The sequence below is a fragment of the Etheostoma spectabile genome, chromosome 9 (assembly GCF_008692095.1).
Source record: "Etheostoma spectabile isolate EspeVRDwgs_2016 chromosome 9, UIUC_Espe_1.0, whole genome shotgun sequence".
Lineage (NCBI taxonomy): Eukaryota > Metazoa > Chordata > Actinopteri > Perciformes > Percidae > Etheostoma > Etheostoma spectabile.
Window position 1 is genome coordinate 37,481,664 of NC_045741.1, and position 288,358 is coordinate 37,770,021.

The 288,358-nt window shown below is 41.1% G+C and overlaps 8 protein-coding genes, 7 long non-coding RNA genes and 1 pseudogene across 20 annotated transcripts; 6 read left to right on the top strand and 10 right to left on the bottom strand.

Moving 5' to 3' along the window:
- The first annotated feature begins 32,814 nt into the window (after positions 1–32,814).
- LOC116695839 (uncharacterized) lies at positions 32,815–37,072 on the top strand. The gene is made up of 3 exons (XR_004333565.1): positions 32,815–32,929; positions 34,503–34,714; positions 37,009–37,072. It is a non-coding gene; the product is annotated as an uncharacterized LOC116695839 (long non-coding RNA).
- A 1,355-nt stretch (positions 37,073–38,427) lies between these two features.
- LOC116696001 (uncharacterized) lies at positions 38,428–40,863 on the bottom strand. The gene is made up of 4 exons (XM_032526599.1): positions 40,716–40,863; positions 39,598–39,717; positions 38,903–39,243; positions 38,428–38,796 (listed from the first exon to the last, which is right to left on the bottom strand). The coding sequence occupies exons 1-4, from the start codon at positions 40,722–40,724 to the stop codon at positions 38,574–38,576; spliced, it is 693 nt and encodes a 230-aa protein (XP_032382490.1). The 5' UTR covers positions 40,725–40,863; the 3' UTR covers positions 38,428–38,573.
- A 25,220-nt stretch (positions 40,864–66,083) lies between these two features.
- On the bottom strand, positions 66,084–67,968 carry LOC116695028 (granzyme G). Its single transcript, XM_032525066.1, has 5 exons — positions 67,823–67,968; positions 67,525–67,684; positions 67,159–67,291; positions 66,819–67,046; positions 66,084–66,709 (listed from the first exon to the last, which is right to left on the bottom strand). Exons 1-5 carry the CDS (start codon positions 67,878–67,880, stop codon positions 66,581–66,583), a joined length of 708 nt encoding a protein of 235 aa, XP_032380957.1. The 5' UTR covers positions 67,881–67,968; the 3' UTR covers positions 66,084–66,580.
- A 9,771-nt stretch (positions 67,969–77,739) lies between these two features.
- On the bottom strand, positions 77,740–79,696 carry LOC116695029 (granzyme B(G,H)-like; annotated as a pseudogene).
- A 112-nt stretch (positions 79,697–79,808) lies between these two features.
- On the bottom strand, positions 79,809–88,071 carry LOC116695031 (uncharacterized). The gene is made up of 3 exons (XR_004333333.1): positions 87,930–88,071; positions 84,906–84,976; positions 79,809–81,726 (listed from the first exon to the last, which is right to left on the bottom strand). It is a non-coding gene; the product is annotated as an uncharacterized LOC116695031 (long non-coding RNA).
- A 9,615-nt stretch (positions 88,072–97,686) lies between these two features.
- Positions 97,687–103,020, top strand: LOC116695036 (uncharacterized). Its single transcript, XR_004333335.1, has 3 exons — positions 97,687–97,697; positions 102,017–102,020; positions 102,778–103,020. It is a non-coding gene; the product is annotated as an uncharacterized LOC116695036 (long non-coding RNA).
- si:ch211-212d10.2 (Rieske domain-containing protein) lies at positions 98,951–102,625 on the top strand. Its single transcript, XM_032525069.1, has 3 exons — positions 98,951–99,362; positions 99,763–99,878; positions 100,655–102,625. Exons 1-3 carry the CDS (start codon positions 99,095–99,097, stop codon positions 100,787–100,789), a joined length of 519 nt encoding a protein of 172 aa, XP_032380960.1. The 5' UTR covers positions 98,951–99,094; the 3' UTR covers positions 100,790–102,625.
- Positions 102,856–122,805, bottom strand: cilp2 (cartilage intermediate layer protein 2). The gene is made up of 10 exons (XM_032525067.1): positions 122,507–122,805; positions 114,245–114,322; positions 113,298–113,567; positions 112,883–113,065; positions 112,198–112,353; positions 111,785–112,102; positions 111,207–111,315; positions 110,213–110,370; positions 106,151–108,568; positions 102,856–106,065 (listed from the first exon to the last, which is right to left on the bottom strand). The coding sequence occupies exons 1-9, from the start codon at positions 122,568–122,570 to the stop codon at positions 106,161–106,163; spliced, it is 3,744 nt and encodes a 1,247-aa protein (XP_032380958.1). The 5' UTR covers positions 122,571–122,805; the 3' UTR covers positions 102,856–106,065; positions 106,151–106,160.
- Positions 122,806–129,391: 6,586 nt separating this feature from the next.
- On the bottom strand, positions 129,392–176,778 carry yjefn3 (YjeF N-terminal domain containing 3). Its single transcript, XM_032525068.1, has 6 exons — positions 176,397–176,778; positions 145,184–145,292; positions 135,826–135,936; positions 130,673–130,786; positions 130,000–130,150; positions 129,392–129,726 (listed from the first exon to the last, which is right to left on the bottom strand). Exons 1-6 carry the CDS (start codon positions 176,462–176,464, stop codon positions 129,530–129,532), a joined length of 750 nt encoding a protein of 249 aa, XP_032380959.1. The 5' UTR covers positions 176,465–176,778; the 3' UTR covers positions 129,392–129,529.
- Positions 139,572–142,984, top strand: LOC116695035 (uncharacterized). Its single transcript, XR_004333334.1, has 3 exons — positions 139,572–139,659; positions 142,240–142,241; positions 142,971–142,984. It is a non-coding gene; the product is annotated as an uncharacterized LOC116695035 (long non-coding RNA).
- LOC116695037 (uncharacterized) lies at positions 152,858–170,221 on the bottom strand. Its single transcript, XR_004333336.1, has 3 exons — positions 170,212–170,221; positions 162,737–162,744; positions 152,858–152,956 (listed from the first exon to the last, which is right to left on the bottom strand). It is a non-coding gene; the product is annotated as an uncharacterized LOC116695037 (long non-coding RNA).
- A 2,553-nt stretch (positions 176,779–179,331) lies between the features above and the next one.
- On the bottom strand, positions 179,332–206,332 carry gatad2ab (GATA zinc finger domain containing 2Ab). Of its 3 annotated transcripts, XM_032525426.1 has the most exons (12): positions 206,123–206,265; positions 197,740–197,885; positions 190,308–190,616; positions 184,737–184,860; positions 183,975–184,106; positions 183,699–183,770; positions 183,338–183,454; positions 182,928–183,128; positions 182,548–182,797; positions 182,045–182,430; positions 181,670–181,892; positions 181,119–181,357 (listed from the first exon to the last, which is right to left on the bottom strand). In XM_032525426.1, the coding sequence occupies exons 3-12, from the start codon at positions 190,601–190,603 to the stop codon at positions 181,224–181,226; spliced, it is 1,935 nt and encodes a 644-aa protein (XP_032381317.1). In that variant the 5' UTR covers positions 190,604–190,616; positions 197,740–197,885; positions 206,123–206,265; the 3' UTR covers positions 181,119–181,223. The 3 variants fall into 3 exon arrangements, with proteins under 3 accessions (XP_032381316.1, XP_032381317.1, XP_032381318.1); XM_032525425.1 differs by lacking the exon at positions 197,740–197,885 and having other exon boundaries at positions 179,332–181,357; positions 206,123–206,332; XM_032525427.1 differs by lacking the exon at positions 197,740–197,885 and having other exon boundaries at positions 183,975–184,103; positions 206,123–206,332.
- Positions 192,482–205,080, top strand: LOC116695294 (uncharacterized). The gene is made up of 3 exons (XR_004333415.1): positions 192,482–192,593; positions 199,515–199,524; positions 205,069–205,080. It is a non-coding gene; the product is annotated as an uncharacterized LOC116695294 (long non-coding RNA).
- A 2,531-nt stretch (positions 206,333–208,863) lies between the features above and the next one.
- LOC116695293 (MAU2 chromatid cohesion factor homolog) lies at positions 208,864–224,038 on the bottom strand. The gene is made up of 18 exons (XM_032525428.1): positions 223,763–224,038; positions 223,356–223,439; positions 223,083–223,178; positions 222,757–222,851; positions 220,463–220,490; positions 220,065–220,220; positions 219,701–219,847; positions 216,083–216,173; positions 215,863–215,966; positions 215,651–215,728; positions 214,954–215,019; positions 214,726–214,809; positions 212,288–212,337; positions 212,071–212,148; positions 211,874–211,985; positions 211,003–211,093; positions 210,707–210,834; positions 208,864–210,135 (listed from the first exon to the last, which is right to left on the bottom strand). Exons 1-18 carry the CDS (start codon positions 223,994–223,996, stop codon positions 210,061–210,063), a joined length of 1,797 nt encoding a protein of 598 aa, XP_032381319.1. The 5' UTR covers positions 223,997–224,038; the 3' UTR covers positions 208,864–210,060.
- Positions 224,039–224,774: 736 nt separating this feature from the next.
- LOC116695893 (mitochondrial coenzyme A transporter SLC25A42) lies at positions 224,775–234,613 on the top strand. Of its 2 annotated transcripts, none has more exons than XM_032526418.1 (8): positions 224,775–225,130; positions 225,557–225,696; positions 227,230–227,341; positions 227,564–227,589; positions 228,195–228,361; positions 229,041–229,157; positions 229,361–229,512; positions 233,180–233,505. In XM_032526418.1, the coding sequence occupies exons 2-8, from the start codon at positions 225,619–225,621 to the stop codon at positions 233,503–233,505; spliced, it is 978 nt and encodes a 325-aa protein (XP_032382309.1). In that variant the 5' UTR covers positions 224,775–225,130; positions 225,557–225,618. The 2 variants fall into 2 exon arrangements, with proteins under 2 accessions (XP_032382309.1, XP_032382308.1); XM_032526417.1 differs by having other exon boundaries at positions 224,777–225,130; positions 225,544–225,696; positions 233,180–234,613.
- An 8,337-nt stretch (positions 234,614–242,950) lies between these two features.
- On the bottom strand, positions 242,951–286,867 carry LOC116695909 (uncharacterized). Of its 3 annotated transcripts, none has more exons than XR_004333580.1 (4): positions 286,757–286,867; positions 271,273–271,404; positions 257,033–258,545; positions 242,951–243,145 (listed from the first exon to the last, which is right to left on the bottom strand). It is a non-coding gene; the product is annotated as an uncharacterized LOC116695909 (long non-coding RNA). The 3 variants fall into 3 exon arrangements; XR_004333579.1 differs by lacking the exon at positions 286,757–286,867 and adding an exon at positions 281,475–282,609; XR_004333581.1 differs by lacking the exon at positions 286,757–286,867 and adding an exon at positions 277,207–277,632.
- Positions 286,868–288,358: the final 1,491 nt, after the last annotated feature.

Below are 288,358 nucleotides of genomic sequence, written 5' to 3' on the forward strand. Positions count from 1 at the left end.
CCCAGTTTAACAAGCTATTGAGGGGGTTCACTTGACTGAAATAGCAAATTGGGTTATAAAGTTAAATTTGGCATAAAAGGCTCTGTCATTTGAATGATTTCTTGAACAAACTGAGCAATGAGGATTCTTCTGTGCTCGGTCCAATCCTGTTCACTTTATATATGCTTCCTTTAGGCAATATTATCAGGAAGCACTCCATAAACTTTCATTGTTATGCAGATGATACTCAATTATATCTATCGATCAAGCCGGATGAAACTAATCAGTTAGCTAAACTTCAAATGTGCCTTCAGGATATTAAAACCTGGATGACCTGTAATTTTCTAATGTTAAACTCAGATAAAACTGAAGTTATTGCTCTGGGGCCCAAGCACCTCCGTGACGCAAAAGAGATAGTTACTCTGGATGGCATCACCCTGGCCTCCAGCCCCACTGTGAGGAATCCTGGAGTTATCTTTTATCAGGACCTTGTCCTTTAATTCCCACATAAAGCAAATTTCAAGGATTGCCTTTTTTCACCTACGTAATATTGCAAAAATCAGGAATATCCTGTCTAAAAATGATGCAGAAAAACTAGTCCATGCATTTGTTACTTCTAGACTGGATTACTGCAATTCTTTGTTATCAGGCTGCTCGAAAAAATCCATAAAGACTCTACAGCTGATCCAGATGCTGCAGCACGGGTTCTGACAGGAACCAGGAAAAGAGATCACATCTCTCCTGTTTTAGCTTCTCTGCATTGGCTTCCTGTAAAATCTAGAATAGAATTTAAAATCCTTCTTCTCACCTACAAAGCTCTTCATGGTCAGGCACCATCTTATCTTAAAGAGCTCATAGTACCTTACAACCCTACAAGAGCAATACGCTCCCAGAATGCAGGGTTACTGGTGGTTCCTCGAGTCTCTAAAAGTAGAACGGGAGCCAGAGCGTTTAGTTATCAGGCTCCTCTCCTGTGGAACCAGGTTCCAGTTGGGGTTCGGGAGGCAGACACCATCTCCATATTTAAGAGTAGGCTTAAGACTTTCCTCTTTGATCAAGCTTATTGTTAGGGCATCAAATTGAATATTGTTAAGGAGTAAGGAGTCGCAGCGTTCGCCTAACCCGGCCCACTTACTTCTCGTCATAGTTGTCTGATTTATCTATCATATAATCAAGCATATAATAAACTAAAGGGAGACTTGGCATACAGCCCGATCCGGTTGGGGAGAGTTCTAGCCTGACCAGGCCCCTCTCTTTACCCTGTCTCTCTTGGTTATGCTTTGATAAAGCTTATAGTTAGGGCATAGAATTGAATATTGTTAGGGAGTGAGGAGTCGCAGCGTCCGCCTAACCCGGCCCACTTGCTTCTCGTCATAGTTGTCAGATTTATCTATCATATAATCAAGCATGTAATAAAACTAAAGGGAGACTTGGCATACAGCCCGATCCGGTTGGGGAGAGTTCTAGCCCGACCAGGCTCCTCTCTTTACCCTGTCTCTCTTGGTTTTGCTGTAATAGTTTTAGACAGCTGGGGACTTCCTTTGACACACTGAGTTCCTCTCTCCTCTATCTTCCTATCTTTTCATTTATGTGCATCCATGTCCCAGAAATGCGTGTTACTAACCTAGCTCTGGGGAGTCATTCCCCGGAGTCCTTATGTTCTTTTTTCCCCAGCATGTTCCCTCGGATCAGGGATGCTCCAAAATCATGGTAGCAGCTGTCGCCATGGTCCCGCTACACGTTCTGCGATGCCAGGTTCATCTGCTACACTCTGCGGTGCCCAGCTACGTCCTGCTGTGCCTTGTAATGCCACGCAGTGCCCTGCTATGCCATGAACTACTACAAAGAACTGCTACAAACTACTATTTTTTCTATTTTTGTTATTTCCACTAACCCCAACCGGCCCGTCAGACGCCGCCTACCAAGAGCCTGGGTCTGTCCGAGGTTTCTGCCTAAAAGGAAGTTTTTCCTCGCCACTGTCGCACTGTTGCTTGCTCTGGAGGAAACCACTAGAACTGTTGGGTCCTTGTAAATTCTGGAGTGTGGTCTAGACCTACTCTATCTGTAAAGTGTCTTGAGATAACTCTTGTTATGAATTGCTACTATAAATAAAATTGAATTGAATTGAAATTCTGAATTTACTAATCTTCCTTTGAAACCCGTATGTGAACATTACATCTTAGTTAAATCAACAATACAGCACAACTGCCAAAACCTACCAGTCATTGTACGCACTCGTTCAAGTTTTTACATTGACACAAATTACCGATTATGTTTGAAAGCAGAATTAATATCCAGTCTGGAGTAAAGTTACACAGCACATTCACTTTATATTTAGTGCGTTTACACCGCTTATCCATTTTGGGATGGGAGGAAAAAAACGCTCTGGCATAGTAATTCTTTAAACCAATCACAACCGTCCTGGGCAGCGCTAAGTCCTGAATGCAGCAACGACGTCTCTATATCTCGGTTTGTCTTATCATGCATGTAAACACACTCACTATCTCGCTCTGAAATGCTTCCTCGTGGCTAATGCTTGACAACACAACGCTTGTCTGAATGGCGGTTTCCCTCCTCGTTTGCTCATCATTTTCTAGTATTTGCCAGGAAACAGGTACTACTTTACCAACTGCTGGCCTAATCACTGAGATAGTCAAATCCACATGAGGGCTGGATGAGCAGATTAATAGTATTGACACATCCTAATTAGCGTCATGCTGAATCAAATGATTAATGTGAACAGTTGTTAAGGAGACAGTGTGTGTCTAAATAGACCCAGAGGCTAGATAATATAGTAATGGCCTATGACTCACACTAGCGCTGTTTTAATGAGAAATAGACAGAAAAAGACTGAGAGAGAAAGAAAGACAAAATGACAGGGCAACAGAGAAAGCGAGAAAACTGGGGGGAAAGGGGAAAAGGGGAAAAGAGAGTGTGTGTTTTGCATCGCTGCTGTTGTCTGCCTGGCTCCCTGTAATGTTTTTACACCTCGAATTTTTAAGCAGCGATGGGATTAGTTTGTAGGATTGTTGGCTTGGCATTGTGTGCTGAGAGGATAGGCAGTGAAATCCCTTTTTCAGCCACCACTACTTATCCTTGTCCCTGTGTTGTCTCTTTCAAACAGAAGCGCCTCGCTTTACATGCATGTAATCTAGGTGACAAGAAAGAATGAAAGGGGAATTGAATGCTCATGAAGGGGGTGAAAATGCGAATGCTGACTGAGAGAAGAATGCAGCGAGGTGAGAAAAATAGAGTAGGCAGGAAAGAGGGTGTGTGGCTGACTGTGTGGCACCCAGGTAGCCCACTTTTCCCATGCATTTAAAAGCGGGGTACAGGCCCGGCCGGTACACTTGATCACTGGATTTATGTCTGACATCAGCATGTGAATAATTCATCCTCAACTTCATGCCTGAATTATTGATGTCTCAAAGAATACAGAAACAGGCACCAGAAAACAGCAGAGGGAGTGTGCATGATGCAAGATGGAGAAAAGAATAATGATTTCATCATTATTTACAGTTTCATTCCACATTGAGTTATTCACAAAATGAAAAATGTGACATTTAATCAGATGAGGATTGGTTACTGCCATGGAAATAAAACATGTAGTTTAACACTGTACATTGTGTTGTTTACCGGCTGTAATTTACAAAACATTTTAGAGAATAAAGACACAAATACTGTATGTGGCTCACTCTGGAGACGTTTGTGTGTGTGTGTGAGAAAGCAGATGATATTGCTGCCCTGGTACAGCAGACACAAGCTGTTTATATCTTGCAGTATTATTGTAGTAGTATAGCCTTCTTTTTTTAGCCATGTTAGCAGCACAGCTCTAGGGATGGAAATGTCAGTTGGCCCACCACTTTGGTCCAGACTGAAATATGCCAACAAGCATTTGATGGATTGCCATTGCATTTTGTACAAACTTTCATGGTCCTCAGATGATGAACCCTAATGACTTTTCTTTGGCGCCGTCATGAGGTTGACCTTTGTAAAATGTATTGACAACCAGTGAATGGGTTGGTTGATTTGGTACAGACATTTATGTTTCCCTTTTGATGAATTGTAATAACACTGGGGATGCCTTAACCTATAATCTACAATCTAACTTTAATTTTGACATTTGAATTTAAGTGCAAAACCACTGACATTCCCATGAGCCACAGCTGAACATTGTGTTAGCTTCTCGGGAATTACATCACGCAACAAAGTACCGTAGTATAATGTGCAAAGCGCCAGTCAATTTAAGAACACGCTTAATGGTCCCATGAAAAAGAGTGAAAACTGCCCCCGGCCGACATGGACGGGCAAAAGAGGACGTTTGGTCACCCTAGCTAATATATCATACATTTATATATATTTGCTCTTTAGGCATGAACGTATACTTGAAAAACCTGCTTAGAATTAGTGTGCAGTATAGAACTGGGTCACAACAACACAAAATAAAGAATATCTCTTCAAGCTGGACGGATGGTTGGTTAAATACTGGATTGATAAAAATCAATCAAATCAATCACTGAGATTAACTAACAGACATTCTTACAGCAAAATGGAACAAAGAGACTTCTCATCACTCTCTCTCTCTCTCTTTCCATCTATTGTTAACTTTGTTATCCCTCTTCTGCAACACCCAGAATGATACTTCTGTGTGCTCACGTACATCATTCTGCGGGTGTAGCTGTGCATGTGTGGGTCTGTGTGTATGTGGTGGCTGTGCTGCCTGCTCAGGGAGGCACGGGGCCCAGACACTTGGAATCATTTAGTGAGAATTTCGAGTGTGGGAGGAGAGGAATGTGCGCCCAGATAAAAGAAAGAAAAGTGAAAGAAAAATATAGCAAAGAGAGGGGGTGGAGAGAGCGAGAGATAGACACAGATATAGACAGGGCAAGGGCAGGCAGGGAGGGAGAGTGTGACAGGTGAGGAAAAGATGGTGGGAAGATAGGGGGGGGGGGGGGGATGTGCCACCTGAGAGAGAAACATTTGGAGTGGAGGAAAACAAGCTCAAGTTGAAGATGGGGATGAAAAGGAGGGCACGGAGAGGAAAGCAAAACGGTGAAAAGGGAGGCACAGCGCAAAAGACAGAAATCTGGAGCCATTGACAGACAGTGGGAGCAGCAGAGAAAGAATAGAAGAAAAAGGCTTGGAAATAAAGTACAAGCTGCCCACTCCTTACCTACTGTTCTCCATTAAGCTGATTTTTTTCAAATGGCTCTTGCAGGTCTCGCTTAGGGGGAACATCTATTCCTATCACAATGCTGCCTACACACACCGCGCAGTGACAGGCAGAGCAGAAGAGAGGGAAAAGAGGGGGGGCTACAAGTATAAATGAACGATGATTTAAAAAGAAATAGTGAAAAAGGAAAGAAGTGCGACTGAAGGCACAAGACAAAAGTAAAACATGTTATAAAGCTTGTATTATTTATCATATAAAATACAAGCTCTGCTGGAGGCTTGTTTTCCTACTGCAGAACTGTCTTCAGTGACTGAGTGGTAAAAAAGAGGCATAAACACTTTTCCCCCCTTTGGTTTCTTTTCAAATCACTGGTACACAACTTTTTTTATCCACTGTGTTCTTTTTGAATACCCATGCATACAAACTGTAACCTCTTTTCTGCATACCTGTCTTTGTTTTTTTTTGCTGTTCACAAATACACCCTCCCACATTCTCTGCTCGGGCTTCCGTTCTCTCTTCCCATCCCCGGTCTGTGCCAAAGCTTACAGCCTTGTGTGAGCATCCCTAACTGCATGTGAGATGTCTCTGTGGGTGTGTGTTTGGGTGGGTGTGTGCATACGTGTGTGTCTGTACGACAGCAGAGAATTCCCATGGAAAACAAATGACTTCCCAGCTTTTTCAAGGGAGTTTAGAGTGGAGAATGGATGCTAAAATGTAGCTCTAAGTCACCACCTACTTTCTAATATGACGTCTTTTACAAAGATAAGAGCACACGCCTGGTTGGGAAAGAAGTATTCATTTAGGCTCTGCAATGACGTAGGTTCAAAAGGCAAAGGATTTGATGAAAAGTGTATACCCAGGCAAATCTGCCATTGGCCTCCTGACCTAGCTGATGAGCTATGTAGTTTAATTGGAACGAGTATACACTGAAAACACCACAAAATCAGCAACCATGTTCAATATTGACAAAGACCAATTCCTTGCTGGCCCAATGACTGCAGGTCAAAATGATTGCCATCCAAAATCAATCCAAGGGACCAACGTGTGCATCTGCTCGGCCATTCCTCCATGTTTAAGGGAATAATAAGCGCAAGCTGTGAATTAAAAAATGTAATGACGAATCAGAGTTCCATTGATGGACGTGAGGCACCATTGAGCTGCCGGGGTCACAGAATGAACTGGGCCGAGCTGACCTCCATAGCTCCTGGCAACAAGGCGGGCACATTCAATCTCACTTGACCCACTCAGCTTTCACCTTTGACCCCTGACAACGCTGCCCCTGTGTGAACTCTCAACTCCAGGGATCAATAGCTCTTGACCGTCGCCTCAGGCTTTTGGCCGGAGCGCCGAGGGCAATAGGACGGTGGAAATGGGGCGCAGGCTGGTAGAAGCAGCATGACCTGAAAGGGCAGGGCCACTGACCAATAATGATGTAGGAGATTTATACTGAAATTGGATCTGATGAGAAGAGAGGGACATTTGAACATGTATGGGTATGTAAATTAACTATACATCAAAGCACAGCAATGTAATCCTTTTCTAAAACTCAACAAAACTACAGACTTTTAAACCCACTACTAAAAACTTGAACTCAGCAAGAGAGAAATCTTTTCATGCTCCCCCAATCTATTTATGTCATACATGGATGCCTCTCTCCACACTTCAAACTAGGTTTCCACATTCTGATCCTTAGTTATTGTGGTTTTGTTGTGTAGTTTAACAAGTCAAATCACTAATCCTCTTATGCTGGAATGGTGCAGCAGCGCTGCATCTGAAAGTTGAGCTGCCCTGCGTCCTAATCAGCAAGGTAAAGTTCTTTGATCTCAAGTTGGAAAAGCTTCCCCGGTTTCTTCTTTGGAGATGATGCTGTGCATAGCGGCGGCTTTGTGGGCTAAAACCCTCCCAGCATTTGCTGTTGCCACAGACTCTGCTATTAGGCTACTTACAAAAAAACATCCGTTTCATTCCTTTTTGCTATTTGAATATATCGTTCTGGAACCTGTGGATTTTAGCACACATAGGATCACGCTGGCACAACGCACACACTATTAAATACATAGTGGGTCTCAGTGGGTGTCAAACAGATATGCTGAGGGTGTTATAACAGTGAGTCATCAGCAACAGAACACAACAGAACACTGAATGCAGTCTCTGAGTACATTGTGCCCGTGAAAGTGCGCAAGACAAGATGAAAAAAATGCAGATGAAGTCGTCAAAAATTCTGAAGGTGACGTGCTGAACATTTGAAGTAGGACTACAAGTAAAAACAGGTTTGAACCCAAAAGCATGCAGCTCTGAGACCAGGCCATCAAAATAAAGAAATTCACGTTTACTTGAGATCAAAAAAGGCGGTAAATATAATATATGCTACTGGGCTGATGGTTACTGGACAGACAACATAAGCAAGCACAGAATCTCAATCTTTACTTTACTTATAAAATGATTGGCTGAGGTTGTGTTTATTATTGGAGATATCGTCTTCATTTAAGTCTTTTTATTACATGCATTTTCTGTACAGTACAACAAGTTGTTGGCAGAAGAAAGAAAAAGTTACACAATATGTGTTTCTGAGGGGCAACAACAACTAGTACTAGTAATTAATAAAAGGCTAACTTGACATGTGGCCAATATCTCAAGCAATATATGAATCATTCTGAGGTAATTGACAAGGTTAGCTGTTTAACTGTTTTTTTTTGCACCCCGGAAATATCTATTGTACTGTGCAAGATTTAAAATACTTCTGTATTAGCACGTGGGTTTGTAATCATTTATTACGGTTTTCTACAGTATGGGTTGTGAAAATGGTGGACGTTAATTTCTTGTGCTTTATTTGCATGTGTTTTTTTCAAATTTATGATGCATTGAGCTCTCATGGCCACTGTACTCTTCTCTACCAGTGCTACACTTAAAGCAACACTATGTAACTATTAGCTGCAGCTGTAGTTCCAATGAGACAACCTGTAGGGGGACCAAAACGGGAAAAGTTACATAGTGTTGTTTTTTTTATCATCATCCCATAAGTGCAATCCAATCCGATTGTGTCCACAGTGGTTGCTGTTTGGCTTTATAGAAACATACATTAGGTGATGCTTTACTTTAAGTTTGTTGACGTGTTGAAAATACTATAGTATTTTCCCATCTGATGGAGACTGTCCAAACACAGTCATTCCTCATTAGTTGTGGAAGGTAAAGTTAACTTCACAAATGCCTCTTCAAACTTGTGTCGCACAAAAGCCTCAGACACTTCACCAGCAGCAGTGAACATTCATTGTGAGAGACAGGTGCTCCAGTCTGGCTCTAAGCTTATTCAATCCCAGAGTGTTCCTATAACCCTCTTGTGGTGTGGTGTGTGTGTGTGTGTGTGTGTGTGTGTGTGTGTGTGTGTGTGTGTGTGTTTTGTTCTCTCATTTCCCATTTCTCATATCTCATGTCTGTGGTTTCACAGACAGCAGGGCCCATCTCACGAGAGCTGAGGCATGACTCAGACCTACGCAGACTTGTGGCTGGCGGCTGTGACTCAGAAAGGAGGGAGGAAGGGAGAGGGGAGGGCTGAGTAGGAAGGGAAGAGAAGGGAGTTAAGGGGAGAGTGGGGTGGGGTGTGTGTGTGAGTGGGGGGGGGGAGGGTGTGCCGAAACAGAGGGAAGTGTAGGGTGTCATTGAGGGGATGTCATTCTCCCCGCACACCCAGGTAGCAGAGATGAGCAGCTGGCCATGAATACATGTGTGGCAGCATCACTCAACGCACGCAGAAGCCAACACACACATGCACACACACACAGGAGCAGCTGAAAATAGCAAAACAGAGGCCTTCCACAACATCTGCCAATTATCTGGCAGAAAGCAGGCCTGGGCCCAGGATCAGAGTAGTCCCAGCTGTGGGCCTGGACTGGAGGATGGCACTGATAGAGGTAGAGTGTGTGAGAGAGAGAGAGAGAGAGAGAGAGAGAGAGAGAAGAGAGAGAGAGAGAGAGAGAGCGAGAGAGGGAGAGAGCGAGCGAGAGAGAGAGATTGCTAAGAAAAATGGTCAATAACATAGACAAAGGGTTTTACAAAAAGCAAACTGGCTCCCATTGCGACGGGCGCATAGATCAGTCTGTCATAAACACATAGATTTATTTTATCCATATGTGCCGCAGAGTAACAACCAGGGCCCCAGCCTTCCAACAGCATTGGCAGGAATCACTATGTTTTTGACAGTCAGTCGGTTTGCCCACCTTCCCTCCCTCTCCATTCCTCTCGCTCTCCCTTTGGTCTCCTCTGCACTCAGAAAAAAGAAAGACAAACTCATTTCCATACAAATGGAGTGAGAGCCTGCAGCCCAGGGACCCAGTGGAATTGCAAATATTTCATCTTTGCCTGGGAGCCTCGTGCTATTACTCCTTGGCCATTATCCCCTCTCTTTCATTCCTTTTCTTCTTTTGCTTTTTCTTTTCTGCTCTCATACCCACTCACCTCCACTATCTACCCATGCTTATACTGACCCTCCGTAGCTCCATCTATCATTTGGTCTTCCAAATCACCCATCTAACAGAAAAACATCCTCCCACAACATACTACTACATCCCGACTCCCTCTGTACAGTAAAAAATAACTTTACTACAAAGCAAGGCTCAATTTAAGCTTCCAATCCAGTGTCTGCCTTGAACTTTAATAGTTTCCGAGGAACTTTTTTGGGCAAAACCCTGTCATGTGCAACAGCTCAGCCAGAAAGCACCGGCTGCCTTTCTCTTTCTACTTCTTCTTCTAACTTTCGTTTCCTGCGACATCCCTCCATCCTCACCTTGTAGCATCTGCCCAGTGCCCACATTCTTGGGCACACATGGTGTCCAGCAGCTGCTAGGTCAGCATAGGTGCTGGAGCACAGATTTCCTGGCGCTGGCCTTCTAACCAGGCGAGCTGCCAGTTGTGGACACAGAGACAGCAGGCAGGGTAGAGGATTTAACGAACTTCATGCAGCACACTGTGCTGACTGCGTTCTCTCATTCCTTTCTTCTATTACCGATCAAAAGCAATGAAAATGCATGCAGGGCTGAATCGCCAGATATTAATCTATACATGGATGTTAATTGCCAAATGAGTATTGGACTGCCAGATTGTAATCATTCACTTAACATAAAAATTTTAATCTGACTTTTTTGTTACCGTGGAGATAGTGACGGGGGGCACTGAACCTGCAAATCTCCAAAGCATGTTTTTCCTTTTCTATCTGAGCTTGCCAAATTTCCATCCAGCACACACAACTTCTCCTTACTGTCTGGTATTTTCTGCTTGCTCTACAATTCTCAAGAGGAAGGCACTGGTCAGGAGAAAGGGAGTCCTTCACATGGCTGATTTTACTAGTATACAAAGAAGAGCAGAGGGAGGACAGGCTCGGGCCCAGATGGACAGTGTGTAATGTTGTTAGCTATAGTTAGCCAATTTAGTCACACTGCCAGCAGCTCTCATTACATGATCTAATTCTCCCTCTCTATCTCTCTCCCCCTCTTATTTATCCAGCACACACACCATCCCACACAAGCCAGAGAGGATGGAGGGAGTGCCAGGCGGTGAAAGACAGACAGTGTGTGTGTGTGTGTGTGTGTGTGTGTGTGTGTGTGTGTGTGTGTGTGGTGTGTGTGTTGTGTGGTGTGTGTGTGTGTGTGTGTGTGTGTGTGTGTGTGTGTGTGTGTGTGTGTGTGTGTGTGTGGATGCTGCAGCAGTACCAGTATGTGTTCAGGAGGCTACGCATGACCTCCTCTCTCAGGAAACTCTAGTTTTCCAACAAGAGAAAGGCATCAAAATTGAATGAAGATATTAATAATTCAGTGACCAATTTCTCCAAGAAAACAGGTTTTCTAAAAACGATAAAGCAAAAATCAATGCTGCCTCTGCTTTCCTCTCTCTCTGTCTCCCTTTCACTCCCCATCTCTTGATGCGTGCGTGGAGGAGAAAAGGAAGAGGGGGTGGAGAGGATCAGCGTATGTGGCTACATGTCTCTTTGTTTGCGCTCCATGTGTGGGAGCTTCTGTTGGTACTCTTCGGTCTGTGTTCTAGCGGGGTGGACATCAGCTTTGTGCCCGGCAGCCTGTGCTGTTAAACACCCAATCCCCTGGAGACAGGAGTGCTGCTTCAGCCTCGTCACCTCCAGGCTGGGGCAGAGGAGAGGAGACGCCACTCAGAGGGAGGTGCAAATCTCAACGGGGCGTCAAGAAAAAAACAGGCACACATGCACAAGCATGTGTAAGTATACAACCGTCTGAGCGCATGCACACACACACACACACACACACACACACACACACACAGACACACACACACACACACACACACACACACACACACACACAGACACACAGACACACAGACACACAGACAAACAGGCTGCTCATGCTTTTGGACATTGATGTGTTGGGTTAAGCAGCAGACAGCATGAGCTAATTATGACCACTGTATGGAGTGTCTGGAGAAAAGCAGGTACACACAAAAGGGAATGTGTTTGTGTCTGAATGTCAGACACACCACTGTTTCTCTGCTTGGTGTTGTCTTTATACATATATATATATATATATATATATATATATATATATACACATGTATATGTACATCTCCAGAACACCAATCTTTCTTTCTGTGCTGCCTCTCCCATTTAAACCCACAGAGAGCCAAATGTAAAAATACTCCGATCTCTCTCTCTCTCCATCTTCGCTCAGTGGTCGCACGGTTGGCTTGTCAGATTTTCCGTCTTACAGTAATTGTAAGTTGGAGGGGAGTTAGCAGCAAGACTGTGTGGGTGGAGCAGTTTACTAATATTTTTTTTTTTAGAAACAATTGACTCGTAAGGTTAGTTAGCTGGGACATTTCTGGCTCTGACGTGATGAGGAGGAGGGAATGTATATCAGTGACACAAATTGGAGGAGGATTTTGTAAAACAGCTTCCCAAATAATAATGTTTTTCTTTTTACTTTTGAGAAATACAGAGATTGGATACAACCGCATGAAGACTTAAAATAGAATGCATTCATCTGTTGTAATGGGCAGGCAATAAATACTGAGAGGTGTTTATTCAGCTCCATTTAGTGGTTTTTATGTAAACTATACTGCCGTCTGGTTCCCACTTGTAAGAAATCATTTCATGTGGTTTTGTTGATGTCAGAAACAAACATCAAATCACACACTTCATTTATACTTGTACGTGCATGTAAAACAATGTAAAGTGTTGCTATATAAAGGGGATTCTTTATGTTTACACCTATTGTATTATGTTATTTTTATTTCATATTATAAATTGTTTCCTACCTTCTCCCTACACAGTTTATTTCTTCTTCAGTTGTTTACAAGGTGCAAGGTTTTCAAGGAAGTGGGAGGTGCTTTTTTAGGAATCCTTGGTTAGAAGCGCAGTGGGTGCGTTATTACATTCAATTTATCAAACCGTTGGGACAAAAAGAGACCTGAGTCAGAAGGCAAAGCTCTTGATCAGTCAGTTTTCGTTCCTACCCTCACCTATGGTCATGAACGCTGGGTTCTGACCGAAAGAATGAGATCCAGGGTACAAGCGGTCGAAATGGGTTCCCTCATGAGGGGGGCTGGTGTCTCCCTTAGAGATAGGGGGAGAAACTCAGTCATCCTTGGGGAGCTCGGAGTCGAGCCGCTGCTCCTTTGCGTCAAAAGGAGCCAGTTGAGTTTGGGCATCTGGTGAGGATGCCTCCTGGGGGCCTCCCTAGGGAGGTGTTCCAGGCACGTCCAGCTGGGAGGAGGCCTCAGGGAAGACCCAGGACTAGGTGGAGGGATTATGTCTCCACCCTGGCCTGGGATACAGAAAGGGAAATTTGGGGTCCTCTGCTGGATGGATGGATGGCTAGAAGTAAAAGTCTCATTCATTTTCTCTATAGCAATGTCCGGTGACTCACTGTTTTTTTTAGTAGAAGTTTAGAATGAGGCCCAACATGCATTTCTAGTAAAAATCCAATCACTAAGCTTAATCGTCTGCAACGTGTGGTGATAACCGCGGGTGGAAGCTAAAGATTTAGGTGTTTGTGTGATGAAACATTTTAAATTTACTGCCACTCTAATTCACACCCATAACTGCTTTGTTCTCCGTGGCAATGCCAGCCGAGGCTCATGGGTATACTGTTTAATGTGGAGCCGTCCGCCACGTTCTGTTGGATTCACAGAAACATCTTGATATAATTAAAACTGGTAGTCATAACATAAACCTTTATGATTGCAGTTCCGCGTTTCTCTGTTAAGTAACAATAAGGGTATAACATAAATGAAAAATTTGAAATGGGAATACAGAATTGGGGAAAAGATCGCTACTGTTCTTCTGGAAAAAAACATTTCTTTAAATGAAAAGCAATGAAGACGAAAGGCGTTTGATGCTACAAACAAACATAGTTGAGCTTGTGTTTTTATTTAAATGCTCAATATGGTGGTGAGTGTTCCTATTTGGTGGAACACATCCTCCATGGGGAGATAAGAAGCGACACAAGCTAACTTCCTCTGATTGTTGAGGACAAACGCTGAGGCCTTGTGTGTTTGTGTGTGGGTGGCACATCTGGCACTGGAAGCTAATAATATGTGTTGGTGTGTGTGTGTGTGTGTGTGTGTGTGTGTGTGTGTGTGGTGTGTGTGTGTGTGCGTTTGTGCGTGTGTGGTGTTGTGCGCGCCTGCCTTTTTCTGTCACGTATCTACTTCTGTGCATCTCAGTGTGTGTATGTGCTGTATTTGTGTCTATGTACTCTATGATGTATGTGTCACTGTTCCTACGCATGCACAACCCTGAAAGTTTGTACATGCATATGTGTGTGTGTACAAGTGTGTGTTCGGCGCGTTGTGAGATATGGAGGAGGTTCTGCTCCTCTGACACAGCCACTGTGTCACGCAGACATATCCAGAGTAGAAGAAATCATTACACTTGGTTCTCGGTAATAAATTAGTGGGTTGAGGTAACCCAAGGCAAGGTAATACAAGGTTAATAATGCACTGTTATTCCCCGCTGGTACAAATAAACAATCTCCTCTGTTTATTTGCCGTTGCTACACTCCCACGAGAAGCCAGAAACAGCAGGACAGAGGCGTGGAAAGAGGGAAATGGAAGAAAAAAAAAGAGATAGCGGGGATGAGAGTGAGAAAGACGGATGACAAATAGATGATGCTCCATTCCCACTCTGACACCCACCTACCCCTCCTGCCGTGTCCTTCGTTTCACTGCTGAGACAAATTAAAACAGGTCGACCCACGTTTCTTTTTCCCTTTTTCTCTGGTCCCTTGTTCCTTCCTCCACATCAGGCCATCTCTTTCTGTTTATCTTCCTTTTTTTCTCTCTTCCTCCCACTCTCCTGGTCACTGCTCGGGTCAGGATGGGAGTCACGACAGGCTCCGGGATGAACCCCCCACTATCTGTCATTCATCACATCCCACAAATGACAGCTGCCTCTACCCACTCACACTTTCACCTCTGCATTTCTCATGGAAGACATTGTGTTGCATGTAGCGGTGATACATCAGGGCGCCTGTTCGACTATCGAATCGATCTAAACAACTCCTCGCTACATTCACCTTCATTGGGTTGTGATACTACGTTGCTAGAGATATATTGTCACGCCAGTATGTAAAATAAAATGCATTTTAAACTATTAGGCTTGAGCTGTGAAATAAAACAAATAGAGAACAATGTGTTCATGTTTACACCTTTCATTTATCTTATGTGTATTAAAGTAGTTGTAAGAAGAGGCATGACTCTTAGTTGTTATTTTATCTCCTTGGCAACCATGTAGAGCTGAGATTATGTTTATGCATTGAGTGTGTGTGTGTGTGTGTGTGTGTGTGTGTGTGTGTGTGTGTGTGTGTGTGTGTGTGTGTGTGTGTGTGACACATGGGAAGTGAACAGACACAGACCCTCACCATTTTTCAACATATAACCCTTGAGTTGCAACCTCACTATTGTGAACTGGAGGATGTGATCTGTAAAAGATCTGTAAAGAACGAAACGAAAATGAAATGAAGGACTCATTGCCCCGGTTTTGCGCGTAAGTGCGGTATTTTGTGACTTCTGTGATAACGGTGTGTTTCCACGATCATGCAGCGACACAACAAGGCCAAGACAGGGCAGAGAAAAGAGACTGATAGCAAACTTCGTCACGTTGTATTGCAAGAGATTGTGCTCTTACGTGACATTTCTCCCCGCAGTTACATTCAGGCCCCCACAAGCCGTCATCCAATGATCTCATTGGTGACACAAACACACACACACACACACACACAAACACACACACACACACACACACACACACACACACAAACTGACCTCAATGTTCTTCCTGAATAGAAGATTCTTAGAAATGCACTTGCCTTAAGCGGAAACCTGGTATGCATGAGGAGCCCACACACAGAAACACACACATGCAAATTGGCTGCAGCTGAAAGGTGAGCCAGACTGATCATTAATATGTAACCCCTGTCACCTGCACAGTGAAACAGGACAGATAATGCAGGAGTAGGAGGTAGAGGCCAGAGATACAGCGCCAGAGAGAGTCAGATAGGAAGTGAAGTAGCTAAAAACAGAGCTCACGGGCGAGGTGAGCCTGTCAGAAGGACTCCAAAAACCCACCACAGGGACTTACTAACTAGGTCACCCAGGACCTTTGAGTGTCTGAGTGAGGGCTGCACTTTTTAGAGAGAGGCCAACTTCTCTCCATTAAGGTAAAACTGAGGAGTGTGGGATCTATCATGTCCACCTTAATCCCCACCAGGGGAATGCTCATTATGCCTTATCTAGCACCATGATCATTTTTTTTAACACATCCATTTCCCTGGGTAAACGCTTATTTTCACCTCAGGCTGGTCTTTTGTGCTGCGTGTGCATCACCGAAATGAGGTCGACGCATCCCTATTGATTACTTTCAAAGGAGTTCTTCTCTGTAAATTCATTAAATCATTTCTCCAAAGGTGTGTTTTGAAGCTGAAGTACCCTCTATCAGTGAAAATATAAACACATGGCCCTTAATCGATTAGAATACCCACTCATAAAACAGTGTGACATTTCAACAGATTTTTAGTTTTGCTGTAAACAAATTGAATATGCTTTCTTTCCAAAATATGCCACTGACTGATACAAATGGTTCCCAGCGGGGTGGGAGAACTTTACAGAAGATTACTTGTCTTTGTTACACGAAGAATGGGTTCCCCTAATTGTATTAAGTCTTTGCAAATTTCCATAAATCTCTTATGTAAAGGGGAAGAAGACTGGAAACCTATGGAAAATATTGTTCAACACAGTTTTTGAGGCAACTTTAAATGCATTTTGCATCCCAAAATAGATTGTTCTACTTGTATCCCTTGCAGCAAGCATCATACATTTCTTTCTAAAGACCTATATAATATCCAACGCATTGTAACAGCTTGCCCTTCCCAAGAGAATATCTTAATGGGTACATTAATCATAAAACAGATTTCATTTTCACAATTGTTGACCAGTTGTAGGTAAACATACTTATCTGAGATAAATTATGTTTTACACTCAGCCTATAAATCACTTTAATTGTGGATCACATCAACCCAAAACCATGCTTTTACAGGCATTTAAACCGCTTCATAAATGCTAAAGTTTAATATGTTCAAAGCAACTGATGGCCACTCATTCCCGTTTGTTAGTAGGCGGCAAACTCCAGTGGCCAGTGTACCATTACAGGTGAACAAGGAAGTGAAGTTACGAAGTATAAGAGCGCCAATTCCATATTGGCAGGTTTGGGTGGTGGATTAGTTCAAACAAACTTTTACTCACAAGACCGGGGCTCATTTCCCGTCTGAAACCAAAAGTCAAAGGTCACTTTTGCTCAGTTTTAACGGACCTTAGTCAGCAACGCAATAACGTCCATGCCCTAACATCACTGTACGTCCCTATTTTATGAGTTTAAGGTGACTCATTTGAAGCCAATCTCTGATGTTTTACCAATCCTAACCAAGTATTTTAGTTGCTAAACTAGTTCTGTTTTACAAAGTTTAGTCTGTTTAAAACAGTGTCCGTTACATAAAATAGAGCTGTCACATGATAAAAGCTGCATTCTCTAACTAACAAAGGAACAAACGATACCTGGACCCTATAGCAGCATCGATGTTATCAGTAACAGCAACAAGTTTGACCATCTTTGTAGTTACCTGTTGTTCCTGTGAGCTCACTGACACAGCTGGGAGGAATGTGTATGTGTGTGTGTGTGTGGGGGGGGGATCATTATTAGTTATAATTCCCATATCTTTGTGTACACATCTACTTTACTTTGGCTCTTGGTTGTGACAGGCAGAAGTGCTTAAAGTTCCTGGCTCAAAGACACTATAATTAAACCAACACCCAGAAGAGCAGAAGGGCCAGCAGCCCTCAGACACAAATACACACACACACACAATTGCACATATCTTCACACAGAAACTCACATAAACCCTTTCTCTCTTTCTTTTACAGGCACACCTACGATCTCACATGGCTCTAAGCACTTACCTGCAGCCTTTAATTGTACTTCCTGTGTCCTTATTCCACGAAACTGCTAACACCCACAGCATCTTTGCTGCCTACCTTGTTGACAGTCTGTTTTTTCTCCTTTAAGACACCATGCAGCCGCTTTTTCCATGACTACACCTGTGAGTCAACTCATCGCAAACCCTTTTTGTATTGGTTTTATTGTCTTAAAATGTAATGTGTAATTTCAGTGTGCAGTCAGTTTGATATGGGTGGTCAGGCAAGGATATAAATGAGTTCCAAGCATTTTCTGTATGATTAGTACAGAATGACTCATTAGCCATCCCTCCCCGTCACACACACACACACACACGCAGGTGAACACGCATCGAACATCATTAAATGCTTGGAAGGAATATATGTACAGAATGTGTTCATTCTATGCACCCCCACACACACTTTTTGCCAGATGCGGTATGTGGGCTGTGGCTGTTGATCTTCTTCAATGTGACTACTCTTGGACTCTGCAGCTGACATTCAGTCCCTCCGAAGGCTAGCAGCGGGCGCTGAAGCTTGGTCACAAGAGTGTCTCCTTTCACCGAGCCTGCGTGTATTTTACGGTTTTCTGTCATTCCGGGAGGTTCTGAGCCAGTGCAGTAATTCCATATGTGTCAGCAAAGAAGGAATTCAGTGTGGGTGATTGTAAAACATAATTGCTTGAACACATAAAACCTCAACTTTTCCTGAATGTGAATAGTGTGTGTGAGTGGATGAGCTGAAACGTGACATGCCCCTCCCTGCTCGCCCTCGTGTCAATTAGACTTCGTTGGGATGGCGAGGCATCTGTTTCGATCGTTTGGGTCTCTGTTCAGAAGCCAAGCTACGGTGTCAGACTCACCATTTTTCTTGGAGGCGCAAATGTAATATTCATTGATGTGTAGGCAGATCACGAACACACTGATAACACACACATTACGTGTTAACAACAGACCCCATTTCCCTGCGAGAGGGAGAACGTGTTTGTTTTAATCCGTATGATTGTGCGACTGTTCATAATAGCATGTAGCATTTGCATTGTCGGCCAGTGAGGAGCATATCCAGTATTCTGGCCTGTCGTGTGTGTTCCCGGCCTCGAGTCCCCTGCACTTTGTCACTCACAGCTCCTCCGGTTACGACTCGGCCCCTCTTGGGAGCCTCTGGGGCCCGCCAGGCTAAATTAGTTTCAGCAGCACCAGGAGCAGAAGTCGGAGGCCTCTAACCTCTTTTAGGATTACAGGACTCTAACCCTCCTCTCTGTCAAGGCCTCCCCAGGCCTTTGAAGTCGCTCATGGCTTTTCCTTCCTCACGCCACCCGACTCCAAATGAATGATCTACCGCCACCTCAGCCCTTCACTGACCCTCCCTCATACTCTCACCCTCTTTTTCTTCTATCTCCTCACTCCTCTTTCTTTTCATCTTTCTGCCTCCAGGGTGAGGTCCCCCTCCTGTTTTGCCCCCTCCTTCCACTTCCTCCCACTCCTCTGGCCTCCATTGCTCTTACTTTGGTCCTAATTCCTCCTTTCTTTATCTCTCCACCCCAAAAGGGCCCTCACCATGTCTCCATCTCTTTATTGTTGTCCTTTTTTGCATTTTAACATCCTCCTGTTTTCTCCCTCCAAATCAGTTTCCTCTCCCACTCGTTTTCTCAACTTCTCACATTGTCCTGTATTTCCTTGTACCACTCTTCTTCACCTAATCTTCTCTTCACTCCTTCTCTTGTTCCCTGTTCCATTTTACTCCCCCTTCTTTTCTTTCTTCACTCCTCCCTTTCTTGTTTTGGACTTTGTCCCCAGTTTTTTTTTTTTTTTGCGTGCCTCACACATTCCTTTGCGCTGACTGTCTGCGTTACATTGACATCCTCTCTTCAGTGTGCAGACCGCAGCACCACAAACCCAACGGCACACACAGAGATCATCAAGTTTATTAACCATCTTCTCTCTCCAAAGAAAATATGTGAAAGTAAGAGTGAATAACAGAAAGTAATGTTTCATTATAACTACCACACAACTGAAATGTGCCATGGTTTATGTCTTTACGTTCAAGGACCCCTTGACTTTTTCTCCACTAATTGCGCTTGCACACGGCAGCTCTCTAAAGGTGGACATTTTTCATCAACATGCTAGGGACGACAGGATAGTTGGAAGTTCAAATGGAACTCAAACACATTAGAGTACATTATGCCAGCAGAGGTTATGGAGTAAAGTCAAGAGCTGCCAAACTGTAATAGCGCCCTTAATCATGTACCACCTGATCCTGCAAAGTGAAAGCAGGGGAGGTACACATTCATTGATGAATAAATGCAGACAAGTGGTTCTTTTTATAGCTCCTGCAGCCAGAGGACAATATGTAGCCGTGTGAGCTATGTTATTTTATTAAAATGTGTAAGAGCGAGAACAAGGTAGTGTGTGTGAGAGGGGTGGGGGTGGGGGGCCAGAACAAGACAAAGGACAGCGAGAGGGCTTGGAGAGTGAGGGAGGAGTACAGAGGGAGAGATTGGAAGGGAGCAATAACAGTTGATCTATCATAAGGTCATCTTTTTCCGCCGCGTACACGTCACCTGTGCGTCGCCTACCAAAGGACAGTCAGCACATTCAAATGTCACGGTCTACTGCTTGTATTGTGTAATCCCAAGCTCACAAAACCACACACACGTGCTTGTGTGTTGTGTTAAACAGAAATGTAGAAAGAAGTGTAGATGTTCTGTACTTTCCCAAACCAGACCCAGTGTGTTCCAGGTACTGGGCTGTGCTAGGCGCTCAGATCCCATCCTCCTCCTCTCCCTAAACCATCCATATTAGGATGTTATGTCACCTCCATGACACATTGTACTGTGTGTGTGTGTGTTTGTGTGTGTGTGTGTGTGTGTGTGTGTGTGTGTGTGTGTGTGTGTGTGTGTGTGTGTGTGGTGTGTGTGTCACACCATTTCCTGTCCTGTGCTTTTTTGTATTCACCTGTCAATCTGGCTTATGAGTCTTATTATTTTCTTACATAATGCTCTATTGTGGACATGCATTAGATATTCAATGTGGTGACACAGTAACAGTTGGCTTTATCACTAATCTGCTATTGTTTATTAATTCTCATAGAGCCAACGTTCATGATTTAGTGTAGCTTGACTAAACCCAGTGTTTATGGGTTAAACACAGGCGTGACCAATCCGGGGCTCCACTTCACTCTACCTTGTTTCGTCTTGAGTTGATCCGTTCCTCCCTGCTTGATCCTGCACTGTCCTTTGTATGTGTTGCGTGTGTGTGTGTGTGTGTGTGTGTGTGCGTGCGTGCTTGCGTGCGTTTGCGTGTGCTGACTTGTCCATCTTGCCAGGTCAAAGTTAATTGCCAGGCAGATTATAAGGTGTTGCAAATGGATTAAAAACATTTGTGGAGTGAATCATTTCCAGTTTACCGGCACACACAGCTTTTACTTCCAGTAAGGATCTATAGCAGATCCCCAAGCTTCCACATGGTGGAGGGAGGGGTTGTAGTGGGAGGAGAAGGAAGAAGATGGTGTGAAGGACAAAAGGAGTGGCCGGGGGCAGCCGCAAAGGGGGTGAGCTCAGGGCTGTGGAATCAGGAATTGCTCTTTGCTCTTTACTGTGCTACGCCCCAGCACTGCCGCCACCACGACACCCACACCTCCACCCATGCTTTCGATACCCGTACAACCTCTGCTCCGCTCTAGCCTAGCTGGAATGCTGACTTTCACCCGCACCCACCCCCTCAACATTTCACCCCTCCTTCTCTTGCAAAATATGGAGAAATAAAGGGGAAGCAGCATCCTCTGTTACAAGCTGCGGCTTTGTGTGACCAGCAGTCTGCCTGTGAACGTGAATCACTGAAAAAATCAGAGAAATGTACCTTCTGTGGTGTACTTGAGCAGAAGTGCCACTGTTTGACAAAACATAACTCTCAAAGCAGCAAAAGCAAAGTCTGATTCCACACAAGGTTCTATTAAAAACCCACAGATTCAGCGGTGCAGACCTCAGACTGTTTCCAGTCATTCCTGCCTCTGGAACTGGAGTTTGTACTGATTGAGACCAGGAAAAATATTCAGACTCAGTCCCGGTGGAAGCACATTCCAGTTAAAGCAATTTGTGTCAATTTCTATCCAGGGCAATAGTTTCAGAGTGGACAAGCTGATCAACATTCGATTAGTTTTTTTTGTTTTGCGTCAAATGAACAAGAGATGTAATGCTCTTATATGGATACACGGATAATTTTTTGTTATATATAAGTCGTGCAGGAGGTATCATATGTATGGTCCATGTGTCTGATCCGTTTAGCACTTTAACCTCTTACAGGTCAAGTTAACCGCCCCCTCCGAGGTGTGACACTTCAGGCATGGCCGGCACGAAGTACTCACCAACGCGTATTTGTCACGATCTATCTTTGGTGGTAACGGACCATAGACGCTGTCTGTCTCCTGTTCCACATTGTGACTCACCAAACCATACTGTATGAATAAAAGCCTTGTTGATAGCGGAACATTTCCAGTTGGCTTTTTGAAGTGTTATGTGGCCAATGTTTCTGATAAAGACAAATGTGTTTATCTGATGGAGTAGCTTATCAAGCAAACAAACCGTTTTCCTTTCAAAGGAGTTCAAGGCTGTTTGCCGTAGCTGGGTCAAACAGCAGGGAATGGATGGCGGTGCAGAGGGAGAAAGAAAGAAAGGAATAAGGCGGTGGCTGGCACATCTGTCATCCATTTAGGCTGGGAAAGGAAGGGATGGCTTTCTGCTTACCTGTGCACTGTCAGCCCGGGAGGGGCGGCGAGGACATTTGTCATGGAGCCGGGGAGTAAATAGTGAGGAAACAAACCGCCATCTGTCTGGGCCCATTGATTTTCACATGAAAAGCAAATACATCCATTCTGTTTGTGCTGCCTCCCAGCCCTGTCTGCCTGTTGGGCGGGCGCAGAGTTGAAGTTTACCTTTCAACATCATGTTCCTTTGATAATCCTTATATATGACTGAACCTCTAGCATGATCACTCCCTTTTGTAGGGTGTAAATGGCTAAAAAGAGGAGCAAACATGAAGTGCTTGAGCTCCATTGTGAGTCACTGTAGCAGCCAGAGCGTCTGTGTTGCCAGAACAGCGGCGTGTTGGCGAGGTTAGGAGATAGCGTGTCTGATCTTTATAACAATGAACAATACAGAGAGGCAGTGATATGTGCAAGGCTGACCTGAACAGAGGGCAATGATAGCGACTGTCAGCGATCAAGCCTCTCCCAACCTGAGCGCTTTTATGGCACTTTTAAACATCCTTCCGCCTTGCACATGTCATAGAGGTTTGTTTGGAGGTAGACACAAGAAGAAAAGAGAGTGAGAGTGGGAGAGAGGCACAGAGAGGTTTTAATGTCTTCTGTCACAACCACCTGCCTCCTCTTGTGAAATCTCTTCAGGTTCCACCCACTGAGTTTCCAATCCTCCTTTCTGCCCTTGAACAGACACTAATTCAGCCACCGAATCTAATCCCTAATGTAAGACCTGATAAATTCCTTTCACTGCCACCATGTAAATGTTTATCATTAAATGGTGGGCATTCACAGAATTATCACTGAGGGGCGTAATGACATTTTATGAGGTCTGACGAAGGTTTGTGGGTAGATAACCTAACAAAGAGCGCCTAGGTGCTCTCTGTGAGTATTTACGTCCCTATTTGGCTTTGATCGTTTTGGCATTTTGCAGCAGACACTTTAGATATACAGCGGATGCAACCAAAATGTCATCCCTCTTTTTGTACAACCGCTGGAGAGAGGGCCTTTTCATTTAGGCAGAGAATTTGAAACAGCTCTAACCTTTCATCAACAATGCTGCCACTTTACGCTGCGGAATTCCTAATTCAACGAGAGGCGTGCCAAGGCACCTGCTTTCATCAGTGCTCTGGTCCTCTGAGAAAGTCTGAGGAAAGAGAGAAAAGGGATGGAGAGAGGCATTCGCAACTTGTTGACAAGACTCCTTACAAATTAAACAAGTGCTTAAGGGCTCGGCGTGTCATGTGGCCCAAACGGGTTTTTACTGCTGGGACACTAGGAAAACATCACATACACACAGATAAACACACACGCACACATTATTTCTATGTCTTAATAAATAATATAGACGCATCACGCCAAGCCATTAGTAAAATTAAATATGTTTTCATGTGAATGTACAATTTGTGTGTATGTGCATTTGTCATTGTTTCGTTCCCATGCCCTTTCCTGTCATGTCAATCCTCCTCACCTGTTTGGTAAAAACGGGGGGGGGGGGGGGGTTGAATCCTCAACCATGCAGTGCCCCTCCAATGGCCCCTTCACGGACCCACTTGGTGTGTCATCGCTGGCTTTGTCGTTGCATTCCTGTCCTTGTTCTCACATTATCTATCTACCACACAAACAGTTAGATGAGAAGAGTATCATGAGGGCCGCTTATTATCACTGCATTTCAAAAATGTGTTGTTCTCAGTCTTGCCCCATTTTTTTTTTTTACTTCTTTCTTTATGCATCCCTCCCCTCAGCCCCCATCTTTGCCTCTTACAGCCCCCTCTTCCCCTCCCTCTCTTCGCATTCCTTGGTGAGTGGGTGGAAAGTTCAATTGGGATGTGGGATCCCAGAAGGGCAGGGGGGTTTGCCTCTTTCCAGAGCACGGTATGTGTGCAAACCAGGGGCTTCTTATCGGCCAATCCAATCTGTCAGCACAGGCGGGTGTTTTTTAGTGATGTTGGGGAGTTCTTCGAAAATGGGTGAAAGGTCCAAAATGTGTCCCGAAACACCATATTTAAAAGAAAGAAGAAAAAAAAACGTTCTTAAAATGTAATATAAAACATTGCATAGTGTGATCATGCAAGCATGTGTTACTTGTTACATTGTTACAGCTGCAATACTGGACTCCCTGAATTGTTGTGGTTCACTTCATCCCCTACTCACTGCTGCTCACCACTTCCAACATTTACTGTAATGAAAGAAGGACCTCTGCTGGGTATGTCTCGACACTGCTATCCTCCTTGTTATCTCTAAGGAGGAATGAATGTCAGCTTTGTGACTGCACTCTCAGTTTGACATAAAGCTAGATCAAACTGAGTTTTATGTTTCCCGTATTGGACTTTGATCACGTAGCAGTAGTTGACAGACAGCTCATTATTGTAAGAACAACCTGTTTTCTGCTGTTCCTTTTGTCCCTGTAACACCTGATTGCCTTACCTCACAGACTTGGCATGTAGAAAATGAAACGACAGGACAGTGTGGGCATGCCATTCCCAGTAACTTGCATAACCTTCCTAAAGTGACAAACCCATCACTCTTTGGTTAGAGGCATTCCTTAGCCCTTTTGTCAGCATGTTTATCTTTGCTTCTGTGTTATCTCCGTTGCATCTGCAGGCAAACAAACTGGTTTTAGAAGCAGCTCTGGTCCGTGGGCTGTGAGTGTAGGAGACACACAGGAAGTGGTGGGCGACCAACAAACTGTATTTCCTCTTCCTGTCTATGTCCTCCCTCCCTGCCTGCTCGCCTGCCCTTTGGCTATTAATGTAACTCTGAGCTACCCACCACACACCCACATGGCCACTGGGAGCTGGTGGTGCACTAGAATTCACAGACGTGCACATGTACATGGACACACACGCATCCATGCACGCACATGCATAGAGTCGTAGCAGAATAAGCCAAGTGATATCAGTGTGAATAAATAGAAGCTAAACAACCAGGCAGCATATTCTGCTGATAGCCACGCAGAGTGAACAGGACAGTTTTTGCCCTTCATGGCTCACTTTCATATCAATCCATTAGCTCTTGCCTCCATCTCCTACCTAGTTGACAATAGGCATCAGGGTGCAATTATACAGGTGTCAATCACTCAATCACGACATCTCTCACAGTCAAGGAGGAGGTGATGTGCAGTGTGCACTGAAGGGAAATGCCTCAAGCATGATAACAAGGTGTCCAATTCTTTAAGCAGCTGCACCCTGCCCCTCACACACAACACACACACACACACACACACACACACCACACACACACACACACACACACAACACACAACACACACCACACACACAGAAACACACAGAAACTCAACAGCCACACACATTACAGATGTGCCATTATAGTTCATTGGGAAGAAAATTATTGTTCATTTCTATTTGCTATTTTTTCCTCCCTCCTTCAAGCAGGCCTTCTTTTCTTTCTGAAAGTGGGCTGACAGATTTAGCACTTCAGCTGTGCACTTCAAATCTCTCCATCTCGTACTCTCTTTGTTCAATTTACCACCACTACACACGTGGCACAGCCTACACACACGCACACACGCACGCACACGCACGCACACACGCACACACACACACACACCACACACCCATGATCCATGTTCCCATTGCAGCCCTTATCTCCTCCCCTCGGTCATGCAGCTCATCAGTGAGAACAGAGAGAACACACAGTGGCATGAATCACACTGACTCACAGCACCCAAAGAGAGGTGTTGCATTTAACCAGGACACAGACTATTTATAATGACCTGGGCGTGCACACTCTCATTATAGGCCATGGATGATGCTGACAATGGAACGGCAGATGAGGGGGCATTGACTCCTTTTAAATGTCACCAGCAATGTATCTTCTCATCTGCAGGCTGTAGCGGTGCCAGTCCGTCTGGATCCAATATTTAGAGCAGGGTGAATGAAAAAAAAAAAAGATCTGTTATAAGACACAGTGATTTGCAGATGAGGGGGCACAGACACTTCATCACCACATCAGAATATACTGTAGTTTTAAATATATATTCATAGTCAGTCCTGTAGTAAAGGGCTCCTTTGATTGAGTTCAACCATGTTGATTAAAACACAGACTATAGATGGTTTGTAAGCACATTTCATCATTAGTGACAAGATTTAGATTTAAAAAAGAAAAAGAGCTTCTAACAACATCAACATGAAAACAAAGTGTATCTCCCATGCAGACCTCTGCCTAATACGCTTGTTAAAGTCTAATTAGTGTAACAAGTAGCTGGAAGATAAATAAACATAATTATCATATCAAATACATTAGCTGTTTGGGGGATAATGGACTCATTTGACAAACACTTTGTTCTTCTGCTTTCTTTTGGCTTATTTTCTCTCCCCGCATGCCAATCATGCTCAATGCATCACATGAGGACCGAGTTGGGAGGTGCAGACTTATCAATCCTTGGCAAGCTAATGTTCAAATTGCACTGTGTCTGATAGGGAAAGCAGCAATGCACCGAACCCAAACCCCCAAAATTGCCACCTAGCACGGTAGAAACCACATTTCAGGTGAAACATCTTCGAGAAGCAATCAGCGCCTGAACAATTACATTCAGTGGATTGATTGCATATTGATTGAGGGTAGCCAGACCTGACCAGAATTTGCAGACACCCACATTACAAATCAACATAAGGCACAAGCCTTTATAGGGCTGATCAGAATCTTCTAACCCAATATAGTTTATTTTATATCTTAATTACGATATATCAGAATTTAGCACTTTAACATTTTTGGGTTCATTCAATGATGTAAAGCCTATTTTTGTGTACTCGTGTGTGAATGTATACATGACACACGTAAAGGTTTTTCTCATTTTATTAGGAACTTTAGTGCAAAATGAACATCCAAATGACCTAAATATTGCCATGACGCAGTTCCGCTGCTATTGTTTCTATTGAAACAATATGGAAATATGTATATAGACAGTTTTATATTGTTTTGAAAGATACAGTTTATATCTTTGTACCGCCCAGCCCTAGGCCTACACAACCCAACAACTAAGTCATGAAAACAAGGCATGGTGGTAGAGGATACAAAACACTGGAACACCGTAACAGTGACTTTGTCTTTTTTCTGTTCCAGGGAAAGAGGGAGAGGAGAAGAAAGGAGGGGCGATTTCATTATCTGCCAACATGTAGGCGCATGCCGCACGGCTTTACCCGACCAACCGTTGTCATGGTAGCAACTTGTCATGTCGTCTGCGTCTCACCTTGGATGAATGGAGACCTGCAGGACATTTGCACTCCCCTGGGAGCATGCACGAGGGGGGCGTAGTGGAAGTGCGTCAGCCCTACGACGGGCAGCTGGGGACACACCCACGGCAACCTGCGTTGACTGCTCTTGAGTGCATGTGTGTGTTAATCCGTATGTGTTTGCTTTCCTGGAAAATGAAAGGCGAAGCTGGCTTCCTCAGGTCCACGTCCTCACCACAGGGACGACGACAACAGCAGCAGCAGCAGCAGCAGCAAGCAACACAACAACATCAGCAGCAGCATCAGGAGCAATCGACCAGCTGCTACTCTGAAATGTGCATTTCACTTGGGGGCCTGTCGAGGACGGTCATTCCTGTTTTTTGTCCTATCAAGGACATTGATCACATTTCAGTGTTTGGTTAAACATATTCATAAGCATTGGCCTATATAGAGGGTATCAACACTGGGTTTTCTGTTTTTAAATGTGTCTAAAGTAGTAATGGAAAAACCTATGAACAAAGCTGTTATCTGTCTGCTAAAGAGTCTCAGTATCTTTCATGCTTTTTCTGTGGTGTAGCGTTACTTACTAGGCAGTGTTGCAATGACATCAATCATGTCTCCGGTCTCTGGCCTGACAGCAACAACAATAATCCAATAATACTTGTCAAATGCCGAAAGTCTTTATTTACTGTAACCTGGTCATTTATCTGGTAAAGTTCCACTGATTTCCTCATCTGCACATTGATATATACAAGATACACATTTGATATATACTAGATGCACATTTGTTTGGGTTTTATGATGGTGGCAGGTCCTTTGAAAATGTCAAATCTGATTTTTTACATGACTGTAAGTTGTATTCCACGTACTAGGCTGCACGTACAGGCTGAATTGTAGTGGTTTGTACTTCCTAATAATTGCGTCTATCTTCTAGTGTTCCTCTGCATCAGTCTGTTTCTACAAGAGCTCAAAGTCCTTTATCTGTTTCCTCTTGAAGTCGTTCATGTCTCTTGACTATTGAAGAGATGCAAGAAAGCTTTGTGTGTGTGTATGTTTGCGTGCATGTGTTGGTGTGTGTGTGTGTGTGTGTGTGTCTGCGTGTGTGCGTGCGTGTGTGTGTCTAGAAGTTTGAGTGTGCAGGGGGGGATGAGGGGAGCGGAGGAAAGGCACGGCAGGTTTCCATGACAACAACTTTTTATGTATTTGCGATTCTTCAATGGTCGTTGGTGGAGAACAGATAGATAGATAGATAGATAGATAGATAGATAGATAGATAGATAGATAGATAGATAGATAGATAGAAAGACAGGATAGTGGGCTGGGGTGCAAAGGCAAGCGGGGGTGGAAGAAGGCAGCGGAGTTGTATGCCTGCTTGCTTGCTTTGTCTAGAACAGAATGTCCTCTTTGTGTACACCCCCCCCTTAATGGATGACAAACACAATATTAAGCAACTTGCTAGCAGTGATCCAGAACAACCTGATGAATATAGAGAGATCTGTGTCTGTACCTTCTGATAAGAAGCCAGCATGCCTTTCAAGAGCAAATGGAACAATGTGTGTGCCTAAACATTTACGGTGGGTGGGTGGGTGTTTCAATGCTTTCAGAGCTAAATCGTCTGCCACTTTGTCCACGACTGACTGTCGAATTAGACCTGTATCCCAGTGATATGAAATAGAAATTTAAAAAAAATGACACACACATGTTGCATCTAACTAAGTGATCTTGTTTCCAGATCAGCAGAGCGTGAAAGGACGTAACTGAAACTTCTAGCTGCCCTTGTTTAGTTTGATGCTGACACCACAGGAATCTGACGCCCACCTGATGCGGCGGAGTCAGGTGGCCCAAAAAATACAGTCGGCATGCAACTGCAACGCTGACAAATTAGCCAGTTAGCACGGAGGTTTGCACACAAAAGGGTTCACAGATGCACGCGATCAGTGCAAATGTACAATATAAATGCATGCTTTGGCAAAGGCCTCTTTCAGTAAGGAGACCCGTTTTTATTTTACCAATATGGGTGAAATTAAAAAAAAGTATGTAAAAGGTAACACATGATGACTTAACAGAAACTGCTGTTTTCTCTTATTTTGTTTGATGCTGAGCCATGTGAATCTTACCTACCTTTGGAGTCAGCTGGCCTATAAAAACATAAATACAGTCACTATTCATCTGCAGAACACACAGCTTAACCACAGAGACACACTCTAATCTTCACACAAAAAAACACACACACTCACAGATGCACAATGTATACAGTGGTTATCACTCTTGTTGCTCACACCACTATTGTTTTCTCTGGACAACAATTTGGGAAACACACGTGCATGCACACACACACACACACACACACACACACACACACACACACACACACACACACACAGATAGACTGTCTATCTGTGTGGGGAATGACTCACCTCCTCCACTTGGAGTAGAGCCAAGCCTTTCTCGCCTCCTCCCCCTTCATCTGTGTGAGCCCTTCACTTCACTCACTCCAGCTCCACTATGGAAGCATTTCAATCATTCAAATTAGCTGTAATCACAGCCAAAGGCATGGAGTGGGAATGGCAGCACGTCACTCTGCATACTGGAGAACACTTAATACATTGATTTTATATTGAGCATGCTGTGTATTAAAAAAGGGAGCTGGGGAGGAAATAAATAAGCTACCAAGGCCAAGCCTTCTCTGCCATGCATGCTTCTAAGACAAAGGATGGAAGCAGTGATGAGAGGAAGGCTTTATAATGAGCAGCGCTAAGTCTCCTTTCAGTCTTCAGACCTGACATGTGAGAAGCTGTGCATCAGTGGCACCAGCTGTGGTCTTCACATAATGACACAAATTATTGGCTCGTTAATGGGCAGCTTAGCCTTGAGTGTTCAGCCCGCAACGCCATTCTGGGGAATAGGGGGGGGGAGGGACGGGACATGGGATCAATCTCTGCCTCCTTGGACGTGCTATAAAACATGGGATGCATCCAAAGGACATCTTATCCACATCTCTCTCTCTCTCTCTCTCTGTCTCTCTCTCTCCATTGCTTTCTAATCCATACCAGCCCCTGGAGACTCATATTAGGAGACTCCCACACACGCCCCTCCCACACCTTCTCTCTCCCCCCACACACAACCCTCAGAACCACTATCTGTCCACCTCCACAGTCGGCCTGTGGATAAACCCAGAATAACAATGTGATCTTGCCTCTTAAAGGCACACAGGCTGCTTTTTTTCCTGCATCATTATATTTCAGTCCAGGACTGTGTTATTGTTATTACCTTTATGTGAGCCTCATTTTACTGATGTTGGGTAGAATTAAAAAAAATAAAAGAAGCTACTCACAGATTCATCTTGTAACTTAAAATGGTATCTTTGATGATATCTTTGGTATCTGTTGATGTTTAAATGTTCATTGATTTGTGTTATGCAGTAAAATGAATAGTTATGACTGAATGATCTGAGATAAACAAAGCAGACATCACAGTCACATTTGACTGCTGAAGCATTGGACGTCAAAGCCTCTGCAAAGCTGCAGCTCCGGATAAGCAATCAACATCAAAGAGAGAGTCAAGTGCAGGACATAGCACTTGACAGGCTGCAGTCATTGAACCTCTCAGAGGAAGTACTGGTCCAGACTCCATGAGGAAACCTGCAAAAGGTTTGTTTAGAGTGCCCCCTTCTGTCATATCAATTACATAAATGACATTGCAAAAAAAAAGAATCTGTAACTAATTGGCTGATTGCTTCATTGACTGGCTGTTTGCTGCTTGTCTCTCTGAATGCTTGATGCGTGATTTAAAAAAAAAATACAACCAAGTAGCCCCTGAGCTGCACAAAAAAAATAAGCCCATATAAAGAGGTACAATACAGCGCAGTGCCATCAGTGTCTGAGCTACTAAGCAACAACCTTGTAAATGAAAAGCACATTAATGCTATTTCAAACGTTTAAAATCCATCACTATTATTTATTATTATAGTGTAATTATTTTATGAAGTATGCATTATAAAAATAAACTCATACCACCAGCAGCACCAGCAGTAATCCAAAGTACCCTGTTTAAGAAACACTGCTTTATGAGAAAGAATTGACATGTTTAATCAACAGTATATATATATATATATATATATATATATATATATATATATATATATATATATATATATATATATATATATATAACCTGACATACCTTGTCAGTGATTGGCCCAAGTCTACCACAATGGAAAACTGTTGTGTTGCACAGGAAGCCAGGAGGTGCATATGTGTGTAGGAGGCGCTGAGGTAAAAGGGTAGTTTAGAAGTTAGAGTGCTTACTACAGCAGTATCTGCTTCTATTTTTAACTGTGGTCTTTGCTTTCTAATCTCAATAGCCTACACCAAACACATTTACTTTATAAACAGTTCAGCATACAAAACAGCTTTAATTTCGATTAAGTGATGAGCTAGTGATTATAATTCTACTGTACCTTGTTCTTTTTAGTAACTATTTACGGTTAAATATTTTTCTTTTCTGCCATATTCAATGCTGAAAGTCAATGACGTTATGTTTAAATATATGCAGTACTTGGCCTAGGTACCACTATTAAGAAGTCTCTCATGTCCCTCCATCCTAAATGTAACCTAACTGCAGCAAATTAAATGCAACAGCCAAGTGTCCTGGGAGGGATTTAGTCATGATTTAGTGCTGCCACCTAGTGTACTAATGTAGAATAGCATTGGTTTGTTCAAGCCTTCAACTGTAATGTGCACATTTTCTCCATAGACTTGAATGTATATATGACAGAGGCCATTTTAGCATCCTTTTCATGTTGACACCAAATAACAAGTAGATGTATCAACTACTATTCCAAACGTAGAAGGAAAATATTAACATTTTAACATTCTGGAGCTAAATTCAACAACTCTACTTTATGTTGGGTAGTTTAAGCAACAACAGGCTACATCTTATTGTAGAAGCCGGTAACATGTTTTACATGTTAACTCTGTGAAAAGTAAGTAGTAGCCTAACTGTAAAGTAAATGAAGTGGAGTACAATACCCCTCTAAAATGTACAATACACAGAGATGGGAAGTAACAAAGTACAAATACTTCGTTACTGTACTCAAGGTGATTTTTTCTGAGATTTACTTTACTATTTTTGTGTTCCTTTTACATTTTAACTTAAATATCGGTACTTTCTACTTCTTACATTTTACCAAATTGGCTCGTTACTTCAGTTTTGTACAAGAGGTCATCATGTCGGAGAATTGCGCGGACACGCGCCTCACGCCGCGAGCGGTTGGCGACACACGGAGAAGAAAGTGAGAGAAAAGAAAAAGAGACTGAATAAGCTGTCCGAAGAATAATCAGTTGAGATTGTGTCTTTGAGAACTGTAAGTAGTATAACTTATGTTGTCAGTTCATTTAAGCCTATTGTATTGGTAGTTGTTTGTTAGCACAGTTAAAGTTAGCTAGTTAGCTAGTGGTATGTCGTGTGTTCTTCACCTGTTAGCTAGGTTGCACAAAGCATCAACAGCCTTATTCGCATGAGTTTTTTTTTTTTACCAAACTTCAGATAATTCGACCGACAAGTGGATGGAAACTTAACCAGAGAGAAGTTGTCTCCGTCCTTGTTTTAACAGACACACTTGGGGCTAAGTTGGAAACCAGAATGAAATTTAAATACAGTCCTAAACTAGCGTTTATCTAGTCATCACTAACAAGTTTACACCCATTTTACTGGAGTTACCGTTATAATTGTTCGTGTCGTTAATACTGAATTCAATCTAATTGGATGGGACTAAACTGACTATACTTGCACCACTAAGACGACTCGACAGATTCGGCAGCATTCTGCATTCATTTGCAGTTTGATGGCGCTAACTTTAGCACATAGTATGGATGGCGACGTGATTGAAAATGAAGAAAACGGAGATCCCAGAGACAAGCATACATTCCCAATCATCCTCGGCCTTATCTGAGAGAGATATTTGAGACAGTAGGAATTAAGAATGACTTCTGGCCAATGTGCTGCTGAAGTTGTTAATTAATGTCTGTTTAGTAATCCATATTTTATATTTTCTTTTCTTTCCAAAAGCCATATTTGAGCACACACATACATATAGATTCTTTTAAATGTTAAAGGGAAGATTAAAAAAGAGAAACTGGATCTGTGAATTCTCAAAGAATCACTACTGAATTCATATCTTGCTGCTCAGTCAGAATCTCATTAACCTGGAGTCAGTCTCTGTCACAATCATCATAATAATATGTGATGTTTTAGGCCTATTGGCAGACATCCATTTAAAATGTAAGCAACGGCATATAAAGAGCATGTTTTCATGTCCACTGAAGTTTCTCAGCGTGACCTCTAGTAACATTCACGTGGTCCAAGTAGCTTTATATAAAAAATGGTTGTCATTCGCAAGGCTACTTTTACACTTTAAGTAAATTTCCAAGCCTGTACTTTGTTACTTTTACTTGAGTAAAGACGTTAAATTAGTACTTCTACTTTTCCCAGAGTATTTTTAACACAAGTATCTGTACTTCTACTTGTGTAAGGGAAGTGAGTACTTTGGCCATCTCTGACAGTACATTAGAAGTAGATGTACAGTACAACTAAAGTCTATCTTCAATATTGTACTTAAGCAAATGTAAATTTTCCTACTACTGGTAATAGATATAGACCTTTTCACAAGCACTCGCTAACCTTAACGTTACTTGGTTACTTAACTAAATGCTAGAGAACCGAGGCATGGTCACTGCTACAAAGCAAAACACTGGGGTTTCTAAAAACATAATAAAAATCTGAAGAAAAAGGTACTCAAAACAAGTGAAATTATCTGTCCGTGCAGCAAGATAATTTCACTTGACAAGCTTGCCGTTATGATGAGAACAGGAGGACTCAAACGCATGCACTCAAAAATAAAATGATTTATTGGGAAATGGGGAAATGGGAACGTTAAGGATCAGGATGCAGAGAACAGGAAGCTGGGGAGATCTCAGGGAGTAAAGATACTAGAAAACGGGGAGCCGAGGAGGAGACGCGGACACCGGGAGCGGAGACAGAGACAGGTGGAAGCGGGGCGCCGTGGGAGGAGGACCGAGAGGAGAAGCCAGCTGACAGGAGACAGGAACAGGAGTGGAGATGATATTGCGGGGGAAGAAATCAAAAGAAGGTAAGTACAGGAAAACAAACATTGTAGATCAGGTTGTACTTTAGGGAGTTTCACCAGCATAACTGGAACAACTATCAAGCGAGGAGTGGATGGAGAGCCGGGGTAGATATACTGTCGTAGATGTGAGGTGGCAGGCAGGTGTGAGCGGCGGGAGCAGGTGATTACTGATGAAACTCAGGTGTGCGTTGTCAGCTGGCTTCAGCAGGAGGGAGAGTGAGAAACCAAGAAAACAACAGGGAAACAAGGCAGGCCAACAGAAAACTCGGAAGAAGAGTAAACAAAACAAATACTCACAGCCCCCGACCATGACACTTGCTTGATTTAAGATTATAGGGAACACTTATAATAAGAAATTTACTCTTAAAACAAGATAAATATCTAACACTTCTGAATCTAATTTTTTATCATGGGAAGAACCAAATAATTTGCAGTGTAGCAGGAGAACTGACCATTAACGTAAACTTAATATATTTACTTAACCAATAGCTTCTGATAAAAACAAAAACATGCATTTACCTCTATGTTTTTTTGTTATGTTAAATTATTGAAAGCCAGCAGTTAGTGGCGTTTCGGTTGGCACATAATAGCAATAATTCAGGCTAATTCAAGACCCCTTTGCTTTGTGTATGGGGTTGTATTTGCAATAACAATCACCTCACTCTATGTCATCCCTATAGAATATTCCAATCCCATTAGATTTAATTTGGTATTGATGACGCGAAAAATGTATAGCAATAACTTCACTGAAATTATTCGAAACTAAAGTAACGAGCCAATTTTATGAAATGTAAGGAGCAGAAAGACTGCTATTTTTGTTAAAATGACAGGAGTAAAAGTAAAACATTAGCACAAAAGTAAATAGTGAAGTATAAATATCTGAAAAATCTACTACAGTAGCAAAGTACATTTTTCACTGTTTGTGCGTGCCTGTGTTCACTGGTGTGTAGGTGAAGGCATGGAGGTGTGAGAGTTCTCTGAGGCCAGAAAGGACATGGCAGCTCTGAAAAATTATCATGAGAAGGTTTGATTTGCATTGATGGGTGAACTTTATTGAGCAACAGTGCAAAGGCTTATCAGTTCACAGTAATAGTGCAAGCTAAGTGGCTGTTGTTTTCAATTCAATTTAATCCAATTATATTTTATTTATACATCAAATCATAACAAGCGTTATCTAAAGGGACTTTACAGAGAGTAGGTCCAGACCACAATTATAAAGTAATTTACAAAGACCCAACAATTCCAGTCATTTTCCCAAGAGCAAGCATTTAGTGCGACGGTGGCGAGGAAAAACTCCCTTTTAGGGAGAAACCTCGGTCAGACCCAGGCTCTTGGTAGGCGGTGTCTGACGGTGCCGGTTGGGGGTGTGATGAACAGTGATCAGTGAACAAAGATAATGGAACTCTGACTAGAGATAGTAGTTTTAGTAGTTCATGGTGTAGTAGGGCACTGCAGGGTGTTCCAGGGTGTGGCAGGGCGTAGCAGCATAGCAGGACGTAGCAGGGCACTGCAGAGACTTTTCAGGAAGAATGATGGAAATGTAGGCACTACAGTCTCAGGTGGAGCGCCTCTGCATCCGTCAGACCTTTAATGATGCGTTGTTTTAGTTTGGGAGAGGATCAGGAGTTGGTGGGGAATGCAGAGGATGTGGAGGAGGAAAAAGCATCTCTGGTGCACAGTTCTTGCTCTCAAGGCTCTTGATCAGCTCCTGGTAGGTCTGAAAGTCTTTGGAATCCAACAGGGCCTGGAGACAACAATGAGGATAATCTGTTGGAATATGCATCACCAAACCTCCATTAAATCCCCATTACAGTCAGTCAATTGTAAAATAATGACGTTCAGAACAGAACATCTTACATTTGAATTACTTTTTTTAACAAAGAGTTTACACTTGTTTTCACCTAATGATGTTTACAGACTTGATGGTTTCTAACATGCATTCATAAATTATCTGAAAAGACATGGTTAGACAATGACACTCTACATTAATGTATCCTACTGCTATACACTGACCTTATCCACACTACCTAGAGTTAGAACTAGTGGGAGGAAGAAGAGCTCTTTCTGGTCGATGAAGTTCAGCATCACCGTCAGGTTGATGTTTATGGGTCAGTGCTCTTTTTTCATAAAACTTGTGGAAATGCCTATAAGAAGAAGTTAGAAGTAAAAATAATGTCAACAGAAAGGCAGCTTAATGTATCAGCTCAGGCATTCTGTTATTAATACAGTTATGTTGTTGCAGGTTATCTGAAAGGTTAATTTACGATTCTATCTTTGGCCCCTGCTCTTTCTCTGAGTCTTTCCATGGAAATAGGAGAGTAGGCGGAGCTGCAGGTCGCTGGAAGAGGCTGTAGGTGGAGCTGAAGTTGTCTGGTAGAATCTTCACGTGGAGTTGACGTTGCAATTTGCAGAAAAAGATGCAGCTGCAGGTTTGCTACAGAAGCTCTAGGGGACCGGTAAGACCGTAAGCAGAGCTGCTCCACTGAAGATTCAGTATGGCAGCAGTAGGTGATAAACGCTGCTGATAGGGTGGAGGCAGCAGATGGCTGGAAGCAGGTTAATCTGCACGGTGACGGAGGATATAAAGTGGGGACAGATTTGGGCGAGAGGCGTCGTTTTTTTGTCTGGATGGTAGAAGCTGTAGTGGAAGGTGGAGCAAGACTCTCAGTTTGCAGGGGCTGTTCGTCGGCCAAGTATGTAGGTATGCGCTGAGGTTGAGTGGATTAAGAGAGTTCGGGAGCGCATGGATGATTAAAAAAAAGATATTTCAGCAGTGGTGGACCTTAGGTTTACTAAAACTACAAAACGTAAACTAAAATATACAATATTAAACTTAGAAATACAAGTCTACTTAAACTAATACTTACCTTAACTGGCATACTTAAACTTAAATTACAGACAAACTAAAACTACAACACAAATTAATGCAAAGACTTCTAAAACTTCAAATCTATAACATTAACTTAATCTACACCTTATATTAAAACTACAACATAATTAACACTAAACACAAACTTAACTACAACACTTAACTTAAATCTATAACACTTAAAACTTCAAAACTACAACACTAAATTAAATCTATAACACTTAAACTTAAAATACACACTAATTAAATCTACGACACTTAATCTTAAAACTACAACACAAACTTAAAACTACAACAACTAAGCCTAAAAACTACAAAGCTTAAACTTAAATAGACAACACAACTTAAACTACAACACAAACTTAAATCTACAACACAAACTTAAACTACACCACTTAATATTAAAACTACAACATAAACTTAACACTATAACACAAACTTAAAACTACAACATTTAACTTAAATCTAAACTTAACTAAAACACACACTTAAACTTAAATATACAAACTTAAACTACACACTAAACTTAAATCTACGACACTTAATCTTAAAACTACAACACAAACTTAAAACTACAACAACTTAAGCCTAAAACTACAAAGCTTAAACTTAAATAGACAACACAAACTTAAAACTACAACACAAACTTAAATCTACAACACAAACTTAACACTACAACACAAACTTAAAACTGCAATACTTAAACTTAAATCTACAACACTTGAACTTAAAACTACAACACAAACTTAAAATTACAACACTTAAACTTAAAATTACAACACTTAAACTTAAAATACAACACTTAAAATTAAAACTACAACACAAACTTAAAACTACAACACAAACTTAACACTACAACACAAACTTAACACTACAACACAAACTTAAACCTTCAACACTTAAACTTTAAAACTACAAGACTTAAAGTTCATCTACAATATTATTTGCAGATGTAATCTCATTGAACTAAAATGATAATATTTCATTTTAGTTCTAGGCTCTAATCTTTGGGAGCGGTTGGGGACTAGGTTCTCCCGTGATATCCACATCATAAAGTGGAGGATGGACCCCGACCCCGTATGAGACGCCCACATGCACCAGGCTGTCTCCAGCCACTGATTCTGTGAATGTGGGACGATCCAGCCTTTCCCACAGCTTCTGCTTGATGCGACGTCCCAGCGCTAAACTGTACGGACGCATCCTGCCACTCTTGTACCTGTGAGGAGCGGAAGAAACAGAAATTAATCATAATGAAAAACAGGATTTAAAAGTTATACAGTGTAATAGATTTGAAAAAGACACGATTTTTGCCACAAACATACTTCAGCATATTATCTACAACTTCATGGTAGATCTGCTGGTACTCTTCTACTGAGCGGTTGTGTATTTTCAGAGGGCTGTCGTGGGGCAGCGGAGCAGTGGAAGGAACTGGAAGGTCAGCAGGGGGGGTCCGAGGCTTTGCGACCAAATTCAGTAACTCTGGAATGTCAGCAGCTGAGGTGGAAGCCTGAGGACTGGCATCCCAGTCCAACACCTCTGGCTCTTCAGCAGCTGGATTCACAGCAGAAGGTTTGGAAGGACGAGCCACAGAGGTCCGCTTCCTCTTCCGGGGAAGTTCTGCAGCAGTAGCAGAGTGCTGGCGCTTTCTCTTTACATCGGGCACCTGGGAAAGTCAGCAGCACAGGAGAGGATGTCAGGCTCCGGTAAACTTAAACAACATACCGGTACAGATGACTACTGTGTCAGATTAAAAGGCCCTTCAAAGATTCTGTCAGTTTTTAGAAAGATCTTAGAGATAAAACCTTTGTTAGGCTACACACCTGCATGCAAAAAGACTTGGAATCAAAAACTGAAGTGAAGCTGGACATAGCATACACAGCTGGAATATTTGATGGAACTTTAGAAAAGTTACTGAGTCCAATAAGTAGTGCAAGTGGGACACTGTGTCCCTATGAATAGACTCTGCTCTGTGTTATCTAATTCTTAAGGACTAGATCAGTTTGGCCAGATGTCTCACCTGGTCAACACTGCAGCGTGGACGCTGTGCTGCAGCCTTCCTTACAATCTCTGCCTGGCGTGCAGAAATGATCCTTTTTCTGCTGTAGTTATGGTCTTGCAGGTGGTTTAGCACATTGACCTGCAACAATACACACTCTTTGTTAGAATGAAGCGTTGCAACATCTGGGATAAAATGAAGTGGATTTTATTTCCCCTGCCACGATTGCTGTGGGAAAACCCCATTAAAATCATTATATAGTCATATGCAACATGTAATTACCCAAAACGAATAGTGAATAGTTAAAAACTCAAGACAGGGCATCAGGTCAGGTGGCCCAAAGCAGAACCTGTCCCTGTCAATGGATATTTATCTTTTTGCTGCACAGATTAATTACATCTGTTTGAAATCATGCATCTGCCAAGGAAAATATATGAAGTGATGGGCTTTAAAGCCGTAACTTTGGCTACACTTAAAATCACTCTATTAGTTTTCATTGTAAACAGATGAGCAGGTACAGCAAAAAATAATTTTTTTACAATGATGATTGATTTAAAAAAGTATTTATGTATTTCATAATATATAATTTTAGATTTTAAATTTATCAATGACTGAAAATCATCTCCTTTTCATCTTTTTTCGAGTTGTTTAATCAACTTCAGCCTTTATCTAATTATTATGATTATTCATCAAATGACAAATATTTCCTTTATATTTCTCAACTCTTTTTTTGTAGGCTATAACCATATATTCTAAAGATTAAACCTAAGCATTTCTTGAATTTGTAGCATTATTTTTAAATTTTCTGAAAAGTATAAGCTGTTTAAGTTACAAAAACATATAATCTATTTTAATGAAATATAATTGGATTTTGCTGCCCGCCAGGAACTAAAGCCAATTAGCTTCTTCTGATGAGGAAACAAATATAAAATAAAATTCCTTATAAGTTAATATTAATATAATTTTATCTTTAAACCATTGTTATAATAGCTTATAATTCATTCTATAATATTAGACCTAGGTGGTAAATTATGATTTGTATATTTGTGTGCTCAGAGCCTGTTAGCAGTGTCAGGGAACTCTGTCTTGACAATAAAAGGCCTAAAACACTGCAGGCTTTCATAAGGTTCAAATCTCACATTTTCCATGATGGAAGTTTGCTGTGTCAGTCTCTGGGAGTCTTTAGTTGTAGTCAGGGTGGAGGCAGTTCTCAGTGGAAGCCTTAATTAGGAAGAAACGTCCAGTGAAAGTGAAGAGAAAAACTTTTCTTGACCATCTGAGATTTTGTTTTTGTTTGAGTGATCATCTTCTAGGAATGATGCACCTGGAGACCAAACATAGCAACCATGGAATCCTCGTTATCCAATCAGCCGGAGATCAGGTCCATTTTAAACCAGTCAACACAGCTTTCATTCTGAAAATTGTGATAGCCCGGCATTTTTCTTAATTTTTAATTAAGATTGCAAAACAAGTGCACTAACAAAAACATACACATAACAATGTACACTAAAAGTTAAGGGATAAATAAATTGCAAGAGCTGCTAAAGGATTCAGCAGTTATAAAAAACAGTTATAAAATGTACATACAGTATATTCAGAGTCTTTAGTGCTATATTGTTGCATTTCATTTATTACAAATTTAAATGAAGGTTTTCTGTTATAGAAATTATTTTCGTGAATGTGAAATCATGCTTAATAAAAGGATGAAAGGAAGGTTTTTGTTCTGAAATGCAGACATAAAAAAATAATGAAAAATTATCCACAAATATACTTTACAATTTTTTTTAAAAACAACAGCAACAAGTGTACTTTTCCCTATCAAGTCCACAGAAAGAGAAATTCATATCAACTCCATTTTCTATACTTTGCAAATACTGGTTTGCTGGATAGCATTGGTAGAACTTTGTAAAAGGATTCTTAAGGGTCAAGCATCTTGAAGTTAAGGTCCACACTTTTTTCCACTGCCAGTTTGAGACAAACCTTCCTCAGTAACACACACACATATGGGAGGGGGACATTGTCTTGAGTGTCCTGATCCTTTTATTCTGTGTGGGTTTGGCTGGATAAAAGACATTTTCCCCTGATATGGTGTCATATAAGGTTAAGGAGAAAAAACAAGTGGTTCAGTGTTAACTTTAAGCAGTATCATCATCACACCTTTTGGGAAACAGCACATTGTCTTGAGGTAACAAGGATATTATAAATACACAAGAGAATAACTCATTTTATATATATTTATAAAAACTACGTACAGAGTAAGCCAAAACAGCAATTAGCCTACGTCATTTTCTGACTTATATCCCCTACACATAAATCTATACATCAGGTTACGTAAACAGCAGAACATTAGAAATCCTTCTGAATGAAATCATTTTATAAATATAAAATATTGTTAAACAAATAAAATACAGATTTGTTTTTTAATAGGCCTACTGTTGATAAACAGGTTTGTATTTTTTTATATTGTAGTTGGACCTAAGCAACAAAAAACAACACCTCAAGGTTCTCCTAAAATGTTGTGTTATTTACAATTCTCTCAGACAAAGCTGCTCAGTTAGTATCTATAGACGTTTAGAAATAATATAGAAAAAGTATAGAATAGAAATCTCTTCTTTAATTAGCCCAGTTTAAAGCTTTTTGACCCCATTGACTTTCGCTATTCCAAGTGCTGGTTAATACTTTACAATATCGGTGTTGCGAATAGCTAGCTAGCTACGTTAACTAGCCATCTGTTAACTACGTTAGCTAGTTGTCGGAGCCATTCGCAGTTAAATGTAAATAAACAGAAATACAACTGTGAATCACTTTTCCTGGACAATGTCTGTTAAAATATACAGTCTTGCAACGGTTAATTCCCAGATATTTTTAATGTATCAAATACGGCTTCAGGTATTTGGCAATCTCAGCAGTTTTTATTCATTTCAATAAATTCAATTCGTTCAAAACTAAGGTAGTGGTATTATATAATCTGAAAAATCCAGTGGTACCCTTCTCGTAAGACATCCATGGTGGTACCATGCCATGCCAGTTTACTGGGAAGGGGGCTAAATATTGCTCTATGGCTTGGCGAGGAAATTTTCAAAAGGGGTCCATTGACCTCTGACCTCAAGATATCTAAATAAAATTAGAATCTTTGGTTACCCATGAGCCTCCTCTTTACAGACATGTCCACTTTATGCTAATCCCATGCAGCTTGGAGCAGAAACTACATGTAGTACAGATGTGTTTGCATCAATTGGTCATGACCGGAACCTGAGACTCGTGGATTTAATGAGCCCAATTGTATTTATGTGTGTTGATAGTGTGATGCATAGTGGCCATTTTATTGTAGTAAGATTATTGATTAAAACTTGATCTCACTGTATAAAGTGACCTGCTATGGCCCCTGGGATAATCACAGCCTCAGGAAAGTTTACAACCAAAAACTAAAGATGAAGGGCATTCAGAGGATCTATGGCTTTCCTAGTTTGTTTTTGTGTATTTTCATATGTTAAAAAATACAGTGTAGGACACACTTAGAATGGTTATGGATGGTAGGTCCAGTAACATGGAGCAGTTAAGGGAAGATAAGGCTGATGATGATGAAGAATAGACTCCTAATGCAATAATGAGTTTTCTGTTGCACGACTAAAACAACTTTTGAACGTACACATCTTCCTTCCCCCCCACTATTTTGCAGCGGCACCGTGGCTCCGTCCGGTGTGTAGCGTCGCCCAAGATGATTTTGATTGGTTTAAAAAAATGCCAACAAACCAGAGCACGTTTTTCTCCCATCCCGAAATACTGTGTGGACTAGCCAGACCTTCCTCCGCAATTCTGTAGAGGAAGGTCTGGCAAAGCGAGACTAATTATTAATAAAACCTTGCAGTTGCGTTTTAACCTTTCTGTGCCTCCCTTCTTTCGTAGGTCCAGAAGACATCACCCTTCATTTCAGGAGTCAGGATGGTGTGGAGATCCACTACAGAGCCAGCGGAGCAGCTATGGTGAGTGTCACAGGGATGTAAGTGAAGTAGCTTGTTATGTAGTGTTTCCGCTGTTAATGTGCAGATATTAATAGAAAAAACTCCTCAACATGCCTTGCTTCTGAAAACTCTAAAAGCACTTAGCCTAATTTATTAGTATGAAAAATGTTTAATCGATCCCTTAAATACACCCATCTGCCCGTCAGAATAAAGTAGGATTAAGACTTTGCAGTGTTCATTTTAATTTAGCGGTACAGGATCTTAAATTACACTCGATACAGTCAGAAGCATGCTTATATTGTCCTTCAGCATATGCTCTATTACTCAATATGAAACATTTTGTGTTAAGCTTAAGTGACTTTTTATACTTGCGCATCAGTGTCTGTACTAATCTTATCCTTATCTTAACTATGGACCACCACACGATCATTTAAGCAATATCCTCCTTTGCTGCAACCAATAAGTTTGTATTGTTCTTTCTAATAATTCAGTAAGGCATATTAAACAATCAGATTTGTTCAGTTCTTTTGTATTTATTACTCTCTGTTCATCCTCCAAGGTTTGCATGGTCCAAGGTTTTGCCAAAGCCACTGATATATTTACAGTACGTCCAGCACCAGGTTAGGACAGTCTGCACTCTATGAATCAGGTTATTATGCTGGATTGACTCCACTGAAGGTGCTCCTGAGTAAAAAGCATGAGACGGGGCATTTGGTGATCGGCAAACAATTATTTCATGGGGATGATGCAGCACTGCTACAACTTTTAAGGACCCTGATAACAGCTTAACAACAGCTCTGAGACAACAAATATACTGTATATGTATATCACCCGTTTGTCCTGGCCTCTGTCCAGCTCTGGGCAGAGATGGGAAGTAACAAAGTACAAATACACTATGTGTACACTATGTGTGCCTGTGTTCACTGGTGTGTAAATGAAGGCATGGAGGTGTGAGAGTTCTCTGAGGCCAGAAAGGACATGGCAGCTCTGAAGAATTTTCAGGAGAAGGAGTTTGATTTGCATTGATGGGTGAACTTTATTGAGCGACAGTGCAAAGGCTTATCAGTTCACAGTAATAGTGCAAGCTAAGTGGCTGTCGTTTTCAATTCAATTTATTCCAATTCAATTTTATTTATAATATCAAATCATAACAAGCGTTATCTAAAGGGACTTTACAGAGAGTAGGTCTAGACCACAATTACAAAGTAATTTACAAAGACCCAACAATTCCAGTAATTTCCCCAAGAGCAACGGTGGCGAGGAAAAACTCCCTTTTAGGGAGAAACCTCAGACAGACCCAGGCTCTTTGTAGGTGGTGTCTGATGGTGCCAGTTGGGGGTGTGATGAACCAGGATCAGTGAACAAAGATAATGGAACACTGACTAGAAATAGTAGTTTTAGTAGTTCATGGCGTTACAGGGTGTAGCAGGACGTAACAGGGCACAGCAGGGCGTAGCTGCATAGCAGGACGTAGCAGCGTAGCAGGACGTAGCAGGGCACTGCAGAGCGTTTTCAGGAAGAATGATGGAAATGTAGGCACTACAGTCTCAGATGGAGCGCCTCGGTATCCGTCAGACCTTTAATGATGTGTTGTTTTAGTTTGGGAGAGGATCAGGAGTTGGTGGGGAACGTAGAGGATTTGGAGGAGGAAAAAGTATCTCTGGTGCACAGCTCTTGCTCTCTAGGATCTGGGTCAGCTCCTGGTAGGTCTGAAAGTCTTTGGAATCCAACAGGGCCTGGACACAACAATGAGGATAATCTGTTGGAATATGCATCACCATTCAGACATTCAGAACAGAACATCTTACATTTGAATTACTTTTTTTTAACGAAGACTACACCTGTTTTCACCTAATGATTCTACAGACTTGATGGTTTCTAACATGCATTCAAATTATCTGAAAAGACATGGTTAGACATGACACTCACATTAATGTATCCTACTGCTATACACTGACCTTATCCACCACTACCTAGAGTTAGAACTAGTGGGAGGAGAAGAGCTCTTCTGGTCGATGAGTTCGATCACCGTCAGGTTGATGTTATGGGTCGTGCTTTTTTTTTTCACAAAACTTGGAGGATACATGGAAATACTGAAAGAAAAGTTAGAAGTAAGAAGTAAAAATAATGTCAACAGAAAGGCATCTTAATGTTCACTCAGGCATTCTGTATTAATCCCAGTTATGTTGGTTGCAGGTTATCTGAAAGGTTAAATTTACGATTCTATTTTTGGGGCCCAGGCTCTTTCTTTTAGTCTTTCCATGGAAATAGGAGAGTAGGGGAGGCTGCAGGTCGCTGGAAGAGGCTGTAGGTGGAGCTGAAGTTGTCTGGTAGAATCTTCACGTGGAGTTGGCATTGCAGTTTGCAGAAAAAGATGCAGCTGCAGGTTGCTGACAGAAGCTCTAGGTGGAGGTAAGACCGCAAGCGGAGCATGCTCCACCTGCAGATTCAGTATGGCAGCAGTAGGTGATAAACGCTGCTGAATGAGGGTGGAGGCAGCAGATGGCTGCTGTATGCTGGAAGCACTGGTTACATCTGCAACAGAGTGACGGAGGATATAATTGGTAGTGCACAGAGGCTGCATAGGTGGAGAAGGGGTCGGTTTTTTGTCTGGATGGTAGAAGCTGTAGATGGAAGGTGGAGTAAGTACTTCATCCAGTTTGCAGAGGCTGTTTCTGTCTTGGCAAGTGATGTAGGTAGCTGCTGAGGTTGAAGCTGGATTAAAGAGAGTTAACAGAGGCTGCATGGACTGATTTAAAAAACAAGATAGTTTTCAGCGGTGTGACTTCTTTGGATTACTTTAAAACTACAACGTAAACAAAAAATACAATACTTTAAAATTAGAAATACAAGTTTACTTAAAACTACAATACTTACCTTAAATCTACAAAACTTAACCTTAAAACTGTAAAACTTTAAAATTAAAACTACAACACTTATACTTAAATCTAAAACAAATTAAACTTAAAACTACAACACTTAAACTTAAATCTTAAAACAAACTTAAAACTACAACACAAACTTAACACTATAACACAAACTTAAAAACTAAAACTTAAACTTAAAACTACAACACTTTAAAAATTTAAAACTATAACACAAACTTAAAATTACAACACAAACTTAAAACTACAACACAAACTTAAAACTACAACACTTAAACTTAAATCTAAGACACTTAAACTTAAATCTATAACACTTGAACTTAAAACTACAACACAAACTTAAAACTACAACACTTAAACTTAAAGCTACAACACCAACTTACAACTACAACACAAACTCAAACCTTCAACACTTAATATTAAAACTACAATACTTAAACTTAAAACTACAATACTTAAACTTAAATCGATAACACTTAAACTTAAAACTACAACACAAACTTAAAACTACAACACTTAAACATAAAACTACAACACTTAAACTTAAATCTATAACACTTAAACTTAAAACTACAACACCAACTTACAACCACAACACAAACTTAAACCTTCAACACTTAAACTTTAAACTACAAACTTAAAGTTCATCTACAATATTATTTGAGATGTAATCTCATTGAACAAAATGATAATATTTTATTTTAGTTCTAGGCTCTGATCTTGGGAGCGGTTGGGGGCTAGGTTCTCCCGTGATATCCACATCATAAAGTGGAGGATGGACCCCGACCCCGATGAGAGCCCACTGCACCAGGCTGTCTCCAGCCCCTGATTTTGTAATGTGGACGATCCAGCCTTTCCATAGCTTCTGCTTGGGTGCGAGTCCCAGCGCTAAACTGACGGACGCATCCCGCACTCTTGTACCTGTGGGGGAGCGGAAGAAACAGAAAATTAATCATAATGAAAAACAGGATTTTAAAAATTATACAGTGTATAGATTGAAAAGACACGATTTTTGCCCCCAAACATACTTCAGATATTATCTACAAAATTCATGGGAAATCTGCTGGTCTCTCTACTGAGCGGTTGTGTATTTTTAGAGGGCTGTCGTGGGGCCCGGGAAACAGTGGAAGGAACTGGAAGGTCAGCAGGGGGGGTCCGAGGCTTTGCGACCAAATTCAGTAACTCTGGAATGTCGCAGCTGAGGTGGAAGCCTGAGGACTGGCATCCCAGTCCAACACCTCTGGCTCTTCAGCAGCTGGATTCCAGCAGAAAGGTTTGGAGGACGAGCCACAGAGGTTTCCGTTTCCTCTTCCGGGGAAGTTCTGCAGCAGTAGCAGAAATGCTGGTGCTTTCTTTACATCGGGCACCTGGGAAAGTCAGCGCACAGGAGAGGATGTCAGGTCCGGAAACTAAACAACATACCGGGACGATACTACTGTGTCAGATTAAAAGGCCCTTCAAAGATTCTGTCAATTTTTATAAAGCTCCTTGAGATAAAACCTTTGTTAGGCTACACACCTGCACTTGAAATCAAAAACTGAAGTGAAGCTGGAAATAACATACACAACTTTAGAAAAGTTACTGAGTCCAATAAGTAGTGCAAGTGGGACACTGTGTCCCTATGAATAGACTCTGCTCTGTGTTATCTAATTCTTAAGGACTAGATCAGTTTGGCCAGATGTCTCACCTGGTCAACACTGCAGCGTGGACGCTGTGCTGCAGCCTTCCTTACAATCTCTGCCTGGCGTGCAGAAATGATCCTTTTTCTGCTGTAGTTATGGTCTTGCAGGTGGTTTAGCACATTGACCTGCAACAATACACACTCATGTTAGAATGAAGCGTTGCAACATCTGGGATAAAATGAAGTGGATTTTATTTCTCCCTGCCACAGATTTGCTGTGGAAACCCCATTAAAAATCATTTATATAGTCATATGCAACATGTAATTACAAAACTGAATAGTGAATAGTTAAAATCTCAAGACAGGGCATCAGGTCAGGTGGCAAAGCAGGACCTCGTCATGTCAATGGATATTGATCTTTAGTGCTGCACAGATTATATTACATCTGCTTGAAATCATGCATCTGCCAGGAATATATATGAAGTGCATGGGCTTTAATGCCGTAACTTTGGCTACACTTAAAATCACTCTATTATTTGTCATTGTAAACAGATGAGCAGTACAGCAAAAAATAATTTCACAATGATGATTTGATAAAAATGTATTTATGTATTACATAATATATAATTTTAGATTTAATTCATCAATGACTGAAAATCATCTCCTTTTCATCTTTTTGAGTTTTTCAATCAACGTCTTCCTTTATGTTATTATTATGATTATTCATCACATGACAAATATTTTCTTTATATTTCTCAACTCCTCTTTTGTAGACTATAACCATATACTCTAAAGAATAAACCAAAGCTTTTCTTGAATTTGTAGCATTTATTTTTTAAATTTGCTGGAAAGTATAAGCTGTTTTAATGTTACAAATACATATAATACTATTTTAATGAAATATAATTTGGATTTATGCTGCAGCCAGGAACTAAAGCCAATTAGCTTCTTCTGATGAGGAAACAAATATAAAATAAAATTCCTTTTAAGTTAATATTTAAAATAAGTTTATCTTTAAAAAAACCCTGTTATAATAGCTTATAATTCATTCTAATATTAGACCTAGGGGTAAATTTGATTTGTATATTTGTGTGCTCAGAGCCTGTTAGCAGTGGGCAGGGAAACTCTGTCTTGACAATAAAAGGCCTAAAACACTGCAGGCTTCTAAGGTTCAAATCTCACATTTCCATGATGGAAGTTTGCTGTGTCAGTCTCTGGGGGTCTTTAGTTGTAGTCAGGGTGGAGCGTTTCTCAGTGGAAGCCTTAATTAGAAGATTTGTCCAGGAAAGTGAAGAGAAAAACTTTCTTGACCATCTGAGATTTTGTTTTTGTTTGAGTGATCATCTTCTAGGAATGATGCACCTGGAGACCAAACATAGCAACCATGGAATCCTCGTTATCCAATCAGCCGGAGATCAGGTCCATTTTAAACCAGTCAACACATCTGGCTTCAACCTCATATTGTCTGTTATTTAAATCGTTTTAGTCGTTAATAACATACTTATGAAGTGTTGCTTTAGTATGTCTGCAATAACTACTTAGATTAGAAACCTGAATGTCAGAACCCCCCTCTGTTTGAATTGCAGGTGCATGATGTGTAAGATGTTGTTTTATAGTAGCCTATTGACCTACTTTTTTTTAACAATTCAACCATTAATCTTAAACTAGCATACAAGGTAAAACAACAAAAGAAAGTTATGTGTTTCTTTGAAGCTTATATGAGTTCCATATTTCCATATTTCAGTTTCAGTTTACTGGGTATGGGTTAAATATTGCTCCATGGCTTAGCGGGGACATTTTAAAAGGGGCCCTTGACCTCTGACCTAAAGATATCAATTAAAATTGAACTTGGGTTTTCCCATGACCTCCTCTTTACAGACTTAGGCAATCCTGCCTTGGAAAAAAAACATGTATAGGTGTACTGTTTAAGAGTTTTGCCTGCCCCAGAAGGGTTTTTTTTAAATTTTTCGAATTCCTGGCCCCTAAACTTGGGCCCCTTCGATTGCATAAATTGGGTCAGTGGAAACCTGAACTGGGAAATTTAATGACCCAAATTTTATTTTTTGTGTTGATGTTTGCCTTTAAAAACTGTCTTCTAGTGGTTTTAACTAACTATTTTCGATTTTTTAAATATTGGAGGAAAGTATAACATAAGTTGGGTGTGATTGCTCAGCTGAATTAAACCTGGGGTCCCCCAAAAGGCCCCCAAGATTTTTTAAAGGGTGTAACAATGAAAATAGATAAATAAAACAAAATTTAAAAAGTGTTTTTTTTCAAGAGTTTGTCTTGTCTGTAGTCCAGGGCATAAAAAAAAAATCCGCCCTTTTAAAGTTTTTGAGTTCGTTGGGTAGCTCGCCATCAAATTTTAAAACCCTTTCCAGGGCCCAAAAACCCCCAAATTTTCCTTTGGATACAGCAAAACCCTCAAGGCCCCCGGCGCTTACAGTTTCCAACATTTCCAAGTTTTTTGGGACTAGAAATTTAAAATTAATGTTTACTGTCTCTGTTTCTCTTTGCATTGCCGGGCTAAAAGACTGGCTTGCTGTCTGGGGGGCAAGACTCCCTTCACTTAAAAAACAAGGGGGCGGGTCAACTGCTGACCAATTTTTAAATTGGTTCAAAAATACCAATCTTTTAAAATGATTACCTAGTTTTTTTTTGTTAAATATATATCGGTATTCATTAAACCCCTCATTTTTTAGTTGGCTTAAAGTTGATGCTAGGGGCCTTTTATTTTATTCGACCATTCTTTAAAACTTATCCACTGAAAAAAAAGTGACCTGCAGGGCCCCCTGGGAAAAATCACCCCTCATAAAGTTTACACCCAAAAACAAAGACGGGGGCTTTCAGCGGTCAAGTTTCCTAGTTTGTTTTTGTGTTTTTTCAAAAGTTAAAAAAACAGGTAAGACACCCTTAAATTTGGTTTGGGTGGTTTTTTAAATTTTAAAATGTCAATGTTTTAAACATTGTGTTGTTTTTTGGCTTTTATCATTAACATCTAATTCTACAAACCCTGACTGAACCGAACCCCAGCAGGATTTACTCCAAAATGGCAAGTCGAAACATGGCAGTTGGGGAAGAAAGGGTTGATGAAAAAAATAACCTAAGAAATCAAAAACTTGTTTTTTTGTTTCTGTTTATAAAAATTTTTCTTTGTTTGAAATTCTAAAACTCTGGGGGATTTCTAGGTTTGGGGAAAGCCAACTGCCCCAATTCTGCAGGTAGTAGACTATCTGCCCAATGGGGATTTTTCTGCACGACTAAAACAATTTTAAAACTAAAACCTGTTCCTTCCCCCCCCCCCCACACTTTTTTGCAGCGCACCAGGGGCTCCGCCCACTCTACGCCCCCAAGATGTTTTTGTTTGGTTTTAAAAAAAAATGCCAATACCCAGGCCACTTTTTTCCCTCCCCATCCTGAATACTGTGTAACTAGCCAGCCTCCCCACATTCGAGAGGAATCTGGAAAACCCCAAAAAAATTTTTAAAAAAAACCTTGCAGTTGCTTTTTTAAACCTTCTGGCCTCCCTTCTTTCGAGGTCCAAGCACCCCCTTTCATTTCAGGATCCGGGAGGGTGTGGAGGACCCCCTACAGACCAGCGGGCCAATGGTGATGTCCGGGATTAAGTGAAGTACTTTTTATTAGTGTTCCTCCCTGTTAATGTGCAATTTAATAGAAAAAAACTCCCCCCATCCTTGCTTCTGAAAAATCAAAAGCCTTACCTCATTTATTTTTTGGAAAATTTTTAAAAAATTCCTTAAAAAAAAAACCCTCTGCCCTTTTAAAAAGTGGATTGTTTTTGCATGTCTTTTTAAATTTAGCGGGACAGGATTTTAAATTTAAACTTGAAAATCGAACAGCTTATAGGGCCCTTTTCAACATACGCTTTTTTAAAACTAAATTTGTACAACGTATAACTCTGTTAAAACATTTTGTGTTTTGCTTTAAATGACTTTTTAAAACTGCGTATCATTGTCTTACTATCTTTTCCTTATCTTCTTTGGCCACCACCGATCATTTAAACAATTCCTCCTTTTTTCTGCACAAATAGGTTTTATTGTTCTTTTTAATAAATTTGTAAAGGGATATTAAAAATTCAGATTTGTTCATCTTTTGTATTTTACCTTCTTTTTTCCCCAGGTTTGCATGGCCAAAGGTTTTGTCAAAGCCCGATATATTTACAGTACTCCGCACCGGTTGGGCAGTCTGCACTCTATGAATCAGGTTTTGCTGGTTTTTACTCCCTGAAGGGGCTCCTAAAAACAAGACGGGGGATTTTGGGGATCGGGAAAAAATATTTCATGGGGGGATCAGCCTGGGTACACTTTTAAGGACCTATAACACTTAAAACGCTCTAGCAACAATATACTTATTGAAATTTACCCTTTGTCCGGCCTCTTCCGCTCTGGGCAAGTGGGAAGACAAAGTCAAAAACATATGTTACATATGTTTCCTGTTTCACTGGTGTGTAAAAAGAAGGCATGGGGTGTGAGAGTTCTCTGAGGCCAAAAGGCATGGCCCTCTGAAGAAATTTTCAGGAGAAGGAGTTTGATTTGCATTGATTTGGGGGAACTTATTGACGACAGTGCAAGGGTTTCTTCACTAATAGTGCAAACTAAGTGGCTGTCGTTTTCAATTCAATTTTTTCCAATTCAATTTTTTTTTTTATAATTTAATTAACAAGCGTTATTAAAAAGGGCTTTTCAGAGTAGGCTAGCCACAATTAAAAGTAAAATTTTCAAAGACCCAAAATTCCAAATTTCCCCAGAGACGGTGGGAGGAAAAAATCCCCTTTTAGGGGGAAAACCTCAGAAACCCCCCGCCTTTTAGGGGGGTTTCTTTGGGGCCAGTTTTGGGGGTGATAACCCCGGGTCTGAAAAGTAAATGGAACACTGACTAGAAAAATTTTTTTAGTAGTTTTTATGGCTTCCGGGGGCCGGCGTACCCCCGCAGCGTCTGGCCCTAGGGGCGTAGCCGAGCAACTGCAGGCACGCAAACGTTTTTTGGAGAATGTGGAAAAGTAGGGACTACAGTCTCAGTGGAGCGCCTCGGAAACCGTCGACCTTTTATTGGTTGTTTTAGTTTGGGAGGGACAATTGGTGGGGAAAAGTAAGGGTTTGGGGGGAAAAAAATCGGGCACATTTTTTTGCTCTCTAGACTGGGTCACTCCTGTAGGTCTAAAGTCTTTGGGGGAAAACCAAAAGGGGCCCGGACACAAAAATGGGTAATCTGTTGGAATTGCATCACCTCGACTTTAGACCCCGAACATCTCTTTAATTCTTTTTTTTTTAACGAAGATAACCTTTTTTTCCATTTACCCAAGGGGTTCTACAACTTGATGGTTTTTAACATCATTCTAATTTTCTAAAACATGGGTTGACAAAGACCTCTACTTAATGTACCTACTGCTAACACTTACCCATCCACCACCTAATTTTGAAACAGTGTGGAGGAAGAAGAGCTCTTCTGGTCGATGAATTCAGCATCACCGTCAGTTGATGTTTATGGTCAGTGCTCTTTTTTCACAAAACTTGGAGGATCATGAAATACCTGTAAGAAGAAGTTAGATGTAAGAAGTAAAATAATGTCAACAAAAAGGCTCTTAATGTATCAGCTCAGGCATTCTGTTATTAATACAGTTATGTTGTTGCAGGTTATCTGAAAGGTAAATTTACGATTCTATCTTTGGCCCATGCTCTTTCTCTGAGTCTTTCCATGGAAATAGGAGAGTAGGCGGAGCTGCAGGTCGCTGGAAAGGCTGTAGGTTGGAGCTGAAGTTGTCTGGTAGAATCTTCACGTGGAGTTGGCATTGCAGTTTGCAGAAAAAGATGCAGCTGCAGGTTGCTGACAGAAGCTCTAGGTGGAGGTAGACCGCAAGCGGAGCATGCTCCACCTGCAGATTCATATGGCAGCAGGAGTGATAAACGCTGCTGAATGAGGGGGAGGCAGCAGATGGCTGCTGTTGCTGGAACACTGTTACATCTGCAACAGAGTGACGGAGGATATAATTGGTAGTGCACAGAGGCTGCATAGGTGGAGAAGGGTCGTTTTTTGTCTGGATGGTAGAAGCTGTAGATGGAAGGTGGAGTAAGTACTTCATCCAGTTTGCAGAGGCTGTTTCTGTCTTGGCAAGTGATGTAGGTAGCTGCTGAGGTTGAAGCTGGATTAAAGAGAGTTAACAGAGGCTGCATGGACTGATTTAAAAAACAAGATAGTTTTCAGCGGTGTGACTTCTTAGGATTACTTAAAACTACAAAACGTAAACTAAAAAATACAATACTTAAACTTAGAAATACAAGTCTTACATTAAAACTACAATACTTACCTTAAATCTACAATACTTACCTTAAAACTGTAATACTTAAACTTAAAACTACAACACTTATACTTAAATCTAAAACACTTAAACTTAAAACTACAACACTTAAACTTAAATCTTAACACAAACTTAAAACTACAACACAAACTTAACACTATAACACAAACTTAAATCTAAAACACTTAAACTTAAAACTACAACACTTAAACTTAAATCTATAACACAAACTTAAAATTACAACACAAACTTAAAACTACAACACAAACTTAAAACTACAACACTTAAAACTTAAATCAAGACACTAAACTTAAATCTATAACACTTAAACTTAAAACTACAACACAAACTTAAAACTACAACACTTAAACTTAAAGCTACAACACCAACGTACAACTACAACACAAACTCAACCTTCAACACTTAATATTAAACTACAATATTTAAATTTAAAACTACAATATTTAAACTTAAATCGTAACACTTAAATTTAAAAAATACAACAAAACTTAAAACTAAACACTTAAAACAAAAAACTACAAACCTAAACTTAATCTAAACCCTTTAAACTTAAACAAAACCAACTTCAACCAAAACAAAAACCAAAAACTTTAAACACAAAAACTTTAAACTACAAACTTAAATTTCATCAAAATATTTTTTTGCAGATGTATCTCTTAAACAAAAATGATATATTTCATTTTAGTTCAGGCTCTGATCTTTGGGGCGGTTGGGGACTAGGTTCCCGGAACCCCCAATCATAAGGGAGGAGGGCCCCCCGCCCCCGTATAGGCCCACAGCACCGGGCCTCCGCCACGTTCTGTAATGGGACGTCCCCTTTCCCATCTTCCTTGAGGACGTCCCAGCCAAAAATGTAGGGACCATCCTCCCCTTGTACCAGGGGGGAAGAAACGAAATTAAAAAATTGAAAACAGGATTTAAAATTTAACATGAATAGTTTTAAAAAGACCCGTTTTTTTGCCACAAACACTTCCAAATATTTCAAAAATTTCTGGTAATCTGCGGAAATTTCTACGGGGTTTTTTGTTTTTAGGGGGTGTCGGGGGGCAGCGGGCAGTGGGAAGGAAGGGAAGGTCCAGGGGGGGGTCCGAGGCTTTGCCCAAAATTCAGTAATTTGGGAAGCGCGTGAGGGGGAACCTAGACTGCTCCCAGCCAACCCTCTGGTTTCTTCGCCGGGTTCACGCAAAGGGTTTGGGAAAGGGACGAGCCACAGGGTCCGTTTTCCTTCCGGGGAGTTCGCAGCAGTACAGAGTGTGGTGTTTTTCTCTTACATGGGCACCGGGGAAGTCCACACAGGGGGGATTCGGGGCCCGGAAAATTTAAAAAACTCCCGGTACAGTGACTACGTGTCTTTAAAAGGCCCTTCAAAGATTCTGTCAATTTTTATAAAGCTCCGAATAAACTTTTTTAGCTACACCCTCCTTGAATCAAAAAATGAAGTGAACTGGGAAAAAACATACAAATTTTGAAAAGTTTTTTCCAAAAAGGGAAGTGGGCACTGTGTCCCTAGAAAGATCGCTCTGTGTTATCAATTCTTAAGGGGTAATCAGTTTTTGGGCCCAATGTTCCCTGGTCAAAACTTCAGCTGGCCCTGTGCTGCAGCCTTTCCTTTCAAACTCTGCCCGGCTGCGAATGTCCTTTTTTCTGCTGTATTAGGTCTTGCAGGGGTTTTCACATTGACCTGCAACAAACAACTCAGTTAAAGAAAACGTTGCAAAAATTTGGAAAAAAAGAAGGGATTTTTTCTCCCTCCCAATTTTTCTGTGGAAACCCCCTTTAAAAAACATTTTTATATCATATGCAACATTAAAATTTCAAACTGAATAGTGAAAAGTTTTAAAAAACTCAGAAGGGCTCAGGGCAGGGGGGCAAGCAACCTTTCCCCTTTAATGGGTATTGATCTATATGCTGCCAGATTATATTACTTGTTTGAAAACCATCTGCCCAAAAATAATAAAGGGATGGCTTTTTTGTTTTAACTATGGGTACACTTTAAAAATTTTCATTTTTTTTTCATTATTGAAAACAGATGGGCCGAAACAAAAAAAAATCCCATCAAAATAAATGATTTATTTAAATGAAAAAATTTTTTTTTTAAAATTCATAAGTAATCATTTTTTTGTTTTAAATTAATCAAGGGTGATTTTTGGTGCATCCCCAAATATTTCAAAAAATTTTAAAAACCCGCCATGGGCCCCAGTTTTTTTAAAAATGAGATCATAAATGTTTCCCCAATTTTATATCCCACCGGGTTGGAAAACACCCTCCTTTTCATTTTTTTTTTTTCGGTTTTTAATCAACTTCAGCCTTTTTTAAACTTTTTAGATTATTCATAAAATCAAAATTTTTTTTAAATTTCTCCCCAACTTTTTTTTGTGGGCCAAATAACCATTTTTAAAGTTTAAAACCTTTAAGCTTTTCGGAATTTTTTTAGCTTTTATTATTATATTTTTTAAAATATGGGCTGTCTTTTAATTTTGTACATATAATTTGTTTAATGAAAAAATTTTTGGGGATTTATCTGAAAAGCCGGGAACTTGGCCAATTGCTTTTCGTGGGGAAAAGATATAAAAAATTAAATTCCTTATAAAAAACCCTTTTAATAAGTTTATTTTTCAAACCTTTTGGTTATAATAGCTTATATTTCATTCTTTATTAGAACTTGGGGGTTTAAATTTATTTTATTTTTGGGGGTTGCCTCAGAGCCTTTTGGGGCATTCGGGGCACTCTGTGTTGACAAAAGGCCTAAAACGGCGGGTTTTTCATAAGGTTTCAAATCTCACATTTTCCATGATGGAATTTTTGCTGTGTCAGTCCGGGGAGTTTTTTGGGGTTGTAGTCGGGTGGGGGCCCTTTCTCAGGGGAACCCTTAATTAAAAATTTGCCCCGTAAAAGTGAAAGAAAACATTTTTCCTTACCATCGAGATTTTTTTTTTTTTGATGCATTTTCTAGGAATGAAACCGGGGGAAAAACCAAAAAGAAACCCGGGAAATCCTCGTTTCCCAAAATCACCCCGAGATCGGGTCCTTTTAAAACCCATCCAACAAAACTTTAAATTCTAAAAATTTGTGATCCCCCGGGCTTTTTTCCCTTAAAATTTTTAAATTAAAGATTTGCAAAAAAATTGCACTAAAAAAAACATCCCCCCAAAACAGGGACACAAAGGGATTTTAAGGGATAAAAAAATTGAAAGACTCAAAAAGGGATTCACCCGTTAAAAAAAAACAGTTAAAAATGTCCAACCGTATATTCAAGCCCTTTAGTGTTTATTTTTTCTTTCATTTTTTTAAACTTTGATAAGATTTTCTTTTTGAAATTCACTTTTGTGTTGTGAAACATCTTAATGGATGAAAACGTATAAAGTGACCTCTTTTCCCCCTGGGAAAATCACACCCCCAAAAAACCCAAAAAACTAAAAACTTGGGGGCCCCTTTGTAAAGGAAGGTCTGGCAAGGGGAACAAATTATTATCCCCCTTGGCAGTTGCTTTTTAAAAAAAACCTTTCTGTAATTCCCTTCTTTTTTCGTACCCCCAAAAGACATCCCCTTCATTTCGGGGTTCAAGGGGGGGAGATCCCTACAACCCCGGGGAGCAGCTATGGGGATGCCCACAGGATGTAAGTGACTAGCGGGGGTTATGTATTTTGGTTTTCCGCTTTAATGTAAAGATTTAAATAAAAAAATTTCCTCAAATTCCTTGCTTCTAAAAACTCAAAAAGCACTTAGCCTCATTTTATTATGGGAAAATGTTTAATAAATTCCCTTAAAAACACCCTCTGCCCTTTTGGGTAAAGTGGATTAGTTTTTGCAGTGTTTTTATTTTTAAATTTTGCTTTCAGGATTTTTTTATTCACTTGATCAATCAGAAGCATTCTTTTTATTGGTTCCCCCAAAAATACGCCCCTTTTACTCCAAAAATACAACGCTGGGTAAGCTTGTTGGAAACATTTTGTGTTAAACTTTAAGGGGCTTTTTAAAACTTGCGTATCAGTGTCCCGTACTAACTTTCCTTACTTAACTATGGCCCCCCCAAAATCAATAAAACATATCCTCCTTTGCCCGGGAAAAAATAAAGGGTTTTCCTTTTTTCTTTTTAATATTCAGTAGGGATATTAAAACATTTGATTTTTTCAAACTTTTGTAAATTTTTTACTCTCTCTTTTTCCTTTCCAAAGGGTTGGGATGTTTCCAAAGGGTTTTTTCAAAGCCACTGTATTTTCCCTACGTCCCCGCAAGGTTTTGGGCTTCCCGCACTCTTGAATCAGGGGATTAAAGGGTGGATTTTTTCCACTGAAAGGGGCCCCCATAAAAAGGGAGGGGACGGGGCATTTTGGGGATCGGGAAACAATTTTTTCCCTGGGGATGATTTCAGCCCCTGTAAACTTTTTTAAAGGGCCCTGATAAAACCCTTTAAACCCTCTGAGACAACCCAAAAATAAATTTAATGTTAAAACAAACCCCCTTTTTCCCCGGGGGCCCCTGTCCCTCTGGGGAAGATGGGAAGGGAACAATACCAAAAAACCATGTGTACCTATGTGTGCCCCGTGTTTTCTGGTTTGTAAATTTAAGGCATGGAGGGGTGAGGGGTTTTCTGAGGCCCCGAAGGCGGGGAGCTCTGAAAAATTTTTCAGGAGAAAGGGGTTTGATTTTTCATTGTGGGGGGGAAAATTTTAATTTTGACGACAATGCAAAAGGGTTTCTTTCACAGGGGAATATGCAACTAAGTGGCTGTCGTTTTCAAATTCAAAATTTTTTCCAATTCAATTTTTTTAAATATCCAAAACATAACAAGGGGTTATCTAAAGGGATTTCCCGAGGGAGGTCTAGACCACCAAATTCAAAATATTTTCCCAAAACCCCAAAATTCCAGTAAAAATTTCCCCCCGGCAACGGTGGCGAGGGAAAACCCCCCTTTTTTGGAAAACTCCAGACCCCGGGGTCTTTTTAGTTGGTTCTGATGGTGCCCTTTGGGGGGGTGATGACCGGATCGTGAACAAAGATAAAGGGAAACCCGACTAAAATAGTGGTTTTTGTAATCATGGGGGTTCAGGGGGTACAGGACTTTAAAAGGGCACGCAGGGCGTAGCTGGATCAGAGTGCACTACAGGACGGAGCAAGGGCACTGCAAACTTTCAGGAATGATTGGGCCTGTAGGGACACCGTCCAGATGGAGCCCCCGGGATCCGTCCCTTTTGATGTGTTTTTTTTAGGGTTTGGGAAGGTCAGGAGTTGGTGGGGGCCCTTTGAGGATTTTGGGGGAGGGAAAAAAACCGGGGGGGGCACAGCCCCGTTCCCTATGGTTCCCGGGCACTCCTGGTTTGGTCGGAAAATCTTTTGGGAAACCAACAGGGCCCGGGGCACAACAGGAGGGGTAATCTTTTTGGAAAATGCATCACCATTCAGACCTTCAACATAAAATCTTATTTGGGGGGTTTCTTTTTTTAACGAAAACTACACCGGGGGTTTTTACCAAGGGTTTCCACCGATTGATGGGTTTTTTTAAAATTTACATAAAACCGGAAAAAGAAATGGGGTAGAAAATGACACGCACATTAATGATCCTATTCTAAAACCCGGGAAAACCCAAACCACAAACCCAGAGGGAGAACAGGGGGGGGAAGAAAACCCTTTTTGGGCAAGGGGAAATTTACATCACCGGGCAGGTTGTGGTTTTGGGGTGTCCTTTTTTTTTTTTCACAAAACTTGAGGAAAACATGGAAAAACCCGGAAGAAAAAGTTGATGTAAGAAATAAAATAAGGGCCAAAAAAGGCCTTAATTATCAGCTCAGGGATTTTGTTATAATCAGTTATTTTTTGGCCTTATCTGAAAGGTTTAAATTTTCGATTCTAAACTTGGGCCCTGCTCTTTTCTCCTAGTCTTTCCATGGAAAAAGGGAAATAAAGGGGAAACTGCAGGGCGCTGGAAAGGCGTAGGTTGGGGCGGGAAATTTCTGGTTTAAAACTTTTACTTTGGGGTTTTGGGGATTTCAGTTTGCGAAAAAGAGAAACTGCATTTTGCTGCCCAAACTCTAGGGGGGAGGAAGAAACCCCAAACGGGCATTCTCCCCCCCCAATTCTTTTTGGCAGCGTAGTTTATAAAAGCGCTGAAAGAGGGGGGAGGGGCAGGGCTGCTTTATGCTGGAAGCACCCGGTTTTCCTCTTCAACAGAGTTACCCGGGGAAAATAATTGGGAGTGCCAAAGGCTCATGGTAGAAAAAGGGGGGGGTTTTTTTTCTGGATGGTTTAAACTTTATGGAAAATTTTGGGGAAGTACTTTATCCGTTTTTTGGGCTTTTTCTGTCTGGGCAAAGGGGTGTAGGTAGCTCGGAATTAAGGGGTTAAAAGAGTTTTCCCGAGGGGCATGGCCCGAGTTTTAAAAAAAAAGATTTTTTTCAAACGTTGTCCCTTAGGGTTACTTAAAAATACAAAACGTAAACTCAAAAACTCTTATACTTAGAAAAAACAATCCCTTACATTAAAAAACAAAACTTTAAACCCTTAATTACAAAACTTACCTTAAATGTATCTTAAAAAAAAACTACCCAAAACTTTTACTTAAATCTAAAACCTTAAACTTAAACCACAAAAACTTAAACTTAACTTAACACAACTTAAAAATTAAAAACAAAACTTAACACATAAAACCCCAAAATTTAAAACTAAACACTTTTAAACCCAAAAATACAACCCCCTTAAATTAAATCTATAACAAACCCAAAATTAACAACACAAACTTAAAACAAAAACACAAAATTAAAAATACAACACTTAAAAAATTTTTTTCTAAGACCCTTAAAATTAAAACTAAACACTTTTAAAATTAAAAATAAAAACACAAACTTAAAAAATACAACCTTAAAATTAAGCACAACCCCAACGTACAAATACAAACAAAAAACTCAAAACCCCCAACCTTAAAATTTAAAAATCAATACTTAAACTTCAAACCCACAATCCCTTTAAATTTAAATCGATAAAACTTAAAACTTAAAAAAATACAAACCAACTTAAAACTCCCAAAACCTTAAAAATAAAAATACAAAAACTTTTAAAATTTAAAACATAACCTAAAATTTTAAAAAAACCAAAACCCCCCCCTTTCAAACCCCAAACAAACTTAACCTTCAAAAACCTTTTAAAACTTTTAAAAACAAGACTTAAAATTTATCTACAAAATTTTTTTGCCGATGTAATCTCATTGAACTAAAAAGTAAATTTCATTTTTTGGTTTTTAGGCTCTGACTTTGGGGGCGGTTTGGGGGCGGGTTTTCCCGTGTACCACATCCCTAAGTGGGGGATGGACCCCGACCCCGTTGAGAAACCCCCATGCCCAGGTTTCCCAGCCCCTGATTTTGGGAATTGGGGGATCCCAGCCTTTTTCCCCCCGCTTCTTCTGCTTGATGCACCCTCCCCACGCGTAAACGTACCGGGCCATCCCCCCACTCTTTTAACCTGTGGGAGGGGAAAAAACCAAATTAATCTAAGAAAAAAGGATTTAAAAGGGTTTTAACCCGTGTATAGAGTTGAAAAAGGGCAAATTTTTTTGGGGACAAACCCACTTTGCTTTACTCAACCCTTTATGGTTTCCCCCCGCCCTTTGGGGGACCTTCTACTGGAGCGGTTTTTGGATTTTTAGAGGGTTTCTGGGGCAGCGGGCAGGGGGAACCTGGGGGGTCCCGGGGGGGGTCCGAGGGTTTGCACCAAAATTCCTTTTCCCCTGGAATGTCAGCACTGGGTGGAACCTGAAAGGGCGGCATCCCAGTCCAAAACCTTTTGGCCTTCAGCAGGGTGGATTCACGCCAAAATTTTTTGGAAAGGGCGAGCCACAAGGTCCGCTTCCCCTTTCCGGGGAATTTTTGGGAGCAGAAACAGAGTGCTGGTGCTTTCCCCTTTTACATGGGCACCTGGGAAATCAGCAGCACAGGAGAGGATGTCAGGGTCCGGGAAACAAACCCAAAATACCCGGGACGATGACTACTGTGTCAGATTAAAAAGGGCCCCTTTAAAGAAATTTTGTCCAATTTTTTTAAAACTCCTTGAGATAAAACCTTTGTTAGGGTACACCCTGCAATTGAAATCAAAAATTTAAAATGAAGCTGGAAAACATACACAAATTTTTGAAAAGTTTCTGAGGTCCTTAAATTTGCAAAATGGGCCAAATGTGTCCCTAAAGAATAACTTTTGCTCTGTTTATCCCAATTCCTTAAGGACTAGATCTTTTGGGCCCCTGTCCACCTGGTCCCCACTGCCGTGGACGCTGTCTCCCTTCCTTACCCTCTCTGCCTGGGGGCCCAAATGATCCTTTTTCTCCCGTTTAGGGCCCTTTCAGGGGGGTTTAGCCATTGACCGCAAAAATCACACTCCTTTTTAAAAAAGCGTTCAAAAATCTGGGATAAAAAAGAAATGATTTTATTTCCTCCCTGCCACAGATTTGGGTGTGGGAAACCCCATTTAAAAAACATTTATCCCATCATATGCCAAAATGTAATTTTCACAATGAATAGTGAAAAAGTTTTTAAAAAACCCCCCCCCCCCCAAAACGGGCATCAGGGCAGGGGGCAAAACAGGGCCTCCCTCCGGGGCAAGGTTTTTGGCTTTTCTGCACAATTATTACATTGCTTTAAATCATGCCCTCTGCCAAAATTAATGAATTCCCTGGCTTTAAGTTTAACTATGGACACTTAAAAGGGGCCCTTTTTTTTTTGTCTTATTTAAACAAATGAGGGGATTCAGCAAAAACCCCATCACAAAGAAAAATTTATTAAATGTTTTATTTTTTTACTAAAAATACAGATTTTTTTGGTTTTTAATTTTCAAGATGTTTTTGGTGCAGTCCTATTTTCAATTTAAAAGTTAAAACCCAAAGGCCATTTTGGGGTTTAAAAAGAGATCTTATAGAAAAGATTTCCCGTTTTATACACACCTGAGTGGAAAACATCTCCCTTTTCATCTTTTTTTCGGAAAATTGTTTAATCAACCTTTTAGCCTTTCTTTTCAAAGATTATAATTCTCAATGCCCCAAAATTTTTTTTTATTTCCCCACCTCTTTTTTTTTTAGGGGAAAAACCTATATTTTTAAAAATTAAACCCAAGGGATTCTTGAATTTATAGCTTTTTTATTATTTTGCCTTTAAAAATAGTTCCTTTTCTTTATGTTGTCCATATAATTTAGTTTTTTTGAAAAAATTTGGATTTATTTCTGCCCAGGAAATAAGGGCCCTTACCCTTCTTCTGGGTTAGGAAGAATTTTAAAATTAAAATTTCCTTTTTGAAAAATATTTTTTTATAAGTTTATTTCCAAAACCCTTTTTATAAAAGCGTTTTTTTCATTCTATAATTAGACCTTTGGGGGAAAATTTTGGAATTTTTATATTTTTTGGCCCCAAGCCCGTTAGCAGTGTCCCGGGAACCCCTGTCCTTTTTAAAAAAGGCCCAAAACACTGCGGCCCTTTTATGGTTTTAAAACTCCCCATTTTTCCCTGATGGAAGTTTGCTGTGTTTGTCCTTGGGGGTCTTTGGGTTTTAGTCGGTGGAGGGGTTCTCAGTGGAACCCTTTAAAAAGAAAGATTTTTCCAAATGAATTAAGAGAAAACTTTTTTTGACCTCGAATTTTTTTTTTTTGTTGAGTGATCACTTTTTAGGAATGAAGGCCCCGGGACCAAAATGCAACCTGTTCCTCGTTACCATCAGCCGGAGATCAGGTTTCCCTTTTAAACCATCAAAACCGCTTTCATTCTGAAAAAATTGGATAGCCCGGATTTTTCTTAAATTTTTTAATTTAAATTTGGAAAAAAATGCAAATAACAAAAAAAAAACCCCCAAAAAATTCACTAAGTTAAAGGGGTAAAAAAATTGCAAGAGCTGCTAAAAAGGAAATTTAGGGGTTTTAAAAAAACATTAAAAATGACATACGTAATTTTAGAGTCTTTTTTGCTATATTTTTGCATTTCCCTTTTTTTTACCCCTTTGAATAAAGATTTTCTGTTTAGAAATTATTTTTAGTGAAATCAAGCTTAATAGATGAAAACGTTAAAAATACCGGGTAGGCCCCTGGGACAAACACAGCCACAGGAAAACCCAAAAAAAGAACATAGGCCAAAGCTGTAGGAGGTTCTGGCAAAGCGGCCCAATTTTAAAAAACCTTGCAGTTCGTTTTTTTCCCTTTCTTAATTCCCCTTTTTTTCGTAGGGCCCAAAACCTCACCCTTCTTTCAGGGTCAGGATTGGGGTTTTGGGGAAACCACTACAGAGCCAGCGGAGCACTATGGTGATTTTCAAAAGGGGGGTAAGTGAAGTGCTTTTTTATTTTTGTTTCCGGCTGTTATGTGCAAATTTTTAGAAAAAACTCCTCACTGCCTTGGGGTTTGAAAAACCCAAAAGCCCCTAGCCTCATTTTTTGTATGAAAATTTTTTAAAACCCCTTCCTTAAATACCAAAACTGCCCTCAAAATTAAAATGGATTAAGACTTTTTTCAGTGCTTTCACGTGATATTTAAAATAAATAAAAAATATAAAACCCCCTCTCAATTTCCATGGGTTTCCGAAAAATCAAGCATAGCTTTTTTTATTTTTAGGGAAAGGGGAGGATTAAAATTTTTCCCTTTTTTATTTAAATTAAATTTACAGGGTCTTAAATTACACTTTTTCAGTCAAAAAAGCTTATATGTCCTTCAACATACTCTCTTTACTCCAAAAGGAACCAAAAAACTTATGAGGGTACTGGTATGAAACATTTTTTAGTTAACTTTTGACTTTTTACTTTGTCATCAGTTTTTTTAAAAAGATTTTTATGGGAACCAAACATTCCGGGGCCCGGGCCCTAATTATTCAGTTTAAGAAAGCCCCTTAAAAAAAGTTTAAGTTCAAAAACCCAGCAACACATATAGGGCCTGTAAAAAGAGGAAAACCCGTGGTGGGCTAATGGAAAAACTTTTTTAAATTTTAAAAAGGGTTTTTGTCCCCGTTGGTAATGTTCCCCAAGGGACAATTCCCAATTAGTCTTTGGGGATTTCTTTTTCACAAATAAAAACCTATGTATCCCCCAAAAAACGGGTTTTGATTTTTCCTTCATATAAATTGGGGAAATTTAAAGTAAAGGGAAGATGGAACATTATACAAAAGGTAAGGGTGGAACTTCATACTGTGTGGGGAAATTTTTAAAACACCCATAATTACTGAAGAGGTGTCTGTTAAAACAAGTCTAAACTTACAAGTGAACATAACTGGACATAACTGACCCACAACTTTAATAGTAAGAGCGCATGGTTATTGAGGTGTAGTAAAAAGGATACCTGGCCTGAAAAAAATCTAAAAATGTCAACAGGATGTACTTGTATAATTGGACAGTGTAATTTGAAAGTTCATCCTTAACCTCTCTGTCAGATATAGCCACAAATGCAATTACATGTTCTGTTAACAGGCAGAGACTTATAATAACTTATAAATGAGAAGAGAGTTTCAGCTGTGACTTCAACAAGTGAACATTTTCTAGCTGCATGATACACTTTGTTCACTAGGAGGAAGTGTTGTCTTTTTGTTGATTTAATTTACGCTCAAACAGAGATGTGTACAGTGGTACTCAGAGAACAACAGTTTATTGTTTAAAACGATGGCACAAAACAAACAAAGGATCCTGATGGTACAAAACAAACTAATTAATTAATATCAAATTTAATCAAGTCAAAGAGAAGATACACAAAGCAGTAATGTAGATAATGCAAATACTGTTATATTTATGAGCAGGATGACGTAGATTGTCTGAAGATATTACATTTATTAAACAGTATTGAGTCTATAATAAGTCTAATGAATGTGTCATGATTGCTAAAAAAAAACCTGCATGTACTTGGATCAAATTTGCTCGGATTAATGTTTATTCAAATAAAATGTCAAGTTCAAAGCCCCCAGCAGCAGAAAAAAAACAGCTGTATGATGAAAAAATGCCAAAAATAAACTGAATTACATTAATATATTTTCACTCTTTTGACTCACTTTCTCAAACAGAAGGTTAATTTGTGTCATTTGGTAATGTCAACGTGAAGCACATTTGAAATAAATCTGGATAAAGTAAGCAAGTCCAGTCTTTGTTCTGACAATCTCATGGCTTTGGAATAAGTTGTAATATTAGCATCTCAATTATCAGCTCCCCAATGTTATACACACATTCAATTCAAAATGATGATGAATTGGAGCTTTCAATGTTAGTTCATAATCAAATCAATCCAGCTTCTGTAGTCAGGAATCTTAGCATAAATATATTTGTTTAGGTAAACTGAGGACACCACACCGTACGCCTTTCCACCACAGACCAGCGGACCTCCGGAGTCTCCCTGGAAGTACACACACAGTATGCAGTGATGGCTTCAACAACAGCAAATTAGTTACTATTATTGTTGCCCAACGTTTTTTTTGTCCATTTTATGGTACAAAAATACGTACCTTACCAGGTCCAGTTGCTCCCTTAGTGCAGTATGAGTTTTCCTTTTCACACTCCTTACTGTCAATTATTGTTACATTGGCTTCCATGAGTACGAAAGACATGCCCTTTGTGGTGTTGTCTGTTGCTCCCCAACCGGAGACTCTACAGGATTTTGGCATAGAGCAATCATTTTGATCTGCCAGTGCAATAGGTTGCACATTTGCGCTGTATTTTGCCTTGGAGCTCAACTTGAGGAACAGGGAAAGAGAAAAGTACATATTAAAAAGAAACAACAACAAAAATGGAAATCCCAAAATTCTGCCAATAAGGACAAGGAAGTACAATTATGTTTTATTTTACCTTAAGAAGCATTATGTCATTGCTGAAATCATTTTTATCATAGCCTTTGTGTGGAAATGTTTGTACCACAGATATACGCTGGATTCCATTTCTTATTTTGTAATTGTGAATTCCTAGGAAGACTGTGTAGGAACTGAAATTACAAAATTAAGTGCAAAAACGTTACCTGGGAGTAAGTTTTTTTTTTTTTGTCATGGCACTGTATATATAAAATAAAAATATTAGAAGACTCAGATTTAGGTCACAATTCACAAAACCACGAAGCATATTTTCCAGACTTAATGTTTGAGAAGGTTGGTGTTAGAATACATATTATCAAGAGTCCCAGAATTCCCAGTAAATAATCATAAATTGTGTTAAACTGACCAGGCCCGGCAGTGGGCTGCAGTCATCACAAAGTCCTCACTCAGAAGGAAGCCACCGCAGTGTCTGGTTTTACCATCCTGCATGTGCCTCTCCAAAAGCACCATGTAGGGTCTGCTATGTGGCACAGCCTCATGACCTCCAATGACTTTCCCTGTATGAACTTACAAAAAGTGCAGGTTTTACAAGTTTATCTATTGTCATGCACCAAATGTAGTTTCTCACGGAATGTGGTACAAACCGCATGCTAAACTACAGCTATAAACAGTAAAGTATATAATGCCATAAAAACTTAACTTACCTTGACCACCAAGAGTCAGTGTAAGTATCAGTATTAGCAGTTCACAGTGGATAGACATAGTGAGATCACAGTCCAGCTGAGCTGCTGAAAAGCAGTGGCTCACATCACTGACAGGGTCAGTCTTTAAATGCTTCCTTGTATTAGGGAGTGTTGTCTGCATATGCAAATGATGTAAACCACATTCATGTGGGGAGGTCTCTGTCCCCCCCCCCGGAGCATGAAAAAGTTAGATTAATTTAGTACAAATGCAAAGTCTATAGACAAAGTACATACGGTATGGTGCATGTGAAGTACATACAGCATTGTATTGAATTGATGTCTCTGTGGTAACACACACAACCTTGAAAATTTATATCCACATATTGTGACCAATTCCACTGCTCCCTCAGAGGTCACACAACCCCACATGAAACATTCTAATTCTAATTTTCTGATGTCATAATACAGTACATAAAATAGGTCTTGTGAAATGTGATCGCTGTATATATAAAGTGTATATACATATGTATAGAAAATGATTCCTTTTGTGAAACAGGCCACAGTTGGTCAGTAGGACTTAAACTTGTAACAGTACAGGCCTATGTGGCAATTCTTTTTGACAAGCTTTTTGAAGCCACTACAAAACGGCTCATAATAAGGCAAAAAGAAATGCACATATCTAAAAAAAAATATAAATACATTTTTAAAAAATCTCAGAAGTCAAGAATTGTAAACTCAGTGTTAACACTAAAATCATCTGATATCAAGCCTCTGGGAGAGTTATCTAAATATAAATCTTTGTGCGTGTCTCCCGCATGCACAATCCAGCAGCAGGGTCGGGGAGTTGCTACATCCCTAGACGGCTAGATGAACCCCGGTTGTGTTGTTTGACCCATCCACTACTCCAACCTGCCTCCTTATAAAAGGAGGTTTTGAGTATTTTATACAACTCTTTACCGTTCCTTTTCATACTGCATATAGAAACGCAGTTGAGCTGCTGCTTTGCCCGGTGAATCCCATAAAGACGTGCCTGAAGTGTGCCTTATGTGTCAGCATCTGAGAGCCATTGACCAAACGTCAGTAATAGACAACATGGGAATGAGAACGGGTTAGTACACAAACAAATACTAGATGAAATCCCATTAAAAACAAAACAAAACAAGAAGACACGTCGAATCCCTAGATGAGCCACAGCCGAGCTGTGCCTGATTGAACCGTGCTTGTAGTTGGATAAAGTTGTGTACAAAAAGAATTCTGGGAACCAAGCAATTGGCCCATTCCAAACAGGCTCGTGCTCCAAAAAGGCACTGCACTAGTTTGATGAATGTGAAATGCAGATCTGTATTCTGGAGCTACGGACCTATCTCCTACTTAGACAGAAGGGAATCAAATGGTGAATGAAAAGTTCTTTATATCTCAGGTTCCCACTCAAGGTAGTTCAGAGCTTTCCCAATTACAAGGTCCTACAGTCTGGTCACAACCCATGTAAGTCATATTCTACCAGTAAATTCAAATCTGCAGCCACAGTATGCACAATAGTTTGTCTATTAACAGGACCCATGAAACCCATGCTTGCTCTTTGGGGAATTCACTGTAATTTTTGGGTATTAGCCTACCCTCACTCTCTGTAAAGTGTCTTGAGATAACTCTTGATATGATTTGATACTATAAATAAAATAAAATGAATAGAATTATGTGTAGTTGATATTAAAGTGTAATGGTATAATTTATTATGTAGCTGATAAAATGTCCCTTGTCTTTTGAAATGGTTACTATTGTAGCTTACAACAGATAAACAGTTGAATCTATTCCTTACACTTTTGCTCTTACAGCAATCCTGTTTCACAGAAGCAATTATGTTTTCTAATCTATGATTGGACAAACACGGACTACAGATGTAAGTTAGCTTATAACTAACTGGTACAGTGCGCTGTCCTGTCAAATAAATAATATACATTACATATATGTAAATAAACCTCTTTTTGACATGAATACACCAACTACCCTGAGGGACCAGTGTTTATTTTTGTTATTGATTAATCTATTGATTTATTGTGCTTTTTTAAAGCGTATAATTTCTTTGGCCTGCATAAGCTGTGAGCCTTCCATTCCTGGAACTATTTAAACAAAAGTCTCCACTTTTATTTATTGGAAGTAAAACCTTTATTTGTTAGTGCAGTGGTGTCTGATTCCACTTTACGCCGTTTTTTTTTAAATCTAGGTGTTGCTTGGTCACATCCTTTTGAAATGCTCTTGCATTGTTTATCTTGTTTGTGATCCGCAGGAAGTATATATTAATAAAATCCATTTCCTCTGCCTGAGTTGTGAAAAGTCAGTAAAACACCCCTTGGTTCTATCATTCTTTGAGGTCTTATTTTGAGTCATATATGTTCAAAGGCCAAAATGGGTGCCATGCTCTCCATTTCATTCAGTAATAAAGACCATTTAAGTATCCAAATCTGTTTATTGCAGTGACAGGGATGAATGAATGTAATGGAGAGATCAAAGAAGGGTGTGGAATGGCCATTGTAACACTTTAGTTTTTTTTAAACTAAGCCCACTCTATTAGTTATATGTACATAAGTTCCAAGCAAATAATTTTAACTAACTTAGTTTGGTTTTGTATAGAGACCTGCATTTTGTTTGCAGCCAAAAAGTTCTTCATTTTCTAAGTTCCCACAGAAGGTAGTTCAGAGCTTTCCCAATTACAAGGTTGTACAGTCTAGTCACAACCCATGTAAGTCTAATTTTCCACTGCATGGAACCTCCTCAACTTGACTCTACTCGCCTTTTTTGGTTTTCCATTACGGAAGAAAGTCCCTGGTACCTGCTAACAGATATTTTTTTTTAGTACCACCTCAGTCTTGGTTCCAAGCGAGCTGAGCCATGTCAAAAGGTGAAAACCTGCAAACTCCTGATTAGTCTCTAATCACTGGGTCATCATTGCTAGCGACAGAATGGGGGTGTCCGCCATGTTTGTATGGTTTATCCAGCGTTTCTTTTGTTTTTTGCTGCCTCCAGCTTCTTTTGAAACTTCCCCGTCGAAGGTGTGTTGTCAAAAACAACACACCTTTGACGTTCTGTGTGTGTGTGTGTGTGTGTTGCGTTAGGTCACGGCAGTTTCCTGCTATGGGGACCAGCCACGCTCGACTCACACATGAGGCTGTACTAACCTGCAATGGAAAAAGGAGGACGGGGAACGGCGGTCGAGACGAGTCGAGGCGAGTCGACCAGGTACCATTAATGGAAAAACGCCAATATTCTACCAGTAAATTCAAATGTAAAGAAGAAAAATGAGGCATCTGCAGCCACGGAATGCACAGCCAGCCAGAGGGCACATCATTTATTTTGTGACCATACTGAACACAAAGATAAGAGATTTATAGACCACAAGATTGATGATAGCAAGTAAGAATTGATCAAATTTAGCAGGTGTTTTTAGGATCCAACAAATACTGCAAGGGTATGCAAGAGAAAGACATCAGGCTTCAGACAGACAGACTCGGTGCTTTATCATGCAGAGTGCAGTCACTCTCTCAATAGTTTGTCTATTTACAGGACCAATGAAACCCCCCACATTGCTGATGTCAAGAAAACATTTCTGCAAAAATCCTTATCATTGAGAGAGACAGAGATGCTGTAAGATAGTTGTGGTTCAATGAGGAAAACAACAGGAAGCCATTAGTTTGTTTAATAGCAGCCCCCTAGAGGAAGTATCTAAAACAGTAATACGAACATCCAGAAGTGGTAGAGACCATTCAAACGTTACTGTAAATGATCTTGTTCCTAGTTCTCCACTCATTTTTCCCCAATAACAATGACAGCCAGCAAGGATTAACATGCTGTTTGCTGGCTCTAATATTCAAATAATATAAATAATAAATTTGCACGCTCATTTTGTTTCTAATTTACGAGAAGTATAGATGAATATCTTTAACCACATCCTCTGTCTTGAGTTTTGAAGCAGCAGAATATCACGCGTCATTCGTCATCTCTCGTTTGTATTCATCGTACACAGAGGTAGAAAAAGTACTAAGTACAAGTGAAATTACTTTTGTGAACAATTACACAAGTAAAACTAATGAGTAGTTCATTTAAAATGTACTTTAAGTAAAAGTTACTTAGTTACATAAGAAAAAACTGTAGAACAGGGCGGGGGATGTTCCCATGTAGTGAAAATAGGACCTGAAACCATCGTCGCTGGCCTGCTCCTCCTCCATCTCAATCTTACTCTCCTACAGAAAGACTTGGCGCCTGGTAGGCAGCCTAGATCAGGGCCGGAGTGGGACTGATTTTCAGCCCACTTCACAAAAAATGTAATCAAAACATTAGTATATAAGTCTGCAATAACGCCCTGTTCTCTACAGCCTTGTAATTTAGTGTATTTCTGTTGGTATTTTTTGTAAAATATCACTATGTTACTTCACAATGTAGATTTCTTTTTTTAACATCTTAAAAATTAACATCTTAACAACAACCCAATGATGTTCCACAACATCCGAAAATATATTTTCTGTGCAAATAAGTAATCACTGATATCCAAAACTTGAAATTAAATAAAGAAGAATATACAGTGTATTGCACTTTCTATCTATGCTTTTCTTATAATAAGGAATATATAATAATATTAATAGCTTTTAACTTATTTGACCTTTTTTCGTGTTGAATGGTGGTAGTCCCACTTCTAGCTAGCGCCTGTGAGTGGAAAAAACATCCTTGCAACTTTGGGCCGGCAAGCCGCCTCAGTATTAGGGAGTATTGCGTGATATCATGTCTTGCGATGTAGCGAATCGCTTCACGGCACTGTACACATACGCCCATTCAGGAACCGACTAACAAGGTAACGATAGAGTTTTTCACACTATCCTCATGGCTGAGCCGTGGGAAAAAAAGCAGAAAGCTCGGAGAGCATTGTTGGAGGAACAGAGAAAGAGAAAACGGCTGACTGACCGAGGGAGGGGTCACACAAAAGTAACTATAGGAGCTGCCAAATATCTATTCTGAAGCTGTAGGCTAGGCCAAGTAAATATAATTGCCAGATCACATGTTTTAATAGCATACATAAATGTGACAACTTGATCAAACCATTCACTGTTCCCTTTCATCTAATGTCTCATTTATAACAACAATGATATTCCTATAGTGTAATGAGACAGTCATGTCTTGTGAGATATGGATTAGCATGTGATGGACCAGCCATGGCTATTGTCACGGTAAGAGACAAGCAATCAAGTAAAATAACAAATATTTATATTCTTATATTGCTAAAATTAACCAGCATGGTTATTGACCGTAAAAGTTGGTGTGGAGCTCTAGAAAAATATAAATACAATTTTAATTTTGGGAGCTGACATGGCAAGGCAAGGCAGCTTTATTTGTATAGCACATTTCAGCAACAGGGCAATTCGAAGTGCTTTACATGAAATCAGTTAAACAGATAAAACACAAGTACAAACAGTTAAAAATCATAAGCATTAAAAACCGGTAAAACACAAGTACAAACAGTTAAAAACAAAATAGAAACATTAGGACACATAAAACACAAGAATAAAAGTGCAGCATAAGAAATTTAAAGAAATGAGCAGTCATTAAAAGAAAGGCAGCATCAAAAAGAAAGGTCTTCAGCCTTGATTTAAAAGAACTGAGAGTAGCAGCGGATCTGCAGGTTTCAGGGAGTTTATTCCAGATATGAGGAGCATAGAAACTGAAAGCTGCTTCACCCTGTTTAGTTCTGACTCTGGGGACAGAAAGCAGACCTGTCCCAGATGACCTGAGAGGTCTGGGTGGTTCATAGTGTAGTAGCAGATCAGAAATGTAATATTTTATGGCAATGTGTCACTAGAACAGGAAGATGTCCCCTCTTTAAATTCAAAGCAGACCTATCAAACGAACAAGGCAGGGAACTGCCCAGAGTTTATAATGCTCCAGACTTCCAGGAGCCAATGAAAGCCCTAGGCCTAGATTTACTGTCTGTGGGTTTAGTTTTGTGGTAACTGGAAATGAGTTGTTGTCGCAGGTCTTAGGTATATGACCATGCAAACAGAGCCTGTTGGACATGGAAATGGACAGTGCTGCTGTTTACCTGTGCTATGGTGTGTGTGTGTGTATGCAAAACTGAAAAAAATGGATTGCCAAATCCAAAGATATACTAGAAAGTGTCTTATTTCTAGCCCAGTGGCTTATTTAGGCTATCAAGTATAGTTAAAAATCATTACATGGCGTCAAAAAGAAGATGCATCAAGCAGTAATGTATTAAGGTATGTAATGTTGTATTTAAGAGCAGAATGACATACAGTATCTAGTATCAATACCTCTATTAAACAGCTTTGAGTTTTACATTTCAGATTTTAAGCTTACTTAATCCATCTTCCCTTTTTGTTTTTTAAAGTCTAGCTTGAAAAAACTGCATCAGCTTGTTTGGAATTTGTAATCTGCTTAGAATAATCAAAAGTTCAATGACAAAAAGAAGTTTGTTGCGCCTCGATATCCTGTCCTTAAATACTACAAACAGGACTGGTGACAAAGCGCAGTCCTGGCGGAGGCCAACCCATCACATGGAACGAGTCCGACTAACTGCTAAGAACCCGGAAATAGCTCTCGTTCTGGTCATGCAGAGATTGTCAACCAAGAAAGCCCCTCCACACCCAGAGCTTTTTGCATTTCTCAACGGATCTAATCAATCCTTGGGGTTTTTCCACTGTGGAGTTGTTTAACTACCTCAGCGACTTCCACCAGAGGAATTGACGATAATCCCCATTGAATCTCCAGCAAGTGAAAGTCCGTCGGACAGGGGCCTCCTCCAGACGTTCCCAATTTACCCGCACTACCCGTTTGGGCTCACCAGGTCCGTCCAAAGTCTTCTCCCATCCCCTGACCCAACTCACCACCAGATGGGGATCAGTTGACAGCTCCGCCCCTCTCTTCACCCGAGTGTCCAAAACATAAGGCCTCAGATCAGATGAAACAATTATAAAATAATCATTGACCTTTGGCCTAGGGTGCTCTGGTACCACGTACACTTATGAGCATCCCTATGTTCAAACCTGGTGTTTGTTTTGGATAATCCATGACTAGCACAGAAGTCCAACAACAGACAACCACTCTGGTTTAGATCAGGGAGGCCGTTCCTCCCAATCACGCCTCTCCAAGCATCTCCATCATTGCCCATGTGTGCGTTAAAGTCCCCCAGCAGTACTATGGAGTCCCCTACTGGAGCCCCATACAGGACTCCATTCAAGGTCTCCAAGAAGGCCGAATACTCCAAACTCTTGTTTGGTGCACACGTACAAACAACAGTCAGAGTGTTCACCCCCATTACCCGCAGGCGGAGGGAGGCGACCCTCTTGTCCACCGGGGTAAACTCCAACGCAGCAGCACTCAACCGGGGGTTTGTGAGTATCCCCACACCCGCCCAGCGCCTCACACCCTGGGCAACCCCGGGGTAGAACAGAGTCCAACCCCGGGGTAGGACAGAGTCCAACCCCTATCCAGCAGTACGGTTCCAGAACTGAGACCATGCGTAGAGGTAAGCCCCACCAGATCTAACTGGTAGCGCTCCACCTCCCGCACAAGTTCCGGCTCCTTCCCCCACAGAGAGGTGACATTCCACGTCCCCAGAGCCAGCCTCTGCCTAACGGGTCTGGTTCCGTTGAGGCCCCTAACCTTCGCTGTCACCCATGTGGCAGTGCACCCGACCCCAGCGATTCCTCCCACAGGTGGTGGGCCCATGGGATGGAGAGAAGGTTGCCACGTGACTTCTTGGGGCTGTGCCCGGTCGGGCTCCGTGGCAAACCCGGCCAACAGGTCATTGCTGACGAGCCCTCCGTCAGGGCCTGGCTCCAGACGGGGGCCCCGGGCTTCCTCCGGGCAGGGTCACTCCCTCTCTGCCTTGTTCACTCATAGGGTTTTTGAACCATTTATTGTCTGGCCCCTCACCTGAGACCATTTTGTCTTGGGAGACCCTACCAGGAGCACACAGCTCCAGACAACACAGCACTCAAGTTCATAGGGACACAAAAACCTCTCCACCACAATAAGGTGATGGTTCCAGGAGAGGATTATTTATTTTAACTTATTTTTTTAAAGTAAGTACTGTAGTACAACTAGCAGGAGACAACTTATAATTTAGGTAAATTTAGAGACACTACCTTATTCAATCATTAAATTAATGAATACGTTTGTTGTATCTCTTTTTGGTGTTGTAATTTGTAGACGTCCCTAAGCACTCTTACTGCCTGGTAACAGTACCAGCAGAGAGCAGAAGCCAGCAGGCAAGTGTTATTTAGATAAACTCCTGGTGTACTTTCAAACTTCCCAATCCATTGTTTTATGAGTACACAACCTATTTGTACTACTGTAGAAGTTTGGTATCATTTCAGGTGTTATTAGTGGGGTAATTTACAAGACACACAGTTGTTCCATTAGCGCCTGCACTAAGCTAATCAGCTGATAACGCTAACTCACCCAATGTTCAACCCAGGTGAATATAGCTTCTGGGGGGTTGTTTGGCTCGAGGTCGTGATGAACCAAGGGTGAAATTACTCCCGACCATCACTTTAATCCGTGTGCCATGATTGGCTTCTTAGTTGTCAAGTTCTTATGGTTTTATCAACCAAATCTTACATGTATAAGAGATTTTTAATGCATTTTCTATGGTTGAATCAATCCAGCTTCTGTTGTCTGTAGCATTTTGGTGTAACATTTGATTTCCTGGCCACCTGAGGGTGAATGAAAGTTGTGTGAAAGTTTCCAGCTTCACAGACAAGTGGAATACCAGCATATCCCTGGAGTTACATGCACAGTATGCAGTGATTGCTTCAACAACAGTCAATTAGTTATCATTGTTGACCAGAGTTTGTCCATTTTATGCTACAAAAATCCCTAGGTACCTACCATACCAGGTCCAGTTTCTCCCTCAGAGCAGTATTTTTGCTTTTCACACTTCTCACTGCTGAATAGTCTTACATTGACTTCCATGAGTTCATCTTTAAAGTATTTTAATGCTCCTATTGATTGACACATTCAATAGAGCACTTGCCAACATAATGAGAAACACATATAAATGAAAGGTGCATTTTGCTTTTAATTCCAAGAATTTTCATACAGCATTATATAATTTTGAAAATCTGTTGTCTTTATGTGGAAGTGCTTGTTCCACAGAGATAAGCTGTATTCCATTAATGTTATGGAAATTGTGAACCCCTAGTAAGACCTGTGTGTACGACCTGAAATCACAAAATTTAATGGAAAAAAACAATCTAAGATTATTGATCATTTGTTCTCTGAGGGCATTTTATTCACAATTTTTTTTTTTCATAGCAACATTCACATTTGTATGGTTATGTAATTTTATAGCTAAATCTGGAGTGTTAACAAAGCAGCTCATTTAATGCTTGCAAATTGGAAACAAGATGTGCTTGTGTAAGTGGAAAGTGGAAAGCGAAGGGTCTGTTTTACCTCGCCAGACTGTCCGACGGCCGATTATCGGGTTGGTGTGTCAGCGCCTTTAGAGCTCAAAAGTTTCAGCTGTGACTTCAATAAGTGAACCCTTTTCAAGCTGCATGGATACACTCTGTTCACTAGGAGGAAGTGTTGTCTTTCAAACAGAGACGTGTACAGTGGTACTCAGAGAACAGTTTATTGTTTAAAAAGACGTTACACAAAACACTGAACTGTGTTTTTATTATTTGTGTCAAAGAGAAGATGCACGAAGCAGTGGTCTTAGACATTGTATTTAGGCGCAAAATGACAAACAGTCTAAAGATATGTGTTACTAACATGTCTAACTACATTAATCAGCATCGAGTTTACACTTGTTTTTCGGATTTTAAGATTTACTTAATTTGTGTGCCATGTTTGTTAACTTGTAAAAATAAAAATGATGCATGTGCTTGGTTTAAATTTGCTTATATTCTGAAGTTTATTCACCATAAAAATGAATTTTCAATTGCTAGCCCTCTGCAACAGAAGAAAATGAATGTACCATAAAAAGCTGAAACATGTCAACGTCAAAGTGAAGCACATTTTAAATAAATCTGTGTATAGCAAGCAAGTTCTTTGTTCTGACAGTCTCATGGCTATGGAATAGGTTGTGATATTAGCATCTCAGTCATCAGCTCTCCAATGTTATACAAACACTAAATTCAAATCTTGTGATTTGATCATTTCAAAGCTTTTTCATGCATTTGGCATGATCAATTTGATCCAGTTTCTGTAGTCAGGAATCTTAGCGAAACAATGGATTCCTGGTTCACCTGAGTGTGGTTTAAAGTTATGGGACACCACGCCGTACGCCTTTCCATCTTCACAGACCAGTGGACCTCCAGAGTCTCCCTGGAAGTACACACACAGTATGTAGTGATTGCTTCAACAACAGTTAATTAATTTCATTGCTGACCGAGGTTTGTTTGTCAGTATGTTCTAAAAATACACACCTTACCAGGTCCAGTTTCTCCCTCAGAGCAGTACAAGTTGGTGTTAGGACACTGCTCAATCAGTGTTACATTGACTTCCATGAGTACAACAGACATAAACTTATATCCTTGTTGGTTCTTCCCCAGCCGGAGACTATACATAATTTTGGCAGAGAGCCATCACCTTGGCCCGCGAGAGCAATAGGTCTGACATTTTCGTTAAATTTTGCCTTGGAGCGCAACTTGAGAAACAGGGAGAGAGAAAAAAAATACACATAATGAACCAGAAATATAAATGTGAGGGGCTCACATTTGCCTGTTGTCTACTATAATTCTTGATAAGTTATTGTTCAGTGCTATGCATACATAAAGGATTTCAAGCCTCTTCTTTATTAATGCATAGCATTTGCAAATAACATCATGAGAAACACGAGGTAGTAATTACTAAAATAGGCAAAAAGCTCATTTTTGGCTCAAACTTTGAGAATTGACTTACCTTGAGAAGCATGATGTCATTGCTGAAATCAGTTTCGTTGTAGTCTTTCCGTGGAAATGCTTGGTCCACAGATATGCGCTGCACTCCATTACTGTTGTGGAAATTGTCAACTCCTAGTAAGACTATGTAAGAACTGAAATGACAAAATGATATGCAAAACAATTATTCACAAATATATGAATAAAATGATTTTTTTTTTACAATATAGAAATATTAAGATAATTGCCTTTTTGTCACAATCATTAAAGCCATAATGAAGCAGTTTTTGCCTAAAATCATCATCATCATCATCAACAATACCGTCATCATTTCTTGGTGAAGTCTAAATGAATGAGATTACATGTTGTTTGAATGAGAAATTCTATCAAGAGTCCCAGAATTCCCAGTAAGTAATTATAAAGTTTGAAAGCGTGTTAAACTGACCTGGCTTGGCAGTGGGCTGCAGTCATCACAAAGTCCTCACTCAAAAGGAAGCCACCGCAGTGTCTGGTTTTACCATCCTGCATGTGCCGCTCCAAAAGCACCATGTAGGGTCTGCTATGTGGCACAGCCTTATGACCTCCAATGACTTTCCCTGTATGAACTGATAAAAATATATATACTGTTTATGAACTCACAAAACTAACCCTAACCCATCAACGACCATTAATAATACTGATGTTTTTGAAATAAATAGATCCATCCTGGTGCATAGTATGTCCTGCAGTGTGGAATGTACAGGATCAGTCAAAGGTTTGGACACGCATATTTCCCAACTTTTGACTGATTCTGTACATGTAGCGCCTCATGTGCTGTAATCTAAAGTGTATAACAACCTCGATGAAAAACGTATACAGTTGTAAAAATGCTTCTTAACTTACCTTGACCACCAAGAGTCAGTGTAAGTATCAGTAATAGCAGTTCACAGTGGATAGACATAGTGAGATGACAGTCCAGCTGAGCTGCTGAAAAGCAGTGGCTCACATCACTGACAGGTTCAGTCTTTAAACGCTTCCTTGTATTAGCGTGGGTAATCTGCATATGCAAAGATGTGGCTTTGATGAGCGTACGTTTGTCACCTCCAGAGCATGTCATGCTTGTCATAAGATTTTCAAGTACAGGTCTAACTTCTTTAGACATTTTTTTATTAAGTAGCCTAGATACAGAATGTGTGACATACACAATATGCAATGCGACATATTTGAGCTGGGATGTAGACATACATTTTAAGAATGTGCAGCCATGACACAAACACTGATTCATTTTTCAAGTCAAGACTGATGTTGCTGTAGGCAAGTAATGCCTTTCACAGTAGACTCTTTGATTCGCAAACTCACTATCTACTATGAATTCCCATTTTCTATTTTTACCTCACATAAAAAAGACACATGCCTGTGACCACATGTTAACTTGTCTTTGAGTCAATTGTTGCAAGCGTGAGTAGTTTTCAGTCCAATGTAGTGAACTGTGATGGTCATAATTTATCTACTGATGCCTTTGTGGTTACATTCACAGCCTTGAAGATCTCTATTGGCATTTCATGTTCAAAGCTGTGGCTTTCTCAGAGGAGCCTCTATGTCTGTCACAAAGCCCCAGAGGTAACATTATTCTGATGTTATCACGTCATAAGACAATATAAAAAATGGATTTGTTTGAAAGTGTGGTTTGTGGAACTTAAAGTGAAATGGGACTCCTTAGCTACCAGAGGAATGAAGAAGTAATTAGGATTCTCGTTGGAGGCAAAATGAGATGTGAGATGAGATGAAACCAGCATTATAGTAACAGAATATTTCGGGGCCGTCTTTTTCCTTTTAAGCAAGGAGCCACTTTAACAATTTCTTTATTAGGAAAATGTATGTGTAACATAAATCAAATGCTATTCATAATGTGGGTTCATAGCATGTGGGCTCTCCAAACCGTTTTGCTTCAGTTTGGCAAAAATCAAGGAAAACACACTTACGAGATACTGATTGCTGTATTTTTGTAACCAATGAGAAGGAAAGGAAAGCTGGATATTAGTTTAAAACAATGTGGATCAAATGGGAATGAAGCGATTTGAAGATATGAGGAGATTTGCAACACATTAAAAATAGTAGTCGCCATTCCCCTTCAGTGTAGTCAAGCATAAAAGTATGCAGCTTACGGACCACAGACTACAGATATGTCTGTTACATCACTTCCATAGTCTAGACTCCAGTATGCCCCTCTTATATCTTAGTCACAAACGTTATTGTAATTGTTTTGAATGATGCGCAATAAAGTTTTCATGTGTTGAAGAAAGGGGGAAAATGAGTAGGTGGGGGAGGATGAGAGGAAAAGGAGTGAACATGTTTTTGGGATGTGAGCTCCTGGAGTCCAGGGCAGTAATGGGAATTACAGGAGGAGATGCAGAGAGGAACTTGCTTGGTGGAATAGGGACTTTACGGTTAGCCCGTCACTTTTATGGGGACCCCAGGGCTGAGAGGGCTGGCTGGTTTAGCCATTGGACACAGCAACAAGGAAATGGGGAATGAAATAGCAGCCATGAAAAACTATCAATCACAGTGCAAATTACATGTTTATTAAGAAGAAAGGAAAAGGACAACAATAAAAGCCGACAGACTGAGAAACAGACATTCCTAGACCAGTGATAGATCAAACCGTGGGTTTAACGAAATCACATATGGAACCGGAGGTTTATGGCCTGATCTCATGCTGATGTGACACTGTTCAACAATTATCCGGATATTAGCTGATTCATGTGCTATGCCGGTCTTATGCTGTGCTCACACCAAATGCAAATAGGATATAGCATATATATATAGCATATTTCAGTTCTTTTATATAATTAAGAAATATGACATCCCAATTCAAATTACACCAACTTTAAAAATTGCGATGGATTGTTCATATGCTTTTTCTTACTTAAGATTAAAGATTACTCAGTGTGTTGTGGCCAATTCTATTTCTATGCTTGTGGCCCAGGAGATGGAAGCACTTCCTGTCCACAAGAAAGGACGGGACGGACAGGACTGGATTCCAAGACTGTGGCTCAGCCTCTGTGATGGGAAGGAAACAACTGTCAGGAGATATAAGACAATTCCCAGACAAAAGTAAGACACCCGTTTCAATTGGGCTCACACACACACACACACACACACACACACACAATCACACATCAGTCTATGAATAGATTTACCAGCCTTTTGGTTTAAAACATTACCCCGTGGCTGATTGACCCCAAGGTGTTTAATCTTAAATTTGTCTTCAAAAGGCAGAATTTCTAATTTGTGCTGTACAAGATAGTCCACATAATTCACTGTGACCACAGTTGCTATCTTCTTTAGAAGTAATACTAATGGCTGCCAACTATGAGCAAGTGAAACAACATGACCTGGCAAATAGTTGATCAAATGGCAGTGGTGCAACAAGCAAGTGTGTGCCCTACACTTTCATTGTGAAAGGCTTTGGGCACACCCGGGGCATTTGACATTGTAAGTGGCCTCTTTAATATATGTGTATTGAGAGGGGACCCTATTAACGTTTTTGCCATTTTTGGGTACATTCAAGAACAGATGAAGAAAGAGAGACCAGAGATGTTACATTGCAGCAAACTCAAACATTACAAGCATCAGCAACTTTTGCAATGATCGCTCCGGTTCCCAGAAATAGCCTGGTCCCAAATGACCCGTAGACTTTAACATTGCTAGGGCACACAACTATGTCATGGCAAGTGTATTGTATAGGACCCAAGGGAGCGCAGTGTCGAGGGTGAGCAGTACTTCCACAAAACTAAATTTAATTTATTTACATGAATAAATATTTAAATAGTTGCTTTTAACTTCTGAACTATGATGATGCATGGCACTTTTATCAGTTTTATTGTTGCACCATTGTTGACAACAGAGCTGAGTGTAATTTGAACAAATTTTAATCAAATGTACCCACAGATGTGACACAAACCACAGTAAACTGCTATCTTTATTGCTAACTTGATGTCGACAATCATTTACTCTCCACTGAACAAGAACCCACAGAATAAATGAGGCACACAGGCATGTGGTTACTAAGAGTGTGATGCAATCAGTACAGAAGATTTCCTTTCTCAAAATGAAAAGATTGAACATACAACTGCATTTTCATTTTTGCTGAATTCCTCATTTATTTGAAGTTTGTTAAATCTACTACATAATAAACTAAGAAAATAACTTTTATTCCACTAAAATACCCATTACAATGACTTTAAACTCAACATATAATGCCTAATCAAGACCTACCTACAAGAAATAAAGTAGCTGGCAAACAGATGAGAACATCCCTAAATGTTTGTGCGCCTAGGCTTTGTTTATACTCATTTGAAGTTAGATATGTGCTGTTCAAATGAACTTTGACTGACATTGCATGATGAAAAACATGCCATAAACTGAAAGAGGATTTAGAAGGAGGAGGAGTTATTTGATTTTGCCTGGGGCCTTCATTGACCCGTCATACTGTCAGGGAGTGTGTGTTTATGTGAAGTGCAGCTTTTACTTCACTGACATAGTTGAAGTGCTTCATTTTACTCTGCAATGTTACTGCACAGTGCTGTTATTGGTTATGCACGAGAGTTCCATTCAAAATCTATTTTTGGATCCAAAAAGTGCCATTAAGTAATACTAGTAATAAAATTAAGTAATACTAGCAATATAAACTAATATGCCACTCCGCATGAGACTAACTAATATCTTCAGTATTAACCTGCAGTGTATCGGATTGAATGTTACAAGTTGACATAAGAGGAAGCTATTGGTCAATTTAGAATAAGTATTCATATATGATGTGTATGTGTGTCAGCACTGTTGTGAAACACAGAAAAAGGAAGTCTATCTGAAATGAAATGTCATCTCCATGGCGAAGAAAACACTTTCATGTGTACATCCGTTGAAAGAAAATCATGTGTGTACGTGTGCTGGACACATTAGACAAAGGAAAGAAATTCAAGAAATTTCTGTTTCCCACTGTGGACTCACATTTCTCTGTAAAAACGTTTTAAATTTAGCATAGTCCTACCACCCTGACTGATTCTTATCTTATGCTGACTCATGCTGCTTCTGCTTGTTTGACAGCTTACTGTGAAGAATTCTCAAGTAGCAGATCTCCATGCTTCTTTGCTCCAGCAGTAGCCTGTTCGTTTTTGTCTCACACATTCAAATTTCTTGTGTCTCAACCACGTACAAGCTGCATTAGGGACACATCCTTAATTTCCTGTCGGCAGTTGCATGCACTACTCTGGGCAATGTGGTTGTGTAAGCAGTAGAACCCAGTCAAAATATTGACCTAAACAATGAAAATATGAATAGGCCGACCATTAATGACAACATGTAATTACCTAAGAAAACCACAGGTGACTTCTCGCCAAAATGTAACCTCTACTCAAGTAACATGGCCAGCAAAAAGCAGACATAAAAGAGGAAAATCATTTGACTAAGCCTCAAATGACATAAATTATGTCAGCTCTATGGGTGTTTTTCTGTTCTGCTTGGACCATTTCAATCCAAAAAACATATGCGCTCTAGACATGGGATTCATATTTAGATGTATCAGATTCAAACCAGTATAATGAGATGATGGGAACTTTCTTCTTTAACCCTCTTTTCATTTGGTAAAGAATGAAGCTTTCCCTACAGAACAGTTAGGCCTCGTTTTTGCAAGAAAAGTGATACCAGGTTTTTTGTGTCTCATGTCGTTCAATTCATCAAGCCTTTGAGGAGGACCTGTCAAAAATACTGTAGGATACTGTATAAACCCCCTTGTTAACAAAGTTAACAGCATGTTCCTCTGTGTCTCATTACAGGCTCCTAAGTAAGAATGTAGAGTTGAAGTAAAGGTCTAATTTCCCTTGCGTACAACAAAATTGAACTTTTGCTAAGCCCTAAGTAGTTGCTGATCAGACTTTTTTTTTTAAAGTCAAGTTTGAACAAAATCAATATGTAATTTGTTAAAACAACTTGTGTAGCTTGAGATACCCCCCCCCCCCAAGCTTGACAAAGAGTTGCTGTAATTCTAAATTCTCATCAACATAGACACATACATGACGTTTTTACAGTTCGTAGAGCCTGACTAAGGCACTCTGATTCTCTAGAATTCAAGGGATGTAACAAAGGGTGACAACAGGCCCTCTCTCTAGTACACACAGAGATGCACGCACACACACACACACACACACACACACACACACACACACACACACACAAAATACCTTTGCCGTGTGCAGTGTCTCCTCATCAGTCTGACACACAGATCCAGTGTTTCTGACCACAGAGAGCACCCCTGAAACAAAAACGTGCCGGTCAAACAGTGTGGTAACAAAAACCGACCTTTGAAAGGGTGCTGTATAGGTTTTCACTGTGGTCCAAAAGAGGTCTGTAAGTAGCAACAGAAGACTAATACATCAGCCCTTTTCATGGAGGGCAAAGTACAGGTCGGCTGTAATTGATAGGAATGGTAAACTGATATTTAGACATTCCCATTAGAAATCGGAGTGCCAGATGTGGAATTTAGAACTAGTCCGGTCTGACAGCGTCGTATTGGGTCATGGTATCCACCATAGAGCCTTTTTTTGTAGTGACAGAGGTAGAATTGAAAAAGTCATCATTATTGTAAGGACAGGTTCCAGAGGAAAAGGGATGACAGGTAGCATCTTAGATTCTTAGCTTCATCCTCTAAGCCATAACTCTTCCAGCCTTCTCTGCTCTGGGGGGCTGAAGTGAACTTTACAAGATGTCATTTTGCATCTGTTTTTACATGGCTGCTTCGGATTTGGTGTGTGTGTGTATAAATGTAACACAAATTGGGTGGTTGTGTTAAACGTGTGGTCAGAAACTCCCCTACATATTAGATGTGTTACATTCATTTCCATTGTAGAGAAAGGAATCAGGCCACACTTAATTTATACTGAAGGCGTCTTCTCTGTTGTTTGTAGTGTGGAGATTTTAAAAATGATACTTAAGATTTGTGAAAAGAAAAAAATACTTTACCATTATCTGTTAGCAGGCATGTTTGCAGTGCAGTGTGGAGGCCTTTCATTGGGGCCAAGCTTCCTATTCGCTTCTTAACTTTTACACAGGAAACCTTGAGTAGATTGGTCCCACTAGATGTAAAAGGACACTGGTATTCTGGGTATTTGGCAGCCAGTGGGGGAAGAATAGGCAGGTATGTAGACACATGGTGGTCAGACAGGAAGTGGATAAAGAGGATGAGAGTGAGGACAGTGGAGTGTGTATCTTTAGACTGGCCTGCCTTAGGGTGGATGAATAGTCAGACAGCCTGTGTTTGTCATTAAAGGAGTTTTTAATGTAGAAAACAGATGAGCACTTCTTATCTGATGATTCCAGACAGCTGTGATCAGACAGGAGGGGGATCAGCGTATGAGTCTGTGTGGGTACACGCTTGCCATGTCCTTTTATGTTCGGTTTTTCTTCCCAAAGATCACTGCAAATGTGCTATATATTTTCTTCTGTTGGACTAAAGGTAGAAGTTACAACAATAACACTCCCCACCATGATCTTATAACGGTCATTTAATTGCTGAGCTGCAAATAATTTTTCCGGCAAAATTCCAGAATATTTTTTATTCGGCTTCCTTGTGTTGTTGTACAGCAAAGCCAGCGTGCCCCTTTTTATTTATGATTTAGTAGTTGAGTAGCATGACATCATCACTCTCTTAGTAGCTGCTATTTTTCACTGTAACACTTCCCAAGTTCGGACTCCATATGGCTGGGTGAAACTGTTTAAAAAGGAATCAACAGTAGGAAGCATGAGGAGATTGGGAAGTAGAACCTTATTCATGGAGATTGGGATGATGGGATGGGATACACAAGGTGTTGGGGATGTCTGTTCCATTAGGTATCTCATTCCCATTATTATCTACTGTAATTGAGAAGGCGGTTGGTGTTCCCTCACAGTATGTATTTAAACACATATTGATGATTGCATTATTGTAGATCCCCTTTTCAGTCTCTATGGAGCAAAATTGTGGTTTCAATTTCTCCTTATTAATCAAATCTTTAAATTACATTTAGCTGCAGAAGACAAAAGCATTGACCATGGGCTGTCTTCAGGTTATCTTGTTGATGTTGGTCACAACTAGTATGTTGCATAACTCATTTGGTGGTAATACAAATTGGTTACCGCGGCACCTTATGCACCTAGTAAGTTTAACTAATAAAAGCTTAAAGAATTGTTTGTGGGATGAGATGTAAGTATTCATTCATTCATAAAGAGGACCTATTATGCTTTACCTTATTTACTGTCATATATAATTTTACAATGTTGGATGTTCATGTCCAAAGCTTCAAATAATGCAGTAAACAAATGTAAAAGTTATTCCTTTGAGCCAAACCCTCGAATTTCAGACCGTTATGAACGCTTCACTTCCAATAGCTGTTTCTACTTTCGGCTCAACCTTTGCCGGATTTTTTTTTTTTTTAAGGTCATCTACCTCCGCCATGTTACTGCTGTGTTTACATTACATACACTGCTACAATACATGTAGCTACATGCTAACACAGGGACACCCGTAATCTTGGTTGGCAATGTTGTTAATTTCTTTCCAATTTCGGATCACATACCTGCTGGAACATGATTGTGTAGTTTTTGGTTTATAAGATTTTATTGGTGACTTTTCACGGTAGAAAGTGCTGCTATAGCGCATTCCGTTAAAGTCATTCAACTGCTACATGTAGCTACATGCTAACGTCAGAGAAAGATGTAATCTTGGTGGCCAATGTTGTTAATTTCTCCCCAATTTCGGATTACATTCCTGCTAGAACATGTCTGGTTGTGTAGTTTTAGTTTAGAAGCCTTAATTGATGAATTTCACTGTATAAAGTGCTGCTATGTTCTGTTACAGTCAGTCTCTGGCTGCATTGACAAAGACGGCAAGAGAAAGAGCAAGACTCAGAAGCTCTGACCAATCAGAGGAGACTGGACTAGACTGGAGGCGGGATAGAGAGACAGACCGAGGGTGAATACAGGTGCAGCAGCCAAGGGCATACTGAGAAAAAGAAAGTGTTTTTTGGACATTAAAGCTTGTCAACATATTTGGGTAGAAAACTAAAATACAAGTATGGACCTGAATATGAGCATAATAGGCCCCCTTAAATACAGCATTTATTTGTACAAATATTATTTTGATGCAGGAAAACGGCCTTATGACATCTGGAAAGAACATTTTTTCACAATATACTTCTTTAGTTTCACATGCCTAAAGGATGAATACTAACCTGTTTTGTCACAATGATTCATGGCTCAAGCATCTGGCCTTCAGCAGCAGTCCCAGTACGATATTCCTTCCAAGGCCTTCCGAGTTTTCATATTACAGACCACATCTTGATCTGGGAAAAGAAATTGTGAAATAAAGCAGAATATTGCTAGGGTCAAATGCAATGGCAGTGATGTAAGTATCGTAAACAATCATAAACGTATCTCTCTGAACTACTTTTAGAAAATGTGAAGTGTCGCACATACAACTGCAACACTATAAACCATTTAATCACAGAGGATATTGTGACCTGCGAATGCTGCTGTACACTTCTCGCCTATTATGGAAAAAATAATGAGGTCAAAAATATTGCCACTTCTGCAGAAGTATTTTAGCTGCACAAAAAGTATAACCTGTGGAAAAGAAGAGTAAGCAGTCAGGATTGAGGAATGACAGTTGGAGCAAAAGAGACGGCTTGAATTCACCCCTTTAAAAAAAAAATCATAACTCCAATTTCAAAGAACTATGTGTCATCGTGCCATTAGTACGGATTCAGCAAACCGATACAAGAATTCATTCGGTAAGTAGAAATTTCATATTATCCCTATTTGTTGAAGTCATTTCAATGTTTAGCTCATTTGTTCTTCTTTTCCATTCTCCAGCACGTGTCCCTCCAAAACCCTTCAGATAGGTTGAACTGAAAAAGAATGAGTATGAATAAGGCCATGTAACACAGTCATGTTTAGTCTCAGAATAGCTGCTGCAATCAGCTATGATTTTATCTGAAACCCTTGCAACAACAGAAACTAGTTCATAGAACCCTGATATTGTGACCTCTTTTTAAAATGCACTTTTAGTTTTAGTTAGAACATATAATAATAATAATAATAATAATAATAATAACAATAACAATAGTAATAATGACAATAATAACCACACAATATAGAATTTCATTAACCACTTTTTCTGCCTGAGACCACAAGCTGGTTCTGGTTGCGATCTGGGGCACGAGGCAAAATATAATAAAGCTGGATGTATAGTCTGATGTGCTCGGGGCACTAACACATAGAATACACGCACAGTGGAAATAACGAGGATCTGGTGGCCCACAACTCACATTTGCCCCGGGACCCCCTTCTGCTATCTTCAGATTTCTTTTGAGTGTTTTTGTGGTTGGGTTTACAGTAATCCACTAAAATAGTATCCCCCTTTAGAATTTGACCCACTAGACAGAGTGACCATTTGTTGGCATCAGCGACTTATTTGGTGCAACTCTCTTTCTCAATGAGAGAAATGTCTTGAGATGCATCTTAGTGAACTTTGCAGTCGTCCTCATTTCAACAACACCACAACGAGATGTGGGTGATAGGCACTTTAGGAAGTGGACTAGATATGCACATTTTGCAAAAAGCACGTATAATCATGCAGACAGATTTCAGTTTGAGTTTTGGATGTATTTTGTGATAGAAATGCAACATAGTAAATGAAGATAAAAGTTGGTTAAATATAGAGCCGCTGCTGCTGTAGAGAGATGCAACAGTGCTATAATAATAATATGATAGAATATTGTATTTTTGTAGGCCATGTTTTAACTAATGTGAAAACATTTTAAAACATATTTTATAATTCTGTTTTAGCCTTCCATGATCACTAAGCTTTTGTTTAATATCTCCCAGTTACATGTATACAAACACTCAACACTTAAGATAACTTATTAGGCAATGCACATTCTGGGGGGGGGGGGGATATACCATAATATTTGTATTGTTCTTTCCAGAAATATTAATCCCTATTGCAGATGGGATCACTTTACAGGAAAATATTGTTGTCAAATGTATCCCCATGTGTGCAAACATTGCGTCCCTGAAGATACAAACACATGCTGAGTTTCACTCCATGAGACCTTTGTTTCTGAATGTGCACTTTCCCAGATGGACGGGTCCCCCCTCACAAATCGATCCCTTCTGCACAGGTCCCTGGCTGGAGAGGCTCTTTGTCCGAGTGCTGTGACATGGTTAGAAGCTGTTGGCCAATGGATATTTCCTTGTTCCCTTTCATGGTCTATCAAATGGCCTTTTATAGAACTGAGGTTTCAATCAGGAGAGACATGTTTGCAGATATGCAAATAAGGTTTATTGTACAGCTCAATAAAATGTACAAAGTCTTTGCCGATTAGACTCCATCGCTATACATATATTTCATATATATGTATAGGGGTAGAGAACCATCAAACCCCCCGATTTGAATCTAGGCACAAGTGGTGACGACGAAGGAACCCGAAGACCAGACCGAAAGAGGCTCCGGAACAGTAGTAGAGGACTGGAGGTGGAAGGGGAGGTGGAAGGCTGCACTCTTTGCCTGCAACAACAGCTGAATAGCAAAGGGAGAAACAGATTTTTTAAAGCAGCGTTGTCACTCTGTGATTGGCCCTTGAAATTTGTGTATGATTCTGATTGGTTTAGCAGGAAGGTGAACGCCTCCAACAGCTGATTTGAGTTAGGGGGAGCATTGATTAAGAGTTAGGTCAATACGATGATGCTACATTTCCATCAGGAGAGACTAGTTGCAGATATGTGACAGTTATACACAGCATGATAAAATATGTATTTATTAGGATAACAGCTTAATTGATTTAGGAGTGCATCAATTACAAGTTAGCAAATTGGTATATCAAATTGATTTTAGACATTTGAAGGTGTTTCCATTCATTTTTGCACTAAATTGCACAACATTCAAGCAAACATTTGTGAACAATTTTTTTCTAGACAAAATGGAGCACGCCGTCTACCAACACATGATCAATATTGCACAAGTTGTAATAATGCTTTTGTGCCAGCTGATAGCAACATATCAGGCTATAATAAGAAAACAACAATGCTATCAACACATCGCTATGATGATGCAGATGCAACTGGCTTTTATTGTCCCTCCGGCACCACTGCGAGACAACTCTTTTTTGAAACATGTCTTGTTGTTTGAGCACCTTCCATTTACTCCGCTAGACGTCCCATGGCTTGTCGTAACCTTTGTTGGCCATTTCCTTTGCGAGTTCCTGATAAATTAAATTCAAAAGTCTCTCGTCTCCTCGTCTGTCCACCTACATCTGTCTTTGTTGACACCTGCCATGTATGCAAACAGAGCGGAAATGCTGGGCGGAAATTAACTAAAACTTCTTCTTCTTGGTTTTGTGGCAGGTTGCAACCATAAAATGACCTAAAACTTAATCGCAATTCCCTATTTATTCGACAAATAACGTTTCCATCAGCGTTTATTGCATAAGCCGTACATCGATCAAGATCAAATCCGATGAGACCGAATGTATTTCCATTGAGTCGATATTCATGAAATTCTATTGAATTTTACTGTTTCCATAAGGCATTTTTCATTCGATATCACTTAAGTTGGATAAAAACGTGTGGATGGAAACATATCTAGTGTGACCAGCATATCTAGAAGATTGATAGACTTGTTTAGGTTGTTTTTTTGTGATCTTTTACAATTACACCTTGCTCTCTCATGGAAACTGGGAAACATGTTAGAGCTATTCAGGCTGGAATATAATATGGGCTGAATTTAGTCTGATCGCTTCTGTTGATCTCTTGAGCAAAATAACTATGGAGATATGTAGAATGGACTTTTTTTTAATGATCTGTGTCCAATAAAACAAGGGGCATGCACACATGAATTAAATTGTTGTTGACTTTGTGAGAAAGCCATTGGACTCCACTATCCGGCCTCAGATCTGTCTTGTTCCAGACTGTTATATTCTTTCATAAAATGCACTCTCTTTGTTTTTCGAGGGCCAGGGAGTCAAGAGCTCTGTTGTGGGACACATGCAATCAACAAGGCTTGAAGTATGCATGAGACGAAAAGTAAGACTTTGAGTTTGAGCCGGGGATGGAATCTAGAGTAACAGTCAGTCAACAGACGGGAACGGGCTTAACATGTCTCCATGGGCTGCTTTCAAATGCAATGTTCCAACAACAGTTTTTCTCTCTCTGTCATGAGGCCCTAGCTACCAATATTTGAATTCATGCATCATGTATTTGATGTCACCTACTTTACTACCTGCTACCTGTTGTGTTTACAGCGTCAGATGTATTCTTTGCAGGCAAATACATGTGTGTTTTTAGTTCATTGGGCTAAATTAGTTCTCAAAGCACAATTAATTACGGGTTGTTGGCCTGGTGGAGCCAAAATGATTGTTTAAATTGCTGGTCTTTGTGCCTCAGGGCTGACTATGAATAATATGTTGATTTGTTAGAGCTTGATGTATTTCAGAAGGTCTGGTATTTGACGCCTGCAGACTGAGGGATGGCCAAGTGATTATAGGCCATTTAAATATAGATTATATAAGATCCATTCATCTTTATTGGCATGACATTTTGTTCAGAAAAATGTTGCCAAAGCATATAAACAGTCTGACAGCATGAGATACATAAAGTGAATGTAGGGAATACACACAAAAAAGTAATAAAGAGTGGAACATGGAATTGGAGAAACTAGCAAATAAAGAAGAAGTAAAATAAGGACAAAAATGTGTTTATTGCCCTCTCACTCACCCTCAATGATATTGCGGCTTACTGTAATCACCCAAAACCCCTGGACCAACTGGGCACCCCTTATTTCCTTTAGCCATGCTAATACGTGGCTGTCTGTAGGTCCACCACTTTGGTCCAGACATAAATATCTAAATAACTCTAAACAAGCCATACAATGTTAAACAGAAAATCCACAGTAGCAGAATCCGAATAACTTTGGTAATCCCCTGATTTTACCTCTGGAGCTTGACTTTTCTGCTTTTGAGTGAAATATATCCGCAATTATTTGTTGGATTGAATGGACAGAATGAATCCTAATAACGGTGATTACCTGACATTTTATCTAGCATGACCAACTGGTCAAAGTGGAACTTTGTCCATTTCTTTTGTTTGTAACCAAATACCTACAGAACTGATGACCCATCAGCATCAGCAGAACTTTCTGTTTACTGATAATTAGCAAAATGGCTATAAGTAGCAAGGTTTATGAAGTGAAGAAAGCAGAAAGAAGATGTATCACACATGCTCGCCAGATGTTGCCTACTGTAGATGATCACATTGTAGAAAAATATGTATGTTTTCTGTGTCTTACATTATACAGTTCCATTATACAGCTCAGCAATGTATTCAGAGGCCTTACAACTTCAACAAAAAAGTAAGGAAAGTATTATGTAGTATAGTTGTGTATAATGCCCATTTAGCCATCTTTAACCCATGTAACCATAAACTGATCCGTGGCTTCCTGAATATCACACAGTGCCCTACCAACAGCATATATAACTGATCCTCTTTCCTTTAATCAACACAATATGTCAACACAATCCAACATAGGTTGAGGTGAGTCACAACTACATGTCTGCTTTTTTAGATGGTGAACTCCTGCCTCCTCCTCACCATTCAGACACTACGTCCTCAGACTAGCAGTCCTTCTGTTAAGCTGGGAACCTTGAAGTACAAGATGTATTGTGTCTGCATAAAATCAGGACTGAGGACATGAAGAAAGGAATGCAGCATAGTCTGATCTCTCCTGCAGACATGTATGCAGTGGAGGTGGAGAGGTGCAGGTCAGACTTTACACAGAGTGACTCAGCAGCTTGATGTCATGCTCTTGCCGTCTCATGGGTACAATTCGTTTTTCAACAGAAAATTGGTTTAAGAAAAACATTCTAAGGTTTAAGATGCTTGCAGGTTAAAAAGGGTGCACTTTACAAAGCAATGCTTTCAAATTTGCTCTCTGTCCCTCTCTCCATTGTGAGAATGTTACTTCACATTACACATAAAGACATTATGCTGTATAACATCACTTCAGATCACATTTATCCTGTCAGATTACATTTCCAGGAAGACAGAATGCTATATCTAAATGTCAGCACTAACCTTTATTCATGAAGAATAACATTGTTAAGGAACATTAAGCATGTCAAAGTAAGTTTGTGGAGAGATGTCTGTTGACGCGTTGAGAAAGTAGACCGAGTAGAGAGCATGAAGTGTCTGTGTAAAACTGCAGCACCATCGATCACAATCCAATCTCAAGAGAAGCAAACAAAGCCATTAATCAACAATTCAAAGTCAATGTTATTCATCTCTGTTTGAATTTTGATCCACACAATAAAAAATGACCACAACACATGAAGAATGACCGACCTTGAAGTAGCAAATTCCCAATAATAAATCCGGCTACACAGATGTCACATAACTTGATTGTCATTTAGCAGCAAGAGGTCTGCTCGGCCTGTTTTCTGCAAGTTTCTGTAATTGAGACCAAAATTTGGTCTGATGAGTCACCTCACCATTCACCCTTTTTTCCTTTGGTTGGGCAGCTTTCTGTTTGGAAAAAGCCAAAGGATGCCTTAAGCCTGTGTTGACTGCTGCCAACAGTTTAATAGAGTGACTCCTTAATGGTGTGAGCAGCCATCGTGTGTCATTAGATCTGATTATTGCTCTGCATGGTCATATAATAGCTACAAAATGAAACTATTTTACAGATTAAGTTGGTGCAAACACTATTCCCAGCTACGATCTTGTTTTCCAAGATCCTGATGTGCTCATAAACACTGTAAAACAAATCAAAGAGTAGTCTCTTGAACACTACTAAGAACAAGGCCCTTCCATGTCCTCCCCAGAAACCAGATTTAAACAACATTGAACCTTTATATGAGATCGGGAGAAGAGTGTGGAGTTGCCTCCGTCCCATTTCTCCTATTTCTTCACCGAATTGGAGGATTTCCTTCATGACAAATGATCCCACCGCACTTATTTCAGGATTTATGTGGCCAAGTCTCAAAGGAGAGTTTAGGCTAATCCCTTATGATTTGGTGTTTTTATTGTATTGTCCACACTGTGGACTTAAGACTTGGTATGGACTGAGGTTGACCCTAATCAGGGTTCTCCCTTCTTAGGATCTGATTTTATTTTTGAGGGCCCAGTCCTATTGTCAACCTAAGCACTGGAACTTTTCAAGCTTTGGTTAAAGACACACACTTACCTTCTTGATAAGACTTAAATGTGAAGATTGACACCACTCACATGTCAGTATGGTAAATATGAATCTACCAGCAGTCAGTTAGCTTAGCACAAAGCACAAAACAGCTGGCCTCGCTCTGCCAAAATCTGCCTACCAGCACATCTATAGCTCACTAATTAACTTGTTACTGTGTATCTTAATTAATAAATAAATAAATAAAAGTAAATATGACACAGGTTTCAGGGATTTAGTGCTTCAGTGCCATTTCTTTGACAGGCACAGATACTTCCTGGAGTCTTGTTGTCACTGTTATCTTGCCTGGCAACCACCAGCCAAGAAAGAACTCAAGAGGATTTAGCCTACCTTAAAACAGAGCCGGGCGAGCTGTTTCTCCCTGTTTCCAGTCTCTGTGTTGAGCTCAACTAACTCCTGGTTGTAGTTTAATTTCAGTAAAATGCTTTTAGTTGTCCATATCACACATGTCTGACAGAAAAAATTATCTATTATCTATTATCTGTTGAAATTAATCCAGTGGACACAGGCCAACAGCTCTCACTATAGATGTGTAACTGCGAGCCAACAGTATTCTTATGCCTCAACTCTATTTCGATCAGTTTAACACACAGCGATTGTTAGGAGTGCTGCTAAAGTGCAGGTGACCTACACTGAATACTGTGCGTTTGTGCATCCGCTGTGAACACAGATGGAGGACTGAAAGGTTCCTGGAACTGCCGCTATGCTAACGCTCTGCTCACGCCACGCCTCCACATGTCGACGGGGTGTAAGAGTGCTGCCGATCATCTGATCTAACTCTTTGCAGGAAAATAGGTGTATTTTCCCAAAGTGTAACCACTCCTTCAAGAGAGCGCGAGAGCTCAAAAGGCTTCACGAGGAATGGGCCGGCACTTGTGGGAATAAAAAGGATATCTGTGGCACCTGAGTGCGAGACTTAAAATTCTTATGTAGTTATTAAAAGTTCGCTGCTCTTTTGTTTGCTTAGAGCATGTCAATAGCGTAGCGAATTGAGCATTCATAAAATAACTAGACACAGTGCTTGCTGCTGTATGTGATGCACTGGGCTTCCTGTTATCCCTATTTTTAACATCAGAACACTATGAATTTTGGGCAATTCCCTCAAGCAAAGCCAGCTGCATTGCAGACTTACATAAAGTGTGCATAAAGAGCTCAAACGTTTATTAAAGAGCTCTTAAGTACTTATCGTTTTCACAGTGGGACCGCGCAGAGCTTTGGGGCTTATTGGGAATGCAGGTCTGTGAGGGCAGACATTGGGACTGGGCCCAGCAGTCAGTTGTGGGTTCAGTTTCCTGGCCACTTAACATCAAAGATGAGTCTGGATTTGCATTTGAAGTGACATTACGACATTATGCCTATTCATGTTAAACAGTTATAGAGGACCAATCACGTACCACTCAAACAATATTGTTATCCGTGAGCTCCCTGTGGGAGCTTTAAATCACGCTTTCCTCATATTGGTACATGCAGGCAAAGCAAGCAGGTAGTGGTGTTTTGAGCTTGGCTGAAGCATTTGCTTAGCTAATAAAAACCACATTGGCTGAAGATTTTCTCTTCCCTCCATCCTTGGCGGATGAGTTAAGAGATATTTGAGGGTGGTTGCTGGGTTGTGGACAAGACAAGGCTAATGATAGATAGTTTTGGGCTCAACTCTGTCTTATATCATCCAAGTCAGACGTTTTCTACTTTCTCTGCACTGAATTTGCCTTATACAGATAGTTACACTGTCCAGTGGTACTGCAACGAGAAGTCAAAGAAATTTATGGACGGTGCTATCCTCATTTTGGCCTGTCTCTCACTGTCTGCATCTTTGTTTACTAATCTCATCCAGCCTACTGATTCATTTTTTCCACAATACATCATTTTGATGGATGTAATTACTTCTTTTTCTCTCTCTCTCTAAAAACTGAAATCATTTGGAGCTCATTTAATTTGAACAGCAGCGTGTGCCTGGTAGTTTTCTCACCTACCAGCATGCCAAGCAGCAGAGCTGTTGGTAATGTCTGTCAGTTTGTCAGTGCCACCTCAAACCTGCAGACTGTCCACTTCACTGTACAGCTTTTTGGCTGAAATCCCTTAGGGACCATTTCCTAACCTCAGGACCCCACCCTCTAATTGGTAATACTTGGCTGCGTTATTGAAAATAAACACCTTTGGTGATTTTCCAAACCCTGCTGTATGAGTGGGGCTGCATGATTCAAGTCTACTGTAGCTGTGCTAATCAGCATGCCCAAATATTCCCAGCTGTGTTTTGCTGCTGCTGGTTATTTGGGTTTTATTCCGTGTGTTTTCACAGAAATGCTATAATTGCGAAATGTTTGCACAAAAACATATAAAGATTTTTACAATACTGTTATACTGTTATATGGCATGCTAGTTCATAATATGTAGATGTTAATCAAACCTGTTGGTAATAGTGGTATGCTCAGTCTGTCTGAGGGGCAGGAGCACCAGCTGCATGCAGTTTTTTGGCATGTAGGGCCGCCTAAATGGCTCGGCATTGCGTTTTCTAGACTGGAAGGGCACTGTGCAGGGCACTTAATCATGTTTTCTCTACCAAGGGGTAATTATTTTTCGAACATTGCAGCACACAGTGTAGCTTCAGCATTCACACATAATATATCTACATACGGCTTTAAAGGTCCCAGGAGGAGATGAATGTAGATTGAGTTATAATGATGAAAACCTGTCAATCTGCTTAGGCTGTTAGCCTAGAGCACAACATGTTGGAGAATCCAGTCACTTAGCTCAGGTTTCTTTACACTGGCTCACCTTATTCTTCAGTGATTTTACTTCACATTTACTCTAGATGAGATCCAACGTCTGACAAGACGCAGTACACATTCGTTCTGCCTGCCCATGACACGTTTTCACAGCTCTCCTCTGCGCTCAACCTTACATGAGACGGTTTCTCAAAGTCAGGAATCAGAACAAGTGGCTTCTGTTATGCATCACTCCAGTCTAGACAGTAACTCACATTCTGGACTAAACTGCCAGCAGGATTGTTACTGGCACAATAAAGCAATGGAGACAAAGTGAATCAAAGTTGAGGAAATACAGATCATCATTTGTGTGTTTTTGTTTTTTGCCAATTGGACAAATTTGTAGGTGTCAAAACAATCAAATTCAATGCTACTGGAAAGGTCAGTTTTATACGCTGGTGGTAATTATGAGTCATTAATCTTTTTTGATCTAAGACAGATGGCCATCTTATTCACAAATATAAAAGGTCACTTTAAGGTTAAGCTGATTGAAGTTGGAGATCCTGTTTTAAGACTTATCTTTCTATGAATACATTTTATCTGTTATATCAACTTTTATTTGATAAGGTACTGCTGACTGATATGGATGTTTTTTGCAGCGAGTTGCAAGTTGCAAGCTCAACACACTAAACACTGGCAGAGACACAGAGCTCCCAAACTATTAGTTATAATGTTAAGAACCTGCACTGTGGAAAACTCAACCTCAAGAAATCAGCCAAATCTCTGTCTGGAGCACAGTAGGCTACACATGGAGTCTGCCATGAAAGAACAATAGCAGGCTTTATAACTGATAATCAAAAAATGGCTTTTAGGTTTTGCACAGTACATAAAAAGTAATGTTCCACATTTACCACACTCTTTGGGAACAATTCCAATACTCTGTGTATTAAAGTGTTCTCAATAAACCCAATAGGTCAACCAAGAAAGCCTAGATAATTGGTATAGTTGCAGAGTTAAATTGTTTGAACACGAAACAGTGTCACAGACTGACCCTACTCAAAGAACAGGAAAGGTATGTCTGGGTCTACTCATATTTAAGCAGGCATTTATAATGGACAGCAGTCCCCACATTAAGTTCTGTGCTAACATGAAAGGCCCGTTTTTAGCAAGCTTGTACGGGCTGCCTCGGTTATTTTAGAGCAGCTGTAGATTATATGTGAAAATGATAAGCCAATAGCATAACACATCAGTGGGTTTGTGAGGAATATCTGTGCTGCTTATTCATTGTGAATTTGCATGTAGCATACACGCTAAAGCGCACAGCGCGCCTCTGAGTGACGGCTCGCCGGCAGGCTGCTGCCCGGATGAAGGCAGCTCAGTCCCGCACACCGTCGCACCACTAGGCCTGCTGGATAATTTGGAATTTTTTCACCGAGGGAACTGCCAAATGCATTTGCACCGACGGAAAAAAAAAAGCTGCGCTGTAGTAGCTCAACTTAGAAAACCAGTAATTTCTACGTTCCTTATGGCTTCTGGCTCCGGAGATGAAGAGGGAAACACGGAAGGCGTTTCCTGGCGACTCATAGGCCCGGCAGCGGGGCTCTCCAAGAAGCGCTGCCGTCTAATGTACTCCTCCCTCGGCTACGACTCTGATGTCTGCCTCTTCTACGTGAAGGGGGAGTTTTTTGCCATGGATGCTCGCTGTTCACATTCCGGTAAAGCCACAATACCAACCGCTTATCTTAATCATTTAGCTTTCTTTAAAGGCAAAATAATCCACAATGCATCCCGTTTTAATGAACGTGTTCACCGTAGCCTAATATGGAGAATGTAGGCTGTTGTAGCTACTAAATACTTCTGTGGGTTAGTCTTTAACTGTAAGCTATGCAACCTACAACAAAGTATAAGGATATATTTAGCCCATTTATCCCTCAGCTGTTAGCCTAATGAAAGCTCTATATGACAGCCCCCTGCTGCCATAGACTTTACATCTCTTATCAGTTCCACGCCATATGTTATGCAAGCCTCACAATCACATTTTCCTTCAAGAAAGACCGCAACAGTCATTTGTTTTGAGAGGAAGAAATTGTGATGACAATTTCCTGTGTCTCCCAGGTGGTCCTCTGTGTGAGGGGGACATTGAGGAGGCTGATGGAGTCCTGCAGGTCTTCTGTCCCTGGCATGACTATAACTTTGACCTCAGAACGGGGAAGTCAGGGACCTCCTTACAGGTCAGTGATAAAAATGTGTCCTTATCTCCCTATATGTCTCAGTATACAAATACATTAGTATTAAAACTTAAATTAAACTAAAACTTAAAATAATATGACCTCAAACATCCCAATATATCATTAGTGCTTAGTGCACATGGCTATGTGTGTCAAACCTCTAAATAATAAAATAAAATTATATGAAAACGTCATTGTATCCCCATCTTCACTTGTCGACCTGAACATTTGCAGTGAAATGTAGACAAATCATCCACTTCTATTAGATAATAATAATAATAGCAGTACATTTTATTTAAAGGCGCCTTTCTCTGCACTCAAGGATGCTGTACAGGGTATACATACATAAGACATTTTAAAAACTGAACACTGATTGACACGGCATAAGAAATCAAAGCTCATGAGTTAAGATTACGTTCCCCTTTTGTTTTGTAAAACATGTTTTTCTCCTTGTGTTAGCATGCAATGAACAGTCCAAACAAGAGTTTCATATTCCATAAACATCTTGTCTTTTTTCCATTAATCATTTGTATAAGCTGTTGTTCCTTTGGTTCATCACTGCGATGTCAACTATCAAGCAGTAAAAAAAATATGAAAAGAAATATTCTAATGTTCTGAGAGTTTTCACAGGACAGTTAGCTGCATGTCTAACTTGTCAATAGTGACATTAAATACATATGTAAGCTTACTTGTACCCGTGTGAGTTCCTCTGTAGCACATGATGGTGTGTTTCTTCCAGCTCTTATGTCGTTTCGTATTTTTTGTTTTGATTTTTACAGCAACAAGTGTATGAAGTCAAGCAGGAGGATGGCAATGTGTACGTGAAACACGCCAGTCGTCTTTCCTTGGAGCCTTTTCCTGCAGATCAGAAGAAAAGCCTCCGCGCAACAGCCTCACCTTCCAGCCCTTCGTGATGCCGCTGTTAGAGGTCTATTTTTAAGACTTGTTCCACAAACCCAAGCCATCTGAAGCATTCCTTAGCCTTATCTATCATTTTCACAGACCCTTTCTTCTTTGATTGCTCTGAACTCAGGGTGCTATGGAGAGGATTGTCTGAAGAGGACATGACATCATGAAATAACTTCAGAGTTTTTCTTGCTGCCATTCCAGGTAGAGACTCATCTCAAGCTCACCGCTGCCCTCAATACCACACCTGACAGTATGAAACATGAAAACACAAAATGTTACTAATATACGGTACAAGCCAGTACATATTTAGTTTAGTTGAAAGGCACTACCAAAGTGGATCTGCACTTTCAAAACTGTCCTGTACTTCTCAATCTGTTGCTAGTCTTGTTGCACTTTATGCACTAGCAAGCAAGTAATGTTATCTCAAATGTACTATACAAAATGATAATTTACAGAAATAAAACAATAATTGCAGTGATAGGATACATTCACATGCAGAAAGAAACAATTAGTTAGATGTTCTACAAATGCAGTTCAAATAGACAACAGGAACTAAATGAATAGTACAGATGTGCAAAAAACAAAGATTATCATCTTGATTTATTTTACAAAACATGTACATTCTTATTACCAGTTGTGGTACAGTGTTTTTGGCAAGATTCCACTCAGTGGAAACATTTGTAAAATCATGTGATTGCAGAAATGTAATGATAATTTCGTTTTCAGAAACTAATATCTAATTAAACGGCCTCATAGTCATCATTACCAATAATCCTCTTCCATGTCTCCAACAAGCGTTACCTGAAGCCTCCAACTCTTAAACTCTCAGACGAGCAGTCACACTTGCTGAGTTGTGGTCTTTGGATAAATTTAGACATTTATTCCAGTGATGTCACGCAACAGAAACTCCCTTTCAGAATTTGTATTTCTGGACAGTTTTTTAACCCAAATATAGTTCCAGCAAGTAGAACACACATGAAGGGCACTGCAATTACGATTGGTGGCAGTCCCGGTGTAAAGACGTCTCCATCAGCATTTCTCTCCGTCCCTGGCCATTGCACAGACAGTTTTACTGACGCAATGGGACTCAAAAGAAATGGTTAGTAAGGCGCCGGAGAGAGGTTCACAACCTGAAATACACCATTGACTCAAGAAAAATGTGTTTTCTTAGCTTCATATGTGTGTGTATGCGCACACTGATGCGAGTGTTTTCTTTGTTACTCGGTGGTGAGAGAAGTCACTCACTATATTTTCTGTCAGCTCCATTTTCTGGCAGAGGCACAGAGCCCAGTCATGAAGGTGTCAGTGACAGTGAGGCCCGACACTCATTTTCCTCCCTGCTGTGCTACTTTATTATTCCATTGGAGAAAAATGTGAGGTTTTACTCTATTGCATTATAACTCATCACCTGGAGGGTAATGGGCATGCACAACGGAGATGCAGCTATTTTGTGTCAGTAGAAAAGTGAGAGTAAACACTGTTCAAGATTCTGCACAGGACAGGAATGGTTTCTTACATTTTTATTCTCACTGAGCCTCACTGAGAAAACCATCATTTTCGGCATCCCGCTGCTGTTTCTTTCCTTAAAGTCATTTCATATGCACTGCTGATTTTAATGCATTTTGTTTCTTAGTATGTGAAATATGTATCTGTCAAATAGGTCTGCAGACTGCACACACTGTAACTTTTTGCACATTACTTATTTAACACTACCATTTGTACTGTAAGCAGCTAGTGTTTAGTATGTTCAACTATAATTATTGATGTGACCTTTGCAAAGCCAAACATTTTATCTGTACTGTTTAATTCCCAAAATAAATTATTGTATTTTAGAAGCACTATGTGATTTTTCAGTGGGTCCTCAAAACATAGAATACAACTCAGGAAATAGTATGAATCAAATGTTTACACAAAGTCATTTATTTACAGTTTCTTGTTCTTACAATAATAGTAGATTTCATACAATACACAATTTACACATAAAAAAACAAAGAAACGAGATTGGCATCACCATGCAATAGTTAAGCGTTTGCAGAGTATTATCAGGTGTTCATTCATGAATTTTTTTTTACTAGAGCACATTGGCAAATATATAACTCTCTTCGCAAACTCCAGAAAGTGGTGGAAAGGGTCAATAATAAATTATGATCTCCTTGAAATCAGCTGCAATGAGTGATTTTCATGAGGGAAAATGGATGAACGTGTGACTAAAAAAGTCTTGGTGTTTTCTGGTTGATTAAAAGTTTTTTCTAGTTAAAGCATGGAAATGACAAGCTTTCTTTTTTTCTCCATGCTACCATCGTTGATTCTAGGAGACCATGGCTAGCTGTTAACCTCTGTTTCCAGTCTTTATGCTAAGCTTAGCTAACAGGCTGCTGACTGTAACCTCATGTTTAATGAACAGAAATGAGAGTACTGTCGATCTCCTCGTCTAACTCTTGGCAACAAAGCAACAAGCTTATTTCCCAAAATGTGGAACTATTCCTTTAAATGTGTAAAGCAAAAATACACAAAGCTCCATTAAGCCATACTTGTGACATCAACATTAAATGACTCCCTGTAAAAGACAACAATTGCTACTTCTACTGCCATTCCCACTGAGATTCAATGAGATATGCATTTTATTTCCATGCAATGTGTTTTATCTGTATCTTCCATTCCATCTTAAACTCACTTTATTTTATTCTAAAGACTTTGGAAAGTTTTTCTTACAGTAAGTCACTAAACCAAACATTGCAGAGGTTCTTTAATCTTCTTTTGAAGTAAATGTTTCCAGCTCTCTTTCCCATGCAAAGCCCTGCATAATGGCTCACTCAGCCTATTATTGTTACCTTGTCATTCAAACTCCTCTGATAACTTCTCCTCATGAATAAGCCAATTCTCCTGTCAAAGCATTCTCCTCAAAAAAACCTGCATTCTTCCATGTGCAACCAATTTCAAAGTGATGGACTGTAAGGCCAAAGACCACTAATATTTCCCCTTCCTTTGTTCCCTTTACCAAACAGTTACCCCAAAATTAAATCCCTCACTAGATAATCTCGCTGTTATTTCTCTTGATGTCTTTGGTTTTACATTTCCTCCAGTTGCTCGACAGCTGTTGGGCCTCCTCAGCTGACCTTACACAACCATTGTATTTGTACAGGACTTATCTCTTCCCACACCTGGATTCAATCATGTTCTTTTATACGGGGTGGATGCTGCGTCTGCTGTAGGGAGATGTTTATTTTCATCGGCCAATCTAAACTGAGTCGTGGAATGCCAACCGGCCTGTGGTTAGAGTGGTGCCACGTATTGTTACAATATATTACTCTGTTTCTGAGTGTGCTGCTCATATAGTACACAATGAAAACACATTGTTTTTCAATGTGGGGCCAAGTGCAAGTGTTGGGTTACAATATATGGTTTTCATTTTTAAGTACAACTTCACATTGGCACCTTGTACTACATATTAAACAATCAATATGTTGCACATTAGGAATAAGAATGTAATCTGGCTCAAATGGAGTTACTTGTACTGAAGGCTGGGTGCCATTTTAATTGTTAATATGTTTTGCCATATTCTTCTTGGGCCCAGTTGTTGATTACTTCATCCTGTGTATCCCGTACATTATCTTGTTTGGCTGTTTGTGAAAGCCAGGGTCAAACTGTTTTAATAGCTCTCAAGAGAATATGTAATTTATTTTGTAATTAACAGCAGTCATATATTGTCTTGTAAGCCTCTCCTGGTTTCTCCATGGACCACGGCCCCCTTACGGTATATGGCTTTGGATAAGTTCAGCTTGAAGAGCTTTTCCCATGGGTCTGCCTATTTTGCAGATAAACAAGCTTGGCTCTTTAATCACCGAGGGAAGTTCCTGTTATCTCCAACCCCAATTAAAATAGCATAATATCTGTTATTTAAGTCTAATATTCTGTCTCAATACCTACAGCATCACAATGTATACTTTAAATGTACTTATAGTGTTACAATGACAAGATTTATGCAAGCATTGCAAGTAAATTCATTAATGTGTCACTTTTTAATTATCACTCTCACGAGTAAGAATAATTAAGTGTGTTTTGTTAATGAAGAGAAGGCTCCGCTGAGAGTTTGACTTCCATTTAACAAGATGGCTTTCTGAAATTGAAAAGATTACTATGGTGTACACATTTTAAAATCAACTGAGTCTAGCACCAAAGTTTGAAAATGTTAATAGGTACTCAGTTTAGAGAATTGAAGAATGTGTAGGATCTCGTACAAACACCTTAATCTGCCACTCATACTAAAGGAGTTGTTGCGTCATTCACCAGCAGCACTTTGTATGTACTGTAATAGTTTGTTACATGCTGATCTTTAAGAACACTTAAGTTAAATGATATAGTTATTGCACTTCAAGATACAATGGTGTAACAAAAATGTAAAAACAAAAAAACTATTTAGACCCTGATTGGGTCTTTGTAAATGTTTATGAGAAAGTAATATATTTGGGAATCTTTTTCTATGGTGATGCTGATTTGGAATGTGCAGAGGACAAAGGGAAATTGTGTCGTAGCTCTCAATCAATCGTTATTTTAGACTGCCTGCCACTAGTGAGATCCATGATTGTCTTGGCGGAGGTCCTTGGTCTTGTACATTCTAAGTTGGTGTGAAAGGACGTTTGGCTTGATCAAAGTTGGTAATGTAAAACATTAGGAAGCATGACTGAAAACATCCTCTGTTCTCTGGGTGGCATGCCTCGGCCCCTCTGCATGTGTCATTTTTGCCTCCCCTTGGTAGAGAGAGTTTCCTAGGTTGTAGAAAATGACTCAGTGTCCGCTGCAGACAACAAGGACCTCAAGTTGGTTTCTTTCTGATCTTGAAGAGAAGCTCAGTGGAAAGCAACAGTGAATTATGAGGTGTTTGGGGCCAGGCGTAGTATTTAAAGTTGTGAATGTTTGGTTTCAACTCCAGCGTTGAGAGACGTCAGCATAAAAAAATTGGAACGCCACAAATTAAAACTATAAAAGTTTCATTCTGAAACGTCAATTTAGTCTATTTATACATAAAATTACACCGAAGCTAATTAAGTAAATGCCAGTCACTGCCTTCCATAAAGTCAAATGATGCATGTCTTTCAGGAGGGAAGGAAGAAATTAATATACCAAACCCTTCAAGTAAGTATATAGGAAATGTATATCTTTTAATTTGCTGCCTGCTTTGGTTTTGTGGTTTCCATAGTCAAGAAGGACTTAATACTCTTCAACAGACAGGTGATTTTTACTCCCTCGATTTGATGACATCCTATCAGTCTTGACAGAAGACCTAGAAATGAAAAGGAAAGAACATTTAAATCTATCTGATATTACTGTCAATGGGAAGACACCTCAAATTATCTAAACCTTCCCACCTTGGAACATCTATTGACGTTGCTGTGTGCGCATGGACGCTCTCCTCCTTGTTGTAGAGCTGACTCTGCGACTCTGGGTCCTGCCCTGCTGCTCTGAAGGATAGGCCACAATCTGGGATGATAATCCTTGCAGACCCTCCGACTCCCTCATGTTCCTCGCCATCTGAGACAAAGTCTGACTGGGGTTGGTCTGCAGGCGTTGGAATAGGCTTTCTCTGTTAATTTTCCTCTCTGGACAACTGAAGGTCAGCGCCACTCCAGAGTCTGACTTCATCTCCCTGGAGAAACCATCAGAGGTGCCATCAAAACAGCGGCCTATAGCAATCTCCTTGGCCACCCTGGGGTTCTGGTCTGTGACTGTGTAGATGCCATAGTTGTGTCCCAAAGGATCAACAGGGGCTAGCATGGTGAATCCATGGGACTCATTATTTTGAGCAACTGGTGGATGTTTGATGAGATACTCTTGTAGGAGGCTGTTGGTGCCAGTTCTGCGGCAGTTCGCCTGTGGAAGGACTGATATGATGGATCTGTCCACCTCAGCTTGATCAAACAACATGCCGCTGCATTTAAACTCTAAACAGGCTGCTGAAGCGTTGGCCTCTCGCATGTCACGGGTGCTGCGAATGTCTCTTATGCCGTAAAGTTTGCCTTTCGTTTCCCGGTGTGTTCCTCCCAGATTCCTTGACCTGACCATGACTTCCTTCTGTCCTTGGATCTTGACCTTAATATAACACGCTCTGAACTCTTGGGGGTTTGGCCACCAGGAGAGGTAGTCTCCTGTCCAGGTTGTCAAATCATTCTCCTCAAAGGGGACAACATTGTATTCGTATTTGTCCTTTTCTACTCTGAAGAATCTGAAATGATTGGCATCAATAGGGGCATTTTCACAACCTATTAAACTCTGATAAGGATATATTGGCCCATTGGTCTCATCAAAATTATTTTGGTTTGGCTTTGCCAAGTTGATTTTGAAGGCTGTTTTCTTTAAAGCTGGATCGTCGTGGTCTGAGCGCTGGTAGTTTATTTTATCCAAATATGGCTGAGACACTCCAATGATGTTTGGATTCATCTTGGGGGCGGATGGAGCTGCCTCCAGTTCTTCCCCACCTATCATTGCTGTGACATAGGCTGTGTAGGCATCAGGCATTTGGGCATCACAGAAAGCTGGTAAACAGGCTCCGTTGGATCCAGTTATGACACTGTCAAAACGGCCCCATGCCCGAGGATTAGAGGAAAATCCAGGTTTGGGTTCCAAGTTTATCAAGCTGATCACAACACCCTCCAGTTGTTCACTAGGTAGGAACTTGTCACTCATGTAGGCTCGGACTTTGACGTAGCACCGTCTGTTTTCAGGCACATCTAAATTAAAGAGCCTTCGCTCTCTGATCTCCATGTTGCCTATGAGGAATGTGCGGTCCTCTCGCTTGCTCCGCCCATGACCACCAGTAGTTGTGGTGTAGGAGAAGTTACTCTCTTCTTCCCAGACTCCTGTGTCTGTGTTTAAAGACCACAGTTTCATTTTGGGAATGTGCTCTTGCATTTTAACGTGTTGTGTGTCGAGAAATACTTGAACAGCTCCAGCTCCAAGTACCTCTTTGTTGGTCTCATCTCTGAAGTCCACAGAGAACATGCCATAGGTCCTCAAAGGGAGCATGTCACCCTCATCATCTACAAAGTTGAGATCGCCAGGGGCGGCAGCCGCTGTGGTGATATTTCTTGGGTCAATGAATGTGACGCTGGCTTTCACAGTTCCCTCATATATTTCACCATTGTCCTTATGGAAGGAGTTGGGAGGAATAACCAAGTGACCAATGGGGTCTTCTCCTTTAATATCCCCTAGGTTAATAGAGTTGGACTCTCCTGCATTGATATCAATTGCTGCCTGCTTTCTCATTACCTTCACATCATGGTAAATGGACCCACCTTTCTTATCAAGAATGAACACTTTAGGAGTGTCAATACATTTCTCAGTAGGGTCAACAAAATTGACCACTAATCTCTGTGTATCAGGAGTAATGTGCAATGTGAATCCTCCTTGGTATCCAGTGGTGCCCACCCTCTCTTTACCAATGTAGATATGCCCAAAACGCAGAGGCTCATCATTGTCAGCTGTGACCACTCTGCCACGAACCAGCACAGTGGGCTGCAAACACTTCTGACAGCTACACTGTGTCACAGCCCGGATAGGGAGGCTGTAGCTCCCACAGTCAATAATTCGACTCTCCATATTTTGGACCCCGCAGCAGAAGCTAGAATCATCACTGCAGCGCATATCAAAGTCTAAAGAGCCAGCACATTTGTTGTGAGGGCAGCGACCAGCATTGTAGTGCATGGAGTCTGTCCCAGGTTGAACACAGTCCATCGGGAGTCTGATGAGGTGCGTTTCAGGGTTTGAATTGCACGCTGTCTTTCCTTTTGCTGTGAATTAGATAATACATTTTATTAGGCTGGTAAAACGTAACACCACAAAAATTGCCATGACATGCATAAAATACGAAAAGCTTTTTCTCAGTGCAAAGCATAATAAAGGCTTGCCATGTGGAAGATGTAATTGCGGAAGTTCTACTTTCTCAAAGATCTTGAAAGTGTGTCAAATCTGTTAGATTTTAATTAAAAAATTGTGGGTTACTAGATAATTGTAGATGACTGCATGAGTGAAATGGGAAGGCGTATAGTGAATAAATTGGAACTTGCGAATTGAGTATTTTAAAGGAATTATTTCTGCCATTCTTTTTTCACACATGGTTGCACATAATTTATTCATGCACACACGCAATGTCTGCATGGCACGAAAGTACAAGTGAGTGGCCAAGTTGGACGGTCAAATGTGCATGAAAGAGTAATTAGACATTAGGTTGAGGAGAACATTCATCTACCAACCATCCAGATGGGAGTTGGAAAAAAAGAATTATTGTTTGCCCAGACATTGGCAGAATAATCAATGTGCATGAAATCATGGTTGAGCTTATAGTCAAGCATCCTTGTTAAGCTCCCAATCGCTCAAGTAAGCTGATAATTGCAGACACATGGAGCTGCATGATGTGTACGAAAAACCATAACGGTACTACTGATGGCTTTACCAACAGGGCTTTGAGTTTCCTTTGAGGCGTAAGAGTAGGTTTTTTTTTTTATCAAGCTCTGAGGCGCAGGTGTTGTCCTGCACGCATACAGCCTCTTCTGCCATTATGACTTTGTGAGTAAAGGGATTTGTCTTTGGTATGGGATAGATTACATTAGCACTCTTCCATGAAAACCTTGTTCATTTAGCTGTTTCTCTATAAGCAATGTGTAGCTTTCCCACAGGGATGTGAAAACGCGTACTTGTCTGACTCTGAGAAAATAGAAAAAAAAAATATTGACAATCTTGGATTTCACTTTAACACCGGGTGTTCTGGAGAAATTGGATTTGAGGTTTTACAGTGTCTAGAGCCATTTCACACAATAAAGCAGCGTAGGAAGCTGTAGCTTCAACCAATGTCAACATAATAAAAATGTACTGCTACAAGCACTGCCAGATTGTGCGTGCCCTGTTGATTTTATTTTATTTACTTTGCCTGTAATGTTTTTTTCCCAATGACAGAGAGTCTATTGACTGACTTGTTTCCCTCCCTCAGTTGTAGGACACTGTGGTTTTGTTTGAATCCTCTTTGTGCATGGACATGGATCATGGATGACTCGGTTGGAGCTTAGCGCTGACATTCCTCTTAAAGTGTGTATTCAAGCTCCGAAGCAGCTGCTCTTTATCCAGTAAAATATATTGTGGTTGTTTGCTTTTTGTCAGTGGTTTTACTGTGTAGAACATTGACTAAACACGTCATGTCAAACGCACCGGGATAGCAGCCATCCTGAGCTGTAATCCCTGTGTGCCGCTATCCTCATAGAAAATTATTTTCTCTCCAGGCTGATGATGATGAATTACAGTTCACATGACATCACTGTGCCGATGACTAGAAGGGATTTTTTGTGTCTTTTTGACTTTGAACAAACTTACACCAAATTACACATTTTTCTCCCCAACAGATTTTCAGGAAGAGAACCAAGACTACAGTATACTGTACACACCGATCACTGTGAGAAGGGCTGGAGAGGACTTGATGCTGCCTGCAGAGCTGCTTGTCTTGCAGTAGTACTGCCCAGACTGCTCCGGCTTCAGGTCCCACAGTACAAGGTCCTCCTCATACTTGTACACTTTCCTGTCCAGCAGAGTGCCATTGTGGAACCTTGAAAAATAGTTAGAGAAGTAAGACTTTCATTTTTTTACTTTTACGTTAGTTATTTGTTGGTAGATGTATACAACAATATACTAAAATGTATAATATGTTTAAAAATGTATACAAAATCACGATGGTATCATTTCAATCTATAAATATGTAATTTATTGAAAAAAATCTGATTAGATCTTTAGAGCTGAACAATGGACCAAATAACTGTGTAATGTGAAATGGGCTTCTTATAGTGATTTATACATGGAGCAATACACCCGATTCTTCACCTCAGATCTATTTAGCATCTATTAGCTTAATTGTTTTATTTCACCTTTATTTTTACAGGCAAGTCATTACAGTAAGAACAGGTTCCTATTTATAATGGCGGCCTGACGAGTGGCATAGTCACTTAGGGAAAGGGAAGGAGGGCTAGAAAATAAATACATTGGAAATACATACAGTTACATTAGAAAAACATACAGTTTTTTCCCAACAAACTCATTTTATACGATTTATACTAATGCTGTCTTGATTCAGTCTCAATGTTCTCATCAGTTCTTCAGCTGCAGCAGGCAGATGTTTTCCACAACTGTATGCTTACTGCACATCAACAGACAGCAGATGGCATAAAGCCACTAACTGGCGAACATAAGGGAGTATTCAGCTGCTGCATAGACATTTTTATCACGGCCAGTTAAAGACCAAAACATGTTACAAGTAACTGATTAATGCTTCTTGGACTGGATTTTTTTAGGGACCTCCAAATATAAATTTCCAAATATGTCAAAGTAATCACACACTGTTGCTAGCTGTTGCTGTGCTTAATAATGTACCAGCCCTATTCCTCTCACCAGTAGTATTTGTCAGGTGTTGGTGATCCCGTTGCCTTGCAGCAAAACATCACCCGTCCTCCTTCATAACGCATTTTGTCTTCTGGGTGTTTCACAATGTACGGCTTTTCTGTGGAAAGCAGAAAGAGCAAACAAAACTTTCCTCTTACTGTTGTTTATGGTGCTGCAGTTTGGAGACCTCATAAAACTCAGTCAAACGTTTTTTCTCACATTGGTCCCTGTGCTTATGAAAAATTATTGTTTGAGGGGATTACTTTTTCAAAAGTGACACAGGCATATATTTATTTGGTCTCCATGCAACCAAGCAAGTAAGTGCTCCAGACAATGTGAAGTCTTTTTATGTTGTAGCTTTGTCAATTTCCTGTTTTCTACAGTCCGAGAATATGATTGAAGGATTTACTGGCCCTGTGGAATGATAATAATGAAAATAAGGAAACTTACTTGACAAAGAAAAACACGTAGCCCACAATATCTTCAATTAGTACAAAATTATACCACAAACTTTTTGATTGAAGCAACAGACATCAATAAAAATTATATGCTTTTTTAATTCTTAATCTGTTTTTATTAGCACTTACCAGCTGATTTGAGGACAGCCCGTACCCATGACAACCCTGTGGTGTTACTGGTGGTGGAGACGGTGATCGGGGAAAACTTCTCCTTCCTGATGGAGATTGAAGTCGAGCTGGAGGAGCATATTCCAAAGAGCCTGAACTGACCTTTGGCATCTGTTCGGGCACGGATCACCTTGGGCTGGCTGTCCAGGGACACCAAGGCTGCTGCCACAGGGACACCAGTCACACTGTGGACTTCTCCGCGCAGCACGTGGTCGTCACATGTACACCGGCTGCAGTCCTCACTGGGGCGGCCCTCAGTGCACACAAGCTTACATTTGGCTGTGTAACAACGACAAAGAGATGTGAGCACAGACGGACAAAGGCACCAATACAAAGCAAGACATTACAACTTTCACAGTGTAGACTCAGCACACCTGGACATGGAATCTTCCCACACTTCTGCATCTCAACAGGCCGTCCAGTGCACTGAACTGTCACTGAGGTCCTCGCACAGGTCCTCCTCCTTATCCGGCGGCCCCCGCCACAGGTCGCTGAACACGCCCCCCACCGACCCCACGGACTCCACTTGGCTGATCACACAAAGACACAGGGTTGATGTGAGTTTGGAAATTTAATCCATACAAGTATTTTGTGTTCAATTTGTGATCAATCTTTTCATTAATTCTGTTATTCAAACGGCATACAGAGTGGTCTAATGAGAGTTAACTCTCTTGTGCATAGGCACCCCATGTCATAATTACTAGTTATTAAATGGTGCAATTATGCAGTATTGTGGGCCTAAGCTGAATAAATAGCTGCAATTGAAAGATTGCTGATTACAAGTAGCTCAATCAAGAACACTTGAACTAATGTTTACAAAGTTCTTCTCCAGAGGGTGGTGCCTGGAACTCTAGCAGAAAATAGCACAAAGGCATTACACAAGGTTTGTTAAACATAGCTGGATAAAGCAGTATGGTATTTTATTCATCTTCCTAATTAAACTTTCCCAATGGAGGTCAGAGGTTAGCAGCTCAAATACAGAGCTTGTTATTTCCCATCTCACAATGTGTAACTTAAGGTACTGGCAAAGTAGGGTCTAGTAAATCTTGGGATTCTCACCTGTACATGGAGGGTTAGAGCACTCTCTTCTTTCTGAATGGTGCCCCTGGCACGCCGGCACCAACAGGAGAGGCATGGGCTGGGTGTTCACACATTTCCTCTGGCGGACCTGGATGCCTACGTCATCACAAGCCGTGGTTGAACAGGGACCCCACTCGCTCCAGTCAGTCCAGTAACTCTGCACTAAACACACACATTGAAGAAAAGAGTGTGAAAGCTGGCAATATGTGCTGCTGTTGGCAAGTAAAATCAGGAACAGGAAGTAACAAACACATTATTTAACATTATTTAAGAGCATTCATAATGGGTGATTCCTCCCTTGAGCCAGTGATTACATGCATGCATGGCTGAATGTTCATACTGTATCTGCCAAGTGAGAGCTTGCACAAGCCTTAGCTGCTGCCGTCAGAGCTACCTGGGGGACACTGAAAGCGGACATGGTAGTTGGAGCAGATGCGGCCCTGGGGCTGTTCCCTGTTGATGCACCAGAAGCCCTTCTCCAGACTGGAGTGGACCACTTCCCCGGTGTCTGCTGCTGCAACCCAGTCTGTGGTGCGAGCCTCCATGGCCGTGGGCCGAGCACAGACCCTCTCCCTGTAATAGAATCGGATCGCCTCCAGGCGCTCGTAGTCTCCATTCCCTCCAGGATGGTCGATGTTGAACCATGACGTCCACTCTGTCACGCCTGGAGGCACGTGGAGGGGAGACATGGATGAAAATCAAAAGAATAGAAGAGAGAAAAAACAATCTCAGGATCTAGAAATAAAAGAGGGGAGGGGGTTGGAGCTGGTCTTACATGGATGGAAGATATGGGTCAGAACCAAGAAAAAGCAAGAAGGAGGAAACGGGTTGGATTACAAACTTTAAGAGGTCTGCTACCACCATTTGAAACTGACTTCATGCACCCCAGGGAGCTTTGCATTGTCAAGTTTCTTTCCAAGCCCCCTGGCTTCCCTGATGAGGCAAATTGTCTAGTGTTTTAGTCTGCTGCATGTTCTGAAACATGAGCATTTTCTTTAGAAGATTTATGAAGAAACCAACACAAAACAATGCATTAGCAACCAGCTGATTGTTTATTTCCTTCACAAAGTAATGATAGGACAACAATCTAAACGCAGCAAGGCTGCTGCTCTGTTCTTCAAATAAAAAAAGGATTTTATGTCATCAAAACCTCTGCTCCAACTCCGACCCTCTTGATAAGTGGGACAAATCAATGGCTCAAACTACAATTACCAAGTTCCTATTTTCTATTTTGTGAGCTCCAGTATGCACGTGTCTCTTTCATCTCACAGCGCCTCCCCTTCTACTCTCATATTTTGTCATACACCCAGCTCTTAATATCACCGCTGATGGATTCAGTACCTGTTGTCTGTGTGTCAGTGAATGCGTTGAAGGCCACTCTACTGCTCCTGTCTGTCTGGCTCCTGGTCCTCACAAGTCCTGCAGACAGGAAGAAAAACATCTGGATATGAAGAAATATGCATATTATGCTATTGAATCCTACAGGTTATGGCCTTTCTAAATGTAGGCATTTCCTACATGTAGTTGAACTAATATACGTAACATGAAGGTAGCATAAGGCAGAGCCCAACATTTGTATGCACACACACATGATCATGTGCACACACACGCTCACAAAAGCCAAGCACGTTTTGCTATTCCTCCACGGCATGAAGGCTTTTCTAATTACCCGCCATCCCTCTGCCCTCAATTTTTTACTTCTTCATCCAAACTGTGGAACATCTTCTCCATCCATCTTTTCTTATTTCCCCCCACCCCAGTCTTCTTGTCCTCCTCCAGTCATCCCTTCCATTCTTGATCCATCAACAGGCAGCCGCTGTAGGCTGCTAATCAAGCTCCAGCTGTGACAAATCAGTGTATGCATTCATCTGTTCACTTGATCATCACCTCACACACACACACACACACACACACACACACACACACACACACATACTTTTATGCAGCATTTTGTTGCTGATTTCTTTTTTGATCTTAAAGATATATTATTACACATACCCTGCACACACAAACCGCATACTGAGTCATTCTTACTTCATCTTTCATGTACGTGCTTGAACACACAACAGCACCACAGCGAGGATCAGGCGAAGGTAAATGTCGCCTTGTTAGAAAGAGAAACATGTTCAACCTGGTATTCATTGCACATTTGGCTCTTTGAATTATGAGACATGCATCATGACACGTTTTCACTCATGCTTTGAAGTTTAATGATTGATTTTTCCTACGGAACATATTCTTTTTTTAAAATTTTGAAAAACGTCAGTTGTTTGCTTGACATTTCATCTTCCAGGTTTCACTTGGGCTGTGGGGAAAAAAACTGTCATGCTCAGTGTGTGTGGGTGCGTGCGTGCGTGAGTGTGTGTATGATATGTGCAAGCACTTTTGTAGAGACAGTGCTGAGTTTAGGAGCACAGAGGCCAGTATTGATCCTGGTCACGACAGGTTTTAACGGCTCACTTCAAGTCTTTGTCTTAATTGTCATGCCAGCACATTTCTTTTCAACCCTTTTGATAGATTTAGGAAAGAAGGAGAGCAGCTCAACCGAACAAAGATCCAATGTCCAAAAAATGTATTACATAAGTTTCATAAGTTTTAGCGTAACACAGACAGTCATCTGACCCTCATGATTGTTAGTGTTTTTATGCCATAGCTTTAAAAACCATTGATAGTTTTACGTCTGATACACTGGAATAGCTGGACAAACAGAAGCAAACGCTTTCACACTGATCTGCTGGGCAGATGTGGCTCTGCGTGCAGGTTTAGTTTAGTAAATCAAATAGTTTTTCCACCCTTCTCCTTTAGTCTCCTGAATTCCGTGTCTGTCCTGATTACATTTTAAGAAAAAGAAGCAGATTTTCTGCCACTGGACAGAGCATCTCTGCTGTGTGTTTGCAATCAGCAGGCTCTAAAGTTTACTCAAACACAAACTTTTTAAAACTTTTCTTACAGAAGCATGTGGTAAAGGGGCACAAACAACCAACCCCTATGTGGCTAATTAATTACCCTCACCACTCTAAAGTGCATCCAATTATCCATTTGTAAGAAAAAAATAACTTTCCTCCTCTTGCTAATACATCCTTGCTCACACCAAACAAGGATTCACACACCATTGTGTGAGATGCTGTGTGTGTTGTCGTGTCTGTCGCTGTGTGTGATGGTGTGTGTTGTGTGTGTGTGTGTGTGTGTGTGTGGTGTGTGTGGTGTGTGTGTGGGTTTACAATAAAAACAAAACAGCAAACGATTGTGTTTTATGAGGTGATGGTTTTAGAAAGTTAACAGAGGAAACCCATATTAGCTTTAACAAAAGGCAAATGTTGGAGTAGTGACCTCAGTTATGGCCGGAATGAACTGGCCAAGTTCCTGTGGCGGAATTACAGAGCTTATTTTGCTTTTGAGTGGCATGTTAACACTGTATGAATTTTAAAAGCCGGGAGGTTTTATTGGGGCGCTGCATAATACGGCTGGTATGTGAGAGAATTTACCTCATCAAGAAGCAAGTTTTTCAAGCCAAAGGGAGAAAGGTTAGAACTTATGATTTCCTCTTTAGCTCCTTCTTAAAGGGCTCGCTGGTGCAGTATATCTTCTTTGTCCTTATTTATGTGCTCTGTGTGGGTTTAGTTTTGTGCTTTGCTAACACACAACCCTTTTTTTTTACTTGCAATGCAATGTAATAGATCCAACAAGTCCTCCACAAAACATGTTGTTCATGCCCTTTGGAACGACTCGTAGAAGCGTTTTCTGATCCGACCCCCCTATTGGCAGGATGACGTTTTTTCACTGTTGAAATCACTGTTGTTTTATGATGTGACCATGTCTCTGGTAAAGGTTTGGTTAGGTTTCGGGAAACGTGGTTTGGGTTTAAATAAGTGTCTGCCCTCTATAATTTGAGCAACAGGCCCAAAATGAGTGACAGAGCCTTCTAGTTGCTGTAGGAGTGACGAGTGCAAAAGAGGAAGTAAGGTGGTGTTGTTAGAGATCAGCTTTTTTCAAAGTGAAGCAGAAACATCTGGATCGCCCCCTGGTGACTGGCTGCAGTATAAGCCTCTCCCCCTCCATGTTAGTGGATGGGATATGGGCCAAACTAAAACCATCTAAGTACACTTTAAGTAATTTTTCCCAAAGATGGTTTCTGTCATTTTAGGTAGTTTTTATTACTCTGATGTTACTGCTACCACTGTGCAGACCTTGGCTTCACTTCAGTGTAGATCTTTTTTACAGTCTATGTGAGAGATGCATAGGGAGGAGATTGGGGCAGATGAACAGGTCAATAAAACACTGGCAACTGCTGTTTAACCTGTGATTGGCTAGACTGGGTTAACCCCGCCCACTCTGTTGCCCTCGCAGCTCGATCTGGAAACCTGTATGTTTAATTCTCCTTCTTCAGTTCACAATGTTGCGCGAACCAATCACAAACTGGCTTATCTACCTGCCGAGCTATTGGTGGGTTTAACACGATGACGATAGAGAAGTGACCAAGCAGCTTCTTGTTTACATTTAACATAGCGGCCACCGCAGTAAACCTATTGATGCCGTTGATTGAAGGACTATCCAATTGCGTACAGAGTCATTTGAACCATGCCCGTTGGTCCCGCCTCTTGTGCAGAGAAAATACAGAGCAGACTCCCCAGACCAACGCTCGATCTCAAATCTATTGAGCTTGGCTTGGTCTGGTGATAGCCAGACTATTGATTGACCAAAGTGTTCCTTCAGGGCTACATTATCTAAAGCCTGGAAACGGAGTCAAAAGGAGATGCGTAGTCTAGTTTTCTCTCAGATCACTTGAATTAATATGCTGAAAGATCAATATGGAGATTTTGCCCAACAACGTCAAAAATAAAGTGCCCTAGCCTACCACAGCTTTATCCTTAACCACATGATATTATTGAAACAACGACGACGAGGCTCCCCTAATGTTAACAAAGTCATTATTTTAACCAAACCATGGTCTTTCCTTAGACATAACATAAGTTGTTTTTCTTCCTAAACCTAACCAAACCATCAGATCAGAAAACACGCTGATGTGTCATCCTAGAAGGTCAACATGTCTTGGCTCATAATTTGGAGGACTTGTTGGAAAATGAGTCAGGTTGGGCGTCCTTCTTCTTCATGAACACAATATAAACACATGGTTAAGATTATGGAACGATCAGTGGTCCAAACAATGTTGTTAAAAAATGGAAGTGAACATGGGTCTCCTGTGTTAATGTCCGATGTTCGGTTAACCAATCCATCCACGCTGACCTCCTCCTCCCTGTGTGGTCTTTATTTAGAACATCACATGGCTTCCTCCGTTGTGCTCGTCAGAATTTCTATGGTCGCTAGAGGTCTTTGTCACTTGAACCTCACTGAAACGTCTAATGCTGTTCTTTGGAGGATGGTCTCACCTTTGCTGGCTTGGTTTGGTGCTTTGCCCATAAAATTCTCTTTACAATTTTGACTTTTCACAGCCCATGTCATGAATTCACACATAGCTGTATAACGTTTCTCTAGCAGTTTCACCCATGACATGAACCCTGCCATGTGACGGTTACTATAATCCTCAGCCGCCTCACCAAGACCCCCATAAACCTTGGACAAGGACACACTTTAGTGCCACCAATATACTAGAGGAGACCTGTTCCCCATATAGCCATGGCAAGCACCTGAATGACAGACATGTCTGAAACATAGCTACTGGATTACTTTGTATCCCACACTGCATTTATTGTCTTCTCTCCCCTCTTTAAGTCTGTGGTGACAACTGCAAATCTTATTTTAGTGGACTATTTTTGTACATAACAATTTAATCAAACAGGTTTGTTCTGAAATGACGCACTTATAGGCCAAGCTACACAAAGGCAAACCCTCTATTAATAATAACCAGTGCCTTTGCAAAGGACTCTCTCTGCTTCACTTTGTGAGTGGGAGTTTTCTGCCGTCGCCAGAATCCAATAATAAAAATCTGCTGAAGAGAGGAAGGGTGGGGGGGGGGGGGGGGTACAGGACTTTATGAAGTTGCACCAAGAATGGTCTCAGTCAGATTAGAGCGGTATGGTTGTGCCAGATGTACGTTGGCAGAGAGACAGGGCTTAAATAGAAATTCTGGGTCCTGTTTATAATATTCCAGATCCTTACAAGAGGGAGAAGACGTGAGAGAGCCATCCCTCCCTCCTCTCCACGTTATGTAACCTATTGGACAAAGTAAAGCTCGCAGAGAGAACGAGGTTGTGCAGTATTTGTTGATGAAGTCTAAAACAGCGGTATTTCACGCATGAATTCACTGTGTGTGTGTGTGTGTGTGTGTGTGTGTGTGTGTGTGTGTGTGCGTGTGTGTGTGTGTGTGTGTGTGTGTGTGTGTGGTCCTGCGTATGTGATGATCTGTTTGCCATGCCATATGGAAGCTGTTTATGTGTTGGGCTAGCTTCTTTGCTGAGGTGTGTGTGGTTGCAGTGGAGTCTGCTTTGTCTCTCTGCATATGTCTCTCTCTTAAAAAAATCCAAATCTGATTCTGAAAACATCTGTCACTCATTAAAGTCAGTAATTCTGTCCCTGACATTAACTAATGATGTAAATCAAACACATGATTTAAGGATTTACAAAGTTATAACAAAGGCTTTGTGCTTTCAAGCATTTCATCCCTGACGTTATTAAAAACACAATCGGGCCATGTTGACTTATTTCCGCGTCAAAAATATGTGTTAGTCCTTGTATGAACCTCTGCACCTGTGCACAGGTACAGAGCCAGGAGCTGGAAATAGCTCAATTGAGAGCAGCTGATTAGTCCTGCAATAAATAATATCTTGGGACACCCACACACGCTGGTACACATAAATAGAAGAAAAGAAGAAAGATGTGAAATGGCTTGGAGCTTGTCATTAATGGGAATTTGTGCCTTCTCCTTTGATCCATTGTAATCCCTGTCTCCGTCATTAAAGTCAGCTGGCCAGACGGCTCTGTGTTTGGAGCAGACAGTGGTCAGCATCTGGAGAACTAGCTCCACAACGGCCCTCCAGCTGCTGCTCACATACACCAACTAGCGTTGCCTGGTGCTAATGCAACAAGAGAAGAAGAGAAGATTGTAAATCCTGTGGTTAAAGAGAGCACATTACAGTATTTTTTTTTTAAAGCTGGCATTCAGCAACAGTTGCCGACTCTAAATAGGAAAACGGCTCGTAAATCTATAAACGTAAGAAGTGTTTGGAGAGAGTGACAGAGAACAAGGCGAGAGCGTTGGACAAAGTAGGGCAGAGAGAAAAATAGGTGGAGAGAGGCAGTGTGATGGAGAGAGAGAGAGACAGAGGGGAGAAAGGTGGGGAAAGTATTTGTGAAGAAATTCCTGAGAGAGACAGATTAGAAAGAACAGATGAAAAGCTAATGGACGGATGGAGACATTGCTTTAGTGTTGGACTGAATGCAGCGAGGGGGGGCGGAGACCATCAAAAAGGAAAAAGGAAAGAGTGACATGCCGGCCAATTTGACCGGGGAAAAGAGGACGGTAAAATCATTTTACCTGCGCCCCTTATTCTCCCTTTTATTCCATTTTCTCATTTAGCCGAGCACAAACTGGGCAGGTGGGAAAGTGGGTCGCTTGGTTTGTGATCATTGCTTCCTGTTTCCAAGGTGACTGCGTTTTTGTCTTAAGGGACTGCTGGCACGACGTTTGAGGGTGAAGTGAGGACAAAATGCAACACCTTACTGCAAGATGTGGATGTACCGCTTAAGGAGCGTGGCACAGAGTGTAAAATGTTACAATCCATTTAAAGGCCGGCGTTTCCATCGCAGCTGTAACACACACAGAGACCGTCTGAATCACTATTTACGCATTTACTCCATCTTTCCTCCTCAAAGTCTTTAAGACGTTGTCATCAGTATATAGCACAAAGCCTCTGCAAGACATTTACGACGCTGAGGCCTCCAAGTTTGACAAGATATGGAGACTATTAAGGTGTATTCACTCTCGTTTGCTTTTTATTAACTGCCAGCTCAATATTCTTTAAAAAAAAGAAATAAAGTTAATGGGGAACAGCTGTCATCTAAACAGAAAGTGACAGCTTTAGAAAAAGTGCTGCCGCTGCTACCATTCAGGAAGGAGGGAGCGTTTAAAAAAGGGGGTGTTAAATAAATTATTACATTTTAAAGTGCAGTTTATTTATTATTTGTGTATCTATGGTAATAACAGTTGGTGCTCAAAGATCAGCCTTCTTTTGTTCCTTTTCTAAGATACCAGATAAATTAATGAAATTAGTTAAGATCTGTATTTTAAAGGGGGACTTAGTTTTTTTTTTTTTTTTAGCTTAATTAACCTTAACAGCTTCAGGGGTAATTGGAATAGTTATATGACTTTTTCGGGTTAAATGGTGGTCGTCTCGCTCCCCCCTAGCGCCTGTGAGCGGAAAAACCGCGCTTGCAACTTTTGGCCGGCGAGCCTATGACCTCAGCGTCACAAAGTATCGCGTGATATCAGGTCTCGCGATGTACCGAATGGCTTCACGGCACTGATCACATACGCCCATTCAGGGACCGGCTAACAAGGTAGCGATGGAGCTTTTCACACTATCGTCATGGCTGAGCCGGCAAAAAAAGAAGCAGAAAATTCGGAGAGCATTGTCGTAGGAACAGAAAGAAAGAGAAAGAGGAAGCGCCCGACTGACCGAGGGAGGGGTCAGACACAAGTAAACAAAGAAGCTGTAGGGGGGGCTCTATAGAGAAACCTGCAAGCAAAAATCGTGAAAACAACAAAGAACCAAAACTGCATAGCGCCCCTTTAAATGGAGAGACTGTTTCACAGTTCAGTTATTGGTCCCTGAGTCCCGAGGGGTGCCCCATTTTGATTGTTTGTCAATTTGGTAAAGTTATGAATACACATATTCATAACTTTATTGACATTGATAATGTTCTTTGATAGTTTGCCAATGATTACATTATTAATTAATTACCCGTACCAACAGTGAGAAGAGCGCAAATCATAATAGTACGGCCTACAGTTCACCACAGTTAAACAGTGAATTAAATTGGGGGGGAATGTAAGTTTGAATTGGTTCTTTGTGAGAAGCCTTGTGCTCGCTGATAGTGGTGGCTACTGTGCTGCAGTTTGTCATTATGAATACAAAATGTGCGCTGCCAGAACCTTTAGTCCCCAGCAGCATTCTTACTGTCATCAACACAGCTTTTTTTTATAATTGAACTTATAAGGGGACCTCCTGCTCTTCTATCACCACATGTTGTTGATTAGTCGGCTGGGGAAATCTGCTGCTTACTTAACAACTAGAGATTAAGAACTACTCAGGCGGTCTAAAAAATAACACACAAACACACAGACACACACTCTTATCACATGAGCTCACCACCAGAGTCCTCCTGCTCTGACATCCTCAAGGAAATGCAGTCAACTTAGAAAACTCTACAGTTAAGGTAGTTGTTGTGCATATTCTGCATGTGTGAGCAGTCATACACTGGCCCTCTGATCTTACAGTATGTAATTAATACAAAGGATGAGAAGGGAGATGAAAAAAACATTTTTGCTGGATCTCTAAATTAACAATACTTTTGCTGTGCATGTGTTGTTCTGGCATCCATTTTTTTTTTTAAATAGCAATAGTAACAGTTGAATTTTTCACTTACCTTGGCCCAGAGCCACTGAAGCCAGGACAGACAGCAGGAGTGCCACCTTATTTAATTCCAACATGATACCACACCTTCAGTTACAGATGATTTCTTGTATTTTTCTCAGATCCTCTATAACATTCATTTAAGAAAAAAAGTGCTAATTTTCAGATAGAGCTGAGACTTCAGTTTGTCAGGTGTGAGTGGAGATGCTGCTGGTGGAGCAGAGCAGAGCCGCTGCTCTTTTCTCATGTGAGTTTAGTTGCTGAGTTGGAGACCGGAGCTCAGGCGTTTTTAAAAGAAGGGGCATCGGGAGTGCACACCAATCCAGCCCCTCTCTGCTCACCATTGGCCACTGAAATGTAACATCTGGGTCCCCCATATCATCTTCCAAAAAAGGTGAGGGTAAGGTGGGGGTAGAGAGAGAGAGAGAAAGAAGGAGACACTCATAGAAATAGAGAGGTGTGGTGTGTGGGGTGTGTGTGTGTGGGTGTGTGTGTGGTTGTGTGTGTGTGTGTGTGTGTGTGTGTGTGTGTGTGTGTGTGTGTGTGTGTTGTGGTGTGTGTGTGTGTGTGTGTGTGTGTTGTTACTGGAAATAAGGTGTTTCCTGTTTGTCCAAGAAAGAGCTCATAAGTTTATATAATAACTTTTTTTGCAACAATATTTTCCTATTTCTTTTATTTGTAATCCCCTTTGTGCTCCAGTGTCTTTATCTATAGAGCAGGTGTGTGCGTGCATCTGTGAAAATATAGGGAGAAGCTTTTGGATAGCTTTATTTTGGATAGCTTTATAGCTTTGGTATAGTTTTATATCTTTGGAAGCTTTATTTTGTATTATGTTTTATTTGCTGTGGGCTTTTTTTAACATTCAAAATATGGGAAATGTATGATTTTTTTGACAACTTTGTTAAATAAGGCAAGCGGTCCCTTCCCATCTTTTTCCGTAAAATACCGTGTCATTGTCATTCATTGCCCCTTACCTCCCATCTGTCTTTTTTATCTGTCTCTCCAGCAGATACAGGACAGTGCCAGATGCTGCTCTTCCTCTGGTTCAACTTCTGGTTCAGTTTTGTAACTTTTTAACAGTCGCTGATTGCAGGGCGATGCACTGCCAAAAAGTGGAAGTGGCGTCATATGGCATGCCATTCAGGAAAAACTCCTCAGAACGCAGACACAAGAGGTGCTTATGAGGTGCAATGTACTCGGGGCTCCTTTGCATTATGTCAACTTTTGCAATTTAGCAACAACGCTTGTAAAAAATATGTTTAAATATACAATGCATAGCCATGGAAATTAAAAAATGTTACATACATTCTCTTACAAATCCCTCTCAGGTCAAAATGGGAAAAAGGTGTTTGAAAGAATTTTTCTTTTCAAAATAAAGGCATTTCTTGAGAAAGATGTTCACATACAGTACATTAACATGAGTCACACACTGGATGGTCTGCATCTTGATAAAGGTTGGTAATAAGTTCAGGATTTCTATATTCAAACCCTGACAACAGTTCAGCAGTGGAAAGTAACTAAGTATATTTACTAAAGTACTGTTGTTAAGCACAATTCTGAGGTACTTGTACTTTACTTGAGCATTTAATTCTATTCCACTATCATAAATAAATAGTGTAATTTTTAGTCCACTACAGTATCCAGCAGATACAGTCCCTGACAAAAGTCTTGTTGCTTGTGTACAAATTGACCTAAAGTGCCGCTGAAATATATTTCTAATCAAGATTTATTTACAAGAAATGGCTCATTTTAATCCCAACAGCTTTTGTAATAATGTTTCTGTGCAAAAAGAAACTGTCAAAAAGTATTCTAATATTCACAGCTTGGTAAAGCCCATTGAGTCAATTTTTGCAAAGACATAAGTGTTGTGCCTTGTCATATGAGCTTCACCTGTGACTAATAATGGATCAATTAGGTCTCTGGTGTGTATAAAAACAACCCCAGTACACTAGACCTTCACATCAACTGCAACTAGACCTCTGCAAACATGCCTAAGATTCACCCTGAGACTAAAGTTTTGATTATCAAGAGGCTGAAGACCAGATCCACTGCTGATGTGGCAGACACCTTCAATGTGTCTCAGCGTCAAGTAGAGAGGATTAAAAAAAACATTTGAAGACACTGGAGATGTTTTTGACAAGCCCAGGTCAGGCAGACCCCGCAAGACAACTGCTCGAGAGGACCGTTTGTTGGCTCGAAAATCCAAGGCCAGCCATTTTCCACTGCAAGTCCAGAGCGCTCCCACCAAGCCCATGGTCGAATCAGTGCCCAGAAGCCAGCACTAAACAAAAGACAATTGAAAAACGTGTGGCATTTGCCAAGGCCCACAGCCTGCTAAAAGGATGGATGCTGGAGAAGTGGAAGAAAGTGGATTTTTCAGATGAATCTTCTGTTGAATTACACCACAGTTGCCGCAAATATTGCAGGAGACCTACTGGAGCCCGCATGGATCCAAGATTCACCCAGAAAACAGTGAAGTTTGGTGGCGGAAAAATCCTGGTCTGGGGTTACATCCAGTATGGGGGTGTGCGAGAGATCTGCAGGGTGGAAGGCAACATCAATAGTCTCAAATACCAAGACATCTTTGCTACCTCTTATATTCCCAACCATAAAAGAGGCCAAATTCTGCAGCAGGATGGTGCTCCATCGCACACTTCCATCTCCACTTCAAAGTTCCTCAATCCGAAGAAGATCAAGATGCTCCAGGATTGGCCGGCCCAGTCACCAGACATGAACATCATTGAGCATATGTGGGGTAGGATGAAAGAGGAAGCATGGAAGACCAAGCCAAAGAATATTGATGAACTCTGGGAGGCAGCAAGACTGCTTTCCTAGCTATTCCTGATGACTTCATCAAGACATTGTATGAATCCTTGCCAAACCACATGGATGCAGTCCTTCAAGCTCATGGAAGTCATACAAGATATTAAATTTGAATCTCACAGCACCACTATTTATTTGCTGACATATTTTTGTGTTTGTAGTAAATTTGTTCAATTTATGTATAGGCGACAAAACTTTTGTCTTGCCAAAATTTGACCTTTCTGTCTTGTTTAAATAATCTTTTTTTAGTGAAATTAATTTATTTCAGTGCATTGAACATCATTTGGGAGGGTTTTAGCTTTTCATATGAGCTATTTCTTACACCAATTGATTAATTAAAAGTCAGGTTAATAGCAGGTGCTTCTACAAAATAGATAAGCGACAAGACTTTTGTCAGGGACTGTATAGTTACTGTTTGTCTTTGAATGATTTTACAGCTCCTTGTTTTGGCATTTCAGGTGTTATGAGTTGTTAATAAATAAGTGTTGTCTATCTCATGACCCCTCAAATTTATCTTGACTAAGCTACGTACCCACTCATAATACTGTACTTTGTCAGCCACAGGGTAGATTTTACTTTTTTATTTTGACTCTTTAAGTACATTTTGCTGATGATACTTATGTACTTTTACCTGCGTAGGTCACAGAATGAAGGGTTTTAACTTGTAATGGATTATTTTTACATTGCTGTATTATTACTTTTACTTAAGTAAAGAATATTCCTCCACCACTGTCACAATTAAGATTTATCAAGAGCGGAATTAAGTCTTTAACTTTTTGAACAATAAACATATCTAGAAATTCCTAACCAGGTTCATATGAGAGGTTCTCAGTGAAACTACAATAAAGAATTGTAGTACCTTTCATTAAACCTTCTTTTGTACAGACGTCTTTCTCTATGCAGGAAATCAATATGTAAAACAAACCCACATTTTAAGAATATGACGCATGCAATGATTGTTTGTCTTTAAAGCCCTGTAAGACCCTGTAAATTGTGAGTGTTGTACAACACAAAGCACTACATCAAACTTTCTGCCTCACTCCACAAAATCATTTGACTGGATTTTCTTCTCCATGGAAGACTCTCACTGGATATTACAAGTGCCGCTGTCAGTTATGATTGTTCAATTCTACGGGCCACCGACGACTCTGAAACTCATTACTCAGCAGCTCTCATGAAAAGCACAGACGAGAAAGTGGTGACAAGTCGTTGTTTCCTGACAGGGATTGGACAGGATTTAAAGACAGGACTACTGAGAGCTCAGACATATTTCTAAAACCCTCGTCTGTTCACCTCTGACAGATTTAATACCACCGAGCACCACCAAATAGACATTCCTTTTCACTGACTTTCTGCACCCACTCACACGTGTGCGCACACACCACACACACACACACACACACAACGGGCATTAGTGCATTAGTAGAGCTACAGAAGAAGCTCCTAAACTTCGTATAAATAGTCATTACCTCATCCATAAATAGCACAGAAGTCTTGCTTAGTCATTCTTATTGAAGCCCCGCAGCCCTGAGCTAAATAATAAGGTGCCTTCCTCTCCAGCTGATTATATTATGATCACACCTGTTTGTGGCTTTCATTACCAAATCAAATCCAGTTGGGAACCGATAAACAGAAGTAACAGCATGAGCTCACCTAAGAGGCGCAACACTAATTGCATGTGGTGTGCATGTAACACAGCTAGGTGGCCTCATGATTAGAGATTGTTGTTTAACAGAATGAACTGTGTTCAGGGTCTGTGTTAGCAAGCACTTACCCTGCTGAAGATGCCTGGGGACGCCATCACTAACAGCCACAGGGGATTTTTTACTCCAGCTTTGAAGAAAAAAATCTATGTGTGTTTTTATGCTGGTGGACATATGGTTTTAGTCTTTGTGAAGCACTTTGGTAGTCTGGCTATCACCAGACCAAGCCAAGCTCAACAGATTTGAGATTGAGCTTTGGTCTGGGGAGTCTGCTCTGTATTTTATCTGCACTAGAGGCGGGACCAACGGGCATAGTTCATATGACTCTGTTTGCAAGTGTATAGTCCTTCAACCAATCAGAGCAACAATCTGGGTGACGTAGAAGGGACAGCGGGATCAACGGGTTGCTGCGCTTTGGCGGCCGCTATGTTGAATGTAAAGGTAAACATGAAGCTGCTTGGTCACTTCTCTATTTTCATCGTGTTAAACCCGCCAATAGCCCGCCAGGTACACATGCCAGTTTGTGATTGGTTCCTGCAAAATTGTAAACTGAAACAGGAGAATTTAAAATGCAGGTTTCCAGACCGAGCTGGTTGGTTTACCCGTTCTAGCACTTTGGTGCAAACTTGTTTGCTTTAAAGTGCTATATAAATTGAAGTAAATGAAGTGAAAAAGTGAAACTTACATAATTCATTAAAGAAGTAATTTTATTTATCAATGGGGATAGCATGTTGCTCATCAGCATCGGGAAATCAACTTGCCACTCTCTTGCAGACTCTGCTAACTTCCTGCAAGCCTGGGCTAGCTAGCCAGATGACTGGTCAAGTTTTCAAATGCAAACATTAGAGTAAACACAAGGAAAAGGTGGAGAAAATGAGTTCAAGCTAGTAAGACCAACTCTCTGCGGCCATCTCATGACTACAAGTCACTCATCAGCATAGGGAAATCAACTCAGCAGTCTTCTGCTGCCTTTGCTAGCCTGGCCAGTCAAGTTCTTCAAATGTAAAAATCAGAGTAAGCACAGAGGAAAAGGTAAAGATGGCTACCAGCTACGACCTACGGCTACAATCCCAACTACGTGGAGAAGCAAGACCATCTCTGCATCTATCTCCACCTCTGCATCAGAAGGGGCACTGAGGCAAGCATGGAGGAACACCAATTGCGACTTCTCTGATCCTGCTAGCCAGTGAGCAGGCATCAGTGAGCTGGGTTGCCTCCTTGCCTCCGTCAGTTTCCAGCAGCATGATGTGAGCTGTGGTGTCATTTTGCCAAGACTTGGCTGTGTCCTAGAGTGCTGGTCCATTCAACCTGTAACTCTTTTCATGTTCCTATCTGGCAGCCTCATTCTGCTTAATGATGAATCATGTACAAGTTGAAGAGCTGATGGGATAACAACTTTGCACGATTTGAAGTGTCAAATAAAACTGATTGAGTCATGTTTTTGTGCACTTTATAAACGTACAGTAAGTCCAATGTTTACTCTACTTTAAGCTCTGTTTTTGGTCTCCACCAATTCCGGAAAAAAATATCTGGTATTTTAGCTGCTAATTGCTTCACTATGTTCATTAACTAGTTGTTTACTGTGTCCATCTGAGGTTATTTGTTGATCAGGTGGGTCACAGTGGGGTTAGATAGAATTTATTTAAATTTTGCACAAATGTCCACTTCAATTCAAGGATGAAGCATTTAGAATTTGGTGTACTTCAAAGGTCACTGTGTCAACCTTTTTGGCTAAGAATTTATACGCTTATTATGACAACATTTCATATGTCTAATAGTATTAAATGATGAAGTGATGACCGAAAAGGTTAAAAATCAACTTCACTGTGACATCATCATCATTATGTTCTGCAAAGACAGAGGTATACAACCACGAGTCATTGTTAATATAAAATATACTGATTAGTGCAGCTTCAAGTGAAGGAAAACACCAGAAATTAAATCCTTAAAAAGGACATTTTTTTATTGGACAACTACTGTCTGGCCCTTTTTTAACAGTTAATGAAGTAACTGAAACCAAAGTAATGCAGAATGGCAGGCGGACAAAACTAACCAAAAACACATTAACAGAAAATTCTAAATGTCCAACCTACACAACATCTCATCTCAGCAGCACACTTCAGTAGAAAGTCAAACATAAGACATGAACATTTTGTGAAGACGAAAAAATGTTCCATGTGGTTGGCATCTCACAAATATCATCTCTCTTTTCTGACTGTGGAAAAAGATATTTCTGTCTTTTGCAAAGTAATCAGAAAACAGTGTAATGCTACAGCTTTTACAAGTAGACTGACACAAAAAACTCCTCATGCCATTCCCTAAAAAGAAACCACAGCTTCTAAATATTATCCTTTTACTTTAGCTCAACAGCATATTTGGCTAAGTTGTAGCCTGATCTACACAACTGAGCTGTTAACATTAAATCTATAAAATACAAAACAAGAGAATAACTCAAATGTACGTTTTTGAAAATGAACAGCGGCCACACTGGCTCTTGTGTTCCCCATGTGTTACAATTCTATAAGACAGTCTGTGCCAGGGTAATCTGGGAGGTTAAGCTCGTATTTTTTCTGGATGTCATAGGGCAGGAAGCGTCCAGCCAAGAAATGCTTCCCCGAGAAACTCATGGCGCACTTCTTTGGCGCTGTGAGTGAGATGAGAACTTCTGGGTTAATGCCATCCTGACTTGGTTCTTCTACGTCCCATCCTGAGAAAAAGACAGAAAGGAGGAGAGGAATTTAAAGGGAGAAGGACTGTGGTAATGTTCAGCCTGTTGTGCTCAAACTCAGCAGGGAGTGTATTTGGGGTATGAGCTCACACTGAGGCAACTGTAGCGTAAGATTTATCCTCCATGTGGGCCTCCATATTTTTGAAAAAGTCCTGCCGAGCCAAGGCTCCCAGGGAGCTGCCTGGAGGCTAATTTATCAAATTGTGTTTCTGAGCTTCCCGCCTGATGTCTATAGTTTGCATGAACACTTACCTGAGGGCACATCCACACTGGCAATGGGGATCTTGACTTGTTTCAGGGTGACCAGAATGCCAGGGTAGGGCTCCTTAATGTTGGCACAGTCTGCATCTGGGCCCAGCATGGCATCAATCACTAGGTTGTAGGCATCGTTTATGAGCTGCACCTGAACATAACACATCTCAACATGAATGACTGTGGGTTGCAAGATGAATAACAGCATATAAAAGCAAATCAAATAATCATCAATAAGGGTTTACAAGTGGTAGTAATTGTAATAGACATTTCATTTTTATTCAAAAGGGTCACATAAAAAATTGGTCTTTCTTAACTTTTTCATTGATCTAATCCAATTCCACAATTCAACGCATTCCTAAAAAGTTTGAGATTTTAGGCAATGTGCATATTTTCATTCTTGCAGAGTGATGGATGAGAAAATTAATACCACTCTCAGATGGGAGAGTGGTATCAATCTTCTCATCTAACTCTGGACACGAAAGAAAGTGAATAAGCACATTTCCCAAAATGTTAAACTACTCTTTTAATACAAGACATTTTTTACAGTTACAAATTAATCAGCAGTTCATACTTTCAATGAAATTATACAGTTTTAATGTGTCTTTATAGCAAACTACAAGACCACTGAAGCTAATGTAAATTGTTGTGTTCTGTTAAAAATGCTGCTGACCTCTGTGGGAAGATAGGAGAGGAAAGGGATGTCCATCTTCTCACACTGAATTGTAAAGTCCTGGTGTAGACTTTGAGAGGAGCGTTTAGGGTGGTAGATGGTAGGCTCATATTCCTGTGTGAGACAAGGCAACAGAGACAAACAACAAAGGTGGGGTCGGGGGGCCACATAGGAGGAGAAAAGAATGGAGAAAAGGTTTCGTAATATCAAAACTATTTCAGCCAACACTGACATGATTGAATGTGTATGATAGAGTTGGACTTCAGTTCACAACAAGTAATAATACTGTGGACCAGTGATCAGACGCTTTGGTGGTTTTCTGCTTCCTGAATAAATACTTCCCTTATGAACTGGAAGCTGAGAGGAGTAGAAATCCAGACACCCACAGTCTGAAAAGTCTGTGATGCTCAGGAGGAAGCACCTGTGACCTTTACACGGTCCCAAGATAAATCTTAAAACCTAGGAACCACTGTCAGAAGTGTGTGTGTGTGTGTGTGTGTGTGTGTGTGTGTGTGTGGTGGTGTGTGTGTGTGTGTGTGTGTGAGTGAGCGGTAATTGATAAATATCCTAATAATGACTTTTAAAATGCCAGTTTACCCATTTTTCTCTCACATACACCTATTAAGCCATGCAAAGAGGTTTGTTTTGATTTTGCCCAGGACTGACATATTCATCCACTTATCAATCCTAAAGCAGCAATGGAGTACTCATGGCTTTTAAACACTTAAAAAAAAAAGAAAAAAAAGGAGATTAAGATCGATTTAGAGCAATGTGCCATTACTCTGGCTAATCCACACAACATTGTCAGCAGGATTCATGTGAAATATTTCTTTGTAACTGGGTCATTGGACACATTGCAATCAAACTGCTGTCCTAGTTGTTAGCCTTGCCAACAGAATGGCTCTATGCTTGACAATGTTGGTCAGTTGGTTTGGATTGTTGGTCCATTACTTTGGTCCCGACTAAAATATCTTAATATTACTATTGGATGGATTGCCCAGCAATTTTGTACAACCATTCATGGTCCCCAGAGGATGCATCCCAATGAATTTGGTGATCCTCAGTCTTTTTCTCTAGCGCCACAAAGAGGCGTGATTTGTGCCTTTTAGTGAAAAACAGTCTGCCTACAAAGGAAGTGTCTGTCAGGTGAGATAGACTGCTGCTTCCTTGGTAATCCTAAACCACTCAAACAACCACAGCCACTCATCACCTGACGTCATCTCCATTGTGATCATCCGTAGAGTGAGCAACCAGACCAAATGCAATCAGAACAGAAATGATGTGCGAGACAGAACCATGAAAAGGGTACAAACAAGGACTTTCTTAAAGCTACATTGTGTCAAGATTTTTGGTTGTTCATTATCAACATCTGCATTGCCCTTCACAAATTTGTCCTTTTTTATGAATATCGACCACCACCGTTAATTCCTAGTATTCTTATGTGCTTTACATTTGCGCTTGCATGAACTGTTGTAGACTCTCCATAGTCATGCGCCATCCTGAAATTCGTTAGCCGGTAAGAGACGTACAGGACATACTGGTCCGCCTTTCGCGTTTGACTCACAGCTGCTGGTAATGGGCATTGTCGCTTCCCGGCCCCAGCAAGTTTGAAGAAGGAAAAATATAGGACTACACATTTTCAAAATCCAATTTTTAGGAACAGTCTTCTTCTTCACCCAGAATAAGAAAACAGAAATAGAAAAGAGCAAGAGACTGGCGTCAGCAAAAAAGAAGTGTATTTTTCCTTTCCGTCAGGTGGAGCGTGCATCCACGCCACTTGCGCTACATCCACTCCAACAACCACAGCTGATTGACGGCCTTTTGTACGCTTTCGTTTTTAAGACGTGTAAAATGAAGGCACTAGTCCAGCTTTAGCACAGAAAGAGTGAGGTATCACACAAATGAAAAATATAAATATTTTTTTTAAGCAAATGAAAATCTTCCTTACGAATAATCACATCATCACACTTTATGTGCACTTTATCGGAATATGATGACAATAGGTTGGGTGGGACAACCTTATTATATAGTAAAGAATATTTGCATTTTGTTCATGCCATTCATGCCATTATATTGTGACTAATATCAGACATAATTTTTTCCTTCAGTGATTGTCTATAGATCCATCTTCATCTGCTTATCCGCTTTCGGGTCGCGGGGGCAGCAGCTCCAGCAGGGAACCCCAAACTTCCCTTTCCCGAGCCACATCAACCAGCTCTGACTGGGGGATCCCGAGGCGTTCCCAGGCCAGGTTGGAGATATATTCTCTCCACCTAGTCTTGAGTCTTCACCGAGACCTCCTCCCAGCTGGACGTGCCTGGAACACCTCCCTAGGGAGGCGCCCAGGAGGCATCCTTACCAGATGCCCAAACCACCTCAACTGGCTCCTTTCGACGCGAAGGAGCAGCGGCTCTACTCTGAGCTCCTCTCGGATGACTGAGCTTCTCCCCTATCTCTAAGATCTAAGACATGGGCATAATCCCAGGCTCCCTCCAGGATCCTTGCGCGAGTGAAGATCTGATCCGTTTTTCCACAACCAGGACGGAATCAGCATTGTTCCTCTTTAACCCGAGGTTCAATAATTGGCCGAACCCTCCTTTCCAGCACCTTGGAGTAGACCTTACCAGGGAGGCTGAGAAGTGTAATTGGCACACACCTCTGGTCTCCCTTTTTGAAGAGTGGCGAACCCCCCCCCCACCCAATCTGCCACTCCTTAGGCACTGTCCCAGACCTCCACGCAATGTTGAAGAGCGTGTCAACCAAGACAGCCGCTCCACACCCAGAGCTTTCAGCATTTCTGGACGGCTCTCATCAATCCCTGGGGCTTTGCCTGAGTGACTTCCACCAGGGAATTTGACAACAATCCCCCATCATCCTCCAGCTCTCCCTCTACCATAGAGGACGTGTCAACTGGATTTAGGAGTTCCTCAAAGTGCTCCTTCCACCGCCCTATTACCTCCTCAGTTGAGGTCAACAGCGTCCCATCCTTACTGTACACAGCTTGGATGGTCTATAGAGCACAAAGTAATGAGCCAAACTTAAGATCATGTCCAGTTGTTTTAATATGAACAATACACCGGAACTAATGTGAATAGGACATGTTTATTGTTCTCATCCAAAATTAGCTTTGATCAAGGGATATCTGTGTCTTCCGGTATGCAACACTGTGTTTTTTTCCCATACCTAACAGTGGAAATAATCAAACATGCTCTGTGTGAACACAGACTTCTTAGAGGGACGTGAGAAGCAAGTTGGCCTGCATGCCTGCAGCTGATCATTCATTTCTATGCTCTGTCTAATCACATTCACAGCTCTGCATCAAGCGCTCAAGACGGTGTGTGTGTGTGTGTGTGTGTGTGTGTGTGTGTGTGTGTGGTGTGTGTGTGTGTGTGTGTGTGTGTGTGTGTGTGTGTTGTGTGTTGTGGGTGTGTGGTGTGGGGTACTGTAATGTCTCACGCGTATGCTTGCATGTCTTCCTGCTGACAGGGATCACATCGCACCATGAAAAACACACACTCTTAGAGCGAGTCACAGTCCAAAGTAAGTACTCAAGTTTCCCAAGTCAGACAACTGTAGTCCCAGTCGGCCTATTGTAGAGTGCAGTCACTTTCAAAATATTAATAATAAAACTGTTTTGATATAGGACATTTCAAGATGCAGTCAAATGTTTCACAAGAGGTGACAAATACACAGAGCAGCAGGTGAAAACAGTAGAAACAAAGCAACAAAAAAAGAAATAAAATAATGCAAAATAAAAAAAGACAAATCCATGCCTACTTGTTTTACTTTTTTCCTCATTTATTTCTGCAATGCCAGAGCAATAAACATTTCCTTCTGCGCAGACCTCTGACCTCATCCTTGGCCTTAAACCTACATTGTGTAATTTTTTGAGTTGATTCTTAGCAAAAAAACCTTTGTTCTTTCACAAATATGAGCTCATTCATGTGTAATGACTTCCACCAACTAATCAAAGTATTCTCGTACGCGTAGAATCTGCCATTCAGAATCCTTCAGAATACATGTGAGCAACTCGCTCGAATGGCAGCAACAATGTTGCGCCTCCATCTTTAAAATACATTTGCCAAAGAGGAACATACGCACGCCTTTCGCTCTTTTTACAATGAGTGGCACCGTGATGAATGCCAGGGGGAAATTACTCATGACTGCCGGCAGTTGCCTGAAGATGGAGGATATTCTCAACAACGTAATGGAGTCACCAAGGAAGCGAAAAAGAAAATCAAAACAACAACGCAACAGGCAAGGCAAAAAGACCAAAGTTAATATTGGAGTGGCTCGAACAGCTGCGTGTAAACGATGCATTGTAAGAGCTAATTTTGGGTTGGGCCACCATAGGAGTTAAAACGCGCTTGGAATGGGAAGGGCTAAAAAGTGATATTCAGTGGGTTGTCATATATAATTTCACTGCTAGATGGGAGAAATTCTTACACAATGTAGAAGTAAAAAGACAGGGTGGGAAGCTATGAAGCGAGAGAGACTCCACAGGGAGCCATCAGAGTCCGTCTAACATGGTTTTAATCAGAACTATCAATGCACTATAAATCTACAATGTCAGACCTATGGTAAAGAGATGCATTCCAAGCTAAACCAAAGATCCCCAAAACACATATCCAATATTTCCCTTCCAATAAAGTCATAGACTGGGATGGGACTACAGCACCGAGTACTGAAATAATCTGTGAAAAAATAAATAAAACTTCAAGTCGGGATCTGTAATGTGTTTAGATAGGATGAATCCTGCCACCAAAAACATTTAGTCTTGAAAATGTCAGTCAGTATGTGGCCTAAGAGGCAGACATCATGGTTATGACATCATATCGTGGCTGTGGAGCGTAAGCGGCAGACGGCTTTAACAAGAGTAACAATGGCATGATATCATGACTGTCTGAGTGCCCTTGCAGGGAGGGTAATGGGATAACTGCTCCAAACCTTTTACAGGAGCTAAAATGAAATTCTGTAAAGCGCAGAGGGCCTGTATAGAGGATACCCTGTTAATCCTGACGTAAGTTAAAGTTTTTATGTAGTTTTTTATAGTGATATTATCTAAATGACTCAGTAAGGACCAGACTGTGTTTCACAATGGACCATGTGTGGTGTTGTAAAATATTTTCATACACTGTGGTTAATTTACTTACATATATGCGCAGGTGCCGGGCACACACCAAGCCGATGGAGCCGTTTTGATCCGGACCACAGATCACCAGCACTGTTGGCTGCTTCTTTGCTAGAGAGCTGAGAGGGTAGGCCTGATGGAGAGACAGAATGAGAGGAACAGGCAGTTAAAAACAGGAGATTGTGACTGAGGGAAAATCATAAGACAGAGATAGAAGAGATGTACAGAAACAGACAGGGTTATTGATGGAGAACAATGAGACAAAAGCAAGAGGAAGATAGCAGGTCATCACTATGCAGTATTTATCCCTCAGGCTCAGGCCTCGCAGGTCATCCAATCTGTGCCTCTGCCTCTCCGTCAAACTCAGAGGGCCTGAATGCAGCATGCCCGTCATGCCAGACGAGGGTGGAAATGGCCCCAGCTATATTGTATCTTCCTACTATGAGAAAATGTCCAATCTAATTAATACAACCCTGGCAGCAGTGGAAAAAACACCAGTATCCACGCCATGGGATGCTTCCGTGTGTGTAACACACTTTCCGTCGCGGCCCCGGCTGCAGCGATCTGCTGGCATTTGCCTCGTTTGCTGGCCATATATTCCCTTGTAAATCACCCTGCACCTTCCTAAACGAGACAGGTATTTGCCTGAGGAACTGTCAACCTGAGTGGCTAATTTTCCTTCCACACCTAAACAGAAGTGCTGAGTGCGTGTGTGTGTGTGTGTGTGCGTGTGTGTGTGTGTGTGTGTGTGTGTGTCTCAGTCATGATCATAACTGAAAGCCCTGAAAGTGTCTGCCTTCATTTTCCACAGTTGTTCAGTGGAGAGTTTCTGCACTATTACATTATGGAATGATTGCTCATCATTATAAAGGTCACAGCATCCTTTTCATAGAAGAATAACTTGAACTGAGGTAGACAGTTTTCGCAGACTTTTGGAAATCCTGCCCAATTAAATGTGTGTCAAAACACAAGTCGTAAAAACAATTAGCCAAGGTTTGTCACCGCCATAAATAGTCCACGGCCGCAGTTCACAGTAATGGTTTGGATAAATGGCAGTGCAAGTATTTTGTAATTGTGGAGCTCATATAAAAGAAAGTACATAACGTATTAATGGAACAAAACAAGAAGTCTGAAAATAAAAGGGTAAAAGTACTTATTCTGACCTAAATTAAAAATGATATATGTTTTTCAAATATGAATATGGGTTACAGTCAGCCAGTTACATCTTTTGTTTTGTTTTATTGATAAGTATATGAACGTATCCTATAATGAATTTATGAGCTCCTCATAAGAAAGACAAATTTTCCTGGGCTCCTTTTTTTGTGGTTCCTCTTAACTACATCACCGTGCCATGTTATTATTTTATAAATATCCTATAATCAGGAAGTAGTTACAACATAATTTATGAGTTGTTACCCCTTTATTACAAGGCTTTCAGTCAATGTTTTATTGTGCCCCCATTAACGATTATAGTATATGAAATTACAATGTTTATCCTTGGCCTCCAAAGTTTGGAGATGAGCTCAAAAATTGGCAGAGATTCGGCCACAGCACATAAAATCCATTTAATTCCACTTCCACTAATCTATTCAAAGTTCATATGGAAAAATAGGCCGTTAACCACATTGTATAATTGCCAATAACAAGATTCAGATGAACTGGAGCGATGTATCCAGGAGAAGAGACAGCACCCGTTACCTCCATCATAACCGCTCAGCTGAGAAATCATCACACAGACTCGATGAGATGGAGGAGAGAACGTTATGGTCACTGAGGGCCATGTGGCTGTAATATTAGGAGAGAGGAGCAGGGGGTGTTGAGAGAAAAAGAGACAGAAGTAGAGACTAAAAGTGGAAGACAGTAAAACAGGAGAGCGTCTTTCATTTTTATATTCAATATTCAAAACAGACGCTCTTAGTGAGTTTCACACTGTCTAATCTGATTTTAATGAAACATCGCACTGAGTTAATTAGTGTGTGTGGCATAATGTCTCCATTATAAGCTGCACCCTATAGAGGGAAATACTAATTTTAACTAGAAAAGGCTTATGAATGCTGAGAAGCTAAATTGCTAAAGCTAAACTGTATTGCTGGCAAATTGCGTAAGAGGAAGGTTAAGAAATGAAAACAGTTGGGAAAGTGAGAATGGTTTTAATTAGTATAAATTGCACTGAAATGTTGAATAATATCAATAATGTATCAAACAAAAGTGGATTATATTAAGGTTTTATTGAAAAGCTGCTGGTTGAAATGTGTAAGAAGGTGAAGTTGTTGGAAAAAGTAGAAATGGTTCTAATTAATAAGAATGTCGCAGGAAATTCCGCCGGATGCATGTATTTTCACAAATGTCCATTTCAAAAAAAAAAAAGTCCTATTATAGTATGTCGGGATGACTGATTAAAAAGTGATAGTATAGTGTGTTGAAAAGCCACAATATAAGATGTTAAGAAAAGTGGTAAAGAAGTCACAGTATAGTAAGTTGAAAAAATGATTAAAAAAGTCATGATATAGTATGTCGGGGGTAACACTGTACAATAAGGTACACACAAAAAGTAGGTAGTTAATGATTAACAAATGAGGAACAAAATGAGGAATGACGGAGTAACGAATGGTTAGTTATGAGTAGTTACTGATTGGCTGAGATTCAAGCACTAATGATTAGTTACTGTTAAACCGACTGGTAGTTACTGTTAAATGAATGAGTAACAAATGGTTAGTTAAGCATTCACTACCATTGGTACTGAGTGGTGGTTAATCATTAACAAATGTATAGTTATGCATTCACTACCATTAATTACGCATTGTGCGTACCTGGAGATAAAGTGAGATATCAGTTGCTAACCACTACCCTGCACCAATGGTAGTGAATGCTTAACTAGTCATTATATAAGTCTTAAGTAAAGAATGTATGTTAATACAAAATAAACTCTAGATTGATGTGTTATCTTTGCTACAAAGAACTTTTCAGAAATATACTTACATTTTGTAGATGTACTAGTACATGTTTACATGCTTTAACAGCCCATGGCTGCTGCACCTGTAGTGCCTGTCTCTTTAATCCCTCCTCCCAAAAAAGACTAGTTGGTTCTGATTGGCCAACGCGCTTCCTGGAAACTAAGGAGCCTCCGCTCTGTGTTTTACTAGTTGAAGCTAGAGCTACCGCAACAAAGTAAATAGCAGGACTTTGTACCATGAAAAATCACCAATAAAGGCTTTGAAACCAAATATTACACAACCGGACATGTCCCAGCAGTAAAGTGACCAGAATTTGAAGAGACATGACCATCATTGGCCAAGATTACAGCTATGTTGCATTAGCATGTAACTACTTAATAGTTAGCAGTATGCTAATGTTAGATTGTAGTGGAACAAATCAGCACTTTCTACTATCAAAAATCACAGATAAAGCTTCTGAAAAAAACACAACCCAATTGGACATGTTTCAGCAGTAATGCAACCTGGAATTGTGGTGAATTTAACAACATTGGCAGCCAAGATGACAACGTTTACTTAACTTAGACCATGTGGCTACTTTAGTTAATAGCAAGTAATGGGTATTAGACCAAATACTAACTTTTTGAAAAGTTTTCAGCAGTAATGTGACCCGAATTCCGGTGAATTTAACGACGCTGGCAGCCAAGGTGACGCTGTTTACTGCCGTTAGCATGTAGCTACATGAGACAATGTTAACACTGCAGTGGCTTAAAAAAACAACATTGCAGTCCTACCTACTTGGAGCAGATGACCAATCATAGAACACTGTGAGTAGAAAATACTGGAGTGTTCAGAATAGTTGGAAATCTGAACGTTGTAGCTCACAGGGATTTGTCTAAAATACGTTTACCTCATTATTTGAAGTTTTTGGAAAAGCATAATATGTGACCTTTAAATCTAAACAACCACCCTATGTGGTCGTCATCAGCACACTAAAACATTCCAGGATTTTGGACAGACTTTAAACTCGCCCATGCAAGTGTTTATATTAAAATAAAACATATGTGGATTAAAGAAACAAAGATGTAGAGTTAATGCTGTACCAATCAATATTTTTTTATGCTAATAAAGGATCAAATTACTATGTGGATTATGAAAGAGTTTAATTATGAACCTACTCTGCAGTTCCTTGCAAATTTTACAGACTTCCTTTTGGGTTATTTTTAGCAAAATCCCTCTGATATACAACTTTTTCAATTCAAAATGGCAGACAGACTAAGTTAGCGACTAGCTGGTGAACACAGTATAGCATTTTTCAAGGAAAAGTTTTTTCTTACATTAGGAGTTGGTGGACAGCAAAGCAAAGCTAAAAAGAGAGTGAATACTGGACATGAATTTACCAGGTGGCTAGAGGGTGGTCAAATGAATGCTAATTTTTCTATGTATCTCCTGTAAACAGACAATTGTTTGCTAACATTTTAGCCTTTATAACCATAATGTAGCTTTAAAATCCAAAAAACTACAGTAGTTTAGTCTTTCTTCATTTGCACTGTCTGTCTCTGTTTCTTGCTTCCCTTCATGCAACATCCAAAAGAGCACATCAGCAGCTAATGGCTTTTTCTCTTAATGTTAAGAGCCGTCAGGAGGATCCGTAATATCACTGCTGGAGCCGTTTCATGCTGCTGGAGAAACCATTAGAGCCACACACTGGTAAGCAGCTATAAAGGGAGCAGGCTGAATCAATTCAGGCAGCACTCTGATGTGTTTTGAAGCATTTGTCTCATCTCACTTGGAAAAGAAGCCTGATTTACTCTAACACCTCTTAATCCTAACTCATTTACTCTGATATCAAGCCTCCACATGGATCACTGAAATGGAGAAAGCAATTAGCAAAAGAGGAGTGTTGGTGCAACTGAAAGTGCTTTTTTGTTTGTCAGTTTGTAGAATGAAAACAGAGAGATTAACGCGGCATTCTTTAAGTAGATACTGAATTTGATAGCTTCTTAAGTCATTTTATAGAATGACCTCACTGGTGTGTAACACCCTCAGAAAAAAAGCCACATACCAAATACCAAAACACACTTGCCAGTCTCAGTCTTAAGGATTTTGTATCAGCTATGATGACAGCTTCACTCCTTTCTTATATTAAGTTAAGTATATTGATACATATCTATGATGCGCTTTATTCCAGATTAATATATTTTCTTTTAATAAAATTCTCAAACATTTCAAACTGCCTTGCCAACAAATGACAAAGTATTATTTTAGAAAAACAAGGTTTTACGACTCCGTTTTAGGCTAATAAACTTGCTGAAATGTTTTCCGGTGTTTGAGATAGTTATGATATTTTTTAAGTGGAGGAGGTTTGTACAGAGTACAGTACAGACAGCTGGTGTGTTGCATCTGTTCAGCAGGTTTGTGCGCTGGTCGCTTAATTTTATCTGCTCATCTGGGAAACTTGACATTTTCTCAGTTTGCTGCTGATTGGACATTTAAGGTCTACAGCTGAGTTTTACGTATTTCCAAAAATAAAAAATAAACAACTTATACAGAAAAGGGCATACTCATAATAGTTTTGCAATAAATTATTAATGAAATACAGTGTGAGCTTTAGGAGGATGAATTAGGAAGGGTCCACATTAAGAAAGGTTGGATAGTGCAGTGCTGCTGCAGCTGCTGCCCCTGCGACCTGATACCGGATGAGTGGACGAAGATGGATGGATAGTGCAGGGTCCCATGCAGAGTACTGCCCCCCCCCCCCCCCCCCCCCCCCGCCCCCACACACCACACACACACACACACACACACACACACACAAACAAACACATACACACCTAAAAATGTGGATGTCTTGATTGTAATAAGTCTCCAAGGGACTACCTCTTTGAAATAAATGATGAAGGCACATGTTGTTTCAGCACCAATTAACCTGAAACACACACTGAGCCTGAGAAAACACAACTATGATCCTAGAAACACAAATACACTCCATAATGCAGAAAAACAGTGCCTTCACTATTTGTACTAGATGACTAAACTACAGTCTTGTGGCTCCTGATAACTATAGATTAATGCATTACTGTGTGGTAACAAAAAACATCTCCTCAGGTGTTGAAAAGCCTCAGACTGATACAGAAACACACAAACAGTCTGGACCTGGTCTGGTGGTTGCAGCTGTTGGAACAGTGAAGGGATGACTTACACAAGAACTGTGTGTGGTGCGTGCGTGCTTGCGTGCATGCGTGTGTGGCTTTGTGTGTCAGCCTAGCCAGCGTAGGTGTTTTTTTGTGGTACACTTGGAAGCCAACAGCAGTAGGCCAACAGTGAAACCAGCAAAATGAGACTGTCTGCATCTCCATCTACTGTAATTTTCCTTAAATAGCAATGATGTCATTTAAGCAGTAGCGTACCGTGGGCAGCAGTGATCCGCAGCGTCCAGGCCATGTTTGTCTAGTAAGGCTATGCTGTTGGGACTGTTGGTGGAGGGCCAGGCATGGGGCCAGCGGTGACTGATGATAATAGAGGGGAAGTGGATGTGGTGGGTTTAATCACACACTCTGAGGGGAGAACACACAGTCTCTGATGCTGCCACTCTGCCTGTCTCAGCCTTTACTTCTTCTCTTTTCCATTTCATTTTCTTCAGGCTGTTGCTGTTGTGTCTGCATGTTTCTCACCCTCCAAGAATGTAATAGCTTTGTTTGGTTAAACAATAATACAGTTGTAGTGTTTAATAAGAATACCTATACAATCAAATAAATTAAAAGCATAAAATTAGGTCCAATCATGAATGCAATAACAACTCAAATAACACACTAAAACAAACACTAGTTTAATCTGCATTAAAGATTCTTGGCCACAAGTCCGCAGCGCAACAAGCTGCAAACACAATATTGACTTATTATCACCTTATAAAGTTGTCATGTTAGCAGATAGTTGCTTATTTACACATCCAGGAGACAAGGAGCAACATTGTAATTAATTTGTAGTTGCTTTTACCACCTGGCTAATGTAGTAACCCTCCTTTTAGCTCTGGTTTGGTCTCCACCAATTCCTGAGGGGAAATATCTGGCTTTCTAACTGTTAAATGCTCAATTAGATTATCAATGAACGAAGCACAAACACCCTGGTTTGCCGTTAACTAAAGTGAAAGTTAATTTGTGTATCCGTCCTGTGATTCGGATCTTCTCCAAAATGTAATGTTCTTCCATGGCCCATGCTACACCCTTCCACCGAGTTTACATGAAAATTGGGCCAGTAGTTTTTCCATAATCCTGCTAACCGAAATGCATTTTCATCAATGGATTCGTGTGACATCGTACAAAAACGTATGCACAACAATTCATATGACATCTTATGAAATTGCCCATAAATTGGAGTTACGTTTAGCAGACAAAATGTGACTGTAAAAGTCAATGTGACGGTCACGTTTAGGCACTAAAATGACTAAATGAGATTAGGAAAATAGTTTGTGACTTGTGTCATAACCTCAGTCCATCCATTTCCAGGTGAAGTCTTGTCTTTTCCCTGTACATTCTTCCAGGACACAAACTTTGCTCCCCAGGTGGGAAGTCTTGTGTTTTAGGACCCATCAACCACCCCAACCTCATCCCTACTCAGATTTTTCCAGTCTAACAGTGGTTCTCCGATCAGATATCTCTGAAATGTCTGTCTTTCCTTCTTCTTCTCTTTCTTGTGTCTGTCTCTTATTTGCTTTTTCTGAGTAGAGATGTAAAATATGTCCTATTATCCCTAAATTATAAACTTGAAAAACAACACTTTTGCTATGGTCAATAAACTTCAATAAACCCCTTTAATGGAAAATTATACCTAATCTTTGAGTGATAAAAGAAGAAATTCTGAATTATTTAAACTAAAATTTAAGGAATGTATGTTAATGGATAATCACGGACGGGAATATGGCAACTTTTAATCAATACTATTTCAAAACCACTTCAAGGTTTTTTTCAAATGCTATAAAATTGAATAATAATGAAAGTAGAGATTTGTACTTGCCAAAGAGCGTTGTGTGGAACATCATGTTAGTTTGGGTAGTTAAAAAGAAGATTGATATAGGAAAATGGGTCAATTTGACCCGAGGACAACATGAGAGTTAAACTGCTTTTATCACTTTTGTTGATGTGTTTTTTTGTAACTTTTTACTGAAAACCACTCATTTGTGTCTCTGCTTCTGTCAATGTCTCTTTCCTTCTTTTTCTTTTCATCCCTCCTTCTGACAGCAGCGCAGGGTTTCATGTGTCTTGTAGCTCAGACTCTTATTCATCACAGCCTGTTGAAGAGTCCGCTGAGGAAACCATTGTGGCGTTAAACCAAGCCAGTGGTCTGGTCAAAGGGAACCACATGTGTTCCTAACAGCCCTCTACTGACACACACTCTTGGCTTGACACAGTCCAGACCGCAGAGAAGAAGAGCTGTGGTTCTGGACCCGTGTGGTTGAGGAGGGCTGCCACATAGTGGGCTCAGATGTTCTGCCTCCCTTCAAATGTTTGGAAGTAAATGTCACTGAAAGTTAGAACATTTCCTTTCCACAAATCATTTTGTAATTTAGCAATGCAAATTAGGAAAGTGTAAGTTGCAGCAGCTGTGACTTTTTACCCTCATGTACAACCAAAAAGTCACACCAGGGTCTACCTGAGAGTTCTAATGAGTACAGAGGCCCAGAACGACAGAAAAAAAATTGGGTTTGCTGAATGATACACAGGAGGCTATTAAACAGATTTGCACAGGAGTGGGTTGGTTGAGGCCACAGTTGATTATACTTGACCTGAACTTCTAATGGTTGTTTTGGATTGAATGGCTTTATGCAGAAAGGGACAGTAATTGGAAAGTATGCATGACTTCCTTAGATTTGACCCATCTTTTTGTCTTAATATGTACAGCTTCGATATTGGTAAAAGGAGAGATGATAAAAAACTAACAATTCTTAAATGTAGTACAATTAATTATTAAATGTCACATTTTACTGTTATTTTCAATACAAAGACAGCAGAGCAGAAAAGGAGATACAACTCCTCAGTTCATGGAAAACATAAAATATATGCAAGAAAAATGTAATTGCTGCTTTGTAAGAGCTAAACATGGCTAAACACATTTAAATGCAGACACAACACACACATACACACATACTTACCCACTCACACAGACACACACACACACACACACACACACAAATCACATCACATCACATACTTGAATGAAATTATTTGCCTGAGCTTTTATTTGTAGCGAGAGTATCAGATGGATCAACCCATGACCACATACGTTTAGATGGTTGGATGGAAAAGGATGGATGGGGATTATAAATGAATCAAAAACATAAAAAGAGTCTGCCTTGTGTTGTGTTCTACCACCTACTTATAGAAGAAAAACAGAAACAAAGACTTGCACACTACGGACAAAGGAGATCTGGACAATAGAAGGTGTGCTGACCTTAGTGATGGCTTGGGCGCATGCTTGTCCCCAAATCTCTATCAGCTGCTGTTGTCCAAACCTGTAGTCCCTCAGTAGCTCAGTCTCGATAGCTGCCGCCTCCCCTTTACTGTCAGACACAGAATAGGACACAACATAGTGTAAACAAAAGAGGTATTATTCACTATCATCGTCATCAATCAAAATCATCATCAGCATAACTCTGAGTGGAGGTGTTTAGAAAGAGAATCATGTCGTCACTGGTGTGCTCTAAACCTCATTACTGTAAATGGCTTCACACATCATTAAGCCCACCAGCAGAAGTGCACAGAATTTAAAGTGCATGTAGTGTGAAAGAAATGTCCTTTTCTGCCTGAATGTACTGTACAAATGGTAGCTCTACAATTCAAGTAATAGCAGGCATATACAAGGTAAGATTTATTTGAAATAACACATAATTGGGTGGTTGTATGAATAGCACAATGACCCACGAGACACTAAAAAGGTTTTTACAACACAGTAAAATTGGTCTGCTTACAGGCATACATGCTTGAGTGGTTGTCACATGCCTGCTTATAAGCAGCAAGTGTTGCTTTAGGTGAGTTTTTAAGACTTTCTGTATATCAATGTCTACTCAAACCTTCACAACTTCTGGAAAACACGGTCATGAAACTCAAAACAGAACATGGGTGAAGAACTGAATTGTGGACTTTACGGTATCTTACATATGCCAGGTTGTGCCTGGATATATGTGAACCCAACCTGATGATGGGATTTCAGTGTGTGTGTGTGTGTGTGTGTGTGTGTGTGTGTGTGTGTGTGTGTGTGTGTGGTGTGTGTGTGTGTGTGTGTGTGAGTGTGCGTGTGTGCGTGCGCAGGTGCAGGTCTTTATTAGGGATCTAATTCCGCAAAGTCATATCCATTCCTTTTACTCTACAGACACCTGGTGGTCCTCCTCAGTACTGCAGCTCAATGACAAATCTTGGATGATGACACAATTACTTTCAATTAGAAACAAGGCTGTCTTACTTTTTTTTCCCACTTTGCTGTACTCTAAAACATCTCAAAGAGACAGAGAGAAAATCCTACAGCAGAAGGATTAATGCAGCAGCTAAAATAGGATGAAAGAGTGATTACATGTTTGCGTCTACCCTTCATTTTACCAGACTATGGCAGACCAATAAGAGCACATGAGAAAAGGGTCAAAACACTGCTGCAACAGGGTCGCTCTGCTCCACTTCAAATCTTTACCTCTCAGAAAAGATGAAGAGCTCTTTGCATAAATGAAAGATGACGTGTGCCTGTGGGTTTTTCTTTAGGTTGCATTTTCTTTTTCTTGTTTCATCATGTGTTATACATAACTAAATACTGACGAGTGCAGAATATTCAACTACCCCAAAGGATTTATAATATCAGACATTTGCGCACAGATGATTAGAAGTGTGATGTACATAAATGATCATTTATGTAGTAACAACGTTGTATAATGCCACTGTCTGCCCAATTTCAGCTCCAATTTCCAGTAAGAAACAGAAAAAAACACTTTTGTTATGTTCTCTCTGGGCTTTGTGCTGATCTAAATCTCTGGGTTATGCTGTGTGTGTGTGTGTGTGTGTGTGTGTGTGTGTGTGTGTGTGTGTGTGTGTGTGTGTGTGTGTGTGTGTGTGTGTGTGTGTGTGTGTGTGTGTATGTGTGTGTGTGTGTGGGTGTGGGTGTCAGCAAGCCAGTGTAACTAAGTGGGGTTTCTGGCATTTACCTGTGCCAGTGGAGCAGTCACCCACGGCTCACCTCAGGGATGTTTCCTGAGTCACTGTGACAAGTTGATCTTTAGAAAGTTCACCTTGGTCCACAGGGTTCGCTCTGTGTTTGCCGCACCAGGCAGCACCTGAGCTCCTTGCAGTTTTAATTGAGCCAATTTGATTCTACATGGGGTTAGGCTATTATATTTTGTTGCCTTTAAAACCAAAAAGGGTAACAGTCCAAATTGTGTAAAGACATTCCAAATCTGCTGTGCTGTTGTTTATGGAGAACCCAGGACTGATAGTATCACATGGTGGTGCTGCTGAACAGGCACTCACTCTTGATCCTTAACATTTCTGACAGAACAGTGTTGTGGGTGTACTGCTCAGTTTCTTATGTTAGCCAAGAGGCTCTACCACAAGGGAGCAGCACACAGCATTCATGATAGACTCAAAACCAATGACAGATGGTTTTATGCCACATACTGCATGTTTTTTAAAATTACCAGCAGTTGCATCACATGCATAATTATTAATTCAACCATTTGTATACCGGTAAATATGAATGAATGAATAAGGACCTTGCTGGAAGCTTCCAAACCAAATTGCTTCTAAAGAAAAGCAGGTAGGCAAAAAATGACCCTGCTCTTGATTTAAAGAAAAAGGAATGTGAAGTGTACGTATGTATGTGTGTGTGTGTGTGTGTGTGTGTGTGTGTGTGTGTGTGTGGTGTGTGTGTGTAAAGCAGCTGCAGAGAAAATAAGGCCTTATGAGTATTAGCTTGTAATGCACCTGTGGCCACAGCCATTAGCACCCAGCAGCCTCGCCTCCCTGAGGGAGGGTTGATTTCCCCATGCTACATGTTATGTGCTCCAGCAGTGTGTCATCTTCATTGTAGCACTGCTGATCACAACCTGCTAAATGAGTCTGTTTACCTGACACATGAGATAAGGTAAAATGAAACATTAATGGTTCCTACGGGGGAATGAGGACACTGCTGTAGCAAATACTGGGAGTGTGTACAGCAAAGATAATCATGAAACAATTAAACAATAATGGAGAAGTTGTGGATTTTAAAAACATTCAAATGCAAATGTCAACACATGAATAAAATATAATGTGTGGATGAAAGTGTGACAATTGCAAAGTGTGCAAAAATGAGCAACACTAGTCCTTCATAATCAGCTCTCATTCTTTCCAGCATACTGTATTTGTTGAAAGAAATAACTCACATAAACATCCTCATCTGGAAAAAATATAGCAAAATACCATATGAATGCAATGGGTGAACATAAAAACACCTGTTAAATATAATGTAATCCAATGCAAAAGCCCTGCAACAGATAGGCCTACAGTATAAGTAGAGTAGCTCACAAACATGCTAAATTTACCCTGTAATGTCAACAAATACTCATAACACGTATTGTATAGCCATAGTCTGCAGCTGCAAAGCATCCTTGTATCATATGAGATATTTATTTTTCACTAAATATCAGAAGGGCTTCTTTTTCTCTAACATTGGAAGACTGAAGTAACCACATTCCCCCCTCCCTGTCAACTTGGCTTATTTTCTCCTTTTCAGCATGCCCTGTGGGTGAGATAAGTAGCGTGATTAAAATAACTGAAAGTGAAATATTGCAGTTGATATCTTTCCAACCTCATTGTACTACACTTGGCAGGGGAGCTCTATGTTTCAAAGCAGAATTATAGAGAAACAGATGGATAATGGATAATTTTGTTCTACAAAAATACCAAAGAACATCTGGCAAATAAAATTAAGAGCACATGAACATAACTGCTCATCACACTTGATGATATCTTTGAGCTATGTTTTAGCTAAGCTAGCAGCATGTCAAGCAAATGTTAGCTAACATGCCACACTTGGAGGGTTAAAATAGTAAAGTTGTTCCTGGTAAAAGTTTGTCGGCATTGTCATTGTGAGCATGTTAGCATGCTAACTTTAACATTAGCTCATAGCCCTACACCGTGCCTGGGGACAGCATCACGGAGCTGCTAGCATGGCTGTAAAATTAGCCTAGTCAACCAACTGAACTGTTCCCTACCAAAGCAAGAAGTACTTTCATAAAGACACAAAGAAGAAAACTATTTTCCTGGACGACAGTATAACATTCATTAGTAGGCTGCAGTTACTTATTTTTATCTCGTTGTTGGCTGTGTTGTTTGCACATTGCCTCATTAAAAGTGATGGTACAGCGCGGCTGCTGGCTGCTCCAGATTTACTGTTGTGTAATTAACTAAACTGAGCCCACTAGTAGACGCCCATGTGCATGCTTGATGGGAACTGTGCTGGTCAAATAAAGAGCAGGCAATATTAGTCAGATCCCTGCCTTGGAGAGGACAGAGATAAAAGCAGTGTCCATTAGGTCCTCTTCTTTATCCCACTCTGGGCCTGTCCTCTCTCCCATTAAGTGTCCACTTCTCATTTGATCTTATACCCTTTTTAATCATACTTCAGGCCCTTAAATGCGGATAAAGTACCACATCAAACAACATGTTGACAAGAAGGACTTATTTGTATGTCTGTTTCTGTCCTATACAAATCTGTGACTGTGATCTGTGATGTCCACATTCATTAACAACAACATGTTGATGTCTGATGAAGGGGTGACAACAAGAGTCACACAGAGAAAAAGAAAACAGAGAGCACATGGGAGATGACTCACCCTGGTTGATTTGATCTGCTCTGTGTGTACTATTGCTTTGCTTCTTCTTGACCTACAGATTTTTGATCTGATGAATGTCTTAAGAGGACAATTGCAGAATTTAGTTTTATACCACTATATAAGCAGAGAGGTAAAACTATTATTACTCATCTTAAGCCTCACTTTCATCAGTACCCTAAAGATAATCTGGTTATGTGTGGACAGCTTTGTTCCAGCTAAAAGGTTTTGGTTACGATTTTGGCATCATTGTGATGGACATACTTATGTCCTACAAAGCCTTATAGCTTGTACTATGTTGCCATTAGACAAGATTAGCAGCAGGCTTTCCCAGGTGTGTGTGTGATTGTGTGCGTGTGTGTGTGTGTGTGTGTGTGTGTGTGTGTGGTGTGTGTGTGGTGTGTGTGTGTGTGTGTCATCTAATTTAACACGTGTCATCTAAAGACACCTTTCATCATCAGTCAAGCCTCCTGGAGTGTGTCTCCAGGAAGTCCTGCGGCATTCAGCTAAAAGGCGATGTAAATGGGAGCGCAACAGAGAAATGTAGGATGGTTCCGATCCAAATTACTTAAAGTTCAGAGAACAAACATCTATCTTTGTTAATAAAAATGAGAATAAAATTAAAAATGACTTTTAAAAATGCAACAATGGGAATAACAGCCAATAGCGACACATCAGAGGGGAAAAAAATGCATGCAATGACACAAGTGTGCACTTTAAACAATGAAGTTACTCGAGCAAAACAAAAGAAACATCAGGTCGTTACACAAAACACATCTCAAATGAAAGGAACAATGCCCTACAGTAAATGAGTTTATGTTAATGTGTTGGTTATGTACGTGTTTCTTTTCTGTCTTTGCCATCTGAACAAATAGCATATGCAGTGTGGATGGTAAAGTATTACCATGTTCCATCTGAGATTACTACAATCCTGGAATAATCAGTTTGATCACAGCATTGCTGGCCCAAAACACGAGCGAGCAGGAGTTAAAACGAGGTGTTTATGGTATCAAATTTGTAGATTCCTGGAAGCATAAAGATACGTGTTATGTTTCCCTCTGCATAATTTGATGATGGGGGGGTGGATCAGGTGCCCAGTAGTGGGAGTGTCTCAAAAACAGCCTCAGCTGGCAGATAGGAGCTGCCCTTGTGCCTCCATATGGTCTCATTCTAACTGCCCAGCATGAGCCCCTTCATGCTGCTCAATTCTTATCAAATCAGGATGGCATGATTCACTTTGTTTCAAGTCTCCTTTGGCAATAATTTAGGTGTGGCTGGTGTGTGGTGTGTGTGTGTGTGTGTGTGTGTGTGTGTGTGTGTGTGTGTGTGTGTGTGTGTGTGTGTGTGTGTGTGTGTGTGTGTGTGTGGTTGAGAGAGAGAGAAAGAGAAGAAAGATTGAGAGAGAGAGTCCCATCCATGTGATCGTCGGGGGCATCATTCTTTTAAATCAAACTTAATCAGTTTAGCTGTCTGCTCATGTTCCTCATATCCGGTACGACGAGACAGACATTCCTTAGATAATCTCAATCAGTGGCTCCTGCATCTTGCTCTCATAACTCATTTCATTTCCCAGCCATGAACATGGATCATGTTTACCTTAAGCCACAGGTGTTGGCAAGCTCATTTCAGAGTTATATTTCCTGTGAGTGTGTGTTCTTGTGAGCTAAAAATGTCCATCCATGAGTCAGGTCTACTCCATTATTCCATTTTAGATGGCATGCATTGCAAACGGAGGACTGCTATCTAGATGGAGGAGCACCCCCACCCACCCCCACATGCTCAAACACAGAGATGCACAAGACATACATGAGAGGGGCACACCTAAATTAAATAACAGGTTACATAATCCCATGACCCTACCAGTGCGCTTTAATCCTTTGACCCAGTTATCCAGTCCATCCATATAAAACCAGGGGGCCAGGGGCCATCAGAAACACAAAATGTGAGGCGTGAGTTGTCACATGCGATACATTTCCACGAGACATGGTCTTGTCCTCCAGCTACTGGAGGCAAAGCAGAATGCCTAACGCAATTTACAAGGCCGCCAGCCAGGACACGACAGACTGATGATCTATCTGTGTTACCAAGTGACCTGAAGTTTAACTGACAACAATGTATTAGTGCTTTGTGCTTCAGGAGGAAAAGTTTGTCTTTGGAGAGAGATGTGGCCTGGCTGTGGTTATATTTGAATCTGTCTGTCTCTCTACCTCCAGATAGATCCATAATATACCTTAATTATGACAGTTAGCATTTCTACTCAATATAAAAATCCCATAATGTTTCTTTGCAGCCAGCAGATGATGGTTTAACTTAAAGGTGAACCTCATTTTCTCCCCCAGTGTGCCCTTATTGACAGCCCCGGTGCCATAGCAACAACGCTCCAAGAGTTATGTGACCCCACATAATGACCGTGATGGAGAAAAAGAGCCCTGTACGCCACTTTATGTCCAAACGGTAGCTGAGCCAAAAACGACAACCAAGTTTAGCATCCACCAGTTCAACTTGCTTGCTTGCATGAGTGAAATTTTAATTTTGGTGGTTTCCCTTAGATCAAAAGTGCGGTTGAATGAATCAACAATGACCTCTTAAAGTGATTGGGGCTCTGTTTGGTTGGACTGTCAATTGTTTTCCTGTCTGGTTGTGAGAACTTTAATCTAAGAAGAATTGACTTCCTCTTAATTCGTTTTTTCCCCTGATAGTGACAAGTCTCACATAGAGGGCTTACGCTATGCCTCTAACACAACACCAAAGCACAGTGACAAGGGCACAATCCTTCATTGGCTTCCAACCCACATAAACTAAGGCCAGATCTATTAGTACCAGAAACTAACAATTGCACCCATCCCTCTTTCTCTTTACATTACCCCCACTTTCTTTACTTGAAACTCAAAAGTAGCCTACACATTTGAACAGAATTTCTCATGGGCAATGTAAGCAATTTTCTCAAATGCTCTCCAGACAATGTTCGGAGAATCAGATGTGGACATTGTCTGGAGGTTCCCTTTCAGACATGCTGCATGTGAGATTGTCTGTGCCAGATGCGTTCTCACCTACTAGAAATGCTGTTTGGTTTAGGCAAAGGGTGGCGCCTGGGTAAAGCGTGCAGGACGCAGGACATGATGCAGATTGCACTTCAGCACAATTTGGGCATCCAACAAACCAACAAAGTCTCTTGCCGCTCCTTGAATTTCTCTAACGATTTCAGCGTTGGCCTATACCGACAGAAGTTCCCGAATCTCATCTCTCCAGTAAGACATTTTCTAGGCTTCTCTGACCTGAGGCCTGTACTACAAAGCAATATTTTGCCTTAACGAGGTACCTTCAGGTTCAACCCAGGGTTTTCTGTATCACGACGGTGGATCACTTGTTGATCACTCTTGAATCGTCATTTCAATAGCCATAACTGGATGCTCAAAGCAGTCACCACAATGGTGGAACAATGGGTTTTATATGTGTGGAACACAGAGCGATGCAGTACGATTGATATTGTTGAAAACCCTTTATCGCTCTGTGAGGCTGTAATAAAAGTGAAAATGAGAATATAAGCTGTAAGAGAGAGGTTGAAGCTATTATGGCAACATAACAAAAATAAGCGAAGGATAGATGGTGGAGGTGGAGAGGCTGCAGACAAGAGAAAAAAGGAGAAGAAAACAACACAGCATAATTAGAACTGCCACCACCGGCAGTGCTGAGATACAAAGGAACAAGTAATTCTAATAAAACCCTGCCATGAACAGGACAGTCTTCCTACCACTGTATGCTGTTTGTGGCTAAGTAAATACTTTTCTCCAAGGCTGTAAACTAAAAGACCACAATGCTTTAGTGTGGCAGCACGAGACAGCATTTAATCAGTGTCAGTGCTCTATCATTATGTGGCCAATGGTGACTGGGAATTGATAGGACCACTGAAACCATCCAGAAGTAAATAACATGCTTTGCTGTGTTTTTGGTTGGTCTATAATCCCACCAGGCCTCTGTCTACAGCTTTTACACCAATTTGGCTCCAAATGCCACAGTTGGTTAGTTACAGGACAAAGTGTAACAGAGCAGGGGGGAAATATATCAGGAAATGTAGTGGAGGAAAGGATGTAACAATGAAAGAGAAGGACGCAAAAGAGAAGGACACAGAACACACAGGCAAATTACAAATACATGCATTTACATACACATTCATAGCAAATATGAAGATTACCATAGGATGATTGATTTTGCACGTACACATGACTAAACTGCTTATTACAAAAATATATAGGTTTTCACTTTTAAAAAAAAAAGATAAACGTTGCTGCAATACCACAATTTAAAAATGTGCAGTCTAGCTAAGATCAAGTAAAACTGAACATTTAATATTCTGCTGATCAGGCCAACAGTACACCCTTCACTTCTCCAGGGAAGAACATTTAAAAGATGTTATTGTTTTTGATGGAAGCCATCTTATTGGTATTTCATATGAGGGTTTTGCCTTTTTTATATTTAACTCTTATCAGATAGACAACACATGCAATACATGCATACATACATACATACAGAACATATACACACATACATACACACACACCTGGACATACATTAATACCTGGTCACTTGATCACTTTAACACTTTAACACTGGACACTGACACTTTGATAATAATTTATGGTCTTTTTTGTTTTTACTTGACGAATGTTCTTATTGTTCTTATTATTATTACTACTGTTATTTTGTTGTCTTTATACTGTCTTTTTTTCATCTCTTTTTGTTTTTTATTTTTTTTCTTGCTAAAACTGCTGCTGGAATTTTCAATTTCCTCGCGGGAGTCATCCCAAAAGGATCAATAAAGAGAAATCTGAGTCCAAGTCTAAGTCTAAGTCTACTGCACAAGAGGGATCTGAGGGCGAGATACTACAAGATTCAGATAGCACTTGTTTTGTCAGGCAGGTTATCATGTCATGCTATCATTTAGTGTCTATATGCTATCAGTCCATATGCTGTCATGCTATCACTTAGTGTCCACATGACTGTAAGTAAACATACAATACACAAAAGATTTACATAAGTAAATGTTTTTTTTAAATTATGAAACAACTGTTTTTTGATGATTAGTACAATGAATATGTTTTGTATTATTAAGGGATCACAACTATTGTTATGTGAAAGGAGTTGTTTGAAGTGATGAAACCATTCATTTTCCTCCGTTCTACAGCATTGTAGGCTCTTTCAGGCAGAGGTTTTTAGCAATAAAAAGCTATCCTAAGCCTGATGTGCGCTGTCTGTGCTGCCCAAACTGCTGACTAATGAGAAGTAAGCGATTAGCTGGTGAACACAGATGAGCGAAGTTTTCTTGCCACAAGTAGAGGTTCAAAAGTATTCTCTTAGGCTGGCAAATCAGTTTTCAAAAGGTTTGACAGCCAGAGCACAGTCACGTTTATTCTAAGAGATTTAGACTTAGAAAATCTGAACTAAACTACTAGAGAGCCATGCAAGGCTGACCTAGAATATTGTTATCAACCATATCAGACGTGGAACTCAGCTCAAGATCATTAGTGTGATCCTTAGTAGACCAGTTTCAGTAGAGTGTGAGTTGTGACCAGATAATTGCTGACTTTTTGTCATTTAAAGCTAGGGGTGAGGTTGAGATGTGATGAACCTGTAGGGCATGTCTGTCGCAACTGTTGCATTCCCTCTCTGCATCTTATCCCTTGCCAGTCTGTCCGTTCGCGGGGAGGTTCAGCTCTCAAACAAAAGGAGGCACAAAGGGCCCACCAGGTGCTCCGCAGGGGTTGTCATTCCGCCAATTCCGTCTGTGTTTATTGACTGGTGATTGTGTTTTCATTATGTTCTATTGTACGATCAAGCTCAAAAACGTACAATAACATAGACAAAAAATAAAACAAAAAATATGGGCCTACATAATGTGCATGTGCTGAAATAAGGGCCCTACTTCTGCAATGCACAAGGGACCCCATTATTTCTTCTCCAGAAGCTTCTCAAAAAGCTTGTGAGAAAGATGAACAGTTTGGAGTGTAGGGGTGCAATGTGAGTGATGCTCAAGATTAAATATCTTGGCAGGGTAACTTGATGTATTTTAAGTGTCCCCATTGCAGCAGGACAGCACAGAACCCTGTCTCAGCTTGGGTCCCTTGAAAAAGACTAATCTCCTTCCTGCTCGTTCTTCTTACAGCTCTATTTTGAAGCATGTACCCAGGGGAGACAAAAAAGTTACAAAGCTTTCTTTGAACTTTCTTTCTACCTAATCATCCTGCCAGTGTGTGTAGTGGCCACATGTGAATGTGTGATCCAATCCCGTCTCTCCTGACTCAATTCTCTTTCACTGGCAAAATGCATGGCAAAATGGATTCTGTTTCATAGGAAAAGGCTGGTGGGTCAACTGAAAGGCAATTAGATGCAGAACGCATTCAGCACACACACACAGCCGAGGGCCTATCAATGGCAAAGTACAACCTCAAACTCGCACTGTCACTGTCTCTCTGCGTCTCCTCATGTTCAGCCAGAAGCCTTCACACTAAGTAAGGTTTTGTTTCTGACACAACAACATCCCTGCACCTGCATGTGCACACAAACACACACACACACACACACACACACACACACAAGGTGTGTATAATTGATGAGCACAGCAGTTGGGGGAACCACGAGAGGGAACAGAGAGCCATCGTATCAAAACTGGCATTCGGCCGACCTTTTGCAGCCACGCTGGCATGTGTGTATGCACGCATGCATATGCGTGTGTGGGCGCATGTGTGGGTGTGTTTATGCTACTTGGGTAGCAGGTGGCTAGGAAACAAGGTGCGAAGAGACCAAGGCTTAGTTGATGAAGAGAGTATTCTTCAGAGACGCTTTGAATAAAAATGATTATGAAAGAGTTGAAAATAAGGTGGAGGAAGGAGAGAGGAATGCTCCAGTGAGCTGCCTCTAACGAGAGCAGAGCAGCCGGGCGTTACGATAAACCTGAACTCAACTCCAGATCAAAATGGTGGGACCGCTGTGACTCAATCAAGCAATTATTAAACTGTTCTCACAGTCAAGTGCCGCTTCACACAAGCAATTAGCCAGCCCCTGAGGCATGGGGTTGTGATATCGACACTCTTGTTACACATGTAACAGCCTCATGACTTCAGAAATGGATACTAAATTCCAACTGCTGCTCCACACTAACCCTTGCCTTTGTCCCTTACTGACAGACGAATTAGTCTGTTAAAAATCCACGTGTCCAGCTGTAACCTCCGGCTACAAACGGCATTCAGCTGTAATGTATGCACTTGTGGCATTTCCCATACATTAGGAACAGAATGTTGCACAAGCTGTGCAGCCCGGGAAACCTGGCAGGGGGTAGTATATGAGTGTGTGTGTGTGTGTGTCTCACATGGGGCTTATGTGAGTACAGTGCGTACAGTCAAAATGATAGGAAGGTGAAAGAGCAAAAGCAGCAGGAGGAAACGGAGGTACAGATGTGTGAGCTGCGCGCCGCAGAGGTGTGATGTGGAGGACGAGCCACCATGCAACGCCGGCTTCTGTCACTGCTGCACGCACAAACACTTCTATCCGCTCGGTTACAGCCAACTGGCAGCCATCAGACCGCCGTTAACCATTAGTTTTTATTAATGCATTGTCGTTTCTACAGGATTATAAAAGTAGATTTAGATTAGAATTTGCATGAATTAAGTTAACGTATAACATTGTCAATACAACTCAAAGGAATCATTTCATACCTTAGTGCAGGTTGCATTATGGGACTTATAGGCTAAATATAGCACAGCCCCACCAACAAAACCTTTATCTCCTGCCATTAGTCACTGCAGGTCAGGGCAATCATGCAAAGTCTAAACCCAGTGATATCAAGAACAGCAGTTTTTTTTAAATAAATGGATGGTCATTATTAAATCTCCTCAACGCTGGCTAATCTCATAACCTCGACCTTGAGTGTGCTGGAGTGTGGAGGCAAATAAATTGACAGAGGAACTTTCATTAAACTATTACTGCTGTCAAAAAACTTTTTTCTCCTTCTCGTCCGACACATCCTTTCTTCCGGGGGTGGCTGTGGCCCAGTGGTAAAGGTTGGAATGTTGGTGGTTCGATCCTTGGCCTGCAGTCCCATGATGCTTTGCATCGGAGTGTATGTGTGTGAATGTTTATCTGGTGAGGCAGGTGCTTTGAGCAGTTGTTCAGACTAGAAAAGGGTTATATAATACAGTCCATATATTCATTGATAATCACTTTTTAGCTAATCCTTTGAGAATTATTTTTGTTTATTTCCTCCTTTGATGTATTGCTATACTGGGAGCGCTTACTTTAATTTGTTAATCTTGTGTTATCCAGGAAGTACATTTATCTGTTCGTTTTATTTTTGTCTAGCTGAACTACCGTGTAGGTTCAAGGTTCAAGGTAACTTTATTATCCCCAAGGGCCAATTTGAATTACAGCCAGCAGTAACAATATCTTATCAAACCACAACAATAAACACAACCACAGTACAGCATAATTTAAATTGAATTTACATATTAGGTAGAAAACTGAAATGTAAAATGTAAGCTTGAGATAGGAAGGTAGGTAGTAGTTGCACAAAAACAATTAGCAGACAACAAAATAAATGGCATCATCATCATGACAGCACAAAGATAATTCTGCCTTTATGTCTTTAGGCTGAATGACAACAAAGACCAACTGTGGCAACAGACTACAGACCAGGGGAATACCAGTGGAATGAAGAAATCCAGGATAACGGAAAAAGCGCAACTTGACTTAGTGTGATCCGCTCATCGCGGCTTAATCGGTTGCACGGTTGCTGAGCCAGGATGAGAAGGTGAAGCTATGTCCAGCCAGGTGTAGAGAGCTGGGATAAGTGCACGTTCATGGCTTTCTTAAATAGGCCACGGTATTGATCACAGATTCATGATGCAGAAATGGAGAAGACACATTGTTCATACGTTATACAGAGTGAGCAGCAGCTTCTTGTGGAAGTATGATGGCGTGAAACACTATTTGTAAAAACAAAAATGATGATTGCAGTCCGACTGAATGCATAAGCAGCCTTAAGTGGCTGAAACAAGTGCATGATTTTACTGAAATGTAGTACAATCAACAGAAGTAATCAGCCTTATACGTCTCTGTTGGTCTGTATAATTTGTGGCTTGGCATCACATCCTGATGATAGTGATTTCAGATTTCCCTTGGTGCATTATGTTTGCCTAGCGTACCCCTCCATTATCACTGTGTTTTCTGGGGGATCGATATTGCGCGTGTGGCACTGAGGATGGTCTATCAGATCTGGGTCAGTGTAGTCTACATGTATATTCACAACGTTCCACTTCCTTGATTGCTCCATTATTTTCCTTCCACTTTCTTTGTGTTGGATTTCTAAACTCTGGTGCATTTTTTGAGGACTGTGGTTAACTGCTCCTCAGATCTCTGCAGGGTAAATCCAGACAGCTAGCTAGACTATCTGTCCAGTCTGAGTTTTCCTCACATGTTCCACCAAAACAAGTTCCTTCCCTAGGCTATTTTGCAGCGCCTATAGCGCCGCCCGAGACAATTGTGATTGGATTAAAGAAATGCTGTGGAGTCAATGAGAGACTAGGGTCAGTGTGACCCCTTGCCCTGCTGAAACTAAATAGGGAGTGGGCCAGAGTGCACAATTACCAACTCAATTTGGAAGCAAACTTGAAGAGGGGTGTTTCCCGCTCCTGAGCATTGTGAACTGGCAGATATGGTGTTATCTATTTGAAACAAATAAAACTCAGTTTTGAACTGTAGTGTTAAGTTTCACACCGAGGATTGCGTGCATGCCAGAAGGGTGTTTCCCTGTCCATAGTGTTTCTCAGTTTTTAATATGGCTGTTAAGTTGCACACTGAGTAAGCATAAAGAAAAAAGAGAAAGGTCACAGAGCAAAACTAAACCTAAACAAGCTTCTGTCAATACAATCACATGTAAAGATTAAACTATGTACCAAAAAGTGCCAGAGGTCAACATGCCCATTATCCAGCTATTGAACCAGGCTTTTTACACTGATCCTTTTATAGATAATCTCTCAAGCTAAACAGAGTCATCACACCCACAGTTAAGACATTCCTTATCCAATGAAAAGGTCCATTTAACCCTTTCCACATGGAACACATGACCAACATGATGAATGAGGAAATGGGGTTAAAATTAGATGAGCAAAGCAGTCAGTGCATGGTAGAGGTGTAAACCATTATGGGATGAACGTCATCCTACACTTATAAAACTTGTTACAATGCTGTATTCTGTGGAAAATCCAAAAGAAACTTCAAAACTCAGTTGTGGATGATGAAGAGCCGATAGCTCGGACAGACGTTTTTCCATTAATGATCATGGGGGACAATGTTCTGACTGATTTGCTGGCTATTGGTGAGAAAACATCAAACCCTAGAGAAAACCCAGGAGCTTGCAGCTTTTGTGTCTTCTGTCAAGCAGACTACTGAGTACCATCAGTACAATAGAATGGATTACTGTTCAGTTCAGTTCATGTTTATTGTCCCCAAAGGGAAATTATGTTGCAGTAAAAAAATCACATCACATGGTATTAAAACATTAGCACAGATAAGGCAAGCAGGAAGAAAAAACACAACATATGTACACCAGGACTCATACAATAGACCAAAGTACTATGAAGGGGGGGGGGGGTAGAGTTCCAGAAAATATATCTATCATTGTACGGGACCTTCATTATTAAGGAGTTTAATGGCCTGTGGAACAAAGGAGAGCTCTCTTACTGTTTCATTATCACAAAGATGACAATGAAAAGGCGCTTCCTGAGATTACTAAGGGTAGAATTAGTAGCAGAAGTCCCCCTCCTTTATAAGAAATATGATGACTCAACAACTTTTGTATGGGCTGATAAGGGTTACTTAATATATAATCTAATAGTAATAATAATTCCTGGACACATTGTCTGAGGGGAGAGGTTTAGGAGGAAGAGGTGGTTACACAGGCAGACCTCAGCTACAGCAAGGCAGCGGGAGAGGACAGAGATGGTCCAAAGACTTTCATTTTACCTGTAATATCCTGTGATGATCCTCAGATCAGCTTTCAGCACAGATTTGTTATTATTCTCAATTCACTTGTGAGTTTGCTTGGAAGAGATTAGCCTTTTGGGGGTTTATTAACATTCACAAAGATGGGATTCTCCATCGATGTCCTTACAGCAAGTTTTGTTGTACTTTAAACACAGTCAACTGAGGCAGAAACTGAAGCTAACAAAACGTCAATAGAACAGCATGTCAGCCTAATACTTGCCACAGACACATCACCATATGCCACACCTGTCAATCCTGTGCCCATACGCATAATAAGGCTGAGTGGAGTTTTACTCAACACCTTCTATATTTCCCGATGTTCAATTCATCCTCAAGGCAAAGGGAACATTTTTTATTTACTGAGCCGCAGCATTTTGTGCGGTAATAACAGTAACTTGGATCACTTCTGCAACAGGATGTGCTGATTTGATGACCTGCTACTCACTGCTGAGACACAACGTGTGTGAAAAAGCCTCCCTAATGCTGTTGGCTCGCTGTGGACATAAAGCTTTGTTGTCAAAGTTGCAATGGTGCGGACAGGAAACTCAGTCTTTGCGATTCCCGCCGTCCAAAGGGTTGATGATGGTAGATGATAGGATACAAACCACTGAACAATCGGGATCGGATTGTTTCATAACACCCTTATCTCTCCCTCTTTATACATTTTTAGCCGCAAAATAATGGTTTCTTGGCTGTCTTGCATAAAAAGGCCTCTTGAGAAATTATCTCTAGTGTTGACAATTTTAGTGCCACCCACTCTGTTTGTCAGTGGCAGGCCTTTAGGCTTTGTATTTACTAATTACTAGGAGCTGACAGAAATCCAAAAAAACTGTAGAAACCCATGTGCCTCCCCCTCTGTCTGTCTGGGTGTCATTACAGCAATTGTTAGATAATGCTCATAAAGGAATTAGATTTTTCGGCTGAGAGAGGAGGAAAAACAAGACAGACGTGAACTCAGAAAATCCAATAACTAGATTTTCAAGAAGGAAAATGGCGAAGCCACAGCTCCTGTCCATCTGTCTGTTAGTGTGATTGTGTCTCCCTCCCTTCCTCTTTTCTCGAGCAATTTGTTTCGGCTCTGCCTGTGTAAACATTTACTTAATTGTCCGTTGATTCCTTTATCTGGTTCTCCAGGCCGCTGTCTCAGCATCACCACTAATCCGGTGGTTCACAGGTCAACGGGGACAATGTCCATCTAAGCATCTGGGAGGCAAGAATTCCCCTGCACCCTCAAATTGGTCGTCCGACAATGAGTTCTGGAAAAAGACTGAACAATTGATCTGAGCGCGCTCAGCCTGGGCTGAGAAGAACTGTTGGTTGTCGGGCAAAGAAGAACACTAACGTTTTCAGGTGAGTAGGTGACAGAATACTAACGTAAAGACTGCTGTACTGTTTTCAACACGTGAGAAAAACTACCATGAAGCTAATTCACTTTGCAGCCTACATTACTGCCCTCACTTGCACTATTATCTTAACTTTTGAAAACCAACGTTAATTTAATTTTATATCATCCCTCAGGGTATGAGGAAGACTGGGTAAATAACAACAGAGAACTGTATAAAAGACGAGACAAGTCATTTACATAATCAGAATTCACGGACAGTGTTCCCTCCGATGGAAAACCAGACAGAACCGCAATCAGGACTCAGCAGAGAAGACTGTGAATCCAATTACTGAAAATTGGGAAAGCATTCCTGGCTGCAAACAGCGGCACACACTCACACACATGCCGAAAAGACACAGTTGGAGACACGATATCTAAGGACAAACACACAATGTTCCTTTGTTAAACCCTTCTTTTGTTAAATTCCTTGTTAAAGGACACAAATGCATTCACAGAAAGGAAAACACATCACTTGAGAATTTATATAGCTGGTCAGCTTCATAATTTCACAGTCAGTTACATCTGTCTCTCCCTCTCTTTTTGCCAATTTCTTTTCATTTGCAATCATGCACGACTGGAGCTGCTGAACAGAAGGACTCTAGGCAGTAAACTGTATCACAAACCCATGATGAGAAAACATTGTTTGATGAAGATTTGTTCAATAAATCTGCATGCAACCGCAAACTGAAGAGGTCTCGGCTAAACTGTATTGCATGTTAAATGTCAACAACGCCACCCGTGGGACTTTCACCCAAAGAGTACTATTCCTTGTAGTTTAAACGCAATTTTCTCCCTTTTGACTACTTCCCACTCTCTAAAACATGGGCTCCCTGGATTGCAGGCAAGTCCACAACAATTGGATTAAGAGACAAAAATATTATATCTGTTTGACTGAAGCATGTTCTTGATCCCTTATGCCATTATAGGATATTAATTCTTTTTAATATAATACCTTCTCTGACACATTCTCACTCCACAATTTAATTTAAGAAATCAGTGAGAACCAAGATCAAAAAAAAAATTCTAATGTCTGGGGGAAGAATGACCATAAATGATGAAAGAACACAACAGGTCCTAAAAAAAAAAGTAAACAATCTTTTAATATGTAGAAGATACTAAAACTGACCTACTAAAGCTAAATTCAAACTGGGGAGGTACCTCAGGCACACGGCCTAAAAGAAATAAAACAAATCACAGCAAAGGCACTCTTTAGCTGGTCTCACATTGCCGTCCTCCACAGCGCTGCAAAGGAGGGTCTGGCTAGTCCATAAGGCATTTCTGGATAGGAGAAAACATGCTCTGCTTTATTAGCATTTCTTGAACCCTTTGTGTTGTCTTCCCATCAACCATGAAAAAAATACGTTTTGGTCACTTTTTTCAACATTATTATCGCTTTTTCCAACATTTTTGTCACTTTTCCCATGGGTTGGGTGCTTTTTTTATGTTTTGGCCCAAGTTTTTTGATATTTTTATTGTTGAAATTTTCAGCCCATTTTTTGTGCCAAAAGAAAAAAAAATTTACTGAAAAAATGTGACCTATAGGGACAACATGAGGGTTAAACCAATCACAATTGTCTTTTGTGGCGCGGGTCAATGCCTCTGCAAAATAGCCTCGGCAGAGAGCGTGTGCACGTAGGGAGGCAAGCTCTGGAATTTAAATGGCTGTCGAGTAGGCCTATGTGATCAGAATGTTACAAAAAATATAATTTGGTAGTCGGTTCTAGCAAATCGACCGGATTTAAGAATGCCAACACAAAGAAAATGGAAGGGGAGCGACATCCGGCAGAACCTTCAGCGTCTCCAATGTAGACCACTATTTTAAAGTAAAGGCATGCTCATGTATCAAAAAGGAGCCGCTTGCTACTCCTTGACCGAGGCTGTACTACAACAGCTGTAGCCGCTATTACAAAAACACATTTACAAGAGAGCTTCAATTTAGTTGTCCTTCATGAATCAAAACTAGAATCGACCTAAAACCAAAATAACAATGAAATGTCAACTAAAACAATCAAAAGGCCGTAGAATGAAAACCAGACAAAAGTTAATACAAAGCTCACTGAAGTGGGCATGACAAAGCCCGTCTGAACGTGCTGGTTACATCCAGATTTAACTTGAGGGCAGCGTCCCTTCAAGGTCTTTAAAAACACATCACCTGAACGTCTTAGCCAGCCAGGCAACATCTCTCGCTGCGGATGGTTTCTATGGCAACTGGCAAAAAGCTGATGTGACGGACACGTGGTAATGACAAGAAAAAAAGTGAGGCACAATCCCCGTCTGTATCACCCACTCTTTTTTTAATTTCTCCTTGTCTCTTTTTCTCCTCCTCTCCTCTCTCTGTTTTGGTCAATCTGCACTTTTCTCCGTCTCCCCACATTGATTTTCCCGTGGAGATGACATAAGGCGAGTTGTTACTGGGCATCGCTCCCATTCTGTCACCATGAGAACACTTTCCTTTCCGCTCACATTACCCAGAATAGCTCTGACCCCTGTCAGCAATTCCCTCACGGGGTCCAGTGGAGAATCCGCCCAAGGCTGAAGAGCTAGAAATTAAAGAATTTGGATGTAAGTAAAGTAAGGTGACCAGATTTCTCAGACAAAATCCGGGGACATGTTCAGCTCAGAAGCGTATTTACCTCCAAAACAAGTAATGTTTTTATTTTTGTAAAACTTAAAACGGGGACACTAGACCTAGAGCTGTTCTTATTAGGGGCAAGGTCTGATCCTAGACCCACCCCTGCTGCTACTTCCTACTCCACTCCACTACACCTCAAGATAGAAAGTCCTAATATTTCAAGATAAAAAATCCATCCTTATACTTCAAGATAAAAAGTCCTAATATTTCAAGATAGAAAGTTTTAATATTTCAAAATAGAAAAAGTCCTAATAGTCCTAATATTTCAAGATAGAAAGTCCTAATAGTCCTAATATTTCAAGATAGAAAGTCCTAATATTTCAAGATAGAAAGTCCTTATAATCCTAATATTTCAAGAAAGAAAGTCTTAATATTTCAAGATAGAAAGTCTCAATATTTCATAATGTTGTAATGTTTAGCCTACTGAACTACTGACAGCTTTTGCTTTACTGCTCAAGGCTTGTTTCTGCAACAGCTCATTGAGAATCAGATACAACAAAAACTACTGAGGACATATTTTCCTTTGACATTGATGCAGTATTAAACGAGATCGCTGCAATGTAAGTTAATAGGATAATTGTCCAGCTTGTATTTACGTTCATAAAAGTGCTTGTTTTGTCAGTTTTTTCTTTCTTTCATTCCAATTTCGGGTCTTTCAGTCACAGTGAAAACCGGGGACATTTCCGGGGACAGATCCAGCCGGGGACAGGTAGCCAAAATCGGGGACTGTCCCCGGAAGCCGGGGACGTCTGGTCACCCTATATAAAAGGAGATACTGTGACCCCCCACTTAAGAAAAGGTATGTCTATTGTTAAAGAGCGTAATGCACAGTAACTATTGGAACGTAAAGTAAGAACACAGTGAAGAAAAGGCACCACTCGACTGAAGATACTGTAATAAAAGAGGGGACGTTATTTACTTTGAGAGGCGTTGACACAGTTTGATAATCCCCGTGCACCACTTTCCTTTCAAGATGTTCCAGGCACGACCGACCCCCAGGGAGTTGTTGCGTGAAAGGACATGAGATCCTTTTGCTACAGTGTCTCCTCTGTGTTTCACATCACTCCAGTGATACTGAAGAAATAAGAAATTACTGTTTTTCCTGAGAGCCTGAGATGCCCTGTCTGTGACGCTATACAAAGTTTGCTAAAACATTTATGTTTACATGGACGCAAATATTCCACTGATAACCAGAATAATATCAATCACATTATAAAAATAACTCATTTAAGAGACTGGCCAAAACGGAAGGAATCTTCAATCGGGTAGAGATGGGTGGTGTAAACCTTCGATAGTCTGTTCAATAGGAAAATATTAGGGCCTAACAACCATGTAAACGCTGCATCTGAGTGTTTTCTTCTAGTTGGAATAAATATACTGTACACTTTGGTCTTTTTGCTTCTGGGAGGGACGGGAACATAGCAGTAGTAAAGCAAACGCGGTCTGTGGCTGACACAACTTTTTTGGTTGGAGACCTTAAAAGATTTAAGGATTGTTGATCACCTAAAAAGGTGAACGATGAAGGTTTGGGGGGGGGTGGAATTTACATAATATTTCTAACAGAATAGAGCCTTCAACATTGGGTGGATCTACTTTGCACAGGTCAAAAAAGTTTGTCTCAGAATAAATGTTTTGGGCTATACACACCTAAATGAGTCACTTTATTAAGTGAAACATTGTCCATGTAACTGCAGCTAATAAAGGGTGCAAAGGTCACAACAGGTCCTTAGTCTAATCTCAAATAAAAGGTATAAAGGGTTGAAAAACAAACAGGGCAGGCAGAAACCGGTCAACAGGCACCTCCATTAAAAATGGCAGCCTGGTAAAATAATCATTTCTATCGCTTCTGGTTTGACACGGGACACAAACAGCGGTTTGTTTGGGGAAAGTCCTGTGGTTGTTTGTTCAGTCCGTCTACCCCGACCTCCTTTCTACGTGGCCTAAGAAATATATTTCCGATACATCAAAGACAAACGTTTCCCTCCAAACACAATTGGGAATGCAGTTTAGTTGCATGGAATCGTAATCTTCATGATGCATGGCTGGACTAGGAATGACTGGAATGTCTGTTATTGACTGCGAGGTAAAAAACTGACCGATGCGATGACACTGTGTGGAGATGGATCGGTGGCAAACTTTAGCTCAAGATAGTCGGAGATAACTCTTAATATAAAGTCTACTTGTGATTTATTCCAAGGGCTCAAGGAAAGAGATTGTTGCCAGGGAAATATCAGATTGGCTATTCTGTCACCACTCTCTTGACACGATGTGATGGAATATTCCTGCATGTAAAGCCTGCAAATGCTTGGGCACATGTGCACACTGCTGCCATGGGGTGAGATAGACAAACATAATAATCAATTCCTCCCATCATGCTGCCCTTAAAATAAATAACACAAAGACCGGAGCTCAGGATTGATACAGGGCACTATTGACTTTTTCAGAGACAATGACAATGAAGATTTTTTTCTCTTCAGCTGCACAATATGTATTTATTTATTTATTTATTTATTTGACAGGAAGACGGTACATTAAATGTTGTCCCTGGACAGATCTTTTTAATATATCAGACAATTGTTTGTCATTTTTTTCTTTATTTGCAGCCAATCCTCAATAAATCTGGATTTTTTTTTTACCTCTAGCCTGTATCAGAGACTGTGATGACAGTGTTTGTAGAAATGACAGTGGAGCCAGCTCAAGTGTTCTTGTTGGAAACTGACCCTTATTATTGTAATGGTAACTGAAGAATGAGGGCGACAGGGGCAGCATTCACAAAACCTTTTTTTTTTTTTTTTTTAAACCCTACCACCTGATCCATCTGCACATACACACATAATCCTTTCAGGTCTCTACATGTCAAGTAAACACTCACACATGATGGCAATGCAGACTGTCTACACACATTAAAGTCTGTATAAATGTCATCTAAGCATATAAACAAACACACACACACGTTCGTCCCACACATACACTTCAGCTCGCACATCTACGCATCCTGTGAATCACATCTTTTCTTTTATCTGAAGCTTTCCTGATATTTACTATTTAATGTGGTTTCAAAAATAATGGTGCTTAAAAGAAAACTTTAGTTTTCAAAACATGGATCTTATTTTAATAATTATTACGGTCATCATTTATATTGGTCATGGTAACATTTGCTCCACTAATGACATTGCTGTAATCTTGGGAACATAAATGGCAGTAAAACACAAGCAGATAGATGAACAACAGTTCAGCTGTATCAAGAAAAAAAAGATAAAACAGAGATGAATGCACCTGAAATTTTCATCTCAATCCTCTAATGTTAACTTTGGATAAGACCCAACGGCCCATGCTGTAAAAGAAAGTACATTTTCTGTGTCTCATTTAACTATAAAGCAGGTTAAGGTGTTATATGAAGTCATAAAATTAATAACATAGAACCTTTAATGTCCTTTTTTTTTCACATATTTGTTGTTTGTCAAAATGCATTTTGTTTAAAGGTGATGTAGAATCATTGACAGAAATAATGAGTTGAAAATTATATAATAAAAATTCAGGTGGAAAAAAAAAGTAGTGTAAGCAGTGTATCACCTGCAAAATCAGTAGCTGACTGAAATATGTAAAAAAATCCTTTTTAAGCAGCACAGTAGTTTAATTCACAGTGGTTAATTAAGGCACACTGTGGATATGTCAAATGAAATAATGACCTGTCTCTAATAATAGCAAGGTGCTCTGTTTCACTGAGTCAAATTAGAGCTCCTGCCATTACTGGGTTCTTTTATGCCTCAGAAAAGGCACAGTGATCTAAAAGTAGCAATTTAAAATCACCTTTCACTTGGAGTACAATGGTCACACAATGTAGCTCCAGTCATACATATAAGAACCAAACTCTCATTCCAAACTCTCATTCCCACCACTGAAGAGTCAGGGCGCCGTGCATGCGTGCGTGCGTGTGTGTGTGTGTGTGTGTGTGCGTGTGTGTGTGCACTTAAAACAGTAGCTGCAGCTTTGTGGCAGAGTCCAGTGTTTCATTGGGAGAGATGAGGAGAGTGAAGAGGCACCAACAGTGAAAGAAAGAACATGACGATGAGGGATGAGGAGGATGGGGGAGTTTTTTCTCTTTCTCTAGCTCTGTCATCATTATCTGGGCCAATGTGAAGCTAACACTCGTTAGAACTGTGGAGGAGGAAAGAAATTGACAAGTCTAGCTTGATCAGAATGTGTCCCTGTTTGCTCATTCACTATTACAATAACACACAGACACACAGAGTGTGAAGGCCGTGTACAGGTGAAATAAAAGCGGTTAAATAATTGACACGCTCTAGCCCATAACATCTGGCCAATTTGAAGCACAAATTATTTGCAATTACCTCTGCAAAGAAGGTATCATAGGTAGTCTCTCTCTCTTTATTGCTAATCTTTCTCATTTGCTTTACTAATGCATGAACATCTGCGCGCGCGCGCACACACACACACACACACACACACACACACACACACACACAGACCTACTCCGCATGCAACTGCTCTTGTTTGACTGACAACTTTTTGTATACGGCTTGTCAGAGTAAACCCAGAGTGAAGATAAGCAAACCAAACTCGCCCCCGCCATTTCAATCTGCAGTAAGTGTTTGACCTTTTCGCGCCGCTGTCATCTCTCCTCAAACCAACTTGTGCTAAAGCAAGATTAGTTTCCCTTTGAATCTTTCATTGCACATGTTATGTAAAACAAATTGGGGCACCTTAGGGAGAATTTAGTTTTTTCCCGTGTCCCCCAATATCCACTGAAATCCTTTAAATGATTCACACCACAGTGTGGACATAATGAGGAGGACACCGTCTTAACTCAGCCTTCCTCAAATGGCTCTCCTGTGTTCCACATCTACAGAGGCTGCCTCCTAGAGACTCATATAACCTGAACAAGCAGGGTTTCAGCTTTGAGGTGCTCAAGTTCAATCAGGAAAACTTCCTTTACTCACTCATTAATTCTCAACTCTCTGCCTCTCTCTCTGCGGATTCTAGTCTGTGGGCGTTCACTCTGAGCAAGGCCAACCAGATCTTGCCATGATCGCTCCGAGCCAATCATATCCTCACTGACAATTCTATCAGGAGAGACTTGTTTGCAGGTATGCAAATAGGATTTATTGTACAGCTCAAATAAAATGTACAAAGTCTTTGGCGATTAGACTCCATCGCTATACAAATGTTTCATATGTATATGTATAGGGGTAGTGAACCATCAGACCCCCCCGATGGAATCTAGACACCGGTGGTGGCAACGACGGAGCCCAAAGACCAGACCAAAGGCTCCGGAACAGTAGCAGAAGACTGGAGGTGGACGGGGACGTGGAGGGCTGCACTCTTTGCCTGCAACAACAGCTGAATAGCAAGGGAGGAAACAGATTTTTTAAAGCAGTGTTGTCACTCTGTGATTGGCCCTTGCCATTGTGTATGATTCTGATTGGTTTAGCAGGAAGGTGAACGCCTCCAACAGCTGATTTTAGTTAGGTGGAGCATTGATTAAGAGTGAGGTCTTCCTGAAAGGATGTATACTGAGTCACATTTCAATCAGGAGAGACCAGTTGCAGATATGTGACAGTTATACACGCATGATAAAATATGTATTTATTAGGATAACAGCTGAATTGATTTAGGAGTGCATAATTAATAGTTAGGTCTTCCTGAAAGAATTCACGCTGAGCTACATAAATTTAAAATCTGTTCTGCTCTATGCTGCTGTCAGTCACCATTTCAGTAATGGATAAAACCTTCCCCCACCCCTTCACCAGATCTTCATAATATCAGCGCCCACTCGTGCTCCACATTCTGTAATTCAGGTCTTCATCAGTGAACTCTCTTCACCCCCACCATCACCACCAGTGTCTGGAAAGAGCCTGAACTAAGAATGCCCTTTTGAACCCCCTGAATATACCACATCACAATGGGGTCTAATGACATATGTCAGCAACTATTTAGTGGATTACCATGATATTTTGTACAGACATACATGGTTCCCAGAGGATGAATCTGAAATCTGTGATTCCATGACTTTTCCTTTTGCGTGACCATGGAGTTTGTATTTTAAGTGGAATGCCTTCACAACTATTGGATGGATTGCCATGAAATTGGAAATCGGTGGCAGTAGCTCAGTCCGTAGGGAGTTGGGTTGGGAACTGGAGGGTCGCTAATTCAAGACCACAAACGGACCAAAGTATGGTGGTGGACTGATAGCTGGAACGGTGCCAGTTCACCTCCTAGGCACAGGTGCTCTTGAGCAAGGCACTGAACCCCTAACTGCTCTGGGTCCCTTCCCATGGGCTGCCCCCTCACTCTGACATCTCTCTATTTAGTGCACGCATAGGTACTGAGCATGTGTGTGTAATTCAGGCCTGTGTATAATAACAACAGAGCGTAAATTTTAATTTCCCCTTGTGGGACTAAAAAAATGAGAAAAAAAAAGTTTGGTCCCCACATTTTTTTCCCTTTTAAGATGAATTGCTATAATGTTGGTGTTCCCTTAACTCTTATTTAGTGCCATTATCAGGTCAACATTTCAATTTGTTCAAACTTTGATTTATGGCCAAATAGCGTAATAGATGACATTTAGCCTCAGTGTTTTATTTTCAGTGCTAATAAGCAAATGTTTAGCCAACATGCTTACACCCACATGCTCACAATGTCATTGTGAGAATGTTAGCATTAAGTTTTAACCACTGCTGTGCCAAAGAACCGCCTCGCAACTACTAGCATGGCTGTAGAATCTTGTTTTAGTGTAATGTAATGTAATGGTAATGTTGGCGGGTTGGTCGACAAACTGACCCTTATTGTTGAGATGGTAACAGCGACGAGTACCTTCGAGCCTCAGCTGTAATTTGTGTTTAGTGCTAATTAGCAAACGTTAGCATGCTTTCAAACTAAAATAAGATGGTAAACATCATATCTACCAAACATCAGGAGAGTTGCTGCTGGGAGCATGTTCAGGTCGGAGGCTAGACAGGCATTCTAGGCACGTGCACTGGGCCCATTTGCTACTAGGGGGCCCAGTAAAAGGAAATAGTCCAAATTATAGACAGTTAAAGTAGTGGACCAGCAGATCCCGTTGTTCTGGACGGAGACCAGTGAAGGAAAATAAAAGCATTTTTCCCGTGATGGCTAGGCGTTACTGCGCAGCCTCCAACTGAGCTTGACGACGTAGTTGTAACGTGGGCAACGTGTCTGAAAGTTGTAAGTCTTCTGGTTGCTGTGTCAAGAGAAATCTCAATCATTCCCAATGATTAGCCTATTTTTACAAAAACGTCTGCTATGGAGCCATGACGTGAGCTACAAGGTAATGGAGCCTTTTATACATTGCATTTCTTTGAGAAATAAACAACGGACAATTAAAGTCTTGAAACACCTCAGATGTAAAGTAATTTACTGTCAAAGTGGCACCAAAATGAATGGCAGTCCATGGGATGCTAAGTGCAGGTGATGGCTTCGTAGCATTAAAATGGCGCCATGGGAGCTACGCTTAGAGAGGAGAGACTCACACCCTCGGTCTAAATAGATGTTTTTGTTAGTTTTTAAAAACAATTTTAAAATGTAAGTTTACAATCTAACACTTCATCTGAACTTGTATAATGTCTAAGTATAAATATTATTATATTCTTTTAATAAAAAAAGTACAATAAAGTAAAAAAAGAAAAATCATTCAAATTGCGGGAAAATTTCCTGTTCTGTATTTTAGCTAGCTGTAATGGTTACACTTCCAATTTCTGGGATGCTTTGAGGTGCAGCTAAGTGACAAAAAGAGAAATGAAGAAGAAAGAAAACAACAAAGAGGGGCTTTATGCGGGCTTCTCTCATGCCCTTCAAATACTTCTAAAGTAGATGCAATTGAATACCTCAATGAATAAATTAGCATTACAATCACATGGCTGTTAAAGGTGATCTTGTTAATTCAGAAAATGTATACATTCAGGGTGCAGTTTGCCCAATGTAATCTTTCCATTTAATCCAGTTTTGAGCATGTTAGTAGCCTTGTTATTACCTGGGAATTAGGTTAATCTAACTCTTATGTCATGCTAGGTTCTCACAGTAACTACATCACTGTGTGTGAAAGCATTTAGAGCTGTCTAATGTCTTCTTAAATTCTGTTAGCTCACACTTTGCAGCTATACAATGCTACTTATGATCAGAAATAGCATCATCGTCCTGCTTTGCCCCCACTCTCCCCCACATGCTCCTCTTTCAAACACGGTAAATGGAGAACTCTTACAGCTCATTAAGAGGGAAATTACATCCAAACATTACACTGGTAGCAAATCATCTCTCCCTGCATCCCCACCCCTCTGCCCCAATTATTGCATTTGGCCTATAAATAAATGCCAGAGTTGTCAAAAGTCAAAAGAATAAGGTAGGAGAGACACAAAGGCAAAGCAGGTAAAGTCGGACAGCTTGACACTGGCAGCAGCTCAGATATACAGGTAGGCGGGCCAGCAATCGGAACAAAAGACAAAAATACATTTCTCTGTGCGACTGGCCTCAGGTCCCAGGTGTGGTGGGCAAAAGGGGGAAAGGAGGGCCAAAGAGCCGGCACATTCATCACTGATCACTTTCGGAGCGTAGAGGAGAAGGGGGAATCATAGAGGATTGTGGATAAAGTTGAAATGCTTTAATTTAACCAAATGTAAAACATTGTGCTGGCAGCTGTACGTTGAGTCACTCTTTGAAAATCCGGCTTTTGTGCGGATATTTTCCGTTCTATCCTGCTGGTTGGAGGACATTTGCTGTTAATTGACAGTAAAGTGTAGCTATAACTGAACAACTAGGGATGCAGATAAGAACAAACGCTGACCTTTTGGAAACGAAGGTTGAACCATTTTTATTTGCCCAAATAAACCATACACACAAGCACAACATTTTCACTTTCAGAAGCCAAAGACAGAAAGCAGGGAATGTGCCGGACCGCATCCAAGACCAGTTTAGAACCACTGCCAACATTTACAGGTTATCTACTGCCTCAGGCGCTCCATCAACTGCAAAGCTTCAGCAATTCAAGGTTGTGGTAAAATTCATTTTTATTCCAGGTGTGGATTAAATATGGAAGAATTAGTGACAGGTAGCCTACGTTGCATTGTGTGTGTGTAGTTTGTTAAATCTGTTACTCTGGAGGAACAGCGGTGTGCGAGATGAGCCGTGCTTGGAATTCATTTTGATTTTTTCTTTTCTGCCACCATTATCACACTAAAACATGAACACTGTCACATATTGCGGATTTGGTGAATTAGCGTAATAGTTTTCTGCTTGCCACTGGCAAACACATTACTTACAATTTCTATACAATTATATCAGATCATGCAGCTTTATCAAAAGGGTGTCTCCGGGCTAATAGAATCCCCTGTGGATGTGTGTGTTGTTGTTTTTTTACATAAATCAGGGAACTTACTTTCTAGATAGTGATTATCTTCATTGAGTTTTACTTTGCTCACAAGATCCATACCAAGATTTTGCTAAAACTACACAACATTTTGGAAATAAACTTTAACTACAGGTCAATTTAAAGGTGGTAAATTAAAACCATGAGGTAGTTGTGTAGATGAGGATGACAGCAGCTGGATAATCAGGAACCATGCAGCAGTATATTGAAGCTTTTATTGACTGCCAGCCCAATTAAGCTGAGGAGATCTGAGTGATCTGAGGACTGGAACCAAGCCTCATGGGAGTTTGTTATCTGCCAGCCTCAGTGCCTCAGATCTTGACACACACGGAGAAGTGTACACGCAGCCAGCACACAGTGGTTAATTACATATGTTTAAGAGAAGAGTAAAAAAAACAACAACAACAAAAAAACTCCCAGAATAGATTTTAAGATTGACATGTCAATGACAGGAAGACAGTGAAATTGACAGGTGTCAGGTGTTAACAGTTAAATCAGTGACATAAAAAAATAAAATAAATGAAGTTAAGGATGAAAGGCAGCAGTGATGTTTCCACCTGAGTGACAAAACACCGCATTTATAACAGATTAACCAGTACCAAAAGAAACAGCAAGGCCACAAATCCTTCAGGCATTCACACTCTATTCTTGACATAACAAACAAAATCAGCAACATAACCATGTAAACATTGTTCTCCATCACTAAAACAAAAGATTAAAGTGTAGTTTTTTTCTAGAGAACATTTTTCTTTAGTTTTTGCTTAAGGGGGACTTTCTTATTTGAGCTGCATTTTTTGTGTCAGAAGTTTGATCATGATAACTTAAGGCTGTGCCCTGTGTGACCGTGCATCCCAGAAGGATCACAGTTGGCTATTCTAAATGTTAAGTGGATCTAAACATTTAATAAATTAATATTTCAACTTACTTTTTTTCTATTCTATCTACTGTTTTTCTTTAAAGTGATCATATTATGCTTTTTGGCTTTTTCCCTTCCCTCTATTGTGTTATATTGTTTGTGCATGTTATAGGTTAAGTCCCCCCCCCCCCCCAAAGGGACTTAACCTGCTCTGCTCTGTTGTAGTTCAGAATTCACTTCAGTGACGGCTGCAGAGAGCCTGTTTACTCCCCATTAAGCCCCATTTTACCTAATTGCTTCTGACTGGCTAGTAGTCCTTACCTAGCGACTGTGCATGTGCGACACCCAACAAAGATGGGATAGAAGTGAGATGTCTCACTCTGTAGCTAAAACAGAGAGCTCAACACACACGGTGAAAGGAAGAGCTGCAGCAATGTAGAGTACAACAAAAATATGTGTTTTTTGAAAATGAAACCATGTAAACCTATTCTGATATAACCACTGAATACATTTATGGACCTGAAAAGGAGCATAATGTGAGCACTTTAATGGAGCCTCCCAGCATGAGCTTTCCACACGTTCGTGCTAGTATAACCGGTGTGACATTAACATTTTGAATCTTGTTTATGTGCAGTTTGTGCGTATGTGTGTGTGTGTATGTGCGTCCGTGAGAAATGTTGTTGAAATGGCTTACCTGTATTTTACTATACAAATGTCAGGAAACACCAGCACATAGATGCCAAGCACATCATAAGTACCTCTCTGTTTCTCAAATCCTCCTTCTTCCTGTCACTCTGAGAGTATAGTGATGCTACAGAGGCAGCCAGGGGCACAGAACACAAACCTCTGACTGCATAACAAACTGATTAGACATCTCATCCGCAAAGATACTGAATGATAAGATGATTGGCTTGGTCGGTAATATGTGACCCGATAATGCCAAATTACACAGCGGTACCCTAATTCAATAAGAGCTCATAATTGTAGTTCAATTTAGGGTTTTCAATGGAGAGAAAAAGAGCAATAAAGGAAATTCTGAAAGCATAAAGTAAGAGGGTTTGTTTGTTGCGGACCAAAGTAATCCTGCAGGCACCACAATCATCATCTTTTTATCATTATTACTTTCATCTGTACTGGCATTTGGCAAGCAAGTCAACTTAAATAATTGATATCTCTTATTACTTCCTTTGCTCTGTTTTCTTTTTAAAAGCTTGCTCTGGTTCAAACAGACTGCCAGATGAATGTAGCTACCCAGTCTGTAAGTATGTTAAGACTTCTCTCTTGGGTCTCACACGAAGACTTGAATGTTTCTCTCCCCTCTAATTCTGCCTGCTGCTATTGAGCTCTTTCTCACACCATGCATTGATTTGAGAGCAGTCCTGTGAATTGTTGTGACAGTCAAATAAACAGAATGGAAGAGCACAGAGTTAAGAGGGTTCAATAATGGAGAACAGAGACGAGAGCAAAAGATCATGAGAGACATGCAACAGACATGAGCCGGTGCCTACCTGAGGTAACGCAGGGGTTCTATGGTTTCAGCCTCTGCCTCAGCTGAGCTGTGGTTCATCTTGTCCATCTGTTTTCACCCTGCACAACTTGGCAAATATGAGAAAGAATGAGCTGTGCCGCTCTGAAGAAAACACTTCCGTTCCTTCTCTCTGACTCTGATTCAAAAACAACACTGTCTACCTCTGTGCCTGGGAATAGACTGAGAATGTAAATGGGCTTCCTCCCTCTCTATCTCTCTCTGTGGTGGCTCTTGATTGGTTCAGAAGCTGGAAGGTAATAACTGCTACACAAATGCACACACAAACACAAACACAAACACACAAACACACACATACACACTCTAAATATTGCCTCTATGTTTCTGCTTCTCCTCTCTGTCTCTTTACCGCTGTGGCCCCGGCTCATTCTCTGATAAAACCAGCTGGCTCTGTGTATCAGCTTCGCTCACAGGGAAAACCAGCCAATTAAGAATCAGGAGGCATGGTGCTCGCAGGCTGATTGGCTCAGATTGCCTTGATCATTTCTGATCACAACCCCAAAACCCCTCCACCCACACACACACACACACACGTTCGGAGTGAGGAGACACCTTTCATTTGGAGGTGGAGGGGAAATAAAGCCCAGTACCGACAACTGAGATAATAACACGATAGAAGCTGAGTGGGTACACGGCAGCACTTGAAACAGTACAAACGATGGCTGACACGAACACAAGCACAAGGACCTCAAAAGGGACTTCCAGACATGCAGGCTGATCATATGGATTTAGGGCAGCTGACATGAAAGAAAAACACTCTACTACAATTTAAATGTACAGTACGGCACACAGACATACACACCAATACACAAACACACATTCACAGACAAAGGATATGTACAGTAGTGTCACGGGGAGAGACTCCAGCTGCCAAGGAATGAAGCTCACAAGTGGGTCGTGGTGGCAAACAATAGCTCACTTTCTTCTACAAAGGTCTTGGTCTTTTCCCCTCCACCCCCTCATGACGTCATGACCTCTCCTTCGAGCTCAGCTAACAGAGTTCCGTCTGTTCTCCTATTACATAGATTAGGGTGTAAGTCTTTGTTTTTCTACCACATCTCACAAATGAAGATTACATTCCTGTAAGGACTATTGAAGACAAACAGGTTCAATGAAAAGCTGGTCCACTGGGCCACCTAGGGGTGTACATCGCTATTGCAGTTTAAAGCAAGAGAGTCATTACTGGGTGCTGAAAACTAATCTTGATGTGTGAGAAAGGCTATATATTGTATTGTCAGATGCAACTGTTCACTAAAAAAAGCCCAGGCTCGACAACATGTTGCATGGTCCCATGCCATCACATGTCAATTAGAGCACTGAAAGCCTTATGGTCATTGTAGTTCCTCCTCCTGTTCATATTTCCTGTTAGGAAATCCCTCAGAATAGCAGTTCAATGGATTCTCAGATGATTATTAATAGCAGATGTGCATATAGGTGAGTATTATTTTAAGATACACTTGAAAAATGTCTATCTTTAAATCCCAAATGTTTTGCACAGAAGGTAGGTTGGGAAAACATTTGAATGCTCACTGAGTTAGACAACGTTCCAAATAACTGTGTGAATGCTAAAAGCTGTGATTTCTCTGTAGAGTTTTCTTCCATAATTGCTTTCTTTTTTTAGCTTCAAAGACCGGTGATGATGTAACTGCGAGAAAAGAAGCCTGGATGATATGTTCACTGACATGAGATATGCAGATGCATGAGGGGGGAGACAAAACAAAAGCAAACACAAAGCAACAGCTTCAATTACAGTGCAAAGGCCGTGCAATAATTACAACTGCAAATGTCTCGATATTGAAGACTACAAGCTTTACAGACAAAGCGTTGTTGTCCCACACAGCGTTATATTGGTACATTTGTGTCCACACAGAGGCAGAGTTCAGCCTAACTGGATATACGTACTGGGCTTCACCTGCAGTATCTGCAGCTGAACATTAAGGGCAAAAAGAAAATCAAGATTCTTTTTATATTGATTTGTTTTGCCTTAAGAATATCAAAAAATCTTGAAAAATATACTTAGCATCCCCTGCCCTATTTCTCAAGCAATTTTGTTTATTTTTTGCTAGAGAAAATTGAAACTATGATTGATATTCCGAGTAATTACTTTTCTGGTGACCGACTATCGATGATGCACGACTGTGCTCAAACACCGTGAATGAACAGGCAACACAGCCGTGAAAGAGGGGTTAAAATTAGTTTTATTATTTGATAGAGCAGAAAAAAAAAGAAAAAAAAATCCAAAAAACAAATACTTCTCATACATTGTTTTCTTTTCCATTTGGGCCGCACTGCATTCTGCAGAGCTTTGACCCCAAACAAACGGAATGGTGATATTGTTGTCACACAGCAGCAGGCAGTAGTCAGGACAGCACAGGGTTACACTTAGCAGGGCACAAAATGATGGGGCTCATTCCAGATTGCTTATTTTGCATCCACAAGACGCGGGCTGCTACCTTCTGCCTGTCGGGAATGTACAGACAACCTGGAAGATTTACAATGCTACTTGGAGACAGAAATACAAAATCTTGAGCACTTTTAAATAAAAACTTTGTCTGCTTGTATTTCTATCAGCAATGTACATACTGTATTGTTGCACCGTCCTAAATGAAACCCGAACGTACAGTGATGATACCCCAGTACAAAGGGGATACACGTCAACTGATGCCCAGTTACCTAATGCGGTGCACCATCTTTCAGGATGGATCCTGATGACCATTGAGCTCAATAGTGCACTCTGGATACAGGACACAAATCCTTACGAGGCTGAATTATTTAACACATTGTGGATGAATTATGATTCGGAAAGTGAGGCAACAGGGCAGCAAGACTGCAGGTTTTGTAATGACATAGGGATGACATCATTGTCACTATTGTTTCAACATGAAAACGATTTTTTTTTTTTTTTTTTAAATGGACAGGATACAGGATATTGAGAAAAACTAGTGGGATGGTCAGCCTCTTTTGTCAGTTGCATTTGTTTTTTTTGTTGCTTTTTTTTAAACACATATTGATTGTTAAACATCCAGATTTTAAAATATGCAAACATTTCACCCTGATGTTACTGCTTAAATTCAACACATCAATATTTTAATCTTTAATTTAGTGACACAAAAAGGTTTGCGTAAAGCCATTGTGGAGTTAAAGAAAGTGGACCATCCCAGTAACTGAAATTAAAACAGCACATGTTAATAAAATAAGTCCACTCCATGAGCAATATGGGAATCTCCTTGTTGAATGTAGGACATACTGTACTTCACTAGCTTATCCTGTGCTGCTGCAACCTGATAAAAATGCACTATAGCTCATGTGAAAGGCATAGTTAGCTCAATTCAAGGACCCCACATAAATCATACACACCATAATGTTAAAGACTAAGAAGTTCATGTTGTTTGTTGCTATAGTTTTTTTTTGCATAACTACATTCTGAAAGCTGTCCAGCTTCTCTAAGACCAATCGTGTGGGACCCACTGGACACAAGAGAGAAAACAAATCTTTTTAAGTGGAGATCCATTCAAACTTAGGGCATAAGCATATATCTTTACTAACATGACCCTATAAATAAACCCAGAGACAGTTTGTCTAGAGAAGAAAAATAATGCACCACAACCTATGACTAAAAGCAAAACAATGTCAAAAATATGACATTCCTTACACCCCCTCAGTCTAGCATGAATTCATGTTTATATCCAGAGAGGGTTCAAATAAACTAGACACCTTCTAGCAGAAGGGATACCATTTGGGCTCCACTAGTTCTTTGGAAGTTGTATTTTTTTTTTTTTTCCTTTCTTTTTTTACAATATTCAATACGAATAGTCCTCCAAACATATGCTCCGTGTCTTTACATGAGTTAGTGAAAACCTTAATCTTCATTCTTTATCTTAGAAAAACCAAAGTATTTAAAAGTAGGCCGCAACACGGAACCCAGCAGATGTAAAACCACCTCAACAGTAACATTAGTCTGTAAATTCAGACCTCGACAAGAGGCCGCTTCCAAAGTATCAGGGAGCACAATATTCCAAACACAGTATATGACTTACAGATGAAAAGACAAAATCCTAACATTCAGCCATACAAAACAATCCAACACACATCAACTTCTCTACTATACACGCTGTGGGTTAGAGAGAAGAGGAAGTCTGTGTGCAGACAGATCATTTTTAGTCCTTTTTTCTTGTTGATTTTAAATCATTTTTGCAAAGCCGAAGCAGTTATTATTTCATGGATGGTCCTCTAGCTTCAACCACAATCCCTGTGACGAGGTCTTCAGTTAAGTCCTGTTGGGCCACCACATGGGCCGGAGTCTGACTGGCTCAGACTGGAGAGGGCTAGGACGTAAGGCGAAGATTTCAATGTAATTGTGATTTTTTTTTTTTTTTTTTTCTTTCCCAGCCTAATCCAGAGGCAGGCGTGCTCGGGGATTATTCCTCTTGGTGCAACAGAGAGGTTCAACCAATATACAGGGAGGGAGAGGCAACATCGCTGGAGAAGTTTGTAAAATTGTACGTGTCCATGTAAACCCCGGCCCTCAAAAAAAGGTATGTCAGAAGCCCAAGCTGTCGCAGCACAACACCACTTTGGGTTGAAGGATTCAGGTAAGGAAGATGGTAGCAGAAATATCTGAGGAGGAGCTGAAGAACACCTCTGTCAGACACAAAACTAGGCTGATTCTCTCCGGCACCATTTTGGCCAGAGGTAGAGTCCATAGAAGGGATTAGAATGATCATGAAAATGGCTGTTATTGATATTAAGAGGGGTAATAGTTGTGATGTCAGTAGGATGTAAAATTGCATTATTTCCATGTGTTTGCTGCTTGGGAGATAGAGCGGGAGGGAATCATGTCCAGCAGGTACTCTCGCTGACGCTCGACAGCAGAGGTGGTCTTATGGGCAGACAAGCTGGGGTTCACATAGGCCATAGTCACACCTGTCAGAAGACAGACACATCAGTGGTCAACATACTACAGACAAACCCACACCGGACTAAATAGAAGAAGAAGCATTGGCAGTAAGCAAGATGAGCCTGAATTATCTGCTGAGGTTTTCAAGGAAACAAAAAAAATAAAAATGAATAAATACAATGACAACCACACAGGCATTTTAAAATGAAAAGGCCTAGCCTGGGAAGATGGGAAGAAAGAAAGTGACTGACTTAGTCCACAAGAGCTCAAAGAGGGAGCAGAACGCGAGAACGGGTGAGAAGCGTTCTCGGCCTAACCTCGTGACACGTTTTATCTACCTGTGTTGCCACCGCTCTGCTTCCTCCAGGCAGACACGTTGCCCTGGTTACTGCTGCCGGCGCTGACCTTTGCCCCATGCTGCAGCGGGCGTGCTGCAGCATGCTTACCTGCCCTGTTGCCCAGCGCCGCTGCCGCCATCGCGCTCTGCAGCTGAGAGGAGGAAGTGAATGAGTGGGTCACGCCACGAGAGCTCATTGACTGGATGCTGTGTGACAGATGGCCCTGTACAGAGAGTGAATGATGGCGTTAGTAAAGCTTTTAATTACCATGCAGTTGTTTTGGCTGCTGATTGAGGGAAAAATGCATTCAAACTTTAAAAAAAAAAAAAAAAACAGTGTTGGTCCATCATCAACACAATCAAAGGCCATCCTAACCTGCTTAATGGAGTGGTGTGCAGACACAGGTCTGTGCTGCATGGCAGCCCTGACATGCTTGTACTGTTGGGACACCAGCACCTCACTCTTGGACATTGAAGGAGAGGAGGTGGTTTTAGAGACGGAGGAAGAGGAAGTCGCCTGCTGGAGGATGCGCTGCTCAATCTCCTGCTCCTGTTGGAGTGCCTTAACAAAGGCTGCCTTCAGCCGGCTGGTGTGCTCAGCCTTCAGGGCCTTCTTCTGATTGGACGACATGCATTGGTCACAGAGGATGGTCCCAACCTTCTCCTTTCTCCAGCGGGAGGTGAAGTCTGTCTTACACTGGGCACAGGTGTATGGCTCTTTGGGAATGGAGCTGGCAATGGCGGCAGCTGGGCCCAGATTACCTATGTGGGAAACCAGAGAACTTCTTTACAGCCGATGTAAACATGTATATCCTACTATTCAATCCACCACTGCACTACATCCCCAAACTAGCTCACAACGTGGAAAGATCTACCCACCTCTGCCGTGCATCTCCAGAAGTTTTTGCACCACCTCCTCCAGCCCCAACAAGTAGATGAACTCATTATTGGCTGCTGATGGCAGGAAGTTGAACTCAGGGGCCGGCGGTTTAGGTGGAGGGATCTCCAGCAGCGTCTTCTCCAATTGCTTGCGCAGTGCCAGCTTGGCAGCCGCCTGCCGGCTGGCTGGAGAGTCGTTGATGCTAGAGTTGGGTGACACTGAAGAGCCTTTTAGGCTGGTAGGAGAGGCCTGGACACAAACACAACAGAAACCACTTGAGCGACGACACATGAGGAAGTCACTATTATGGCTGACCATATAGCAGATATAGCATTCTGCAGATGAGTGTGCAATGTTTGCTTGCATATCATATCCTCACCTGAGGGATGTTGACCATGACGTTACTGTTGGCCACATTAGCCACCCGAATGAGTCCCTGCTGAATGATCCTCTGGCCCTGGACCTGGACATTGGGCACAGAAGCCCTGGGAGCCAGCAAGAGTGGAGGGGGGCCTGAACCACTGTGCTGATGCTGATGCTGGCGTAGACTGGCTATCTGCTGGGGAGTCACTGCGATAGGCTGATGGCAGCACCCACACACACACACACACACACACACACACAGAAGCAGTCGTCGTGGCCGCATGAAGAGAGCGAGCAAAGGAGAAGAGAAAGTGAGAAATTAACAAAGAGCTCTTCAAATCTAAACCACAGATGGAGTGCACTCTAAATGTGGGCCAGTGTGATGACTATCATCATCTGAACGGTTTCATGATCCCTCACACTAACCTGGGCCCCTCTGACCAGGGGGGGCATGACAATCTGAGAGTTGTGTTTGGACGGCATGTGTTGCCCACCCCGCACCAAAGGAGGAGGGATCACAGTGCCTGAGCTTCGACCTGTCACCTGTAAACACAACAATCCAAATCTACAGTAAATAACATATAACACATTTTTTAACACTGTGCTACAAACGCATTCCTTTTGATTTTGTGTGGTTTTGATGTGTGAGCCTCCGAATGAACAACTCAGGTGCCATGCACTTGTGTTGCTACGTATTCCACTTCGTACAATGTAGAGTTGAATCATACATCAATCCAGGCTCTACAATAGCTGCGACAGGAGGCTCTTAGCTAAATATACTAAGTACCTGGAGGGGTCCTTTGCTTGATGTGATGCTACCTCTCACCAGAGGAGGAGGAGTGGCTACAGAGCCAGTCGCCTACAAAATGAACAGAGTACAGGATTAGTCCATAAAGTTGTATGTACAGTACTTGATCATAAATAAAGACTTTTAAACATTTTTGCTAATTCATTCTTTCAAGAAGTGGGAAAACAGAACTATCTTGTTTTTTTTTTTTTATAGCACTTGTGTGTTCATAAAACCCGAAAAAGAGAACATCATTGTCATTTTCTGGGGTTTTACCTTCTGCACAGTGCTCTCCTTCTGAATCTGGCTCTGTCGTAGTTTCTTAAGCAGCACCAGCTTGGCCTCTTGGAGTCTCAGTTCCTCCTTCAGCTGTTTGATGATGCGCTCCCTCTCCTCAGGAGAACTCTTCTTTAAACACCAATTCAGATCAAAAAAGGTAACTTAGCAGACATACATGTACAATTTGAAGCTGTATCAGTAGTGGCTTATCAGAAGAATGTTTGGTCTTTTCAACAGCTAGAATGAACACTTTGAAGCCAGTGGAAACTACAAACTATAGGGGTAGGGGGAAAAACAAATTGAAAAATCATACTTAGTTATTTTTGCAACAATTTTTAAAATGGATTTATTTCCTTAATATCTATATATATATTTTTTTTTTACCAATGATTCACCAAAATATTTTCCGCAGACTACATCATATATACGTTACCAGAAAAACAGACTAGAAGCAGAAAAATACATGTTATGTACTTCTTTACAAATTAAATAAATGTCAGACTAACCGATTGACATGTGACATGCATTTTTTTGAGAAAACAATTACTTTTTAGAAATGTCTCATGAAATATTGTCTCTAGAAGTGTATTATTCAACTTTTGTTTTTGTCAAAGAAGGAAAAGAAAATTGCAATTCTCAATACTATGGAATCACAATACTTCGCACATCGCACCCATGGATCGTGAAAGAAATCAAATCGGGACAAAAGCATGCCGTCCCAGCCCTACCGTGTGCATAGTTTGAATGTTGTTTTCCTACCATTAGTTTATCTGTGTCAGTCTTCGTAAAGCAGTGACCATTCATGAGAGGGCTGGCTGGCTCATTGTCGGACAACACAATCACATCATCTGGCGATGGCGGCTGCCGCTCATTCTTAATGTCACTGAGGGGAAGGAAAGAGAACTATTTGTCATTCAATCAAGATTCAACGCTGTATTTCATTTCAGTCCATAATACTGCAGTTACTATAAACCGCCACCAACGTGTAGTTTGGTCTTAAATCCAGTAGATGGCAGTATATAATTATGATTTCATTATCCCCTTTTGTAGTGCAAATGTGTACTGGGACATACAAGAAGACAAGAACCAAGAGATCAATAATGGTGTAATGGCGGCTGGGCAAGATTGCTACAACCCCATTATCTGCAGCGAAAGGTAACAGTGAAGAGACCTCATGCTCTCTTCGTTCCAACAGACACAGCAAAGTCAGTCACAAAAAACATGCAGACAAAGGGCTAATTAACTACATTTTTGTTTGTTTTACAGCAGGAAAGGGCTTAAAGCCTTTGATAACATTTTTAATGGCTTTTCCTGAGGACTAGGGAGAACAAAGGCGACTAGTGGTGAGCTACATATCAATCTGGAAAGGGGTGGAGATTAGAAGTAAAAGGGTGGTTGTAATTTTACGAATGGGCCATGGCGGATAAATCTGCTTCCACCATCCCAGTGGGATCTTGTTAGGTCCAGTGGGTCGGGGCATAAGAAGATAGAAGTCTGAGTGGTAACGAGAACCGGTGGAGGATGAGGTATAGGTAGCGAGTGGGATATCTGACAGTATGGGAGAGGTATAGGTTTGGGTCATGATGTGAAGTTATGCATGCAAACATGCAAGTTTAAAATTGTTCAGACGCCGTTGAGCGAGAGGCTTCGGGGCGTTAAGCTTAGGCCCAGTTTACCACCCAGACAGGGCCTCACCCCGCCCCTGCCTCCGTGGGGAGGCCTGTGGCCTAGCCAAATCGGCACAGCCTGGGCCTCAGCTCTACCCTCCCTCCCAGCTGCCGACACTAGAGTCACAAACTGAGCAGAGCGGAGGTCCGCTGGAGACACTGGAGAGGGTGACAGTGAGGGGGAGGGGAATACATGGCCAGGAGCCAACCTATTGTGTACACGCTCTCACTCACCTCACTCCATTCACTACTTCACAAACCCCTCCCCCATCCTGACTTGCTTGTTCATCCTTTATACTCTAACTCACTGACTCAGTTCTTCACACTTTCTCTCCTTTTGCACGCTCCTCTCTTCAGACACGTTTCCCCTGCTATCCTCTCCGTCCTCACAACAGCTGTCTAACACTCCCCAAAACAGAGATTGCACGCTCAGTATAACAAGGTCACTACATGACAATAACCATGTTTGTTTATATATGATGAATGAGGATTTCAGCAGACTAAAAACCACAACACACAAGCACAACAACCATGTGCTGTCATAATGCTACTTGGCCCACTTGCTTAGAACACAACAAACCTTGTAAAATCACTGAAATAATGATTTCCTCGCCTAAATTTTACCCCTAAAAAAATGGCTGCAGTTTCCACCTGCTTGGCCCTCTGGATGACCCTGGTTTCATTGTGAAGCTAACCCTCTTCGTTGTTGTTTCTAGTGGCATTGTGACACTAGGACTTACTGACACAGAGCTACAGAGGTTAGACCACAGAATTCATTTCCGCCCAAAGAAAATATCTGAAAAATTAATAAAAACATATGAAAATTTATTACATGGGCTAAAAACAAAAATAGTCCCTCGTTGTCTCAACTAAAAAGAAAAATCCAGAGAATTGCTTAAAAAGGGATTTTATATAATTTTTTTCCAAAATTTCCCTGTGCTTTGTCTTTTTTTCTTTTTCAAAAAAAGCCAAAAAAAAGTGCTAAAACAAAATTTGAAATACAAAAAACATACATCATCCACATTCATAAAAAAATATATAATAAATTTTGGGAAAATAATCAAAATTTGATGAAAGGGTGAAATGCCAAAAAAAGGAAATTTTTTTGGTTTTTAAAATGGGTGGAACCCTCTCGGGGGAAATTTTTTTGGGCCCTGTTTGATATCATCAACTGGCTCCTATTGGCAACAAAAATGCCATTTTTTATGCCTCTGTCCTGGGGTGGGAATGCTTCAGTTTTTTCCCCACTGGGCCCCCTGGGGACGTGAGTTTTATTGGTTACTTGGGGTTTTTTGGGAATACTTGCTTTTGGTGAGAAAAAAATTTTCTTTGGAAACTGGACAAGCCCCAATTCCGGGGTGTGCCGGGGGAGAAGTAGCGCGAACCACGGAAAAATTTACCCCATAAAAACCGAAAAAATGATGCATGTTTCTGATTTGAAGAAAAAAATTCCCAAAAAACAGTTGGGGGGACCAGAAAAATTATGGATTCAAGGTTTGGGATTTCTAAAGCTTGGAGTGTTTCAAGGAATCCAGTTTTGGGGCATCTTTCCCCGGTGGTTATGACCGAGAAACAGTAGGAAAAAACCCTCTTTGACTGAATATGTCTTTTGTTTTATTTCGAATGATTAAACCGTTGTGAGTCCCTTATCTGTGTGTGGGCCGAGGAATCATGAATTTTAAGTTTTAAAATGGGTATTTAGCGTGTTAGACGGTTTTGCTTGCAATTTATGACGGAAGTCACATTCCAAAAAAACGGGAAGGGGGAGATAGAATAAAGGGTGGTTGTAATTTTTACAATGGGCCATGGCGGATAATCTGCTTCCACCATCCCAGTGGGATCTTGTTGGGTCCAGTGGGTCGGGGCATAAGAAGATAGAAGTCTGAGTGGTAACGAGAACCGGTGGAGGATGAGGTATGGTAGCGAGTGGGTATCTGACAGTATGGGAGAGGTATAGGTTTGGGTCATGATGTGAAGTTATGCATGCAAACATGCAAGTTTAAAATTGTTCAGACGCCGTTGAGCGAGAGGCTTCGGGGCGTTAAGCTTAGGCCCAGTTTACCACCCAGACAGGGCCTCACCCGCCCCTGCTCCGTGGGGAGGCCTGTGGCCTAGCCAAATCGGCACAGCCTGGGCCTCAGCTCTACCCTCCCTCCCAGCTGCCGACACTAGAGTCACAAACTGAGCAGAGCGGAGGTCCGCTGGAGACACTGGAGAGGGTGACAGTGAGGGGGAGGGGAATACATGGCCAGGAGCCAACCTATTGTGTACACGCTCCCTCACTCACTCACTCATTCACTACTTCACAAACCCCTCCCCCATCCTGACTTGCTTGTTCATCCTTTATACTCTAACTCACTGACTCAGTTCTTCACACTTTCTCTTCCTTTTGCACGCTCCTCTCTTCAGACACGTTTCTCTGCTATCCTCTCCGTCCTCACAACAGCTGTCTAACAGCTCCCCAAAACAGAGATTGCACGCTCAGTATAACAAGGTCAACTACATGACAATAACCATGTTGTTTATATATGATGAGATGAGGATTTCAGCAGACTAAGAAACCACAACACAAAGCACAACAACCATGTGCTGTCATAATGCTACTTGGCCCACTTGCTTAGTACACAAACAAACCTTGTTAATACCGTATATTCCTACTTCCTGGAAAGTAGGGTCCTTTACATGAGTCATTCACATACAGCTCTGTTGACATTCCTTACATGCAATATTATAACCAATGTCAGACACAAGTAGCATCAGAGAGCAATGAAAATCATCAGCAGCATCTTTCACAAACACCTAATCACGACGTGGTGCCTTCGCTGACAAAACGACATGGACTAGCTTGTGAGGGTTGCTACTACTCTATTGAGAACAGCTTACACAAGCATCACAACACACAGCAGCTTGGTTATGTAAGGTCCAGTACTTCTGCATGCCTCGGCCTCCCCACAATGACCCCACTATAGGATTGCTGAATCAGTCATTATTAAGTGCAGAGGGATTCTCAGTGAGTAAAATGCAATGTGGAGCTGCAGAGATTAATCAATTAAATGATTAATTGTCACCTATAAAAAAAAAAAAAAAAGTTCAAATTCTGATTCCAGCTTCTTAAAATGAGAATATTTTCTGGTTTCTTCACTCCTTTATGACAGTAGCCTGACTATCTTTGAGTTGTGGACAAAACGAGACATCTTGGCTTTTGGGAAACACTGATCAACAGGTTTCATTTTCTGACATGTTATAGACCAAACAACTAATCGATTAATCGTGAAAATAATCGGCAGATTAATCAAAGAAAATAATTGTTAGTTGCAGCCCTTATGCAATGCAACACTAAGTGTCATTTGAAGCTACATAGCATTCTCTTTATGTAAATAAATAGCTGGGCTATACATAAATAGGCCTGGAAACGATCCGTTCAAATATTGACATATTGTTACGCAATCTACTTAAGGAAATGCTTCTTCTCTGTGACACTCTTTTTATACCTGAACCCATTCAAGAAATGTTTAGTTCAGTCACTGTATTATTTTTGTATGTATGCAACTTGGCTTAAATTACAATTTATTGATAGTTTTTCAAAAGTTGGCCTACACAGACTAAGCCTTCTGCAAACAATTAGGTGATCGTCTCGGATTGAGTGAGCACTCAGACACATGCTGCAGCTGAGGGTTAAACCGGGGCCAAAGGTGACATCAAAAACCGGGCCAACACACTTTGAGCTGAATCTCAGTTCCACCGTAACCGCCATCACATCATTTTATGTATCCATCTCTCTACCAAACACGTCACATGACATCAGGCATTTCTCTGTGTGGTCATGTGACACACCCACCCTCCCCTCCTGGCCCCTCCTTCCTCCAACGGCTCCTTCCAATGTAGAAACCATGGCAACGGCCAGTTGGAACCAGTTTGTGACACGTAGCCTTCATTTTGTGTGAAGTGTGAGGCAGAGTTCAGGTGCTGCTGTGGGAGAAAATGGTGCCCAGGACTCAGGAGCCTTGAACTTTTCAAAATGGGGGCAGGCTGCCGACAACCACACAGCAACTTCCTGTACGGCTCCTCTCAGACCACTCACTTGTGCAAAGTTAGAGAGAAACCCGAAACTCCGATAGACACATCTCTAAGCACAGCCATGCACTGTGCATGCACGCATGATGTCCAAGGCCTACAGAACATAAATAATCATAAAGAAGCTTTCAAACAAACCTGTACGCAAAAAATGCAGACGCATATTTTTATCAGCTTGTGTGAAGTCCTGCTCGCCAGTCACATCCCCACCCTTTAACGCCTATGATGTTCCAACACCAGTTATATTAGGCACAACCAAATACACCAGCCAAATATCCTTTGATCAGATGTTAACTAGTTGGTAAGGACCTTATGAAGCATTTTGTCTGGCTGGAAATACAAAGGGTTTATTGTGGACAAAGTTGGCTGACTATGCAGTACTGAGGCCCAGTGTACAGGAAGAGATGTAACTGTTTAAGGTGAAGTGAATAATGACTTTGACAGGATCATGTAAACTAAACAATTATGTTAAGTTCCTTATGACCAAAACCTCTCAGTCCCTGTGCAATAACCCTTTGAAGCACTGCTAATATTACTTTAACAAAAACAGACAAACAAAAGACAGACTCAATCTTTTTCCTTGTCTCACCTTTTGGATGTGCTCATATCAACAGGCTCGTCTCCAGTCTGCACCTCCACCTTGATGGTGGCCTTCACTTCCCCAGATTTTAGGATGCTGGCTGCTACCTTTACAGCCTGCTCACTCTTGAGCTTGACGCCCTCGGCTCCAGATCCCACCAGGGCCAGGGGAGCCCCAGCGGCATCACTTTTCTCCAGCTTAACCCGTTTATTGTCCATGTCCTCCAGGGGCTCCGCAGGAGCTGCATGGTCCTTCTCCAGAGCCCGCTTTTGGCTGCGCGTTTGACGCACTGCCTCCTCTGACATGGCTGCTCTCACCCTGGAGAGAGAGAAGCCGGAAATGGTCAAAAAATACATAGTGTTCACACATTTACAATACAGAAGAAGAAGAAGAAAAACAGTTACAAAAAGCCAAATAGTTCAACTTGTACCTATGCATGGATTCAAATTGGACAGCAGGGTACAGGTTTAGACGTAGATAGATACTAGATATAGTAGACATTTTACTTAGATGAGCAAAAAGTGCTGGTTTCATCAGGGCAACTCTCAAACTGAGTATCAAAACGTGTGGTATACTAGCCGCAGCCGAGCGGTCATGCATTTGGCTACTCCCGAGCTCGTTCAGGCTTCCTTTTTCCGCTTTGTTGTGCAACAGAGAAGCGTACAACCTCTGAACGCACACTCCAAATCTTGGCGCGGCAGCGAGATCTACGTCACTTTGACGTTGCATTGGTGCCAGCAAGCTCGGATGCGTCGACTGTAAAACTGCCTTTGGTTTTCTTTGCTTTACGCTACTGTGCAGGTTCCTACCAGTTTTTAGAGTCATATCCACTTGCTGAACTCATTCGCCTTTTGCCAATAACATATGATACCATACCCATCACATATTAATACTTGATTGTTCTGCTTTTGCAAAATTTGGGAAGGAAGTAAAAGAGATACAGTTTTGACATCCCCAATAATTGAGTTCATTTAAAAACAATAAAAAATAGGCAACCATCTTCCATGGTCAGTAGTAGTTTTTAAATGGCAGTAGAGGATATCCAGTAATCTGAAATGTTCAAGTCCGGACTACAAGATTACCACCTACTGTGTCTGGATTAAACAATGTGGAGCATCCATTGCAGAGAATACAGAAAGTTAAAATTCAATTTAAAATTAAAACTAGATGACAGATTTCCAGGTGTAAGTTCCACAGTGATAACTGAGTTGAGGGGGCTTCATTTGTGTCAGAAGCCACAGAGTGACTGAGGAAGATGACATTTAATAGGTTTAAATGGCATACTGAAAACAAAACTCTCTCAATTAAGTCCTATTATGTAAATATCAGCATCTTCTCACTTCAAGAACTTTTAATTACCCTTTATTCCACCTTCTGCAATTACATTAAGTCAAGGGACTAAGACTGCAACCAAACCAGCACTGGTGTAATTCTATTATATGGAGGTAGAAGCAGTGCCACCAGTACAAAATGAAAATAAAGATGTGTCCAAAATATGTTAGTTTTATGCAGAGGACTGAATGTGTCAAGCCAGGCAGGTAATCGCATACAGGAAGACCATAGTGCAACCGGATTCTACAAAAATAAAAACACATTTAAAAAAAAAAAACACCTAGGCTTATGGTGATTTTGGCTGTCTTGACTTTTCACAACGAGACATGCAATCAGGCAAACGGAGAGACACACACAATTCCCAGTTGTTTTCAATCTCTATCAGGAAAGAGAGCCGAGAGGAGAAAGATCGCAAGGTGACCGGCACAGAGAAATACGTGTCCGGTATGGACGGCCAGGCACGCCAACAGGCACGTACTGTATCTATGCTTCGGACCATCCGCAACGCTTACGCGCCCGGTGTGTTTTCACTGTAAAACCTGACACACTGACCAGACGGCTGACCATCGGCAGAAAAGGCAGTCGGACTGATCAGTCTCCCCAAGTTAGTAAAAAAAAGTGTCTGGGAACACACCAAAGCCACGAGACGTAATAAATCTCCATAACAGCAGGCGGCCAAAAAGGAAAACTGGCAGCTGATTGGACTAACAAGTCAGGTGGGTCTGAACTTCTCTTCATTTCAGATTGACAAAGGTCAGTTTAAAAAATAAAAAATAAAAAATCCGATTTTAATAGAGTCCGGCGGTGCCTGCTTTCCGACTGAGTATGTCAGGTCGCCCACAACAAAGGCCAACGGCCCCTCAGGACAGACAACAGCACGCAACACACCGAACAGACTCGAGTCGCCGACCTCGACAGACTGTCCGGCGGCCGATTATCGGGTTGGTGTGTCACGGCCCTAAGGTGTGTAGGCGTTCCCTATCTTGCTGCCAGTCCCCCAGATGCTGTCCCAAATTTCATTCAGTACAGTAACAGCAGAGGGTAGAGCGACCCACTTACATTTCTGGGAAAACCTATTACACAGCAGAAAAATAGCACCACACTGGACAACATTCACATAAAGCAAACCAATGTAGGCCATGCACTTATTATGGAACAGGCACTAGCAGGTTCTCTTGAATAAACGTTTTATAATAATTGTTCTAAAAATATGATACTTATAAACATTTTGCAAAAGCATGAGTGCATGTCTGTCACTAAAAAGTCTGATATGATCTCCAAATTGACGGTTTGGGTTGAAACCAAGTGCAATATACACAAAACCATGTTGTATATCTGGTATAAGCTGACGCAAGGTCTTCCTGGTCCAACGTGACATCATCATAGCTCCACATGACTCTATCCAAAGATTCCACGAGACATAAAGAGATTCCCTGAAAACCGGTTCAGACTGGTTTTCGATTGAGAGGAGGTGCAGGTTTAACCCCTGGAGAGACAGAGTGGCAAAAGGGAGGGAGAGAGGCCACAGGGAGAAAATAACGTCTTCTTCGGACATTTCAAAACATGGGGCGGATGCATTACTGACATGACTAACTTATGTGGCAGTTAAGAGTCAACAGCTGCCGACAGGCACACAATTAGACTCACCTTTAATATTTGAAACTTAAAGTTAAACATTTTTTGTCCTGCCATCTTTTAAGGCTTCAAATTTAAAAAAGCTAAGCAAAGGTCATATTAAGGATCTAAAGTATACAAAAACTCCCAGTATGAGCCTGTCGACTGCTAAGCGAAGCATTGAGAGAACTGCAAAGTAAGGTGGGAAAATGAAACAGCTTTTCAGCCATTTCAACAAGATCTCAGTCTGCAGTTTGTTTCAACACTTAACATCTGTGAATACAGCCAAGTTTAATGCTTTACTGGCGATAAGACTAGCAGTAACTACACCAACCAATACCTCGAAACTAAACGGTGCAACGTCTGTGCAACGGCACAGCTAAAAGACTCAAGTCGGTATTAAGCATATGAGTGCATGGAGCCTAAAATGCACCCAGCTCTAGTTCACAATAAGGACAGATGTGCCCTGCTGTACCATCACTGGACACAAAGGCTGTCTATCTGCCAGAGATGACAGCTTGTGTGTGGGTGGGTATGTGTGCATAGCCATATACCACACAGAGTGCTTCAGAAACCACACTTTCTGTACTATTGTACGAATAGTGTCTGCACATTGCTTTGGCTTCAACGGTGTGGGGGTGAAACGTTACAGGTACAAAATGACTGTAACCCTTAGGGAAGCTGCAAGACGATCGGTTCTGCATGTTACTTGGACGACTGTGGTTGCTTGTTTCGGGTCTAGAGAAACATGGCTACCTTTGTCCCAGAAGAGATGGATAGCATCATGAGCTAGATGCACTGCTGCTAAGCAACCAGAGTGGAAACCAACTGAAATTGTTGTCCATGCACATGTTGCGCTAATGACTTATGTACCATTAAAAACTGAGGGATATGTACTAGTTCTCATCGTTACATCACACTCCTTCTCACTAAGCCTTCAGTGAAAGACAATCACTCCCTGGAGCTTGTTTTCTGTTCTGCCCCTTGGTTTCCCTATGAGCCCTGAAGGCCTGTTGTGTGATAGGTCATTCACAGCCTCCAGCTTATAGAACCCATACCACTAAGAGCTATCAAACACGTGAAGAAGACAAAGAAACTGTAGGTGATTCATCTAGACAAAGTCTAGCCATCAAAAACAAGAGTCTATTTATGCTATTCACAGTGACACCTAAGAGGATTGGAGGACAGAAAAAACAGGGCATCAGTACTTCAAGCTGCCAGAAGTTGAGAGTGTTGCACTGAGACACTGCTCAGAGTATTTGTGATGACAGGAGACGACAAAGGGAAAAACAGGTAGGGCTGTGCAATTAATCTAATTTTTTGGTTTTATTGTGATTACAATTTAGGCTCTTAACGATCACAAAAATAGAGACACAGACACACGATTTTGAAGGTTTTCCTACTTATAAAGCATGTAGAGGTCTGTTATTTTTATCATAGGTACACTTCAACTGCGAGAGACGGAATCTAAAACAAAAATCCAGAAAATTACATTTTATGATTTTTAAATAATTAATTTGCATTTTATTGCATGACATAAGTATCTGATCACCTACCAACCAGTAAGAATTTGGGCTCTCACAGACCTGTTAGTTTTTCTTTAAGAAGCCCTTCTGTTCTCCACTCGTTACCTGTATTAACTGCATCTGTTTGAACTCGTTACCTGTATAAAAGACACCTTTCCACAGACTCAAACTTCTCCACAATGGCCAAAACCAGAGAGCTGTGTAAGAACATCTGGGATAAAATTGTAGACCTGCACAAGGCTGGGATGGGCTATAGGACAATAGGCAAGCAGCACAATTATTAGAAAATGGAAGAAGTTCAAGATGACAGTCAATCTCTCTCGGTCTGGGGCTCCATACAAGGTCTCACCTCATGGGGCATCAATGATCATGAGGAAGGTGAGGGATCAGCCCAAAACTACACGGCAGGACCTGGCCAATGACCTGAAGAGAGCTGGGACCACAGTCTCAAAGAAAACCATTAGTAACACACTAAGCCGCCATGGATTAAAATCCTGCAGCGCATGGTCCCCCTGCTCAAGCCTGTGCATGTCCAGGCCTGTCTGAAGTTTGCCAATGACCATCTGGAGGATCCAGAGGAGGAAAGGGAGAAGGTCATGTGGTCTGATGAGACAAAAATACAGCTTTTATGTCTAAACTCCACTCGCCATGTTTGGTGCAAGAAGAAGGATAAGTACAACCCCAAGAACACCATCCCAACCGTGATGCATGGAGGTGGAAACATCATTCTTTGGTGATGCTTTTCTGCAAAGGGGACAGGACGACTGCACCGTATTGATGGGAGGTGGATGGAGCCGTGTACCATGAGATCTTGGCCAACAACCTCCTTCCCTCAATGAGAGCATTGTCTTCCAGTATGACGACCCGAAACACACAGCCAGGGCAACTGAGGAGTGGCTTCGTAAGAAGCATCTCAAGGTTCTGGAATAGCCTAGCCAATCTCCAGACCTTAATATAGAAAAATATAGACCAATAGAAAATCTTTGGCGGGAGCTGAAAGTCCATATTGCCCAACAAAAGCCCCTAAACTTGAAGGATCTGGAGAAGGTCTAGATGGAGGAGTGGGCCAAAATCCCTGCTGCAGTGTGTGCAAACCTGGTCAAGAACTACAGGAAACATATGCTCTCTGGAATTGCAAACAGGTTTCTTTACCAAATATTAAGTTCTGCTTTTCTGATGTATCAAATACTTATGTCATGCAATAAAATGCTAATTATTTAAAATCATTCAATGTGATTTTCTGGATTTGTTTTTGATTCCGTCTCTCACAGTTGACGTGTACCTATGATAAAAATGACAGATCTCTACATGCTTTCTAAGTAGAAAAAACAGCAAAATGAGCAGTGTGTCAAATTCTTGTTCTTCCTACTGTATATATGCATACACATACTGTACATATATGTATATAGACAGTTTAAAAAAATATATCCAAGGCTATTTATTTCAGATAATTGACATTTACATGTGTTGCAGCTGTATATTTTCAAACTGGGAAAGAAACCTTGTCTTTGCAATTTATTTTCATCGCAATCTGTTTAAATTAAGTTTGGAGGATTTGATGCTAGGGAGTGTGGAAAGCTGGTTTAGCCAAGGCCAAAGTGGAAGAAGGCCAAATTACAGGAGTTGGCCATCTGAGGGGCATGCGACAGCAAGGGGGGACCTTAGACTTTGAGCCATGAAGCGTTAGGTCTCAGTTCAGGGAAGGACTTTTAAACAGCAGCACTTTATTTTAAAAATAGTTTTATTTACAGTATTTTGTGCTTTAAATAAAATAAAATAAAGCACTATACCTTATTCTTGTTTAAAATAATTTACATAATATATATGAATGTATATAGAGCGTAATAAAAAAGGGCACTTTGAAATTGTTTACATTTTAAATAAAATTTTAACCTAAATTCACCTAAATGAAAAAGTTAGACGCACCAGTGCAACCAAGGCAAAAAGTTAGTCTGGAGCCCAGTCTGGTTTTTAAATTTTTTATTTTTGTATTCCTCCTGAAATTGACTTGAAATGTCAATTTCTTTTAATGCTGGATTTATTTGATACATCTGATTTCATATGTTGCTGAAATTTACTGTAAGATTAAATGGAGAAGAGCTTGGATGTTAAACAAGAGCGTACTCATTATTCGACCTACTACTGTTAAAAACAAAAGCTAATACAGGCTACTCAATTTGCACTTGTTCGGTTTACTTGAAGTTTTTAATCTCTGTATTCCTCCTGAAAGGGACTTTATTTTGTTGTTGGAACGATAGCCTACATCTGGCACCAGGTTGCACTACAAATTTCACCTGAACAGTGAAGTGTTAAACAATTTTAATAAATAGAGATTAATGAAAAATTAATCAGATAAATTGAAAAATGTATCCTTAGTCAACTAATCGAAAAAATAATGGCTAGATTGATCGTTTAAAGAAGAATCGTTTGGGACAGCCCTACGGCCCACGGAAAAAGAACTAAGGTTAACCATTCACACTATACAGTAACATGAGCTATATAAATAAACTGGATACATGGTTAAACGAGATTTGCTCTTACCAGTGTATCGCCATGTGTATTTTGTCCATAGCAACAGGTCCCAAACGTCCCAGTTAGAAAGTCGATGCCCTAAACATAATTTTTACAATTATTCCCCGAACGAACCAAGCAGACCTGCCTTGTTGCATGATCCGTATTTTCCCCAGAGGTCCCGGTTAATGTTCACTCAAAGACAGCGGAAAGTAATGGACATCCGACGGAACTTCCAGCGGCACCACAACTATCGCGTACATGAACCGTCGTCGATACAGAAGCATGAAATCGGAAGAAAATCATGCACCTTCAAAGCTGAACTGATCAGATGTCACTATATTCATCTGCATAACGTTGGTGACACATTAAACATTCTCTACATTATAGTTTATCGCATGCCGACGTGACAATCAAACCTCATAGAGACACATCACTTTGCCATACAAATGCTTTACCTACAACGGCAATGAAAATGGCGAGAGGATGAGAAAGAGAGTGGGAGAAGGCAGCCAGTGATTAGTGATCTGTGCTTGTTCCTCTCAGGAGACCATGGAGGAGGAGTAGATGCGTGTCCCTCTCGTTTCCCTCAGAATAATAAGGCCTAAGGGCAGAGCCGCTCTTAGATCAAAACAAAGGATGAGGCAGTTACGGGTTGCACGTGAGAGAAGACATTTCTACTGCCCATTCAAATCAATCTAAAAATAAAAAAGCACAATATGAAAAGGTTTGCACCAAGCGGTTTGATTTCACACACAATAACTGCCTCAAAGCATGCCTGCACAAATCTATACATTTAATAAATTAGTTAGCTGTATATGCTAACATAGGTCTTCTTGTCCATAAAATAAGGTGTGAGAAGAAAATCTTCCATCCCCATGTCTAGTGCGGCAGGATAAGAAACACTTGCCTGAAAGCAAATGGAAATGATTTGACCTAGACTGACACTACATGCTTTATTCTCAGTCGCTCTCCTATTGTGTCCAGTAGTTCATAGAGAGCAGATCAATGGCAAAGGCTCATCCCCTTAGGTAGCTTGCTAGCCTCTCATCTCCAGCACTGTAATGATTTCCCTACTGGGGCAGGACCCAACCAGCCAACACATTAACAGCCATTTAAAAAAAAAATACTGAGGCTTTTCAACTGTGTCCTTAGGGTTCAATGAGAGGGAAAACAAGTATAGTGTCCAATAAAAGCAATACAAGTATTGATTATTATTGCCCAATAAAAGACAGCGGAGCGACAACTCTGTCTTGTGTGGCTACCCTGACCCTTGTAATATTGAATGAATTGCTCAAACTGCCAATTTTCTCACTAGCAGATAAAGCGATGATGATCTTAAATTCAGAGTGATTATTTACAACTTATCGCCATAAAGGTTACTCCTACTGCTTTATTTATGTCTTATCCTATAAATAATGTGTTTTGTCAATAACAAAGGCTATCAAAGAGTAAAGCTCATTTCCTTTGGGATATCCTATAAATAGAAATTGTATAACTATATATATATTATATATATATATATATACCTATGCTAATTTGTGCTCACCAAGCTAGGAGTGGGGGCAGGGACCCAGCTGAGGTGGTGCCATGGTTGGGGGAGGGTGAAGGGTGCAGAGCACATGTGGTTAGCTGGGCCATAATCTAACTGTACCCAAGTGAAAAATACTCTTCCTTGTCTTATCCCTCTTTCTCTCTCTCTCTCTCTCTCTCACTTGCTCACTCCTTCGTCCTTCCCTCAACCCCTCCCTGCCTCACACACTCCCCTCCTCAGTTCTGTTGTTGGCTCGGCCAGCCCAGAGAGTGTGTGTGTGTGTGTGTGTGTGTCTCCCTACTGGTTGTGTCCCGAACGCCAAGGGTTAAGCCCCTGCCATTTTAACGCCACTGACAGATCAGACCATTAGGGTGTTACCTAACAAAATGGAAGCCTTTAACCCTGAATCTGCCAGGCTGTGTGTGTGTGTGTGTGTGTGTGTGTGTGTGTGTGTGTGTGTGTGTGTGTGTGTGTGTGTGTGTGTGTGTGTGTGTGTGCGTGTGCAAGTGAGAGCCAGAGCCCGAGCCACACAGAGTGCATGTTAAGTGTGCGCATGTCTCCACCTGGATTCTCCCTCAGCAACGTGACAACAGCAGTAAGTCCAGGAAGTGCAAACCAGGCTTTTTGTACGTGAGCACACAAGAATGCATGACGTCATTGCATTAAAACATATATGGCTAGGGTTGTTTCACAACAGAGACACACTGATGTACGTGTTAACATACCCTTAAAACAGACAACCAACAAACAAGTAAAAAGCCTACATCATTCCCACATCTCTTCAGGATGTTGGGCGAGCACGTATAGACATATATATGTAAAGTAGTAGTAGTAGTCTGTAGTATTTGGAGTAATTGATTCACACCAACACATCATGAGTTACTGACCATCAAATGACATTAGGGATGTCTACTTTATGACGTTTCAAAAAGCACCTTAACATCTCAAGTCAACCTTCTCTAGTAGTTTTCTCCAGCCTCAAATCACTGGATACATTTTCAACCCCAAATGTTTACTAGCCATAATAAAAAAGGAATAGCTAAATGTTTTCAAAAACCCTAGACAGGGATAATCTCCAATTTCAGTCAAATTGCATCCAAATGGTTACTCTATAATCCTGTAAAACCAGAAGTCCTTACCCACATTCAGACTGGAGGGTCAGGACACATGCAGACTGCTATCAGATTACATTTCTCAGAAATGGATGGCAGCAGGAAGTGACCAGAGTGGTGGTGGTGGGGGGGTTGGTGCTTAAAAAGGGTGCAAAGAAATAGAGTGTACCAGACAAGACAACTAGGAGCTGAGCACGTCATCTGTGCACTTTGTTGAACACAACTGGGTAAAGTAGGTCAGCTGCCACATATTTTTGAGTTAAGTTGGCAATCATAACTTTCAGGAGATCTTCTTCTTCTTCTGTAGGGTTAATCTAGGTTAGACCGCAGAGAATGAAACATCCTGTATTCAAGAGACATTTTAGATATAATTCCTATTTCAGTGTTAACGGGGGAAAAATGGCGAGGCAGGGAGAGCCTGTATGAGGCAGAGGCAATAATACAGTACACTGACAATAATAAGACTTTGTTTACATTTCTGAATGTGCATTTGTTAAGCACCAATCAACTAAAATGTGAAGTAAAAAAACAGCCGATTGTAGTTTCTGTGTTTATTAGTATATCAGTTATCTATCTAATGAAGCAATATATCTGTATGCATTTATGAAGGTAACCGGCACGTCACACACAGACGCCACATGTAGAACACTTTAGTTTCTTTATGTTCTTCACTTTCCTGGAGCATGAGCGGATAGCTGAAAGGAACTCCGCAACTGTGGGTAAAAAAAGGCGCTAGGCTAAGAGGAAACTCAATAAAACCCCATTTGCCAACACTAAATATCAAACAAAAGCCAGACATCATATAGTAATAAGTTGCAATGAGCTGTGGCCTACAGTCACCACGTATAAAGAGAGGCAGAACATAACGGGATTATTCCTTCAGAGAGCTGCGCAATGTGAGACAATCTCAGAGTTGAACCGGGCTGACATGGCAGTTTTCATCAGACTCACCCTGGGTCAGGTAGAATTAGATAATTCTGGTGGTTGATGAGCGCAAATATGTGTCCGATTAGTCCACATTTTCATTGTAAAAACAATACAGAGTTTGGTACCCGACCCTAGTCACCAGTGGGCCCAAACTTCTAAAGTCAGTGCACTCAACCCTTGTTTTGATGACTTTTAGGCCAGGCATGACAGTGCAGTGATAATGTAACACACAATCCACAGAGGAGAGCCATGTGGCAGGGAATCAGACAGGGCTGTGTGTCCCCTCTTGGACGCATGCCTTGATGGTGCGTGCATCCAAGGGGCCGGTCTGCCCGTTTGCTACACTGAGAGAGTTTTTGGGAGTTGCCATGTCAGCACTCAGCATGTGTGCTGACATGTCTTTCAATGGCGGACATATTTTTGTTAAAAGCATGGAGTGTTTTTTTCACGTTTATATTTTATAAATCTGAGTCAGCGCACAGTGGAAGCAGTTGCTACAGATAGACTGAGAAAAAAAACAACTTTAGAAATGTGTATTACATAATTTGTAAATGAGCAATTAGTCTTGTTTGCATCAGATCAGCCATTTCAGACAACACTGGTCATGTGGTTTGTCACTTGTGAGCAAAAACACGAGTGGAAAATAAAGTTAAAGATATATCCTAGTTGTAGAAATGACCGGTCAGACAGGGCACATAGGAAGCTGTTCAACCGGCGTCCAAGACTGGGGATAGCCCCTGTGAATGCATATTAGAAGTAGATGCTCTCTCCTTCAATACTCCAAGCTTTCATGCTTTTTTTAAAGGTTTTAAAAGGTCCCATGACATGGTGCTCTTTGGATGCTTTTATTTAGACCTTAGTGGTTTCCCAATAATATATCTGAAGTCTCTTTCCCAAAATTTACCCATCACCATTTCTAGCCTCTGGGGGACCATAGGCAACGCATAATAATGTTAAACAACCTCATTAAGTGACATTGTCATGCCATGGGACCTTTAAATACATCAGGTAGGGATGGGAATACGTTTTGAACCAGGTACTTGTGCTGGGGGGGGGGGGAGAGGAGAAGAGTGCTTACAACAGCTGTCAAAAAAACCCTGTGGCAGCTGGCCTGGTGTTATTTGTGCCTGCCTGGTGAGTTTTGTTTTTGTCTGATGCATTTTGTACTTATCATACACTTATACATCATAAAATAACCACTGAAATGAGAACGGACAAATTCTCTCTGTCTCTCCCTTTCGTTTCTATCTACTTGTCTTGTCTAGTCTTCTCAAACACTGCATGTTCTCCTTTACCTTTTCATCCTGCACTACCTCAGAATAGAGAGTAGTGGGAAGTCAGCTTAGAACTTGAGAAGGTCTGGCTCTGTTGAGGTCTTTAAATCCAAACTTCAAAAACTTTCCGTTAGTTTCTTCTTCCTTTCATTACATCAGGCAATGTTCCGTTCATCATTCTCCTTCCGGCGGGTCGGTCTCAGTATTAATCTATTAGGCTAGCATTTATAGTTAATGTTTGTCCTGCCGACAAGAATACTGTAAACTTCCTGAAAGCCACTGCATCTCTTTAACCCTTTGTTTGTTGTCCCACAAGTGTCCATGCTGTATGCCTACCTCTCTCTCACTATTTCCTGTCCTGTGTCTCTCTTTTCACTCAGGCTTCTCTGTGCTGAGCCATCGGCCGTCCTGGAACCTCTCTCTCCCCCCTGGCTGTCGTCACCTCTTTCCAGATGTTACGGATTTTCATCGTCCAGGGGATTCAGCCTCGCCTCTTGTCTCACTCTCTCCTGTGTGCATGTTGTCTTTGTCTCTCTCGCTCTCTCTCCCTCCCTCTATGGGCTTGTGTCCTTTCTCCTATTTGTGTGAATGGTGTGCCTGAGCTTTGACTCTTGTGCGTTTGTAGAATTAGTCTTTTCTCTTTCCAGGCCTCTATGGTGGAGATGACGTGTGGCTCAGGTCCTAGATGTGTGGCAGCCACCTATCATTTTACTATGTTAGTTAGGGGTGTACATTTGAGAAAATGTTATGATTTGATTCCCATTTTTAGGCTCATGATTCAATATCGATTTGATTCAAAAATGATCCTTGATTAAAAAAAAAAAAAAAACAATATACAATATTCATGTGAATTTGTTTGTTTTAACATTTTGTTATGATGTGTTACTATCTTGGGGATCAATAAAGTATCTATCATGTGATTGCAGTAGACATAAAAAAAAGTTTTTTTAAATAAGTAAAGATTTTTTTTAATATAAATTAGAATTTTTTGAATTTTATGAATCGAACTTGAATTGGTAGAGCTTGAATTGCCATTTGAATCAATTTTTTTGCACACCCCTAATGTTGATCTTCTGTACATACGCAACATCAATTGCCTGTCTTGACTACATGACCTGAACCAAAGTCAGTCCAAGCATCCAATCACTTTCAAACCTTTAGGAAAATTCAGTAATTTAAAATGACTGAAAATAAAATAAAATAAATTTAAAATGACATATAGCATAAAGAAGTCAGTGCCGCGAGCAGTATCTATTGGCGTTTTTCCACTACATGGTACCTCCGCGACTAACTTTTACTCGCATTGACTCTACTCGGCTTTTTTGGTTTTCCATTACGAAAGAATGTCTCAGGTACTTTTAGTATCACATCGAGGTTCCAAGCAAGCTGAGGCGATACTAAAAGGTGAAAACCTGCAGACTACTGATTGGTCACTAATTGCTGCGTCATCATTGGGGGGTCCTGAACAAACCCGCCGTGTTTAAATAGTTTAGCCAGCGGTGTTTTTTAGCTGCCTCCAGCTTCTTTTGAAACTAATTTGTCTGTTGACTGTGGCAACTGTCACATGCAAAGAATTAAAAACAACACACCTTCGACGTTCTGTGTGTGTGTCGCGTTAGGTCACGGCAGTTTCCTACTATGACGACCAGCCACACGCATGAAGCGGTGCTAATCTGCAATGGAAAAAGGAGGATGGGGCACCGCGGTCGAGTCCAGCCGAGTCAAGCAGGTACCATTAACGGAAAAAAGCCATAACACAACTGTCAAAAAATGAAAGGAAAGCTACACTGACAACTACCCCCTACAGAACAAGGGGTCAGTTTTCACTTGCAACAGCATTCTCACTTTTGCATGTTATGAGATTCATAACAACTCATCACTGTCTGAATGAAGCGTCACCTTTTCCTGATGACATCACTATGTAAAGTAGTAAAACAAGGGTCTGTCATAGCTCATCCACATTGACACCATCTACCTGGTCCATTTTTGGAGAGACTTCGTGGTTTCCCAACATTTCCAGCAGGCCTGCGGTGAAGAGTTGAGACACACTGAACTGTTTCCCTGTCTGAACGCAGCCTGTTATTCCAAACTGTGTCCTACACAGTCACTATTATGACAACACCTCAGCCAGACGCCAATGAATAGAAACAAAAAGAGCTATGCCATACTACCCTGCAGAGAGTTATCACCAGTATTAAGTCTAAATATTGTGGGTTATCATTAGCATAGGACAGATGCATTATAAAAACGTTTCCGTCCTGATGCAGCAGAATAAGAGTGGATCCCAAGTTATGCCTGTCTGGTCACATTCCTTTCAGGGAGGTTTTTCAAGAGGCACCCCTCCTTAGGCTAATCCGAGACTCATCACAAAATGCAAAGCGACATGTGTCCCCCATCACTAGCCAAGGGTGCTAACTCTAAAAAAGAAGGGGCACTTGCTCAGCAGAGGTAGGGATATGTCACACTCCTGTTCATCTTAAACGCACTTTAAGAACGGGTGAATATAAAACTCAAAAGTCTTGTTTTACCACTCAAACAACAAGATCCATGGATCATAGCTGGCTTGCTGTAATGCTGTAGTGGTGGAATCACCTGCAAAACCATCAAACGCTGAGGCATAACAGTGTCATAACAAAACTTAATAATTCAGATAAATACATATTTATCTATCAACTGAAAAATACAGGGATGTCTTCAAATGCTCAACTTTAACGGGAAAACGGTATAGTAGTTATAAAGCATGCCCTTAGACTTGGGCGCAGGACACCTCATTAGCTACATACATTAAGTGGTGATGAAATTGATCTCAGTTTTTTCTTCTTCTTTTTTAAAAAAAACTAATATTTTGGTGCAAACACAATGTAGCCAGGCGTTTAAATGTCGGCAGTGTGGCGTGGGTGATAGCTACTAACGTTATGTTACATCGTCGTGGACAGACAGACAGACACACACCCTGACGGAGGCACCAGCGTCCACCATTACGCCTCCATAAAAAGGCTTTTCACGGTTGAGCTAATCTGACAAAGTTCTGAGATCAATGGTTTATGAAGCCATAATCATACCCATCCACGGTTAAGAGCAGTCGGCTTAGCATTACCCGGAGACAATACTGGTTATGAGATGTTCATAAACTTTAGTGGCGCAACTTTGCTGAAAAGAATAGCAACCTTTTTTTCAACTAACCTATCAACAACAACAAGCTATCTCATGCTAACGTTAACTTGGCTTGCCAACAACAACCTGTCCATCTGTCCGGCTACAAACCCAGTGGCTAACTAACGCGAGCTAACATCCTATTGTGGTTGTGAACGGTTACAGAGATTATAGCAAAATCACCCAACACTGGAGCATATACTTCTTTAAATAAGAGTCTATGTTTTATGATATTTGGCGTCGATGTCAGCACGCGTCCAAATAGCGATACACGACAGACAATGAAATCGACCCCATCTCAGTGAGTTGCTGCTAGTGTTAAAAGGCTAGCTAGCGAGCTAAGTTAGCATGCTAACTCCCTGGACACTTGCCTTCCCAGACAGACAGACAGTCGCTAAATTTATTCACAAATAATCAAGTGTTAATTGCACACAGAATATAATTGTTTTGTCTTAGTTTTGTAGGGTCATTATGGATAAGATACAAACAATAACATGATGTATATGTTACTATTGGTCCATCCCAATACAAGTTTGCCGGGGAAGTTTGTTTAAACATTTCTCGACTTTTTGAAGCGGTTTGTTCTTGGCAGTCCGTGTTCGGTAGGTGTGTGTGTGTGTGTGTGTGTGTGTGTGTGTGTGTGTGTGTGTGTGTGTGTGAGTGTAGCTGGACGACGCACACACTGCTACCTTGCACGTTAGCTAAAATCAAGCTATGCTAGCTAGCTTAACTTACGTTAGCTTTGCTAACACCGATATAGAAACTTCCCTTCGTCGTCATAATTTAATTGAAAATGAAAGTAATGGATTAGTTGATATGATAATGGAATACATTAACTTACGAAGTCTAGGAGGAGCTTGACCGAGTTCCCCCGCGATTTTCCGATGTTTGATGTTAGTATTTAGCTGGCTTCAGTATAAAAATCCCGGGGATCCCCTCTCTTCTGTCCGCTGCCACTCCGGTTGCCAGATAATGTAATGAGCCACCACAGGCGGCGTCATGCTGCGTTCATACACACCTCGGAAATGTTAATTTTCCAACTGCTGAGAACGAGACACTGCTGCAATTAAAACATGAATATGGTTTGTAACTGGGACAAGCAACGAATTGGAACCTAAACTTACATTAATCAAATTTTAAGATTATGTAAATAAACAAACACCACGATGTAATTATATGCTAACCTTTTATTATTCTCATTGCATTTGATTGGATTTCATTACATGCTTGTGTGACAATGATGTGGATGCTTGTGACAGAAACTTCCCCAGTTCCTCGGTTTATGTGGCTTAAGGCCTTGTCTAAAAACATGAAATAATGAATTAAAATATTAAAAAAACAACCCCTCTTTCTTCTTAAGAATAGGTATTTGCTTCTCCCACTTACACTTATTGCAGTCTTTGCTATTGTAAGACACTACAACTTACGCTATAGAAAAAAGCCAACATGAAAAAATCATCCATCAATTTGACCCCTTCATTTAGATGTTTTAATTTACAGTCAGTGTGTGTGTGTGTGTGTGTGTGTGTGTGTGTGTGTGTGTGTGTGTGTGTGTGTGTGTGTGTGTGTGTGTGTGTGTGGTGCTAGTTGGTTTAGTTGGAAGAAAAATAGGTCAAAAGTCTGACATAAGAGTGGCAACTGCAATGATAGTAGAGGGGAAGGTAAAATACAAAAGCAGAGGAGGTATGGGAGTTCCTTGTGACAGGTCGAGTATGTGCGTAGGACGGGGTGTTACGTGTATGGCTCAACAGCAAAGCTGAAATTATTCCATAATATAAACATATAGCACTACAACTCTGAGTGTACACCTGTCAGGGGGTTTCAGTGACAACATAACAGGAATCATACTTAACTGAGTCCATTAACCTAGTCTACACGGTTTGACTTATCACATTTGTTTATGCTGGGTATTTAACAGTTAAATAATGCTGCTTTACATGGGATGGCAGTTGAGGCACAACAGAGCTATTGGTTGAAAAGTAGACATTTCCATGGATCTGGTTCACTGCCACCCCTCTCAAAATCTTCCTGCACCCACAGAGGAGCCTGTAGCAGCTCCAGGATCAGCTGAGACAGGAGTTCCAAACTTTTGCTTTTTACAGACATTCACAAAAGGCTTAATGTGGTTCCTTGTGGCAAACCAGTCCCTGCCACCTTTCTGAAACCTTTTATCCATTTCTGAGGCAGAGTGTTGTCCTCAGGGTCTACGTGGTCAGTCTGCTCCTAAAGTATACCCAGAGACACAGGAGAATAGTGTGTCATGGCTGGACTACATAACTAGCTAACCATGCCTGGCCACTTCTATGCAACAGCTTGTGATCTGGTGCGGGGTAATAATGGTGCAGAAGTTTAGGGAGTCCTTAGCTACAACATGGAGGAATGGTTCTTTGGTTTATTCCTATTCAAACTGATCTGTGGAGCCTGCACAAAGGAGGGCATAAGGGCAGCAGCCTTTTTGTCATTTCTCACCTCTGTAGATCAATTCATTTAACAGGTGCAGGGACGGAGGTGGGCACGAAAGTCTTTGTCAACTGGGAAAGATTAACATAGTTTCACAGCAAGCACAAAGTATCTGTGCAGTGTTAACCCCACAGGATACCTAAAAATGTACACTTAGTTTACTATTTCCCACAGCCCTTAAATAGCTAGTTAAATTCATTTCTGAGTGTGGTTATAATTTGAAATCACATATCTCTACTTTATGTCTACTTCTTAATATTATTTAATTAATCAGTTTCTCTAATAATTATATACAGAGAGATCTGAGCAAATCAACTATTGGAAACATAATAAAGGCAATTAGAGAACTACGAATTTGCAAACTGTTTTCAAATACTAATTAATCTCATTATACATTCTTTTTTTAAAGGATCAATTTGATTAACCAATGGGCATCATCCAGTAAGTAGGGGGCGGTAGTTGCTCTGACAGTAGGGAGTTGGGTTGGGAACCGGAGGGTTGCAGGTTCCTTGGGGACTGCCAAGGTGCTCTTGAGCAAGGCACCAACCCCCAAACTGCTCGGAGTGCCTTTCCATGGGCTGCCCCCTCACTCTGACATCTCTCCATGTAGTGCATGTAAAAGTACTGAGCATGTGTTTGTAATTCAGGCCTGTGTGTGATAACAAGACTGACAACATTGTAATTTCCTCTTAATAAAGTATACATTATTGTTTTGCTTGTACATTCTAGCCAGGTAGATGTTGACATTCGCAGCTTTTAAATGTATTTTCTTCTATAAAAGCTCAGTTCTATTAGAAAAAGTTAAATATATTACAGTATATAGACCTAAAATTGAGAGTTATGCATTTTGTCAAGAAGACCTCATTCAATTCCATGCATGTACAGACATTTGGGAACTGTAGCACCACCTGCAGGCCTACATGCTCGCCACTCTAACTACTGAACCTCTTACAGCTACCAGTATTCACTTCAGCATCCTTCCATTGTTTGGCTACTTCAGCCACTCGTTTCATCATTGATACAAGTGGTGGCCCAGCTTGGCTCCACTAAACATGATTATTAAACAATTAGCACTCGCACACTAAAAGGATAATGTCAAAAAACTGATATGTAAATCCATGCATTTCAAATTTTCAATCATATTTTTATTGGAAAATTATTGAAAACAATGTAAGCATTAAAAACATAGGCATTGGATAGAATATGGCCAGTACTCAAGCTTAAACTGTGTCCTTACAGAGTGCCTTAAATACCAAGCGTTGAGTTTTCTACATAGGATAGCTAAAAAATACATATCACACTTTTACTAAATTGACTTTATAAAATGTCACTGTACAATAAATGTTCAACGAGTGGCAAATCTATACAAACATACTGTAAAGAAACCATTTAGTGGAACTATCAAGACAAATTAAAATATAACAAAATAAAATAAATTCACTTTTTGAATATCTGAAGATTACTGTTCGCTCCAAAAGTCTAAACCTGGTTTGTAAAAATTAAAACATCAACAGGGAATTCTTATATTATGGAACTTAAAAAAATACATCAGTTAAATGTGTTGCTTTAAAAAGGGTACGAGGCAACCCTCACAGCCACCAAATTCTGGTCCACAGAGGAACTGCACACAGTGAATTGTACATTCTCCCACTGAAATGTGTACTGCCAATTTAATCATTGTGTGAAAATATATTACAAGATGTCTCTATTCTTTCTTATATGGATTTTGTGCAAAAAAAAAGATGAACCAAGAATTTATTGATAGCAATCCAGGTCAGAAACTATTGTACAAGGAGTCTACATCAGCTCACCATCATCCGTGCATGAACAAAACAAAACAAAAAACAGGATCCATACAAAAAGGCGAGATGTAAAATATTTACCAACAGATACAAAAATATCAACATGAATAAATTAATTTCTCCTACATTTCTTTACTGCCCCCCCTATCTACCCTCTCTTTTTTTGCTCTCCAACAAATGGAAAAGAAACCTGGCAAAAGCAGAGAAGGGTTTTCTGTATCTGAGGCGAAGGAGCCCTTTAATACGTCGCTATGTGTCCTTTACTACTCTAATCAAGAGTCCGACCCTGCCCTGCATCAGAAGTGTGAGATACATACACTTGCTTTACAACAATTAAAAAAAGTGATAGACAATCGGGAAGCAATCTTGAGAAGCTAATAAAGTGAAAGCCTGAACTCTGTGACTTTTAAAATCCTCTCAAATCATAGCTACAGTGGTCTGATTGCAGGTGGTTAGGCATCCAGCTGTTGCTCATACAGTATAACCAGCTACCGCGATAGGCCACACGGAAGGCTTCTCATAGCAGGCTTGCAAGGCTGGTGGTTGGGCCGTTCTGGGCTTGGATCTGGACAGGAGGAGGGCCATCAGTCCACTGAAAAACAGAGAGAAACACACTTTAATTTCAGCACTACACAAAAACAGACACAGAAAATAGATATGAGTGGTAATAAAAAGTAGCGACCTGTAAACTTTAAAGGTTCCATACTGCAAAAAGTGAGATTTCCATGTCTTTTTTTGATTATAAAAGCAGGTTGAGGTGCTGTATGAATACTCTGAAAGTTGCAAAACGTTCTATCTCCAGAAAAATGCAGACAAGCCCTATTCAGAAACAGTGTCGTTAACGAGCAGTCAGGACTTCCAAACTGTTTTGATGTTACAACTTTAAGATATTTTGGTAGAAAGTGGCGCTACATTTGTGTTACAGTTACTCCTTAGCTGCAATGACGGAGCAGGAACTAAATGAGCACAGATGCGAAAGACACAGACGCTGACCAATCAGAGCAGACTTTGACTTTTCGGGAGGAGGGCTTAAAAAGACAGGTGTTAAAACAGTTTTCAGAGTAAGGGGGGAAAACAGGTATATTCAGAGAGACCCTATGAGGAAAATGAGTATGAAATTTTGAATTTGGCATTTAAGAACCACGGGAATCTGTTTCACATACACTGATGAGGTTATGCTCGGGGAGGCTGCAGGCAGCGATGTGGTCCTGCAGCAGCTGCTGGGAGAAGTTCTGGTGCATCTGGGCTGCTTCATGGGCATCCATGGTGTTCCCCAGGGCCTTGTTCAAGTCTGTAAGCACAACACACAGTCAATATCTTCCCTCAACCACAGTTACTTGAGAACAGAGATGTTGTGATTCAGCAGTCTCAAAAGCCTGCAGAGTCTGTTTCACAAGTACAAAATCCAAGAAGACAAATGATGTCCGAGATGAGGGAAAAGGTCAGTATCTACACACACCTTTCAACAGTGCTGAAGACCACAGCTGAACAGACATGTCAGGGATCTTGCTGGCCAGCTGCATGGCAGGTACAACCATGTTGTTGCTTTCCTAAATAAGAAAAAGGACAACTTTTTAGAAAACAAATCTGGCTTACAGCATTTATTATACACTGTACATTTCGAATTGGCATAAAACATGAATCTCTCCTACCCATTTAATAATGTACGCACAGAAAATAAATAATTTCCACACACTCATTTTGAACCCTGAAATAAATTAATGCGTGTGAACAAATTATTCTTTAATTTTGATACTGCAGATTTTTTTTTTTACAGTTTACAGTTGTTGGGACTGCTCTTGTCAGTTAGGGAGAAACACCTAGACTGTGAGAACCAGAATAATGGCTATGTTTCCATACAGAAGTGTTATTTTATTGTGATAACTGAAATTATTCTTAGCAAGACAACAAGGTCCAGGGTGCTCAGGAAGTTCAGTCTGATGATTGAAGGTGCTCGTTGGGGTCGGGAATTCAATTAAGTATAGAGGGAAAAAAAAATTCAAGGCACTCTTCTTCAAAATTAGAAAATGTAAAAGACATATATATCTTTTACATTTTCTATCATGAACTAGCCAGAAAAGAAAGGCTTTTTAAATCATTTTGAAGAAGAGTGCCTTGGATATCCTTTTTTTATTGACTGAAATCATTCATTCAATATTTTCTTTTCAATATTACTATAGTATGTCAGTGTTTCTGTCAGTTGATGCTTGGCCTATATCTAGTGCACAACAACGTGCTTAGGCGCCTCAACTGTGACGTCTGAACAGTTCTTAAATGAGTCAGCTACCCTGAGCTTTAGGCAAAATACATCATGTATTTATTAGTCTTACTCTGTGGTTGCCCAGTACATAGAAGATGTGGCCCAGCAGAACCAGGGAGCAGGCAGTCAGTCGGTTCAGATCCTCCGCATTAGACATCTTCAGGGTTTCTCTTAGGAAGCGTCTGCAACACAATATATACATGACTACGTACTGTATGTACAGGCACAGGATGGGTCTGTAGGTGTGCAATCTAAGGTTGGACATACTTGGCCTCGTTGTAGCGTCCTTGAAAGAAGGACAGGAGTCCCCTGATGTAGAAGGCTGCAGCCCGGAGGCAATGGGAGCTGAATCCAAAACAAAGACAATGGTTACATAGTTAATAGTCTGAACCAGTTTTAACAAAATGCATTGCTTCAATGTATTGTGCTGTTTTATATATACACAAACTGTATAAAAAAATGTGAATAATGTTATGCCTCTTACCTTACTGGGAAGTTATGGTCGGGGTTTATTCTCTCTAGGAGGCTATACAGCTGAAGAAAAAATGAAACAGGAAACGTGTTTAAACGTGTTTATTGAACCTTTATATTAAAAAGGTTTGTCTCTGCTTATCTTTCCTTTATCTCAAATTTCCTTTATTTCTTATCAACATAACTATAAAACTATAATCCACTGACTGTTCTAGATAATTGATAAGGATCACTTAGATTTGGTTATCAAAGTACTGTGCTGAGTCGGACATTTTACACTTGGAAAAAGATCAACTCATCTTGCGCTCTCTAGTGGACGGGCTATGCAATGGCAGCACTGTTTCTAATTTCCAAACATGCCGTTTATTTGTAGCCTGGGAAAAACCCTGACGAACTTCCGGCAAATTTGAGATTTGCTCTGCAAGTCTGTCTGGCCAAGAGGCCTTTCAAGCCCAGTTCCAATTTTTCCCCAATTGAGGCACCAATCACAACCGCTCTGCAACATGCTCGCTGGTTGACATGTTTTTCCGACAGTCTGCATACAGTAAGTCATCTCCTTCATTGCTCGGATTGTTTTTTAGGTCTATCCAACTGCAGTCAGAGGCATTTGAGTGGCTTCTCCTGCAGCAACTATTGATTAGGCTCCACAAAGACGTAAAACCACAAACTTAATATAATGTATACTAATACCTCTTTCACACCAACAACCAGGGTTGAACAAGGGTGATCTGAATAGGGTTCAACCCTTCTTTTGGAAATTCAAACCAAGCCAGTCAACACTGGCTGATCCCTGGTCATGACAATCCACATACGACCTGGGTCGCAACCCAGGAACAATGCACACCGATTACCTTAAGTCAGATACTCCACTCCATCTGTCCTCTACAAGAACTATTGTTTGGTAGCTACATGGATTTGTCAATGTACACAAGAGAGAGGAATAAAGCTTATTTTATGATTGTTTTACAGTGATACGTTTTAAAAAGCACAAATAAATAACCATCAAACACTGATAATTTTGTGGACTTAGATGCTCTTTTCTCCTCCTCTGCATTTCATTCACTGCAGCAGTAAACAAGGAATTAGGTCTACTCTAGTATTGATTTATGACCATTTTAAGAAGAGTGGAGAACATTTTATCTTTGTTCGATCTCATTAAAAGTAAGGTTAGGCTTTGCTGACGGCTTCCCGACTCACTTTAAAAAAAAGAGAGCGAGATAGTCGCATGAGCCAGCAGCCACACTGAACTGCAGACTTGTGTCTCAGGCGAGAGAGAGAGCAGCAGCGCAGTTGACAAGAGAATTAAACAAAACTTATTTTAATATGGTAACGTTCTAACTCTGGCTTTTTACAGGCAGCTTCTTCCCAACTGCAACCCTGCTACCGCTGAGTCTCAGTTGACTCAGAGTCAACTAGATAACAGACTAGTGACCATCCGGGCACTCACTGTCACCGACTTTGCTCATACACGGCTGTTCTCATGTGGAATAAATTGAACCGCTCGGCTCTGCTGTTGTGGTTGTTAATAAAAATGCCTGCAATAACCCAGCATGAAGCACAGTGAGACTAGGGGTGGGTCTCAATACACATTATGTTTTTTTTTTTTTTTTTTAAATAGTGCGGCAACCTCTTGAGAGGGGTGATTGTGCCCCCCTCTCATTTCTAACCAATTACGTAATTTGTCCCGACCCCGGTTGTAAGCAGCCCTGGTGGTGTGCATTTATGATTGACCCTAGTCCGACCCACCCCTCGACCTGGGTCGCAAAGCCGAGTTGATAATAGCACCCAACTGATAAAGGATTAAGGCCGATATCGATACAAATATTTGGTGATTTCAAAATCTGATATACTGTATATCGGCCAATATATATATATATATATATATATAAATCCAGATGTGTGTAATAAAACATAACAGATTTCCCTTACAATAGTTATTTGTAGTTATTCATGAGCCCTCACTAAAATAATGATTATGCAGTTTAAAAATAAACTTTGTTTTATTGTTACAACAGAACAGACGAACATCAAAAAATATTCAAGTTCTGATAAATAAAATGGATAAAAATACAAACAAGTTATGAAACTTAAAAGTCCTTTGAACAAAAAACATTAACAACGTAAAAGTTGCAAACAGGGACACTGTAGAGCGCCCTCTGGTGAACAAACTATGCAACACCAACACTCATGGGGTGTTTTGGCTGTTATATATTTAAAAAATGGAATGTATGAATACCAAAAACCTTGGAAAATGCCTAATATCGGCCGCCGATATATCGGTTAAGCTCTAGTCGATAGACGAGGGTTAACCCTTTCAAACACACAGCCAACCCTGGTTCAACCCTGGTTCTGATTGAGCCCTCAGTGTGAAATGGGTATAAAACACTTTAAGTGATTAAATGCATTACATTGTTGTTAATTAAAGACGTGAAACGTAATTACTTCACTGACCTCCTGATGTCGGTTTCCTTCCCTTATGTAGACGCTGGCCAAGTTGGTTACGATGTACGTCCACAGTTCCTGATGTGTGGTGAGCTGAAACACAACAAACATCTTTGAGATAGGAGGAGAGATCAGCAGCAGCAGAGTAGAAGAAGAGAAAAGAAGAGGCCAGTAAAAGAGAGGAAAGAGGGAAAAGAGAGATACGGGTGACATTATCTGAAGAGAGGCGGTACTCACCCGCAAGGCTGTGGTAAACTGTGCCTCTGCATTATCCATACAGTTCACTGAGATACAGTACAGACCCTGGGAGATGACAGGAGCAAGAGGAATAGATTGACCATTACAGATGTCAATTTGTAACCAAAACAGTAGTGGAAAAACAAAAGTGGTTTCTTCTGAAAAAGAGCTTTTGGAATGTACAAAAGTTGCGTGTTTTGATTTGACAATTCCACAAAGTTTTCAGAAGTCTGATTGTTTTATATTTTTATTGTAGGTTGGTTATCCCTTTGGGTTTATGGGGTTTTCTATTTCTAAAATGTTTTATTGAATTCTAAATCATCTAAACAACCACTGAACTCATAAGTGTGTTAATCATTTCAACAACAATGTAATAAAATTAATTACTATTGCGAACATCTCCTACCTGTCTAATTTAAGTATTTAGCAATCTACTGCTAAATCTCATACAAATGTGTGGTTTTTTTAAGGTCACAGTACTTTAAAATGAAGTGGTATTTTTGTAACAATACATCCTTAAAAAGCTGACCGCTGAGAATGTCTTGATCTGTTCTTAGTGGATATTACAGGGACACACACTTGTTTTAGTGAAGTGAAACTTATTTTACTTGACTTACGACCATGAAACTTTTTTTGTATTGGCCTGAAATAGTAACCCTGAGGCACACACACAAATGTTTAGGGTGAAAATACTCACTAATAGCGTGTGAAGCTGAGCAGCATGGTTGGTGAATAACCTGGGGGACTGTTGGCACAACTGACACACCTGCGAGATCTGGAGGGACACAACAAAAAGTCAAAGCCCACTTCGTTTTTTTGACATGCTACAAAAGAAAGGTGCTGGATCGTATCTTTTTCAAACTGCCACGTATTAAATACAACAAAACCATGGGTGCCAAAACAAAATACCTCTTGTAATGCAGTGGCCTTGTGGCCCGTGACAAGTCTACACATGATGATGTGTTCCAGAAGAATGACTTGGAAGGTAGAGAGGATGGGGCTGCAGTCCAACACTGAAACATGAAAACAATAAATTAAAAAGCAAACTCAAACAACTCCAACATTATATAGTTATTAATATAGATTAAATATTTTTTAGAGAAGTACAGGAACATGTTGGGCAACGCACTTTTTAGTTTCTCTAGTTGCATAAGAGCCTTGTCTGTGTACTTCTGAGCTTTCTCCAGATAGCCTGCTTGCATGGAGTGCATGACCGTCACCTGTAAAATGACAAGGAGTACATATTTGAATTTTTGGGTTTCTGTAAATAACATCACAGAGGACGGTACAGACCTGCTCTTTTATGAAAAGCGCTGAGAGATAACTGTTGTTGTGATTTGGCGCTATATAAATAAAATTGAATACTCAGCATTGTGAACCAATTTCTAAATATGCGCATGTTAACCAAATCTCTGCAACACTGCAGTTATGCAAAGTTAACCAGTAGGATAATGCAAAGAAGCTCAACAACTGTCATATATACAGTGTATGTATGTATGTATGTATGTATGTATGTATGTACGTACACTACCGTTCAAAGGTTTGGGGTCACATTGAAAGGTCCTTATTTTTGAAGGAAAAGCACTGTACTTTTCAATGAAGATAACTTTAAACTAGTCTTAACTTTGAAGAAATACACTCTGTACATTGCTAATGTAGTAAATGACTATTCTAGCTGCAAATGTCTGGTTTTTGGTGCAATATCTACATAGGTGTATAGAGGCCCATTTCCAGCAACTATCACTCCAGTGTTCTAATGGTACAATGTGTTTGCTCATTGGCTCAGAAGGCTAACTGATGATTAGAAAACCCTTGTGCAATCATGTTCACACATCTGAAAACAGTTTAGGTCGTTACAGAAGCTACAAAACTGACCTTCCTTTGAGCAGATTGAGTTTCTGGAGCATCACATTTGTGGGGTCAATTAAACGCTCAAAATGGCCAGAAAAAGAGAACTTTCATCTGAAACTCGACAGTCTATTCTTGTCCTTAGAAATGAAGGTATTACATGCGAGACATTGCTAGAACTTGAAGATCCTACAACGGTGTGTACTACTCCCTTCAGAGGACAGCACAAACAGGCTCTAACCAGAGTAGAAAAGAAGTGGGAGGCCGCGTTGCACAACTGAGCAAGAGATAAGTACATTAGAGTCTCTAGTTTGAGAAAACAGACGCCTCACAGGTCCCCAACTGGCATCTTCATTAAATAGTACCCGCAAACACACCAGTGTCAACATCTACAGTGAAAAGGCGGCTGAGGGATTCTGGGCTTCAGGGCAGAGTGGCAAAGAAAAAGCCATATCTGAGACTGGCCAATAAAAGAAAAAGATTAAGATGGGCAAAAAGAACACAGACATTGGACAGAGGAAGACTGGAAAAAAGTGTTGTGGACGGATGAATCCAAGTTTGAGGTGTTTGGATCACAAAGAAGAACGTTTGTGAGACGCAGAACAAATGAAAAGATGCTGGAAGAATGCCTGACGCCATGTTAAGCATGGTGGAGGTAATATGATGGTCTGGGGTTGCTTTGGTGCTGGTAAGGTGGGAGATTTGTACAGGGTAAAAGGGATTCTGAATAAGGAAGGCTATCACTCCATTTTGCAACGCCATGCCATACCCAGTGGACAGCGCTTGATTGGAGCCAATTTCATCCTACAACAGGACAATGACCCTAAACACACTCCAAATTGTGCAAGAACTATTTAGAGCAGAAGCAGGCAGCTGGTAATCGGTAATGAGTGGCCAGCGCAGTCACCAGATCTGAACCCCATTGAGCTGTTGTGGGAGCAGCTTGACCGTATGGTACGCAAGAATGCCCATCCAACCAATCCAACTTGTGGGAGCTGCTTCTGGAAGCGTGGGGTGCAATTTCTCCAGATTAACTCAACAAATTAACAGCTAGAATGCCAAAGGTCTACAATGCTGTAATTGCTGCAAATGGAGGATTCTTTGACAAAAGCAAAGTTTGATGTAAAAAAAATCTTATTTCAAATACAAATCATTATTTCTAACCTTGTCAATGTCTTGACTCTATTTTCTATTCATTTCACAACGTATGGTGGTGAATAAGTGACTTTTTCAGGAAAACACAAAATTGTTTGGGTGACCCCAAACTTTTGAACGGTAGTGTATGTATGTATATTTATTATTTGTTTTCTTTTCATTACAAATCTATTAGATGCAACTTAAATGAATAATGAAGACAAGACGGCCCCTTGTCTTTGTGCTCTGCTCTTTTTATGTGAAAATATATTTTAGTGGAGAGTTAGTGTAGTTTTAAAAAGCATGGTTCTGTGCCTATTATTTTCAAGGCCAAGGACATTTAACATAAACCGGGTCACCAGAATAGCGTGCATCCATTCAGAGGATTTGAACACAACCAATGACATTATAATTTTAGAAGTGCCTCCATTCTTGTATGGTGGCTACTAAAAAAGGAGAATTCCATTAATAATGATTTCTATAAATATGCAAGTACAGTCAATAGAAAAACTCAACCCGAATCAGTGCGGTCAACACGGAGTAGCTGCAGCTATGTATACGAGCTTCCACTGAGGTAAAATGGCAGTTGTCTGGGAAAGTTTTAGAGTGCCTTTGAACAGGGCCCTTACGTGACAACAAGATGCGTTTTCAACTCTGACATTGTTTAAATTCCCCTACGGGTACCCTCTATGCTGCTGCTAGCTAGCTTGCCCTGCTAGCTGCTACTTGCTAGCGGGCGTGTGTTCACTCATGTTTCTGTGATAATCATCATGCAGTTCCACACAGCTGCAGTTCCACACAGTTTTGTGTGTATTTGTAACTCATCATTTTGTGTGTGACTGATCTGGTGTTGGTGAGTAGGAGGCTTTGCCGTGTCAATCTGTGTGCTAGTTCCCTGAGCCGCGCTAGCAGGCCCCACCGGCATCCTTGCTTCTGATTTCTCCCCACTTTAGTCGCCTCCCGCTCCTGAAAACAATCCAGTGAGTGCCCGGTGGTCTTTCCAGAGGAAAGGTCATGCCTTTGCGACAAAAACTTGTTTATTACCCCTCAAAAATAGGTAATTGAACACTGTAGTGATTATGACCATTTCAATTACTATGTAACTAATGGAAGCGGGCCAAACGATGTCTGTGGCTTGATCGACACTACCAAGCCTCCTACTCCTAAAATGGATGAGCTACAAATACACACGGAACTGCTGCATGATGATTATGACAGAAGCCTGGCGGAACACACAAGCTTCTCACAGACGGCAGCTAGCAGCAAGCTAGCTACCAGCCGGATCAAGCCAGGATAGGTGGATTTAACCAATGTCTGAGTTGAAAATGCATCTTGTTGTCACGTAAGGGTCCTGTTCATGTTGCACAGATATTTAAATTGCATTTTGTGTCTGTTAAGAGACACAAAGGCACTCTAAAACTTGCCCCGTTAACTGCCGTTTTAGCTCAGTGGAAGCACATAAACGCAACTGTAGCTACTCAAGTTTGCCAGCACCGAATCAAGCCAGGTTTTTTTTCATATTGAAAGTATCGCATATTTATAACGATCAAGATTGACATAAAAATTGGCCGGAATTCTCCTTTAACCTCATGTCTTAAAACCACTTAAGGATTACACCAAGTTAAACCAGAAACTAGCCAAAATCCAGCAACAAACACATTCAGAAGGAGAAAAACAGGGGAGGTTGTTGTGTTGGAATAACAGCCCTGGTGTTGTTTTCGGAGATTATAACTTGCATGTGGCAAAGCAAGAGAGGCGGCATTACCAAGTAGACGAGCACACACATGTGCTCCTTGGGCAGCCAGTGGAAGAGGTCAGCTGGGTTGCTGGGCAGAATCTCATCATCGTGGAGTGTTGAAATGGTCTGGATGCACTGCTGCAGCTGCTTCAGACACGGCTTCACACTCTTCACCTAGAGAGACATGGAAATATATACAATCTCAGCTTCAGGTAGTTTGAGGCAACCAGACAAGCTATCAAAAAGGTTTACCCTCCCGAAACTCTTTATGAAATTAATGAATGCATGCATGCTGATCAACAATTTCCATGTGTGTTAATAATTAGCTATTTATACCCCTATTAACAACTCCGTCCCACTTTATTTACCCCTTCCAGACTGGCTTTCCTACCTGTCCAGCATCCAGGTAGTGTGTGACTTGTAGGACCAGGAAGAACACCCTCAGGGATTCCTTCTGGATGGGGTTTCCCTGCCAGTTTTCTACAATAGTTCCGCACAGTGTGAGCAGAGGATGCACCTCCCCAAGCTTCCTCTCCATTAGCAGCAACTGGAAGGCAGAAAACACCCCAATCAAAACTTGAAAACATGTGATGTTCCTTGCTTTTGTTGTTAAAATATATTTATTATTATTAATTATTTTTTCCACTATTACTGGTATTCCTCAGTTATTGCAGACAAATATGCAATATAGGAATTTGTGTGGTGTTGGGGAAAAAAGTTCCTGTTTCTATAGCCATCGTGTAACAGCACAAAAAAGCACAACAAAGTAAAGTAGGGCAGATGACTCACCATTCCTTTACTGAGGAGAAACAGTGCCCTAAAAAAAACGAGAACACATAGTAAGCTTTTTTCCCCATCAAGTTCTCACAATCCATCCATATTTATAAACATATTATGCCACAGTTGTATTGGTAGCAAGGGTGCACCACTATGAGTCAGAACTGGTGAAACGTGTCTGTCACAAGAGTCGGGTGCATTTTTTTAAAAAACTTTTACAAGAACATTTGACTTGAAATAAAGATGAATAACTAAGAATGAATTATTTTCTATGCAATGGGAAATAAGCGATGTTCTGTCTCACTACACATTAAAGTGCTCATATATGTCCTTTTCAGGTTCATAAATGTATTCAGGTTAGAAAATAGAATAGGTTTATATGGTTTAATATTTAAAAAACACCATATATTTTGTTGTACTGCACATTGCTGCAGCTCCTCTTTTCACCCTGTGTGTTGAGCTCTCTGTTTCAGCTACAGAGTGAGGCATCACACTTCTATTCCATCTTTGTTGGGAGTCGCACATGCAGTACTGAGGTAAGGACTACTAGCCAGTCAAAAGCAGACTGTGACGCTTTTTCATTTTGTAAACCTATAACATGAACAAAAGAGATATATAGCACAATAAAAGAAAGGGAAAAAGCCGAGAAGCATAATATGAGCACTTTAACTGATTCGACAGGTCAAAATTACATTTGCAAAGTAACATACATAACATGTACACGTTATGTCACTACACATGTCACTACACTTTATATCTTTGACTTTATATTTTTGATATTTTATACTGTTATATTCTTATATTTTTTTGTCACTACACTAGACAGTCACTACACTTTATATCTTTGACTTTATATTTTTGATATTTTATACTGTTATATTTTATACTGTTATATTCTTATATTTTTTTTGTGTCAACACTGCAAAGGGATTGCTTTAATCTCGTTGCACAAGTACCGTGTACTTGTGTATAATGACAATAAAGGCATTCTATTCTATTCTATGTAAAAAACATAAGTTAGATTTAGGATATAACTTGATGTAAATGAAGTTTCCTGTATTTAGTGGCACTTCTGTAAAAGGAATATATAGAGAGGAATCAGCAACAGAACAGCTGTCAAGAGTTTTATTGTCGACTTCCCGGACTTGTATTGGGATAGCCCTTCAGATGGAAAGCTCTTCATATAATAATAATAAAAAATTGAATTTGTATAGCGCTTTTCCCAAGCTCAAAGTCACTTTACAGAGTAGAAACAGTGTAAAAACATAAATTAAAAAAACTAAGGATAGGTAGAACAGAAAAGATGGGTCTTCAGACGGGACGGAAAAATGGTGAGGGACTCAGAGATGCGGATCTCATGGGGGAGGGAGTTCCAGAGCCTGGGAGCTGCCCTGGAAAAGGCTCTGTCCCCAAAACTGCGGAGCTTTGACTTGGGGACATAGAGGAGACCGCTGAGGTGGATCTGAGGGACCGTGAAGGTGGGTAGGGGGAGAGGAGGACAGTGAGGTATGACGGGGCAAGGTGGTGTACGGCTTTGTAGGCGAGGACCAGGATTTTGTATGTGATCCGGTCAGAAATGGGAAGCCAGTGTAGCTGTTTTAGGACCGGAGTGATGTGGTGCCAGGATGCAGGGGAGTGGCTCTGTGAGGGTGTAATAGCCAGATTTAGGCTACTTCAGTACTACCCAAAAACTCCTTCCACGCAAGCATTTCAACTCCTTAGCAGAATCAATCTCCAGTTATATAAATATATATAAAAACACACCTGACAACACAAACCACATGACCATTCGCATACAGGAAGCAGGTTGTCTGCGGTTGAAGATCACGGATGTATAAATTATAAATACAGAAAATAGTTTGGAGAAAGATCAACAATGGCAAAAAGTAAGACCAGGGATTTATTTACTTGGGCCGACAACAACTGAAAGGTATGTAAGCCTACCTAAGCAATTAGACTGGCGGACATGAGTTGTTGTTTCGAAAGATCTCGGTTTCTGCATGTCCAAGCAAGTCCGGAATTGTCAAACTTAAATGGGGTCAGCAAAGTTTCCAAAGGTTTCCGGTTTAGGGGAGTAGTTTGGACGCGAGGTATAAACGTAGCAAGAGATAGTGTTTTTTAACAAAAATGAAGTTGTGTGGATGTAGCCTGAGACTTATAAATTACCCATACTTGACCTTGGTTTATAGCAATTTTGTTTTTGGTTGTTCTGAGATGAATGGTAATCGTAAAAAAAAAAAAAAAACATGGTGCTAACCACTGACAGCCTTAAATATGCAGTCAACAGAAGATTGAATGACATTTACCTGGTATATTCTGAGCCAACTACTCGGGCATACTCGGCTCCAACCCCCAGCAGGTCACATGCTGACACCAAGTCTTTCTCCAGTGTATGAAGTTGCTGAAAGAGGCAATAAGAACATTCCCGCCATTGTTGAAGACTCTTTTACTATCTGCACACAAAGTCTGCATCAGAAACTTTCAAAAATACAAAAGCATGGCACAACTGTGAGGAAACAGCACACTGAATAACCACTAGAATTACAGCTGTTGTAAATGCGTGGTCATTTCAACTCAAACACTGCAGGACCAACAATGTCACCCCTGTTCATACTATTGCACTAATACATACCGCCAACTGGAACAACAATCTGCAGTGCCAGTATGGTGTTTGTTGTGAAATCTGAATGGCCTTGCGCAGAAGGGGTTTTGCAGAGTCCACCAAATTCTGAAAGGATCAATAGTCATAAATCATGAATAACTACGCACAGTCTACTCTAGTACATGTACTACCATGGGATACACAACTTCTAATACCTTCATTTTCCCTTCGTGTTCAGAAGTAAATGTATGGAGCCAAGCTAAAGTTACTTTTACCTCAGGAAAAAAAAAGAACTTGACTTACCTGTTGGCAGAAGAGTTCTGACAAAATGCTGGCAGCTTCGAATTTGACATCTTCAAACTGAGGGACTTGTTGCGATATAAACCACTACAAAAAAAATGATAACGTCACATGTTAGCGCCATCATATTGTCGGTGTTTGCTATCTTTATGAACCAAAATTGATAACACCACACAGAGGCTTATTTAGCTAGCTAACGTTAACATCAGGGTAAGAACGAAAGCGGCCGACTCGCTACGAATGTTTAACAAAACGAATAGAAATCTTAAATTTCAGCCTCTGTGCAAACGTAACCTTCCTAAATAAACAGCTATTTTAGGATTTCCGTTTGCTGTTTTCGCTGCCTGAGGCCTACGCTCGTCCCCTTCTCCGCTGCATCCCCGCTCTTTCCTAAATCAAATGTCCCTCACCGCTTTCTCCAGGTGGCTGCGGGCCAGCTCGCTGTTCTTGGTGTGGTGGTAGAGAACCGAGCCCAACTGAAGATGTGTCCGGGCCTCGATCCTCTGTGGGGGCTTAAACTGAAACACTGCCTGTAGACAGTGCACACAGAGCCGGATTTTTGGCGGACTTGAGGTTCGGAAATGCTCCGCAAAACCGAGAAGGGCGAGGTACCAGCGTTCCGGGGCCTCTACGTTGGACGCCATTTTCCCCGACAACAACAAGTTTTTCAGCGCTATGACCAGTCTCCCGTGTTGCCAGGTTCAGTCATCTAAAACCCACGACCAAAGCGTCCAATATCCCAATCTCTCGTGTTCGTTTGCTTTTCTTCATTTTTGGAAACATTTAATAACGATTGTTACGCTGTTTAATAAAATACTTTGTACCTGTACATTTATAGAATAAAAGGACACGTTGCAAGTAATTTCCTCAAGGGCTGCAGGCTGCAGCTATGTTATTGTGATACACTGGTGCTCTGAATATTATTTTGTGGGACATTATACTCCTCATAATGTTCATTCATTTTAATTGAGTAATGTATAATTTTGGGTTTCCCTATATAAAATAAGATTGTACGTGCAAAACACAGTAAACCCAAAACATGCTGAGTTTCAGCTAACCATGGGAATTACTATGGGTCACACATGACATCAAAAGTTATATCAAACAAGTTATGTAATCATCTATAATGGGTCATTTTCTTTTAAATGTATAATTTTACATTACCTTGGAACAACTCATAACTTTTAAGGTATAGTCAATTAATGGACGCATGTTATGTTCATCTTGTTGTATTTATTTTAGGTGAGTAGTTGTTTCCTTTGAAACTGTTCTGAAACTCAAAATGCTCCACTTCAATCGTGGCAACCACACAGCGCATACCGGTAACTACAGTTTGTTATTTTTGTGCAAAGCTGGCAACCTATCGCTTTGGAGAAACTCGCGAGATTTCAAATCAATAGCGGGAGTCTGTCATGGGTATTGTAGTCCAAAATACACAGTCAGTTCTTTAAAACCTTGAAAAGCCCAATAAATCTTGTGCGCAGAACCAGGCAGAGGCAGAGGCACATGCAGAAATTCCTCGCAGACGATAGTCTATGAACAACACACACTCTGCTGCAGCTTGACACCTGTCTTTTACAATCATCTTCACAAACGCCAACAACGTGAAAGACGTGGAGACATCTCGCAGTCGTATCGAGTTGCAAGTTTCAAGAGCAACTGACCAGCCTTCAGCGATCAATGAAAAAAATGCGTGCAAGAATGTGCAGGGCAGACTGGTGACGGATCATAACACATCGCAGACTTGTAAACACGGGGTCCTTTAAACTCTAACAAAGGTAACAGCACGCAGCATTTATTCATAATGAACACTTGATGTAACCATAATAACGATGTATATAGGCCTGTTTATTCATTCTTTGATGAACTGGTGATGCATGATTCGCAGTTTATTTATGGGGTCACTAACATATTATCTGCTCCCATTTATTTTAGAGTGAGTATTTGAAGTGGGCCAGATTGACAAATGATAAATATAAACAGTGTATTTGTTTTGAGAGTTAATGTGGGTTGAACCGATTTTGCAATGCAACACCCTGGACTTGTTTACAAGCCAGGCTTTTTAGGGTACGCGCGAGTCACCACGTCCCCGCGTCATGACAAAGATACCCGAGGGAGTGCGACAGGGCGCGCTGTTGTTCTGTTAAATAAAAGTGTCCTTTTAATTGCTCCTCCATATTTTGTCACATAGCTTCCTTCTTCAGTGTGTTTTCCGGAATGAGTGGCTGAGCGTCTGACGGCCCTCGGTATCCTGTGAAGGGCACACATGGCCCACAACCATCAGAGCCCTCTGCCTGTGGCCCAGGCCACCGTGCTGGCCCTGCCACCCTCCAGCCAAGCCAAGGTGAGCATTGGTTCTCTTATGACTTATTCACATGTTCTGCGCGAGTACAAATGATTAAATATTGCACTTTTATGACATATTTGATCACCTGGGATATGTGGACACATGCTGTATGGACTACATTATTATGACCTTGTTTACAAAAGCTTCAGTTGGAGATTGTGTCGAAATCAGGTCAAAGACAAGAGAGTAATAAAAACATTTCCTGTCAGCCTAACTCAGCTATTTGTCAGTCTCAAGTGTTATACTTTAAGGCGATGTGGATACTTTGTCTGACATTACACGGCACAATGCATTTTACATTCTCTGTCAACAAAATAAATAAATAAATATATAAAATAAAAACCACCATCAATGCTAGAATAATCTTGCATGGAGACGGTGTGCATTCTAACATTGCATTTAAAAAGAACGAACTGGTAAATCCCTTTTTTTTTAAATATAAGGCACCGTTTGTGAAATAGTTCCATTGCTCTATATTGGTATGATCATTTTAAGATCAACCATTTAACAAACCCTACTGTGCGACTCCTCTCAGTGTAATGTAGCTGTTGTTGTGACATAGTGTACAGCCTTCCTGGTATTACACTTACTTTTAAAGGACATGCCTCGACCAGTACATTGCTCGAATTAGCAGGGAGTTGCCAGCTAATCCAGGCTGGCCTTAGTTAACAAAGCAACACTGTAGGTAGTATTATATAAGAAGAACTATGACATATGTTTACTGTAGTATCACAGGGGTTTGTCACTAAACAGGACAACATTTATCAAATGTATTTGTGATAAAACTTAAGCTTACATTATTCAAAGATATCTCTATTTTCATTTTAAACCATTTTGCTCTTTGTGGAGCATAGGTCATTCATGACTTTCTCCAGCTTGTTTAGAAATATTAAGATATATTCATCCATTGTACCAAATAATTGCACATTTTCATTTTTAAACTTCTACCAAAGTTGCAGTTGAACTCAGACCCAGAATGAAATCCCAAACTGTATTTTTACCTCCTCTGTTATGAGTTGTGAAGTTGTGTTTGTTATTCATGCCAAATGCTCCTCTTATCACTTAGGCGGATGGTTTATTGGGTTCAACTGTCCCTTCCAGTGGGACACGCACACATTCCGTATCTATATAGTCCAGGACACATTCACCCACACCAACGTCTCTGCTTCAGGGGAGCACTAGTTGGTGTTATCTCTTGTGATTCTGTCTAAACAAATAAGTCACTCTGGCTCGCCACGTGCAGATTTTGCTGTTGCAGTAACTTTGCTGAATGATGAACACGATAGTGTGTGTGCTGATAAGCACATGACATTTGTGCTACATAGATAGCTTGTGAGGATCAGACAGTGACGTGAGAGATTAATGATTAAACTACTACTTTATTTGTACACATTTTACAGAGTGTAAGGTTGTGACGATATCTTGAGTTATCTTAAAGGATCAGTGTTGAGCTGTCAGTATGTGTCAGTGTAATGTGACAAAATGTCTTCTAATGTAATGCAATGTGAACATGTCTGTGTGTCCAAACAGGACTTGAGGCCCAGATGGACAGTGCTGGACTCCCTGCTGTGTGGGGCATTTGCTGGAGCTGTAGCCAAGACAGTCATTGCGCCTCTGGATCGGACCAAGATCATTTTCCAAGGCAAGAACAACGCTCCATTTCCTTCCAAATATAGAAGTTAGAACCGAATTTACAGTAGTCCATTTTCTGCACTGAGTATTTATTTATTTTTTGTTTGTAGGTCTACAAAAGTTTCCACTGACCGTTGTAACTCATGTCTAATCCTCTTAGTAGATGTTTAGCCTGTGTGGGAGAGTGTGTTGTTTAACCATTAGGTTCACTGTGTTTGTTTTTCTTCCACAGTGTCCTCCAAAAGATTCTCAGCTAAGGTGAGAATCTGTCTGGATTTCTTTAAAATAGATCATGTCTTCCAAAAACTAGATTTGCCTTGTTTAATGTGAAGCTACACTGGCAGCCAGGACAACGTTGAAAGGCAGAACGTACAGTATTTATGCTGGAAATTGATTTGTGACAATTTTGCCAAGTACAAATGATTTAAAAAGAAAAACATTTGGTGGGTACAGCTCTTGGTTACAGATGTTATAATGTTCTTAATTGAGCGTTTGGGTTATTTTTGTTACTGAGAAAACAAGCAAAACAGACAGAATGAGTTATTTGAGGTATCTATTAAGACAGGAAATGTTTTTGACATTTTGGTATTTTATGGAATTAATTAAAACAAATTATATCAATAACAAAAACAACCTTAGTTGGAGGTCTAGTATGTGACTGGTAGATCTCTGCTCTAGTATTATTTTATAGCCATTATGTCACCGCCATACGCACACACTTTCCTACGCATTCAGTCTTAAACATTACACCTGATTGTGCACCTTGAAAATATTGAGATTATCACGTTAAATTATTAAATGTGGGAAAACATGAAAGCCATCTATATCTCCGCTCCTAACCCCATATATCCACCCACCCCCAGGAGGCATTCAGGCTCATCTACTGCACGTACAAGAAGGAGGGGCTTCTGGGTCTGTGGAGAGGGAACTCGGCCACCATGGTGAGGGTCATACCCTACGCTGCCCTCCAGTTCTGCTCACATGACCAGTACAAAAAACTATTGGGGAGCTACTACGGCTACCAGGGCAAGTGAGTAGAGCATTTGTCTATCAGCAGCAATGAATTTATTTGAAGATAAAAGGGATGACAATGGCGGTTGTTGGATGGGTCGCTCCACCACTTTGGTCCAGAATGAATAGTCTATGTCTTGACGTTCCACTTTCGGGATTGCTCCGTTGCCGCCGGAAAATCCGCCAGATTTCACTAATTTAGGCCAGATATCCTTTGAGTTGGTATTTTAAACTCCGGCCGATTTATGAGAACTACACCTTTTCTCAGGTCTCTGCAGTGTAAATCCAGACAGCTAGCTAGCCTATCTGTCCAATCTGAGTTTTCTGTTGCACGACTAAAACAACTTTTAAACGTACACAGGTTCCACCAAAACAAGTTCCTTCCGAGCCTATTTGGCAACGGCACCGCGGCTTTTCTCCAGTGCTTAGCAAGACGATTGTGATTGGTTTAAAGAATGCCAGACCCTCCTCCAGCGTGCTTTGGAGGAGGGTCTGGCAAAGCAAGACTAAGAATCGTAACATTGAAACATCAGCATGTCAGTATTTTTATTATGAGCATGTTAGCATGCTGGAATTAGCGCTTAGGCTTGGTTTTTTTTTTTAACAGCATAAAGAATAGTTTTTGGTATTACTATTTTTTGGTATTACTATTATTATTATTGTTATTTACTACAGATTATTGTGTTGTTTGTTGTCAGAGCTCTGCCTCCGTTCCCACGCTTCCTGGCTGGCTCTCTGGCCGGCACCACTGCTGCGATGCTTACCTACCCTCTGGACATGGCGCGAGCCAGGATGGCAGTGACAGCCAGAGAAATGTAAGCACCCATCATCCCCTTACAGTCCCATAACACCCACTACTGTGCACCGAAGGGTTCTCTGTCGTCGCGGCAGTACGATAAAATAGACCATTGCAATGCATGAATGTTACTAAATGTCATACAATACCACTCATAATGGTAAATAGTACAGTTAAACAAGTGTTAAACAATGTATTGAATGATGCTTTTTCATGGGACAGGTACAGCAACATTATGCACGTCTTTGTGCGGATCTCCCAAGAGGAGGGTGTCCGGACCCTTTACAGAGGCTTCACTCCCACTATCATGGGTGTCATCCCGTATGCAGGGATCACATTCTTCACATATGAGACCCTCAAGAAGCTACACACAGGTACTGATCACTATTCTTCTCTGTAAATGCCTACATTTTGTAGGGCTGGGTATCATTCAAACATTTTTGCCACTGGTACCAATAGCAATACCTTGTCTTCAATATTGGTTTCAATACCAATTTCATAAAATAGAGTTTCTTTCTGTGATTACATTTTATTTCATTTATTTAATGAACCAAACAAAAATGCAAAACATTGGTCCAGATGACAACATACAGAGAAAAAGGCACAGTGCACCTTTTACACAATCCTTCTTTGCGATCAAATGTTTCTCTCTAAAACAAAGAGAGGAAATCCGGGAAGGAGGGTTACACAACAAAAACACAACAGCAAGAACAATGCCCGCAACTCACAAACAAGACACATAGAAACAGACACACACACAAACACACAAACAAGAGGCATCACCAGGGAGACCGACAAAAGACAAAGGGGGCCAAACACACACACACACACTAACACACACAGAAGTGAGAAGGCTGTAGCACAAATCTATAGCAAGGACTTCAATGATCCAGCAATGCTCAGCCAAGTGTCCAAAGTCCTTCCCGGGGCTCCACCTACGCTATCTGTGGAGGGCTCCGTATACACAAGATCCAGAAAGGAAAGGGTCCAAGTACGCATAGACAAGTCATGAGGTGTTTTCCAACAGGTTGCAATCATTCACTTAGCTGCTGTAAGTCCAGCAAAAACAGCACGTTTTTGAGTTTTAGAGTGCTAAAGAGCTAACAGATCAGTCAGAATCAAAACACTGATAGTAACCTGTACAGTATCATTAATCAGGGCAGATAACTTGGATGAATGTTGTTCCACAACTGACAGACAGGAGAGCTCTCCCAGATCATGTGAAGATATGTACCTTGAGCTTTTAGTGGGCAGAAAGTGCATAAAGGATTGTTAATTATCTTTTAATAATGCATTGTCACAGGGGTGAGATATGTCCTATGAATGAAATTGTAGTGAATCGGCTGATGGTCTGGATTGCATGATACTTCTGGAATGTTAGACCATGCATCATGGCAGTCAAGATTGATTCTCAGTCCTGGGCAATTGCGTACCCAGATCCTCTCAATAGGAAGGGCAGCACAGCCAGATATCACCAAGACTTAATAAACCTCGATACCATACCACAGGGTTTTGGCTACATAGTAAATAACTTCCGGATAGGATGGATGGGCAGAGCCCTTTGCCAGGGGACACCCTCGTGCTTTGAGTGCTAATCTTAATTGAAGGTAAAAGAAAAAAGAGGAACGTGGTAGATTGAATGCATTTTGTAGTCAGAAAAAGGGGAACAAGTAGTGATGGCCATTTGAAACTTTCTGAACCAGTGTCTTTATTTTCTGAGCCCACTAGATGGTGCTCTTGGTTTAAAGAAAGGCCTAAGGCATTGCAATTCAGTGTACTGTCAACCCTTTGTTAAACAGAGAGCGCCATAAAGTGGGCTCAGAAAATAAAGACACTGGTTCACGAAGCTTTGTTTGGCCATCACTAGTAACAAACCAACCTTGCTAAAAATATCTTTTAGACAATGAACTTCCCTTTGTTCCCATTGTGGGGCTATTATAGGCCTCCCACCAATCAGGAGCACGATATTGTTGAATAATGGAGAAAATGTGTCCCAGTTACAAGCTATATGGCAAAATATTTCAGCCAATCTTCAAGTTTTGATAAGATGAGAGATAAGTGGGCCAAAGCGTAGCTGGCAATGTTTGTTGGAGATATTGGCAAAAAGAACGTCATGGAGTGACCGAGGCTCTGTCATAGCATTTTCTAACGCCAGCAAAGAGACATATCTGGGTTGAACCAAGTAAGGAGGGGTCTTAACACACAGGACCAAGAATACTGTTTAAAGATGGGATTTGAGAGGCCACCATCCTCTTTCAGTACAACTTGTAGAACTTAAGTCGCGGCTGTTTTTCTTTCCAGATAAATTTAGATACCGCTGATTGTAATTTATGCCAATAACCAGAAGAAGGGGAAAGAAATAGAATAGAGCTCACAAAATTATTCCTGGGTAAAACATTCATTTCAACCACTGAGATACAGGCTTGAATCGACAGGGGGATACCCATCCATTTGTCCATATCCTTCAAAATGTTGTTCAGAGCAACAGAATAGTTATGTTTAACAATCTGGTTTAAGCAGGGGAAGACCTCAATGCCTAAATATTTAAACTGCTTAACAATGGGAATGTTATTAGAGACAGTTGAATTGTGAGCAGGATCATTTCAGACTTTGACTAGTTAATTTTAAAGCCTGATAAGCTTCCATACTACTCGCATAATGAAGAGACTGAGAGGGGTTTTCTAAAAAAAACAAAAAAGCCAGCGGCTCTATCAGAATCAGAAACACAATAAGAAATACTTTGTTGATCCAGAAAAGGGAAACTCTGTGTTGCAGTTGCACAAATAGTAAAATATACTATACTATACTATAATATACTTGACATTGTGTCAAGAGAGACAAGTGACATTGGGGTGTTACTGTCTTCTGCCACATCAACAACTTGGAGAAGGCGTCTCTCTCTCTCTGCTGAATTTTAAATCAGAGTTAAGCAGGCTCAGAGGTCGATAGCTAAAGCACTCTGTAGGATCTTCATCCTTTTTCAAGAGTATGGAAATCAAGGCTGTGTTAACATCCTTTTGGAAATTCACCCTTCTCAATAGAGAAATTAATCATGTCAAGAATGTCCAGTTGTTCCCAAAATGTTGCATACAATTCTGGGGGGGGGGGGTCAAAGCCTGGCGATTTACCCTTTTGCATATTCTGTACTGCCAAACTTAGTTCCTCTAAAGTGATCAATTTGTCTAAGTCAGCTGATTCCTCTGCTGATAACTGAGGCAAGTCAAGCTGATTCAACCGGCTGTCACGACGGGTTTTTTCCAAAGTAACCTCTGATTCATACAAATTGGAATAAAATATCTGAAAGGATTTATTTATTTCAACAGGGTCAGTTCTAATGTTACCATCTGAAGATATAACAGTGGGAATATCTGCAAAATAGTCACTGGACGTTATTCTCAGGGCAAGTGGATGACTAGGTCCAGTGCCCTCAAAGTAATAGCGATGTCTATTTGTAGGAATTCAGATTTCTGTTTCAGAATGTTGTTTATTTCTTTTTTTGACCAGTGATTGTTCTAAAGTTATTTGGTCAGTAAAATTAATTTGCAACAATGAGTCTAACCTGGGGAACTCGGTTGGCTAAGCGGCCGATAATCAGTCCATAGCAAAAGCGTCTCTTGTAATAATGCAAAGTCAACGTTTCTCTTTTTAAGTAGGGCTAGGGTGCTGGCTCGCTTGCGAGGTGCATTCAGACCACCACAGTTCCAAACCAAAACTTTAAGATCACTCATTATTAAAAAAGCTGCGTTCTAAATGACAGTAAATGTGGAAAAGCAACATGCTACTGCCTTTCACTTCTTTAAATCCTAACAATAGTGCATCCAAAGTTAAGTCCCTCAACACACAGAACATGTAAGACAGAACAAAAGTAGATGAGACAGTGACAAAAAGGAACGCGAGAGGAGCAGCGTTATTAAATCTTGGTAGAAGCATGCTGAACGCTTATTGGCTTATTGGCTAAAGTGAATTTTTTTTGTATACTTAACTAAGTAAAAATGTGTTGTTTAGATATTGAACTCTTTGTGATCTTTCTCTCCACTCTAGAAAAAACTAAGCGACCCCAGCCGTACCCCCATGAGCGCTTGGCTTTCGGTGCCTGCGCGGGCCTGATCGGCCAATCTGCCTCATATCCCCTGGACGTGGTACGTCGACGCATGCAGACCGCCGGCGTCACCGGCTCGTCGTACGCCACAATTCTGGGGACCATGCGTGAGATTGTGACACAGGAGGGCGTCGTACGGGGACTATACAAGGGCCTGAGCATGAACTGGATTAAAGGGCCCATTGCTGTGGGGATGAGCCTCACCACATTTGACATCACGCACAGCCTTCTGCGCAAATTGCATCAGATGGGCTACTCCGCTCACTGAATCATTTGGGAGTGACAGAAGGAAACAAAGAAGCACAGACTGACGTGAGGGAGATCATTTCTTTCACATGGCAATTAAATTTTTTTTTAAAAAGTCTCTGCACTCAGTCTGGGCAGAGCCGTCCTGCTGCACACTCCTGTTCCCGTCAGACAGGATGTCAGAGGAGGGGATGAGTGGAAAGGAGATCTGTTATGCACAAAGAAACACAGTTCCTCACTCTTTGGTTAATGCACAGTCAGGTTCACTGGCAGAGAGGGTGAGGAGACATAAAAAGAAGTGTCTTCAAATTGTTCACATAATCACAACTTTTTCTTTTTTTTTTAATCACATGAAGTGATTACCAGTGGGACTGTGGATAAAGAAAAGTTTAGTTTTTTTTATGGATAATAAGGAGCACTTTGTGTTGTATTAATAAGATGCATGCTTGCACTTTATTAAACCTACAATGTTCTTTCAAACTAATCTTGTACTCTTTACTGTGATACCTTGTTTTTAATGAGTTTTATTGCTTTTAGTTTGGGGGGAAATTTTATTTTTATTTTAATCGCATCGTTTCTTTAATCATTTCAAATAGCGTGATCGTACAGGGGTATGGCTTGTGATGAAAGGGTGATTATGCAATATGTTTTGTTTTCCTTTTCCATGTTATGATGATGGTGTTCCATGATGGTGGTACGATGAATTGAGATTGATGGAGCCGATGATTGTAGGAGGGTGATCATGTCAGCAGGACTGTACAGTTTCATTGTCCATCCAGCACTGAGGAGGTGTGGTATAGTATTAAAATGTCTAAGAGAGGCTAATCAAATGTATGAGGCAAAAAAAATCTATATTTACAAAAGATTTTTGGTTCATTTGCATATTCTTGAGAGGTTTTTGTAGTGTGTCCACATTGTTGGACACACTTGCTTTTACATGAGAGTAAGGCGTTGTTTTCCTGAAAAAATCTAAATATGGCAAAGCACTAAACTCAGTCATAAGTTTCATGTTTCTAAGGATTAATCATACTTTCACTGCTAATGTACATTTCAACGAAGCAGTATTTGCAAAGATGTACGTTTACAGTTAGAAGTTAAAACTGACTCTTCAATAAAGTGTCCATCCACAACCGTGAGCAATGAGTCCTTTTGTCCACTTGAGGGGGCCATAAGCAAAGCCAACCACACCACAGGCGACATTAAAGGCCCGTCTTAAAAATTGTAAATAGAAAAAGGAATATTTATGATAGGTTTCTACAGAAACAAAGATCTTTTATTTTGTATTTCTATTTTCTAATTTTTTTTATAATAATGTGGTCTTTGTTACAACTCCGCTGTATCCAGGAGGCATTGTTTTGCTGTTTAGTCTTCATTTCCCTCAAAGTTTTAGTTGGTCTTAAAATAAAGTATGAATCAATTATTATATCCAATATCTCATATAAATATTTACAGAAGTGTGTGTGTGTGTGTGTGTGTGTGTGTGTGTGTGTGTGTGTGTGTGTGTGTGTGTGTGTGTGTGTGTGTGTGTGTGTGTGTGTGTGTGTGTGTTGTGTGTGTGTGTGTGTGTGTGTGTGTGTGTGTGTTGTGTGTGTGTGTGTGTGTGTGTGTGTGTGTGTGTGTGTCAGTAGATGGCAGCATTGAGTGGCTGCTCCTCTCTATGCATCCATCATGGAGGTTAGGCAGGCTCCGATCCCTTCATGGCCTGAACTTGACCTGCCCTCTGTTCACTGAGACAATTTTTATTTTTTATATTTGTTTTATTTCATGCAAACATTGAATTTGTGAATTCATATTACGTAACACTGTAAAGGCTAGCTACACACTAAGACATTGCAAAAATGTTTTTTTTGTCTTGTGTTTTTTTTTAATTTATTTTTACACAGATGTTTGATGTCAAAATTGTGTCTATAGTGAAATTGAAAGGGAATTATAATTATTGAAATTATTTAGAAAATAGAACTCCTTTCCCATCTTTTATTATTATTTGTATTTTTTGTATTATTTATGTGGACTCTATTAAAAAACAAGTCATTAAAAAAAAACTAGGTACACAGTCAATAAAAACACCCAGAAATGGGTAGCAATTATAGTAATAGATAAACAAAAATGATTTCAGCAACACATTTATTGAACATTTTAATCACGCATACAATCAGGACGTAAATAGCATTTTTGACTCTTCCTTCAAAACTATTAAACAAGGTCGCCACACACACATCAAACAAAATTTTAATATCAAAATGAGTATATTTTGATTAAATATGACTTAATACCGCACAATACTATTTAATAATACTATTCTTTAGTGACATCCTGGCTACTGTTTATTAAAATAAGATTTTTGAGTAATTGTATGCTGATTTCAAAGGTAGTAGTTTTTTCTGTGCTCGTCCTGTTTTGCTGCACTTGGTAGTGTGCATGAGCCGTGATCGGTGGTGTAGTCTAATGTATTGTAGTGGGTATACTACTGCATTTGGGTGGGGGCGCATATCATAGTGGGGGGGGGGTCTGGGTGTCCCCTACTAGGGAAGTTTTGAGCATCAACGACTTCATTTCCTGTATTTAGATACCCTTTTATCCAATTTCTTGTGGAAATACCTTCATTTATCCTATGTGAAGATGAAAAACACATGTGACAAAATATATACAAAAATATAATAGTAGTGGGAATACTGCGTATATCTGCGTATTACTTAGACTACACCGTTGGCCGGGACTAAATCGGAATACCAGGTTAGTGTGTGCCCGCTCCGTCGCATCATTCACCACCTGAAACTCATCCGCTTTTTTCACCAGGTGCTGAGTGTCGGCTCCTGAACTTCACATGTGAGCAGCTGGATGGAGAGACTCTGCCTTCCTTCCATCTGTCCATCCCTCCATCTCTCATCCTTTCCTGTCTATATGACCTTGACTGTGAATTATGGGATATCCTGCCACCCCACAGCCACCCAGCCTGGTATTGCAACAATCGAAACAATACCACTGGGTGGATAACATGGTCGGAGGGCGGGTGCCTGAGAGAAGCAGGAGGAAGGGGGGGGGGGGGTTTGGAAAGATGCTCCTTGAAGGCGCCGTTGCCATAGGTAACCTGGATCTGTGCCAGGAAGAGGGGAGTGAGCCATTTGCATGTATTCAAATCTTGCATGAATAATTCACTTTGAAGGCCCTGCTGGAGCGCTGGCAAACAAAAGCTGTTCACAAACACAAATTCACAGAAAAAAATGCAGTGTATTTGTGTGCAAAAATGCACATTTTCACCTCAGCCTTCCCGTCACACAAACCCAGCCTGATCCTGTGTGAGAAAGGTGAGGCAGTTTTACTGGGAGGCACGCAGGAAGGAATCAAGCCTTTCTCACAACTAAATCAAATTTGGATGCTGGGAGTTGGATTTTGCATGCTATTGCATTTTTCACAGCTTTCGAAAACACTCTCTGTTAAGATGAGGCCCTCTTTTTTCAAACACCTCTTTTTAATAAACAATAGATGCAAAACCAGGCACAGGTGCTGTTTGACTTTCAGCTTATTCTGTGGATGTTACACCACAGGAGGCAGAGGAGGGAATTTGTAGCAGACATATGCATTTACACACATGTCCATACCCCTGTGGTGCCCTGCACAAAGCCACGCTGGCTGGCATCCAGTTGCCTGCAATTTGAAGGCCATGCTCAGTGTTTGCTTCTTCAGCACCTGGCTCCACTGCATACATTCACCAGTATTAAAAAAAAGAAAGAGGCATTTTATCAACCATAAACTTGCCTGTAATCATGTCTTTGAAAAGCCAAGAAACAAGTGGAAAAATACCGAATCACGCTGCTGTGAATGTAAAACTCAGTCAAGACCATCTGTAATCGTTCCATGCATGCATGCTGATATTTACAAGCGCTATAGGAACGTCATCCTCTCTCACAGCACAACCTCGAAGCTCCCTCTCCCCATAGCTCAGTCTTGTTAATTTTACAAGATCCAGCATATTGCCACTTATCGGATGGCAGCGTTGTAAAAGCTCTGGGGTCAGTGCATTACTGAGCTGCTGGGCTCCACTCTTCCATTAGAGGGAGTGTTCAGGCAGCGCTGGCCTTCACTCAATCAAATACAGGCTACAAACGGCTGCTCCAAGTGCAGATGAGGGGGCACACACACACACACACACCACACACACACACACACACACACACACACACACACAAACACACACACATATACACATAAAAATGGAGACTCCTTCAATCCCTGGTTGTGAAACTATAGCACGCATAAATCTGAGCACATAAATCCAGCCACCTATACACACACACACACACACACACACACACACAAACAGACACACACACACACACACACACTTATATACACACACACACTATGTTATGGTCCTCACTGTTTTGAGCCCGGAGGGGGCAACACACTCATTTGCATGGAGTGTTTGCGTTTAAAGAGAGGAAATGTATAGGTGTGTGTGCTTGTACTGCGGCTGACATTTTCAGCACTTGGCATTTGAACAGATTCAACACTAAATGAAATGTAGCTTCCCCCATCTCTGGGTCAGGGGAAACAGAGAAGGGAGCGATGGAGACGAGCAGCAAGCAGGAATAAGAATCAGGGAGGGATTTAATAGAGATGTCAAAATGGAAATTTAAATATAATTTGTGAAAATCAGAAATCATTTCTCACCATCAATGTGGAAGTTAGGTCAATATCATGCCGATGCCAGTCAAAGCAGTGTCAAGGTTACAGGAAGTGAAGAGGGCATTAATGCGAGCTATGGTGCATTCCTCTCTCATGACTAATTATGATAATTTTAGTAAAGAACATGCATCAGACTTCATTCTCCTTCTATGTCCAGTTGTTCTGTTGAGTGCTGTACGCTTAAATTACAATTCCAGGGAGAGGTGTGTTACTTCATATAACGTTTTGTCTAAAATACACCCTCTTGTACTAAAAGCTGAGGGAGGATGATGCTATTCTTGAATTTTCATGTCAGCGATCATATTGTGCGAGTGATTGTCATTTAATGTTTTTTTTTTAAATGGGTTTATTTCCAAAGTGAGTCTCGTATTTGCAGACCTTGCACATTTAAAGAAAGGGGTACCCTGCCAAGGCCTCCGTGAGTGTGTGCCCATGTATAAACATGTGTGTATTTTTTCTGCAAGAGTAAGTAAAGGCTGGGGGTGGGTGGGGGTGGGGGGGGTGTGGTGGGTGGACGGACGAAGGAGAAGGCTCTGACAGGCTTTGCATGAGAATGGCCGGGGTCCTGTGAACCTTCTGCTCCCTGTGTCCACATTCAATGGCATCTCTGCAGTTAGCATGACAAACTAGGCTCCAAGTTCTTGGACTTTTTAAAATACCCCCCCCCCCATTACATCAACCCCACCCATCCATGCCTTGACTCCACCATAACCCTCTTTAGGCAACCCCCTAACCCCACCCTAACCTTGGTTTTCTGTGTGCTCTGTTGGCTATGAGGTGTCTGGGGGTCTACCAAGTTCAGGGGAGCCAGGAGGACAACCCCTGCACACACACACACACACACACACACACACGCGCACACACGCACACACACGCACACACACACACACACACACACGCACACACACGCACACACACACATAGAATTAAGCATGTGAATAAGTTCCAAATTTAAATAACACTGGACTTGAATTTAAATTCTGTTTACATTTTAAATTCACCAAAATCAAAACCCACAAACAAAATCTAAACTGCACACAGTCTGTAAACATACAAATGTAAATGTAAATGTAAATGTATTTTATTTATATAGCACTTTACAACAACCGATAAGTGAACCAAAGTGCTTCACAACAAATAAAACCACAGATTTAAAACAACAATACACCACTAACAAAAAATTACAATAATGAATGAGAAAAGTAAGAAAAGATAAAAAATAAAAACAATACAATCAATAAAAATGTGCCATCACATTACTAGGTACCAAACGCCACTTTAAAAAGATGTGTCTTAAGTTTCATCTAAGCCCCCCCCCTCCCCCCCAGTCATTGGGGTCTGAAATTAGAACACTTATATAAGAATTTATTTTGTACGTGTGCATGCTGGGATGGCACACCAGTGGGCCACAGCTAAGCTCTCTGAACTCAAATTCCTTGGATAAGAACGCATAAATACAATGTTAAATAAATAAATAAATAAAGTTTTTAAAAAAAATGGATCACATCATTTGACATACTGTGCATACCTTTAGCAATGTAAAACAGATGTTTCCACGCTGCTCTAATATTGTTGCACACCTTTTATCACACTGGAAGCAGGCACACACATTGTTTGATGTTTTATTAAAGAGCTCTGGCCTGCCTTTGACAGTGAGTCAGCATTACATAAATTAATATACTAAATACATATAATTAACACTGCCCTGTGTTATGTAAATGGTTGCTTAATACTATACTCTTGTATATTTATAAAACCCAATTTTAGAAATTAGAAATGTACCGTCATTTGAAGTCCTGTACATCACAGTCTAAACAATTAAATAATTGGATAATTTCTGAAATCTAGGACAAGTTACAGGTATTAGGACTACTAATGTTAGCACAATAGTTTTTACTCATCAGAATCAATGCCTGCATTTTTTTTTTCTTCTTCTCTTCCAAATTAATTAAATCTACCCTGTTTTCTGTGATTTTGTCTTAAGAGCAAATTGAACCAATCAGAGGAAATGTTAGTAAAATAACAGATGCTCAAAAAAAAAGCTGACATTTATTACAACAACATCCTGAGAAGTGTTCTATTCTTTACTTCATCAAAATAGCAAATAGCATGATATAGAAATCTTTTTTAACTTTGTTCATGCAAAATAAAACAAAATGCTAATTTTAAACCAAAGCCTGTTTTATTGAGCCTGCTTATTCCAACACATTTAGCTTGTCATGGTAAAGCTAATCCAAAAGAAATGAACGAACAGATGAAATGATCTTCATTGCTCTCTTGTGATAACTCCTTAATTGCAGTTTACACACACACTCCTCCCTATAAATTCTCTGATTTGTTTTTACTGCTAGCGAGCTTTGTGCAGCTACGTCCTGCTGTTAAAGGCCTTTGTGTTGCTAACGGAACGGGACTTTAGTGACTCTCCATCCACAAACAAACTGCTGAGCAATTGAAAGATAATTATTTGACCCCTGAGGGTTTGTTAAGGTCTACAATGGGTTGCTTTTACAACTCAGGGAGCTGTTATGAACTAGTGTAGAGGATAAGTTAGAAAGAGTCCACGAAGCTGCGTTCATAATCATTTATTTGTATGTTTACGAGCTGAAAGCCTCAAGTGTATTTCATAAAATATTACCGTGTTTTATTTACTATATTTCCTGAGGCACAGGTCAGTAAATGTAGAACCGCAAAAACAGAGAAAATGAACGGTCTTTACACATTCGTGCATTTTTATTGATCAAAAGAATGTTATTTGGACATATAAAACGTAAAAAAAAAACTAAATAAATAAATAAAACAAACAAGTAATTCTATCTTTCAACACAAGCTAAGGATGTTTCACGCTGGTCTTCACATTTGCCATCACGAGTTGTACACTGTATACAGACTGTATGTGACATGATCCGTAACTCTATCTATAGGTGTTATGGTATCATTCCCACCATTAAAGAGGTTTTCCACCTTCCCAATGACCTCCGCCTCGCCTCACAGGACACAGAAAACGACCTGATGGCAATGTCTTTTACTGTACAGAGGCTATGCTGAAATGTGTGTGTGCGCGCGTGTGTGTGTGTGTGTGTGTGTGTGTGTGGTCTGTGCATGGATGGCAGGTCACTCCGCGTACAGACTCCAGTGTCCTTAGAAAGCGTCCACCCTGTAGGGTTTGGCCTTCTCCCCGGTGAGAGTGAGGGAATCTAGCACGGCCAGTAAGCATGTATATCAGGCTATCTCACGGCTGGCTGGACGCTCCCTGGGTGGCCCACCATGGTCAATACTGCACTGGTGACTGGACACACAGAATAGGATAATCTCCTACTTTCTTTCAGGGCCATGGTGCACACACACACACGCATACACACACAAACACACCAGCCTTTTATGCTGGCCTGGCCAGGGAGGCTAGCCTGGCCCTAATTTCAGGTCAGGACCAGTCAGGGGGAGGCCGAGGGTTTGGGAACCTGGAGCAAGCGAAGGGACAGTGTTATTGGGCGAGAGTGGGGGGGGGCAGAGGGGAGCAGGGAGCCCATTTTAGCCGGAGCAGTGGAGCACACTGGGGGCACTGGGGCATCACCTCTACTGGCTGTTGGGGGGAAACAAAGGGAGGTGTGATCCCCACAAAACATAAGACCAGTGTGTGTGTGTGTGTGGTTATAAATGTGTATCATTGTTCAGAGTTTCCTTCAGCTCCAGCAACTCGCTTCAACACCCCTGCTGCTCCCATACAAAGGCACCTAATTGACACCACAGATTTAGGCCACTAGCTTTAACTGTTCCCCTTCCAACCCTTCAGCCACTGCTAGAATAATCAGAGAGAACAGGCTCCTATAGCTTCTCATACCAAATATTAGACGATAAACGTCATTTAAATAGAAATAATTACTTTTGTTTGGGACTACTTTCAGCTGAGAATTAATACATTTTTACATATTTACGGCACTAGGATGGTAAGAGGGATTGATTTAAATAAACATAAACTACAGTGACCATGTTCATTGTAATGACGGACATTGTCACAGAGAATCCATGTCTATCCATGTCTCATGGATTTATTTCTATGGACAATGGACGTCTATGACACAGAGGAATCCGATATATTAGGCTTTGAACACACATGAAGTTGGAAGAAGCCAATTTGTTGTTTTTTGTCTTTTCATGGAATTTCTTGACACCAGGAAAAATATTGAATATCACCAAACGTATCCTTTAACTGTATGGTTCAGCTACTGTATAATAGCAGCAACAAAAACATCACTGACATACTGTATATAGAAACAAGAATCAAATAGAAGAAGGGGAAAAAAACAACCCAAGACCAATTCTTATATCACAAATTGCTTAACTTTATTGAAAATATATTATCATATCAGGGCAACACTTGGGATTCTGGGATCATTTTATGATAAAGGAACTCATTATTCTGTGAAAAAGAATAGATAAATATGTCTGTGTACATAATGTCCCACAGAAATGAGGAAAGTTAAAAGAGTAACACACTCTTGTCAAACGATTTTCCAGTCAGATACTTTAATGTAAATTACTGAGTAAAAAGAAGGACCCCTTGGGGTCTCATCCAATCTCCGATCTAAAATTCCTCTCAAATATAGTAATTCATATCTAATGAAACTAATTTTGGAAAATATTGCTCGGCAGCTCCATTTTACACTTCAGACAGCAGTAAAATTGATTCAACCTTTTAAACTTACCTTTCAGAAGCGGCTCCAACTTACCTGTCCACATCCACAAAGACTGCCGACTAGACGACTACCGGTATCCTAGATAATCAGACTCTAATGATGTGTGTCTAACTAACTGTTCTTGCAGGTGCAGAGATGACATTTTCCATAAGTGGCTGAGGAGGCTAAGAGCTAAATGTTCGGAGAAATTGACTACAGACAGTGCGCATGCTTTGTTAGAGTAGGGTCCAATGGCCAGTTGTTGTTTTTCATCTCCATGGTGGCAGTCCTGACTGGCTGCATCTGTGAAGACATGAGCAAAAAAAAAAAAAGAGGGATTAGTGAAACGAATGCTCCTTACTTTTACTTTGTGCAATTAGTCCGGACATATTCTTCTAATTCCGGCCATTCTTAAAAAAACATTAAATGAAATGATATGCAGTGAGTAGACAGATGTAGCTGTGCACATGCACACTCTGCATTCAGCCAGCTGGGATGACGCTGTTTGTGTCATCATCTCTCTAGACACCCCACACTGTTAAGGTTTACTATGGGGGGGCATGTATGTGTGTGCATGTGCGTTTGTTTGAGCATCTTATCAGCTGTCTGTATCAATGGTGTGCGTGACCCCTGAGCTTGCAGACAGTCATGGGTCAAAGGTCTAGGTAGAGCCTGTCTGGGCTTCCTGGCTGACCCCAACGCCTGCAGCACACACACACACACACACACACACACACGGGGGATGGGTTGCCCCCTACCAGACTAATATCACCTTTGGGATTTGGATCCAGACAGACATACATTGACCCCAAACACACGTGCACGCACACACACGCACGCACACACACGCACACTGAGTGTCTCAGACGCTGGATCTGCTTGGTCATAAAACGGGACGGTTGCACTGCATGATGCAGAGAGAAGCGGAAATGCTGAGTCTGAGAAGGCCATCTAATTATCTGAGTTAAAGAGGAGAGCAGAGGAGGTTGAAACATCTCAGTGCTAACAGTGCTAGCTACATCGTAGTGTTAATGCTGTGAAGATAAAGGAGGCTGGGAAATATAGCCAGCTGTGGTAGCTCAAATAGTGTAAAATGTTAATGGTATGAAAATGCACAGGCGATTTAAGGTGGAATAAAATGTGAATGAATTAAAATGTTCAAACTGCACCAGGTAAAATAGAAGATAGAAAAAAGAGATCCTTTGTTGCTAAATCTTTCTGTCATATGTCAAGCAGTTTAGCTCTGTAATTGTGTTTAACCCTGATGGAGCTGCAGGAAGTGAGAGCCCAGGGGACTAATCTGGATAAAAAAAATAAAAATAAAATCACAAATCAAAGAGAAGCGGGACTGCAGGATCTCAGCACAAAGCGAAACAGAAAAAAGGTCAAATTCAGAGGAGCTGACGGGCTTCACCGCCAGGCCATCGGGAAAACTCCCCAAATAAGCCCCAGTGTTAAGCCTGCTAATCCCCTGTATTATTGCAACATCTGTGAGGTCTAGAAAGGCTCTGCCAGTGATTAGCAAGACAGATGTAAACAATATCCTGGCTGAAAATGAGAGGAGAGTGCTTGGCTGATCTGGGTAACAGGGCTGGAAGGGTACAAAAAAGTAGAGATAGATAGAGAGAATGTGGAGAATACAAAGCATGTAAGGTTGGAGTGAGTGTGTTGACGGAGAGGAAGCAATAGTGATTTTGGAAGAAATTACAAACATGAGAAAGAAAATAAGATGTGAAGAAAGGATCTGTTAGCTTGAGGGTGTTTTGGTCAAAATAAGTCGAGGACTGATAGGATACAGTAGACGGGGGAGGTGGAGGGAGACAGAAGGTGACAGGATGAGGGGAGAAGGAGCAGCAGATTGTTAGACGGCGGACCCGGGGCCAGGGGTGCCCCGGCCGGCTGACGAGGCACCAGGGAGACGTGCCTAATTTATGCAGAGTTAGGCTGAGGGGCTGAAAAGCGGAGGGTGTCTGGGACCCCTTCAATAGCCCTGAGAATCAAGGGGAGCAGCTAGGGTTTGCTAGCTAGTATGGGGAAGGTATGGGGATGGGAACTTTTTTTTTGGAGAATAGGAACGGGGGGGGGGGTGGGCGAGGCTGTCCGTCGACGTCCCATTAAGGTTGGACAGGGCATGGGGAACGAGGCGATAAAGGAGGGGGAAAGGGGGGGAGAGGGAAGGAGGAGGAGAAGAAGTGAGGGAGGGGGCCCCTGCTTACTCTCTCTTCGCTAGAGGATGCTCTCCCCCCCCCCCCCCCCCCCCCCCCACTTCAGTCTTTTTTCTTCAGTCTGGCTACCTATTAGAGCTTGGGGGCCCAAATCCTCTGCTCTCTGCATACTAATTCCCCATTACCACAGCTTTGAACGTGAGCAAAGAACAGAGTCGGACTAAATCAGAGACAAGTAGCCGGGCTCGTGGGCTGGTTGTAAGAGAGGCTCAAAGAGTACTTCAGCATCCAGGCAGGCTGATTCATTGGGACATTGGGTAGTGTGTTGTAGTGTATGTGAAATTGGGCATCCGTTTTTTATATATATTTAGATTTTTTTCTAATTTAATTTTAATTAATTATTATTTAGTAAATAAAACAATTAGAGATTGCAATTAAAAGTTGTAACCTCCACTTTAGAAGACATTCATTAAACATTAAGAGTCACACAATGTGCAGTCCAGTGGTTCCAAACCTGGGGGTTGGGACCCCCTAAGGGTTCCGTATAAAAAAGGGTCCCCAGATGAGTAAAGGAATAAGAAAAAGTCTGTTACACAAAATCATAACTTTTTGTAATATTTGTCTTGCCGGCTCTAAAATTCCTTCAAATGGAATAATCTGAAAAGAAATAACTAAATCCCTTTTCAGTGATGCTCACATTCTCATGAAGAGGGGTCACAAGTAGACGCTGCTTCATTGTAGGGGTCTATATTCTATGCAGGAACACTGTTTGTTTGTGATTTTATGAAATAAAAATACTGGCACAAGATGTGAGCTATCTGCAGCTTTAATATAAAAAATATCAGTATTAATGTCAGCTTCCAAATATTGTAGTGTGAGGAAACATACTGTATGTGAATCCTGGCTGAAGGCCAAGTGAATCTGTGTGTGTGTGTGTGTATGTGGGTGTAGCTCGAGAAGGACCCAGCGAGAAGCAGAATGGACAGCCAGGCAGGGTGATGGTTGAGTCTGGTGATGCAGGCAGACAGTTTAATGACAGTCCTCACCCCTGAACATACAAGCCAATGAGCGCCTGGCACGCTCGCAGATGTACACACACCGTATGACACGTGTACATATACGTGTGATATATGGTGTTGCGTTTTCTGAAAAAGACACAGGGCGGTGAAAATGAAAGAGAAAGAAATCTCTCGGTGTATGACCCTGGAAATAAATAACTGGAGGGGCTAGAAATGGCTCACAGGCACTTCTTTTGACTGTCACTTTATTCTGTTACAAATAAACAAGAGTTTTGAACATGTCCCTCTACACATTTACACCTTTCATCTCACATCTTTTAAACACGATTTATACATGACACGGCACCAGAACACTGCAAAAACTGCCATTAGGTATGAGAAGTGAAACTTTTGTATACATTCTCAGAATCTGCATACCTGCTTCCAGGGATGTTCTAGTGAGGAACAGTGCAAAGCGGAGAGCTATTCACTGGCTCAACAGAAGCCAATCTCTTTGTGCTTTTATTTTGTAAGTTGTGCCTGGCCATGGCTTTGCATCTTATTCAGCAGGACCTGCCCAGGTCGGGACTTGAATTTGGTGCCCAAACAAAGACATAGAGCTACCTCATTAAAAAAACATGTCATTGGATCAGGCCTGGGCCGAGTTGTGTGATTTTCCCTCCTACCATAAGTGGCCGTGACTGAGCGTTGGGCTGAATGAGAGGCCAGATAGAGGTCTCCCAATGGAGCGCCACGCTACATCCCTATGGGAACCACCCCCTCACAGAGGGGGGCACATTTAAAGCTTTGTTGGTCTGTTAACACAGCTTTTTAAAACGCCTCTTTATGGACTCAGCTAAGCAAACTGCAGCCCCTGGTTTTCTTGCGCCAGACGGAGAAAGTAAAAAAAAAAAGAAAGAAAGAAGGAAACAGTGAAGGACAACAGAATGAGAGGAGAAAAGAAGGCTGAAGAGGTTGTTTTTGTGTTTTCAAAGGATAAGAAAACTTTAAAGTAATGACAGCGAGCACCAAGATGTTAAAATAAGATAGATATTAAGATGTTTCTTATGTGGCTTTATGCAACATGAAATGAATACAGGTGAAAATTATTAGCAGTCAAACCTAAAATCAGGTTTTAATATTTCAAATCCACCCTCAACGCATATTGCAAAAGTAAGGACAATATCATCCTACGCAGAGGACTCCGTCCACCTGCTCTACCTGCACCTGAGCACTGAACTTTGCATTATAGTTGGATGCAGCAGAACTAGGTCATTGACAAACTGCACGTCTAACGGTGTCCTTTGATACAGTCAGCATACATGTTTACCCAAGGGGCTACAGTCATCCTGCTGCTGAAACAATAGGTTTGTGTGGGCCTGTGTGTGTATGACAAACACAGTCCTGCCTGGGAAACCTGGGCTGGAGACTTACTCAGTCTCACCCGCCGCTCAGGATGACAGTGAAATGAATAACAATGAACTTGCTGAGAGTCAAGTTCAGAACATTAGAGATGGACCAGAGCTGAGGAGCTCAGCCGTACACAAAGGAACAGTGCGTGCGTGCGTGTGTGTGTGTGTGTACGTGTGTCCTTGTGCATGCATAACTGTGTCAACTCTCTTAGGAAATATCTCAACATGAGCAGAGCACTGGGCTCCGGAGAAGAGCACCCACTAAGATGAAAATGCACACACACCACCTCTTCTTGCTCTCTCGCCCCCTCCCCTACCCATCTCGTCGTGCACATGCAGCAAGGACCCCGTCCTTGCAATTCTATTGCTGTCTGCTGCGCGCCTGATGAAAAAGCAGAACGACATAGGGGGGTGCACATGCCTTAATGCAAGAAAACACACATTTGTAAATCCCAGCCGCAGTATAAACATAGGGTTTAATAGGGGTTTCTCAGGCGCGTTGGCAGGGGTCCACCTCACCGTGTGCTTCCCGAGCCGTGTTGCACGTTTTTTTTCCTGACTGCAATCCTGCTACAAGAGAAATTGTGACTGAACAACCTCCACTACCACCCAGGAGAAACGATGGTCTACGGGGCTGAGAATGCATCTGAAAACATTTACATAAAGATTGTGCTACGTCGACAGAGCCAACTGCTGAGAATGCAGCGTGCTCGTCATTGTCCCCAAAAATCGGAGTAATGATTGAAATGTAGTGCGGAAGGGAAGGGGGGAATAAAACGGGAAATGGTCACTTTATTACGGAAAGAAACTGGGGGGAGCTGCGGGGAGCTCAGTGTTCCCTGGTCCCCTTTATGTTAATGACATCAGCAGTGTACAGTATATAAATCAGAGACTCATGCAAGGGAATGATAAAGAGGACCCAATATAGCACTATGAGACCAAAATAAACGAGACTCCGGCTGGTTGGAGATTTGATTAAGAATAACTTTGATACTATTTAGATGAAGAAGGCAATCACTTTACCTTAACTGAGATGCTAAAATAAACAATTGCGGACAAATGTGCAAATGCTCAGGAGACACAAAGCCAAAAGCTCTGTCTCCAATAGGCAAATCTGATCTCTATTTATTACAATAAATATCTTTATCACAACGTAATACTGCTGGTTTTGTTAAAAATGATGGTAGATATGATAGAGAATGCAGGGATATGGACAAATGGAGTAGCCTATAGGAAGAATTTGAGTTGAAGAATGTTCCTGGCTGAATTGTTGGGCCCGAGCGCCGACAGAGGCAAAGGCCCTTTTGGAACTAAATTAATAATTATTTGTTATTATCTTTCTTTCGACAAAATTTAAATTTACTTTTTTAGGGGCCCCAAAAATACTCAAAATTCACCCAAAAAATTTTCGGGGGCATCAAGTCTGGTAAAAAGTTACGTATTTTAAGTTTTTGTAAGGGTTTGAGGGAATAGGCGCACAAAAATGGCTTACTAGTGCCCCTACAAAAATAAAGAATTGAGCCCCTGCAGTACATTTAACGTAGACTAACAAAACGTGGTACACACATGTAGCATGTCAAGACGTACAAAAAAGCTCATTGGAGCCATACCTTAAACCCAACAGGAAGTCCGCCATTTTGAATAGAATGTTCGAAAGTGCAATTTTAGCCATTTCTACATGTTGTACTTTAACCAACTCTTCCTAAAGATGAAAAGTTACAAAGAGAAAAACTATTTGTCATAGGGCCTGGCCATGGCGAGGCGGCTATTCTGTGCGTTTTGCCATCAAAACAGGAAGTGGGTGTAACTTGAGTGTACATCGTCCAATTGAATCAAACCATCTCAGGATTCATAAGAGTCCAACCCTGACGACATTTATGCACACCGGTGTTGGCTTAAAGTCATAACCGCCCCTAGTGGCAACAGGAAGTAGACCTAAAAGTCAAGGTGCTATACTTTAACAAACTCCTCCTAGAGATTTTTTAGTGTTTAGCAATGAACGAGAAAGTGGCTGTAATTAGGGCTGAAAGTTTAACTGCATATGCAATAATATTGCAACACGTTACAAAGCAATTTCCTAATCACAAAGGCAGCGATTTGGTCACATGAGTCAGAGCAAATCAGTCAGCACTCCGCAGAGAAAGCATCAACTTGGTACGCTAACGCTACGCCGTACCCTGAGCGGAGTTCTGTCACTAAAACAACTGAGTTGTAGTTTAAAACTTTTACAGCTATTTTAATAAGGAGTTTCATTCTGGTTCGAGTCCATACATGCAGTTATTGGATAAAGGCACGGAGAACTGATGGCTCTGTTAGCAACGACTGGCTCTGATTAGCGGTTAGCTCCAGTTAGCTAGCTGGCTCTGTTATAATGATATGGAGGGGAAGAGACTGCCACGGAGAGGGTTAACAATCAGACTGATAAATGACTTTCAGGGAGCTTTCACAGCAGCGTGGCCGCGGTGTTTCAACGGTTTTATTAGTACAGTTAATCCCACCGCAAGACCACAAACAGCTGTAGTGTGTATGTGTATATAAATATAGTATTTTTATTACAGTAAATAATAATCTAAATACTACTAAGTGTAGTAAAGCCACATATTTGTTTTTATATATTTCTGCAATCTGAACTTTAGTTTGTGGGATTTGTTTCTGGCTTTGATATGAATGTTTGTTTACACCAGGCTTGATCAGTGCTCATTATACTTCTGTGATTGAAGTAGTTAAATAAAATAAAAGAACAGTTTGTTTAATCTATCTAATCTTGTGCTCATACTATACAAGGATGTATTGCTTGTCTTTGTTGAATAATACAGAAGACAAAGAGCTTAAAAGATAATCGCATATTAAATTGCAATATTGGTGAAATATTTATTTTCAAAAATCGTTCAGAAAGTTACCACAATCAACAACCAAAGAGTCCAGGCCTGAGGACATATACAGGCAATATTGACTTTTGGTCATAGCGCCCCCAGCTGGCAACAAGAAATCAGCCTTATCTGACAAACATCATCTAATTTACATGAAACTTATGTGTGGTCTACTTGTAATACTGAGCAAGCCCGTATACTTTAACCACGCCAGTGTACTCAGGCCACGCCCCCTGTTATGGCTTTTGAACCGTTTAAGGTAGAGTCTTGTGTGACTAGCCCCGACGCGAGCTTTAAAGCGAGGGCCCGTCCAATGCTTATTGCAGCTTTATTTTATTTTTTTGGGCTTCCCTCTGGGAAAAATAAACCCTGCAAATATATTTAGTAGTAGTTTGACTTCAAAATACTGCAGATATGAGACCTTATTCCGTAACGCACAGCATAGATATTTTGGCTCCAGATTTTATTAGGCGATAAACTGGCCAGATTTTACTGTAACAAATTTAGAGGATAGGATTCCAGTAACTTTTAATCAAATAGATGGAATGTAAAGGTTAGCATGGCCTGAGGTACGAGGCGGCTTTTGTAAAAAGCACTTTCATTTTGAAAATAAAAACAGGTAGGCAACAGTGGAGCGCCGTGAAGCCCTGTGATAAACCTCTTGAAGATATAGTCAGCTAGCCAAACCATCCTGTCAGATCAGTGCCTGAGGAGAGGCAGAGGGGGAAAGAGAGACGGCAAGAAGGGGAAGAGAGCAAAACACGGGTGAAAAGGGTCAGCAGGGAGGAAGGCTAAACCCCAGCAGCAAGCAAAAGATTGTGTGTGCCGCGCATTTATATTTCAGCATGGTTGTGTGTGTGTGTGTGTGTATGTCAACCCCAACTGGGCAGACATTTACTTGACATGCTGATAGGGATTTAAGCAGTGGGTGGGTGGTGTGCCTGACCAAGGTGAGTGAATGAGCAGAGAAGGAGAGCTAGTGGGGATCGGAGGATGATGGGGGGGGCAGACCAGAGGGGCTCACAAAACTGCCATTTCTAAGCTTGATTTCAGCGCAAGTTGAGACGATTAGAAGAAGGAGGCAGAAATGAGGAGGAAAACAGGGAGGTGGGTCTTTTTAGGAGAACCCTCCAGGCTCAGCAAAGAGAAGGGGGACTAGTCTATTGAGGTGATGAGGGAAAAGTGGGTCTTTCTTTCAGACAATCTAATGAAGCACAAGTCCCCGATGAAGAATGGAGGCCGGCTACCGCAGGGTGGGTTAGCTTGTGTCGCTGCTCCCCTCCATTTCTCCCCTTTTTCTTTGTTATCTCTCCACCTTTCTCCTCTCTTCCACTGCCTTCTCTTTACTACATCCCCTCTTTCTCCTTTCCCTCTCCTCTCCTCATGTGCTGCAGTCCCTCCTCTTAAAGGGCTTACACTGTTTATTTCAAAAGAGGTGTAACATGTCGCAAGCTCGCGCACTCGCCTTTCAGATGATTTGATGAAATGGCAATGATACAGTGGCCAGCTGCATTTCACCAATAAAGAGGATTGCTATTGCTGGGCAGCATCATCAAGAAAATGTAACACGTAGCCAGGCAACATTTGAAATTATCAAATGGCCCAGCCTCAGCTGCACTGCAGCACACTGTATCAGTACAGAAATATGATCAGAATTTTTAAAATGATTTAAAATGATATCTGTAGGGATCCCAGCAAAGCATTCAAAACAGGTACGTGTAATGAGTGACAGATTTCGAATTGTGGCGTGCACATACAATGAACCCTGAGCCGACATGTTAAATTACAGGAGGCAGCAGACTGAGACAGACAGGGGGGCTGTCAAAGTGTCTGACTGGATTTGACTGGGTTTGGCTGGGGGTTGTTTGACCAGGGGGTTGACTGGGCTGCAAGACTGATTTCTGGCTCGATTTAGCTCTGGGCCGACTGGAGACTGGCCAGAGGCTGACTGAAGGGGGTTGAGTTCCCCCCGGCTCAAGTTGTCCCTGAAGCAAAGCAATAAGAAGCAGCTTATAACATAAGCAAACACAGAGGCAGTCAGCCAGCCGGGGATGAACGGCAGATGAAACACACACACACACACACATACACACACACACACACAATGCTGTATTGACACCCCCACCCCACATCCCTGACCTTGACCCTTGAGGTCCCTCCTAACCTGTTTCTGAATGGAAGTCGGTGCAGCTGGGGTGTCTAGCCATGAACTAACCAAAACCCCTCCGCTGCACAGACCCCTCGTCCTCTAATCATCCAGCCTGTTCCCACGCTTGATGACTGGGATGCGGTCTCTGCATCTGAATGGGGCAATTTAATATTTCAGCGGCCGCCATTGGTCCTGTTTGTCTGTTTAACTGAGGGCAACACCAATCCCAGGATTTTCTGTGGTTTGTATGTATTACCTGCTGAACATTGATCTGGTTGTTCTATTTCCAATTCAGGAAGCTTTTCTTTGATTCCGCACAATATTACTCCTCTCTGCTTTACATCTCAACATGCATCTGCAGTCTGTCTTAACGGCTCAGTCATATAAACCATTCAGTCTGAGCACATATGTACGCTGTATAATGTATATGCAAGGGTGTGGAAATGTAAGTGTGCCATGTGACATTGAGGGGGTTCAAACCCCTCCATCTTCACATTTTCATTACGGCCAAATCTCAGGCCTGTGCGACAGCAGCGTGGCCTTTTGCAGGCGAGCAGCCAGTTTAATCACACAAACAGCACTTCTCCATTTTCATTTCCTTTTCATACAGCCTCCATTCCACTATGGCTTTATAATTCTTCCCTCAGAGCTGCCTGGCCTGTTTGAGTGTTTGCAGCCTGTTGAAATGACATAATCAGTGACTTGGATAAATGCTTGACTGTTTTCCCTGAGTCTATAATCAGACTTGGGGCTCAGTGTTGCAGCTCTGAGGAAACAGCAGCAGCAGCAGCAACACTTCACTCAGGAATTAGCTTACTTCCTAAGGAGATCAGTTTCACATAAGGAATTTGGTTGAGCATCAATAAAATGAATTGGTCAAGTGCATGTTGACAAATAAAATGGTTCTTGTTACTTGCAGAAGCAGGAAAAATGATGCGCTTGAAAGAAATTGTCAGGATTATGGCAAAGATTACAAATACCCAAATGTCAAAACACAATGTGGTTTTATAGCAATGCAAAGATAATGAGCTATGTTGATGATATATATGCATGTGAAAAACGAAAAACGCTGATGAAAAAAATACTTGTCGGATCATTTGAGCTCAGCAATCTCTAAAATAAAAGGTCATTCAATCTCTTCCAATTAAAATATCATTACCTCCACAGTGCGATGTTAACGTCTTATAAGGAAAATCCTCATACGAGGGAGTTGGCCAATTTGCCTTTTGTGTTGTATTTAAATGATATCAAGTGTTTTCAAGAAATAACTGGTCACGTCTGATTTGTCTCAAAGAAAGAAAGCCAGGATGAATTGAGCGATGGCTGTAAATGCTTTCAGCAACTATTACTTCTGTGGGTGGAACACGTTCAATCAATACCTAAGCAAATAAAAAGCAGTGGGCAGTCTGAATGCTGCAGCGGACTGGACGACAATCACACACACACAAATGAACAGTCCACATTTGTGCAGCTCAAAAATTCTTAATATACCCAGTTTAAAAACTTTGAGTAAACTGACAAAGAGTTCAGGCCATATCCACATTTTGATCTGCATTTTTCCTCTTGGGAGTTCACTTCACTCTAACCAAATGCAACCATTCTAACCAAAGTTTTTAAATCATGCATCTTATTAGAATACCTTTTGTCTTTAACAAAAGGATGTTACTATTCTTTCACTAATATTAATAATTTAGAAAGATGCCCATCATTCATGTAACTTACGTTCAAAATATGATTTGGTTATGAATTCTTGAGTGTAGGAGGCATGTGAAAGATGTGGCTTTGCTGTAGGTCTTCGGACTTAAAGCCTATGAGAGTAGAAAGAGTGGCTATCGCCACTCTGTTCTGACACACACATTAACACTCCTGTATTAACGCACATGTAGTATGTCCATATAAAGCAAGGTCTACTGTGCCATCCTGCCGGTTCTCTTTGTGTTGAATTATGCATAATTGCAGCAGCGTAGTAACACACATGGCTATAACTGGTATTAGCATAAAAGCTTTGCAGGAGATGGTGTTGGGGTGCATGTCCTTTTTTTCCTGGAAGTAAGAGTGAATGGAGTCATTTATATCCGTGCGATATGGATTGGCATGCAAGTGTGTGTGTGTTCATACAGTATGTGTGCATGAGCGTGTATGTAACAATTATTGTGGCTGACTAGCATACGTGGTCAAGTGTTACATTCATCTCATGTTTCATCAAACATATGGACCCCATGTTTGATTTGAATATGCAAACAAGAAATACAACGGCTCCACCCGGTTTATCCCCCATAAACCAGGAAAACTACGCTTTCTTCTTTGAAGGACTTAACACCCACCTCCCTAAGCTTGTCCTCCATCCTTCTCCCTCCCCCAGAACCACACCCTTCTATAGTGCCCAAACACACACATCCACAATTGTTTTTAACTGTTGTTTGCCTGTCTTTTCTTTTCTTTTCTTTTTTAAACTTTGTCTTCTTGTTGTTGTTATTATTAAGGCCCTGTTATATTTTTCTCTTCTCTCTTTCTGAAAATTAGCTAGTGTAAAGCTAGTGTCCACTGTAAAGCAAACCCTAACTTCCAAATATTAGCATTAACCTGGGAACATTTTGCTGAATTAAAATACATGAGTCAGGTTACAGAACAAATGAATGGATAAATGAAATCAATTCAATTGAGCACGTCTGGACTGTTGTTGAGTGCAGATTTGAGCCCGCCTGTTTGCTTGACTGCCCTTTTCCCCAAAACATGATTCGGTAGCCTGCAGCCCATCCAGGCTAACCACAGTTAGTGTTGGCACTTTGCACTAACCTTTTCTCTGCTTCAGCCTCATCAGTGTCACTATGGGTTGATTAGACAGAGAAGCTTGATTAAAACTGCCTTGAGTCTGATAGAGAAGACGATAACAGGGGTGAACCGTGCCTTTTGAGGCTTGGTAAATGACAGCAGCGGTTACCACACCACTTAAAAAGATAATTTATTTCCAAATCCCTGTATGGCTTTCAAGGACAAAACATAGCCATGTAATTTGCTGTACTGTACGCAACTATTTTGAAATATCCGCCTTTTGTAATGGGCTATTTCTGTGGGAGAGAAAGAGTGCGTGTGTGTGTGTGTGTGTGTGTGTCCTCCTACAGTCCTTGCTGTGAAGTTCAACGCTGCACTGCTACAGACCAACAACAGATACCATGCAGCAGGTCTTCAGAGCAGATGATAGCCTATTTCCAGGACACAGACAATTCACCAAATCGCTCTCTCCAATGATTAGCACTGACAGGTGAAAACGGCCACGAATGCCACAGGAGTTCACAATGGAACGGACAATTCCACAAACACACTACTATAGACACCAGAAGCACTCACACACAAACACACACTTCCATGCACAACAGCAGCAACAACAGAGGCTCCGTCTGCACAGCTAACACCACATTAAGACCATAAAGCACCAATACATCTCCTGTTCCACGTCCACAGCCCATATCCTGCTGCTTCTGCACTGATACCCCTGATCCCCCTGTGCTTTGACAAGGCGTGATAAAGCCTGTATGAAGCGCCGCATTGTGTGGGGAGAACACAATGTTGCCTGCTGAGTGCTGTGAGAAGGGCGTACACCGGTGGGTCCCACGGCGCAGCAGCGCACCAGGGCCTATAGCAGGGAGTGCTGAGCATGCTAATGAGGTCATTATGTTATGCCTCTCCCTCGTTCCTACTCTCCTTTACAGTGTGGGCTTTGCCTGTCAGAGGAGGCAGGGTACCCCACTAATGCAGCCAACCACAGATGTCACATATGGCACAATGAGTAGACACATGAGCGTCTCCGAATGAGCCACAGAGAGAAAGACAGGGTGACGCTCCATTTTTCAGCCAGCATCAAAAGCAAGAACAGGCATCTAACGATTTGCATAAGGTGAGCTCGAAGAAAAGTAAAGAGGAGGGCAACAACAGGCAACATTCATTTGCTAATTGTTCCTGCTGTGTATTCAATCAGCAACCGTATTTTTTTTCCTTCTCTTTTTACGCTAGTGCTATTATTTACAACCGAGGGGGAGGGGTTTAAATATCAAGCACATGCAAATGCAATTACAAGATATTTGCATAGCCGTTAACTATTAGAGGGCAGATGGCAAACAGCGGGCATAAAAAAGCGGCTGAGCGCCATCTTGGCTGAGGAGACAGCTGGCAGACAGGAATCGGCCATTTTGTAAGCGTGGGTCGCTGCCAGGCTGAGGCGTAGAGAGGCGCCAGTCTCTCTCTATGTGCCAGGAGATTGGCAGCGAGCGGGAATTGTGCTTTAATACCTTTCCTGGTACAGGCTACAACACCGGACTCTCCTACAGTCAGTGACAGTATGATCACAGTCAACGGCTCCTGTTGAGAGCTGACTGAGATCAATTATAACATTAAAGACTCTGACATTACAACTCTGAGCAGAGATGGTATCTTATCATAATACTGTTACCAGGGGTGGGGATATTCCTTATTTCTGTTAAAAGTATCCGACAAGTATTTTTTCTGTTATTCTCCTGGCTTAGCTAAATATGGCTTACAGAATCATATAATTGGTTTTATTAAAACAAAAAGGCAATTCAATGAAGACATTGTACTCACCAAGAGGTATGAATCCTGTTGTTATCTCAGCAAGTTTTCATGCTAGGAAAACTGTTCATCTGTCCTGTAATGTCCTTCCAAGTCCACAAATATCTACAGTACAGTACATTTTGTAGCATGACCTTAAAACTTTTTCTCAGCCGGATGTTTCTACCACTGCATGAAGAAATTCTACTGAAGACAGGTTTTTTTTTCCTTCCAGAAGATTTTGCCAATTTTCTTTAGTCACCACCAATTCTGCTAAAACATCTGAAGAGCAAGTCTCTTTGTGTGGAGAAGGACTTTTGTAAAGGTGGAGGAGAAAAAAGTCAGATGAAAAACCGAGTAGTTTTAGACAGGGGGGGGACACTGAGCAGGTACAACTACTGTCCTTTTCATCTCTCATTCAATTAGCAGTGATTCGCTTGTACTGCCATGGGATCATTGCTGCACAGCAGTAAGTGGACTTCAGGTGCCATTTCCACACCCACACACACACACACAGAGAGAGAGAGAGGTATGAAAAGCCCGGGCCCGCCTTCCTCTCTTACACCTTACAGATCAATACTGCACTGCCATATCCTCTGATGGGAGCTGCTGTAGTGAGGGTAAGAAAATCTAAGGCAAAAAGTTCAAATTGTCCTTTCATCCTGGCTCATGAGATCTTAGGAATATTGTGCGCTTTGTGCTTGGAAGTGGGACTGAGAAGAAATGTCCTGTGTACCGTCTCCGATGGATCCTTATCAAACAGTTAAGGTGGAATGAGTAATAAGAGGGAGGGAGCTGGAAGAAACGCGACCTTCGACGTCCTGTCTTATTCTTCTTCCGTTTCTCTCCCTCCCTCGCTGTCTCTGTGTCTCTCTGACAAAGTTTTATCAAGTGGTGTTGGATGCAGAAAAAAAACCCTCTGGCTGAACCACACACAAAGACTCTTCTCTCTGTCTCTTCCCTCTCCCTTTTCTCTCTATTTTCCATGCACACACACACATGTGCACCTACTGACACACACACTGCGTGTGGGTCGGTTAGGGCCCTGGCCCTGGCTGGTGCTGGGACTGTTGGAGAAAGATAGAAAGAGAGATGGAGAGAAGAGCTGGGAGCAGTGGTGGTGGTTGGTCCCTGGGCTCCGTGGCCTGCAGGCGGTGCTGGGCAACCTCTGCTAGCCTCTCTCCTCTGTATTGATTTCTGCTGCTCCGCTCTGCCGCGGAGGCTCCTAGCCGCCGGGGATGAGAGCTTGGCTCACCCGCTTCACCTGCCTCTCTCCTGGCTTGGCTGGCCTAGCCTGCCCACTCTGCCGCAGCTTTGGCTGGCCCCTGCTGGCTCCCCGGGACCCCTGTATGCAGCGCCAAGGCCACAGAAGGAGGGCAGCCAGAGAGCCCATGGCGATCCACAGCTGTGTTCACCTGCTCTGGGTTCACCCGCTTCGAACCACCTCCTCGAACTGCTTCTATCCTTCTCTCCTTCCATCATCCACCCACTCTGCTTCTCTTTTTCCTCCTCCACTGCCTCCTCCTCCTCTTCTTCCTGCTGTACACTAACAACCAGAGAAAGAGAAAAAAACAAGTTAATCTTAACTTTCAGCATTTTACCCATCCTAAATGTCAATCCTGTTCTTTGATCAACAAAAAATCAGGGGTGAAGATTCTGGCATCCTTTCTCAGCTGTTAATGTGGACCTGTTAACCTTAGAGAGCAGAAACTGCAGGGATTGAAGGCCTGAGAGTTAAGTGTGTCAGGCAGAGAGACACTGTCTGCCAAAGGTAGTCTCAGCTATTAGATTCTGATGTGCTGCAGGTAGCAAAATATGGCAAGAGTGGGCCCATTATAAAAATCAGCACCGCAGCAATAGAATACATTAGAAAGAAATTACAGGAATTGTTTCTCTTCAACAACCTTTTTTGCTCTCCCTGAGCCACACCAGACCACTGAGTTGTATATTTATTTGCCATTAATGGTTAGAAATAACAAAAGCAACATTTAAAACAGAGGATATCTCAAACTACCCTTCCCTCGCCCCTCTCTCTTTGCGCCATAGTGAGTGTGAAGGAATGGAAATGTTTTGGCCAGACCAGTGGTGCTCTATAGAAACTTTCTCAAAGAAAACATCTCAGCTTTTGTATCATCCAGAATTATTCAAATGGGTTCAGCAGCCCTCTTCTTATGATAATAGCAGTTAGGGGGACATTTCTTTGAGGATTCATGGTCCCATTGTGTTCCTTAACAGAGAAAGGGCCATGGCCATATTCAACCCCCACCACCCCCACACTGCGCCAACCACACGATCTCTAAAACATGCTCACCACAGCCACCACAGAGCTGTGACAGCCCTTCTGTCCACCTCTCTTCACCCCTCTGCAGGCCTGAAAAAGAGACTAAAACCCACGGGCCGACTGCCAGGGGAATAGAGAAGTAAAGTGCGGAGGTTTTAGAGCTGGTGGGCCGGCAAGGCTTTGGGAGTTAGAGCTGTCTGTTAAGGAAGGAGTGAAGGGGGCGCAAGAGGGGCGTGGGGGGGGGGGGGTTGCACAGTTGGGACAAGAGAACCAAGTTTGGGAGAGGGGGGCGAGTTGAATTAGAGGGACATGGATGGGGACTGGGGGTGCGGTGCATGTCTCAGACACAATAATACTATTCATTGGGCTCAGACATGGGTGTTAACTCCCCTCTGACAGAGCACAATGGGACTCGGCGGCATTCAGGCAGCCTTGGTGATATTGTTAGTTCAGGGCTGCATTCTCCCTGCTGCAGGATAGAGCGGCCGCATTGTACCCATCCGGCAGGATGGATGGAGGGAGGTTTGAGAGGTGAAAGGCAAAGAAAGAGAGAACAGTACGTTTGTCTATCTGTCAGTGCTCAAGGAGCGAGGGGCAGAGGGAACAGAGGGCCGAGAAGGTGGGGAGGGGCGGCGGCGGAGGTGGTGGTGTTGGGGGTGTTTTGCCCCATGGCATTGGACTTGTTTGTTTCAGGGGGGAAATAAAAAGGAGAAACTGAGACTAAAAGAGACTGTGCAATAAATATTACTCAAGCAGCCGAGTGCAGGGCTAAAGAGGCATTAAAGGGGGTGGGGGCACAGACGGAGCGAGGAAGGAAAGGTGGCATTTTTATGGAGAAAAAACAGTTTTATATGCTGCTTTAGAGTTTAGGTACATTTTGTTCATACACCTCAAAAGAGAGAGAGTGGAGAAGAGTGGATGAAGGGGAATGACAGAAAATGAGAACTGTGGAGGTTGCTGCTGTTCGTGACTCGGATGAGGTGACATCCAACTACCACAAGACCTACTTTTTCACAGGAGAGGAGAAACAGCATATAATTGCGAGGGAGAAGAAAGAGAGTTGAACCAGCACAGTAGGCATAGGGGAATTCAGGCTGTGACTACATGTACGTCAGGTTTCCAACTAAATGTAGCACAAATTGTAACTGAATTCACAGAACATCTGCAAAAGAAAATGCAAATTAATGTGCGTTTAGAATAACTGTTTATATGCTTAATCGAGAACACATTTGCAATGAAAATGATCATGCAAAGGATGAAAGTATGCTCAACTTTGTTATGCAAGTGTGTCTCATTGACATGTCACATATAAAAGGCAACACTACGTTGCCATAAGACATCTCATCAAATTCCTTTGGAATCTGCAGTCACTGAACGTTTACCTCCCACTGAGGACTTATTAAACAGCAGATCTGATATCAGCAGTAGGTATGGATGAAAAGGACAGAAGTATAAAAGGATGCAGTCTGCATCTGATCACTTTACTCACTAGACATTTCACACACACACACACACACACACACACACACACACATACACACACACACACACACACACACACACACACACACACACACACCACACACACACACAGAGTATCACTGCTCCTTCTGCACTGAACAACCTGCTTTCATGAACAGTACTTTGTTTGTTTCCCCTCTGGTAAACTCTGACCAACCGTTCCCATAGCAACCTTACCTATTCGTTCAGTGTGTGAATGTGTGTGTGTGTTGTGTGTGTGTGTGTGTGTGTGTGTGTGTGTGTGTGTGTGTGTGTGTGTGTGTGTGTGTGTGTGTGTGTGAAAGAGAAAAGATGGAGAGAGATATGTGGGGTTGTGTGGAGGTTTACAGCAGGACTAATACAACAGATGTACCTGTGAGTGTGTGTGTGTGGTGTGTGTGTGTGTGTGTGTGTGTGTGGTGTGTGTGTGTGTGTGTGTGGTGTGTGTGTGTGTGTGTGAGGGGGTGTTGGAAATATTAATCAAGAGATCCTCTTAATGTGGCCCAGACCTCAATCCCTGATGAACTTTGGATGATTCTGGTTAAAAGTAAAAAGCTCAACTTTCAGCCACAGCATTCACACACGTTCCCCTATATTCCTGGACATCTGCATTCTCTCTGAGCAGTCTGGAGTCAAACTGCCCTTCTTAGAGAAGGAAAGAACCAGTGGTGTGATGCTGGGGTGTCAGCCAGGGGCACAGCTCTCATCGGGGGGCTAATGCCCTTCAGGGGTGGCTGAGGTAGGTAGGGTACTGCCCTTTGTCCCTGGTGGGGGGATTACATTGGTCAACCAGCACAGACAATGCTCCCCCCTTCTGGGATGGGAGGACCAACCTGCTCTTTACCAGTGATAGGGGCAGTCAACTGATCACTAACTTAATTAAGGACAGAGGAAAGTAAGAGAGGAGGAGGAATGGGTGATGCAGGAGACAGAAAGAGAGGATCAGAAGAAGTAGAGGCAGTGGTGATAAAAGGGGGGATAAAGAAAAGAAAGTGAGAGGCAAAGAAAGCGATGCAAGGTGCACACGGACACGCTAAAATAAGAAGAGGCATGGAGTTAAAAAGCAAGCAATGGGAAGCGGCGGAGGGGCGAACAGAAGGCTTCTCAAGCACAGGATTAGGGGAGGGAAGATGAAAGGATCAGGTCTAACGGAGGACAGGAAAAAGGCCGGGATAGATGGCCAGAGGAGGGAGGCCAGCGACTTAAACTCAAAGTAAGGAATTCAAGGGGGACAGCGAGGAAGAGGAGAGCCCAGGTGTCTATGACCTTGAGCATTCATTGTAACAGGTGCACAATATGAAAACTCCCTCTCTGTTCCTTATTTATGCCACAGCACACACACCTATTCAGATCCAATGACAAATACAGCAGATAATTCTATTACAGAGGACTTTATAGAGGATATTTAGGGGACAGTTAGCGGGCCCAGGTAGCATAGCTCAAGCCCAGCGCAGACAGATATGGCTCTGCAATACTTAACAACAGGGATTTGGCAGCACTGTTGATTGAACATGCCAAATCCCATTTGTTGGAGGACTGTGCGCATTTGTATCGACACTCTGTAACCTTGTGGCTCCGTAAAAGGAGACCTCAGAGTGTGTGTGTGTGTGTGTGTGTGTGTGTGTGTGTGTTTTCCTGGCGGGCAGGCAGGTGGGTGGCACAGTTTTAAACTCCCCTCCATCTATGCTCCACTCCATCCCTTCATCCTTCCATCTTTACTACGCTGTCTGCCTCTATTCCCTCTCTTCACAAAAAGGGGTGACAAGAAGGAGATAGAGAGGCTTTCTCAACACTCCTTTTCTTGTTTTTCCTCCCTCCCATCCTCCCCACTGTCTCCCTCCGCTCCTTCCATCCCCTATGGTAGAGCTGCCAGACAGGAGTGCTCAGCAGCTCTCCGAACGTTATTGATCCTGAGAGCAAGCTGGCCAGGGAGTTGGTGTCTCTCCCTCTCTCTCTCCTCCCTCCATCACACCCTCATCCCCCACCACAGCCCGCAACTTTTTCTTCCGCCGTTCCTCCCTCCCTCCCTGCCTCTACTTCATTTATCAAGGTTAAAGAACTCTTATAAAAAAGGGAAGAGGGGGTCGCCTGGATGTTATCTGACTTCATGAAAGAAATCCCTTTAGGCCACTAGAGGAGGATGCTCTTTGCCAGACCCAACTCTACACAGACACACACGCAACACACAGTGGCACCAACCAGCGGCCCACTCATAGCCAGTCAGAAATAGAAAGTAGCATGTCCATAATTTTGGTACACAGCAAAAGGACAATCAGAAATAGAAATAAAGAGGATGGATGACTGGACAAGGGAGGAGGAAATTAGAAAATGAGCATTACAGCACTACTTTTTTTACAAGGCACAATTTAGAGTTAATATCTGTCATAAGCCACTGAAAATAACAACTTTTGGGTTGGCAGGTGCTCTGAATGCTCTTGTTCAGAAGGTAGTGGTTGAGTGGTGTGTTTGGCTAGTGTTGTAGTATGTCCTCCTGGAGGAGGAACAACACAAGAGTGATTTTTCACAATCTGGCAACACAAATGTTTTCAGAGCTGAAACAATTTGTTAATTAATTGATTAGTTGATTGACATAAAATAAATTGGCAAAATTTCGGATAATCAATAAATCTTTTACATTTTAAAGTATAAATGCATGAATATGTGTTTGCTTTCTTTGTATGAAAAAAAAACGGACTAAGTTAGCCTACTTACTTAGCCTCATCCCATTTAATTGAGATACCATTGCCTATTAAAGCTTTTCAATCTGGCAATTCGCCTGGTATGCAGTTAACAATGATAATAGTGGCAGATTTACCACTCTGAATTCTTATTAAGTTTAAAAAAATAATGGGTCCTGACTGCAGACACAGATAGCCACAGACAGCTGTAATGACATTTTGACTAGGCAGAATAAAAATTACAGATGTCTCAAATTTCAGATATCTGTAATTAAAATGTATTTCAAGATCGCTATACCTTGATAATAGATATCTACTATTACATTATGAATATCCCTAACTCCAGTTTAGTCATTTTGACTAGTCATAATTCCAGTTACAGATATCTAACACGCCATTTCGCCTAGTAAAAACTTATCTGATATCTGAAAAGGAATATGTAGGTATCTTGAATTGAGTTGAATAAAAGATATCTTGAACTGAAATCATGACTAGCCATAATCAAATTGTAATATCTCAAACTGGAATTACAGATGTCTACAATTCAGTTGGAAATATCCGTTATTCAGATAGTGGATATCTGCAACTGAATTGTAGATATCTGGAATGAAACAAATGAATGGCAAAAGTGGCGTGATTTGTCCTAGGAAGAACGTCTTTGTGGATATCTGAAATTACAATTGTGGATAGGAAGAATGTAGTTGCGGATATCTGAAATTTTCTTTTTGACAAGGCAAAACTGAATTAAAGATACACATAACACATATCAAGTCTAGTTCTTAAATGTTAAAATGGCTTGCCATAGAATTGTGACTGGCAACGTTAGCTACCTAGCTAGCTAACAAACATTAGCTAACTAACATTGTAGCCCTAGTTCTTTTTTATTTATGCATAAAACTGATACTGCTTGATAATATCAACTATCTCATTACAGGGCACCTCATTAGAAAGTGGTTCCAGCTAACTAACATTAGCTAGCTAGCTAGCTAATGTTAGTATTACGGCAAAGTATTACGGCCCCATGCACACCGCTGCTCCAGGTAGAGAAATCCAAAGCATGACAGCCAACCTGTGTACCACCTAGCTAGTTGCTAAGCTATGATTGGACAATCGCCGTTTAAAGGAGGGCTTTGTGAAGACGTGAAAAATATTAAATCTTGTTGTTGTAGCCCTAGTTCTTTTTTATTTATGCATAAAACTAATAATGCTTGATAATATCAACTATCTCATTACAGGGCACCTCATTAGAAAGTGGTTCCAAAAACAAAACTATGCAAAGATCTGGAAAGTTGGTTTGAACAAAGCCATAAGACCCGTAGCCTACATTTTAAACTCCAGTTATTCATCTGTAGAGGGAATACAGTTTCTGCATTTCCAGTCTGAGACTGTAGCGGCTATTGTTCCAGTTTGTAAAAGGACTGGAAATGGCTCTACATGTGAAGTACATCCTGTCTTCCATTGTTACTGCTTTCACTCTCCCCTATAAAGGCCTGCCTACACTCCAGGCTACAACAGCCAGGCAAATACACGCAGCAGCACATTACAGAGCCATACCTTCCCCTCCCTTTGTGCTCTGTAATTGCCACAATGCATCTTCTCGTCCAGCTAATTAAGTGAGTCTTTCCCATTGTCTCCCAATACTATCACCTCTTCACACAGCCAGAGAGAGAGAGAGAGAGAGAGAGAGAGAGAGCAAGAGAGAAAGACACAGCAAGAGATGGAAAGAGCTAGGGGTGGAAGGAATACAAAGGCAGGGGTACAAATAGAGAAAGCCTGAACGACAAAGGCATGTGGTTGTGTCCTAGTAAATGTTTACCTGTTGAAAAAGGGGCCTGTTGTCTGTGTGCCGGTGAGCGCATTACTGCTGTCAGACAAAAATCTTCCTTCTCAATAAAGTCATTTCAGGAATCAGGTGGGAAAAAAGTCTCAGTATTTAGATTGACAGCTATGCATTTTTAAAGTGACAACACAAGGCCAAAGCATTAAAATAACCAAAAGTGGAGTGTCATGACTCATGAGTTATTTGGCTGACGACCATGACATAGAGTTATAGGGTGAACAGGTTTTTTGTTAAGTCACTTGAATGTTTGACCTTCACTTCACAGAATTATGTATAATAATAATAATAATAACAATAATAATAATAACAATGTATACTTTTTATTGATCCCAGTGAACTTACAAAATGTATGTACAGAGTGTGTAAATATAAGGCTGTTTTCACATTCAGTCACTGTAGGGGGAATGGTTATCTGCACCTATTTTATATCTGAGTTGAGCATGTGCGAATACAAGCACCATTTTAAGATATCCCACCTAGTTGGGAACAAATCGTGGTCCACTATTTAACATACAAAGAGAAGTGTTTTTATATACTGTATATTATTGTGTGATATCAACTATTTCCTTCATGTCCATTTAGTCTTCCTAATTCAAGAAGAAAAGGTCTAAATCTAGCCTCACTGGTCTTGCTCATTATACACAAAAAACAAGAACTATTACAGTACAGTTTGACTACACCATGAATCTGAATAACAATCATTCTTCTAATGAAACACAAACAGGAAGCAATCCTGGAACGGGTCCAGGAGTGGGCCTGGGTGTTTAAACTAAAATTGCCCCTGCCTCCCACGTCTAAAATAAAAAAATACATAAAGGACATATTAATCATTTCACTTTGAAGCGTTGCTCTACCACATAACTTTACAAAGACGTGAATTTGCTCAAGGAGAGCACTGAATTCCACTTTTATGTGTGATATCCTGGATATTTCCTAATATCGCCCAAATGCATTACGCTGTCTGTTGCAATAGTTATAAGCTATATAAGCTTCAAAGTGTCATGACTTCACTACACAAAGTGCAAAGTTGTGGAAATACTTGATGGAATCCATAATGAACAAATAGAGAAAACCCGTGCTTTTGTTTCCCCTTCTTCTTTATATGCTTAGACCTTTTGTCTGAGCCGAGGAGTTTGAACGACTGAATTATTGGAGGACATAGACCAACCGACTCATCTAAATTCCATTTCTCTTTAGAGTTGCTAGGAGAGCCCCCTCCTCCAAAACACGCACACACAGACGCACACTCGCTCCATGCTCAAGTCCACTCGCTGACCTCTTAGGCCAGACACTCTTCCCAAACCCCCCAAACTCTCCCCCTCAAAAAGTCCCCTCTCAACCCTCAACCACTCCTTGAACCTCTGCCACCCCTAACTCCCCCTTCCCATCCTGAACGCTTTTCCTTCCCACACTCAAGTTCCTGTCAAGGCCCTGATAGACAGACAGACAGACAGGCAGGCAGGCAGGCAGACAGACAGACAGACAGACAGACAGACAGACAGACAAACAGAGAGACAGACAGGCAGGCAGACAGACAAGTAGGGTGACATCATGGTGCAGAGGAAGAGAGAGACAGAGGCAGGGGGCTGCCTGCCTGTCTGCCCCAGCACCCACACAATACAGCAGGGCATCTGGCACTGGGGTGGTGGTGGGGGACTGGGTGGGGGTCTGTCAGGACAAAGCGTTTACATCCCCCTCCTGGAATATGATTATAGTTTGTAAATGTCGGCTAAGACGTAAATGTGTGAGAAGAAGAAAGGAGCTGAGATGCGTCGGCAGGAAGGTTGGTGGATGATACTGTAATGGGCGTATACAGGGAAGACACCAACAGATTTACTAGTCCAAGCAAATGAGGGGGGGGGTTTCTTCGTGGAAAACCTAGAAATTAAACAAAACTATCAAATCTGCATGTATATTTAAAATTTTCCTGCATAGACTTTGTAATGAAAGTCTATGAAAAAATTTCAGTTTTTCCAAAAACTGAAATTGAAACTGTTCAAACTAGCAGGTGTAGTGTTGATGTGTGTGTGTGTGTGTGTGTGTGTGTGTGTGTGTGTGTGTGTGTGTTGTGTGTGTGTGTGTGTGTGTGTGTGTGGTGTGTCATTTGCAGCTTGTTAATTTGCAGGATCCAAAATGAACAATGGTGGCAACAGGATAGAAATCAGTGTCAAAATTCTCTCTCTCTTTCTCTCTCTCTCTCCTCTCTCTCTCTCTCTCTCTCTCTCTCTCTCTCTCTCTCTCTCTGCAGCGCCCCCCCCCCTCCCCCTGTCTCTGTCTGAGAGGCTGTCCTCCTCGCTGCGTGCATACAAGGGTCTGTGTTCATACATAAAATAAATGAGCTGTGCGTGTGCATTGTGCAAGTCCACAGGCCCAGTGTATATATTAGAGATGTGACTTGACCCTGGCAAGCTGAAGCAGGGTTTCTGCGTCGTACTGGGCGTGGGAAAAAGGGGAGACCTCTTTTCACAGCTGCTCTGGCCGTTGCATTGAACCAATGGAGCCCCCACCACCACCACCCCCAACCTGCCTTCGCTGCTAATGCCCCCCTCCCTCTCTCCTTGCTCGCCCCTTTCCTATTCACTCTGCAGCCTGCTGCCTTTCAGCGGACCCCCGTCCCTCCCTCCCGCACTCCGTTCGTCACCCTGCTGCACCCCACCATCACAGCCACCACCAACCTTTAATACAGCCACCTCCCCATTCAGCCAGCATGCACTGAGATGCCACAGGCCTCTGAGCTTTAAGGAGGTAGGTAAAGAAAAACAACTCAGCTAAGTGACGTATGAAATAAAGCAGCTAACACCAATGCAAATTAAGTAACTAACAAACCTAATCTGCCTTGGCATGTTTGTACTGACATACCACAACACAAACGCTAAAATCAGACCCCCTGTCTTATTTTCCACACTTCTTCTTTTTCCTCATGAGTTCCTTCTACGTATTTAAACTCTCTTTTTTGTTCATCAACTCCAGTTCTATTTTCTCACTCTCACATTCTTTTTTCTCTTTGCTTCCCCGAGGACCTCTGCAGATACTTTAATTTATGTTAACATACGCCACAGCTCTACACTCAGTGCCCCCCCCCCCCCCCCACACCCACACACACACACACGTTCACCACCTCCCTCCATCCAGTGTATTCATTTGAAGAGATTTATTTCCTATCAAGCTGCATAATGCAGAGGGTATAATTCAAATCAACTTTAAAGAACAGCCAGGCAGCGCAGTTTATGTATACAAATCTAAAAAGCCAAGTAAAAATAATTCCTGGTGTAACGCAGATTGGCAACTTTAAGAAACCATGGGTGGGCGGTGGGCGATGGGTGTTTGGTTTGGGCATTTAAGATAACCTATTACTGACAAATCTCGCAATCAGCCTGTTTAAACACATAATGCAGACGTCTTTTGTTTCAGACTCTCACTAATCTGACAGTATTACCATACAAAGGCAGGCTCAGAGTGGAGTCATGAAACACACACACACCCACATGCAATTTTTAGAGAAACTTTAAAAGGTCACATAATGTGCAGAATAACTCCAACCGATTCTCAGGAGTCCTATGGTGCTGTCTAGCTACCCTGCTGATACGCCAGGCGCGTTGAGGAAATGTTGAGAAGCGGCGAGGGGGCAGCAACGGGGGAGGAGGGAGGGAGGTTGTAGCCGAGAACCTGAAAGGACTCCATCTCCCTTGGCCAACATGCCATGACGGTGTGGAGCAGAAGTCTGAATTGGTTTCTGTGGGGTGGCGAAGCTGGAGAGGTGATGGCAAGATGAGCCCGAATGGGGATGGAAAGGGGTGGGGGGCTGTGGGGGAGGAGATACGGTACACCGAGGTATGTGTGTTTGTGTGTTTGAGAGAGAGAGTATGAGAGAGTAAGAAAGAGAGAGGGATTGCAGACCAGATCTGAGCTACTATAAATGAGCGGATTACCACTTCCCTCTCTTCAAGTCTTTCCATATACATGAGAGTGCTCGGCTGTGAAGCAACAATGCTATGTGTGAAATCACACATCCTCCGGCCTGCACTTCCTATACGTAAATTTTAACAAATGCACATATTGTATGTGGCTCCTGTAAGGGTAAAACAAGGCGTGAAGGCAGACCCATGCTTGCTAGCTCTTAATTGCTGTTATGAATACAAAGAAGATGTGAGGAGTGTCACTTCTGGATTGATGTATCTCTGCGTCAAATTTAGCCTGTAGCTATGACTCCACTTCTAAAGCCTATGTCCAACCGAAGCTTGTTTGCATCGATTTATCTAGTTTGTGGATATGATATTGACTAAGTAGACCGGCAGCCCTTATCGAGTTGAGGCAAAGTGAAGGAGGTTTAAGAGGTGGTCGAACACTATGAAGGAGGATAGCCACAGGCTGTGAAATCTCCTCTGATCTTCCCTTGTCTGATTCTCAAATGCAACTCTTTCTCTGGGGGGGCTGCTGATATAGAAATAGGCCAATGTCACAGAACGCTCATCTAACCCTGGAGGAATTTTTTTTATTTTTTTTTTAAATCACTTTTTCTGTTTCTCCCCAGTGACGGACCTCACTCTCTGCGGATGGGGCTTCATCTCCCTCTCCACGCCTTGCCAACGCTTCCTCCATCACTCCGTCTACTTTGTTCTCCGCCGGAGGTTGAACATGCGCGAGCTGAGCAGCATTCTCGGCCGTGATGGCCCACTACGGCAGCTGTTAGGATAGCGAAGGTAATCTTTAGTCGTGTCACTCAACACTGAGAGGGAAGCTAAAAGGGAAGTGAGTGAGTCACCTAGTTCCATAGTAGCTTCAGCCCGCCCATCATCTTCAACATGATGGGCTGTTATAAAAACCCACAGCTTACAAGGTTTTGACAAGTCCTGCAGTTAGCAGAGTAACTATGACAGGCTGTGGTGGAAGAAGTATTCAGATCCTTTACTTAAGTATGAGTACTGATACTACACTGTAAAAATACTCTGTTACAAGTAAAAGTCCTGCATTGAAAATGTTACTTAGCTGTAAGTATATATAAGTAAGTAAGTAAGTAAGTATCATCAGGAATATGTACGTAAAGTATTACAAGTGACTGTACTCAATGCGGACAAATCCTCACATTTTAGAAACTGGATACAATCCAAACAGTTCTGTCCATCAATTAAGTGTTAAATGGTCGAATCATTTCAGCTGGACTGGCGGCTATATTGTTGGCTAGTTTAATTCATAACAAAACATCATATTTAATAAACTATGTGTGTTTTGTCTGCAAAAATCTTAATTTGTAAAGTAACTAAAGCTGTCAGATTAACGTAGTGGAGTAAAAAGTACAATATTTCTCTCTGAAATGTGGTGGAATAGAAGTAGAAAGTGGCAGGAAAAAAACAAACAAGTTAAGCACAGGCATCTCAAATTTGTCCTTAAGTATAGTACTTGTGTAAATGTACTCACAGGAAAGTAAGTAGTTGGGGGGGGAGTTCAGAGGGAGGGAATTAGAGGAGTGAGAGACTTAGCCACCCTGGCAGTCTTTCCACATGAGCACACCTTGCGCACACACCAACCAGCCCCCCCCCCCCCCCCCCCCACCCACCCCCCACCCCACCTCTCAAACCCATGTATCCTTAAAGGGATAAAAAGCATGGACAAAGGAATTAAAGTATAGATTACACAAGTGGCCACCCTGCGTCTTATCTACCAAAACCGTAGAATCTAACAAATTGGATCAGATGTTATAAAGCAGGGGGCGAGAGGCCGGCGAGTGAAAGAGTGAGGGAAGCAAAGGAGAAAATGTGAGCGTGTAAAGAATGAGAGACACGCTCTTTTTTGATGAGATCTATTATGATGGGATCCGAATTTCTTAATGCACACTTATGATTAAAACGGTGGGACTTTTCAGGCCTCGAAACAGTCTGAGTGCAATTATTTGAAAGTATTGTATAAATAGTTCAAGTTCAAGTGTGTTTTTGGTGTGAGTGTGAGCCCACCGAGGAAGATTATTTTGAAGTCTCACCTGTAACTTTGGAGTGATGAAGTCTGTTTTGACCCACTCTGACCTCTGACCCTTAGAGCAGGAGGGGGTGTGTGTCTCCGTTGACCTGATGTCCTGCAGATATGTATTTCTGTGTCTGCACACCACAGATTGCTGCAAAAACAAATGGAATAAAGCATTATGTTTAGAGAGAAGGTCAGCAAGTGTCTGATTCACCTTCATGTTTTTCTTACACAGTGCTTTGAGCAGAAATGGATGTCACCACAATGAACATTTCGGCCACATTCGAAATCTTCTATAGGAAGTCAGATAGGTGACAGAGACAGGTGTCGATTCAAAAATCAACTTATATGACATTGATATTTTGACTTAAAGATAAGTGATGAAATCATAAATTAAACGTGTCAAATTCAAGTTTTAGTTTATTGTTTGTCAAATAGAGAGGCCAAAATAGATACTTTGGTAGCCACTTCCTTATATTATCTGGGCTTCTATACTACATAACAAAATTAAAATGTAGAAATTAAACTGGAAAACAGTAAACGTCAAACAAATAAATGTACTGTGGTTCATGACGATGAATTTCATTTGAACACATAATGTAGTCAAAAAGAAAATTATTTAATGTATCCAAATAGAATAATGAGGAGAGTGCATATTATTATATTGGAAAATAAAAAGCGCACCAGTGTCATGTTGTTAGACTTAATCTGTGGAAAGTTTCTCATATTTCTGTCTTATAACTGTCAGTGGTAAATGCCTGTCAATACCAATCTCTTCAACACACACACACACACATACATACATACATACAAACACACACTAACAAACACACTTCACAAGCGATTACACAAAATACTCAAAGATTACATCCGCTGAAAACTGATGTCCTTTACGGGTTGAAAGCCTGCACGTCAGCCTTTCAATTTTTTTTTTCTCTTTCCATTGCATGGGTCAGAGGCTGTTGCTAGGCTACCAAAACCCAGAATTCATAAGTTCAGAGAAAAGGTTTATATAGGCCATTGCAATTCAAGGTAAAATGATAATAGAAAATTGATAACACTGGAATATATGGACTTTGGTGATATGGAATCAAATAGACCATGACCCCGAAATAGTTTCAGATCTGAACCAAAGCGTAATAATAGCGATAACAATAATAACAATAATAATAATAAGAAGAAGAAGAATAAGAAGAATAAGAAGAATAAGAATAACAATAATAATAATAATAATAACAATAGTAAGCAAGTCTACATAGCTTAAATAAAAAATGTGAATCACATTTTATAAAAAATTACAAAACGAAGAAACCCATGAGAGAATGCATTCCAGGAAGAACTCAAAATCAAATTCTGTAATTTTCCACATAAACACATTACAGAAGCAACTTTTTCAAAAATACAAGTCCCACACTCTGAATTTGAGCAGTTTTGCCACAAAAAAAACTGGCTAATTCCACATTGTAAAAAAAATTCTGTAATTGACAGTATGCTGAGATGCTTATTGTACTCTGTAGAGAGAGAGAAAACTAGGCACTGACATGTAGAACGTGTAGCAGCACACAAGTAAACACATGCAGAGCAACACATGTACAACTGTAAAAAAAACATGTGCACACACACACTCATGCACAACAACAGCTCGGCAATCTAGTGGCCAGGTGTAACACACACGTTAACATCTATGGGTGGTAGAATGGAATTTCAGCAGGGCTGTAGACCTAAAACAATGGCTCTGCTGTAACATGATGGCCGCTTTGTTCCAACATCTTTGTCAACAAACATAATTCCCACCTATGCAACAACCCAGACGTGAAAATATTCACGGATATCAATACAGTGCACCAGTGCAGGTGGAGGAAGAGAGGACGGGGGGGGGGGGCATCCTGTCATATCTACGCTTCAGCAGGAAAGGCTACAGACGTGACAGGTTGGTTAGAAATGCACGGCATGAGTGCATAAACACATCTCCTCTCCTAATTTCTTATCTTCTCATTCCTTCTACATCATTTATTCCCTCTCTTGCCATTCCACTTCTTTTTTTAAATTATTTGGTTGTTAATTACTCTACGACAACAGCATGCAAATAAAAACCCAGCTGGTGAAACACAACTGTGCAAGACAATGGAAAGTGTAATGCAGCCTTATGGCAGGTGTTGGTAGACTAGACGTAGCCCAGACTGGGCTCCATCTGGTGTTGAGGGCCTCATCCTGATGGGGAAGAGGGCCCAGACAGACATATATTAATGTGGGAAAAAAACGACGTCTAGTCTGCCTCTTAGACTGCATTTCAATCTCAAAGGGCTCTCCCCATATCCTCCATTTATTACCCTTCAGCAATGCATTAATTTCTACTGCTACCGGGTGAAAACTCAGAGGGAGTTGGCGTGGCGGTTGGTGTAAGTCGTAGCACAAAAACGCCATTGTCAAATCAAATGGAACTGTGCTGTATTATTAATGTTTTGGCTTAATTTCAGAATTATCCCTTAAAAGGGCGTGCATTTGTAAAAAAAAATGACTGCCACTTTAAAAACCAAATGGACTATTCCAGCTGAAACAATACAAGCTTTAATTCTGTGTATTAAAAAATGCCTCAATGGAACATTTACTGGCTCCTGTAACACTGAAATGAAGACATGGGTATATTGACACCACTGCAGTGTATCCTTGATAAAAACATTATTTTGCTCCACTCTCCACTCATTAAACTATCAAAAGCATAACTGCCCAGCTCATACTAAAATTACCATTGCTGTCATAATTACAACAGCAGACAACTGAGGTGTATAGCCTATTGTTCCCCATCACACATGACATTGGCATGTATTCCCAGTATGTGTTAACAAACACAACATAGCAGCATGTTGCCAAGCGTTTCCATGCTCGGCCCACGGTAGCTCCTTCTCCACCTGCCCTGCTCTGTGACGCAGTAAACTGGGGCCTACTAACAGTAGCACCAGGCTATGTGCTACACACTCTCCACCGTGCAGGGCAGAGCCACCACGCAGAGCAGCAGTTCCACCTTTAGCAGCTAACACAGAATTGGCTTGTTTGAAATTCAACAGGCTCCACTTCAGAGTGCAACCTATCACTCAGGCAGAGCTGGAACCAGACAGGGGCAGGTCCTCTCGGACTCGGAGGAAGGAAGAAGAAGAAGACGATGTGCAGCCCAAACAGCATCGTAAAACAGGCTCAACATCAGACCGGTCTCTGGTCGAACCAGCTGACCCTGTCCTCCCCTACTGCTTCCAAAATCTCTGCTTGGCCTGCTGCTGTACATCGGCTATGGAAACATGCGCTCATTAGTATCATCATATTGGTAACCTGCTTTTTAGCAATCATAGCTATTGCGATGCATTTGTGTTTTTTTTTAAATCATACAAAGGTGTACATGATGTTACCCTGACGTGCCGCAGGCCTTTTTACCTCAGCCATGTGAGACATTGTTTGTTCTGTCCCCTTTGTGCATGAGGCCTGACGCTGCTGTTAATAAGCACATCAATCAAGCTAAATCCAGAGATTACTGTAAAATGATCCCTTTGACAAACACTTACTCAATCCCAATATTGTCTTCTTGTCCACCTCATAACCTGTGACACATTACTATGATAACTTACTACACATTCTTCTGATATTTGCTGTACCTGCTGTACAGCACCAGGCATACATTCAGTACTCAGCCCTGAAGATGCACCTGATGGTGGGATTATTTCTCACTGCATCCAGCAGTGGCACATGTATGCACCGAGCCTCTCTGGCATGGCACAGTAAAGCTACCACCATCAACTTTTTAGAGACAAAATACAGCAGCATGCATTAGCAGAGGCCACAACACAAAACAAGTGCATTAGCTTGGATTGATAAAACTCCTTCCCATTATAGAGATTGTGTGCTGTAGGCCAGCAGCATGGGGATATGGTGGGCTACTGGTTGAACACGTGACTCCCAGGACGTCGTCCAATCAGGTGCTTTTCCAGCTACAAGCCGTATTCATCTCACCTCCTGGCTATCAGCATCCAACTAACTACCCAATCAACAGAAACACATCCAAAACATGCTGCTTTTAAGCTGCTATCTTGTGACTAAAAGGCAGGTATATTCCGTTAAGAGAAACAGCAGAAGCACCACTACCGAGTCGCCCTCCTCCTCATCCTCATCATCATCACCATCATCATCATCTGTCTATGAATGGATTGCTACCTACAGTACTGTCACTCCACGCATCCCCCGTGAAAGGAATCTAACGCTATCAATCCGTGTTTTAGGGGGGCGGCGTTCTCCTCTGCACCGGTATATGTCCAAAGGGAAGCAGGAGGCGTTTCTCGGTGCGATGCACGGACGCTGCCGCGGGCTTCCAGTCCTCCTCCGTGCAGGCTGCATCCATTCATCCATCCATCCGCTCCGGCAGCACCTCTCCTCCACCATCGGTCCCGGTTCCGCCGTGACGACTGCAGAATTAGTTTATACATTCGGTTCTCTAGCTTTATGATATTGCATAAACTCATACAGCTAGATAACCAAAGAGAAAAACTAACCCACGTCTCTTAAAGGGCCCGCCGCCGCCGGAGACTGCTTGTGTTGTGGTCACATGGAGCCATTGCATTCCGCCTGCATGCGTACGTCTCTCTCTCTCTCTCTCTCTCTCTCTCTCTCTCTCTCTCTCTCTCTCTCTCGCTCTCTCTCTCTTTCTCTCGCTCTCTCTCTCTCTCATCTTCTTTTGCTTTCTCTGTCCTTTCTATCTCTCTATTTCGCAGATCCTATACACATAACTGCGCGTATGCACAAAGCCGGTTATAGATAATACCCTGTTTTACTATTGTCTTTACGCATAATGCGTAATTTCATAAAAGGCGGTATGTCCTCGGACTGCTTTGGAACAGCTCAGAGCTGATGGGCGATGATGTAAAGCATTACCTCAATATATAGGCTAAAAAGTGTATCATTTTCAACAACCCTTTCTAATGGCTAATTATAGCCTACAACAATGTGAGATGATTCCTGCCATGCTTCTTTAAAGGCAGCGGTGAACTTCCTCCTGAGTCCTGACAAGCATCTGCAGGGTGAAGTCATCCAGCTGCAGGAGGAGGATGACACATTCACCTGTCATCCACGAACATGCGTAACAGGAAGGCTCCATGCCACTGTTCATAACCTTAATACAGCGTTCATTTACCCACTAACTAAACCATGTCCAGTTTAAGCAGCTGGCGTCAACACACCAGCTGATTTAAGAGATAGTGTTACTTCCACTGTCTCGCAACAAGATCACACTACAGGCCCTCACAAACAACCATCTTATTGTTGTTTTAAATGCCAGCTCACATCGACCCATTTCAGAGCACAGAGCATAGTTTCCGTGTTGAGCGAATTAATCCATGAATTGTTTGAAAGCATGACAAACTACCAAAAGGCCTATATGGCGCACAGTCCTAAGGCACCCAGCTAAATGTCAACAGCATGATCTAGTGGAACAAGTCCAGCCTCACTGGCTGTCACTGTGTACTTTGGATTAGTTAATTACATGCTGCCAGGTAAAGCGGGGCAAACTAGCCTGTATAATCCTTTGTAACCACAAAGGATTATTATTATTATTATTATTATGCTCAATAAATATGTAGCGTCGCGACAGCTCTAATGCTAAGCCTTTAAATCTAAATTCCACAGCTGAAAAAAGCCAGATCCCAGATAAGCATCAGGACAAACAGGATAAAATCATCTGACATCTTTCTAAACATTTATATATCTGCTGGCACAAGTCATTCTGTAGAGGATACTAGCGTGCAACTCACATGGTATTATGGAGAAGATAAAGCAAATTAAAGCAGGTAATTTAACATCGTATTCTTCCTTCAATAGTTGTTCTTAAATGTGGCTGAAGGTGCATTTCATATTAAATAGCCCGTCCTCGGCAAAACAAGTCCTTGAATTGAGAATATACATGCATAATACTTACATATTCAGTCTATTTGAAACGGCAGTTTCCATAATCGGACAGTTATGGGTGCTTTTTAATAAATAGGACTGAATTATTCAAATCCAATACGCCTTGCTGCGGCCGAGATATTCTTCTAGACTCAATCCGGGATGGGAGCCTCTCTCCCCGGCTCTCTCCAGCCGTGATGCTCCCTGTCTTCGACCATGTGGGATGCCGGCACACATGCGAAGACAAAGCCCATTTTACGCACAGCGCCCCAACCATCGGTGTACGCATGTGAATGCTTAGAAGAATAATCGAGGAATAACGTCTAATCCGGGCTGTCAAAAACACTGCAGCAGGGGCCGAGGAAGCGAAAATGAGAGTGAGAAGACAGTGCCTCGGCTATCAGAGTGTCAGATGTGGGGCGCAGGAGGCGGAGGGCCGCCCGGGGGGCCTCGGGGTCAGACTGCCAGGGGAGACGCACGGAATTAGGCATGCTCATTGGCACCCACACACACACATGGGTGAGCACCAGAGATATGGGGTGCACGTAACAGACAGACGAAAAAAAACACAAGCTAAAAAAACGACATAGATACTGGGAGATTGCCGTCATGATACAAGTTTCTAAATGCTATCAAACCTATCCACTATCATAAGCAGTAAAAAAAAAAGGTCGGTTGATCTCAATTTGGGGTCCTATGAGCCTTCTAAAATGCACCGAGGGGGTCTCCAGTGCTCCTCCAACAAAATGAGGAATCATTTCATAATTCTATGATCCGCTAGAAAACATCCACTTAGAGAATGCAGCATGCACCATGCATGTTCCCAGTAGCCTACACTCATTAACAACATTTAAATTAATTATCACCATAATAGCGTCGTCATAAATAGAGGTAAAGAGTGCAACAGTGGGCACAGTCCCCTAAACGAATAGGCCTTGGGCAATGCATCAGCCAACCGGCCATGTTTAAGGATTTGTTGACAATGAACATCCGTCTTTCAGCCCCAACCTGTCTGTGTAAATAAGGACAGAAAGTTTGTTCCCATAAAGAAACACCGAGCAAGCAGAGTACTGAGCCTAGCAACTTAAAGGTTACAGCACAGAGCACTACAACGGATAGGGTTCAGTATAATGTACACTTTTTTTTTTTTTTGAGAAAAAATAATTAAATTGTATTTCTGTATTTTTTTCTGTATTTTCCTTTTTGGCGCAAACGAGTCTAAAAATACTTGAGCCACATTTAAATATTAATTAGCAACTTCAGCGAGTCTAATGGAAACAAGACTGACTGAAACATGACATCACAGCGATATTACTGTATAAGAAGCCTATGCTGTGTTTGGCGCCTTTATCTGTAGGCTACATGTTAAATGGAGCCCTGTACAATTCACACTGTATGCTAAAATTGTGTTAAAAACTTATGATTTATATTTAGAATTAGAGATGTTCGTTATTTCAGACGCAAAATAACGAGCCTCTTATGATACCTTTTTATGTGTGCATATTACTGTGTGTGGTGTGTGTGTGTGTGTGTGTGTGTGTGTGTTGTGTGTGTGTGTGTGTGTGTGGTGGTGTGTGTGTGGTGTGTGTGTGTGTGTCCTGTTTCTATTTGAATTTAATCAGCCAATTTTCTGTAGGCCTGCGAATAAAGCTGCTTCCTATGCGAGGAAATATTTCAGGATTAAAAAAAAAATGAAGATGATCATAGGCTTTCTTAGCAGAGACACATAGGACATATTTTTCATCTTTTCAAAATAAAACCCCCATCCTCAATAACGTCATAACTACTAAAGAAATGATTAAGGATACCTGCAGTCCACCCTTGTTTGAGAATCTAAAAATAGGCTAAAGGACAGAAATCTCATTTTTCAAATTATCTTAACTTCCATTGAATGCCACATAGCCTACTACTGTAAATAAGACTGACTAGCTAAAGCAGTTCAATGTGTTTAAATGAAGTAGAAAGAGAAGTAGATTTTTTAAGGTGTGTGTGTGTGTGTGTGTGTGTGTGTGTGTGTGTGTGTGTGTGTGTGTGTGTGTGTGTGTGTGTGCGCGCGTGTGTGTGTACTGTATCTACATTAAACCTGATTGACTCTCTCGCTCTGCCTTTCATCAGCCTCACGTGAATTCTTCTGGGCACGCCCCCTGACTACGTCACGTCCTGACAGACAACTAGTACAGTAAGGTGTGCACGAGTTGAACACACTGACTTAGAGTTTTCTATTCTCTATTCTATTACAGTCAGTGCGTGTCGTGTTCACGGTCTTCTTCCGTGCGCATAGTTGTTTTAGATACTCTCAAAAATCAAAATCAAACGTCAGATACCCAATAATTAATTCACCTGCCATATTCTTTTGTTTATTGTCAATGATTCTTTCTGCATGCATTATTGGCAAAAATGCTTGATTTTAAATATATCAAAACTGTGTAATTTATTAAAGAAAATTGTGGAGACTGTAGAGTTCAGCACCTCATGTGACAATTACAGTCACTGTCCATGGTGCTGAACCCAGTGGAAACGAGTCACGGCTCTGTTTGGACATCGAAAGGTGAAAAGGAAATCACTTAAATAGTTTGGGGTTTTAAGCAGAGATTAAAACCTAGTAAGATCTAATTAAATGTAATTCTATACATTTTTTCAAATAAAAACTGAGTAACCGTGTTAAAAAGTGAATAAATATGTTTCCCATTCAGAACCGATTCCCTAATGTGACAGTTTCCCGGTTTTTAATGAAAAAATTAAATGAATGAGACTGAGAATGATGATCTCAACAGACCTCAACAGACTTCAAGAAGCAAAAACATTGATTGCGATATTGTTTTCTTTTCACACATACACACACACACACACACACACACACACACACACACATATATATATATATATATATATATATATATATATATATATAAAAAGATCATATATATGTATAATCAGAATAATATGATCAGAAGAAAAAACACGATTTACCTCTAATAACATTATATCTAAATATCAGATGTATATAAGTAGAATTTTATATCTGATGATATTAGATGCTTTACGGTATTATGTTTCTAGCAAAAGTGTTTGGACTAATGTTAATTTAAGTTGAATCTCATGAAACAGCTAAATCACCTTAGAATGAATGTATATTGTATATCTGACTGTATGTGGCATTAAGAAAATGTTCTAAGTGGAAATGAAAAAGAGGCTAATAGTCCAGTGCTTGTAATTCAGTTCGGAGTGGGCCTACACCTGTTGCACTATAGAAAGAAAGAAAGAAAGAAAGAAAGAAAGAAAGAAAAGAAAGAAAGAAAGAAAGAAAGAAAGAAAGAAAGAAAGAAAGTGTATCTTTTAATCCTTTCTTTAAAAAATCTGCTACATTTATTTTGCTTTTCAATTAAATTAAACTATTATAATGACAACATGTTTCCTATTAAAATATTACCGTTAAATATACTACAAAATATCAGGCCTAAATATGCAATCATTTGATGTAGGCTTACTTTTAATTTAGATTTTGGGAGAAAGATATGAAAATGTAAATCCATCAAAAAAAAAAAAATCCCATAAGTGTCTTCTCTCTAGAACGGGGTTGACAACATAAACGTTGACACCAACTGACTTTCAAAGAATGCGATGGCTCTCTATTGTAGTAAACTGCAAGGGCCTGATTCATTAATTTCACCCTGTAGCTCCGAAGAAGATTATCTCACAAACAAGTGACCAACAAAAAAATAAAAAGAAAGGAAAATAAAAAAAAATCACCCAAAGAAAGAAAGAAAGAAAGAAAGAAAGAAAGAAAAAAGTCAACATCAAGTTCAACAACGTGCTGGTGCTCATTAGCATCACAATGCTGTCTGGGAGCTCACAAGTCTTCTTAACAAGAGGCTCTGGCGTCAAGTCCCTCCACCCCCCAGCCAAGGGGACCTTTTCCCAGGCTCTGCTAACAATCACACAACTGTTTGCTTTCTAAACGCCAGCTCTGGGGCCACTCAGCCCGCCTCATCACCGCTCAATGGTGCTCCCGCTAATATGGGATGGAACAGCCTGCTGCCACTCACCACTTCAGCCTTCACTTTGTAAGAAAGTGACATTTTCTGTTTAACTTTAACCATATTGCTAATGGAATCTTATAATAGTCATTTTACATTATTTTTGTAACGTCTTATGACTTATTTTACTACTACTTTATATTATTAATAAGAATGTCATTATAATAGGCCCATTGCAAATAGCCTAACATCCACTTTTCTAATAGACTAAATGTTCAAATCATAAATCCACAAATTCAAACATTCAAAAAATTATACTTACAAGCCATGAACTTTGAATAAATTCCTCCTCTCCGGTTCAAGTCCATTGAGTATTTTAACGCGAGTTTGTACCAGCATCTGGAAGTGGAAGAGCCAGAAGTCCAGGGAGAAACCCAAACGTTGCACGCCTTCACTCACTGAGATTAAACCTGCACAATGAGTTGATCCAACCCACACAAGTGGGTTTTTTTCTAAAAAAAAAAAAAAACACACACACACACTGGCATTACTTTTTGCTTCAGTGACCAGAGACAACCCGAGGCCGAGGCGATACTGCTGCCAGCATCTACTCCTGCATCCCAACATCTCCTCGGATGACAGTGTGCGCGCGGAGCTGCTGCGTCGCGTCGCTGGTCCCCTCCTCTATCTGCCCCCAACCCCCCTCTCTCTCTTCATCACACACACACACTACACACACCGGCTGCTATGGACGACGTGTACAGAAACCAAAACACATTACGCACCGCTTATGCATTGACCATTGTGAATTGGTGTCCATTGTTCGCTTAGAAGGACGCGTCTCCATCTTTAGCTGCTCCCCAACATCGTTTTTCAGCATTTAATAGACGTGGTGAGTGACGTGCAGCACACGGCTGCAGCCTCTGTGGCTGCACGTCGGCGCAGGAAAGGGTGCAAGGAAGGCATCACTGAGGACCTTTGGGAGACAGATCCAGCAGACCCCAAATGCTGGGATCTTTCGGGTGGAGGGAGGAAGGCATGAAACAAGCTCTAGCTCGACGTCACGGCATGTAAAAGCACATCAGAGTGGCAGAGGGTGTTGGTCACACATGTGCCATGGAAGATACCTACACTCCTCATCCCCAGCACACTCCATCCTCCCCCCTGTCAGCCGCACACTGAGGTCCCGATAGCACCGAGCAGGAAGTCAGTTTTGGGGCAATGAAGCCGGCAGATGAGAGACCTCGACTGAGCAGTGATCTCCAAACCTGCACCTTGCTAAAACTGAAGCACCTGAGCCCCAACGAGCCTTTAACCAGCCGAGACTGTAGAATTCAATATTGTAGTGTCCTTACGTTTTTGATCGGCCAAAGGGGGGAGTGCGTAAAAGAGACGCGATTTGTGAGAGATGGGGACGAGCGAAGCGCAGCACGCAGCAGAGAGAGAGAGAGAGGAGAGAGAGAGGAGAGAGAGAGAGAGAGAGAGAGAGATGCTGTTGCCGCAGCCTCAGCAGCGCCAGGAGAAGCAGATGCTTCCCCGGAGCTCCTGCAGGTCACGTTGCTTGTACGTGGTGCGACGTCTGCTTCCTTTCTGTGCGTAACGGAGCGCACGGTGGACATTCTTGCGCCAAATGTCAACCATGAACAGAATGAAAACTACAGAATTAAGTCAGTAAAATCAGAACTATACATTGCACGTGCACACAGAGGAGAGTCGCCGCTGAGCGTAACAAAACCAGCCCTCAAAATGAGCGTAATTTTTTACGTGCTGACGTCAGGTGCCGGGATTGGTTATTCCAAATATGTTATCCAATGCGCTTGCGTGTGGGATCCACGGTATAGGCTCGCTCGTTCTTGGGGTCTCAAGGTTTTGAGTCTGCTTCACTAGCGCTGACACTGCATTGTTTTTTTTTTTTTTTTTTTTAAAGAAATACAAATAATCTCTCTTTATAAGGCATTTTGAATTTCCAAATGAATAAATGTGTGTGTGTGTGTGTGTGTGTGTGTGTGTGTGTGTGTGTGTGTGTGTGTGTTGTGTGTGTGTGTGTGTGTGTGTTGTGTGTGTGTGCGTGTGTGTGTGTGTGGGTGTGTGTGTGTGTGTGTGTGTGTGTGTGTGTGTGTGAAAACTAGACCATGATAATATTTGTGTAATGTAATACGTAATTCTTTTTTGGTGCAAACAATGATTGGTACAGACTTAATGTGGACACAGTTTCTCTTTATTCTACTTTCTTAATTCAACGTTTTAAAGATAAGAAAACCTTATTATTATTATTATTTTTATTTTTTTGTTTATTTTTTGTATTATTATTTTTTACCGGTATAATCCAACAATATTAGGACCAATACTCTTCAGGATTGAATGGTGTAGAATCCAGTCTCACACATGAAATTAATAAATAAGGTTACATATTGCCCTGGACATTCAAACGGCTCTGTGATGCAGGATGAGCTGAGCTGACAAAATGTTTCTAAATCCCCACACAAAGCATACGATGGGAAGTAAAATATATAATATAGCAAAATATTCAGTGTCCTTTAGAAACTCCACATCGCAGAAAGCTGAGACAAGAATGGCTGCGTAAACGTCGAGTAACAGCGACACCTATTGGCTGAAAGGCAGCACTGAGGCTCGGGCCTGTGGGGGTGTGACTGGCCTAAATCCGCAACACATCTCCGTTAAACGGCATCAAACCTCATAACAACAATATTATAGAAACACTGCATCTACAATGATGCAGTTGGATATATTAAAACTCTCCAACTTTGCGGATAAAGTGTTGGAGTATCTGATGCAGGAAGTGGCAGGCCTTTTCAAACTAAAAGACATGCTGATAAATAAGAAGGATCTCAAGCGATAATCAGTGCATAGCCTAATGATAGTGAGGGGTATAAAGATGAATATTTAATCGTAATCTAGGTCCCTACATAAATAGATATTATCGGAAAATGACCCGTTTCAGGCCCAAGATGCAGAATAAAAAAAAAATCCTTTTAATTATAATTTTAATTGTACAACTTTGCTGGAAAAAAAATGGGAATCCCCTTGAAATAACGATGGACAGGGAGAAGTAAGTCTGTGAGAGTTTGTGTGATGATGTCATCTAGTCATCAACATATTATTAAAACAGCGGGCTATAATCAGTAATGGTCGCTCTCAGAGCTGTAAAATCATAGAACGTGGAGTAATATTATGGGTTGTTTTGGATTTATTAACATAGAGGAAGAATTGTGTCTGTTATTTGCCTGTATTTTTAGGGCTTTTGCATGAGAGCGTTTCTCTTTCTGAAAGTAAGGGCACAGGAATACAGGAGGAGATCCTTAACAAATCCCTCAAAGACTCTGTTCACAAACATTGGGTTTAAGTTTCAAATAGAAATCATGTCGATATGATTTTAGATTTGTTGTATCATAAAGCTAAAAAAAAATCCTGTAGTTTGATTATGAGTTACTGAAGGAAAGGTGCATTCTTATCATGTTGTAATTCGGATTTATTTAGCCTATTCATATATAAAACTACATTTATGGAATTAATACGTAAATAGATACTGGGTTGTAGGAAGTAGCCCATAGCCAAATGATTGCATTAATTAAAAGAATTGTAAGAGCAACAGAAACTGTGGTTATCATCCAAAGTTACAGCTTGCTATAGTTATAACGAAAGCGCTAGGCATGCATTGTTCTATATAAAATACATTATAATAATAATTGTAAGTATTAGACTATATTTTGGTGTTTAAAGGCAGTAAAACGCAGAGATCAACCAAATACACGGTGCCGACCAAACGATTGAAGCATTAAAGAACACCGAGGCTCTTTACTTTCAGAATTAGTGCAATATTAAAAAATTTTGCTGTTGGATTTTTGCTATTGCTTGTATGAAGCTGAGAGAAGACTTTTAAGTTTTTCAAAAACTGTTTATAGTATATGCATTTTTATTCAGTAAATCAAGGCGTATAGGTTATCATTCAGTAACGTATTAACTCCCACTCACAGAATTAAGTTTGGTGTATTTATGAGCATTATCCAGTGATGTGCGTAAATATTTCTAAAAGAACGTTCGATTTTTTGATTTCTAATTTATCTTCTTATTATCTGTAACCTTCTTCATGAGAACACATAGGCTACTACTTTCAATCATGCTCTTTCTCACACATCATTTCCATCGTTTCATACGTATTTAATTTAAATAAGTTGCCACTGTAACACAACACCACAAACACACACACACACACGCACACACACGCGCACACACACACGCACACACACACACACCACTCAGGCAGAACATTTTGAATCCTAATTATAACCCTAAATCTCTCAGTCCAAACATGCGTCCAACTTAAATTCATTCATTTCTTTCAAATTTGTATGACTGTTATGTCGTCACGCGTGACCACACCGAGCCTTGTTGGGTTCACTTGTTAATAACTGACCAATTCAAGTGGCCACTTCTGGGAATTGTAATGGCCGCTCTTCAAAGAGGCTTGACCTGCCACAGGGACATAAAGATGTCAGAGGTCACTCATGAAGACCATGCAGGGAGCAAATGTTTGCCATGCCCCCAAATTAGCAGCAGTTAATTGTAAAGTTATTATTTTGTGATGATGGAGGTTGCTTGTAGTGGTGGTGGTGGTATTACAAAAGATTTTAAATACTCAAATCCACAACAATTAAACACTAACAATTGTGAGCTGTCAGACAAAATCCACTTGTTACTCGGCTACAGTAGTGTCTGATTACACATCTGGAGGAAATTACCGGCCAGGATTTGAACAGCATATCAAGATAAGCAACAGCAAGGTGTCTGAACTCTCACAGCTCTCTTAAATCTAGTCTGGATTTCTTGGTATGCAAGTGGAGCAACATGATACAGATCTGATGTAAGAATGTAAAGCCAGATTGGTTTTATATTGGTTTGCATGATGGGAGCATTTTCTTTTGAGAATTAAACATGCATTTATTATGCAAGGCAATTTCATACAAAATGGCAAAACAAATATAGCAACACATTTATTGTTTTCAGATTATATCTTCAATAGTCATTGGGCTATTGCAAATCCAATTCCCACAAAAGCTAATGAAGGAGACAGTTGGACTCTCAAACAAGTGAGTAAGGAGAATCTCATGCTGTCCTCTTGCCATCACCGTGTAAGCCCCTAACAGCCTCCTTATTGGCCACACACAACAAGTATACTGCTCTGTAGATACACTCGATGATCAAGTGGTCTAATGCAAATGCTCTCAGCGGAGCAACACCTCAGTGTATCATTAAGGAATCAAGTAGACAACCTCCAGACTCATAAAAGACATCAGAGACGTTGCCATGCAGCAAATGCCTTACACATTCAGGCCTACAGGCGGAAGCAAGAGACAAACTGCACGTGTCATCATCATTCCCACATCAACAACAAGGCTCACATTCATGAACAGAAAGCCAAACTGATAAATGGCAAGGTATTTGCAAATTGAAAATGGACAAAATTTGAGTTTGAGTATGTAGATTAATAACTTCATTTTCGATCACACAAATTAAACTTTAAAATCAATTTTGAAAATACATCCAAAGCAATTTCAAACACTGTTCCAACTGAAGAAAACTTACATTGCAGCAGCTTCTTCTGATGCCCAGAGAGAGAGAGAGAGAGAGAGAGAGAGAGAGAGAGAGAGAGAGAGAGAGATGTTGGTTCATTCCCCGCCATGTGAAAACAGACTGGTGTTCCTACTGCTTTCCTGGTTTAATTGGGAACAGGCTGAAGTTTATGCTAATGAGCGCTGGCATCAGTCTTAACAGCCTCCACTCCATAAAGGAGAGGAGCAAAGGGCCAATGTCGCGCCTCTTTTCCCAGGCAATTCCGCCGGTCAAGTTCAAGCGCAGCGCCAGTGCGCACTGATTGTCATTCAAAACACGTGAACGCGCAGAGCCAATTCATTGGGGGAAGTGGGAGGCCGGTTCCACTGTAGGCCTGCAAACACATTTACACACAGCTTATCATTTACTATCGGTTTATCAATTCTCAAGAAGAAGAGTTCACAAAGAAGGTGGTGTTTTGAAAAAAGAATTCAAACAATTTTACAAGACAAAATTGTGTGGTTTCACTTTCCAATATCTGGAGCAAAAACCAGTTAAGACTGTTAATGAATGACTGAACGTAGGCGTGTTTAATGCGCTTTTTAAAAAGTTGACAAATGCAAAACTGTACAATCATTTTTATCCATGGGGGCTTTTTACTGTTCTTGAAAAGGTGCTTTTGAAAATTCAGTAAACAGCAGATGGACACTTTGGTGCGGCCTGTTCTCAGAAATCCTCTCCTGGGCATGTAGTGCAGTGCCAAAACATGAGGAGCTTCTTCTTTTCACGAAGAAGATGACTCGAGTCAGGTATTAAAGCCATTATTTCATTTTTTTTTTTTTAAATAAACATATACACCTATCAATCACAGAGGAGGATATGTAAGCTGGATGAAGAAAACAACTTAAATAAAAATCAGTGAGTGCTTGTGTAAGGGGGCTGCGATTCAATGATGAAAGGTGTCTAGTATTTGATTAATTTAGTGTTAATGATCATTTGTGCAAACGTATTTTCATTTGACGCAAAAAAGGAAAAAGAAAATAGTGCAAAAAAATAAAGCCTTTTGCGTAATTCTTTAAGTGCCAAATGACACTGGTGTATGTATTTGTGTGTGCATGTACATCATCCATCTGTGCATGCTGGATCATCCATGGCATCATCCATATGCCATGACACTTAGTGAAATAAAATAAGCAGCATACATTTGCGTAATTACGGTGTAAGTGCGCAACGATTCGTGTCGTCCAAATCCAGAGTCTGTGTGAGGACGAGCCAAAGTAACGGCTTAACACATCACAGCAGAGTCAGGCAGAGCTAATTCCCTTCTGTTTGAATCCGTACCCAGAAAGTAGACGAGCCATGCAGAGAGTGAATATGCAGATAGGAAGCCTGAATGCAGATAGGCTTCAAATGTATGTATGTTTTCATATTTTTAAATCCACAGCCTGCAGCTATACTGTAATGTATTTCATTACAGAGGAAGGACTATATAACTAACAAAATGGCTTTTAGGTGAATAACTCCTATTTTTTTTTAAATAGTATTGTTGTGGAATAACTTTTTTTTTTTAAATAGGCCTTTGTCACTGCAGACATTTCAGCATGTCACCATAGAAAAAGTAAATGTATGAATGAT

Bases quoted from the DNA above. Each gene is read 5' to 3' on its own strand.
- LOC116696001 (XM_032526599.1), bottom strand. The intron at 39,244-39,597 runs GTGAGACATCTG...TGACTTTCCCAG, and splicing joins CACGCTGCAGTGTTGACCAG to GTGCCCGATGTAAAGAGAAA. The intron at 38,797-38,902 runs GTATGTTTGTGG...CGCTCCTCACAG, and splicing joins GTTGTAGATAATATGCTGAA to GTACAAGAGTGGCAGGATGC.
- LOC116695028 (XM_032525066.1), bottom strand. From the start codon at position 67,880: ATGTCTATCCACTGTGAACTGCTAATACTGATACTTACACTGACTCTT. The intron at 67,685-67,822 runs GTAAGTTAAGTT...ACTTTTTGTAAG, and splicing joins ACTGACTCTTGGTGGTCAAG to TTCATACAGGGAAAGTCATT. The intron at 67,292-67,524 runs GTCAGTTTAACA...TTGTAATTTCAG, and splicing joins GCAGCCCACTGCCGGGCCTG to TTCCTACACAGTCTTCCTAG.
- si:ch211-212d10.2 (XM_032525069.1), top strand. From the start codon at position 99,095: ATGCATTTGCACCGACGGAAAAAAAAAAGCTGCGCTGTAGTAGCTCAA. The intron at 99,363-99,762 runs GTAAAGCCACAA...TGTGTCTCCCAG, and splicing joins TGCTCGCTGTTCACATTCCG to GTGGTCCTCTGTGTGAGGGG. The intron at 99,879-100,654 runs GTCAGTGATAAA...TGATTTTTACAG, and splicing joins AGTCAGGGACCTCCTTACAG to CAACAAGTGTATGAAGTCAA.
- cilp2 (XM_032525067.1), bottom strand. From the start codon at position 122,570: ATGTTGGAATTAAATAAGGTGGCACTCCTGCTGTCTGTCCTGGCTTCA. The intron at 110,371-111,206 runs GTGAGAGGAATA...CTATTTTTCAAG, and splicing joins ACACCTGACAAATACTACTG to GTTCCACAATGGCACTCTGC. The intron at 108,569-110,212 runs GTGTGTACAGTA...TCTAATTCACAG, and splicing joins AGCCCTTCTCACAGTGATCG to CAAAAGGAAAGACAGCGTGC.
- yjefn3 (XM_032525068.1), bottom strand. From the start codon at position 176,464: ATGGACAAGATGAACCACAGCTCAGCTGAGGCAGAGGCTGAAACCATA. The intron at 130,787-135,825 runs GTAAGTAAATTA...TGTCTCACACAG, and splicing joins CCCGGCACCTGCGCATATAT to GAATATGAGCCTACCATCTA. The intron at 129,727-129,999 runs GTAAGTGTTCAT...TCTTTTTCTCAG, and splicing joins CAGTGTGGATGTGCCCTCAG to GATGGGACGTAGAAGAACCA.
- gatad2ab (XM_032525425.1), bottom strand. From the start codon at position 190,603: ATGTCAGAGGAGGCAGTGCGTCAAACGCGCAGCCAAAAGCGGGCTCTG. The intron at 183,455-183,698 runs GTACTTAGTATA...TTGTGTTTACAG, and splicing joins CAAGCAAAGGACCCCTCCAG to GTGACAGGTCGAAGCTCAGG. The intron at 181,358-181,669 runs GTAGATAAAACG...GTCTTCTGACAG, and splicing joins GCAGAGCGGTGGCAACACAG to GTGTGACTATGGCCTATGTG.
- LOC116695293 (XM_032525428.1), bottom strand. From the start codon at position 223,996: ATGGCGTCCAACGTAGAGGCCCCGGAACGCTGGTACCTCGCCCTTCTC. The intron at 211,094-211,873 runs GTAAGACTAATA...TTTCTTATTTAG, and splicing joins ATGTACTGGGCAACCACAGA to GAAAGCAACAACATGGTTGT. The intron at 210,136-210,706 runs GTATGTGAAACA...TCTGTTTTTCAG, and splicing joins CCGAGCATAACCTCATCAGT to TGGACTGATGGCCCTCCTCC.
- LOC116695893 (XM_032526418.1), top strand. From the start codon at position 225,619: ATGGCCCACAACCATCAGAGCCCTCTGCCTGTGGCCCAGGCCACCGTG. The intron at 227,342-227,563 runs GCAAGAACAACG...TTTCTTCCACAG, and splicing joins GACCAAGATCATTTTCCAAG to TGTCCTCCAAAAGATTCTCA. The intron at 229,158-229,360 runs GTAAGCACCCAT...TTCATGGGACAG, and splicing joins GCAGTGACAGCCAGAGAAAT to GTACAGCAACATTATGCACG.